At 36.9% G+C, this 244,181-nt stretch overlaps 3 protein-coding genes and 1 pseudogene across 14 annotated transcripts in view; 2 read left to right on the forward strand and 2 right to left on the reverse strand.

Annotated features, from left to right (window-relative positions):
- LOC123942101 (putative uncharacterized protein C6orf183) overlaps nucleotides 1–2,015 on the reverse strand; it is a 27,533-nt gene extending 25,518 nt beyond the window's left edge. Inside the window, exon 1 of the mRNA XM_046006049.1 lies at nucleotides 1,894–2,015. Coding sequence (XP_045862005.1) covers nucleotides 1,894–2,015 — 122 coding nt within the window. The remainder of the gene's footprint in view (nucleotides 1–1,893) is intronic.
- Nucleotides 2,016–30,610: 28,595 nt separating this feature from the next.
- Nucleotides 30,611–98,704, reverse strand: CEP57L1 (centrosomal protein 57 like 1). 11 transcript variants are annotated; one of them, XM_046005886.1, is made up of 13 exons: nucleotides 98,638–98,663; nucleotides 94,905–95,033; nucleotides 53,738–53,820; nucleotides 52,369–52,534; nucleotides 50,153–50,332; nucleotides 48,724–48,845; nucleotides 41,807–41,923; nucleotides 39,215–39,292; nucleotides 38,231–38,317; nucleotides 34,935–35,012; nucleotides 34,576–34,820; nucleotides 33,419–33,563; nucleotides 30,611–31,031 (listed from the first exon to the last, which is right to left on the reverse strand). In XM_046005886.1, the coding sequence occupies exons 3-13, from the start codon at nucleotides 53,738–53,740 to the stop codon at nucleotides 30,813–30,815; spliced, it is 1,440 nt and encodes a 479-aa protein (XP_045861842.1). In that variant the 5' UTR covers nucleotides 53,741–53,820; nucleotides 94,905–95,033; nucleotides 98,638–98,663; the 3' UTR covers nucleotides 30,611–30,812. The 11 variants fall into 11 exon arrangements, with proteins under 11 accessions (XP_045861842.1, XP_045861839.1, XP_045861838.1 ...); XM_046005883.1 differs by lacking the exon at nucleotides 94,905–95,033 and having other exon boundaries at nucleotides 98,638–98,704; XM_046005882.1 differs by lacking the exon at nucleotides 94,905–95,033 and having other exon boundaries at nucleotides 98,629–98,699.
- LOC123941991 lies at nucleotides 35,985–37,884 on the forward strand (annotated as a pseudogene).
- A 1,044-nt stretch (nucleotides 98,705–99,748) lies between the features above and the next one.
- SESN1 (sestrin 1) lies at nucleotides 99,749–220,507 on the forward strand. Of its 2 annotated transcripts, none has more exons than XM_046005224.1 (10): nucleotides 99,749–100,408; nucleotides 207,733–207,798; nucleotides 208,586–208,786; nucleotides 209,352–209,534; nucleotides 211,203–211,445; nucleotides 213,670–213,817; nucleotides 214,963–215,075; nucleotides 217,182–217,372; nucleotides 218,602–218,746; nucleotides 219,342–220,507. In XM_046005224.1, exons 1-10 carry the CDS (start codon nucleotides 100,130–100,132, stop codon nucleotides 219,426–219,428), a joined length of 1,656 nt encoding a protein of 551 aa, XP_045861180.1. In that variant the 5' UTR covers nucleotides 99,749–100,129; the 3' UTR covers nucleotides 219,429–220,507. The 2 variants fall into 2 exon arrangements, with proteins under 2 accessions (XP_045861180.1, XP_045861181.1); XM_046005225.1 differs by lacking the exon at nucleotides 99,749–100,408 and adding an exon at nucleotides 199,733–199,976.
- Nucleotides 220,508–244,181: the final 23,674 nt, after the last annotated feature.

Consider the following 244,181-nt stretch of genomic DNA (forward strand, 5'->3'; position numbering starts at 1 on the left):
AGTGGTCTTGTGAAAAGACCAGTCAGGAGGTCCCTCAGCCACATGAGTCAAAGCAACTCATTGAGTCATTTGTGTTGAATTCCCAGCTGAACGTTCGAAATAATGTCTCCCTTATCTCTTCACATCTTGGATTTGATTGAAAAAAAAAAAAGAGGCAAGCTCCGAAAGGGCCTTAAGAGTAAAAGCATTACTAAATCAAAGCTATAATTTCTGTGAGTACTGGGTGACTGAATCCTGGGGGCAGCCTCACGGAGGTCAAGAACCAGTAACCAACTAGAAAGGGAACAGGCAGTCAGGGAAACAGAGGAAGCCATCCCTTTCCTGCCCACTTGTCTTCAAATTTCTTTGGCATGCTGGAAGCTTGGGCAGTATCCTTGGCTTAGCTGCCAAACCTTCTCTTACTCAAATCATGTTTTTCATTTCAGTTATTCTCGGAGTGTTCATGAATAAGATTGGTGGTGGGTACGTCAACCCACAAAAAAGAAGTTCACTTATGTGTTCATCAAGTATTGTTTATGTTTATGTAACATACATTCATTCATTTATTCATTCAGCAAGCATTTAGGAGACACTTAACCACTGCAAAGATTTGGGCTTATGGGAGCAGATTGATGAATAAAATGCAGAAAAGAAAAAAAAAAAAAGAAAAATGACCAAGGCACCATTATCCTATAGTTCTCAATAAATTTTTTCAATCTAATGGGGAATGAGAAAGTGATTATTTGAAGTGGACATTTTACATTTGCCTTGGACTCCAGAACCTAGCATAATACCTGGCATGCAGAAGTTGCTCATTATTTGTCAGAGTAATAGTAATAGGTAGATTCTTCTAGGTGTGGTGTTTAGTGGTTTGGGGGAGTAGAGAAATACAAGCATCCAGAGATTTCCCATCACTCTATTCTAAAAGATAAAAGAGACTTCAGGAAGAGAGGCGTCACTTGTTTGACACTCAGACATTTAAGATGTAACAATGTCATTTGTAACTTGATCTTCGTATGGTGTCTTCTAGTTTTCAAAGTGCTTTAATGTGTATTATCTCCTTGACCCTTATAAGATAGGCAAGGTAAAGGTCTGTAACCTCATTTTTCACAGAAAGAAACCAAAATTGGGAGAAATTATAGCTTGCATGGTTCCATTACCTTTTCACTTCATCATACAATCTTTTATCTGCTTCCTACACCTAATGGCTTTAAATACCAAATTATAAAACACACTAATACTGGTTCTTCAGAATCATCCTTGTAGTGAGGTAGTAATGCACCTACTTACTGCTTCTTTTCTTAACCTTCCCTCTCCCACCCTCACCATTCACGTTTTGTTTACTCGGTTATTCAAACTAACAGGGATTGTTCCTCTTGATCAACTGGGGCAGTAATAGAAATTTGAAGGGATTTGAAGGTCCTGAGCCCATGACACTTACAACTTAGGGCCTGATCTGTTTACCCTATTTCTCTAAAAGAGATTGCTACTGTTGCCAGCATTTACCTATAGAGGAGCTCCTTAATAAAACACCATTTTGCAGAACCCATTACCAGATACCTAGCATTATTTCAGTTTTTATATTTCTGATCAATATCAAGGTCAAATTCAATGAAAATATTTTTGGGTAAAATGAGACCTCTTTTCAATCAGTATGATTTTATAATAGCTTCTGGAACTTTAAGACAATGGCATTTGTGAAATGGAAGAGCACTTTTCTATTTTCTTTTGGTAAGACATTGCCTCTAAATGCCTTGGCAATTCTAGAATATAGGTAACACAGACAGCCATAAAGTCTGAGCTTGAGATAATGCCGGTTATCTATATAAAAAGAAGAGGGAGCCGATGGAGATTATGGGGTAAAAGTAGGGGCAAACCCCCTGAAGACCATGCCTTCTCACTTCTACTATTTACCTGTAAGCTCGATGAGTCTCCTGTTCTTCTATCTCAGACTTTAGTTCAGTCAGTTGCATAGCCAGTTCTTTTTCTAACTGCTGGATCCTTTCTGTGGAAGCGATCTTATAAATTTCATCCATGATTTGCATTTACCACTTTACTATATCCCTGAAAAACAAGAGTGCAAAGCTTCAAAAAATCATGTCAACTTTGTGAAAATGTATGCTTTTGCAATTTGAGGAAACAGGCTGACTAGACTGTTGTCATTTATGATTTGATGACCATTTAGTAAGCAGTAGAGAAAAAAGAAATTAGAATGTCCATTGACTATTCCTTTGTTCAGCCCTGTTCACCATCAGAAACATCTCCACTCCAGCTTTGATGATGGTGGTTTATTAAAATGAGAATGTATCCCTCTGGTCCAACCCCTCTAGTCTTCATAAAGTCTTGTGGGAATTACACACTAAATGCTATTAATGTTGGTTAAGACTTTCTTCTAGAATCACTTCAAGTGAAACAAACAATTGGTGTGTACAGGTATGGAAATCAACCTAACATGATCATGATCCATGCACTTTGGAGTTTGGAAGAAAATCATACTTAAGGATTTAACTGTTTGTTCTTTATTTTGAATGTTTATATTTGGCTTATTACTTTTACCATTAAATAAAATAGTTCACAACCCCCCAGCCCTACTCCACCCAGTTCATAGCCTGTCAAATGCAATGCAGTTGTTTTCTAAGTACTTTGTGTCAATATCCTAATTAACAACATAGATTAACTGCATGACCCAGAATGGGACCTATGAATTGCAGGGGATACAGAAGATGATGTGTTTCCTGTGTTACTGCTGCCCTCATCTGTCCTGGACAGGTGAGGTAAAATAACTCTTGGTTATATTAGAGAGATTTAAAATATTTAACCTTTCCCTTTTTCCTTTGACATTTCTAGGTTTTCATTTTTCCTTTCAGAGCTATTTCATTTTCACAAGTTAATCTGCTATCGTTCCAACAGATAATTAAGCTGTAGAGATGTTTTGTGTAGAGACTTCCTTTGGGGACTACTTACTCTTTTTATAAATATTAAAAACAGAAATGAGCATTCATGCTCAGTCTAGGTTGTAAGCCTGCTGAGTAATAAATTTGTCATATTTGGCACACTGCTGGAGCACAATAAAATGCATTGTTGTTCTTAGCAAAAGTAAAATGCTGTTATGAAAAATATTTGCCACTTGGCAGTGTTCTTTCAAGTTGGGCAAAGAGTTAAGCAGTTGCCTTAACAGCTGCATTCCAATTGGCAGCCAAGAGTGGCAACATAGACTGGCTGATTCTTCTCCCAAAGGATGGACATTCGACCTCATTTCCTGATCAGTTTCAACACTTCCCAGCTCAGAAATGAGAACATTTAATCCCGCACTGTTTAGCTTACTACACAGTCAAGTACAGTACTCACAAAGTTAACATAAGGAGAGGTCAGTCTTTGACAACTGTCCATGAAATGAATCCAACCCAGGGGAATCTCTGCCTGCTGAACAGTCACATCTAGTGTTAAAGAGACATCTGTGTGGGCTAGAAGGTGGGGTAGGGTGGATTCCATCTACTGAGCACCTATTCTGTGTCAGGCAGGCACTGGCCCTTCTTTTAAAGTCTCAGAAAAGAGATTCTCAAAAATTATTTCAATGGCCTTTAAAGAAAAATAAGTATATTTGATTAACTACTGATTGTAAATAAATAAAAAACCTGTTTAAAAGTGGTAAAATCTAAACTCTAAGACAAAGATAGTAAGATTAGCTTGAGCAGCATTTGTAGGTGTTCAATGGGTGTTTAAAGTGGGCTTTGATGGGCTTAAAGCAGGCATGTTTAGAAGAGAAATACTGAGTAACTTTAGACTCTGCTAGGAAAATACTATGTTAAAACTTCAAGGTGACTACTAGAAGAATAGAAATGTGGCCTAGACCATCTCAAACAAGTAGAGGTGAGGGTAGAAATGGGTCTTGTAAATCCAATAGAATTCAGAAAATGAGAAGGGCAAGACGGTGGAGGAGTGGGGGACTGTGTTTCAACCGGTCCCCTGAATTTAGCTAGATATGTACCAGGCTACTCTGAACACCCACAAAATCAGCCTGCGATGTAAGATTATATGTCTGGATCTCTACAGGGACAGAGGATGGTCATCAAGAGGGTGAACCTTGTGTGGATTGTGGTTGATATTTTCAACTCTGTACATTCCCTCAACCACCACTCAACAGAATGACTAGGAGTAGGAACTCCCAACAAAGAAAAGAACCAGAGACAATGGCCTCTCCCACAGACCAAATAGATATGGATGTAAGTAAGATGTCTCAAATAGACTTGAGGGTAACAATTATGAAGACAGTAGCTAGGCTTAAGAAAGCCATTGATGGCACCATAGAATCTCTAAAGGTAGAAATGAGAGCTAATCAGTCTGAACTGAAAAACGCTATGAATGAGTTGCAGTCTAGACTAGATACTCTAACTACTAAGGTAAATGAGTCTGAAGAATGAATTAGTGATCTAGAAGATAAACTGATAGAACAGAAGGAGCAGGAAGAGGCCTGGAACAAACAGCTTAAAATCCATGAGAACAGACTTAGAGAAATCAACAACACAATGAAACGTTCCAATGTCAGAGTTAATGGGCTCCCTGAGGGGGTGGAGAGAGAGAGAGGACTAAAAGATATATTTGAACTAGGACTTCCCTAATTTGGGGAACATGTCCTCTCGTGTCCTAGAGGCAGAGAGGACATCCCCCAAGGTCAAGGAGAACAGACCAACACCCTGGCACATAATAGTAAAACTCCAAATCTTAGAACCAGGGAAGCCATCTTAAGGACAATTAGGGGGAACAATTACATACAGAGGAAGGAACATCAGAATAATGTCAGATCTGTCCACAGAGACCTGGCAAGCCAGAAATGGCTGGCAAGACATATTCAGGGCACTAAATGAGAAGAACACACAGCCAAAAATACTTTATCTGGAAAGGCTGTCATTCAGAACGGATGGAGAGATAAAGAGCTTCCAGGACTGGCAGAAACTGAAAGAATATGTGACCACCAAGTCAGCCCTGCAAGAAATACTAAGGGGGAGGGGGGGATTCATAAAAGAAGAAAGGGTAGTATGGACCAGAAATTTAGAGACAATCCATAGAAATAGGGACTCTACAGACAATAGAATGGCAAGAAACATGTGTCTTTCAGTAGTAACCCTCAAAGTAAATGACCTAAATGCTCCCATGAAATGGCACAGGCTGGCAGATTGGATACAAAGATAGGACCCATCCATATGTTGTCTACAAGAGACTCACTTTGAACCTGAAGTCACCTCCAGACTGAAAGTAAGGGGATGGAGAACCATTTTTTCATGCCAATGGACCTCAAAAGAAAGCTGGAGTAGCAATCCTTATATCAGAAAAATTAAAATTTAAACCAAAGACTGTAATAACAGATCCAGAGGGACATTATATCATTCTTAAAGGGTCTATCCAACAAGAACATCTAACAATTGTAAATATCTATGTTCCCAGCGGGAGGAGCTAACTACATAAGCCAGCTGCGAACGAAAATAAAGAATCAGATTGACAATAATACAGTAATAGTAAGAGATTTTAACACTCCACTCTCAACACTGATATTCTAAACAGAAGATCAACAAAGAAACAAGAGCTTTGAATGACACATTGGACCAGATGGACTTCATAGATATATACAGAACATTCCACCCTAAATCAACAGAATACTCATTCTTTTCAAACATGGAACTTTCTCCAAAATAGACCACATACTGGGTCACAAATCAGATCTCAGCCAATACCAAAAGATTGAGATTATTCCCTGCATATTAGACCACAATGCCTTAAAACTGGAACTCAATCACAAGAAAACATTTGGAAGGAATTCAAACACCTGGAAGTTAAAGAGCAACCTGCTAAAGAATGAATGGGTCAACCAGAAAATTAAAGAAGAACTTTAAACAATTCATGGAAACCAATGAGAACAAAAACACATTGGCCCAAAACCTAGGGGATACTGCAAAGGCAGTCCTAAGGGGGAAATACATAGCCATCCAAGTCTCTCTCAAAAAATTAGAAAAATCCCAAATGCACAAGTTAACCCTACACCTAAAGGAACTAGAGAAAGAACAGCAAATAAAACCTAAACCAAGCAAGAGGAGAAATAAAGATTAGGGCAGAGATCAATGAAATAGAAACCAAAAAAACAGCAGAAGAGATCAACAAAACTAGAAGCTGGTTCTTTGAAAGAATTAATAATTGATAAACCACTGGCCAACTTATCCAAAAGAAAAGTGAAAGGACCCAAATTAATAAATGAATGAAAGGGGAGAGATCATGCCTAACACCAAGGAAATAGAAACAATTACTAGAAATTACTACCAACAACTGTATGCCAACAAATTAAATAACCTGGAAGAAATGGATGCCTTCCTGGAAACGTATAAACTACCAAGACTGAAACAGGAAGAAATAGACAATCTGAATAGACCAGTAACTCATAATGAAATTGAAGCAGTAATCAAAACCTCCCAAAAAACGAAAGTCCAGGGCCAGAGGGCTTCCGAGGGGAATTCTACCAAACAATTAAAGAAGAAATAATACCTATTCTACTGAAGCTGTTCCAAAAAACAGAAACAGAAGGAAAACTTCCAAACTCCTTCTATGAGGCCAGCATTATTACCCTGATCCCAAAACCAGGCAAAGACCCCATATAAAGGAGAATTACTGACCAATATTCCTGATGAACATGGATGCCAAAATATTCAACAAGATCCTAGCCACTAGGATAAACAGCACATTAAAAGGATTATTCACAACAATGAACTGGGTTTTATGCCTAGGATGCAAGGGTGGTTCAACATTCTCAAATCAAACAACGTGGTAGCCTACATCAATAAAATAAAGACAAGAACTATGTGATCCTCTCAATTGATGCAGAAAAAGTGTTTGACAAAATATGACATCTGTTCCTGATTAAAACTTTTCAGAGTATAGAGGGAAAATTCTTCAATATCATAAAAAACATCTATGAAAAAATCACAGTGAATATCATTATCACTTTTCCCTTAAGGTCAGGAACACAACATGGGTGCCCACTCTCACCACCATTGTTCAATATAGTACTAGAAGTCCTAGTCTCAGCAATCAGACAACAAAAAGAAAGAAAAGGTATCCAAACCGGCAAAGAAGACGTCAAACTCTCCCTCTTAGCAAATGATGTGATACTTTATGAGGAAAACCCAAAAGACCCCACCCTCAAATTGCTAGAACTCATACAGCAATTCAGTAATGTGGCAGGATACAAAATCAATGCACATAAATAGGTTGTTTTTCTATACACTAACAATGTAATTGTTAGTGAATTGTTATGAAATTAAGGAATCAGTTCCATTCACAATAGCAACAAAAACCATTATATACCTAGGGATAAATTAACTAAAGATGAAAAGGATATATATACTCTAAAAATGTAGAATACTTATGAAAGAAATTGAGGAAGACCAAAAGATGGAAAAATATTCTATGTTCATGGACTGGAAAAATAAACATCGTTAAAATGTCTATCCTTCTCAGAGCAATTTACATTTTCAATGCCATCCCTATTAAAATATCATTCGCTTATTTCAAAGAGCTGGAACAACAAAATTGTAAAATTTGTATGGAACCGGAAAAGATTCCGAATTGCCAATGGAAGAATGGAAAAGAAAAACAAAGCTGGAAGCATCACATTGCCTAATGTCAAGCTATACTACAAAGCTGTGATCACCAAGACAGCATGGTATTGGCACAAAAACACAGAGACCAGTGGAATAGAATAGAGACTCCAGAAATGGACCCTCAACTCTATGGTCAAATAATCTTCAACAAAGCAGGAGAAAATATACAGTGGAAAAAAGACAGTCTCTTCAATCAATGGTGCTGGGAAAACTGGACAGCTATGTATAGAAGAATGAAACTTGACCATTCTCTTATACCATACACAAAGATAAACTTAAAATGGATAAAGGACCTCAACGTGAGGCAGGAGTCTATCAAAATCCTAAAGGAGAACATAGGAAGTAACTTCTTCAACATCGGCTACAGCAACTTCTTTCAAGACATGTCTCCAAAGGCAAAGGAAACAAAAGCGGAAACAAAAGGCAAAGGAAACAAAAACTTTTGGGACTTCATCAAGATCAAAAGCCTTTGCACAGCAAAAGAAATAGTCAACAAGGGGCGCCTGGGTGGCTCAGACACTAAGTGTCTGCCTTCGGCTCAGGTCCTGATCCCAGGTTCCTGGGATCGAGCCCTGCATCTGACTCCCTGCTCAGCAGGAAGACTGCTTCTCCCTCTCCCATTCCCCCTGCTTGTATTCCCTCTCTTGCTGTGTCTCTCTCTGTTGAATAAATAAAATCTTAAAAAAAAAATCATCAACAAAACAAAGAGGCAACCTACAGAATGGGAGAAGATATTTGTAAATGGTACTGCAGTCAAAGGGCTGATATCCAAGATCTGTAAAGAACTCCTCAAGCTCAACACTCAAAAAACAGATAATCACATCAAAAAATGGGCAGAAGAAATGAACAGACACTTTTCCAAAGAAGACATACAAATGGTCAACAGACACGTGAAAAAATGCTCAACATCATTAGCCATCATGGAAATACAAATCAAAACCACAATGAGATACCACCTTATACCAGTTAGAATGGCAAAAATTAACAAAACAGGAACCAACAAATGTTGATGAGGATGTGGAGAAAGGGGAACACTCTTATGCTATTGTTGGGAATGCAAGTTAGTACAGCCACTCTGGAAAACAGTATGGAGATTTCTTTAAGATGTTAAGAATAGAGCTACCTTATGACCCAGCAATTACACTACTAGGTATTTACCCCAAAGATACAGACTTAGGTGAAAAGAAGGGGCATGTGCACCCAAATATTCTTAGCAGCAATGTCCTCAATAGCCAAACTGTGGAAGGAGCCAAGATGCCCTTCAACAAATGAATGGATAAAGATGTGGTACATCTACACAATGGAATATTATTCAGTCATCAGAAACAGTGAATACCCATCATTTGTATCAACATGGATGGAACTAGAGGGGATTTTGTTAAGTGAAGTAAGTCAAGCAGAGAAAGGCAATTATCATATGGTTTCACCCATATGTGGAACATAAGCAATAGCAAGGAGACCCATAGGGGAAGGGAGAGAAATCCAAAGAGGGAGAAATCAGTGAGGGAGATGAACCATGAGAGACTGCGGACCCCAAGAAACAATGGGTATTGAGGAGGGCACATGCTGTGATGAGCACTGGGTGTTATACTTAACTAATGAATCACTGAACACTACATCAAAAGCTAATTATGTACTATACAATGGCTAACTGAACATAAAAAAAATAAACTGATAGGAATAGCACAGAAAAAAAAAGAAATCAGAAAAAAAGGGAGAAAACAAAAAAGAAGTACAGTAGAAATAAGTTCAAATACATCAGTAATTATAATAAATGTAAATGGATTAAGCTCACCAATCAAAGTAATTTTGGGGCTTAATCCCACAAGCCATTTGATCATAACCTGAGCTGAAACAAGGAGTCAGACACTTAAACAACTGAGCCACCAAGGGGCCCCTCACATGTTTTCAGGGTTCATCTTTGTTTTCACATGTATTATTATATCATTCCTTTTTTCTTTTTAAATTTTATTTAAATTCCACTTAGTTAACATACAGATATATCATTCATTTTTATGGCTGAATAATATTCCATTATATGGCTATACAACATTTCGCTTATTGGTTCATGGTTGAAGGAAATTTGGGTTGTTTTCATTTTTTTGATATTATGAATAATGCTTTTAAGTAAAAATTTTGCCAGCTGTTTCCAGAGAGGCCACACCATTTTACATTCTCACCAGCAATGTATGAGTGTTCCAATTTTTCCACATCTTTGTCAACACTTGTTTTTATCTGTCTTTTTTATTTTAGTCATCCTAGTGGATGCAAAGTGGTTTCTCACTGTGGTTTTGATTTGCATTTCCCTAATACTAATGATACTGAGCATCTTTTCATGTGCCTGTTGGTTATTTGTATATTTTCTTGGGAGAAATGATTACTCAGATTCTTTGCCCATCTTCTAATCAAGTTTTATGGGCTTTTTACTGATAAGTGTTCTTTACATATTCTAGGTACATGTCTTCTGTCAGATACATGATTTGCAAATATTTTCTCCCATTCTGTGGGAAATCTTTTCACTTTCTTGATGTTCTTTGAAGCCTTTTATCTTTTCGATGTCCGTAGGATGTGTAGTGCTGTCTCCTACATTTCTAATATTGATAATTTCTGTACTTGCTATTTTATCTTGATCAGTTTTATTAGAGATTTGATAATTTTAACCAATCTTTTTAAGTGAGTGACAGTTAGCTTTATTGTGTTTATTCTAGTCTATTTGTCTGTTTAATCTTTCATGGCTTTTTGCTCATTTATTATGATTCATATATTACTTATTTCTATTCATTTATTATACCGATTAATTCATTGGGATAATAAATTCAATGTACCAAATTACATTGAATTATTAGTCATTTATTATTTACATGTTTTTTATCACTAATCATTTATTATATCATTCTTTTTACTATATTGGATTTAATTTGCTTTTCTTTTCCCAGCTCTTGAGATTGAAGTTTGAGATCAGTAATTTTTAACCTCTCTTCTAATGTATGCATTTAAACCATAAATTTCCTTCTAAGCATTGCTTTAGCCACATCACCATTTTGGATGTTGTGCTTTCATTATTTCTTACTTAAGTATTTTCTCATTTCCACTGAGAATTCTTTGTTGACCTATAAGTCATTTAGAAGCAGTTCCTTTATTTATTTATCTATTTTTTTTTTTTTTTTGGTCAGTTTTCAGTGTAATTCCATTATGGCCTAAGAACATTCACTGCATGATTTCAACTTTTAAAAATATTTTAAGCTTGTTTTATGGCCTAGGTCTGTTTTGGTAAATGTTCCATGTTATCGAACATATATTCTGTTTTTAGGACTAGTGCTCTACATATATCAGTCAGATTGAGTTGTTTCATAATGTTCAAATCTTTTATATCTTTACTGATTTTTAGTCTGATTTTTAATGAGATATTGAGATATGTACATTAAAATCTTTGGCAATTACTGTAGATTTGTGTATTTCTCCATTTAGTTCTGATATTTTGGTTTTATATATTTGAAGTATTGTTATTGGCTGTCTTCTAATCGGATTATTAGGTTTTTTTTTATTGAATTGAAACTTTTGTCATTATGGCATCTTTTTTCATCTTTAGTAATATTTCTTAAAATAAAATGTATGTATTAGTAATACAATCACACAAGCATTTGGGGGGGTCGTGTTTAAATGGTATGTCTTTTTAATCCTTTTAAATTATCTGTGCCAGGCGCCTGGGTGGCTCAGTGGTTTAAGCCACTGCCTTCGGCTCAGGTCATGATCTCGGGGTCCTGGGATCGAGTCCCGCATCGGGCTCTCTGCTCGGCAGGGAGCCTGCTTCCCTCTCACTCTCTCTGCCTGCCTCTCTGCCTACTTGTATCTCTCTCTGTCAAATAAATAAATAAAATCTTTAAAAAAAATAAATAAATTATCTGTGCCTTTTTGTTTCTTGAATCCAATCTGAAAATCTTGTCTTTTAGTTGGAGCATTTAGTTTATTTACATTTAATGTGATTACTATTATAGTTGGGTTTATGCTCACAATCTTACTGTGAATTTTATTTTATTCATTTTGTTTATAATTCTATTTGTCTTATCCTTTCTTCCTCTATTCCTCCTTTCTTTCATTACTTTGGATTAATAAAGTGTTTTTATTATTCTGTTTTACCTCTTCTATTAGGTTCTTAATTATACCTGTTTGTTTTCTTTTGGTAATTACCCAGAGCAGTGGTTCTCAAATGTTAGTGTGCATTAGAATCACCTAGAGGACTATTCCAACATACATTTCTGGGCCCTATTTTTAAAGCTTATAATTTAACAGGTCTGGGGGAGGACTGAGAATTTTTACTTCTAAAATATTCCCAGATGATGTTTATGCTGTTACTCTGATAACTCTTATACTTTGATAATCATTCCTCTAGATTTCAATATGTGTGCTTGGCTTATTAGAGCTTACATGAAGCTAGTATTTTTTAAAGACTTATTTATTTTATTATTTTATATGTAGAGAAAAAGCACACACACAAGTGGGGGGAGGGACAGAAGGAGAGCATCCCCTCTCCATTCCCCACTAAGGACAGTGCTGGATATGGGGCTTGGTCTCATGACACATGAGATCATGACCTAAGCAGAAATGAAGAGCTGGATGTTCAACTGACTGAGCCACCCAGGAGCCTCTCTAGTTTTTTTGTTTTGTTTTGTTTTGTTTTGTTTTTTTTCTTTTAAACCACTGTCCGAAGAATAAAAACCTTACAATGGTTTATGTACATTTATCTCCTTCCTACAATTCATGCAACTGTTATTTTTGCTTTAACTTCTGCATATAAACTCCACAACATGTTTTATTTTTGCTGCTTTGAAATTCAATTTAAAAAACTTAATCATGGGGCACCTGGGTGGCTCAGTTGTTAAGCATCTGCCTTTGGCTCAGGTCATGATCTCAGGGTCCTGGGACTGAGCCCCAAATCGGACTCCCTGCTCAGCAGGGAGCCTGTTTCTCCCTCTGCCGCTCCCCTTGCTTGTGCTGTCTCTCTGTCAAATAAATAAATAAATAAATTTAAAATCTAAAAAACTTAATCACATATTTATCTTTTCTGCTACTATTTTTTCCTGAAGACCCATGTTGGCATTTGAATTAATTTTCCTTTAGTCTAAAGAACTACCTTTAATAGTTTTCGTAGTCTGGTCTGTTGATGATGAATTCTCCCAGTTTTTATTTGTTTGAATAAATCTTTATTTTATCATGATTTCTTAAGGATATTTTAACTAGGTATAAACTGATTTTTTTTCTTTTAACACTTTAAATGTCTTTTTATTCTTTCTGGCTTCCATAATTTGTCAGAAAATAAATTATCTTACTGTTCCTTTTGTAGAAAGTAAACGTGACTTGTTTTTCTCTTGTTGCTTTCAAGATTTTATCTTTGTCTTTCAGCGTTTCAACTATAATGTGCTTAATTGTGACTTCCTTTGCATATATCCTTGCTGTGTACTGGGGTTCACTGACCTTTAATGTTGGGGCAGATGTGAGTCATCAATTTTGGAAATTTCTTGATTATTATCTCTTGAAATATTGCTCTGCTCCATTTTCTTTCATTCTTATCCTTCTAGGACTCTTAATTAAACATAACATTTGATTATTTAGCTATAATTCACATGTGTCTTTTATTCAGTTTTATTCGTCTTGTTCTTTTTGTCTCTGTGCCTCACTTCTGGATATTTTCTATTTATCTGTCCTCAAGTTCACTAACTGTATTTTTTGCTCAGTCTAAGCTATTAAAAAAAACAAAAACAAAAACAAAAAACTATTCAGTGAATTCTCAATTTTAGCTGTTGTATTTTTAAATTACATAATGCACATTATTTTTATAGATTCCAAATCTGCAAAAATTATCCATCATTTTATCCAATTTGTCCATTTTTTCCTTGTGCATATATATGAATACATATATCTCAGGGCTGTGAGATCAAGTTCTGCATCAGGCTCCATGCTCAGTGAGGCGTCTGCTCACTCTGCCAAGCAACCCCCACCCATGCTCTCTCTCTCTAAAATAAATTTAAAAGAAAATAATAGAAGAACCAACTGGACTAGGAATTGTTATTTCCCCCTGTAAACTTTCTCCCTTTCTTCTGTTAGATGCATAATTTAAAGGACTGATCATCTTAAGCCCATTAGGTATTGAATTGGATTGGGGCTGCATTCTGGTTTTAGTTAGACTCAGTTTACCTCTTCTTTGTCCTTTTTCTTCAGATGTGGCTCACTTGGACCTTTCCTTTTTCAATATATAATGTATTATTTGTTTCAGGGGTACAGGTCTGTGATTCATCAGTCTTACACAACTCACAGCACTCACCATAGCACATTTGCTTCCCAATGTCCATCACCCACCCATCCCACCCCTCCACTTCCCTCCCCTCCAGCAACCCTCAGTTTGTTTCCTGAGATTAAGAGTCTTTTATGGTTTGTCTCCCTCTCTGGTTTCATCTTGTTTCATTTTCCCCCCGCTTACCCTATGATTGTCTGTCTTGTTTCTCAAATTCTTCATATTAGTGAGATCATATAATAGTTGTCCTTCTCTGATTGACTTATTTCACTTAGCATAATAGCTAAGTTTATGATGTCCTAAACAGCGACTTGAATCCTACCAGAAATTCCGGGCCCGTGGTCATTCACGCGAGCAAGTGTGAAAGATACGTGGAGACCAAGTACCCCCACGAGGCCGCGTACGATGCCTTCCTCTGTGGATCAGTTCTTCTGAAAGTGGCCCACTTGCTCTTGTGGAGAGCACACGGTGCCGGCCCCATGCCCGAGCCCTCCTTCCCTCTGTACCTCGACGTGCTGGCTCCCTATGTGAACTAGAATTTCTCAGGTCCAGATTGCCCCAGTATCCAACCTCCCATCCTCCTCCTCCATGTCCGGAAGTGGCCGGGGGTCAGCGAGCAGCAGGTCTACCGTGAGTTTCAGAATCTCTGCAAGTTTGATGTGCGGCGACTCTCGCGGAGCCAGTTCCTGCTTTTGACCAATAAGTTTAAGGATGCTCGGAGCATCCTGAAGGAGTACAGGGGCCACCCCACCCTGCAGGTGTCCCTGTACCGGTACTGGAGGCACTCCCCGAACATCAGCTGCCTGTTGCAGGTCTGTGGCGTGGTCACCACCTGGGCCCTGCTGGCGCTTCTCCTCGGAAGACCTGGTCACTGAGGGCAGCTGGTAGCCCTTTCCCATCTCTGCACCTCCCTGGGACAGCCATCCGTTTGGGCTTTTGCGGGTTTTGTTTGTGTAAATCATATTTTATTTGCAGACCAATCTCTGCGGTCCTTATGAGGAACTTTGTTTTGAGGGTGAAATTCTGTAATGATTATCAACGATAAAGAAATCCTTTATCGTTGCAAATGGCAAGGTTTCATTTTTGATGGCTGCATAATATTCCTGTGTGTGTGTGTGTGTGTGTGTGTGTGTGTGTGTGTGTGACATCCTTTTTATACATTCATCTGCTGATGGACATCTAGGATCTTTTCATAGTTTGGCTATTGTGGACACTGCAGCTATAAATCAACCTGGACTTTTGATTGATAGTTTAGCAGGTCTCTCTCCTTCAGCTTTTAAAAACTATGAGAGAATCAGTTCTGCCCTTTAGAGGCTTAAAGTTTAGCTCATTAGTTTCCTACCTCATGCAGCTTCAAAATGTGGCAAATGTCTTGAGAGAGAGCCTGGCCAAATGTTCATGCTGGCTTTCTGTCTCTTGTGAGATTCTATTTCCAAGCTTTGTGGAGAGACTTTACCTTTCCAATCCAGTTTCCTTCTTGAGTGTGGCCCTCTGAAGTTTTTGATCGATAGCTTGGCTTTTCTCTTTGTCCTCATCCCTGAAACTCTGTCCTTCAAAAGTTTTGAGCTTAGTCTCTCACAACATCAAGTTCAGTATCTGGCAAAAACTTGAGGGCCTGCCGTATGCTTGGTGCAATCCCTCTCTTTAGAAGGAATTTGTCTCCTAAGCATCATAAAATTGAAGATTGTATTCTGCCTTTCTGGACCAGCTCTCCAGGTTCTTTTATACTTCAACATTCAGCAAATATCCAGGGTATATTTCAGGCTTCTTTAGAGTCAAATCTGGCATGCCTGGACCTATTGTCTTAAAAAACTCACCTGGCTTCTTCTTTGTCCCAGTAGAGTCCCTATGCCAAAAACAGAGTCAATATGACCAGAATTGGTAAATGATCCAAGGAATAAAAGAGCCAGGGATTGTAGCTCACCCAGGAGAGCTTTTCCTTCTCTAGAAATTTAGTTCTTCTAGGCTTCGCTGTGCCCACAATTTTCCAACAACTTTAAACGTTCAATTTTGTAATTTATTTGTTTCAGTGGGCGCCTAATCTTTCTACTAAATCCTACCTAAAGTAGAAGTCTCAATACTTACTTTAGGGGTACCACAGACAATCTATTTTCTATTCTATTTCATTAAAAACAAACTGCTGGTCAGGGGCACCTGGGTGGCCCAGTGGGGTAAGCTGCTGCCTTCCGTTCAGGTCATGATCTCAGGGTCCTGGGATCTAGTCCCGCATTGGGTTCTCTGCTTGGCAGGGAGCCCACTTCCCTCTCTCTCTCTCTGCCTGCCTCTCTGCCTACTTGTGGTCTCTCTCTGTCAAATAAATAAATAAATTCTAAAAAAACAAACAAACAAAAAAACCCCCTGCTGGTCAGAGCTCACTATTAATCAATGTCAGGATCCACTAATGAATCACAGTCCCATTTTGAGCAAAGCTGGTCTAACAGGTCTCTGGGAAAAACCAACCTGTCTTGCTGTTTGGAAGAGGCTCATCAAAGGGATATGGGCTAAATGAACCTCAGTCCTCTTAGGAGTATACAAATCCTTGAAGTATGGATTCTGCCTATATTTTTCCTTGAGTCTGATAAAGTCAGCTTTTGAATTCAAATTAACTTCTCACTGAAAGGCTGGGCAAACTTAATTTTGTTCTACCATTTCTCTCTAGCCTTTTTTTCTCAGTCAAAATCAAATGTTTATGATTTGTGTTAGTCATTAGTATTATAATCCCATTAATCCAAAGTTTTTACCAGCTTGTCCACAAAGATAAGACAATTTCTTTAAAAAAGAATCCATTCTCCAAAGTACCTCTCTTAAACATGGCCTTTTCCTCTTGTATTATTAGTTTTTTTTCCCCTTCAGTTATAATAACTACCTCAGTATTTGTGAAAGGGTTTTCAACTACCAAGGACCAAAAGAAGCATGCGTGGCTGCAAATGACACGTTGCTCTGCTGCATCAGTGTGTATACATCATAATCAGAGAATAAAACAACTTGCACAGAGAAATAAGTAAACAGAAACAGAGTCGCTGTGTCTAGTTCACTTTCCCAAGATAAAAGAATCCCTTAAGTTTTGTTTAAAAGTACTGACTCCCTTATAAAAGCAATTTTATCATCAGCTTTTGCAATGATGATAGCTGAAAATTCATAATAACCTTTGTAGCTATGACAACTGTGTAAGAAAATTTGAATCTTTTCTTCCATGAGCAGACTAACGAGCTAAGTCATGTTGGTTATTTTGTGTCCCCCCACCCTTGTAATCTTTTATTTAGTGAACCAGACATTTTAAAACTTGGGAGTTTCTTAGAAACTTTCCTTGAAAGTAAACTTTTCTTTACTAGATGCTGTGTCTCTGAGTATTTCTTTGACAATTCTATAGATTCTACCAAGATTTTGTGTATTTATCTACCAGAGAAGTCTTCAGTAGCTGGAGCTAAGTAAACTGCAACTCAGGGACTCTTTGAGGTACAACTTTTCCCAGTCTTAGGGCGAATCTCCTGTGGAAACAGGATTTTAATCTAGCTGATTCTATTTCTTTTTATGACCATTTGTTTGGGTTTTGTGTCCCGGTTAATTCTGGTTTTCATGCTGGTTCTGATTTGTACACAACCCTTATTTCTCCTTTGGCAGCAGCCATGTTGATAATGTAGTTTTTAATGGCCTGTATGGTCTTTTGAGGTAACAAAGGACACGTACGTATTTGATTGTATTTTATGTTTGTCTTGAGGATTCTGTTAGCTCCTGTCATTTAGATGATCTCTTTCTTTGCCTCTGGGTCTTGAGACCTTGATTTAGTTTCAGTAGTACGTTGGAAAGTTGCTCATATCACTCAATACAGTACTTCATTTTATTTATTTATTATTATTTTATTTATTTATTTATTATTTTATGATTTATTTTATTGCTGCCTTACCATTGGTGAAACTCTCTGTGTTGTTTTTTATGCTGTGTGCCACTCTGATTCAAATCAAGATAAACATATTTTTGTGCCCTCTGGAGTGCAGAGTAGCTGTTGGAGATCTGGAGCAGTAACCATCAGCCAGTTTTGTGTACTTTGACTACATTTGATCCATCTGTGGCTAATGTTATAAAACCAAAGTTGATGGTTCTTTTAGTGTCATTTTAGAAAGCCTTTCCTCCTCAAAAAGAAAGGCATAGCTTTTTATAATAGTCTGTTTATTTACAATTATAAACTTTCTCTGACAGCCACTTCTGCTGTCCCTTGGGACACTATTAGAGATTAATGGGCCATAAAAGCTGTCACTTGAACACACTATGTAAGGATATCTAATTCCAACAGACAAATTTAGAGAGAACAAAATATACATAATGAATAAAATTTGACATTGTTTCTACCTAGTTTTAGGGCAAAGGGTAGAGACTTTAGAGAAGGTTTTGCTTGAATGGTACAACCTTTCAATTAAGCCTGAATTTGTGATGGAATGAGAATGATTGCTTCTTGACTCTCCTACAGCTTCACGGTCTTTGCAAGAAATCTAAAAAGTCTGGGTCCATAACTTTTTCTCTCTCATCTTTCAAAAGAAAATAGGAAAGCATAAATAAATGAATGAGCCAGGTAAAGATGTGAGAAAGAGTTTGATGCCCCAAAATTAGGTGTTAATAAATCTAAAGCTGTGCTTCTTTCTAGCTCAAGCTACAGTCTGACTGGAAAATTACCATAAAAATAGACTTATTTACAAGTTGACAAGGTAAGTAATGAAGTGCAATTTGATAGCAAAGAGAAAAATAGAAAGAAAACTTTGGTATTAAACAAAACTTGAAGAGTTCCTAAATATTTAGTATGAAAAATAGAAAAGTTTAAGTAATCATATTCCTAATTAAAAGGAATCCTTGGACAAATTAGACTGGTTTAATAATGCTGTTTTAAAACAACTATATGTCTTCTTCCTGATTTAATTACAGGGTGAATTAAAATGTTAGTATACTATTCTAACTTATGCAAGATGGGTTTGTTTTCTCATGGAAAGCCTAAATAATTGAACTTTATAGATATTTTTCTAATTCCTAAACTAATATTAAACTGAATTACTCATTTAATTAATAATCTTTGGATATAAATTATATCTAAGAAACTCATTTGTAGAGAACAAAATAAATACTGGGTCAACAACCACAGTTTTTACATAGATTTGCCTTTTGTTTTTATACATTGTAAATGACAATTAATAGGTTGAAAAGATACATATGAAAAATTAAGATATGTTGGCATACATGTTCTTTTTTGAAAGAAATGTAAAATAATGTTTGTGAATCTGTCAAGAGGTATAAATGCAAAGGAATAAATTTTTATTTGTCTATCATGGGAAAAGATTGATTTTTGTCTTAAAGTCAAATTGTCTGGTTGTGCCAGAATGTGACAGAAAATATTAAAGCCAAATTTGAGGGTATACAACAGGTTGTAGAAGGTATGAAGGGAAATAGACTTTGTCTTGGTTTTTAATATTTACGAATAATCAATTCAAAAGAAGCATAAAAATGTACTAACTTATAAAGTTAGCTAGATAAAAATGAATTTATTCATAAGATGGAAAAAAGGACTTGTGAATCCTACTCTATAAAATATGGATGGCATCCCCGAAGAGTTAAACTAGATTTTGGATTTTCTGTTAAATTGACAAATCCATAAGGAAATGTTTACTCTGAACAAAAAGCAATTAAGAGGTACTTAGTGCCTAAATAGCAGGGCTTTCTTATATTATCAAATTATATTATTTATATTTATATATATAATTATTATATATTATCACTCTTGAGAACCTAACATTTTGTGCTTTTGTCATACCCTTGAATTATTTCTTTTTTTTTTCCTTGAGCTATTTTTTTTTTAAGATTTTATTTATTTATTTGACAGGCGGAGATCACAAGTAGGCAGAGAGGCAGGCAGAGAGAGAGGAGGAAACAGGCTCCCTGCTGAGCAATCCCAGGACCCTGGGATCATGACCTGAGCTGAAGGCAGAAGCTTTAACCCACTGAGCCACCCAGGTGCCCTCCTTAAACTATTTCTTAAACAAAAGTCCCTTACCTCTGAAAAGGTTTCTGGTAAGTTGATACTGACTTTATTTTAAATATTGCCTGTAACCTTTTTTCTGTAGCCACTTACTCATGTTTTCTCCTCTGATAACTTTTTTTTTAAGATTTTTATTTTTTAAAAGATTTTATTTATCCTGATAACTTTTTTTTTTTAAAGATTTTTATTTATTTGACAGAGATCACAAGTAGGCATTGAGGCAGGCAGAGAGAGAGGAGGAAGCAGACTCCCTGCCAAGCAGGGAGGACCCGGAGATCATGACCAGAGCCAAAGGCAGAGGCTTTAACCCACTGAGCCACCCAGGCGCCCCCTGTAACTTTTTTGATATGGCATTTCCCAAATTCAGAATTATAAACTATTACTACATCTTTTACATAAAAATTTTCTTTGGGGTTTCCCAAACAGTTGCTAGAAGCCCCAAAGTTTTGCTAATTTATCCTATGAAAGGAAGAATACTAAAAATAATTAGATATGGTTGGTTGGTATACTGCAGATTTTTTATTAGCTCAAAGCTACTGTAAAAGTCATCCAGCTTATCCCCTCCTAAATATGAAAAAAACTTATACAATAGTAAGAAAAGTTTAACCCAAGTTAATTACATTTAAGGAAAATGTATTACTATAAATATAAAGATAATTTTACCAACTGTCTAACATTCAGGTTGGACAGAAGCATACACCTATCCATATACAAAGATTGGTACAGTAACTTTTTTTTTTTTTTAAAGATTTTATTTATGTATTTGACAGACAGAGATCACAAGCAGGCAGAGAGGCAGGCAGAGAGAGAGGGAGAAGCAGGCTCCCCGCCGAGCAGAGAGCCCGACGATTTGTTTGCAGGTGACAATCCTAAAATATTTTATGACATAATTAAATGAAATTTAATGCCTACTCTGTCTATAAATGTATTTTTCCTCTCAGGATAATCATTGATTAAAATTTTGCAAAGGGATTATGTGTTATTTCAGAAAAAAAAAACAATTCCACCCCCCACTATTCTAGTATTGTTAGGCCTTTACATATTAACCTAAGCCATTGTGTCTTATCATCCACAGATACTTTCTGCTTTTTTCTTACATTTGCCTGAAGTCTCTGTGATAAGCTACAGAGCAAAAACTGAATCTTCTGGAAGAAACATGAGAAGAATGAAAGCCTCAGTAAAGACTTCTACCACACTCATAATTGTTGACTCTATAGGGCGTAGGCTCATGGATAACAGATTTTTCAGTATAAACTGATGTCATCATGACAAAAAGATACCTGTCAGATTACCAAAAGATAAGAGTCAGGATTTCTAGGATTCTTTAAATCCAAAAGCAAATGACTTTGTGAAAATGAGTGCTCCACCCAAAATCAGAAAAACAAGAAATCATTACCGAGGATGAAATGAGTTAATTATGGTTAATGCTTTATTTCTAATGGACATCTTCTTTATTTTGAACTATCTATTGGCTACACTACATAAACTGTTATAAACATTTTTTAAATTGTATGTTCCAACTGACCCTTTGGAATTCCAGAAAAAAAATTCTTTGAAAATTCTTGATATAATTTATAAGTAATATATTGTCAAGAAAACAAAAATAGCGATACTGGAGAAAATGACATAAATGTGTACCACAAAATGGTAAAAATGGTTAAATATTACACAAAATGCCTTTACTTTCCTTGACTTTTGACAGCCATGTAGCTATTTTGCATAGTTCAATAAAGATCTATTCTCCTTCCTATCAAACAGTAATTTAAAAATTGCTTTTGAGTCTGTGGCTATGCCTTAAATCTAATTAAATTAGGTATGGCAAGCCCATTGCTAAGCAACAAGGTCCATGCAACTTGACTGAGGTGACTGAATGGTTCTTGGTTCCCGATCTTGGTGTATGAGCCAGTAGGAGCAATATCTTAAACATAAACCAATGACAACCTTAAAGTCTTTACAAAGCCTCCAAAGTTAACCCCTAAGTTTTAGTATCACATGTCTCTAGTTTCACTAAACAGATTATATTATTCTGTGTTTAAGCATCACCCTTTATCACATTCATATAATAAAACTGACCAAATAAACCATCAAAGTAATAATACTGCACCGTAAAATCACTAGGCAAATTTATGTGGTCAACGCCGGGCTTAAAAGGAAATCTGGAGGCAAAATTTACACCTTAACCAGATGGGTAAGCAATGCACAGCACATTCCAGAGTCAGAAAACAAAATGAAGCAACACTATACAGTAAAGGGTCAACACAGCCTGCCCAAGTTGTGCAAACCTTTCACATTCCAAAGAAAGGTTTGGTCTTTACTCAGCTCCAAAGAGATGACCTCTCCACCCTTGGAATATCCTGTCTGATAATGTTTTTGTTTACCTAAGGGCCTGAGGCCCAACCAGGTAGTCTATGCTGACAATGTGACTTAGATCCACCATGGCCTTGGGCCATACAGTATCAGCTTGATCCACGGAGGGGCCTGGAGACTGAAGGTCAGTCATTTGGGCAGTCAGTTGTGTGCTCGTGTGATCAGCCTACAGGGAAAAACCTGGACACAGAGGCTCAGAGGAGCTTCCCTGCTTGGCAGTACAGCAAGCGTAACATCACACATCATTGCCAGGAGAATTAAGTGCTGTCTGCATGACTTCACTGGAAGAGGACAACTGGCAGCTCCTGCCTGGTGTTTCCTGGACTTGGCCTTGCATCCCTTTTTCAGTTGCTTATTTAAATCTGTTTCCTTTTGCTCTAATAAACCTTAACTGTGAATATAACAACTTTTCTGAGTGTCCTGTTAGTGAATCACTGAATATAAAGGTGATCTTTGGGATTCCCTGCAAACACACTTTGAAACCCTGAGATAAAGTAACATCAGCAAACAAGTTAACCCTGTCTGGTACTTGCTCCTCAAATAAATGAACTCTTGAGTCTTTCCTGTAAGTTATTTTCTAATGAAAACAACTATAGCCCTGATTTTGGAAATGTTGATGTCTGAAGATATGTGATGACCTTTTTGGATATGGCAATTATGTGAAAAAAAAAGTGTTTTCTACCTTGAAGAGATTAAATGCAAACTCGGTGACCTTGATAAGTTTGTAGGTTGCTTTTTTCCTTTAAATGTATGCCATATTTTAAATTAAGGCTGTCTTTCTAAAGCTTGATTTCCTTACAGATTTTCTTTGCATATAAACTCCTCTTTTCTAAATGCTTTGGTCTCTAAGTGGTTTAAGTTTTATTTCAGTAGATGGTAGTTTGAATCAACAGCATTTTAGTAGATTGGTTAAGAGAAATGCTATTTTGTGTGGAACATTCATAAGAATGTTCGGAAGTGGCTCTGAGAATTTGAAATTACAGGCAAATATCCTACCCAAATACCAAAGTCACGCAGCCCTCCATCTACTTGAGATCTATACTGTAAATGAACAAAAAGAAAATATCCTATCTGAAAATATAGCTTAGGGGCCTAGCATTTAAATCATACCAGAGAGAATCAAGGTATATGATAACTGATACAAATTCTTCCAAGTTTATCGAACAGAGAAGTTACATACATAAAATCACAGAATAAGTTTTTAAAATACCTGTTACTTTAGAGATTAAAAGAAATTCTGAACTTGAAAATAATTTCTTTTAACTCTGGTACTGAATTTCTTAGCTTCAAATTTGTAGTTTATTTTTGGGAAAGCAGAAGATAATGCTTCTTATGTTGTGTTCAAGCATTCAATAGTTAAGATATTAGTAGCACTATTCTCTCATATGCATTACATATTTTAGATTTGGCTATTTCTGAAAAGATTCTTAAGGTATTAAACATATTTTTTCTTTTGCTAGAAATTATAAACTATAAAACCATAAATATTCCATGGAATCCTCAGGAGTGTTTTTCAATTTCATTTTAAATGGGCTCCCAGTGTACTGATATGATTTATGTTTTAAATAACACATTTGTAAAGTTAAAAGGACCTACAGTGAAGAGAAGTGAAATACTTTCCAGTTCAGCAAGAAGATTCTGGACAACTGCCCTGTAAACATCAATCTTTTACTTCAGACAAGAAGTGATTCACATTCTGTACCAGTTCAGTAATAGATTTTTTCTAAGAAATACCATACAAGTCAATGTACATTTAACTTTAAAGAAAACTAACCAAAAAAAAAAAAAAAAGCCTTCCAGTATTTTTCTGAAGTTATCCTAAAATTTACTTAATATGGCTATGTAAAATTAGGTCAAAAGTATATTATTTTAGCTATGACTAGAGGGCCTGTTCACTTTACTGTTCCTTTCCTAAAGACTAAGATCTCTTTGTTTAAGCAACTTTGGTAATTTGTAGTGAATAAACTTTTACAAGTGGGTAGAATCCCATTGTAATGAACACAGTTCCAATGTTTACTTCCCTACGGCACTTCTTCCTATGTTCTGACCGTAATTCAGAGCTGATATGGCTACCAAGAAATACATTGAGGAGGATATCAAAAGTCACAGAAATGTAGCCCCCTTAGTAGTACTTTATTTAATGAAGCTATTTTTCAGGTAAGGTATTTATTATCTATTCCATCTGCTCACTCGTTTAAAAATATTCTATCAGGTCTAATGCTCAGTAAAATGACATGATTTTTTAAAAGTGCCACATTGAAAAAAAAAAGTGCCACATTGATAATGTATCAGATTTTTAATTTTTTCTTTGTGTTGAATGTTGATGCTCAGGTTTGTCAAGGATAAATCTTTGCTCATTTCAGATTCAGGACATGCATAGTTTTTTTTTTTTTCCCTCACAAATCTATCTTTATTAATTTTAAAACTATCTTAAACAGAACAAATTTGTTTCCTAACCATAAGACCCATACTTGGTTAGATTCCACACAGAGGCAGTGACTAGACAGCAACAATGGATGAGGAATAATGAGGTCATTCATTAAGGGATTCATGTTGAATACATTTATTTGTGCCCACATTAGAAAAGTGACACTTCTCTAATACAGGTTGCTTAGTGTTTGAAAAGAGTCTTCTATAGACCAGGAAATGTAATGGTATTAAAATGGGACTTCTACCTGTAAAATATATAAAACAGATTTGTAGCATTACCGGGATAAGCAACAGATTGTCACAAGCCATATAAGGGATTTGGGAGTATTCCTGTTTTAAATTGGTTCTCTCTCTTTCCTTCACATCTTTCAAATTCATTCCGTCTGAACATTTATTATGAGCCAACTTTTTCTTCCTTAAATAACATTAGGACTACATTTTAAATTATAATCCAGTATTCACAGAGTTTCATAAAGACATTGACTACCTTCTCTGTGTATTTTCAGTGCTATGCTAATATTTTAAAATTGTTCAGAGACCCACTAAATGGATTTCACAATCCATTAATAGGATATGACCTGCAGTTTGAAAAACACTGACTTAGTCCAACTGCAGTCAAATGCTCTACCCCTGAGCTATACCCCCGACTTAGTCCAACTGATGAGGAAGCTGGAGAGTGAGGAAATTGAGTGGCTTAAATTCATAAGAAAAGTGAGTGGTGATCATTTGCATAATTCTGTACAGGCCGGTAATTGGTCCCTAGATTACAACTTTTCTGTAAAAGTATTATTTTTCTGTTTTAGTCTAAGTCATTATTGCTTTTTTTTTTTTTTTTTTACCCTCCTCATTATCTACTGCCTTCCCATTTTACTTAGGTGTTTCATACCCATTTTTTCTACTCATACTTTGATACATGGTTACGTGGACAACACTTGTTTGAAATTTATGCTAAGCGAACTGGTATCTTCAATCAATAAGTATTAAGAATCTTAGACCAATACTGCCACTAGGTGAAAAAGCAAATGAAAGCTATATATATCAAGAAAGAGAATGAAGAAATACAAATAGGTTCAACTTTACCTATCAACAGATGATGAACAAAAATTTAGTAGCCAAATATTTAAGCATCTTCTCTGGAATGGTCATTATACCTCTATGTCACCTACTGTTTTCTTCCGTTTTATTTCTGTTTCCTCTTATCAGACTATGGGCAACTTGAAGAGAGAATCCATGCATAATTTGGCTTTGAATCTCCCATAGCATCTAGCACAGTATCTTGGAGATCAACAAAGACTTGATTAGAGATCAGGAAATACTTGCTGACTGAACAAGTCCATCATACCAATATACAAATAAAGAACTACCTTGGCTCTCTAACCTCTTCCTCTTGGCATCATAAAATCAAAGAAAGCATCATCCTGACTGCCTTTTGTCTTTACCCCCTAACAAACAAACAAACAAACAATAAAATACTGGCATATTTTAACCAGGAATTATGTAAAATTTGGTCACATAACCTTGAAAGATCCAACAGTAGCACAATTGAACTGGTGCCTAAAACAGCTGTACGTGACCCAATATGCTTACTCAGATGAGATCACTAAAGATGGTTAACACAATTTCATGACATGTAATTACTAAATATTTATTGAGAAGGCTACTACTTATAGGCTAGTATTATGTGGGTGCTGGGCTACAGTAATGAGCAAGAAAGGATTTTGCCTTTAGGGAACTTTCAGTCTATGGGAAAGCCAAACAAGTGATAACAAGAAAGTGTTCGAGGTGCAAAGATAGGAGAAATACCTAGAAGTGGCAGTGAAGCCAGATCTGGGAGATGGGAGAGGAGTATGAAGGGGAGACTTAAAGAGGATTTCCTTGAGGAAGCAGTACATTGAGACCTGAAGAATGAGGAAAGGATAGATAAGCAGTATCTACAGAGGAGAAACCTAGGCAGAGAGTAAGAAGGACAACTTTACCCTTATTTAAAAGATAATCAGCTAGAAAGCTGATTATTACACAGAACTTTTTATCTTTTTTTTTGACAGATAATTCTTAATTCCTAACATCCCTTCTCTAACCACACTGGGTCCAGTCTCCTAACACTGTAGACCGCTGAACGGGTCATTAACATGGTAGACCGCTGAACTTAGATTGTCACAAAACTGCCTCAGACTATAAAGTATAAATTTGCTTCTCTGTTATGTTCTGCTGAAACTGTTAATGCACACAGGTACCCAGTGGACCATTTGTATATAATTGTATATAATAAAAAATAAACTGGGGGTGTGTGTGCTAATTGTAATTCTAATAATTGCCTACGGCATCTAGTGGGATCTAGTACCAAATAAGAATTCAATGACTCTGTATGAACAAGCAGAACATTCCCAAAAATCCCACCGGGGAAACAAAAAATCCACTTTATTCTTTAAATGACTAATTCACAAATACAATAAAAACAAACTCTGCCCTAGACAATATTATAAAACTTTAAACTTTACTATTTTGTTATGACTAATTCTCTTTCTATAACAAAATATAAAAAAGGAGTTAAAGGAGAAAAGTTATATGAACATAAGTTTATAGATTATGAAGAAAAAGGCTGAAGCATTGGCAAGGTCCATTTAATCACCAAGAAATAAATCTAGTTTTACATCGATGGCAGTCAATTTGATTTTTATTTATCCTCATTTCATTTTAATCAAAAGGTGCCATGGCACCCATATGGGAGTTTGTTTGTTTGTTTGCTTTGTTTTGTTTTCCCCTCACAGATGCTATTATTCCACAGAGAGGTTTGTCTTGTTATACATTCTGGGAGTCAGCTTGAACTTATCTAAACTTCACATACAATTAAATGTTCTCAGTACATACAGCTTTAGTTACAGCTGAATAGAGTTCCAGGAAACCCCATTAGGAGTTTCACTATTTACTCTACACCAACAATAGCAGCTGGTACATTTTTGGCCATAGTGAGCACTCCTTTCATTGTGCATAACCAACCAGACTTTTCCCCTTAGTTTGAGTCTCACCACACTGCAAGTCAAATTTTAATTTAATTTTTTGATGTCTTATCACAGATTAAGACTACTCCTTTAGAGTTCAAATTGTATTTTTAGAGGAAAATAACTCTCTAAAAATCTCAAAAACTTTTCAGTATACCATCACCACTTGATAAAGCTCACTATTTTAAGTATCTCCTTTAATCTTATTCTGCTGAAAACTGAACATTTCCCTCCAACCCTCCTATCCTCAGCTACACAACCTAATAAAAATGGACTAGGTTACCAACCACCCACACAGGTACAGTTAATTCAAGATCCCAACTGCTGTTTCTACGATTAGAGTACTCAAAATACCTGCTAGGTTAAACACTCAAACTTCCTAGTTTCACAGTTTCATCAAACCTGAGACCTGTCCTGCCTAGAAAGTTCCAACTTCATTTTTTTTTCCATTTCTGATTAAATAAAAAACAAACAAACCTGTTTTTCACTGAAGTGAGCAAAATCAATGATATCCTACCGAGTTTCTGCTAGGCAGAGCACAGCTGCAGGGTTGCTACAGCAACTCGGGAACACTGACCACAGATTGCCCCTGTCCAGGAAGGAAATCATTTGCTCCACCCCCTGAGGAGTCAAGGGCTCTGGCAAGCAGCCGTCTGCAAGCAGGACACGTTTTTTGGTTCGGTAGCTGTGATGGAGCAACAAGAGACAATTTTTTAGTGTCTCTCCATAATAACTGCTACCCAACAACCAAAACAGTCTCCAAACCAAGTGGCTATGTGGGATTGTGTATTTCTTCTGCATCATGGTAAGACTATATTCTTCCCCCTGGCTCACTAGAAACCCGAGTTAGGGAATAAGCCAAAATAACTTCCTCCCAGACACACAGGCAAAAAAACCAAAAGAGCAAAAAAAACCCAAATGAAACAACAATCCAAAAAATCCAAGTAATTAGAATATTTCCACTTTTACGAAGAATACATTTCGCTTCCTGCTTTCAGGCTTTAAGCCATGCAAACTCAGGTTCTCTGACCACTTTTGGTGGGGGAGGGCAGTCAGATTTAATATTTATTGAATTTTTACTCAGCGCCAACCCTTCTGCTGGGGGCTTTGACGTGTTATTTCATTTACTCCTCGCAACAGTCCTGTGAGGTAGGTAACAATATAATCCCTACTTAACAAGTAAGAAATGGAGCCTCCAAAGTTATTTGATTGTCCAAGCTACTAAAAGCCTGGAGTCAAAATTTGAACCCGAGTCTCCTAATTCTGAAGTCTTATGGTTTTTCTCCTATACTACACTGATTTTCCAGTGTTTACCTGAAATATTCAAGCATTCCTAAAATGACTCTGTTTTTGTTTTAGCAATACATTTTTGCAAGTAATCCTTCACTATTGATACTAAATATAGCCAGCCACCTTCCTAAATGCATAGAGAACAAAGGCACAGAAGGGTATCCAGCTGCACTATGGTTCTAGTGAGGTTTCTGCTAAGTTGAAACTATAGCACTCACATTCTTGAGGAGGAAAGGCAAAGTTGAAAAGTAGATAAGGTGATGAAAATGAATTTAGATGAAGCGCTCTGTGCAACATCTCTGGGGCTGAAGAAGCTGTAGAGGGAGAGGGAATAAGAGTGGGTGAAGGACACATGCAGTACTTCAGCCAGAGAGAATCTTTCATTTTGATCATAATTTACTTTCAAGGATAATTCCAAGTATTCATCTATTTTCAGTTATTTCCCCACTTCGGGTTTGGAAAGGTCCTCTTACATAATACCTCTTCTCTCAGTGGGAACGAATCACAGCTTTCCTCTTCCCTCACCAGAAATTCCATAATTATCCCCTTTCTCCTACATTCTGTCAGGGATTTTCCTAGGATTGTCTTTAACATACTAGCTTTTCCTAGCTCCTTCAGATCTTGCCCTGAAAATTCTTTCATACCTATAGCTTGATTATTCCCCCAGCTGTAGATAAAATGTACCTCCAACTCTGTCCTTTTGGAGTCACCATCTCTTAAACTGCTACCCGAGCTTCTGAGTTCCTCCCTTCTATTACGCCTTTTCTGTCAGTCTTCTATTTCTCCTTCAGTTGAGGACTTCAATGCTCTAGTTGCCCCAAAGGATTTCAGTTGAAAAACCAAAAAAGTTCTAAAGAGCATACTAGTTTCCATAAGTTTCTAAAAAAATAGGTCAACAAGTGTAAATTTATTATAAAGCATACATATACAAAGAAATTGCTTAGGACATCACTGATTTTAAAATATTTAAAAAATGAATCATATTCCTCTGAGTTTTTTTATTGGGTAGGTAATAAAATTCCAATTTATTTTTCCTATACTTTGCTATAAAAGTGGATACTGGAATTTATATTCTCAATTTATACTGATGATTATATATAATGCAAAGACTAAAATGCATCAAAAGTTTTAGATATAAAGGAATAAGGTAAGTCACTGGTTTTAAAAAGCAGCCCTGGATTTGTAAAAGAGAATAGGAACTGCAGAAAAAGGCTTCTGTACTTGAGTTACTGTAATCTAAAAATAACGTAACACAAGTTTGTATTTGTAATTGTCACATTAAAAACTTGGGCTAAAGGCCTCCTTACAGAGCTCTTATATTTCCAAAAGAGAAAAGTATTTCATAGCTCTAAAGTAAGATAGGGAGGAATCATCACGAAAGGTAAAAGACATTCATTATTGGGTTCATTTTACATTGGTTCTTAAGGTTACAAGCCTACTAAATGAAAAAGTGGAATGGTACTTGTATCTCAAAATTTAACTCAATTTTAAATATCACCAATCCAGTACAATTTCTTCGACTTAGCTTAAGAAATCTGCAAAGTGAACAATGTGTCTTAAACATGGACAGATTAGGTATTTCAGTCAGTAAGAGAAAAAAAGCACAGTCATTTATTATTTGTGACTCTTAGAAGGTCATCAGGCATTAATTTAAAAAATACTACAACTTGACACTTCATAGGGACTAGAAACATAATTCAAAATTTCATAAAGGTATATTAAATTAAAACCACTCTAGACAATTCAAGATGTCACTGACAGAGTTCATTTAAGGTGACAGTTTTACTATTGTGTTACTGTTCCCACATGATATCATCTCTTCTCAATTTCATTTGAAGATTATGGACTTGTACTGGATGAAAATTGCTGTTCTTCTGAAGAGAGCTAGTTAGCAAACATTTTCTGGGACTATTTTTTATGGTCTTTGATCCTTTAAGGTTGTTCTCTTCTCGCCGAATCCCTGAAGCTTCACTCATCTTTGAGTTTTGAACTTTTTGCTGCAGTTTACGGACCTGGAAAGAAAAAAATAATCAAACATTTTAGTAAAAAAAGATATTAAAAATATACCCTAAAATAGATGGATTGATGTTATAAAGATTAAATGAAATTTTAAAATTTCATTAAGTCTTTATTTATTGAATACCTTTTATATGCCTAACACTGGGCTCGTTAGGTAAAAATATCATGAATAAAACAATCCTTGCTCTCAAAAAGCTTATTGCTCTTATCACTAAAAGAAAAGCATATACACAGCAACTAGAAAATAATTTAGGCTGTGATAACTCTGAGTAGGACAAAAAGTGTTTATTTGAGAAGACTAAAGTAGGATAAGATCAATGTGGGCTGAGAAGATCAAGAACTCAGAAAAGCGGAGACGAAGATTTATAAGGGATATAAAATGAGTAAAAACTGGAGAGTAGAGACAAGAGAAAAAGGACCTTTCAGGTGGTATTAAGCAAAACAAAGATCTGGTACTAGGAATGCGCATTGAATTTATGGAGTCAAATGTGTTATATATAAATTCCTGAATTTAAAGTACTACTGAATGCCAGTGCAAAAAAAAAAAAAAGTTTCATTCAGTAGTATTTGGTAACAGTTGGGTAGACAGAATTAAACAAAATAAAACCTACCAACTTGCCAAAACTCATTTCTGCCAAGCCTAGTCCATTACTTAGTCTGTTTCACTCATGCATAGGCCCAATTTTGTAAAGCTGATCCAGACATTGGCTAAGAACCTGGTATTTGTCCAAGGCCATTTTAATTGTAGAGATTAAATTTATCATGATAAACTGCTTGAAAATTTATACTGCTATGGCTATAATAGAACATAAATAATATTTTTCAAAATATAATTAATGTGCATTAAAAATATGGTTATTTTTCTACTCTCTTCAAATTTCTCCTATGCAATTCTAAGAAAGTATGTAAATTAAATAATCTTCACCCTAACACAATCATACCAAAAAATTTACTTTAGTAGAGCCTTAAAAACCAGTAAAGTGAGAATATTTGCTTCAAAAGTCTCATTTCCTCTTTTTTTCTTTATTGGTCATAGGAGAATAAAGGCAGTAAAATTCTGAATCCTTTATTACTTTTCTATAAAAGTGAGGAGGGCTTTCTTGTAAGCTTAATATACCACCAACTTATATGAACGCTGATTATTCCATAGGCAGATAAAGCTACATGATGTGATTTGAAGGTTCCTGGAAAGACTCCCTCTGCCTTCTGTTCCAACAGCTTAACAATGCTAAAATTCCAACCTATGGAATCATTGTCTTGGGATAAAATATAATATTCCATGATTATAATATCCCATATTCCATGATTATAATATTTCATGATTCTTCTGTTAAAATATTAAAATTGTTATATACCTTAGTTATTAAGAATTCATGTGCAAGGAGAGAGTCCTCCTTAACATCACACTATAGCTAGCTAAGCACAGGTCCCCAGGGAATGGAACACAGCATAATTTGATCTGGGAAAGCAGAAATAGTGGTTTTAGCATTAGAGTACTGCTTGAGGAGCCAGGTTTATCTATGGTACTGAAGTAGAGACCTGTCAACATAAAGGGCTTCATTAAGGCATTAGGGTTAGGAGAGATAAAGGGAAAGAATGGTTAAAAGGGTAACCAGGAGGGCTGCAAAGCAAATTTAGTCTACCTCACAATTTTCCCAAGGCCATTTTTGAATACATAACTAAACTTTCTTGTTCCTCTTACTTTACGTTATCTTGGAGAGTTATGTGGGAGGCAATGTTATTCCAATGGGATAGATGGCTCTGTAAGAGGCCTACGGGATTCCTGCCATCTTTTTACTAAGCTACACATACAGACCTTAAATTTGAAGGTTCATACAGAAATAGAACACTGACTCCAGATGTATCTTTTTTTAAAATAATTTTTTTTTTAAGCTCCTTTCATTGCTTTCTTTTTTTTTTTTTCCCTTTTTATTTATTTATTTTTTTCAGCGTAACAGTATTCATTCTTTTTGCACAACACCCAGTGCTCCATGCAAAACGTGCCCTCCCCATCACCCACCACCTGTTCCCCCAACCTCCCACCCCTGACTCTTCAAAACTATGGACTCTGAAAAACAACCTGAGGGTTTTGAAAATAATTTTTTATTTTTTTAATTTCTTTTCAGTGTACCAGAATTCATTGTTTATGTGCCACACCCAGTGCTCCATGCAATATGTGCCCTCCTTAATACCCACCACCAGGCTCACCCAACCTCCCACCCCCTGCCCCTTCAAAACCCTCAGATTGTTTTTCAGAGTCCATAGTCTCTCATGGTTCCTCTCCCCCTCCAATTTTCCCCAACTCCCTTCTCTCCATTTCCCCATGTCCTCCGTGATGTATCTTTTTATTCAAATCTTTTACTAAATAAAGCCTTCTTACATTGTCTTGATGCTTCAACAGTTTGGAAATCTGTTCTTCTTTAATTTCCATTTTCTTGACTAAATGCTCTAGTTCACATTCAATGTCTTCACAGACCGAATGACTTTCAGTGTCCTTCATTTGATTCAGTAGTTCTTCATGCTCCCTATGAAAGAAAAGCAAGTATCAAGCACTGTTATGCCTTATACTGTATGTTCTTGATATAATTAAACAGTTTTCTGTTCAACCATAAATTTTTGTCCATTAAATATTAATTTTCAAAGAGTCTTTTTACATAGAGTTATCTAATTAATCTATGGTAAATATAAAAGGCTCTTATGATTTGAGATTAGATAAATTTAGAAATATCTTAGACTTAGGGTCTTAAAAAACCTTAAAATAAAGTCTGAATTCTTGATGTTCATAGCTAAATGTAATAAAATATTCTGATGTGTCCTTAGCTAAAAGCATTAAAGGACTCTCTTTAGTTCCAACTTTGGAATTCTTAATATAGAGTGTTTGGGAAGAACTGCAGCTATAAAAATATTTGCCCAAGAAATCTCTAGATTTGGTGATAGCCCATTTAAAGGAATACTGTCAAGAGAAGCAGCTGTATCTTCTACAGACATCTTAGTTTAACTAGTTAGCTACCCAAATCTCATATTTCCTGGAATTTTTGTTGAATATATATTTAAAGTAGGGGCCTAAAATATGTATCCCACTCAAAATCTTATTTACTATTGATGCTTCAAAACTTATAATGCAGACCAGCTAGAGTTTAAAACAAGGAATTGCTTTCCTACTTGTCTCATGAAATCTCACTTAATTAAAAAGATTATAAAAAACAAAAGGAGAATCTTTCTTATAAAAGCATTTGTGGGTTATAATTTAAGGTCACCAGACCGTATCTGTTAGAATGACAGTATTTTTCTAACAGGTCAGATCTTGGCAACAAAGAAACTCCTTAGATCGGAAAAGTAGTAATTATACACAGGTAGAAACTTAAATACTATCAATAAATACAGTGAAAAATCAGTGACAACTACTCTGCAGATCCAAATAAATCCAAATCTAAAGCAAGGCCTTTTAGAATTTGTAAGTGGCATTATTCTTAAGACTGAGAAGAAAAAAGATACCTATATATCTTACTAGTTCTGATAAAGAATAGAAATACTTACATACTCATTTGGTCCAGCTCATCCTGCATTGCCATCAAAAGTTCAGACAAACTGTCACCAATAGAAATGGAAATTTTTGAATCAGAAGGTTCAGCTTTACCCTGGGAAGTTGTTCTAAGAGGCTTGTAGAGACATGGAGGCTCAGTAACTTCAGGAAGTTTCTGACAGGTATGTGGCCCATAATGTTGCATCAATTGCAGGAGGCTTTGCATACTTGAATTCACAGAACAGCTCGCACTGGCAGACTTTAGGGGAAAAGAAACGCTAAGAACAACTTCAAATGACTCATGGCTTTTAAATAGCACTTACAACAAAGCAGGAGTGGGTCTGAACAAGTACCTTCATTTTTCCCTTCTCACCTTCTCAGCCACAATAGGCAGTGATCCAAACTTTGAATAAGTTTGCTGAGGTGGTCCTCCCTTTAAACATTTAGTTTTCTAAATATTGACAAAAAAGTAAACAAAAATTGTTTTAAAAGACATTTATGATATAACGAAGTCTCAAAATTCAACAGGAAACAATCTGATTAGAAAATAAGCAAAAAATGTGGATAGGCATTTCACTGAAGAGGTCACAGAGATGCCAATAAACACACAAAAAGATCTGCAACATCATTAGCCATTAGGAAAATGCAGGTTGCAATGAAACATCGCTATATACCTATCAGAATGCCCCAAATAAAGAACAGTGACAATACTAAATGCTGGCAAAGATGTGGAGAAGCCAGATTGCTCACGCATGGTTTGTTGGAATACAAAATAATATAAACTTTCAAAAATAATTTGACGGTTTCTTGTAAAAATAAATATGTGCTTATATGGTAAGTATATACGATGATTCCACAATTACACTCTTGGACATTTAACCCAGAAAATGAAAACCAATGTTCACACAAAAACCTACACACAAATGTTCATAACAGCTTTATTTGTGATAGTCAAAAATTGAAATGAATCCAAATCTCCTTCAACCGGATCCAGCAAATACCAACACATGCCTTTTATTTCGGTGTAGTATTTCGCATTATGGATGTACTACAGCTTACTCACTGACAGCAATGCAGGATGAGCTAGACCAAACTAGTACGTAAGTATCTTCATTCTTTATCAGAAGTAGCAAGATATATAGGTATCTTTTTTCTTCTCAGTCTTAAGAACAATGCCACTTATGAATTCTTAGAGACCTTGCTTAGGTTTGGATTTATTTGGATCTGCAGAGTTATTGACACTGATTTTTCACTGTATTTATTGATAGTATTTAAGTTTCCACCTGTGTATAATTACTACTTTTCCGATCTAAAGGGGTTTCTGCGTTTCCAAGATCTGAACTGACAGATAAATATTACTATTATTCTAACAGATACAGTCTGGTGACCTTAAGTTATATAAAGCTGCTTCTAGGATCTATTGTGTTGTTATCATCTTTTGTGTCGTTTGGTGCCTCTTTTATAAAATATTGCAGAATACATTTCTATAAGAGTTTAGTACTAGGGGCAGCTTGAGGGAGGCCTTGGTCCCTCTGTGCCTGTGTCTGGCAGAGCTGGTGAGAGATGAAGAGACGATCCTTCCCTGTGCAGCCTTTGAGCACACACTGAGACAGTGAGGAGCCGGATGAAAGGCACAAGTTATAGCACTGTAGCGGATTAATAAGGAACTTAGTGATTCGGTCCATAACCCTCTAGCATAATATTCTGCAGGTCCAGCTGGGGATGATACCTTTCATTAGCAAGCCACAATCATGGACCTTAATGACAGCCCCTATCAAGGTGGTGTATTCTTTTTGACAGTTGGTTTTCCTATAGTCTACTCCTTCAAACCACCTAAGGTTGCATTTGCAACAAGAATTTTCAGCCAACTATTAACAGTAATGGTAGTTATTTGTCTCAATGTTCTAAGATCACAGTGATGTGCTGCTTTAACTATTTCTAAAATTCTTTCATCCGTTTGATCACTGTTACGTGACCCCCTAGTCCCAGAGATTGCATGGTTCTATAAAACAGACAGAGATAAGTACAACAGAGTATCTTGGAAATGGACTCAGAAGTAGGTCATGTGATGTTACCATAAAGTCAGAATAACTTGCATTATAGCTGGAATAAAATTTAAACTACTGTTCCTTTTTTGATTTTCTTATCCAGCTTATCCTTCTCAGACTTCATCTTTTAAAATTTTTTTTTTATTTCCCTCCATTCATTCATACGCTCATCTGACAAAGACTTGAGTTCTTCTAGCTTTAGACAATAACTGCTTTTAAAAACTAAAAGGTATTTATAAAAGAAGAGTTGCCCAAGATTCAGATAAAAAAAAAAAGATTATTTATTTATTTATTTATTGGGGGGGGTGGGGGGAGTTGTGCAGAGGGAGAGGGAGAGAATCTCAAGCGGATTGCACCAAGCACTGAACTTGACGCGGGGCTCCATTCCATGACCCCGAGATCATGACCTGAGATGAAATCAGGTGACACTCAACCGACTGAGACACCCAGCCACCCCCAAGATTCAGAATTTTTTTAAAAATGGAGCATGTGTATTATTTGGCCGGTGTCTTCACTCTAACTTGGTTATGAGATGAAAACCATTCCTCACTGCTCTAACATGCTGAGGAAATCATCAGTGGGGGACGGAGATGGATGCTCAGTTGTCACAGCGGAGTAAGCAACATTATTCAAGCATCCATTCTTTAGCCTTCCACCAAGAGAGATTTGGGTTACATGATATACTTTATGCTCATAACTGCTATGACTGGAGAAATGGTATTAATTTATAGCATCAGCAGAACAGAAACTATGATATATTTTATGCAGGTTAATAATGGAATGATACGTTCTTGTTCTACAGAGAATGAAAACTGGAAGTCAAATACTCTTTGCATTCCAAAACAGAGTCTCAAATATTTTTTTAATTTTCACTTAATTTAAATTATTAGGAGGCTTGGAGCTCATAGTTAATCTACTTTCTAATATACTGTTTAATATAGCACTGAGCAAATGATGAAAGTTGTCAATGGATCAGTGATCAACTAATAGCTCTGCTAGTAACTTAATTTATTTTTCTAGCAATAAAGTTGTACAAATCAAAAAAAATAGTTTAGTACTAGGAAAATATCTATCTTTCTAGAAAAATTGGAATGCTTATTGTTGTTGCACAAATATACCTACTGTCACATAGTCTTTTTTGCTTTGGTTTTCACGTAAACTCAAAACTAGGTTTTGTCTGGGGCACCTGGATGGCTTGGTCGATTAAGCATCTTCCTTCGGCTTAGGTCATGATCCCACGGTCCTGGGATCAAGTCCTGCTTCGGGCTCCCTGCGTAGCAGGGAGCCTGCTTCTCCCTCTGCCTGCTCTGCCTGCTGCTTCCCATGCTTGTGCTCTCTCTCTCTGACAAATAAACAAATAAAATCTTAAAAAAAAAAAAAACCAACCAACCAACCAACCTAGGTTTTGTGTTCAACTGTTGATACTTTCTTTAACTAGATTTTATGGAATTTTCTATCCTCAAACCTAAAACCACTCAACTTATTTTTATTCACATGTCAAAGCACTATTCCATGTGTTTTATTAAAAATCTCTTCAAATTCTTTTTGGAAATGGATAGGTATAAATATTTAAAAAGTAAAGAAATCAGCATTAGCAAATAAGAATGAAGAATCTGCATACCTTCAAAGACTTCTTCTTTTCCTTAGAGTGTTTTGGATTTGATACTGAAGACATTAAAATTCTGTTGATTTCAAGTCCAGTTTGAAGCTACAATATTTAAGAAAAAGCTTTATGCAACTGATTTTTAACAAACTTCTTCAAAAACATTATAATAAGAAATCAAGTCTCAGTTTATGAAGACAAAATGCTTGGGGCACCTGGGTGGCTCAGTTGGTTGAGCACCTGGCTTAGGTCATGAGATCACGCACCATGTCAGGCTCTGTGCTCAGGGCTGAGCCTGCTTAAGACTCTGTCTCTGTCCCCTTTTGCAACTCATGTGCTCTCGCTCTAAAATAAGTTATCAATATCTTTTTTTTTTTTAAGTGCTTTTTGAGGAAAAAAAGAAAGCCCCACGGTGCCTTCGTGGCTCAGTTGATTAAGCATCTACCTTCGGCTCAGGTCATGATCCCAGAGTCATGGGATCCAGTCCCACATTGGGCTCCCTGCTCAGCAGGGAGTCTGCTTCTCTCTCTGACCCTCCTCCCCTCATGGTCACTCTCTCTCTCTGAAACAAATAAATAAAATCTTAAAAAGAAAAGAAAGGAAAGAAACGAAAAAAGAAAACCCCAAATACTATTTTTATATGTGAAAGCTACTAAGTCTATTGGTAATTGTAATCATTTTCTGCTTATAAAATAATGCATTAACACATATATATCAATCAAATTGAAAACAATCTATATCAGGTATTATCATATATATATGTATATATACGTACATATCTGTGTGCGTGTGTCAGAATTTCAAAAGACTACAAGACTTCTTTTGGCAGTGCATCCAGTATGGTTGAGTTACTGATAATCTCATTATTATAGCAAAAAGAGACAAAACTAACAAGCTAGGAAGCAGAAATTATAGTCTAAAATATAGTCTACAGATAATGAAAACAAAGTATAATGAAACATATGTGGTTTATTGTGATAAATGATATAATGCTCTATTTACTTCAGATGCTTTGTCTTGAAACAGCTTACGCTGATGTTCTTCTTCCTTAAGTTTTTCCTCTAAATGTTTAATCTTGTCCTGCAAAAGAACAAAAAATTAGATTCTTATAAAAAAACTAGAGCCAAATAGCCTTTGTTCTTTTTCCACATAGTCTTCAAGTCTTGATTCTTAGTAGTTGAGCAAATTAAAGCAGAAAGTCAGAAAAAGAAATGTCAAAAGATACTATGATTTTTCTTGGCTTTCTTCCTATGCTTCTTTACCTGCTATTACATATAAGAAGAATAAAGGAAAAGCAAAGAATGTACATGCAAAGACATTTTTTTTCTAGCAACAAAACTATAATGATGAAGTTTTGGGGGGTATTAAATGTCTAGAAGTTCAAATGATCATAGTCTTGGGTCTCAATGTTTCGTTCAAAACACAGAGAAATCATGAGAAATGTCTACTGTGTGCATATTATTAAGGGTGCAGCTATTGACGGAGAGAAGGGATAGGAAGACATAGAAATATAAGATATGAACTACATCAAAATAAAAAGTTTCTGCACAGTGAAGGAAACAATCAATAAAACTAAAAGGCAACCTATGGAATGGGAGAAGATATTTCCAAATGACATATCTAATAAAGGGTTAGTAACCAAAATAATATAAAGAACTTACGAAACTTACAAAACTCAACACCCCCAAGACATGGATAGAAGACATAGACATCTTTTTGAAGAAGATATCCTGATGGCCAACAGACACATGAAAAGATACTCAACATCACTCATCATCAGGGATATACAAATCAACACTACAATGAGCCATCACCTCATACCTGTCAAAATGGCTAAAATCAACAAGATAAGAAACAACAGGTACAGGCAAGGATGGGATGGCGAGAAAGGGGACCTCTTGTGCAATGTTGGTGGGAATGCAAACTGGTGCAATCACTGTGGAAATCAGTATAGAAGTTCTTCAAAGTCAAAAATAGATGTACCCTACGATCCAGCAATCACACTACTAGGTATTTACCCAAAGGATACAAAAATACTAATTCAAAGGGATACATGCACCCTGATGTTTATAGCAGCGTTATCTACAATAGTCAAATTATGGAAGTAGCTCAAGTGTCCACCAACTGATGAAGGGATAAAGAAGATGTGTGGATAGGGGCGCCTGGGTGGCTCAATGGGTTAAAGCCTCTGCCTTCGGCTCAGGTCATGATCTCAGGGTCCTGGGATTGAGTCCCACATCGGGTTCTCTGCTTGGCAGGAAGCCTGCTTCCCCTTTCTCTCTGCCTGTCTCTCTGCCTACTTGTGATCTCTCTTTCTCTGTGTCAAATAAATAAATAAAAATCTTTAATTAAAAAAAAAAAAGAAACAGACTCTTAACTATAGAGAACAAACTGATGGTTACCATAAGGGAGGTGGGTGGGGGGATGAGTTAAATAGGTGATGGGGATTAAGGACTACACCGGTTGTGATGAGCACCAGGTGATGTATGGAACTGCTGATTCACTCTATTATATACTTGAAACTAATGTTACACTGTATGTTAACTGGAATTTTTTTCAAAGATTTATTTATTTACTTGAGAGGGAAAGAGAGAGAGAGTGTGGGATAGGGGGAGAGGTGGAGAAAGAGAGACAGAGAATTCCAAGCTGACTCCCCACTGAATGCCAGATCTCAATATGGGGCTCGATCACATGACCCTGAGATCATGACCTGAGCTGAAACCAAGAGTTGGACACTCAATAAACTGAGCCACCCAGGTGCCCCCTCTAACTGAATTTAAATAAAAATTAAAAAAAAAAAAAAACCTGTGTAACAACATATGGTGATGGATATTAACTAGACTTACTGTGATGATCATTTTGTAAAATATACAAATATAAAAAAATACAAATACCAAATCATTATGTTGCACATCTGAAACTAATATAATGCTCTATGTCAATTTTACCTCAATTAAAAAAGATGAAAAAAAAAAGAAACATAAGATATGTTCCTTGTTGCTTGAGGGCTTAGACTGTACTTAAGGAAACAATAGTAACATACCTGAAATAATAAAACAATGAGTACAATTTGACTCAGACCATGTATACACTTACACATATAAGTACTTCATCTTATATCCATTGTATGGTTCAGAATTTGAGGACAGTTACCATTTCAAAGGGAGAGTTCCCTGAGTGTTGGAGAACTCAAGGAAGGCTTCATAAAGGAAGCAGGACCTGGAGAAAGTCCTATGATATGAATAAAGTGTGGGTTGAAATAGGAGAGGGCATTTCAGGGGGGATCGAGGATAGATTTAACTGCAAGCGGTGAAAGACAATTAGGCAAATTATCTGACAAATGAAAATGTTCTGCCATTTCAAAAGAAGCCAAAATTACAATTTTACATCAAAAGGCAAGCTCATTCATGCCATGACAGAATAGATTAACTTTGTATCTCCACAGGCAGAAATTCCTATGTAGATTACTAAGAGCTGTTAAAGAAGTTTTATAAATCAGATTTACTGTATATTCACATATAGGGCTTAACACTTGCTTAACACTAAAGATTTATTCTTGGCATCATCACTTCAAAGAAATAAGTGGAAACTTACCTCAGCAGTTTTCTGAGTGGTTGTAAGTTTAAAACATTCTTTTTCTAAGACATCAAGCTTTTCAAGTTTTGCTTGCAGCTTCCTATGATCTTGTTCTTTTTCCCTTTGAAGCTGGGCCTGGAAAGGATAAAAACAAAACCTGAATTTGGCAAGTGATGCCAACGGATCAAAAATAATACAATTTCTGAGAATTAAAGCACGATAAATCTGTCATAAGAAACACGTATGTACATGTACATATTTTAGGTAATTATGAGTAAAAAAGAAAATCAAATACTTTTAAAGAACAAACATATAAAAAAAGATGAGCTATATTAGCATTAATGGAACATGCTCTTCTATGCATGTTTATATAACATTTCTACTACGGAAAACATCAACAGTGAAATCTGTATTAAATTTGTAAGGTGACCAAACCTATACATTATCTTATCGTCTAATTATAACACAGAAAAGCAGCTATCAGAGGAATAAAGCATATAGAGAAACTGGAGAGAAGGAAAGTTATACATATATTTTCACACCTATACACAGTTTTGTAATGGTATTTATTACCACATTAATGCAATGTGTTAACAATAGGGACAACTGTGAGAGGGCAGCAGGTATATGAAAACTCTCTGTACTATCTGCTCAATTTTCTATAAACCTAATACTGTCCTAAAGAATAAAGTCTATTAAACAAAAACTGAAACAATCAAACAGTCTTGGTGACCTGTGATCTAACATTCAAATGGTGTTACAGAATGAGAGAAGAGGGAAGTCAGACAAGAATAATTATTTGAAGGATAATGGCTAAAAATGTTCCAAATTTGGTGAAAAATATTAACTGACAGATTCAAGAATAATAATAATAAGTTTAAAAATCCAAGCAGAACAAATACAAAAACACCCACATTTGGACACACTGTTATCAAATTGTTGAAAACCAGTGATAAAGGAAAAACCTTAAAAGCAGCCTGAGAAATGATGGTACCTTATGCACAGAAGATGAAGATAAGAATTCTAATTAGAAACCACGAAATCCAGGGGCACCTGGGTGGCTCAGTGGGTTAAGCCTCTGTCTTCAGCTTGGGTCATGATCTCAGGGTCCTGGGATTGAGCCCCACATCGGGCTCTCTGCTCAGTGGGAAGCCTGCTTCCCCCCCCCACCCTCTGCCTGCCTCTGCCTACTTGTGATCTCTGTCAAATAAACAAATAAAATCTTAAAAAAAAAAAAACTACGAAATCCAGAAGACAACTTTGACCACACCTTTAATGTGCTGAGAGAAAAAAGCTGTCAACTAGAATTTTATATGCAGTGAAAATATCCTTCACCAATAATGGCAAAATAAAGACTTTTCCAAAAAAATATGCTAAGAGAATTCCCAGCATATTTGTAAAGGAAGTACTTCAGCCTTAAGGAAATGACACCAGACATAAAATCAAATCTACACAAAGAAATAAAAGACACTGGAAATGGTAAAAATGTGAAAAGAACATATTTCAACTTCTTTAGCTTTTCCTTAAGGATAATTCACCTTTAAAGCAGAAATAATTATGATGTCTTGTGGGTTTTACAAAAAAGCAGAATTAAATGTATGGAAGCTGTAGATCAAAGGGGGACAAGTAGAAGCATACTTTAATGAGGATGGTACATTATATTGAGCTGTTTTAATACTAATTCGTGGCAGAGTGTGTTAAGTTAAGAATACATATTTTAACCTGTACAGCAGCTACTAAAAAGGAGGAGGAGGAGAGAATTATCAGAGGACAAGGAGAAGTCAATAAAATTTAAAAATAAATCACTAGAGAAGTTAGAAAATATTTTTAGCTGAATGATAATGGAAATACAAAATATCGAAATCTGTATGCAGGTAAAGCAATTTAGGGAGAACTCGATAACTTTCATCATAAAATGCAACATTTAGAAGAAAGAATAAAAGTATTGAAATCAATCAACTCAACTTCCAACATACAAAGGTAGGGGGAGAAAAGCAAATTAAACCCTATATAAGTATAAGGAAAGAAATAATAAAGTAGAAATCAATTAAGTAGGAAATAACAAAAAAATTAAAAATAAAAAGGTCGCTTTTTAAAAAAATTAATTAAAGTGAGAGTAGATAAATAATTTTAAAAAGGAAAATTATAAATTAGCAATATCAGAAATGAAAGGGGGTACATCTCTAAAGACAGAAAAAGAAAACCAAAAATCCAAGTAGCCTATACCTGTTAAAAAAAAAATGAGTTCATAATCTAAAAACAGTCCACAAAGAAAACAGCAGTCCCAGATACCTTCTATCAAATTTGAATTCTATCACACACTTAAGGAAGAAATAATGCTAATCTTACACAAGGTCTTTCAGAAAACAGGAGAAAGAATCTTCCCAACTAATTTTATGAAAAACGAATAAACAAATCATGGCATATCTGTATAACAAAATCTAAACAGCAATAAAAAGTAAAAAACTATTTATATATACAACAACATGGCTTAACCTAAAAAACTTTATGCTAAACAAGAGAGTACATTTTCTATGATCCAATTATATAAAATTCTAGGACAGGCAAAAACTCTAAGGTAAAATTAAGTCAGAATAGTAGTTGCCTTGTTGGGAAGTAGAGCAGCAAATATCTTGACAGAGACTTATCAGAGAATTTCTGTTATTTGGTATGGTTATGGATTGTATGAGTACATATATTTATCAATAATCACCGAACGTTCCACTTACGATCTCTGCATTTCACCATATAAAAATTATACCTCAAAAAATATTATACCTCAATAAAAAACATTTAAAGAATGGTTGAAAGTCACTGATCTACAATATTTAGCTAGATAGAAATTTCTAGGTTAGTTCATAAGATAAAATATAACATACTTTATAATTATTATTATATAATAAGTTATATTTTATCTTCAGTACTTTGAGAAGTCAATTGTCACTTTAATTCTTGTCCCTTTGAATGTAATCTTTTTCTCCCACCAGCTTTTAAGATTTTATGCTTGTCTTATTATTCATTATGAGGTATCTAGGTATATATTTCTTTTCATTTATCCTGATTTAGTTTAATAGGTTTTGTGGGATGGTTTTCTTGAAACTGTGGTGTGATTTTTTTTAATCCATTTTGGAAAATTCTTAGTGACTATCTCTTCAAATAGTGCTTCTGTGCCATTTTCTTTCCTTTCCTAGTGGAACTCCAATTACACTTAAGTTTGACCTTCTCACTCTAACTTATGTCTCTTGCTCTCTCCTCTCAATTTACTTTCATTTCACCTCTTTGTTGATGTGGATGATTTTGCCTTCCAGTTCACTAATTATCTCTTCCAATCTACTGTTAGATCCATCCATTCAGTTCTAGATGTCATATACTATATTTTTCAGTTCCATAATTTTTATTTGTTCTCTTTCAAATCTGCTCTGCCTTTTTGGTTTCCAATGCTTTCCTGAAAATGTCAATCCTGTCTTTATCGCCTTAATTATAACAAGCATAATTATTATATTTTAAAATACTTTATTTATCTGAGAGAGAGAGAGATAACAAAAGAGTGAGTGAAAGGGGTTGTGGGGGGTGGGAGAGGGAGAGAATCTCAAGCAGACTCCACGCTGAGTGCAGAGCCCATACAGGGATGGATCTCATAACACTGAGATCACGACCTGAGCTGAAACGAAGAGTTGGACACTTAACTGACTGACCCACCTGAGTGCCCCAAGCATAATTATTTTAAAGTCTGTGTCTTTTAGAGCTAGCACCCAGCTGGAAATAACTCGTAAGAGTGCTTATATAGTCTGTTATGTATGTTATTTCTTTTCATAGTGTCTTTTTTTCTTTAAGTAAAACTTATTTAAATTCCAGCTAACATACAATGTTCTATTAATTTCAAGTGTACAACAGTGATTCAACAGTTCCAAGCATCACTTGGTGGTCATCACAAATAAATGTGCTCCTTAATCCCCAACACCTATTGAACCCATCCCCCACCTACCTTCCTTCTGGTAACCATCAGTTTGTTCCCTATAGTTAAGAGTCTGTTTCTTGATTCGTCTCCCTCTCTTTCCCCCCTTTATTTGTTTCTTAAATTCTGCATATGAGTGAAATCATATGGTATTTGTCTTTCTCTGACTGATTTATTTTGCTTAGCATTATACTCTCTAGTTCCATCCATTTCATCGAAAATGGCAAGACTTTATTCTTTTTTATAGCCAAGTAACGGTCCACATTCATTTTATCCATTCATCAGTCAATGGACACTTGAGCTATTTCACATAGTTTGGCTATTATAGATAACGCTGCTATAAACATCAGAGTGCATGTATCCCTTTGGATTAGCATTTTTGTATCCTTTGGGTAAATACCTAGTAGTGTGATAGCTGGATCGTAGGGTACCTCTATTTTTGACTTTTTGAGGAACTTCTATACTGATTTCCACGGTGACTGCACAAATTTGCATTCCCACCAACAGTACACAAAGGGTCCCCTTTCTCACCATCCCCATCCTTGCCAACGCCTGTTGTTTCTTATGTTGTTGATTTTAGCCATTTTGACAGGTATGAGGTGATAGCTCATTGTGGTTTCGATTTCTATATCCTTGATGATCAGTGATGTTGAGTATCTTTTCATGTGTCTGTTGGCTGTCAGGATGTCTTCTTCAGAAAAATGTCTATTCATGTCTTCTACCCATGTTTCAATTGGATTATTTGTTTTGGGGGTGTTGAGTTTTTTAAGTTCTTTATATTATTTTGGATACTAATCCTTCATCAGATATGTCATTTGGAAATATCTTCTCCCATTCCATAGATTGCCTTTTAGTTTTGTTGATTGTTTCTTTTGCCATGAAGTTTTTTATTTTGAGGTCCCAATAGTTTATTTTTGTTTTTGTCTCTCCTGCCTCAGGAGACGTATCTAGAAAGAAGTTGCTACAGCCAATGTCAAAGAGGTTATTGTCTGTGTTCTTCTCCAGGATTTTAATGGTTTCCTGTCTCAAACATAGGTCTTTAAACCATTTTGAATTTTTGTGTATGGTGTAAAAAAGTGGTCCAGTTTCATTCTTTTTGTATGTTGCTGTCCAGTTTTCTCAACACCATTTGTTGAAGAGACTGTCTTTTTTCCATTGGATAGTCTTTCCCAGTTTGTTTTTAGATTAATTGACCATATAGTTGTGGGTTTGTTTTTTGAGTTTTCTAATCTGTTCCATTGATACATGTCTATTTTTGTGCCAGTATCATACTGTTTTGATCCCTATAGCTTTGAAATACAACTTCAGTCCAGAATTGTGATGCCTACAGCCTTGCTTTTCTTTTCCAAGATGCTTTGGCTGTTTGGGGTCTTTTTGGTTCCATACACATTGTAGGACTGTTTGTTCTAGCTTTGTGAAAAATGCTGTTTGTATTTTGTTAAGAGATTGTGTTAAATGTGTTGATCGCTTTGAGTAGTATAGACATTTTAACAGTATTTGTTCTTCCAATCCATGAACATGGAACGTTTTCCCATTTCTTTGTGTCTTCTTCAATTTCTGTCATCAGTGTTCCAGCAAGGAAGAAGTAAAACTTTCACTATTTATAGATGACATGATACTGTATATAGAAAACCTTAAAGACTCTACGGAAAAACTGCTAGAACTGATAAATGAAATTCAGTGAAGTCGCAGGATATAAAATAAATGTAGAGAAATTGATTGGATTTCTTTCTTTTTAAAAAATGTTTTTATTTAAGTAGGCTATATATCCAACGTGAAGCCCCATGTGGGGCTTGAACTCAACTCTGAGATCAAGACCTGAGCTGAGATCAAGAGTTGAACACTCAACTGACTGAGTCACTGACATATCCATTACATTTCTGTACACCAGTAATGAAGCAGTAACAGAAAGAGAAATAAAGGAATAAATGCCATTTACCATTGCACCAAAAACAATAACAGGAATAAATAAACAGGTGAAAGAACTGTACTCTGAAAACTATAAAACACTAATGAAAGCAATTTTCATAGTGTCTTAACTCCAGCCTCCTGGTCATGTCTGAATCAAAGTTATTCCTGTGTTAAAGAAATGTTTGTAGGAATAATTTGAGGTCCCCAGGAACATTAGCTATCCAGGATCACTTTAATTCCATTTTAGGGCAAACGATTTTCTGGATTACTCTGATAGAGTTATAATTTGGATTGTTTTCTTTCTTGTTCACCTTTACAAAGCATTCAGAGCACAGGAAAATTATCAGAGTTCCTTTTTCTTTTTTTTTTTTTTTTTAAGATAGGGCCTGGACTCTAACTTCAATTTCTTAAGCCCCATAGCTTTAAAAGCATTATTTAGGGGCACCTGGGTGGCTCAGTCAGCTAAGTCTTCCACTCAGGTCATGATCTCAGGGTCCTGGGATCAAGTCCAGCATCAGTCTCCCTGCTCACTGGGGAGTCTGTTTTGCCCTCTCCCTCTGCTCCTCCCCACTTCATGTGCCATCTCTCTCTTTCTCTGCTCTCTTTCAAAAAATAAATAAAATCTTAAAAAAAAAATCATTATTTAGCCTCTCAATGGACTCTTCTGGAATCAGAAATTCCCTAAGAAGGATGGGGCCTGAAATCACTTTCTCTGGAGGCCAACCTCTTTGGATTTAAGCATACACATAGTTTTTGAATTGGTGATTTTCATGACTTCATTAACTCTCCAATGCCTTTACGTTTCTCCCTTTCACCCTCCCTTCTTGTCTCTCTTTCTTCCTTTCTTCTTTTTCCTTCCTTTCTTCCTCTTTAATATCCTGTCCAGTTTTTCGTGTTTTCTTCTACAGAAAGCTTGGTCCAAATGACCTACTCTGCTTCACTATAGGTGGAAATCTCCTTAATATAGCTTTCTATCCTAATTAAGATTATAACACAATTTTCTCATGACATTAAATATTCTTCAAAAACACATTAAATTATATTATATTCCTATAGAAAATGTGTTTACCTGTTGTTCTAGGATCATATTCTTCTCTCGTTCTACATTGAGAACCATTCTCTTTGTATATTCTAGTTGTTTCTCTAGAAGAGTACAGCGAGACTGAGCTGAGCTTAACTGTATAGTAATATCTGTGAAAAAGAAAAAGTAATAATGTCTGGGTTATCACATAGATCAGAGATTTGGTAGTCACAAAAAATACATTATATAAATTCCATCAAGAGCTAAAAGCTCAAGGACTCGTTAGTTCTAAATACTGACTGTAAAAGTTGTGAGCATTCATTTTTTTTTTTTTTTTAAAGATTTTATTTATTTATTTGACAGAGAGAGAGATCACAAGTAGGCAGAGAGGCAGGCAGAGAGAGAGGAGGAAGCAGGCTCCCCACGGAGCAGAGAGCCTGATGCGGGGCTCGATCCCAGGACCCTGAGATCACGACCTGAGCCGAAGGCAGCGGCTTAATCCACTGAGCCACCCAGGCGCGCCTGTGAGCATTCATTTTGTGATGACCTCAATAACTATATAATACTAGTTTTACATTGTCTTCCCCTAAAAGGCCCACAGGGCAAAATTCTGAAAGAATAAGATGTCAGTGACTTGTGGAATGATAAAAATCCTGGCTGTTCCTGGGAAATGACATTATCTGGAAAAATAGAGGATCTAAAGTCTCTTTCCTATCAATATATTTTTATCTTTCAGGAAAAGAAAAAGACTTGACTACTGACAGCATAGTTATTTCCTAAGAAGTAAGCAACATCTTTCTAATCCTTTAATTTTTTACTTTCCTCAGCTCTTTACTCTACTTTTGTCCAATTACCTCAGAAAAATTTCTCATTTCTTCACTCTATTTATAAGTTCAAACATTATTTATGAGGGTGAATGTAGTACAAGGAAAAAGAAAGCCATACATTACGAAATAAAAATACAAAGAATTAATGTTCTAAATCTCTAAAACTTAGGTCCAGTTGTCTTTTTCATAATTTCCACAGGAATTTCTACTTACCTGTCCATTTCTTCCAATTAATCTTTCAAGTTAACAAAAATTTTTATATATTTTTATGGTTTCTGTATTGCCTAATTACTAGTGTTGCTTTCTATTTTCAAATTTTAAAAACCAGTATTGACTGAATATGTAAAGTATTTCAATTACTTAGATAAAATTAGATTTTGTTGGTATTCTGAAAATAGCCCAATTTCACAATCTGTCTAAAAACTTAATTTGTCTTTTAATCTCAAGACTTTATGGACTGGGATAATAAACAATAGAAGTAAGCTCAAAGTGGTATTTATTTAATGCAAATATCACATTGTGAACAAGGCCTCAAGGTTTGAATATATATAAGAACAAAGATATTTGGGTAAATCTTAGACTGGGCTTTTTATTTTCAAGTTGTAAATTTCGATAACTCCTTGTTTCTGAGAACTACTGAATTTCCTTACCTTTTTTCTGCTTTATCAGTTCCTGGTGTGCCAGAATTCTTTCATTTGTTTCTTTCTCTAAGGCCTTTTTATACTGTGCTGCTTCTCTGGAAAGAATGTTTAGATTATCCTCAGCTTGTGTTCTCTCCAACTCTAAACGATGAATCTTTTCCTGAAGAGTTTTTAAGGCTAAAATAAGAGCTGATGAAAAAAATTTGCGTGTTACTTCAGTGAAAATTTCTGAACACTTACACAGTAGCAATAAAACTGAACAGTATTTTTGTTAGTGAGCCAGAAAAACATACAAGTAATATATATTTCTCAAAAACCCCATTAAAACTCTAAAAAGAGACAAGTTTTTTTCTAACATATCTTCTAAAAACAATGTATTATTGTATTTAGTAATTTTCTAGGTTTGAGATAGCTAATCAAAATTTAATTCAATAAAATAAATATCTTCAAATATTAAATCACAAACATTTGTTGTTTCCTTGTCTAAGACAGATTATTAATAATCACAGCATATGAGTTACAACAGTTTCTTCTACCAGAAAAAAAAAATTATAACCTAGTAGTTTAACTCACATCAGGCTTGAAAGATTTTAAGTGGTACACATGTACAACTGTGATTTTTATTCAGTTATATTAGTATCATCATGATTCGGGTATGTTCAGAGTTAGAAAATTTTCAAATAACTTTCTACTCAGTTATAACTTCTAACTATAAAACTGGAGTGGAATGGAATATAAGTAAATGTTATAGGTTAATTTTCATATGCCAGCTACCTTGTTTTATTATGCTTCACCTTACTGCATTTCATAGATAATGTATTTTTTATAAATTGAACAATGGTTTGTGGCAACCCTATGTTGAGTAAATCTACCAGCACCATTTTCCCAATAGCATTTGCTCACTGCGTGCAGGTCTCTGTGTTACATTTTGGTAATGTTTGTAGTATTTCAAACTTTTTGTTATTATTATATGTTATGGCAATCTGTGATCAGTGATTATGACTCATTGAAAGATCAGATGATGCTAATAAGCATTTTTTAGCAATAAAGTATTTTTTAGTTAAGATATATAGTATATTTTTTAGACACAATGCTATTGCACAATTAATGGACTACGTGTATAGTCTAAATGTAACCTTTATATGCACTAGGAAACCAAAAAATTCATTTGACTCATTTTATTTTGATATATTCACTTTATTACGGTGGTCTGGGATCAAACCTACAATATATCCAAGGTATGCCTGTAGTTCATATCCAATGAAAAAGATGTTTGCTAGAGATTACCATTTGGTTCTTTTTGGGTTTTGGGTTTTTTTTTTTAATAACAAATGAGATAGAGAAATTATATTTATTGCTTTTTAGATATGCAATACCTAATTTGCTGATTTGGAATATTTCTTATGGTTTTTTTCCTCCACAAAGCTAGTCTATTTATTAATGGTAACCATTATTAGAGAGTATTTTTAAAAAAGGTGATAAGCAGCGTTTTAGAAGGTAATTCACATGGCATAGGTATGTTTTCCTAATTCAATTCTGATATCCTCCTAAGTTTTTATTTTAAAAGTTACAACACTTTTATTTCATAGTTACTCCAATGTCAAGCATAATTTTGAAAATAGGCAATTTCTTAATTTAATCCTTGAATAAGATATAACTTTACCTAATTCACCAATATTCTAATCATCTAGTTTAGAAAGATTCCAAATCTGACCTTTCACTCTTCAAAGAGTATTTTCCCATTTTCTCATGTTTTTTTAGGATAAAATTGTAATTATGTGTCTAGCTGGTTAATCTCTATCTTACAGCTGAAGAAGCCAAAATAGAAAATGTTAAATAACTTGGGACGCCTGGGTGGCTCAGTTGGTTGAGCCACTGGCTGCCTTCGGCTCAGGTCATGATCCCAGCGTCCTGGGATTGAGTCCCACATCGGGCTCCTTGCTTGGGGGAGCCTGCTTCTCCCTCTGCTTCTGGCTACCACACTGCCTATGCTCGTGCTCTCTCTCTCTCCTTCTCTCTAACAAATAAATAAATAATATCTTTGAAAAAAAAAAAGTTAAATAACTTATCTATGTTTATTTTTAAGCTTTAAGCAACAGAGTCAAAACTAATAGTTTTATTAAGATTAAACAATCACACCTTTTTCTACATAAAAATGTAAAGTTTTGTATAACATATTTCGTATCATTCCCCTAATTTTAAATATGACTTCATATTAGAATTACCTTGGCTGTTTGGACTATGAAGCATTTTAGGAGAGGTGGCTTCCAAGTTTGTGGAGTGGTGAGTCTGAGATGCTGCATCATTCTGGGTAAATGATGGAATAAACACTCTTTCTGGAGGTTTATGATAGCTTCCTACGATACTGTGCATTAATTCAGAATCCATTATCTGTAGAGAATAAAGGAATAGTATAGTATAGCATTATTCTTTCCTATTTAAATGACAAAAATATTAGACAAAAATTTAGTTGAAACAACATAAATACATAATCATATACTGTGGAGTTATTTCTTTATGAGGTTAATTATCACAAATTCAACTATAATAAGCTCATCAGTACAAGAGAGAAAAATTATTATTTACTGTATAAATAGTATGGACAATTCTGCCTAATTTTCAGTGACCATATGCTCTGGAGTGAGCATTAATTATATGGGTGGTGTGAATTTGCTGGTTACTCAGTTGATCATAAGTTCATATACCTCTTGTCATCCAAGCACCTCTCTACAAACAGTGTGACTCTAGGGTTCTCAGGAAAGGTACATATTCTAAAAAGCAACATAGCTTTGAAACACAAGCCACCCATATAATCCAATTCTCAAAGACAGATTATTGAATTCCAATGTACTGGCTTCCTAAGGGATTTTCAAGGGTAATTTGGATATATCAATCTCTGAATCTAATCACTGAGTATGACACAACTCCACTTAATGTGCCAGTATTTTTCTTTTAAGTAGGTTCTAGACCCTGCATGGAACCCAGTGTGGGACTCAAACTCAGGTGGTAAGATGAAGAACTGAGCCGAGATCAAGAGTTGGATACTTAACCAACTGAGCCACCCAGGCGCCCCGATGGACCAGCATTCTAATCATAGTTTAGAATGGTTCTTAATCTGAAGAATCTAAAATAGTTTTGTTATTCTGGTATTATTTAATTTTGACGTTTTATTTTTTAGGAGAGCTCTTTTAACCATTTTAGCAGGCAATTTCCTATCTAATTTCTCCCAAATCACTTATTGTCCTTTCTGTAATTTAAATACTTTAGAAAAGGGGCACCTGGGTGGCTTAGTCAGTTAAGCAAATGACTCTTGAGTTTGGCTCAGGTCATGATCTCCGGGTCGTGAGACAGAGCCCTGTGTTGGGCTCCATGCGCAGCAGGAAGTCTGCTTGAGATTCCTTCCTTCTCCTTCCCCTTCTGTCCCACCCCAAGCTCACACACACACTCTGCCTATAAAATAAGTAAATAAATTTTTAATAAAATAAATAAAGGTTAAATAGCTTAGGAGGCTTTGCTAGAATATTTGATGCTCTTTGCTCTTGAGAAGCAATCATTTTTTGCTATTGTTATTAGTATCAACTACCATTTACTAACCATGTCTCCATCCCTCCGGGTTGTTGCTGCTCAGATACTGTGTGCTCCCCATGGGAGACTGCATCTATCTAAGTTGCCGTTCCCTCAAAAAATAAGAAAGCAAAGTTAGTCACAGCTGGCTCACAATGAAATAGAGGTAGGATCCCAAAGTACAGAAGTCCTGAATATGGCTGTACATCTTCAGAGAGAAGGCGTGTGGCTGAAGCTATCCCAAGAACCTTGGAATTACTCAAAATATCTCAGTTTTCAGCTCCTGGTGAGTTTCTCTAATAAAAAGAATGAAGTTTTACCATTAGTCACTGTACCCTGAGGTCCTTGAGGAGAATTCTGCTTCCTCTTTACCAAATACAGTATTTATTTCACAAACTAAATTTTGTACCAGTTAAAAAACAAATTCAAATTTGAAGTTTTTAATGTAAATGACTACTTAGAAGATGCCGGTAAGTTAAAAATTAGAACTAAAATTTATTTAAATGTGTAAACACATCTTAAAGTGGGGATAAGCAGAGTAACAACCCACCAGTAGGTGAAGAAAAAGAAAAGAAAACAGTATAGAAATGAAAGAAGACACACCATGCTGCTCAGTGGCTGTCTTGGTAATAAAGGTCCTAGCTTAACCCTTACAATCTAATCTAAGTCACAAACAAGTGCATAAACCCAGTAGAAATTTATACCCATAAAGAACTGTGGCATTCTAGGAGAAAAACTCACTCTGAAGGAAGATGAAAGAAGTACAGAAAGCTTGATCCAAAGTCAAAGCCTTACTTGATGGAGGAAGGGAGGAGTAATTTTGAGTAAAGCACAGACATGGTCATTCTAATTCATCTCTAACCCAGTCTCATGGACTCACACGTGGGTGTGGGGAAGGGGGAGGACTATAAGTAAAAAACTGAGAAAGGCTGGGACATTAGCTGTCCTGCCTTGTGTAGAATGGTATATTCCAATAAAGAGGAAAATTGCTAGAGATCACTAACAACAGTTTTGATATTTTGAGGGCTCTGGTGCATTGTTAGTACCATTCAGCAATTGAAAGGGAGCAGCTGGAAGGGACATACATATTCACGGGCATGTATGACCGAAATTTCTAGAGAAAAAATTTCTCAAAGTAGAGAGGTGCTTAAACCCCAACCTCCAAGGATTCTGACCAATCTGGTGTGGAGCCTAGCTGTAGGTCATTGAAAAGACCTCAGAAAATGCTGTGGAGCACTTTAGAGGATTTGCAAGTGGGGGCGAAAGGCTGTGAAATGTGAGTCTCATTTGCATCAACAGCCTAGTAAAGCTTAGGGAAATTCAAGTTATAACTAGAACCATTACTGACAGTTTGTAAACAACCAGGGATATAATCCATTTCTCTCTATAATACATAAAATTAAGACACCTTTGTGGAATGCAGCTAAGGAGCCACTGCAAAAAGAAATACCCACCCCCCAACAAAACAAACTGTGTCAGACACAAATATTGTAAACTGAAAACCATTTTTACTTGTTCTTGAGGGAAACAATTGTTCCAAAATGGTCCTTTTTAAAAACCAGTGTCTATTCTGGCTAGTGGCTGACTGTGCCATCATCTCTGCATAATCCCATAGGACTGTTAGGGAGACAGCATTAGGACACAGAGATACTACAATGGGTTCTAGGAATAGGGTACTCTCTGTTTCCCACACTGCTCTATTATTATTATTATTATTACTATTATTATTATTCTCATTTTGTAAATGAAGAAATAGAGGCAGAGAGGTTACTCAAGGTATTACAACTTGCAAGTGGTAAACCAGGAATTAAAACTAGCCAGTTCAATTCCAAAGCCTGGGTTCTTAATCACTATATTTAACAGCCCATAGTTTGGGGACATTTGCAGTTAGTCAGGTGTGAGATGATGCTGCATTTGGATTCGGGTGGTGACAATGGAGAGGAAGAGAGTGTACAGAAGCAAGATGCATCTTGAAGATTAAGAGGAGAAGAAAACAAGAAATCAAGTTTTCCAGCTTAAATAACTGGGTAGATGATAGTGCCATTCATTAAAAAAAAAAAAACAAAGACCATGACTACTCACATAATACTGACATGTGTCAAACACCAGTCTAAGTGTGAGACATCCGAGTTAAATTATGAAATAGGGAGTTTGTTAGAAGAGTCTAAAGCTTGGAGGAGAGATCTACTATAGGAATATAAAGAACGGCATTGTCAGCATATGGATGGTATAGAAAACCACAGGAATAGAAGTCACCTAAAAGGAAGAGTATAAATAGAAAAGATTTCAGGTAAGGAAGAAAAACAAGAGAAAGAGAAACCTGTGACAGAAAAGAACCAGAAAAGTGTGACGTCAGAAATAAAGAGAAGAGGGGCACCTGGGTAGCTCAGTTGGTTAAGCAACTGCCTTCAGCCCAGGTCATGATCCTGAAGTCCTGGGATCAAGTCCCTCATTGGGCTTCCCTTCCTGCTCAGAGGGGAGTCTGCTTCTCCCTCTGACCCTGACCCCTCTCATGCTCTCTCTCACTCTCTCTCTCTCTCAAATAAATAAAAAAAACTTAAAAAAAACAAAAAACAAAACAAGAAAAGAAATAGAGAAAGAAGACTGTTACAAGGAGGGAGTAGTTTAGATTAAAAAAAAAAAAAAAGGCAACTGATTTTGAAAAGGAAGAGACCACTGAAGGTATAATGTAAGAACTGAAGACAGTTCCAAAGGCCTCATACTAAAAGAACAAGTAGAAGAAGAGAAACCAGCGAAATACAGAAATTTTCTTCAAATTAGGATGTCCTTTTGCAATTATCTGGCTTAAAATGACCCAAGACTCATAAACTGTGTCATGTCACTCATACTGTGAGCTAACTTGCCAGAAGTCACAGTGCAAACAACTGTACCCATCATTCATTTGCACAGAATCAATACTTTTCATTCTTGAAAACTTCCGTGGCAGGAAAATACATTACATACAATTTCACCAACTGAATTCATTATTCCCCCAAAATTCATATGTTGATGCTCTAACTTCCAGTATTTTAGATTGACTATGTTTAGAGATAGGGCCTTAAAAAGGTGATTAAGTTTAAACAAGACTCTTAGGATGGGCTCTAATCCAATCTAACTGGCGTCCTTGGAAAAAGAGGAAATTTGGACATACAAATTATGTACCAGGGATGTGCCAGGGATCCGGAAGACACAGTGGAAAGACAACCATCTGCAAGCCAAGGAGAGAGTCCTTAGAAGAAACCAAATCTACTGACATCTTGAGCTTGGACTTGTAGCATCGAGAACTGTGAGAAATAAATTTTCTGTTGCTTAAGCGACCCTGTCTGTGGTATTTGTTTTGGAAGCCCTAGCAAACTAACATACTGACTGCAACTTACACCTTTGTTTCAGTGAATGAAACACAGGAATAGTGACAAGGACATAACAACAGATGCCGGAGATTTATGCTATTTAGAGGACATAATAAAGTTATTTGCAATTTAGAGTTTCCTACTTGATGTGAAACAATTATGTAACCCTACCTTGATTTATTTTCCCCCTATAACTTACCTTTAGTAATTTCTTAAGCTTAATAAATTGAATAGGAAATTGTTAATGTGCTATCCTGTATGCAATAATTTAAAGTGATTAAAAATGCTCCAGCAAAATCAAATGGAAGAATAAACTAAAATCATGCTTTTAATTCATATTCATTTAATTTATATGTATTTGTATTAGTTTCTGACCCAAATACTAGCATTTTTACCTAAAATATTATAAAATATTTATTTCCTCAATAGTTTATATTAAAAATGAAAGAATAATGCTGTAGAGTTAAGAAATAAAGTGTCATTCGTCTCCAAGGCAAGGGAGACAAAAACAAAAAGGAACTTCTAGGACTTCATCAAGATAAAAAGCTTCTGCACAACAAAGGAAACAGTCAACAAAACAAGGAGGCAACCCTCAGAATGGGATAAGATATTTGCAAATGACACTACAAACAAGGCTGATATCCAAGATCTATAAAGAAATTCAAACCCCCAAAACAAATAATCAAGTCAAAAAATGGGCAGAAGGCATGAACAGACACTTCTCAAAAGAAGACACACAAATGGCTAGCAGACACATGAAAAAATGTTCATCATCATTAGCCATCAGGGAAATTCAAATCAAAACTACAATGAGATACCACCTCACACCAATTAGAATGGCAAAAATTGACAAGGCAAGAAACAACAAATGTTGGAGAGGTTGTGGAGAAAGGGGAACCCTCTTACACTGTTGGTGGGAACGCAAGTTGGTATAGCAACTTTGGAAAATAGTGGGGAGGTTCCTCAAAAAATTAAAAATAGAGCTACCCTATAACTCAGCAAATGCACTACTGGATATTTACCCCAAAGACACAGATTTAGTGACAAGAAGGGCCACTGCACCCCAGTGTTCATCCAGAAATGTCCACAATAGCCAAATAGTGGAAAGAGAAGAGATGCCCTTCAACAGACAAATGGATAAAGAAGATGTGGTCCATATACACAACAGAATACTACTTAGCCATCAGAAATGATGAACACTCAACTTTTACATCAACATGGATGGGACTGGAGATTATGCTAAGTGAAATAAGTCAGCAGAGAAAGTCAATTATCATATGGTTTCACTTATTTGTGGAACATAAGGAATAGCATGGAGGAAATTACAAGGAAGGGAACAAAGAAGGGGGGGAAATGGAGGAGAAGATGAACCATGAGAGACTACAGACTCTGAGAAACAAACTGAGGGTTTTAGAGGGGACAGGGATGGGGGGATGGGTTAACCCAGTAATCAGTATTAAGGAGGGCACTTACTGCACGGAGCACTTGGTATTAAAAGCAAACAACAAATCATGGAACACTACATCAAAAACTAATGATGCACTGTATGGTGACTAACATAACATAATAAAAAAAGAGAATTTAAGTGTCATTGAAAAAACCACAGCACTGTAAAATTAGAAAAATATGACACACTTGAATTACAGGGACATATAAATAACAAATCTGAAGGTTAAGGTACAATCAAATTCAGGCAACTTTGGAATACAGTGAAATAGTTTTTTTTTTTCTGTTTTTTGTTTTTTTTTTAGGATTTTATTTATTTGAGTGAGTGAGTGAGCATGGAAATAGGGAGTGGCAAAAGCAGACTCCTCACTGACCAGGGAACCTGATACGGGCCTTGATTCCAGGATCCTGAAATGACCTCAGCTGAAGGCAGACGCTTAACTGACTGAGCCACCCAGGCACCCCTAGAGTCTGGTTTTTAAAAAACATTATCTAACACTTTCCTCCAAAAAGTATTAAGAGGTGACAAAGGATATATTTCAAGTTATTTAGTTTGAAACAACGGGGACTATATTCAAAATGTTTGAGAAGTCCATGGTACCATAAATCTGTTTAAGTCATAAATATTTGGGAGTCCTAGAACTGACAGGGAAATTTCATATATCCATTTAAAATTTAGGTCAGCTGCAATCTTCACATTTTATAGATGTAGAAGCCAAAGTCCAGAGACACTAACTACTAATCACATAGCTCAAGTTTCCTGCACTCCAAAATCCATGGAGTTCGAGAAAAATATTCTCTCTTAAGGACTCTGTTATTTATATTTATCTAAACAGAAACTACCCTAATGGAGTGTCATCAGGAAAATGCCTTCTGGAGAAAAATGGGACGTTTAAGAAACACTGAATCATGCATAGAATCATGTTATCTTGGCAAAGCCTAAGAGCATCTTAAAGGCCATCTATTCTCCAAATGAAATTTCACAAACTTATTCTCATACTATCTTTAACAAGTCATCTAAGCTCTGCTATAGGTCTCCAGAGAGACAGAACTCACTATCCTCATGCTGAATTCAAAGTTGCTGTCTCTGATTCTTACAGATTACACAGATTTTGCGAGGAAAAAAGTAGGGCTTCTATATTTATTGACAGGTTGCATTGAATATTGACTGTGATAACTAATATATTACATATTGAATTCATCTAACAAAAACTTGCTGCAGAATTTAGGATCATTTTCAAGCTTCAAATTTCATCCCTGTATGTGAAAAGCCTGTAAAAGAGTAATCCCATCCCCTGAGGGCAAAACTGATAAATCAAATAGCCATGACTCAATCATATAACTGATAACTTATTTCTGATTAAATCTCAGTAGAATGGACTAGATCCAGCTTAGCACAGCTGAATTCTAATTTAGGAGATAACTTTAGCATGTTCTGGTCACAGACCAGCAAATTCCTTTCTTCTTAATAACCTAATAGAGTTAAAAAAATAATTTACCATATACATAATACAGACACGTACGGTTAAAGGAATTATAACAAAACAAATTTTTGTGTATCTACGCCTAGATTAAGAAATAGTGTGATAGTGCTGTTGAAGCCCTCTCTGTCTCGAATTTTTGTGTATCTACGCCTAGATTAAGAAATAGTGTGATAGTGCTGTTGAAGCCCTCTCTGTGTCTTCCCCATTTCTTGCATTGAATTTTGTGTTACTCATTTTAATGCCTATTAAGTTTAGTCATATTTGTATGCATCCTTACCAATATATTGTTTGGTGTTGATGGTTTTTAAACTTTCTACAAGTGGAACCATACTTTTTTCATTCAAAATATCTTGGTATTTATGTTGGAACATGAAGCTGTGTGGTATTCATTTTCACTTCTGTATAGTATTCTATCACAGAACACAGATCCTAGAAGGCATTAATTCCCATCACTGCCCTCCAGACTCATATAATACTATGGTTCTGAAATTTTTAGTTTTACTTGTATTTTAACCACACAAATTAGACAATATTGCTTTGATTTATAAAGTCAATGTTTGCTGTATTCACCTACAAGCTTTTGCTCATTGTGGTGGACATTATGCTGCATTGCCTGGATTCCCTTTTAGGAATGTGAACTTTTCCCAGTTCCTGGGAAAGCTGCCAGAAAGTGGCTCTTGGCTGATGGCCCTCTTTGGGGATTGCTTTGCCTAGAGAATACTGTCTCATCTAAGGTCAAGGCTACTTCCAGGGGCAGTCCACATCCAATGAGGGTAAAAATGTCTGACCCTCTTGTCCCAACTCAAGTCAACAACAAAGGATCACCCATCTCCAGAGCTCCCTGTAGTAGCAGTGAAACCTTAGTTGGGTCTTCGCTGAAGCTGGACTTCTCTGCCTAACAGTGCTTCCTTCTTCTCCCTTCTACATGTATTGATCCCAAGAATAGTTTCTAATAAATGTGTATACTTACACCTTTAACTAGGAAAATACTTCAAAACCAGTATTTAAAGCAATTTTCTTCAGAGAAGATTTCTATTTGTTTCTGCTAGGTCCACAGGGCACCCCAATTCAAGCACCATTAAATAACTTTTATATTGAGGTTTTGTTTTGTTTTGTTCTGGTGCAGTATGAATTCCAAGTCCAATCCCACATGTGATTAGGAGAGATTCTTTTGTCCACTTCATCCAAAGCCAAGGATGAAACAAACAGTGTCATCCTGAAGAGCAGGTTATTTTCCTGTCATTAATAGAAGGTTTTATCCTTTGGGGAATCCCAGCTTTTTACACTGTAGTGTCCAAACTTACGAGCATGCCCATCAGAATTTGTCCCTCGCCCCAGGCAAGCAGAAATACCTCCTTAATGCCCAGGTTCTGGGCCATCAAGGATCACAGAAGGTGTCCTCAGGGATAAAATGGGTTCTAGGGCTCATTTATCTCTGTGGAACTGGGCTTTCGCATTACATACGGCCTCCTATTTCCCCCCTTACTTCGCTTCCAACTCAGTCATGCCTTTCGAAAGTTGTTTTAACATTTTATACAGCATTTCTGTGTTCTTTACCAGAGGAGGTTTCTCTGAACAACTAATCTGCCATGCTGCATGAAAGTGTAACAACTTCAGACATATTTAAGAGATCCTAAATGCTTTAGACCAACCAGTTGTGTTTTTTTTTTTAAAGATTTTATTTATTTATTTATTTGACAGAGAGGCAGGCAGAGAGAGAGGGGAAAGCAGACTCCCTGCTGAGCAGAGAGCCCAACCAGCGGCTCCATCCCCTGGGATCATGACCTGAGCTGAAGGCAGAGGCTTTAACCCACTGAGCCACCCAGGCGCCCCAAGATCAACCAGTTTTAATTACACAGATAGAATGAGATTTACATTTTCAAAAGGAAAGAGAGTTTATATCTTTCCATTCAGCTAAAGTTCTCAAAGCTACTCCATATTCTAAAGTTTGTTCTTCTTCAACAACAGAAAGTATTATTTGGTTACTCATTAATTAAATACAGAGTTCACTAGCAGGATTCAGACAATAGAGAGTACTTGGTAAACAATTTGTAAACTGAAAGTAAGAAAAGCACACTACAGGGGTGTCTGGCTTGCTCAGTTGGTAGAACACATGACTCTTGATCGCAGGGTTGTGAGTTCCAGCCCCATGTTAGGTGCAAAGATTTCTTAAAAGTGAAATCTTTAGGGGCACCTGGATGGCTCAGCCGGTTGAGCATCCTACGCTCGGTTTTGGCTCGGGTCATGATCTCATGGTCATGGGATCGAGCCCAATGCTTGAGATTCTCTCTCCCTCTGGCCCTCCAAACCCCGCCATACTGCTTGCACACATGGTCACACTCTCTCTCCCTCTCAAAAAAAATAAAAATAAAAATAAAAATAAAAAATAAAAAAGTTGAAATTAAAGAAAAGAAAATCACACTATATATTTAACTTTTAAAAATATGCAATGAGGGGCGCCTGGGTGGCTCAGTGGGTTAAAGCCTCTGCCTTCAGCTCAGGTCATGATCTCAGGGTTCTGGGATCAAGCCCCACACTGGGCTCTCTGCTCAGCAGGGAGCCTGCTTCCCTTCCCCTCTCTCTGCCTGCCTCTCTGCCTACTTGTGATTTCTGTCTGTCAAATAAATAAAATCTTTAAGAAAAATTAAAAAAATAAAAATATGCAATGACTTTATATGAATACCATAACTATTACATTCCAAAATTCAGGAGCAGTTTAGTCATTATGCTTCAATGATTATCATATATAATGTATTAACAGTAACAACAAATATCTTACATTTAATATATTGGCCACTTGACATTCAAACTGCTCTATTTAATACAGTAAATAATCAACTTAAATAGCCCTTACTGGGTATAGTAAGCCTTGGGTGGCTCAGTTGGTTAAGTGTCTGCCTTTGGCTCAGGTCCTGATCTCAGGGTCCTGGGATTGCACTGGGCTCTCTGCTCAGCGGGGAGTCGGCTTCTTCCTCTCACTCCCCCTCTGTGCTCTCTTTCTCTCAAATAAATAAATAAAATATATTTTTAAAGATTTTATTTATTTATTTGACAGAAAGAGATCACAAGTAGGCAAAGAGGCAGGCAGAGAGAGTTTGGGGAGAGGTAGGCTCCCCGCTGAGCAGAGAGCCTGATGCGGGACTCAATCCCAGGACCCTGCGACCACAACTTGAGCTGAAGACAGCAGCTTAACCCACTGAGCCACCCAGGTGCCCAAATAAAATATTTTTTTAAAAATAGCCCTTGGGGCACCTGGGTGGCTCAGTGGGTTAAGCCGCTGCCTTTAGCTCAGGTCATGATCCCAGGGTCCTGGGATCGAGTCCTGCATCGGGCTCTCTGCTCAGCAGGGAGCCTGCTTCCCTCTCTCTCTCTCTCTGCCTGCTTCTCTGCCTACTTGTGATCTCTGTCAAATAAATAAATAAAATCTTAAAAAAATATAAAAAAATAAAAATAGCCCTTACTGGATTTGAAAAGTCATTCTGCAGCCATCATAGTAAAGATTAATTTAGGCAAGAAGCATTAATACTAAATCCAAGGGTGGAAATTTTGATGAGGAGTGGGATATCTGCATGGTCTTGAAGTATCTCTTTCACAGATTGCTTGTAAGTTTCAAGAAAAAACAGGAGTAACTATATGAGAAACAGAGTAACACTTGAATTGGATAATTAAAATTAATACCACCCCTAAAAGGTAAGATGGACATCATGTACCTCTGTAGGTGAAGCCCTGAAAAAGACATGTCACTTAAGCAGTATTCTGTCCAGGAATGTATAACCTGAATCTCAACATAAGAAAAAATCATTAAAGCCCCAAATGAAAAACATTCTATTTTTTATAGAGGGGGAAACTGTTTTCCTTAAGAAATATCAAAAGTCTTTTTTAAAATTTTTTATAAGATTTTATTTATTTATTTGACAGAGAGAGATCACAACTAGGCAGAGAGGCAGGCAGGGAGGGAGGGGGAAGCAGGCTCCCCACTAAGCAGAGAGCCCGATGCAGGGATGGATCCCAGGACCCTGAGATCATGACCTGAGCCGAAGGCAGAGGCTCAACCCACTGAGCCACCCAGGCACCCCAAGAAATGTCAGAAGTCTTAAAAGACAATGACATTTCTCAGTATATCCGAAAGAACTGAAAGCAGAACTGAGAAAATATCTGTACATCCATGCTTGTAATGGCATCATTCACAATAGACAAAAGGTCGAAGTCATCCAAATATCCATCAATAGATAAATAAAATGTATACATGCATTGGCAATAATACAATGGGCTATAATTCAGCCTTAAGAAAAAAGAAATTTTGAAACACACTGAAACATGGATAAACACTAAGGACATCATGCTAAGTGAAATACACCAACCAAAAAGACAAAATAATGTATGATTCCCTTATAAGTGGTATTGGGAGTAGTCCAGTTCATATTAACAGAAAGCAGAATGGTGGCTGAGAGGAAGGGTAAATGGGGAGTTACAGAGATTCGGTTTTCCCAGATGAAAAAATTCTGTAGGTTGGTTGCCTAACAATATGTGGTAGGGGAGAAAACAAGTTAAAAATAAGGTATGACTGAATGGGATCAGTTCCATAACAAAAGTGTACACAGAGTGCCATGGGAATACAAAAGATATTATCTAACTCTTCCTGACTGATGGAGAAATAAGAAAAGCCAGAACTAATTTAGAATTACAGCTTTGAAGGAGGAGTTTAGGTAAACATGCCAGAGTGGACATATACACTAATTTGCTCCCTCTTGCAAACACACTAAAATAATACTAAAACACTTTTTTAAAAAAGGTATCAACCTGCGAGGACAACAAGAGAACTCTGGAAAAATCGAAAACAGATGTACAAATAGTAGTAGAATGAGCTAATGCAAAAAAGGCAGTCTCCTAACCCAAGGAAGAAAAGTGATTTTTAAGTTTACCCTGCAGAACCTCCAAACGACTTGGGACAGAGCTGCACCTTTGTAAGGTAAGAGTTAAGATAGAGCCAAACACTAGAAAACAGTATGAAAGTTTACGTTAGTAAATTGTATGCCCAAACTCTCTTCATCTCTCTATGAAGCCAGAAGACTGCTTTATCCCCATCTGGGAAGAAGACTGGAACTTTTGTTTTATTTTTTCTAAAAGGGAACGACAGAGTAACTCTAAATTGAGGGACTCCCAGCATAGGTGAGGGCAGCACCTGACTCAAGGCAGGAACATTCCAGTTCTCAGAACACTGATAGTCTAGATTATATCCAAGTGAAGATGGGAATATCCTGATGAAGAGACTATGACTAGTCCAAGTTAACAAAGACACTAAAGATGATAAAATAAATGGATTGGATGGATTTGGAGTTTCCATTTAGTTTTTCAGTATCTGACTCTGAGATTTAAGTTGTTTAATCAAGCCTTACCAGACACTGAGGAAAGATATGAAAGACAGAAACCAAAACAAGCAAACAAGAGGCTTAACAGGAACACGAAATTTGGAAATATTTAGTCAGATAGGATGTAAAATCACTGAAGGACATGACAGACCCTAGTGAATTTGACTGGAGCACAGTGAATACATGTTAGCAGTAAGAGATGGCTGAAAAGGTATGTAAGGGCCAAACCATAAAGGACCTTGTACATCAAACTGAGAGTCTTCCATAGGATAAGGCAATGGGGAGCTAATGAAGGATATAAAGGAAAATAATACGATCATATTTATGTTCTGAAAAGGTTATTCAGGTGGCTATGAGATAGATGGACTGGTGAGGGAGAAATTATTAACAGAGGGACAAAGAGGTTGCTGAAGCACTTAAGACAAGGAAAAATATAGGTCTGAATTAAGACTGGAGTAGATGAGATGAACATAAAAAAGATACTGAGAAGATATAATTGAAAGGGCTTAGCAACCAACTAGGTACGTGAAATGGGAAAATCGGGGAGAGGGAAGAATAAAAAATGCTTCCAAAATTTTCACTTGGGCAAATGAAGAGATGGCAATGGCATTCATGGAAACAAGAAATAATATAAAAGGAGATGCAAGTCTAATGGAAAACAATGAATTCTATTCTAGATATGTCAAGTTTGAGGTACTGGAAACAAAGCTATTCAGCAATCAGACTGAAATATCGGTCAGTTTTAGGTAGGCAGGCTAGGCTAGATCTAGAGACATAAATTTATAAATTAGAGATGATCTCTAGATCATCCAAGGATAGTATAAAGACTATCAGTGTGTGTGTGTGTGTATGCATGGAAAGCAGTGGCTGAGATTCAAAGCCTTTGTTCATTAGAGAGCTACTGAACTCCATTGGGGTGCCCCATAGACATATTTAGGGAAAATTTTAGGAGGGTAGAATTACAGACTTAGGAGAGAAAAAGGTGGGGCTCAGAATGCTAAAGACCGCTAACATTTAGAAGGCAAATGAATGAATAAAATATTTCAAAGGTCAAAGAAGGGGTAGGAAAAAGCAGGACAAAGTGGTAACAAAGGAGTCAAAGTGAGACAAGTAAATATTTAGTTATCTACCTCTCACATGCCTGAGATTTTTCTTGCTTTGTGAGGTAGGCCTGTATTGCTATATACTTTCCTCCTGGGTCTGCTTTTGCTGAATCCCAAAGATTTTGGAACATTGTGTTTTCATTTTCATTTGTTCCCATTTTTTAAAAAATTCATTCTTTTATTTCCTGGTAGACCCATTCATTGTTTAGTATCATGTTGTTTAACCTCCATGCATCTGTGGTCTTTCCAGATTTTTTCTTGTTTTCTTTCTAGTTTCATAGCATTGTGGTCAGAAAATATGCATGGTATGATCCCAATCATTTTGTACTTGTTGAGGCCTGATTTGTGACCTAGTATGTGATCTATTCTGGACTTGAAAAAAAAAGTGTATTCTGCTGCTAAAAGATGGAACATTCTAAATATATCTGTTAGGTCCATCTGGTCCACTTTGTCTTCAAAGCCATTGTTGATTTTCTGTTTAGATGATCTGTATGTTGATGTCAGTGGGTGTTAAAGTCCCCTACTATTATTGCATTATTATCAATTAGTTCCCTTATTTTTGTTATTGTTTTATATATTTAAGTGCTTCCATGTTAGGGGAATAAATATTTATAATTGTTAGATCTTCTTGTAGGATAGTCCCTTTTTTATTACATAGTGCCCTTCTTCATCTCTTGTTAGTCTTTGGTCTAAAATTTACTTTGCCTGATAGAAGCATTATTATTCCAGCTTTCTTTGGATATCCGTTTGCATGATAAATGCTTCTCCATCCCCTCACTTTCAATCTGCAGGTATCTTCAAGTCTATGATGAGTCTCTTGTAGGCATTATACAGATGGGCCTTTTTTTTTTTTTTTTTAAATAATCCATTCTGAACCTATGTCTTTTGGTTGGAGCATTTAGTCCATTTACATTCAGAGTAGTTACTGATGGATATGTATTTAGTGCTATTTTATTACTTGTTTTGTTTTTGTTTCTGGAGATTTGTCCTGTTCCTTTCTAGTCTTTGTCACTTTTGGTCTTTCCTTTCCACTCAAAGAGTCCCCTTTAATATTTCTTGCAGGGTTGGTTCAGTGGTCATGAACTCCTTTGGTTTTTGTTTGTCTGGGAAACTCTTTATCTCTCCTTCTACTTTGAATGATAGCTTTTTGCTGGATAGAGTATTCTTGGCTGCAGATTTTTCCCATTCAGCACATTGACTACATCATGCCACTCCTTTCTGGTTTGGCAAGTTTCTGTTGAGAGATCTGCAGCTAGCCGTAAGGGTACTCCCTTGTAAGTTAGGGACTTCTTTCTGCTTTTAGGATTTTTTTATCTTTATATTTTGCAAATTTAAGTACATTATGTCTTTGTATTAGCCTGCTTTTGTTGATTTTGAGGGGAGTCCTCTGTGTCTCCTGGATCTGGATATGTTTCCTTCCTCAGATTAGAGAAGTTTTCAGCTATTATTTCCTCAAATAAATTTTCTGCCCCCTTTCTGTCTCTCTTCTTCTGAGACTCCCTTAGTACGAATGTTATTACGTTTGATGGAGTCACTGAATTCCCTAGGTCTATTCTTGTGTTCCACAGTTCTCTCTGTTCTCTCTTTTGTTCAGCTTCATTATTTTCTGTTATTTTATCTTCTATATCACTTACTCATTCCTCTGCTTCTTCCATCCTTGTGCTCATTACATCAAATCTGTTTCAAATTTCAGTTATTGCATTTTTCATTTCTGTTTTTTAACTCTTTTATCTCTGTAGTAAGGCACACCCCTGAAATCTTCCACTCTTTTCTCAAGCCCAGAGAGTATCCTTATGATTGTTGCTTTAAATTCTCTATCACGCATGTTACTTATATCTGTTTCACTTAGGTCTCTGGCCATGAACTTATCGTGTTCTTTCAAGATGAATTCTTCTGTCTTGGCATTTGTCTAAGTCTCCGTCTTCTGAGGGTTAAAAAAGCCTGTTCTGTTTCCTGCTCCTAAGAGTAATGGCTTAATGAAGGAAAGGTCATGTGGTGTCCAGGGCCTGGTGTTTCAGGGGAAGTTTCTAGTGTTTACTACATGTACTCTGCTGCTGTGTTTTGGCTGTTTTATCCTTTTGGCCGATTGTCTGCAGAGGCTCTCCTTGCCTGCAATGGGCAGTGTTTTGTCCTTGGCCAGAATGTGTTATGTTTCAACCTGCTACTACTTCCGGTAGAAATGAAGCCCTGCAGAACTCTCTGGCTGGTGATGTGGGCAGGGGTTTCTGCTGGTCTTCTGGGGAAGGGGCCCACTGTGCTGGTACTGAGGCAAACTTGATCAAGCAGGGCGGTACCAACAAAATGCAGGGTTGTGGGACTTGGTATAAGCAGGTTAGGCAGCCAGTGATGGCGCTGTAATGATTATGACAGGTGTCTCTGTGTTTATGCTGAGGGGTGGGGAGGGAAATGATGCCTGCCTGCTCCTTTGTCCCTAGAGAGGGGTCTCCGTGCCCATTGCTCTCAGGGAATCACTCCAAGAGCAAATAATCTCCCCTCTGTGTGTCCCAGGCATTTCTCAGATCACTGTTTCCACACTATCTGGCTCCAGCTTGTTTGTCTGCCTTCTCTCCAGGGGCAGCGCAGTGCCCACCTGGCTCTAGCCAAGCCAAGCCTGCTGACCTTGAAGACTCCAGGCTTTAAGGATGTGGTGCGGGCAGAGGCCTGTGCTGATCTTCTGGGGGAGAGTCTCACCATTCTAGGACTGAGGGAGGTTTGACTGAGAAGGGCTGTTGCACCAGAGCACAGAGGAGTGGGATTTGTTGCAAGCAAGCTAGGCAGCTAGTGTTGAGGTGAGCTGCCCTCCACAGGTGGCTCTGGGTTTACACTGAGGAGTGGGTAAGGAAAATAGTGCCCACTGGCTCCTGCTCCTTTGTCCCTGGACAGGTATCTCCTGAAGTTACCTCTCAGGGACAGCACTAGGAAGAGCGAATTATCTCCTCCCTGTGTGTGAACGCCTCACAGGCGTTCCTCAGAAGGCTATTTCCACAGGTCTGCCTCTGGGTTGTTTGCCTGCCTTCTTTGCAGGAGCAAGGCAGCGCTCTTAGGGCTCTATCCTAGCCAAGCCCGGCTGACTTTACAGATCCAGTTTTTGAGCCCTGCTGGATACAAGAACTCAGGAAAACAGCCCCTCCCGTTTTCCTTCCCAGCCAATGGCTTTGGGGAAGTGCTCTTGTGCATTCCCCCTTCACATTCATTATCTTAAATGAGTCTGAAGAGGAGAAATATGATTATATGAGTATAACCATATTTAAGTTTTTTTTAAAAGAATATAAAGTAATGCCAATCTTCTACAAATATTTTATAAATTAAAACAGAGCATCTAATTGTTATGTGCAGTTAATTCAACTCAATGTCATGCAATAAAAGCTGATTTCCAAGCAAGCTTATCAATTGCCAAATTTAAAATCTCTAGACTTATGAACATTTTATCTAATTAGAAAGTTAGATATTTCCTTATTGAATCTGAATCCAGTAAGTTTCAGACTTTACAATGTCCGAGACTACTTAAATGATTAGACTCCCCATCATCTTTACCTGTAGTTTATCTTGAATATTTAGTTCATGAGAAAATCCTTCTGATTTATTGTAGAGTAAATAAAGAAGAACATAAAATTATATAATTACAGTCCAATTTTAAAGGGGATAAAGATAAGCATATATAAAAGACTACTAAATATATTAAAATGTTAATAGATGAACAAGAGACCGTCATTTTTCTTATTTCAGCCTTCTTATACATTTTTTATAATAAACACATATCAGTTTTATAATAACAAACAAGTATTTTTATGCAAATAGTTTCCTCTTAACTAGATTTCTGCAGAGGAAGAAATAGCTTGAAGATGCACAATATTGATAATTTATATGGATATGTGTTGGGGCACTTACATCTCATTTTTAAGGGTCTTATGTCTCCTATATCAATAGAAACTCAGGGAGGGCAATTATGTTTATTTCTTTTGTAAGTTCCTGCAGTCCAAACTGCTGTGTTCTGCAAAGGGGCATTGTATCCTCAGGGCCTAATCAAAGAAAAAAAATTGTAAAATGAATCCCCTGAAACTAATTTGTTAGATCAGCAACTTTTCCCTACTTCTCTATGCTAATGTTTGTTATGGTTAAATCCAACAATTTATAAATACTGTCTTAAGTTATAAAAATAGTCACATACTGTACCTTGGTATGTATTTTGTATACAGTGCTTTATTATAATATCATTTCACTTAAGTAAGCAAATCATAAATCTTAGGATTTTAAATTATTACTGGTAATATTTTTTCAGAAAGTTCTAACTTTCTTTTAACTCAGTTATTTTGAAAGAATTTCAACATTCTTACAATGTTCATTATATTTATCTGTTGAACTTAAATCTGCTTCTAACCATTTCTCCTTAGAAAGGTTGATGGCAACATTAGTAAATGTATAAAGAATTTAGAAAATTGAGTCAACAAATAATGAGTTTTAAAGTTAACAGTGCTCATATTAATTGTCACAAACTCACTTTCTTAACCTATTACAGTCTGCTCCCTACCCCCCCCCCCACCCCAGCCAATATCCACGTACACAAATTGGGCACATTCAATGTCCAGAATTAATTACAGGAGTGCACTGATTACTTAGGCTGCCCAAAGCGGGTGAGCTGTTGGACAATTATAAATAATGAAAGCTCAATTACGTAACTGCCAAAATTTCAACTGGTTTTAAAAGAAATATTTCTAAAATGTTTAAGCTAGTTTCCTTCCTTTTAGGCCAATATACTCTATACAATTGTATACCCTATACAATTGTATACTCTATACAATTTGATCTTTGGGATGACTTAGGATATTATCATAGCTTTTTAATTATATACTATGATACTTGGAGAACCACACTGATACTTCTTGGACTGTCTGTCTCTTCACTGGAAAGCTCCAGACTTAGATTTTGTTTTCTGTCTTTTCGCCTCTTGCTATTTCCTGCTTTCCAGTCTGCTTATGAGCATCTGTTTACTTGTCTCTAACAGAGTATCCCTCCTCTTTTGGGTTTCTTAATCTATAGCAAATAAGAAAGAACAAAACAATTAAGTCTCATTCTTTGGCCATTCAGAGATGAAAAATACATATGAAAAATACTGGTAGTCCTTAAAGCATTCAGAGTTTAATTATAACACAAAAGGGTGCTATGGGAACCCAGAGGATCATTATAAGAGAATGTGGGAATTTCAAAAACGGCTTCCTGGAGGAGGTAGTTCTTTTTTTTTTTTTTTTTTAAGATTTATTTATTCACTTGAGAGAGAGAGTATGCAAGTGGTGGTAGCGGGGAGGGCAGAGGGAGAGAGAGTTAGAATCCTCAAACAGACTGAGCACAGAGCCCAACTAAGGGTTTGATTTCCGGACCCTGAGATCATGACCAGAGCCAAAATCAAGAGCTGGTCCCTTAACCGCCCAAGTGCACTGAGGAGGTAGCTTCTTATGACAGATGAATGAATAAGACCTGATAGGCAAAAGACAGTGAGAGAATGGGGAGTGGAGAAGATCAAGTGTACGGTCAAAGGAAACAGCATGGTAATAATAAAAACAATACTTTATATTTATTGAACGCTTATGTAAATTAACTTAGTAAAATCCTCATAACATATCTATGAGGCATGACTATTCCCATTTTAAAGATTAGGAAACTGGAACAGAAAAGGTGTTTTGCCCAAGGTCACACAAGTAGTTAAGCTGCAAAGTCAGGATTTGGACTTAAGCAGTCTGGCTCTAGAGCTCACACTTTTGACCCCCATGCTATACTGCTTGTTTATGCAAAGTTATGAAAGCAAGAGAGAATCTACTACAAGTAATATATAAAGCTGGAAGATGATAAATAAGAATTGCAGAACAAGGAGGCAAAAACTAGGTAGAAGAGGATCTGTATGCCAGGCACACATTTGGATTTTATCATGTTTATCAAACCAGCAGACGGAATGGCAGGATTTGATTGCCTTTGATAAAGATTTCTGTGAGCTTTGAATGAAGAAAAACAACCAGAGGCTAGAAGTCCATTTAGGAGGCTATTCCAAAACTCTGTGAGAGGGGATAGAGACCTGAACCAAAGCAACAGAAGTAGGAATAGAAAGGAGGGGACAAGGGGCACCTGGGCTTGGTCAGTTAAGTGTCCGACTCTTATTTTCAGCTCTGGTCATGATCTCAGGGTTGTGAGATCGAGCCCCATCCCCGACAGTCCCCCCACCCCCCCCTCCCCCCCCCCCCCCGCCTTTGGTTCTGAGCTGGGTGTAGAGCCTGCTTGAGACTCCCTCCCTCTCCCTCTGCCCCTCCCCACCCCCACTGTGCAAGCATGCGCTCTCTCTCTAAAAAAACAAAGAAAGAAAGAAGAGGAAAGAAAGAAAAGGAAAAAAACAAAGAAAGGAGAGGACAAATTAGAGATAAATATGATGTTGAATTCATAAAATGTATGATCCAAATGAGGAAAATCAGTGATAGGGAGAAATTAAATAAAACTGTAGTCAAAGGAGAAAACAGATGGAGGGTGGTAGAGGTGTATAAAAGGTTCATTTTAGACATGTTTGAGGTGCTTTTGGAACAATAACAACATAAAAACAGCCAACACTTAACACTGAACTTCTCATGTGCCAGACTCTGGTCAAAGAACTTTGTGTGAATCCACTGAATTATCAAGGCAACCCTCTGAGGTACTCAAATTTCATTTTACATGAGGCACCTGAGAAGCTAACTTTGCCCAAGGTCACACAACTCTTAAGTGGCTGAGCTGGGCCTTGAATGAAGGCAGCCTGCGTCAGAGAGTATTCTGCCTTTAATAGTTGTAGAGATGGATTTGTCATCCAAGAAAAATGGTTTAGACTAAACATAAAAATTTAGAAGTCATCAATAAATACAGATGGCAGCTGAAACCGTGAGTATTCACTTAGATATAGAGAATGCAGTTAGTTTTTCTCTAAGTATGGATACCTTGAGGGTATTTGTCAAAAGTGCAGATGAGAGGGCATTACCCAGGTCCACAGAAACAGAACCTCTGGGCCCGGAAATAGTTTTCACTCCCCAGTTGATTCTTATGCACATTCAAGTTTGAAGATCACTGATGAGGAATGAACAAAAAAATGTGTGTAACAGGGGCGCCTGGGTGGCTCAGTGGATTAAGCCGCTGCCTTCAGCTCGGGTCATGATCTCAGGGTCCTGTGATCGAGACCCGCATTGGGCTCTCTGCCCAGCAGGGAGCCTGCTTCTTCCCTCTCTGCCTGCCTCTCTGCCTACTTGTGATATCTCTCTCTATCAAATAAATAAACAAAATATTTTTAAAAATGTGTGTAACAATGACATTGTGTCTCAGAAGTGTGTCTACCATAAAAATAAACAAGTGCCAAAGAAGGATGCTTAAGTAAAGGCCTAACCAACTGTCTTGATGGGTCTTTTCTCAAATCTAAGGCACCATCTACTATAAGATGCATTGTTCTTTCATGTACCACAAGAAAAAAAACCAGAGACTTCTCGAATAAAGCTGAAACAAAAGAAAGGCTACAAATGAAGAGAAGGATAAATGGAAAATAAACCCACCATGCAGAAAGAAACGCAAGGAAACTTGAAAATCTCTACCTTTCAAGTACTAGGCACCAAGTAGAGGGAATATTAACTCAAAGACAGTTCTTACACTGCTTTATACTCTGAATTCATACTACCAGTGAGATTAAAAACAAACTCTTATACAGAGAATTTAATTTAAAATGGTCCCAGGTTGGTAGTCATGCAAATGACTGATAGAGGAAAATGCAAAACCTCTCTGAAGTAATCCTACTTTAATTCAGGCCAATAACGATTATAAGACATATCATTATTTTAGAACTTTTCTTAAATCTGAAAAAAAGTCTTAGAATCACTGAAACACAATAAATGGAAAGTCCAGCAAGCTATTCTGAATGCCCAGAAACTGGGATGGAGAGGCTAATTTCTGGTTCTCAAATGTACTCCATACATAATTTCATATGAGTATTGATTTATTTTTAGTGGTAAGAACTATAAAAGGTTATTAAAAATTATAAAAATCCTTTCCCTTCCCACATTTAACAATGTTTTATAATTCCCCCAAATATAAAAATCTCACCCATAAAAAAATTACAAAATAAACTAAACAACCAATAAGTGAGATCAGACTACTGCTACCCCAACTTCATGTAAATGCTTTAATATTCTCTGGGACTCTGAGAACTAGATTGCAAAGCTCCCCACAGGCCCTGGTAACTGTCCAGACACAACAGGAGAAAGAGCAAACTTTGCTCCTGCCAAGGATGATGATTTATAGTCTCAGTCCAATACTCAGTATTTTATCTTTTACTCACAGGCCACAAACACACTAACCAAATACTTGCATTATATCCAGAGTATTCTGGCCCTTTTAAGAAAAATTAATCCCTTTTCAACAATGCCACCATAAAAAAAATTCCTTTAGCATTTTTATAATTTTCCAGAAAAGCTGTGTATTCCTAGTTCAGGCATGCATTTTCCAACTTTTCCAAGGATAGGATAAACACTGCACAAATTATACACCATAGCTGTTCTGGCATCTTATAAAACTGCAATTTCACTATATAATAAGCATATCATCATTAGAAGACTAAAATGGCGGGGCGCCTGGCTGGCTCAGTGGGTTGGGCCTCTGCCTTCGGCTTGGGTCATGGTCTCAGAGTCCCGGGATCGAGCCCCACATCGGGCTCTCTGCTTGGCGGGGAGCCGGCTTCCCCCTCTTTCTGCCTGCCTCTCTGCCTACTTATGATCTCTCTCTCTCTGTCAAATGAATAAATAAAATCTTAAAAAAAAAAAGACTAAAATGGCTTTAGAATGATAATAAGCACCAACTGATCATTGTGAGGAGTTCCCTCATTAAAAAAATTTTTTTTTACAAAGAAACCAGTTATTCAAGCAACCATGGCTAGCTTTTCCCTGCTTTTGGTGGGTAAAGGTCCTCAAAGTCCCTCTCACAGCAGTCCTGTCTAAAGTAACTAATACAACAATTCAAATCTGATTCCCACTCTTGTCACACCCTGCCAGAGCATCTCTTTCACTCTCCTACCCCAGAAGCAAATGTGCACTTGTATGTATGATATAGGGATTTTCTAAGACTATAGAAAATGAAGTATCTCACATCCTTATCTATAATTTAATATTCACTTTCCTATAGAAATAAGGGAATACTGGTTTTATAGTGCCACTGCTGTTCTAAGCATGTTATAAAAATAGTTTCTAGGTGGATCTATGGAAAATCTACTCTGTCACTATCAACCTACTCAGCAGTAACTTTTCAGATGAAATTTGTTAGCATGTACTATGTAATATTTTAATTTAAAATTGTTATGTGGCCTATAATCCCACTATACAGAAATCCCTACCAACATGTTTTTTACTAAACAGTAATGTATCAGGTAACAAAACTTAAGCAGCACTGAAGAGCACAAAATAAAAAGTATTTCTTACTCCTAGACCATTGATTCCCAACCATGTCCACAGCTTTCCCCTCTCTGAAGATAACAACCATCAAACAGTGTCTTGAGATCAGAAAGAAAGATTCATCAGATTCATCAGATTCTAGAAGCATGGTAATCTATTTGATTACAGCACGACGGTTCATTCTTTACCATTACATCCCTTTAAGCTGTTGATATTCTCTTGGGTTTAGTGACCAGAGACTAACTCTTCTCTTAGGCATTTTCCCCTCCATTTCTCTAGATTTGAGGACAAGACTGCATCTGCATGGTTTCACTAAGGAATATGATGTAATGGAAAGGGCTCTGGATAAAATCACAAGACCTAGGTTCCCCACGCCCCCAAAACATACACAGCATGTAATCTTAGTTATATCACTTCCTTTCTCTTAGTTTTGAAAAAATATTAAGTATTTTATAAATATACAGTGGTCGAAGTAGCAATGATAGTAAACTCTTTGTTATTTTCTTGGAGTTTCAGTTTCCTTACAACTTGTCCTTACAAATACTAATCTGAGCCCTTTCCTGGTTCCCTGTGGCTGGGCTAACTAACTCTCCTCTTGCATACTTATATGCGTAAGATATTATACTGAAATATTCTGGGACACCTGGGTGGCTCAGTCGGTTAAGCATCTGCCTTTGGCTCAGGTCGTGATCTCAGGGTCCTGGGATCGAGTGCCACATTGGGCTTCCTGCTCAGCATGAGGCCTGCTTCTCACTCTGCCTGTTGCTCCCCTTGCTTGTGCTCTCTCTCTCACCCACTCTCTCTGTGGCAGATAAATAAATCAAACCTTTAAAAAAAAAAAAAAAAAGGAAAGAAATATTCTGTTCATGTCCTTCCCTTAAATGGCAAGCCTTAAAAACCGGAATCCAGCTTCATTCATATTTGTAATCTTAGCACTTAATTCAATAGTTAATAAATGCTTGCTAAACTGAAATGAATTAATAGCCATGTAGAAAAAAAAAAACGCCAGAGTTCCAAGATAAATCCTACTAACATGTCACCTCAATATAAAGTAAAAGGAAGATGTCTGTGCCATTCAGACAAGAGAGTTCCAATCACTAACAGTAGTGTACGAGTTATTCTGTCAAAAAGCAACACAAATACCTAGGTTTGTCACAGCATTGCTCTCCCTGGTATTCAGAACTCCATATTCATAATTCCAATTCTTATACCTACTAGCAAGCTGCAGTATCTTAAGCACACCAACTTCTGATCCATATATTGAAGTGAACAACTGTTCACAAAAGGGCTGACATAATCTATTGATGGACAGAGTTGTTGACAAGCTGATCTGTAAAGAGATACCACTAAGTCCTTATTTCACCCCCCACCCACCCACCCAAACCAGACTTGCTGGCACAGCTGCTAAGGTCTTAACATGAGAAACAGCATATAATATTGAACTGCATGGAGGGCAAAAGGGAAAATCTGATTTTCCTGCCTAGCTGAGGCAGAAGCTTAATTAAGGTAATCAAAATATATTTTACTTAAAATGCACCTTTGAAAATTTGTATTAGCTTCCTCTTAAATATTCTAGTTCTTCAGCAGTTTTCAATGTGCATACTTTACTTTTAGCTGACTGTGCCAAATGCTGAAAGTGCTGAGGACCTTCCAATGTACCCCTAACAGCCAAAATACAGGAGGCATAGAAGAAACCTTATGATGACTAAACATGAGATCTTTTTTGCTCCTAAGATTTCTCTTGCATCCAAACAGAGGCTGTCTGTGACTGTGTCTACATAATTTGCTTCATATAATATTGAGACGACTTTTCAGGAAAACTAATGTTAGGAATTGGCATAATTTTCAGTTTTATTTCTATTTCAATTCCAATGGTATTTGCTGAGTGTCTAACATGTGTCAGATTTTTTGCTAAGAGATGGAGGTGGAGAGGAAGAGGTTATAGTTTCAGGTGAAATAAATGAAATGCCTAAACAACTCAGGATTTTGAACTTGCTTTGAACTAGTACAAATTTGGTGCCTCACAAAAAGTAGAGGGTTGACTTCATCATGCTGATTTCATCATGACAGTTGGCCAAGTTTGCCAGTCTAGTCCAGACCAATCCTGGCTAAGAAACCTAGCCTCCTCTAATATGACCAACTTTCATGCCTTAGTTAAAAGCTTCCATCAGCTGCAAATTACAGCCTATCAGGAGACAGAGGAGAGGGGCACCTGGGTGGCTCAGTCCGCTAAATATCCGATTCTGGATTTTGGCTAGGTCATGACCCCAGCGTCTCAGATCAAGCCCCATATCAGGCCAGAACTGTGCTCCACGACCAGCATGGAGCCTGCTTAAGATTCTCTTTCCCTCTCCCTTTCCCTCCTCCTCCCTTTCTCTCTTAAAAAAAGTCTCTGAAATGCTTAAATGGGAGAAAATTACATCCTTTTTTGACTAGAGTTTATACAAATACAGATAAATCAAAGCTGTCAAACTCAATTCTTTAAAATGTATATAGTCTTACATAGTATATTCTTCGTAACTGTACTAAAAGGCAAAATCTAAAATTATCAACTAATACTTGAAAAGTATTATAATTTACAAAGCTTTTCTACATCAAATTTTAACTTAGCCTTACAAAGCGGCATAATATTATAGTCATTTTCGAACACATGAGGAAACGAAGGCAAAAAGATTAAGCAATTTGCCTACCGTCATATGTGTAATAAGTGGCAAAAACAGAATTCAAATTCGGGTTTCCAGATTCTAAATATGGTGCCCTTTTTGTTTCTGCACTGCTTTCCATAAATTGTAGTTAATCCAATTTTTCCCTATATTAGTCTCAGGAAAAAACAAAGAGATTAATTTTCCTAGTGCTATTTAAGACAAAATTAAAGCAAGCTTGCATTCCCATAAGTGCACACACAGTGAGGAGACCAACCAATAGAGCTGCTGACAACAGACAGATGCCAACTTAAGGTTAACAGTTTTCCCTTGTATAAATAAATCCACACATAGAGAAACATGTTTGGCTGAGTATAATTCAATTTGTAAAATTTCCAAAGCAAACAAACATTACAACTATCAGAATTGTTTTCCCTTGAAATAGAACTCCTGTGGAGATAACTGAGAAAAACATAAAACATCTTTAAAACAAACTCTATTCTCTCCTTAAAAAAAAAAAATTCACATACATACCCTCAAATAAATATTTCTTTCCATTTCTCCCTCCTATCCACTAATCCCTCAACTGCCTCTGACAATGAAAGAAAAATTAGCAATGTTTTTTGAAGTTGGTAATTCATAACTCTTCCAAAGCCATCCACTATCTTTAATTTAAAATTATCTTTAATGTATTATAGTTTCTGAGATTTGATTTTAGTTGCCTCAACAAACATAATTTTATTTTAGCAATGTCTGCACATATCTGTCTTCCTCTATAATTCCTCAAGAGCAAGGGACCATATCTTATTCATTATTCTGTTATCCACTGGACTTATAGGGTAGTCATTTAATAAGCATTTGTTGTCCTCAAATCAATAAATGCAGTAGAAATAAATACATTTGAGACTAACAGTTAACAAACATTTATTCACAAATGTATTGCATATATTTTACTTCTATGAAATCAGGACTCACCTTTATTTTTTTTTAAGGGTTTATTTATTTGAGAGAGAGAGAAAGTACCAAGGAGGGGGGAGAGGAAAAATCAGTCTCCCTGCTGAGCAGAGAGCCCAATGTGGGGCTCGATTCCAGGACCCTGAGTTCATGACCTGAGTGGAAGGCAAACACTTAACTGACTGAGCCACCCAGGCACCCCGAGGATTCACCTTTAAATTATATTTGGCAACATGTTTTTCTTTCACTGTGGGACATAAAGTAATGCTGTGCCTTATGATCTTTGGCATCTTGGATTCAATGAATAAAGTCTTTATAAAATATAAACATTAAGAACATTCTTTTCATGCGATTGAGTAAGGAAATGCAAAGTGCTTATCATGGATCTCTAAATTACATAAAGATGTAGGGGGGTGTGCCTTACAGATGTCTCCCCTGCTCTACCAAATCAGTGAGTTAGGAAAAAAAAAAATTCAGTGAGCTAGGTATTCAAGAGCCAGAACTTTATTTTATTCATCTTTGTACTTCTAGTATGTGAACTTTATTTTATTCATCTTTGTACTTCTAGTATGTGCTCTCTAGGGGCACAATAAAGATGAGCTAAATGAATAAAAACATCTGGTCTGGGGAAAAAAAATGACTGGGGGAGATGGAATGATCAATGCTATATAGGCAAAAACAAATTATAAAGACAACTAGGCTTAAAGAAATAAAAAGAAACATACTTACTTTAATATTTAAAGATCATGATCTACTACTACTCACTAAGGATTCATACTATTAAACAATATTTACCAAAACACTAGTTTCATAGGATATTAATTGAAGTTACTCCCTAAATTAAATAGATTTCCAAGCAAATAAACTTGTTGAAATGGGTAAGACAAAATTAACCAACTTCTTCACCTGCAAGTTTTAAAAAAAATATTTTTTAATATGAATCCAGATCTTAATTTTTAATATTCCACTTTAATATCTTTAACATTCTACTATCATTGTGAATTTCCAAAATAGGGATAAAGCATGCATTTCCTAAACTTATTTGCAACAGAAACATTTCTGGGGTATCTTCTTGACAAACTAGCATTCCACAGAACAGACTTTAGGTAATATCTATATATGGAATCTTCAAAGTAGCTCTACACAGAAGACAACTATCAAAATATTACGAGATCTATAACTAGTAACATGAAATAACAAGTGATAACAGAAAAAACAAATAGCAAATTGTCCAAAACATACTGTTGCATATATAGAAATTCATATTTCCAGAATAGGAGGATAAAGGAAGAAAAAGAAAGAAACTTCCTTCTTAAAAAAGTTAAAAATTGCAATGATCTTATATTTAAGCTCACTTGATTTAGTAAATAACCACTCTGGTGTATCTAATTAAATGGCACCAAAAAACAGTAGTATACTTTCAAAAGTACCTGACAGAATCATAATGTAGCCAAATTATTGGGACAATACTACATTATCTCATTAACACAACTCATGAAACAAGGAGGGTTTATAGAAAAGAGTACAATCAAGCAACAGAATTCAAACAATTGGTGTCAGAGTACTTTGGAGCAAGAAGTAGAATTTGTCTCATAGATTCTAAATGAATAGAGTCTAAAAAAAAAGGATATATCACAATAAGATCTCACAGCCATCATCTGTCCCCTTTTGAATAGAGGAATATAAGGAAATATAATTAGGTTCAAACAAAATGAGAAAAATGAGGAATATTAAATTCTTAGCCTTTATACACCGTGGGGCCAGAGATTCCTCCCTCCACTACTACTCACTGGTGGGCATTACATTTGGATTCACCAGTGCAGTGGTGACAATACTAGCTCTAACTAGATCTGTGACCTTATTCTAATTAGTACCTAACCCCCCCAACTTTATATATAAATAAAAGAGTTGATTTAAGTTACCTTGAAGTTTTCACTCATTTTTAAAATTCTACTAAAAGAGAGGCAAATTTACTTGCATGTTGAACTTTTATTTACTTAAACTTTTATTGAAGCCATATTTTTGAGCTCTAAAACAATTAAAATTTTGTCTTTGCAGTGAATACCCCTAAAAATACGTTGGTAATCTTATCTAGACAACCATTAAGATTTTAAACATTTAAAGAATCCATAGTTTTAATTATTTCAACAAGTATTTGTTTACAACACCCTCCTTCTAGAAAGACTTTTAAATGACTTATAAAATTACATACAAAAAAGGAAGGTAAGAACACCTGGGTGGTTCAATCCTTAAGCGTCAGCCTTCCGCTCAGGTCATGATCCCAGAGTCCTGGGATGGAGCCCCACATGGGGCTCCCTGCTAGGTGGGAAGCCCGCTTTCCCTCTCCTACTCCCCTTGGCTTGTGTTCCCATTCTCCCTGTCTCTCTGTCAAATAAATAAATAAAATCTTTTAAAAAAAAAAAAGGTAGGTAAAATGAAATACGAAAAATTCTGACAAAATGTTGAATTAATATGAAAGAGAAAAGTTCACCTCCAATCTAAATACAGAAATACGGGATAATATGTTAACATTTGCAAGTAAACAGCCAAGCTCAAATGCAAGAAAAAGAAATGGTTAAGTGCCCAAAACAGGACAGTTAAGCCATACTGGGGAAAGAGTGCTAGGTTTTTAAAAATGTTTAAAATGATTTCTAAAATCAGACTTATTAAATGTATGAGTCTAATGCATTAAATTGACAAAAGCTGCTTAATTACTTAGAAAGATGTTACTTATTGGAAATGAAGGTCTGCCTTGATAGTTGTTTAAAGTATTTGAGAAACTATGATAGGCTAAATAGAAAAATGCAGTTTGAAATACCTAGGGTACCTAAATTTATAAGTGCTATTCATGTTTAAGGAAGACTTAATCTACTAGGGTTACCAGTTAACTAAGCATTAATCAAAGAAAAAGTCAAAGTCCTAATTCTAGGCAAAGACTACTAGATCTAAAATATGATCTTGTAAAAAAAATTTTTTTTAAAGATTTTATTTATTTGACAGAGAGAGATCACAAGTAGTCAGAGAGGCAGGCAGAGAGAGAGAAGGAAGCAGGCTCCCTGCTGAGTAGAGATCCTGATGCAGGGCTCTATCCCAGGACCCTGGGATCATGACCTGAGCAGAAGGCAGAGGCTTTAACCCACTGAGCCACCCAGGTGCCCCAATCTCGTAAAATTTTTAAGTTAAATTCAAATGCTTAGGAAAAACATTTTGAAAATGACACCTTTAATAAACTTTCATAAATTTAAGAAATAAATAAAACATTTAAAATTACAACTAGTTAAAGCAAACTGAAAGTATTATTTTTCAAGAACAAATGTGTACCTCAGATACTAAAAACACACTTTGACAAGGATTCCCACTATCAGTGGTAGTATTGGAGAGTACACCAAAGGATAAATAAAACAGATAAAGAAACTAAGATGGATAAGAATTTAAAAGGAAAAAAAAATTGTTATTTGTAGGCAATATGATTATTTACACAGAAATGTCAAGATAATTTGGATATGCGTGGTTGCCTGGCTTGGTGGTAGAGCATATGACTCTCTATCTCAGGATCATGAGTTCAAGCCTCACACTGGGTGTACAGCTTACTTTAATCATCATCATCATCATCATCATCTGGATCATCTATGTGGAAACTGTAATTTTAATATACATATAAAAATATATATCTTTTTTTCAGGCAATAGTAAAAAATCATAAGAATCATAGGGGTAAAGCCAAATAAAATTTGTAAAATCTTTGTGAATAAGGTTTGTTAAAAGAAGGGACTATTCTTCTAACTATTATGATTTATTATAGGGGCACCTGAGTGGCTCAGGTGTTAAGCATCTGCCTTCTGCTCAGGTCATAATCCCAGGGTCCTGGGATCGAGCCCCGCATCAGGCTCCCTGATCAGTGAGTGGGAGGCCTGCTTCTCCCTCTCCCACTCCTCCTTCCTGTGTTCCTTCTCTCACTATCTCTTTCTCTGTCAAACAAATAAAATCTTAAAAAAAAAAAAAAGACTCATTATAGAGTGTTAGTAATTAAAGTAGTGGTACTGGCACAAGGTGAGACAAAGAGACCAATGGGGCAAAACAAGAGTCCAGAAATAGACTCTGGTATGTATGGGAGTTTGGTATATGAAAATGAGGGCATTTTCTTAGGAAAAGGATTACTATTCACAATTTGTACCAGGATAACATACTATCCATACTGTAAAAAGTAAATGCCTATCTTTATTCCATGCCAAACACAAAAATAAATTCCAGCTAGACTCAATGCCTAAATGTAAACAACAATCTTTAACTGTTTTTGAAGAAAATATAGAATATGTTTCAGACTTTGGGTATGAAAGACTTCATCATAAACAAGACAACTTACAAACAGGAAAAGTGATAACAACTAAACTAACATTAAAACTCCATGCAACCGAAGATACCACTGACAAAGTTTAAAAAAGCAACACATGTAACATATAAAAGATTCGTATTGGAATCACCAAAACTCCTACAAATTTTTAAGAAAAAGTTCAATATAGGGACAAAGATATGAAGAGTAGTTAACAGATGAGAAAATATGGATATCCAAAAGCCATACAGATACTCAACTTCAGGAAATGCCATGCAATCTGGAAAATGGAAATTAAAACAATGAAAAATAATTTCACACCCATCAGACAAAAACCTCGGAAAAAAGTCAATATTTGGCATGGATGTGGGGAGATGGAAATTTCCATGAATGACTGGTGGAGTGTAAACTGGCAGAAAATTTTGGAAGACAATTTGAAAATTGTGATGCTGTATATACCCTATTACTCAGCAACCCTACTTCTCAGTGTTTATGAATGAAGCCTAGAAAAAAAAATGTAGATATATATAGTGATGTTAATTGTAGCCTTGCTTGCAATAGGAAAAAATGAAAAAAAGAAAAACTTAACAATATATTAACAAGGGAATGGAGATAAATTGTACCACATTCATATAATGAAACATCATATGGCAACTAAATAAAAAAAATTAGATCCATATTTAGTAACACGGATAAACTTTAAAAATATATTGTTCAGTGAAAAAAGCAAGTTATAGAATGACAGTGTTATAAGTTGTCTTTTATATAAAATCTTTTTAAAACATGAAGACAATATAGTACTAAGGACACGTCTGTATACATGTAACTTTTTATTCCATCAAAAAAAAAAGAAGGAAAATATTAATATTTGAGCAAAAGTCCCAAAACCGTGTTTACTAAATTACTCTTTTTTTCCTTTTGTTTGAAATATTTAATATTTTTAAATGACACAAAATTTTAAAATCTTACCTAGATATGTATATACTCACATAAAATATGTGGGTATGAAAAACAGTAGAAAAACAACAATGAAGCCAGCAATGAGATCAGTTTCCAAGATTTGTGTCATATATTGTACATACATGTTAGAGCTAGCTCACAAATCTTTCAGTAAGGGCAAAATAAATACATATTAAGCAATTTTATTTTTTTAAAAAATATATTAAAATAGCCAGAAATATTGGAAATTTAGACATTCAAAGCACATCAGAGTAACTTGGGAGACACCAAAGCAGAAGAACTGGAAAAAATTAAAGAGTGAATTTTTTTAAAAAAGATTTTATTTATTTATTTTGACAGAGAGAGATCACAAGTAGGCAGAGAGGCAGGCAGAGAGAGGAAGAGAAGCAGGCTCCCTGCTGGGCAGACAGCCCTAGAAGGGGCTGGATCCCAGGACCCTGAGGCCATGACCGGAGCTGAAGGCAGAGGCTTTAACCCACTGAGCCCACCGAGGCGCCCCTAAAGAGTGAATGTGATATAAGTTTTCATTCATTTACTGCAGAAAGAAAATAACACACATGAAAGAAAAACACTATATTCTGAGAATAGTATATATGAGAAAATAAGCCTTTTAAAGGCTGAGAAGAATAGAATTCAAACTGATCTTGCTGGAAAGAATTAAAATCATTTTTGCTAGGGACATCTTAAAAATAAAATGTAAAGATTCAAATTGAAAAGCTTCTGGGATTCACCTGGGCAACATACACACATACATATATACATCTAAGGTATACACATAACACTTGGTTGATGAGCTACTTTCCAACTAATCAAAATAAGAAAAACCAGGTAAGCAGTTGGAGGCAAAACTTGAATATTACAAGTTTTTTTCAAGAAAAAAAATTGGTAACTATGTATGGTGACAGATGTTAACTAGACTTATTGTGGTGATCATTTCACAATATATACAAAAACCAAATCATTATGTTGTACACCTTGAAACTAACACAATGTTATATGTCAACTATACCTCAATAAAAAAAGTCTTCCAAAAAATCACCTGAGAAAGTAACCACAGGGCTTCCTTTACTTATTATCTAAAGATTCATAAGGAATATATATAACTTTTTCAATTACAAAATTAATTTCTGAAAAAGAAAAACAGACCTTTCACTGCTGAGACTCTCCTTCTTCATCCCTTTCACTTTATTTCCTTTTCTTTTCTTTTGTTCCAAGAAATGGAAGTGATTTTGTGATAGTACTGCACAACAGCAATCACAAATTAGTATCTAATTTAATTACCCTTATAGCCTTTTACAAATCTAAACCAGGAGGAGGTAATGAACAAAAAATTTAAGAAATTTTATTAATCTCCTAGGTAATAGTACACACTTTCCATAAGCTCATAATATCATGCTTTTCAAAAAAAAATTATTTATTTGAAAGGGAGAGAGAGCATGAGCAGGGGAGAGGCAGAGAGAGAAAGGGACAAGCAGACTCCCCATGGAGTGGGAAGTCCACACGGGGCTCGATCCCAGGACCCCAATATCAGGACCTGAGTGGAAGTCAGACCCTCAAACCCTCTGAGCCATCCAGGCGCCCCTCATGCTGGGTTTCTGATTAAATATGAAACTCAAGAAACATGGATGATAATACAGTGAGAACTAAGATGTACTTCTTATGTTTGATGTGATCACTATAAATGCAGGTTAAGAAGGTCAACAATTTTATCACCAATCCCTCATGGCAGGCTACCTCTAAAATCATAATGTGCAATGCAATAATCTTGCTCTAATATAAAATAGTAAAATTCCATTGTCATCTATAACTCAAAAAAGAAAAAGAGAAGAAAAACCAAGTAAAGATTTAGAGATAAAATTGCTTGTGATACTAAACAGTAGATAATCAACATAATTTCTTTTAAAAACAAATTGAAGTCAGTCATCACATAAGGAAATATTGAAGGTTCAGATGGCTTCAGCATGGCATAGGAAGGTGAAAGTAGGGGAGAAACCACAGATGGGCTTTTGCAAACCTGTATCACTAGGCAGAAAAGTAGCAAAGAAATGGCAATGTAGACAAATAACAGGGTATCTATTCCTAATGGTAAGAAGTCTCCCTAACAAATAATTTACATGTATAACACTCATCCAAATGCACGTGTTAGCAACAGATAACTGAAATGGAGCACTGAAATGCTCCACTGAAATGGAGCAGCACTGAAATGGAACTGTTAGTACAGTCTCCTGATATGTCCAGATAAAGCTCTCCTTGGCCCATCTTTGGGTTGACTTCAGGCCTCTCTCCCAAGGGATATTTTTGAAAACAATGCTTAAATGGTTGCAAGTATCCAGTATACTCTTTTTTAAAGTTTTTTTTTTTTTTACCTTTTAACATTATTGATCAAAATAATTAATAATTTCAGAGCCATCAGAAACTTTATTAATGAAAATATAAGTAAATCTAGGCACAGACATTATTACACCTTTCACACAAAATTAACTCAAAATGGACCATAAATCTATGTGTAAAACACAAAACAGTAAAATGTCTAGAAGATAACAGGAGAAAATCTGGGTGACCTTGGTTTCAACAATGACTTTTCACATACAACACCAAAAAACATAATCCATGAAAGAAAAACTGACAAGTTTGCCTTCATTAAAATTTAAAAGTGCTTTGCAAAAGACATCATCAAGAGAATGAAAAGACAAGCCACAGACTGGGAAATATCTACAGAACACATATCTTTTTTATCATAACTGATAAAGAACTTGCGCCTAAAGTTGAGTGGTTCCTTTTCTTATTGTTGAGTTTTTTGTATACAAGCACCTCTTAAAACTCAACAATAAGAAAAGGAACCACTCAACTTTAAAATGGGCAAAAGATGTGAACAGATGCCTTACCAAAAGAAGATAAATACAGGTGGAAAATAAGCATATGAAAAATGATCAATACTGTTTTAGGGAATTGCAAATTAAAATGAGATATCATCATTTACCCACAAGAAGGGCTAAAATCCAAAACACTGACAACATCAAAGCTGGTAAGGATGTGGAGCAGCAGGAACAGGAATTCGTTGCTGATGGAAATGCAAAATGGTATGGTTACTTTGGAAGACAGGTGGGAATTTATTACAAAGCTAAACATAAGATTACTCTACAATCCAGCAATCATGCTACTAGTTATTTAAATGAGTTGAATTTTATGTCCACAAAAAAACCTGAATATGAATGTATTTTATAGCAGCTTTCTGTATAATAGCAAACATACAACATTCTGGAAAAGGCCAAACTACAAGACAGTAAAAAGACCAGTGGTTGCCAGGGGTTCAAGGAGAGGAAAGAAGGCATAAACAGATGGAACACGGGTAATTTTCAGGGGTATGAAACTATTCTATATGACCATGCAATGATGGGTACACGACATTATACATTTGTCAAAACCCAAAGAATGGAAAACACGAGAGTGAACTCTAATGCAAATTATGGGCTTTAGTTGGAAAAAAAAAAATTTACTTCAACTGCCCTCAATTCCCAGATGAAGACTCTGAGGCCCAGAAAGATCAACAGACTTGCCCAAAGTTACACGGAAAATTGAGGGCCCCAGCTATAGTCTGTTATTATGAATAAAGGTCAAAGAGAGGGCTGTTTGTTGATTTAATTCAGCCCTGTTAATACTTGAGTTGGGCTACCATTAAAGACCTTTGAGGCTTTCTGACCATGTGAGATATTAAACACAATAAGGGTACAAAGAATAAAGAATTCAGCTTAAGTTTTGATTCTTCCATTTTAAATACAAGTATGAGTAAAAGGCTAAGAAACTAGAGCTGCGGGCTTGGCACCTCAAGAAGGCAGAAAGCATGGATGAGCCAGGTGGTGGGGATTGAGGAGGGCACATACTGCCCGGAGCACTGGGTGTGGTGCATAAACAAAGAATCTTGGAACACTGATAAAAAAAAAAAAAAAAAAAAAAAGAAGGCAGAAAGCCCTTCTAGCCCTTCTTTGGGGAAGGCAGAAGAATGAACACTTGAGCTCTAACTTGGTATTTAAGCTCCATTGTTTGTTACCTGCCCCCACCAAGAAATCTGTCATGAGAAAAAAGCTACTGCTTTTTTTCTGAATACCCGCCTTTTGTGGGGAAGGCACAGAGCACTGTAAAGAAGAACATGAGTTTTTGTCCGGAGGCAGACAGGCAAGGTTTCCACTTCCTGCTCTGCCATTTACTGGTTTAGGTGTTTTGAGGCAAGTTATTTAAACTCTCTGGGTCTCAGCTTGCTTATCTGTGAAAATGGGGATAATAATATCTACTTCATAGAGTTACTGGAAAGAAAATCCATATAAATCACCTGGCATAATACAGGCACTGAGTAAACACACTGAGTATTAACTACCGATAACAGCAATTATAACTATTAGATTTTACATATGTGTGAATGTGTATTAAGCATGTCTTAAAAGTTTTTAGGATTAGATAGGACATAGGAAAACAAATATACAAACAGAAGAAATGGTGCCGCACACTTAAATGCATTATTTATGCATTTAACATTATTTTATGGAGTCTTCTTAACTAGCCTATGAAGTAGAGAGTCAGCCAGTGGGTCAAGGATTTAAGGAGCGTCTACCATGTGTGAATCAATGTTTGAGACAGAGTATAGTAGTGAACAAGACAGGGTCCTTCACAGAGAAGAATACAAAATAAAACAGATAAATATCTTCAAGTGGATAATTGAATTGCTGTGATGAAGATTAACAAGGGTATTAGGTGGTCTGCTTTAGCTAGAATGATCAGGGAAAACATCTCTGAAGATATGGATTTTGAGATAAGTCTAAACCAGTGAGGAAGAGTCATTTGAAAATCTTAGGTAAAAGAATTCTAAGTAGAGAAAACGGCATATGCAGGGATCTTAAATTTGGCGTATTCAAAGATCGGAAATGGATAACAACATGTTCTGTCTTTTATAGATAAAGAAAATGGGTCTTTAGAAAGATTAGCAATCTGTGTAAGGTAAATGGCAGAGGCAAGAATTTAAATGTCTAGCTTCAAGCCAATGGTCTCACTGAATTGTTACGCTGCTTCTCCCCAAAGTTAGCAAAACATCTCAATCTGTTCTCAGCTACGGAAAAATTCTGCTTCCCAATCTTCTGAATGTACTTATGAAAATTTACCAACGGAAAACAGTTCTTCTAAATTCAGTAACATCTGTTTACTTTATTTGTTGTATCAAAAATAAGGCAGACAATGGGGCACCTGGGTGGCGCAGTTATTGAGCATCTGCCTTTGGCTCAGGTCATGATCCCAGGGTCCTGGAATCGAGCCCCACATCAGGCTCCCTGCTCTCCGAGAAGCCTGCTTCTCCCTCTCCCACTCCCCTGCTCTCTTACTGTGTCTCTCTCTGTCAAATAAATAAATAAATAAATAAATAAATAAAATCTTTAAAAAAAAAGGGCAGACAATATGAAACTAAGACTCTAAATTAAACAGTGTAAAACTGTATCATATTAAATAAAATTTTATGTATTAATTATATTTCCCTGAACTACATATTCTTTAAATGTTTCATATCATATAGATAATGTTGATGAAACATGGTGTTTTCAGTAATTTTTATAATAAAGCTGGACATGGAGGTCTTGCTAAGAAATGGAATCTTTTATGCTGCTATTTTATGAAAAAAATAATCGCTGTATTTTTACTTTTTATAACTTTTCCCAATTAAGAAGCTTAAAACACAAAATATTATTAAAAATAAATTTTAAATTAAAAAAATGAAATATAATTCAAGGATCTCATTATAAAATTGTAGAGAATGCTGGCAATAGTAAGATTATACAAAATAACGCTCTTCAGTTCAACTACAAAGCACTTTTATAAACATTTCATTAATCTCAATCGAACTGAATGACAAATATTACTTTACATAAAGATGCTTATTTATTTGAGAGAGAGAGAAAGCATGGTGGAGGGTGGGGGACAGATGGGGCAGAGGGACAGGGAAAGAGAGATACTTAAGCAGGCTCCATACCCAGTGTGGAATCCGACGCAGGGCTCGATTTCATGACCCTGAGGTCATGACTTGAGCTGAAATCAAGAGTTGGATGCTCAACTGACTGAACCACCCAGGCACCCCCAAAGATGACTATTTTAAAAGATACAATTTCTTGAGTACCAATATATGCCAGATGCAAATCTAAACACTTTATATACATTACCTCATTAAACTACACAATAGTCATTGGGAAGTAGGTAATTATCCTCCTTGTACACATAAGAAAGCTAAGGCTATTTCATGTCTGACATCCAAGATTACGGAGGTTAAATAAAATTGGCCAAATTCATACACCTAGCAAAACGCAGACTTGGGATTCAAATCCAAGACTGTGGGGTTCTGAGGTCCATGTTCTTCTCACTATTTGAATATATAGCTATACTTCTCAACAAGTTAAGATTTCATGTGCAAAAGTTGTTCCAAAGCAATATTAGGTACTGTTGACTTGCATGACTTGTAAGTCCTTCAAACAAGATATTAACAAGTGCAAACCTGGCCTCAGTATCTTCCCATCCCAAGACTGGTATTTCTAGTATATTCCCTACTCTGATTAATGGAAGGAGTTAGTCTTCACCATCTGGAGAGTAGCCAACCCAGGACTTTCTTTTTTTTTAAACTCCCATATCCAAACAGTCATTAAATTCTATTGATTCTACCTCCTAAACACCATCCTTTCTTCATTATCTCTCACATAAACCTTCAGCTACTACCCTATCTCTATGGCTCACTGTTCAGCCAAGCTTCTTCAAAGAGTGGGCTATATTCTACATAGACTTTATGCTTTTTTTTTCTTTTAAAGATTTTATTTATTTATTTGACAGACAGAGATCACAAGTAGGCAGAGAGGCAAGCAGAGAGGGGGAAGCAGGCTCCCCGCTGAGCAGAGAGCCTGATGTGGGGCTCGATATCAGGACCCTAATATCATGACCTGAGCTGAAGGCAGAGGCTTAGCCCACTGAGCCACCCAGGCGCCCCTAGACTTTATGCTTCTTAAGGGCAATTCTGAACAGGAGTTTTTTAAGTATGCTGCTATATACTTATCACCAATCAGAGTTGTCCACAGTAGGTTTTCAATAAATGCTGAATAAATGAATGCAAATGTCTGGCTTCTATCCCTCCATCCCCCTATGAGTGCACTGAAAAAGGTCACTGATGAATTGCTGCTATGAAAACCGCACTGCCTTCTTTGGTAAATAAAACCCAGATCTTCTGAGGCTGACAATGAAAGAAAAATCTCCACATGCAGAAGGGCAACTTACTGAGTTCTTATTGTCCTCAGTATTCGTATTCCCCTTGAAGATCTTACTGGCACTGTCCCTCCCCACCGGCTTTCACTGGGAGAGTGCTGTTCCCTCTACAGTGCTCTTTCCTAGTTAAACCTATGATCATATGACTCCTTTCTATATTTTGATATAGTAAATAAAAAGTTTTAAAATTTAAATAAGACTTCACAAAGGCTAGACAATAATAAAAGAGAGCACAGATAATAAAAGGAAACCAGAGAGCAAATCTTCAAATTCTCTCTCTGGGGCTTTGAGGCCTCATTCTATCCTAGTTACTCATCTATTTTCAACTGCTTAGCACTATTTTAGCACCCACCACTCAAGAATCCATGCCTATAATATTCCCTCCTTAAAGACTAAATCTAGGAAAGCCCAGAAAGATCCAGAGTTACCCAGGCCCACTTACTTAAATTCTTTTATCTGAGTTGTAGTTTCCTGAGCTGGAACATACATTTGGTTCAAGCCAAACAAGAGAAATGCCAGCCCTTTAGGAGAGAACCTCCTATCGTCAGGGAGCAGCATGGGTTTACCCTACAGGCCATCCCAAGTCAATCAATCTTTATCTCAACACAGCATAGTAATTCAATATTAATATCAGAATATATGCCAGATGCATATATTACACTGTAACGGGGCTACTCGTTGTCAACCCACCTAGAAACTTCATCTTTTTAGACTTGTCAGTAGCACTGTGCATACTGACGAATCATTCCTTCTGAAATTTTCAAATCTCTTGGTTACCCATCTCCTGGTTTCTTGGTCATTTTCTTCTTTTCCAGTTAGTTTCAGACTACTCTGGCTGATTTCTGATTCTGCATTCTCTCCACAGCCAAGTATATTCACTTGCACGGTTCTAGTACAATGCTAACATAGTGGTGAAGTTTTGGGTCAATTCCATGATTTTTGTAGCTATGTAAGCAAAAAATAATTTATATGCAAAGTGTAAACAGAGTACCTGAAACACAGTAAGCACTTAGATATGGTAGCTTAAAAGCAAAATAAAACAAAATATTCCAGAAGACTTAGAGTTTCCAAATGTATATCTCTAGCTCAGATGTTGTTGCTGAGCTTAAGACCAATGTACCTTCATATGAGATGTGGGGCCCAAGAAAGCTTGGAAATAAGATTTTACTCTCTGAGGGCTGAACTATAAATCAGTATATAATGGCCTTCAGCTCAGGTCATGATCCCAGGGTCCTGGAATTGAGTCCCGCATTGGGCTCCTTGCTTAGCAGGGAGCTTGCTTCTCCCTCTGCCTGCCACTTCCCCTGCTTGTGCTTGCTCACTCTCTCTGACAAATAAAATAAAATCTTAAAAAAAAAAAAGTTTTAACATATTTAACAATGTTTTTATTAAAAAGAAGAGTCTGGAATGGAAAAAGAGAAAAAGCAACTCAGAGAAGAAAAAAATGGAGATAATTAAAGCTCTACGATGAAGGTTCTCATAGCTAAATGCTATTAAGTGACCACAACACATATCTAACTTCCTTTGTTCTGATTCCAAGTTCTAAGCAATCTGATGATTTTTCATGTAATTTTCCAACAGAGAAAACTCCTTGGTCAGAGACTCTATATGCCATCTACTTGGCAAATATATCAAAGTATACTAATCAACTGGCGTTCTGATAAATCCATCAGTCACTCACACACACACAATCTCCACATCTTACAAACTCTCCTAAACTTAGCAAGATTGTGTTTCTAAACTCACAAGATTTAGGAGTACTGGTTTTTTTTATGGTAAATTCATCAATGAATTTCATAATAAAGGCCTCTTAAGGACCAGCCAGTCAACTTTTTCCTTGATTAAAACACTCTCCATTTAAGGCAGCAACTCCTTGGGGCACCTGGATGGCTCAGTCCCTTAAGCCTCTGTGTCTCAGGCTCCCTGCTCCCTGGAGGGGAGTCTGCCCCTCCCCCAGGACCTGTGCACACATGCACTCTCTCTCACTATAAACAAAATCTCTTTTAAAAAAGAGGCAAATTTTCTAAAGTGTTTTCACTATAATAAAGTACCTGCTACCAATTACCTTGTTTTTGTTAACTATAGGTAAATATATAATACCTTTGAAAGTTCTGTGACATTGTATTTTTCTTCCATTTACCCATCAATATGTACTAAGTTCATACTAGATGCCAAGCACTGTACTCAGAGCTGCAGATGATGAGCAAAAATCAGCACAGCTGCTGCTCTTCTGTGGTTAAGCTTTAGAAGCAAACACACACTGGGGCACATGGGTGGCTCAGTCTGTTAAGCATGACTCTTGATTTCGGTGCAGGTCATGATCTCATCAGGGTCATGAGATCAAGTCCCATGTTGGGCTCCACACTGAGTGAAGAGTCCGCTTGGGATTCATTCTCTCTCTCTCTCCCTTTCACCCACCTTTGCCCCTCCCCTACCCCCCTGCACGCGCTCTCTCTCAAATAATAAATACATTTTTAAAAAGAAGCAGGCACACACTCATAAAATTATCACAGACTATTATAAAACTACATTTGTAGCTCATTAGCAAGTAGAGACATGGTAAAATAAGAGTATATTTTTAATAGGGACATTTAATCAGATCAGGGAAACTAAGAAAGTGGTATTTGAGCTAAGATCTATAGGTAGGGGAGTCAAAGACAGGCTAAAAAAGTCTGGACAAAGAAAACAGTACAAAGGTACTACATCTGTACTCACTGTCTCCAGCTCTTCTCCCATTCTCTCTTAAATAAAATGACCATCTGACTTTTATACTCTTAACCAAAACTGCTCTCAAGATCCTCAATGACCTCCATATTACTAAACATAGTGGTCAGTTATCAATTCTTACCTCACTTGGTCCAGAGCGGCACTTCACGTACTGAGAACTCCTTCCTCTTTAACCACTTTCACTTGGTTTTTAGGATACCACATTCTGTGGGTTTTCCTCTACGTTCACCGGCTGCTCCTGCATAGTCCCCTTTGCAGATGACCCCAGATCAACCAAACTCTAAGGAGTGCCTCTTCTTATGATACCAACTATTCTCAGGCTTTAACTGCTATTAAAGCACTACAATGAAATGCAATTATTCTATCTACAGTCAGGTCTTTCAGCTCATCTCTATACTCACTTACCCAACTTGCCAATTCCACACTTCTACTTGACTATCTCAGAGACATCTCAAACTTTACATGGCCCAACAAAACTCTTGATTTCCACCACCTTACCTCCATACACAAACCTGGAGACTTTCCCACAACATTAAATGGCAATTCCTTACTTCCTGTTGTTCAGTCTAAAAACTTTGGAGTCATCTTTGACTCCTATACTCTCATACCTCATATCCAATCTATCAGTAAAACTTGTTGGCTAAACTATCCTAATAGCTCCAGACTGTGGGCCTCTTCCCGCTGCCTCCACTGTTAGCAACCTGGTCCAAGCTACCACTATCATCTCTAACCTGGAGTATTACTTTAGCTTCCTTACTAGTGTCTCTGCTTCTACACTTGCTTCCCTCTGGTCTATGCTCAACACAGTTTCAAAGAAGTAATCATTTTAAAAAGCACATAATGCAACTGATCTGCTCGAAGCCCTCCAATGGCTTCCTCCTTCAATTAAAAGGTCAAAGTCCTTTCAATCACCTATGTGACCTCCGTTCTCTGTCCTCATGTTATTCTCCTCCCCTGCACTCATTGTGCTTGAGCCACATTGCTATTTCTTTGCTCCTGCCCACCAGCCTTTGTACGAGCTGTTCTTTCACAAGAATGTTCCTCCTCCAAGTATCTGCACAGCTTATTCCTCCTCCTACTTCAGGATCCCTTCAAATGTCCCCTTCTCTGACCACCTAATTTAAGAGTGAACCTTGCCCCCCCAATCTGGCACTTCCTAGTCCCCTTCCTGGTTGGCTCTTTTTTCTCTCCATCACATTTGCCTTCATTTACCACATCATACTTATTGTTGATCTCCCCTTAATAGCTGCAAGCTCTTATGAGAGTAGAGACTTTTGAACAGTTGATCTTTGAACACTGTGGGCGTTAGGAATGCCAGCTCCCCACCAGGAAGTAAAAAATCCCACAACTTTTAATCCAAGTAACTTTTGATGATCCCCTAAACTTAACTACTAAAAGCCTACTGTTGACCAGAAGCCTTATGGATAATATACATGATTGATTAACACATATTCTGTATTTGTACCAAATACCATATTCTTAAAATAAAGTAAGCTACAGAAAATGCTATTATGAATGCCATAAGAAAAATAGATTTACACTACTGCACTGTATTTATAAAAAAAAAACCAAAAACGCACATGTAAGTGGACCTCTGCTGTTCAAAACCATGTTGTTAAAGCGTCAATGTATATTGTGCTCAATGATGTGTGATTTTCCCATTACATAGCAGATACTTAAAAAGATGTTTGTTGAGTGTATAAATGGATGAAGGGAATATGAGAACCAGTGACCGAAGAAAGATCTGTATGGCTGAAGCAGAGATAGATGTAGAGTAGTAGGTATAATATTAGGTGAGGCTGGAGAGGTGGAAAGGGACAAAATGATATTATGCTTTACAAGGAAGTTTTGCATAAGAATAGTGAGATAGAAATGAATGATTTTAAGTGAAAAGTCTAGTCAAATTTGCATTTCAAAAAGACCACTGTGACTCCAGTGTGGAGAACTAATGGAGAAAGGCCAGAGTGAATCATCCCTATTGCTATGATCTAGGCAACATATTATGGCAGTTTGGAAAAGACTGCTTGTGCAGACAGTGGGAAAAGGATGGATTTGGAGGATATTTGGGAGATGAGATTGAAAGGACTTGGTAATAATTGGCTATAGAGGTATGAAGGGCAGGAAGAAATCAATAATGTGTAGTTTTCAAATTCTCACAAGTGGATGGTAGGATCATTAACTGAAATAGGAAACACTGAAAAAGAATCAGACTCGTTAGAGATAACCATCCCTTTGGTTTTAGGCATGTTGAACTTGAGAGGCTTCTGAAGTATCAAACAAGAAATATCAAGGAAATGGGTATATGAAAACTGGAAAGGTAAAGGCGGATAGAGCTATACATTTAAAAGTCATAGGTGGTAGTGAAACCATGGATATGGAAGGGATCATATTCAACTATGTGATAAGGGGACCGAGATTTGAGAAACTACCCTACTCTTTGTGCATTGGCCAAAGGAGGACGAGCCCAAAAAAGGGCAAAAAAAAAAAAAAAGAATGCCGTTTTTATTTTTTGAAATCATATTCATAAGAAGTTCACATTTTTTAAAAATTCTGATTTAAATCAGTAGCAGAATTTAAACCAGTAGCATAGAATGTAACCCATACTCAAGGCTTTCCAAATTACACCAATTCATCAAAACTTAACTGTTCAAGGACAGGTCACTTTCAGAAACTATCTGGAAAATTCCCAGTACTTGTCTCTTCACAGCTACAGAATGCATCAGTAGATAAAAAGTCATCCCTCCCAAAATATGGGTGATTTGGCTTATTTTGGTTTCCTGAAAGTTTCATACCTCTCTCACTTCTAGGCTTCACTCTATGCTGTCCCTTTAGCCCTCACAATATGCTGTCACTTTAGCCCTCTTTCCCCAGGATGAAGATTTCCCTGGCTTTCCAGGATTAACCTAGTGATCTTTCTAGCCAGGTATCATATGGCACTGTAACTGTGCATTTAACCATTAGATTATGTAACTAGATAGGAACTGTGTCTTTTCCACTGTTGTATACTCAGTACCTCACAGGGCTAAATTTTTATCTTTTTCATTTTTTGATTTATTTTATTTTTTAAAAGTTTTTATTTAAGTAATTTCTATATCCAGCATGGGGCTGGAACTCACCCCCCCGGGGGATCAAAAGTTGCATGCTCTTTGCACTGAGCCACCCAAGCGCCCCAGGGCTCAATTTTTAGAAATACATCAATTCCGCATTGTGAAGAATTAAAATTTAACTTGGTTCTCAGTCCACTAACTACCTTGACTTTTCTCAAGAGGAATGGCTTTTCAAAAACAAACAGTAGTTTTTAAACAAATGAATCTTCTAAATGTACTAAGTTTTGGAAATTTTTATAGGCCTTTTTTCATACAGTATCCCTGCAAACATTCATTATCTAGGAACACTGGGGGTTCTTTTCCCCTTAGTCTCATACAAAATGAATTTGAAAACTCGCTTTCAAAGCCCTGCCTGGGATTTCATTCTACTGAGCGCATAAAACAGAACACCCCTATGCAATGGCAAACAAAAGTGCAATGCACAGGGATACCTAATCCCTCGCGAGCGAGTCCACCTCAAAGGGCTAAGCGGAAGCCGCAGCAAGACGCACCGGTTTCTACAGCATCCCTCTTGCCCGGTCTTTTGCTGCTCTCTACGCCCCTTGGGGTCGCGATCGTTCCTCGCGCTTTCATATGCCCTCGGCCTTGGGCACCCGGACTACTCCTTCCCAGGCAGATTACTGGACACACTACCCCTGGACTAAGGAGGACAGTTCTAGATAGCTTGGTCTCCAAAATACCTGAGGAAATAGGAGAAGAAAAAAATCCTGTCAAAGAAAAATTGGCAGCCAAACCTACAGTGCTCACCAAATCGACGCTCCCAACCTCCATCCGCGCTAACCGTTGCCTCGAAGGCCGCTACAGGCGACGTCGCAGTGTCTCCTGGGGATTGTAGTTTCTATCGCCCACAGAACGCGTCGGTACATCAAAACTACATTTCCCAGAAGTCAATGCGAGGACGCCCTGCCTTCTTAAATCTCGGATTTGGCGTAATAATGAGACTGTCACTATTTTCAGGCTAATTTTAAATATCGATTCAATTTTCCAGGTGTGTGTTTACGCCCTCTTTCTTTGCCGTACTTGTCTTGTCTGTAATGTATTCCTCATATTTACTTCAACTCCTTACTTTTCTCTCCCCTTCTCCGGCCAGGAGAATCCCAACGTCAGAAGACGAAAAACGCCACCGACGCAAAAATGCCCCTTAGGCGCATGCTCTCTGCTCGCCATCACGCATGCGCAGCAGCCGGCAGCAGTTGGCGGCCGCTCGCGGACTGGGGTCTGGAGGTAGCCGGGTGGAGGGCGGGGCTTTTTCCAATGGCTTTGCCTCCACGGGTCGCGTCTGCTTGGGCGGGGAAGAGGGCTCTGGGGCAGGGGCGGCTCCTGGGTTATGCCGGGCGGAGAAAGGGGAGGGGCTGGGGGTGAGGACCCCATCTCCCCTCCCTGCTCCCGCCCTCTGGGCCGAGCCCCACCGATGGGGCTGGGCGAAGGGGCGGGCTCTGTGCCTCCCGCCTGGCTTCTCCGCCAGCTCCGCGGCCCGGCCCCGCTTTTGGGGATTGCGGCCCAGCCCTGTGCCCGTCAGGTTTAGTGGGCGGTGGGCGAGGACGCACGTATAGGAAAAGAATAGGCGTCTGCTCGGGGATCCGGAATCTTGGGGCCGGAGACACTTCCCTCCAACGCTGCAGCCGGGACAGCGGGCCGCCACGAACGAGCGACTGAGTCTCCGGCCGCTGCAGCCAGTGAGCAAGGGTTTGGCGAGATTTCCCCACCAGCTCCCGGCCGCAGCTGAGGGGTAGGGAGGAGCTGCAGGGGGCGGGGACTGGTGCCGGAGGAGGGGCGGGGTGGGAATGTTCCTGAGAACCCGGTGGCTGCCCAGACAAAAAACCCCGAATGGCTGGAGCGCCTTCAACTGTTACCAGCCTTTTTGGGCAGAGCACGGATTTGACAGCTCCACAACGTGAGGATATCCGCTGACCCCGCGAGACGGAGGAGAGCACTCCCCCGGGACTGCCTGTCCAGCAGAGCCAGCGCTGTAGGGTTTCAACTTTCCAACTTTTTTTAGTCTCTGACAAGAAGACTGCCCCTTCACGTAGGAGAGGGTGAGTTCTGTCTCGCAGATCGGTTGAAAGCTATTAATATAAAAGACACTTCTGGTTCCAGATGTCTCCCAGACATTTGTGTTTTCATGACGATTCGATTCTCTGATTTTATTCTTACATTTCTCGTTTTAAAAATACAAAGTGCTTTTGGGGACATGCTGAAGGGTAACTGAAGACGGTAAAGAAAAAAATCTCCAGTTGTCATGGCTGAAGGGGAGAATGAAGTGAGATGGGATGGACTGTGCAGTAGAGATTCAACTACTAGAGAGACAGCACTGGAAAACATTAAGCAAACCATTTTGAGAAAAACCGAGTATCTTCGTTCGGTGAAAGAGACACCTCTTCGTCCATCAGACGGGCTTTCAAATGCTGTTTCTTTGGATGGGTTGAATAAACTTCTTGCTCACCTGCTGATGCTTTCTAAGAGATGTCCCTTTAAAGATGTAAGAGAGAAAACTGAATTTATTTTGAAGAGCGTCCAGGTAAGAAAACGTTGTAATTACAACCGTCCATCTCCATCTAGTACAGTGCAGTTTTACCTGCAGTTATTCCCGTTGTATTTGCTGCTGGGTGGTTTTGTGAACCCGTTACAAATTCATTCTACAGCTTAAATTTAGAGTGGCTTGGAAGACGTTGAATCTGGGGCCAAAATTGTACAAGTGGAACTAAAATAAAAGCAGTTTTAACAAGAATTGTCCTTCTATAGAGTTTTAGCAGAAACTGTATTCCTCCCAGAAAAATATGAGAAAGTTACAGTTAATTGCAAGTAAGGACTTGCTTTTCCTTATATTCATTTTTACATATTGTTAGGAAGTATAGCCAGTATACTTTTCACATTGTTACAAACAAGATTCTGTGTGGAAACTTTCTTCATTTAAAAGCCTCTCAAATGATAAAGGATATTAAATGTTTCTTCACTTTTTCAGGATAATTGGTGAACAATTTCCTCATATTCTTTGAAGCAAAACAAAAAATCAGGGTCTGTTCTCCAAAAATCTTTTTTTTTAATGAATTACATAAAATAATAAAAGCCTCTGTTATAAAGAAGCTAACATCTTCAGATTAAAAAGTTGAATCCAGGTTGAGTGAATGGTAGAAACATACATGGTAAATTATTCAATTAGTTTTCTCTGTGTTTGCCTCAATTGTTTGATTTTTCTTTTTCACATACGTACCTACTTAAGTTTTCAGTGTAACAGATGAAAAATATTAGTTTTCCTCCTGTTTTGTATGTGATCAATTTCTCCTGTTTTATTGGAAGATTTATTAGAAGGGTTTTGTTTGGACTTGTTTGTTTAGAGAAGGGCTGTTTTTAGATCCTAAGAATGGTCATTAACACTATGCTGGTCAGTCTAAATTACTCAATCCATGTGTTGTTCAAAGTTATTTATGAGAAGTTCCTAAAACTTACAGTTTACTTGGATACACACACATGTATATGTAAGCTAAGATTAATAGTTTTTCTATTTTGGTTAGTTTAAAGCAACAGAAAAATAATCATGTCCATAAAATGAAGACTCTGTTCAAGATCTTGGGATATTTCTTCTCACAAACAGTTTGGGAACAGTTGTTACAATTCATTTATCCGAAGTTATCAGAGAGGAATTTTCTAGATACCTGAAGTTTACCCTTTAAAGCCTTGAAAGTTGTTTCTCTCTTTCTTAGACTGTAGTATCTAGAACAACCATTTTTTTCCACAATGGGATCATCATTATGCACATCAAGTACTATTGTTTAGCTGAGGGTGGAGTGTATGGGACTACATGGTCCATATTTTTGGAATTTTTGTGTTCAGTTTTTAATAGTTTTTCTGTTTCTCCTCTTGCCGTCAGTGTGCTTCACTTTGTTCTCTTCCTGAATCTTTAATTTTGCTGTTTATTTATATTCAAATGGGAAAGCAGATAACCAATTTAGTTAAGAATTGTATTGAAAACAGAAGTAATTAGGCTCTGGGGAGCATAGGGTCAAAGGACTGTGATATATTGGTAAGTAAATGGGTACTGGAGTCAGACCTGGGCTCAAATTCTCCTCCTTTATTAACATACCGCATAACTTTGGACAAATTAGGTTACTTGATCTCTCTGAGTTTGGATTCCAATATCTATGAAATGGGAATAATAACATAGAGCTGTTGTGAGAATTGAAGATATAAAGTGCCCCAGTATAAAATGAATGCTTCTCTCCCTTTTCATAAGTGAAAGACCTGGACTTTGTGATATATATTTTAGGATTCATTCATCCTGGAAAAAAATTAAAGAGTCTCCTCCAGTCTGAAGGTTTTCCATAGATTTATACTCTTCCCGCATCTCTGCATCTACTGCACTTAATCCTTGCTACTGTCGTAACAGGCACTCTACTTATATTGTGCTGTCATCTCATGTTTATGCCTGTCCCCTCCGGAGGGCTGTTACGTTCTCAAGAGTATTGGCTGGGACCTGGAAGCTATTAAATATCCAGTGAACGAACAAATTTATATTTGGCTTCTTTGTATTTCTTATCAGCCTGAATAAAGTCACCAGATTAGGGAGTTTCCATCCCCAATCATTCGTGCATGCCTTCATACAACAACTGTTTATTGAACCCCTGGTGAATGCCATTCTAAGAACTAAGAACCAGTGGTGAACAGTTTTGATATTTTACTGGAGAGACAGACCATAAAGAAATAAACAAACAATGTAATCTCAGATAGTAAGGGACGACTTCGAGAAGAGATGATACTTAAGCAGAGATTTGACAAATGAATAGATATAATCCAGGCAAGAATGAAATTTGTGAGGGGGACATGCCACACGTAGGGAACAGTTGTGTGAAGACCAACCTCATGGCAAGAGAGAGCAGATGAGTTCTAGGAACGGAAAGTAACACAATGTGTTTGGAGCATGTTTTTGAAGGGAGAATGAAAACGTAAGCACATTCTCTGTCAGATCTGGCTCCAATACTTTATCACCTCAGCAATGTTGAATAAGTTGCATAATTTGTCCTTGACTCAGTTCCCTCATCTGCAAAATTAAGATGATGCTCACAATGAGAATAAAATGAAACAATGCTTCCAAAACATAGCACAGTGCCATAGCACATAAGAAATGCTCAGTAATATTAGGAATTCTTACTATCTTTAGGCAAGAGTTGGTTAACAGAGGATCTTGTAGGGAAAGTTTAGAGTGGTAGACTTTATTCTAGTAACAGTTGGAATCCACTGAGATGTTTTTAGCAAGATGGGGACATGATCCATGGTGTATTCCAAGGATTACTTTTGGAGCAATATAGAGAATAAATTTCGGGGGTCAGGAGTGGATATGCAACATCAGTTAGGAGGTTATTCCACTAGTCCAAAGCAAAAATTATGATGAAGTAGGATATAGTGGGAACAAGTGGGAAGCAGTGAATGGGTCTGGGAGATGGCTAAGAATTAGAAGCCACAGGATATAGTATTGAAATGGATACAGGGGATGGGGAATATAACAAAATCAAGGATGCTCTCCAGTTTCTGGCTTGAACTACTTGGTGAATAGTTCAGCCATTTCCTGAGACAGAAGAGTGGTAAAGGATCAGTTTAGGAGGGGTGGTGAGTTCTGTTTTAGACATGTTGAGATTAAGTTGCCTATGATACATCTGATTAGAAAAAGTTCCTGAAGGGATTTCTGCCTCTGCTACTATGGTTGTAGTTCTGCCATTGTTAATCTGTCACTTCTCCAGACTTAACCCATCCTCCAAGTTGATGTATCATAACTTCAGAGTCATTTATCTGAAATGAAATCTGATCATGTTACTCTCCTGTCTAAAATCCTTGAGGATAGAATTTAAACTTTTTAAGATGTCACATAAGGTCCCCTGTCATCTGGCTTCCATATACTGCTCCAGCCTCACATGAGAAACCAGATAATAAAATACAGTGCTCCATAATGCTTTCTGTTATTCATTGGTAAAGCAGCAGAAGCTGAACTGAATTTGCAATTCCTGCAGCTGTTCCTGCTTTTAATTGCTATAAATCAGCTCAGACGACCATAGTCAGGGGAGTTGGTGGGGTAGAGGTAGGATGGATTCAACTCAAAATGGCTAAACCTGTAAAAACTTGGCACCTTGAGAGAGAGCTTTCTCTGTATTCCTGTTCTCAATTTATTGATTTCACATCAATATACTCGAATCTGTAGAACACATTTTTGAGAACTGTTCTGTGCGAGGCACTGGACTGGGAGATCAATAAGACTTGTTCCCTGCTTTTGAGGAAGGTCTTCTATTCTCATAGTAGGCTTTATTTATGCTGGGTTTGTTGTTGTTCTTAACCCCATAATACCTTTTCAGTGTTTGATTTTTCTAAACTAAGGAACAGGTGTATTAGCACTGGCCAGATACATTAGTATAGTCTACTGTAGTCTTTATGATGCACATAATAAAGGGAGGAATATAAGTGTGTAAATATTCATCAAGAGATTATGAGTGTTCAAAACAGCCAAGTAGTTTTCTAAGAATGGTCATTTGATCATTTTCATTTTCATTTCTATACTATGAAAAAGGAAAAGTGTTAAAATTTCTTGTAAACATGCCAGCAAGTAACACTATCTGAAAGTAATTTGGCTTTAGAAAATTTAGAACAAGTAACAAAGTATTTATCTTTGTTAAGTGGGGTGGATGAGGCTTTCATTTAGTGAAGCAATTGTTGCCCCCCAAGGAGAAATGACACTTTAGCTCTTGGGTAAGATGCACGTTTCAGTTGTTAAGGGTTGCAGTTGGAGTATCCTTTTGATATCAGATTTGGGTAATATATAGTTGGTAGGTTTAACAATAAGAAATTTATTACTTAGGGGCGCCTGGATGGCTCAGTGGGTTAAAGCCTCTGCCTTCGGCTCAGGTCATGATCCCAGGGTCCTGGGATCAAGCCCCGCATCTGGCTCTCTGCTCAGCAGGGAGCCTGCTTCCTCCTCTCTCTCTGCCTGGCTCTCTGCCTACTTGAGATCTCTGTCTGTCAAATAAATAAAATCTTAAAAAAAGAAAAATCATACAATTCTTTAAAAAAAAAGAAATTTATTACTTAGTATGATAAATATTGAGGTTGGATAATTTCAAGCGTCATTGATTGATTCATTATCAAACTACATTACCTGTTTGCCTTCTATCTTTCTGCTTTCCTTCCCTCAGCATAGGAAGTGTTGTCTCTACTTGTGGCAAGGTTGCCTCAGCAGTTCCAAGCTCCATATGCAGTCATGACCGATCTACAGTTAAGAGTTTTCTTCTCTTGTGTCTGTCAGGGAAGAAAAGCTTTTCTGAGCCTCCAGCAGACTTCCTGTCAGTTTTTATTAACTAGGGTTGGGTCACATGCCCTTTTCTAAGCTAGTCATTGGCAAGGAAATTGGGCATTTCTGGTTTTGGTTTGGATTAATCTGCATTCATCCCCTAACAGCCAGGACACCCCCATCACTTGAACAAAAAAATTTCTGTTGGTGAGGAAGAAGGGGGATGCAAGGTAGTCAAATTTAGTCAGAGGCCTTATTAGAACTGATCTGATACCTCACTAGATAAAGTATTGCTTTGGTCTAGTTATAATTTATTTTACTTTTATTTTATTTTATTTATTTATTTGACAGACAGAGATCACAAGTAGGCAGAGAGAAGAAGGGAAGTAGGCTCCCTGCTGAGCAGAGAGCCCCGATGTGATGCGGGGCTCCATCCCAGGACCCTGGGATTGTGACCTGAGCCGAAGGCAGAGGCTTTAACCCACTGAGCCACCCAGGCACCCCTGGTCTAGTTATAATTTAGATTCTATTAGATTAGAAGCATAATGATATAAAATGTAACATGAGATTAGGAACATTCTAGAAGCAGATTTGGGCTTTTAAACTGATTGTTTTGTTTTGATTTCTTTTTTACTGCTATGTCTAGTCAAAGCCAAAAGTTTAAGGTGGTGCATCTCAAATAATTCACTGCTACTTTCAGCCACAGCAATATGAGTCTTCTTTCAGTTTTACACTAAGTTTCTCTCTTCCATATCTACTATTTTCTGGCCTTTCTTATTTTATTAATATACTGAGAACTCAGTCCCTTTCCTTCAGAAAGCTTCCTGGCTTCTCTATGCAGTGCTTCCTCTCATTCCTACCTTTGACCACTTTCTTTAGCAGCTTTTGATCTCAGTGGGGAATGCTATTTACCCTCAGGTTGTCTGTGTTTCTTTGAATGGAGAATGTGAAGAAACTGAAGGCAGCTATTAACTTTTTTTCTAAATGGTTTGCAGACAAAGAGCTTATCTTTTTTTTTTTTTTTTTTTTTTGCCCATAGGCTTGCAGGATGAATCCTATCTGCACTATCTACCTTCAGTGTCCTCTTTATAATATATAAACACATCCTGTCCTCTTCCTTTATTGAGGAATATATTCCTTTATTTATTACTGAGAAAAGACTGAAACTAACAAGGATACCCCCCCCTTTTTTTTCAAGTTTTCAGATTTCATATATTCCTGTTACAGTGCCCCAGATGGTCTCTAGCATGGGAAAAAAAAAAGAAAAGAAAGAAAGAAAGAAACAAAACCGGGATGATTAATTTAAAAATGGGTGTTTTTTTTTTTTTTAAAGCATGTTATTTAACTTATAAATGGGATGTAGTGTTTTGCAGAAAAATGGGATGTTAAACACTTGCTTATTAGATTTCAGTTTAAGGTCATGGGTTGCTCTTTCCATCATGAAGGACCCTCTGAAACAATGGTTTAGCATAATTAGAATTATTTTCTCATCTTTAACACTTTGTGTCCTTAAAGTGCTCTACAGATCATTCATGGAGTAAAAGAACAAGAAAATAGGTGTGGGGGTGCTGTTCTATTTTGGAGTTATGTTCATTTTCCTTTTAGTGACCTGTAGAAATTTGCAGAATATCATTTAACCATTTGAATAGAAAATAAATTAATAACTCAAGCAGCCAATTTAAGGATTTGTGCAGCTGACCTGACCAGAAAGTAGACATGGAATCTTGCATATAATAAAGAGTTATCAGTCATCTAAAACTTTGATATAGAAGGGTCCTGTTTGGTATTATGTCTTAATCATAAAGGATTTTCATATTTGAGAAGAGGCAGTGTTTATGTGGAAGCAAATAAACATGGACTGGAGGAGCCACAGAAATGGGAAATTTTTAGAACTTGTGGAAGGACAAGGGAGATGCTGGGGGAGGAGGGCAGTACCTAAAATGCATAGTAGGATGGAAGTACAACAAGCAAGGTTTGCCACCAGTTTTAATCTCTTCTTTGTCATCATTTCTCAAATCAGCCCATTTTTGTCATGCCATATGGTAAAATGCTTGCTTTTTTAAATGGAAGTCGATGGAAAATAGGTCTTACTTTGACACAACTTTTCTAGACTACATTTATTACATTGAGACCTTTGATAACCTTGATAAAATTACCTAGTACTTTAATTATGCAGGCACAGTGTACTCAGGGGCATCTGAGAGTCCCTTTGAATATTTGATGATGGTATTGTGTGGGGGCATTGGGCAGACTGGAAATTAAAATATGAAACACTCAGCTAAATAGGCGTACTATGGAAACATCCCATGCTTTGCTTTTTTTTCCTTTTGGTTACTACACCACATTAAACTAACGCTGATAAAGATATATTTTTCATAATGTTTGTGTATTTTATTTTTTTAAAAGATTTTTATTTATTTATTTGACAGAGAGAGAGAGAGATCACAAGTAGGCAGAGAAGCAGGCAGAGAGAGAGTGGGAAGCAGGCTCCCCACTGAGCAGGGAACCCGATGTGGGACTCCATCACCAGACCCTGAGATCATGACCCAAGCCAGAGGCAGAGGCCCAACCCACTGAGCCACCCAGGCTTCTTGTTTGTGTATTTTTTTTTAAAGATTTTATTTATCTATTTGACAGACAGAGACCACAGTAGAGAGGCACACAGAGAGGCAGGCAGAGAGAGAGAGGAGGAAGCAGGCTCCCTACGAGTAGAGAGCCCAATGTGGGGCTCTATCCCAGGACCCTGAGATCATGACCTGAGCGGAAGGCAGAGGCTTTAACCCACTGAGCCACCCAGGCAACCCTTGTTTGTATATTTTAAAAATCTTTTAAAAGATGTTTGTTTTTTGGGACACCTGGGTGGCTCAGTGGGTTAAGCATCTGTCTTCAGCTCAGAAATCAACTTTCATATATACATATTCATTAAATAAGAGTATTCATTTAATAGTATAAATAGTATTCATTTAGTGTTTTAACTTTAAAGTTGTTTAAATTGATGAGCTAATATCCTTTCTAAAACTAAGCTAGGATAATGTGTCAATTCTATGTGTAATCAGTAGAGTCTAGCTAGAATCTTAGTTTACCCCACTAAAAGTAAGCATTCACTGTTTTGATACTTAAGCGTTTGACAAGCATTGCACATGCATCTTAAAATTTTACATGATTTCATTTTCTAGCAAGTTGGCAGGTGTTAGCTGTCTATAATTATAACTGAGTATTTTTTCAAATGCTATTCATAGCCTAAACACAGCAAGATATTCTTCCAATCATGTGATAAAGGCCAAGCCTTGCAAAATAGTGGTAGAGTGATATGTTCAATGGTACTGAAGGACATATTTAAGAGAAGCCTTTCAATAGTAAAAAGTGATTTAAAAAGTAGGGAGACAGGTTTTCTCACAAAATAAGGTCTCTCAAAGTTGTGTAGTGATTACACCTCACCAAATTAAGGTATGTCTGCTATTTCATCTAACAAGTAATGTGTGCATTGGCAAACTTAAATTATAAAATATAACCTGTATTGATTCAGTTTGTTTTTATTTTTTATTTTTTTATTTTAATTTTTTTTTATTGATTCAGTTTGTTGATGACAAGTTCTGAGTAGGAGAAATAATTGAATTTTTTTTTGAGACAGTGTAGATTTTTACCATTGAACCTAGTGAATTATTTCTTCTCATTTCATTTATTAGGTATTTGTTGTGTACTTTCTATATGCCAAACACTGTGCTTATCTATCTTTTGACGTGGCAGAAGAGAGGCTGTTTCACTTAGTTTTAATAATGATTCTGATTAAAAAACATTTCTTAATTTATTTTGTTTTCTATTCGAGGTGTACATTTTCACATTGACTAGAGATATTACTTCAGAGTAATTTAAAGATCTTACTGGGAAAAAAAATAAAGATCTTACTGAATTTTCTTTACCAGCCATTAGATCAGGAGTAAATGAACCTCAATGTCTCCATTTCCTCATCTGTGAATTTACATAATTGTCTACCTTGTGATTTGATTATAAAAGAGATCATATTGGCAAAGCATTTTGTAACTTTCAGTATTCTGCTACCTAAAATTTATTTATGAATAAACTCTTTGAGACTACTTACCTGTAAAATGAGGGTAACAATAATACCAAACTCAGGGTAGAACATGTAAAGCATGTAGAAATACATAGTACTCAATAAATATTGGTGATGATGTTGATGATGATAAGCTTGATCTTAGGTGGTTTAATGAGTCAAACCCCAAACTGGCATTACTTCAGGATTTTTTTGTACATCTTACATTTTGTATCCACATATATTAACACTCCTAGTTGTCTTCTGTTCATTGAATTTTCATATATAAGCTGATTAGTGCTGATGTCCAGCTTTAGCAGAGGGAGCTTTAAACCAGCCACTGACTCCAGGTAGGTGTTTGGCTCCCCCAGAGGTTTGCTCTAGTGGTGATGGTAAATTTGTAGCATCCATCCCCTCCTGGGAGTCTAACACCATTCTGCTATGTCAGGATGGCACCAGCCGGAAGGAGTTGCCGGCAGGCAGCTGCATGTGTCATCCAGGTGGCCATGTGGAGGTCCATGGCCAAGGCCTTTGCTTCAGTATTTGAATAGGATTAGAGTATAATTCTCAAGATCATGGGCTTTGGAGTTAGTCAGACCTGGCTTTAATTCTTACTCTGCCAAACTCTGTGACCTTGGGCAAATTACATAACCTCCTTAAACCTCAGTTCCCTCACAGAGTTGAAAGGATTAAATGAGGTAACATGTGCAACGCTTACTGAAATCCAGTAAGCACTCAGTGAATGTTAACTATTAATATTCTGTTCCGCCCCCACAGTGTGATAGAAAAAAATGGGAAATTGAGCCACCGGCACCATACGCTTTTTAGGGTACCCCAAGTTCCTGAGCAGCTGGGGAAAATTTTCACCCATTTCCCAGGTTCCCTGGCATAGAGGATAGCACCCTAGAGGAAAAAAACACCTCTTGGAAGCAAATTAAGGATTTTATAAATACTGTTTTAGCTTTCTGGGAACTGGATTTCTCCCTTGATATCATGTTAGTCTATTATTCCTCTTGTGAGCATTTGACTTTCAAATACATCTCCAGGGACACATAATGTAGGAAAAGCAAATCATGGCTTGTATGTCAGTGTTGTCAGGAAGCACCTGAATCTTCAGGCAAGTTACCTGCTGCTGAGAGTGTTAGCCTTGAAGGTCTACTGAGGAGATTAGAGCTGCACTATCAGTGTTCCTATTCAGCTCCCCACAGTGGGATCCTGACATATTCAACTGAAAGTCCCCAAAACAGTCCTTCCATTCTTGCCAGGTAACTGACCCAGCTTAGACAGTTTGATATGATTAAAACAAAGTAACTAATCAAAGATTCTTGGCCGAAAAGATACCCCAAGAAAGGTAACAGGGCTTGAAGAGATTTTGTACCATGTTAGATTTTTTTAATTTGCTTGGTTGTGTGTGGCGTGTGTTCTCCTAAGCTGCCATGCCTGTCCCCCTTAAAATCTGTTGTGGCATTGGAACCAAGTTACCTTAAGTCATCTGCAGCAATCTTTTAATTTTTCTAGTTTGGCAGAATGTAAACTTTTCAATGTAGTAAGATTAGGCATTCTTTATGGGAAGCCTAGTTCTTAGCCCTCTACATACAAACGTTCATATATATATTTTTTTCTTTTTTTTTTAAAGATTTTATTTATTTATTTGACAGAGAGAGAGATCACAAGTAGGCAGAGAGGCAGGCAGAGAGAGAGGAGGAAGCAGGCTCCCTGCAGAGCAGAGAGCCCGATGCGGGGCTCGATCCCAGGACCCTGAGATCATGACCTGAGCCGAAGGCAGCGGCTTAATCCACTGAGCCACCCAGGTGCCCCAATATATATATATTTTTCAATCAGTTTTCACAACAAAATTTTAAGAGTAGGTATTTTATCCCTATTTTATCATGAGGAAAAAATCAGGGCCCAGATAGGTTAAATAACTTGTCCAAGGTATCGTAGCTAGTAAGAGAGCCAGGTTTCATACCCAGCCATTGAGACTCCTCAGAGACCACCCTTTTCACCATTATACTGCTCTTTCTGAATAAAAATTTAATATAAGGCTCCTAGCAGTGAAAATATTTATTACTTTTTGTTCCAAATTAATTTTCCTTCAGGACGAAATGTATATCTTCAGTGTTTCTAAGAGAAACACTGAAGTAAATTGCATATCCAAATTCTTATTTAAATCCTGACCCATCTTGAAAATTGCATTTGGAACCTGATTAATTTCACTTTTCATTGAACATAATTTTTATTATGTCATCGTTATAAATTTCAGCTGATTACAGGGAGATTCTGGACTGTGATCTTGGAAATATGGGGTATGAAATGTTTATTTTTACATTAAGAGATTACCAAGTAAGATGATTTCTTTAGTGAACTGTCTAAAAGAAAATTTGGTATATTTCCATGAGTAATAGACTCAAGGTTAGCTTTGAATGTTAAAAGAGCATTCTCCTAGCTAGTTCATTGTTGCCATGACAGTGTTGGCAGTGTGAGTGTTGTAGTAACTCCTTGCAATGATCTTATTTTAGACCCTAACGTTTGCAGTGTCAAACATCCCCTTCCCTGCCCCATAAGTAACTCTAGTGGAAAAGTACTGGTTTTTTAACTGGCTTCTGGCTTTGTAGCTGAAAGACTGCACTATTGTGGGCTTAAAAAAATAGTGTAGGAGTGTTGAGTATTTTTCCTGTGGACTGTGAATGTTTGAAATTTCCCAAAATATGGTATTGCATTACATGTCATAACAGCAAGTTGTTTACAGCTAAAAAGAAAGGGGCCTCAATTGTCTTTTTAGAAATCAAGCCCAGATTGTATCATTACTTTGAGCTCATATAGAAATCCTTTTCTGTTTGTATGTCTCCCATGCATACTTTAAAGTTCTTAGGTTCTTTTATACCATTATTGTGGAAAATTGTTACTAGAACCATAAAGGATTGTGTTTAAATAGTGTAGAAAAGTACTTTTTCCTTATCCTTTCCACAGTTCAACATTTATCTGATCAAAATGGAACATCTTAATCTTGATTGTTTAAATTGTGAAATAAATTATATGATTTTAAGAAATTACTCAATTTGAACTGTGAAATTAACATAATTGTTGAGATGTTTTTAACTTTGTTGCCTATACGTTGCAGGTTAAATTAAAAAAATTTTTTATTTAAATTTTGGTTTATCTGAAGTATTTTTTTTAAGATTTTATTTATTTATTTGAGAGAGAGAGAGAGAGAGAGCATGTGCAAGACAAGCAGGGAGCGCTACAGACAGAGGGAGAGGGAGAAGCAGGGTACCTGCTGAGCAGGAAGCCAGATGTGGGGCTCAGTCCTAGGACCCTGGGATAATGACTTGAGCGGAAGGTAGACACTTAACCAACTGAGCCACAATTACAATTGGGCCAGTTGTAAATTTCATCATAACTATACTGCTAAGCACAAAATATTTTCAAATTCATAATAGTCCCTACCATTTTGCATAATTTTGTATACCACTTGTTAGGTCAGAGTTTTGATACCTATGGCACATGCCTTAAAAAATCTAGTATAGCATGATGAATCAAAATGATTTTGACAATGAATCTTGTCAAAGAAGTTGGAAAATCTAAATACTATACTTCCTTTATTAGTAACAACTACTAACAAATAATTCCATTTGCTTTTTTCTTAAATACTCCATTGAAAGTTTAGTTCATCTTCTTTAAACGCCGAAGATTTAAACAAACCTTGCATAGTTGGGCCTGTACTGAGTATTGGAGAATGGATATAAGGCAAACCCTTTTTTTCCTTTCTTCAGTTTAACATATAAAAGTAATGGTCTGAAGAAAAGTTTGACCCCAAACTAGAGTTGTGTTTGGCTTTTGCAACACATAGTGAGTATTTTAATCTTGATTTTATTTTTTTATAATTTCCTTTTGCTCATTAGGTTATTATCTCTTTAGTGGTAATTATTAAGATTAAGGGGTGTCTAATTCCAATCCATACTAGTTTTTAATGGCTGCTTCTTTGAATTTGGGAGTTGATGTGTTATAAATGTAAAGAATCAAACCTTGAAATAAATATTTTGTTATTTTAGTACTACATGTTTATATCAAATGCTTTTCATTGGTTGGAATGAAACTAAATAGTTGGTGGATTTTCCTTTGTTAAAATACTTAATGACAGGGTTACTGTTTTTTCTCCTGAACCCACAGCACCTCTAGCTGGCCTCCCTCTCCACCTAAGGCTGAAATGAGTCTATTTTTTAAAGTAAGAATTCATTTTGAATTTTTCTTTGTGTTTGACACTGTTCTGGCACTGTGGGGGATATAAAAAGCAATAGAAGACACCCACTGCCCTTGAGAATTTTGCGATGATGTAGAGAAAAAAAAATTAAGAGCAAATCAAGACTGACTGAAAATTTTAAATTTTATGATAGCATGCTGACAAAAATGCAATTTTGTTAAAGGAATCTGTACATAATGGCTCCACATCTAGGAAATCACTTGAAAGATTTATGTATGATGAAAATCACTGAAATGCTATTTAGAAAGCAAATGTATTACCTATATGTATTTTTATGTAAGTGGGTGATAATTTGAGTATCCAATAATTAAATAATAGATTAAATTATAATACATATTTATAAAGGGCTATATCAGTTATTGAAAATTATTTTAAAACATATTTATTAGAAAAGAAAAGACTATGTATTTAAGTGGAAAATAAATTTTTAAAATAGTGCCAAATATATATTTTTGATAGAAAGGGGAGATACGTATGTACCACATGCAGTAGAAGCACCAAGTGCATTACGTGCACCAAAATATTAACTGTTGTTCTCTTTTAGAGTGGGATTATTGGAAATTTTAGTTTTCCTTTTATAATAATAATTAATAAATGGTTGATTTTATTGAGTGCTTATTAATGTGCCAAGCATTGTTATAAGCATTTTATATACAATATGTGCAAAATTTCAGGTGGATTATAGGTTTTGAGGAGGACATCTTCCCCAAACAAATACACGAATATACAAATACAAATGCACCCACTCGTTATAGAATTAGAATAGGTTTCTGATTTATTTAGCCAAGGAAACAGGAACTTCTCAAAATCTAGGCTTTCTCATTAAGAAGAAGCACTTTCAGTCTTCCTGGATACTGCTTTCCTTGGCCCCCAGGCGTAAGGGGTACAACTGCTGAAGACATTCAGTGGGTCACACGAGATTTACAAAATTCAATTTTTGCTATACTGTTGCCTTTTTATATTTGGGGTTTATATCCACATTCTGGAAGAATTGATACAAATTGTGCACTTTCTTTAAAGGCCCATCTCCCTTCATTACCTAATTTTATACCTACAATGCTCTGAGGTGAACCTTATATAACTCAAGTGGTGAAAACTGGGAGGGTAGGAGGCATGTCTGACTCCTAAGTATCTATGTTCTTAAACATTCATCTGTTTTCGTATAACTTTTTTTTTTTTTTTTTGCAATGAGCATGTATTACTTTTATATTGAAAAATGACTTAAAATAAGGGCAGAAAAATTATATGATACATAGAGTGTTACATTAAGCCAGAGTGAGGAAAGACCAGGATGGGTTAGAATAACAAAGACAGCTTAATGGAGCATATAAATTTTACTGTAATAATTAACTTTTCTCCTCAACTCATCTGTTTACACAAGTATACAATCCTTCTATCTCCAGCATGCCCAAACCAAACCTCTGATGACTGGCTGGAAATAATTAATGCTCTGTTGTACTTTCCTGCAGACTAAGTTTTGGCCTCATTTTTTGCTTCCTTTTGTGGCCCCCTTTTATTTTCTTTTTGCCATCTGTCAGTGCCTGTATGAACATGTAACTATGACTTTTGTCAAAGCTCCTTTTCACTACAGTCCTTGGCGTTATAATAGTTCCAGCTCTGCAGTTTTCACATGGTAATACCATCAGAATTTAAAGAGTGAAATGTCCAAAAGAAGTTTTAAAAAATTACATTAATTATTTTAAAGAACTAACTGAAGGGAAGTAGAATTAGGATCTTGAATCTTGTCTTGAGAATTAACCTGATGGCATAAACCAGGGCCGACAGTTACCCAGGATGCCTTGGCACTGTAATAATATTTGTTCAGTACTGAAGTATTTTCATACCAGTTGGTAAATGGTGAATAGAAACTGCAAAAAGCAATAAAATTAATATATCTTATATTTTATCTTAGAATCCACACATGCACTTAGATGCCAGGATGGTCTGGTCACTGAAGCTAGGAAGTTTCCTCATATGCCCTATTATTCATGCTGCCGAAGGTACAGAAGCCCTTAGGTGAGAGAGAGAGACCAGGCAGGTGAACTAAGGAGAACCTTATCTGTAAACCCACAAAAGGAGCACCTAGTTGTGCCAAGAAGAAAAGCAGGGTCTAGGCCTTGATAGTAACTGGGGAGACTGCTGCAAGCATGGGGGCAAAAACTCTCAGGGTATGGTTCACAAGCGTGGGCTTGAGCAGCTTTTTTGGTTTAACTATTGAATTAGTTGTCCATTGCTTCCTAACAAATTTGGTGGCTTAAAAACCATACACATTTATTATCTCACAATTTGTGTGAGTTGGGAATCTGGCTTAGCTAGGACCTCTGCTTCACAATCTCCCATGAGGCTGTCATTAAGGTGTTAGCCAGAGCCATGGTCTCAACTGAAGGCTCAAATGGAAAAGGATGTACTTTCAAACTCATTGAGTCAGCTGACCGATTCAATTCTTGGAGGGCTTTTAGATTGAGAGCTTCAGTTTCTTAGAGCCAGTTGATTGGAGGCTGCTTTCAGTTCTGTGCCATGTGGATTTCTCCATTTGCTTCTTCATGAAAAGCATCTGAGAAGTGCCAGAGAGAAAGAGAGCCTCAGGTCTTGCTCCTTCCCCAGCTGGGGCCCGCCAAGGCTCAGTTGAAGTGGCCTGCCCACCTCCTCTAGCAGCTTCTTGATTTTCTTCTTTCATCCCCCCTGACCCCCATTATTCCTGCTCAACCTTAGGAAATTCCCTACTTCCCATTCTGTACTAAAAGTAAAACAGCATTTGGTTTTAAAGGTGGGAAGTGGCAAACATCTTTCTTTTCATCATTCAGTGACTATCTAATGAGCTGTGGATCACATCTCAGCTGTGTCTATGATTTGAGTGGAAAAGGAATTAGAAATAAAGCCCAAAACTTATGAGCATTCTCTAATGAATAATGAATGAGATTAAACATAATTGCAAACCCAAATTTTTATTCAAATCTCCCAAACTCAAATTGGTATACTTTACTGTCAATTTAATGGTATCTGAGAGGGAACAGATAAAATAATTTATCTTTTTTCATTTTATAAGCTTCAACTCCTTAAGGAGTTTGGGTATTGCAGAACTGGAACAAAATGATTACATAATTGATAGCCGTTTAAAAAAATTTTTTACTCCACTGAATACAATGTTTATTTGAGGCTAGGGCTTTTCAGTTGTACAGAAAGCTCTTTGTTTTAGTTTTTAAAAATAATTTCTTTTTTAATTTTTAAAAATCATTTCTCATTTTAAAATTTTTAATTTCTTGGCCAAATATTTAATTAAAATTAAAATATTTTCCTATATGTATTTAAAATCTAGGAGATAGGGGTGCCTGGGTGGTTCAGTGGGTTAAAGCCTCTGCCTTTGGTCATGATCCCAGGGTCCTGGGATCGAGCCCCGCATTGGGCTCTCTGTTCAGCGGGGAGCCTGCTTCCCTTCCTCTCTCTCTGCCTGCCTCTCTGCCTAATTGTGATCTGTCAAATAAATAAAATCTTTAAAAAAAATCTAGGAGATATATGGTTGTGTGTGTGTGTGTGTGTGTCCTATATGTATTTATATATATATAAAATCTACAGATGCTAACAGTGGTTATCTTTAGGCCATGGTTTATGCTTTAATACATTTTCCCAAAATTTTTATAATGGGTACTTCTGTTTCTTCTAATAAAAAATAAAAATAAAAACGCATCTCATGAAAGAGAAAGTAAGTTCAATACACCATTTTCTATTCATAGGAGAATAACCTTCATGGTGGTAAGTAGAACTTCAGTATACTCTGAGTTTTCTTCTAATGTGGCATATACTAACTTTAAAAGTTACAATTCTTTAATTGCTTTCAGAATTACCTTTATTTCAAAGACTTTGGCTGTTAATAAAGCAGTTTTTTTTCCTAATGGATTTTGCATTTATGGGTTTTTTTTCCTCTGCCTGCATCGAGCTAGATGAAAATTTACTCCACATTTTCAGCTTGTATATTATAGTTTTTATGAACACTAGATGGCACTCTTGCTCAACTGAAACTAGTTTATTACTCCTATTTTGGTGCTGTGGGCTTTAGGCGAAGAGTTGGGTGTGCAACTTAAGCAAGCTTATATTTCCATTTTGTTTTAAAGGAGGGAGTTTGGAGAGAAAAGGGAAGTTTCCAAGTTTAAATAGCTGAGCTTTACTGGTTTAGTTTTTCCATCGCTGCAGAAATCACCATATTATTAATTTTAATCTCAGTCATTTATTCCACAAATATTTATTGTACACCTACTATCATTAGGCACTCTTCTGGACTTTATGTACATTAGTGAGAAAAAAAGATAAGAATCTACCCTCATAGAGCTTACATTCGAGTGCCCGGATTTCTTTCCCCCATACTTGCATTCACCCATTACCTCAGTCATTTAATGAGAGGAAACTGAAGCACAGAGAGGTTATCTAAATTTGTCACTGTTCTTTTGGCTTGTCTACACAGTGGAGGTGGGATTCAAACTTGGGCATTTGGTCTCCAAGGTTTGTTCTGTTACTCTCCAGACTATACTGCCTTTCAAAACTAGAGAATATTTTATTGCTGATTTTGTTAAGTGCAAATAATATAAATTTGCCTTTTTAATTATAATTGTTTCTAGATCTATTCAAATGTTATTACCATTTTTTATTGAAAAAATACTAAATAAGATGACTGTTTTTTAAATTGAAGTATAATTAACAGTGTTATTACTTTAACCCACTGAGCCACCCAGGTGCCCCATAGAATACCTATTTTTTAATGATTCTGTAGTCAACTATGAAAGTCTTAGCTCTCTTACAAGGTAATGTAGATCAAGTCACAAACACAGGTGGCCTTGTTTAAGTATATATTTAAGCATCCTTATAGTCCTGTTTACTTTAAGCTCCTTGTGTTAGCCATGTAATAATTTAGCTATGTATTATTAATGAGAGCTCTACCAGATTGTAATTTAATTACGTTGGGGTAATATGTATCAAAAATTACTATTGGGGTGCCTGGGTGGCACAGTCAGTTAAGCTTCCAGCTCTTGATTTGGACTCAGGTCATCTCAGGGTCCTGAGACTGAGCCCTCTGCCGGTCTCCATGCTTAGTGCAGAAGTGTGCTTGAGCACCTGTTCTCTCCCTCCCTCTCTCAAATAAAGAAATAAATCTTAAAAAAAAAAAAAGTTACTATTTTACTTGCCAGCTTGCTCCACCATATTGTTTTATTTTTTTAAATTTTTTTGTTTTATATTTTAGTAGTATTGTTTTTTTTAAAGTAATACACTATGAAATTTAAAAATGATACAGAACTTTAAATCATTTCTTAGTAGTCTAGGGATGCATTTCATGATTTGGGGGAGGAAAGGATAAATGTACCTTCTCTTAAAAAAGAAAAAGCTTTACATGACTTAAGATAATTTACAATTATACTTGTATTTCTCAGGGACCAGAGTTGTATCAAACAACATTCTTGTTTTAAGCCACTGAGTATAGAAGAAAATCAGCCACCATAGAATAAAAATATTGGTGACTAATTTATATACAGGTAATCCATAAATAAAACTTGCCTTTAGAGGAGCTGAAATAAGTAGTTCTTTTTTTTTTTTTAATTTATTTATTTGACAGAGAGAGAGGTCACAAGTAGGCAGAGAGGAAGGCAGAGAGAGAGGGAGAAACAGGCTCCCCACTGAGCAGAGAGCCCGATGCAGGGCTCGATCCCAAGACCCTGAGATCATGACCCGAGCCGAAGGCAGAGGCTTAAACCACTGAGCCACCCAGGCACCCCGAAATAAATAGTTCTTAATAGCTAGCTAGGCCCTTATTCTTTTTTGCTATAGAACTGTTTTAGATAACAAAACTATGTGTTTGATACGCTAATAATTAAACTCTTTTTTTTTTTTTAAGATTTATTTATTTGACAGAGAGAGATCACAAGTAAGCAGAGAGGCAGGCAGAGAGAGAGGAGGAAGCAGGCTCCCCGCTGAGCAGAGAGCCCAATGTGGGGCTCGATCCCGGACCCTGAGATCATGACCTGAGCTGAAGGCAGAGGCTTAACCCACTGAGCCACCCAGGTGCCCCTAAACTGTCTTTTAATTAAATGAAATAATTAGTTTAAAAAATCATTCTTGTTCACCAGGGAGAAGAAGGAAGCTTTCAGAGCAGAGATTTATTTTGGAAGATGCAACACTTTAAGGTTTCTCAAATTGGAAGATTATGCTTTTTCTAGGAGCCTGTGTATCCCTTAATTGAATGCAGAATTGTATAGTGTAATGAACATTTGTCTCAGGAGAGAGCCCAAGTTTTACCAGATTATCAAAGAGATTGTAACTCCAAAGAACCACTAAACTAGAGTGACCGACTGCATATTAAACTCACCTTCTTTAAAGTTTAAGTGATCAAAATTCAGGGGTTTTAAACCAACAGAGGGAAAATCTTACCGATTCAATATTGGCTTATCCCTCTTGGTCTGCTGATCCTCTTGTGGGTGTGTCTGGCGGTATTGGTACTTGAGTTATTTGTGATGTTTGTCGTAAACTGGCAGCCTAGAGCTTAAAAGTTCAAGTCTTAGCATAATACTCTCTAGTACCATTCACATCATTGCAGATGGTAAGATTTCATTTTTGACAGCTGAGTAATACATGCATATATATGTAACAACTATATGATTTCACTCATATGTGGAATAAGAAACAAAGCAGAGGATCATAGGGCAAGGGAGGGAAAAATAAAATAAGACAAAATCAGAGAGGGAGACAAACCATAAGAGACTCTTAACTCTAGGAAACAAACTGAGGACTGCTGAAGGGGAGAAGGGTGGGGGATGGGGTAACTGGATGACATTAAGGAGGGCGCTTGATGTAATGAGCACTGGGTGTATAAGCAGCTGATGAATCACTAAACTCCACCTCTGAAATTAAAAGAAAAAAAAAAAGTTCAAGTCTTGTTTCAAGAATTGTAGAACACAAGGAACCCAGCTGAGCATGGTAGAGCCAGGCTTCATGTAACACAGTGAGAAATACATATGCAAGCCATAGATCTGGGGGTTGTGTTTTTTCCTCAGCAAAAGCTAATTAATACAGAAATGGGTAATAGCCAGACTGCCAGGGTCCATATCCTGGTTCTGCCTAGCCGTCTAACCTTGAACAAGTTACTTAGCGTCTCTAAGCTTCAGTTTTATCATCTGCAAAATAAGATACTAGCAATTCCTGTCACTGAGATAACAATGCCTTGATCTCTTTAAGGTGCTTAACACAGTTGCCTGCCTTAGTACTTAATGCAGCAAAACAAAACAGTCTAAATCTGTCCTTGTGTATGCCTCAGTTGTTTAAAATAGCACCTGTTCTTACTTTCTAGCTCCTCATCTTGATGTATTTTTCCTTCTTAGTCTCAAACCCTACGTGACATTATATATTTTCTTGTTGATTCTGTCTACCCTAGTAGGTTATAAGCTCCACGAAGATGGACATGTTTTCTTGTTCACTACTGGGCTCTTTAGACCAATGTAGCACATACAAATAGATGTCCAGTAATTATTTGTTGAAAGAATGAATAAAGGTTAGTTATTATCATGACTTGGTGATTTCTATCTACCTTCCCTCCCATTTGCCTGGACCAACTGCAGTTTCTTTTTAAGTGATGTGGGTAGGCCAGAAAGAATGGTCTCCTTCCCTAACTGGGTTAGTTGAAATCACAACTTAAAAGGAATGTTAATCTCCTATAGGCTCTCTCCACTCAAGGTAGGGCCTACAGACCAGTAGCATCTGTATCACCTAGGAGGTTGTTAGAAATACAAAATCTCGGGCCTCACCCCAGTCCTGAATCTGACTTGAATCCCCCAGGTGACTATAATGAACATTATAGTTTGAGAAGCACCATATTGACCATCTTAAGGATTTTGGATTTTATCCTAACAGTAATGGAAAACCACTAAAATATCTTATGTTGGAGATTACATTATCAGATTTTGTGATTTTAAATGATTACTCTTGTGTCAGAAACAGTGGTTGTTTCTGGGAAAGGAAGCCTTTTGGGTGGGGACGGGAATGGGACTAAGGCTTTTTGCCATGTACCTTTTCCCAGGCCCACTCTGATATGGTGGGCCCTGGCCAATGTATGTATGGCCTCTCCACCCAGTCCTCCCAGCCTAGCCCCACTCCCAGACTTATTCCATGAAGGATGGACACCCTGGCCTCACATCAGAACTGTGCACTTCCCACATACAGCTACCACTTGCCTACTCCCTGGATGTTAGGGCTATGCAGATGGGACCTTTGTTAGGCTATAGGAAGGACAACCCATGTACAGGCCCTGAGAGTGGGTTTAGCCTGTTTGAGCAGAGACTCCCAGGGTTCAAGTGGACTCTTCTCCAACTGGAGGGGTGCAGATGGAAGAGGCCTATGTGAGCTCTCTAAAGTGATTGGACCCCTTGGTCTGGATCTTAGCAATGTAATCCCTTCTCATACCTTCTGTTTTCAAATCACATGAATATATTTTGTTCAATGTGAATATATTACCTACATAAAAAAATAAATGGAGGGGCGCCTGGGTGGCTCAGTGGGTTAATGCCTCTGCCTTCGGCTCAGGTCATGATCCCAGGGTCCTGGGATCGAGCCCCACATCGGGCTTTCTGCTCAGCGGGGAGCCTGCTTCCCTTCCTCTCTCTCTCTCTGCCTGCCTGTCTGCCTACTTGTGATCTCTCAAATAAATAAATAAAATCTTTTAAAAAAAATAAATGGAGCATGAGATTATCATAAAATAAAATCACATTGGCACCTTGTGGGAATGGATGGGGAGGTACAACAATGGAGGCGTAAAGACCAATTAAAAGGATATTGCACTGTTTCAGCAATAATTGATACAGTGCTTGGTCTAGCATAAAAATGTAGTTTCAACTAGTTTTTCATTTAAGTTTTTCACTGCTGTGTTGTTTAGGTTACATAAGCTATTATTCTTTTTTTTTTTTTTTTCTATTTATTTGACAGACAGAGATCACAAGTAGGCAGAGAGGCAGGCAGAGAGAGAGGAAGGGAAGCAGGCTCCCTGCTGAGCAGAGAGCCCGACGCGGGGCTCGATCCCAGGACCCTGGGACCATGACCTGAGCCGAAGGCAGAGGCCTTAACCCACTGAGCCACCCAGGCGCCCCTATTCTTTTTTCTTAAAAGAGTGTGTGAGAATCAAGCTTTCTGGCCTCTATGTATTTCCAAGTGTTTTTACTTTGCCCTCACGTTTCATTATAGTTCAGTAGAATTCTAGGCTAGAATCATTTTCTCTCAGAACTGTGAAGACATTGTTTCACTATTTTTTTTTTTTTTGCATCCAGTGTTTATACTGAGAAATCTTATACCAGTCTGAGTCTCATTCTTTTTTATGAAACCTATTTTTGTTTGTTTGTTTTACCTCTCTCTGGAAGCCTTATTTTTCTTTTTTCTCTCCCTTTTTTAAAAACATATTGAACAGTTTAAAGAATAATACAGCTAAATACCACATACCTTTCACCTAGATTCACATACTAACATTTTTCCATAATAGCTTTCTCTAATTTTCTTCTCTTCTTTTGCTGAACCTCTTGAAAGTTACAAACATATCACCCCTAAATATCTTATTATGTATCTCCTAAGAGTAAGGACATTCTTGGAGCTTAAGCTGTTTTTATTTATCCTTTGGATTTTGAAATTTTTATTGTATATATTAGAGTATGTGTCTCTCCCCACGTACCTTTTATTATTAATCCTGTGCACTTGGACACTTTTGGTACAAAGATATGAATCTCAAATTATCATCTTTTATTTCTTTTCTTCCACTATCTCTGTTATATCTTTCCATTTTGACCTTTTGTTAATGTTAGACTTCCATCTAACCTTTTGTATTTTCATTCTAAACCTTGGAGAGTTCCTTGAATTTATCTTCCAGGTTATAAATTTGCTCTTCAGCCTGGCCCTTTTATTCAGTACATCTATTAACATGTTTATTCAACAGTCATGCTTTTAATTTTCAAAAACTGTTTCTTTTACTGTTCCTTTCTCAGAATAACCAGTTCTTATATAATGAGTATTTTATTCTCTGTAATCTCTCTGAAGATGGCAATATAATTTTTAATTAGTTTCTTTTCCTCCTTGCTTAGTCAGCCAGGATCCTGGCAGGAAATGGTTGGCACATTCAAATGGGATGCCTGAAGGTGTGGGTAGAGTTAAGGGAAACCAAAATGGGATCATAAGCATTTTTGACTAGTAACAGCTGCAAACCTCAAGGGACAAGGGTTGGGAGTAGTTACTAGAACGCTGTGAGTTATTGCTAAAGAAGAAAGCTGCCTGCCCAACCGGATCTATGGCCTTCAGTAGAGTATACCTTCAGAGTATACCCATTGCTAGCCCTCAGCCTCACAGGGAGGAAAGTAGGATAATGAATATCTTGACCTTCTTTCCCCTGCCCTTCAATTTGTTAGTGTCTCCCATTGGAATAACCTAATTATAAGCTAGATGGCAAGGGAACCCCAACAATACAATCCCTGGAGGTGAGCATTCTGAAGCATACAATGAGATAGAGTAGGTCAGAAAGATGATCAGTAGAAACAAATATAAAATATCTAGCATACCTGTATTTAGAATACATCTTAATGGGTGGATGGGGGTTGTGAAAAGAGTAGCACTTAGGGCCGATTAGAAGGCAGCTGCAAAAATTAATTGCTCTAGTGAGTAGTCAAGATAAGAGCAGTTGTTGGGGGAGCAGGATTTTTCATGACTTAAGTACTGAGGAACAAGGGAAGGAGAAGACTGGAGAGAGGGAGGAGAAGATAGGGATATAGCCATTGGAATGACAGTCTGCCAATGAAATGGATCCTTTTGAAGTATTTATTTACATTCATTCTTGTTTGTTTTTGTTTGGGAGGAGAATCATATTTATAACACCCAGCTTTAGAGGATTATTCTATATATATCGTAATTCCTTTACTTCCAAAGTGCCCGTAAAAGACTTTTACACTCAACGGCTACATGGTAGTGGTGCTTTGGGGAATGAGGCCGGAGTGGTCATTGTGCAGGGAGAGTGCCATGAGAGCTTAGGAAAGTAGGTTACAGTGGGAGGACCCTGCAGTAAAGGTAAAACAATCCTTTGTGCCTAGATAGGCTGAATCTCTGTGGATGGGAAGGGGAAGATGTGATGAGTGGGGAGACATTGTTGTTCAAGTTACTTTGTTGAATCGTAAGGGCTGCAGGACAGTGGAACATCCAGACTGTAGGCCCTTGGGTTTATATTATCTTTCATTCCTCAGAAAACAAACTAATTTAAGTGGTGGTAGAATGAAGGGTTAAAAGAGTATATTTTTAAAAACTGTCTAAGGAAACATAATTGATTTTGTTAATATTGCAATAGAAATAAACAAGTAAGCTAGATATTCTTTATGTGTTTCTCCAAATATCTAAGAAGGTAATGAGATGATGAAAGATTTTTACATTTTTTCCCCCACATCTGAATATTTTTTGTGTGTTTGGGCATCTTTTTGCTACTTCAGGTGTGTTTTATGTTTGCTATACTGGAGCATCTTCGTTGACACTTACCCAGGCAAATCAGTTTTTCTCCCCACAGACTCTCTAAAACATTTAACACTGTACTTCTCTATTGTAATGCATCCCTTTGGGGAGCAGTAATTATTTCTTTTATCTTTTGAAAATAAGGTTCATTTGTATCTGTTGATTATTGAAGTGGTTTAGTTGTTTCCACCATTTTAGGTGTCTTTGTGGGCCCCTTGCAGCTTTCCTTCCTCTTTCTGGTTTTAATACCTGTTCATTAGATTTAAGTTAACCGATTTAGGGTTGTGTGATGTCCTTAACTTTGTCTTGTTAGGTTTTTGGTTTTTTATTGATTCTGTTAGTTCAGTTTATTCTGTGGTAGATTTCCTAAGAATAACCATTTATCTCATACTTTATATCATCAACTTCCTAGAAATCCCATTAACTTTTTTTTTTCTAAAATTAAATAACTATTTGTTAAATTTATTGGATTTCCACTCTGCTACTAGGTTATGTAATCTGTTTGCTATCATGTAGTTCTTCAGAGTCTCCTCCAAGATGAGTTCCTTTTCTTCGTTTCATATTACACATTACTGAAAATAGAAGACTATCTACTTGAGTTCTTTGGCTTCATCTTATTTTTATTAAGTTCAAATGCCATCAGATAATCTCAGTGCTGTGATACATGTCCAGTGCTCAGTTGCTCAAATTGATCAAATTTTCCTAAGGGAAATAGAGTAAGCCCACATGTGATTCCTACCTTCTTTCTTTTTCATCCTGTCCTAAAGGGATTCACATGCCTCCCTTACTCTCACTACAAGGGAAAAAAAGAAATAGTAGACCTTCCAACCGTCCTCCACCCCAGCCCCTACCAAAAAAGAAAACCCCTTAGTGACTTTAATCTGTGCTTCCTAAGCATCTTGGGCTATAGCATGTTTCTTGGGAGAAAGAGCTATTGATAGAAATTGTTGCTCTGTGTATTTTTATTACAGTTTATGGATATATTATTAAACCAAAAATCAAAAAAGATACAAAAAACCAAAAAAGATACAGATCAAAGGATTCTTACTACCTGTCAATATGATTATTAGTTGGAGAGAATTAATTTAAATGCAAAACCAGGATTTAGAGTATTATATTAGTTTTACATTCCACTAAATGTATAGTAATAAATCCTTCTATCCATCCTAAATATGCCTCTTTCAGAATTTTAGGGTGATCTCATTTTTAGCTACTTCTGGCTCTTCTTATCTTAATTAGACTAAATTAATCTTTTAATATTTAGACTAAATTTAATCTTTGTAAAAAAAACCCTTCAATATATTGGTTTTAGACTATAATTAAAGATAGTAATTTGTATTATAGATAAAAAGCATTACTACATTTTAAAGAAAATTTATTCTTGTGTTTTGTATTTTTCTATCTTTAATAAATGGGTGGTATTTTGTGACACCAAAAACATTGCTATAGTAATATCACTCTGTCCACAAATGTCTGAAAGACAAATGTGTGATCCAGAGCCTTTTTGACACCTGAGTACACATGTCTTTTATTTTTTTGGCTTGCAGTCTTGTCCCTGTTAGGCCCAATAATCTTGTGAGTTATTTTTTTGTCATTTTTTAGTCTTATTCTTGTGTTTTGTATTTTTCTATCTTTAATAAATGGGTGGTATTTTGTGACACCAAAAACATTGCTATAGTAATATCACTCTGTCCACAAATGTCTGAAAGACAAATGTGTGATCCAGAGCCTTTTTGACACCTGAGTACACATGTATTTTATTTTTTTGGCTTGCAGTCTTGTCCCTGTTAGGCCCAATAATCTTGTGAGTTATTTTTTGTCATTTTTTAGTCTTCTGGTCATCTCATTCCACCTTTGAAGCTCTTCCTCCCCATGTCTCCACGATCAAATGGAAAGGAATGTGTGAGAGGGAAATTAAAAAGATTTTTAAAAACTGAATGAGTTTATATTTGTTATTTAGAACACAGTAGATTATTATTTCTTCTGAAATTGAATAATAAAAAGAAACAGATCCCTTAACTGACTGAGCCACCCAGGCTTCCCTTTAAAAAAAAAAAAGATCCCTGAATATTGAATGAGTACCTGAAAATAGGAAAAGGAGAAAGTAAATAACATTCTTAAAAGCTGAAAATAGTCATAATAAATAATAACTGTATTAAGAGAAAGTAGTGTTTTTTTATAAAGCTTTAAGAACACCAGCAATGATGATGATTCCCAAATATCCCTATACGTAAAATAGAAGCTTATGGAAGTTAAGGTAATAGATGTGAAAATAAACAATGGGAAAGGGAATAAAAAGAGTTAAGGAACTATTAAATTTGGTTGACTGACCATCAACAGATGAATGGATAAAGAAGATGTGGTATATATATACAATGGAATACTATGCAGCCATCAAAAGAAGTGAAATCTTGCCATTTGCGATGACGTGGATGGAAGTAAAGGGTATTATGCTTAGTGAAATAAGTCAATTGGAGAAAGACAACTATCATATGATCTCCCTGATATGAGGAAGTGGAGATGCTACATGGGGAGTTTGGGGGATGGGAAAAGAATAAATGAAACAAGATGGGATCAGGAGGGAGACAAACCATCAGAGACTCTTAATCTCACAAGACAAACTGAGGGTTGCTGGGGGGAGGGGGAGGGGGTTGGGAGAGGGGGAGTGGGGTTATGGACGTTGGGGAGGGTATGTGCTATGGTGAGTGCTGTGAAGTGTGTAAACCTGATGATTCACAAACTTGTACCCCTGGGGCTAAAAATACATCATATGTTTATAAAAAAATTAAAAAATTTTGGTGATTGAAAGAGAGATACTGAAAATAAGTGTAAAATTGTAAGCTTGGAAGATTAGAAGTTTAGTCCAATAGCTGGAGAAGTAGTTGGAGTTAACCTTATAGGGTAAAAAACCACCCCAGTTATTTCAGATGTCTTATTCAGATAGCACAATTTTTTTTTTTTTTGGCATCTGTTACATATGTAGAGATTGCTCACATGTTACCACGTTATCACCACACAGATTTTGCCAAAGTGTATTGTCAATGAAGTAGACTTGTCTACACTTGATATGCTCTCTGGGTTTTTTTCTTTTTTTCTTTCTAACATTTGATATTCTCTAAACTGGTTTAAAAAAAACCCCAACTGATTATTTTTTTAATTTTGTGTTTAACTTTAATTTAATTGACATATACTGTATTTTTAGTTTCAGAGGTAGAATTCATCAGTTGGATACAGCACTCAGTGCTCATTACTTCAAGTGCTCCCCTTCATGCCCATCACCCAGTTACCCCATCACTCCATTCACCTTCCCTCCAGCAACCCTCAGTTTGTCTCTGCAGTTAAGTCTCTCTTATGGTTTGTCTTCCTCTGTTTTCCTCTTATTTTATCTTTCCTTTCCTTTCCCTGTGTTCATCTGTTTTGCTTCTGGTATTCCATATGAGTGAAATCATATGGTAATTTGTCTTTTTCTGACTGACTTATTTCGCTTAGCATAAGACCCTCTAGTTCCACATGCATCATTGCAAATGGCAAGAGTTCAGTTCTTTTTGATGGTTGAGTAATATTCCATTATTATATTTATATAAAACTGATTATGAGCCATGTTTTGATTTGGTAATTGATTATGCCATGTGGCTTTCAGATCTTGCCTTTTGTTTTTAACTACATATTGTCCTTAAATTATTTTATATTTTGCTGTCAGCACATCATGGGGCAAAGTATTATCTATGTAGATGAACCTGTGACGCTTGGGGGGTCAAGTATACTAACTCTTGTTACAGCCTGATAGGTGACTTGAGTCACCTTCAGGTTTATTGACTCTGAACTAATTCTGCAGTCATCCATAAGCCATATTATATAATTCAAGAACATAAAGGTATAGCTATTTAAGGATTTGGAATGATCATAGCCTATATGAAAAATGGGTTGGGGGTTGGTGCAAACCTTAAAGTTGGCAGGTATAAATGCAGTTTAGTGACAAAGCTAAATAATAGTTCACCAAGATTCTAAGATCATTTTATCATGATTTTCCCATTTGTTGTTAATTTTCATGTAATTTCAGTTACTTCTTATACATGACTCAGTTGTCTTCTGTTTATTTTAGCAGTGATATGAGTAAAGTAAAAGGCTGAAAGTTGGGATGAAACAGAAGAAAACCTAAATTTTTTAGATTTTCAAAGGTTTTTTCCTCTTTAAAAGTGTCACTCTTCATGTATATGTGTGTGTGTGTGTGTGTGTGTGTGTGTATTCTGTTCCCATTTATTTTTAGATACCAAATGACTTGGAAGGCTTTTTTCACCCTCCTTTATTAACTTTACAATATAAGATGGAAATATTTCTATGCAAATGGTAAAGCTTCCCTGTTGAGGATTTAATAAACTGGGTGGAAAGATAATCAGATTAGATAATGTAACAGAAGGGGTGCCTGGCTGGCTCAGTCAGAAGAGGGTTCGGGGGCATCCAGGTGGCTCAGTAGGTTAAAGCCTCTGCCTTCGGCTCAGGTCATGATCCCGGGGTTCAGGGCTCAAGCCATGCATCGGACTCTCTGCTCAGCAGGGAGCCTGCTTCCCTTCTTCTCTCTCTGCCTGCCTGTCTGCCTACTTGTGATCTCTGTCTGTCAAAAAATAAATAAAATCTGGGGCGCGTGGGTGGCTCAGTGGGTTAAAGCCTCTCCCTTCGGCTCAGGTCATGATCCCAGGGTCCTGGGATCAAGCCCCACATCAGGCTCTTTGCTTGGCTGGGAGCCTGCTTCCTTCTCACTCTCTCTCTGCCTGCCTTTCTCTCTACTTGTGATCTCTGTCAAATAAAAATAAATAAAATTTATAAAAAAATAAAATCTTTAAAAAAAAAGAAAAGAAGGGGGTTCTACTCTTGGTCCTTGAGGTCATGAGTTCAAGCCCCATACCGGGTGTAGAGCTTACTTAAATAAAACTTAAAAAGAAGAAGAAGATGATGATGATGATGATGTAACAGATGTAACATCATGATGATGTAACAGATGATGTAACCTGATACGGAGTAAATCAGTAAATCAACAAAAGTACACCAGGAAAATGCAAAGAATAAGCAGTAGTGGTTATTGTGTTAATCTCAGAAAAAAAACCTCAGGATTCAAGAATTTGGCAAATGTCATGATAGTGAGTTTCCGCCAAAGATGTGCAGTTCCTCTGTAGTAGTCCCCCAAACTTTCTCTTGATTACTGTCATCTTCTTCATGAACATTTCTGTATCAGCTTCATCCTCTCCCATTACATCATTGTCATTGAACTGCATACTAGGTAAGGCGCATGGGGAATTCAGGGCACATTATTGGTCTGTTACTTCAGGTAGCCTGAATCATTTATCTCATACTGCTGGCCTTCCACTACCCCAGCTTTCTCTCTTTTCTGCATTCTCTGCCCTTCCTTTCCCTGACTCTAACTCCACGCCCCCACCCCTCACCCCCGCCAACCCCTGTAATTTGTTTCTTTTTAAACAGTAACTCTTGAGAGTATCCTAGCAGTTGTCTGCTCTATCTCATATAAATGTATATAGCATTGCCAGCGCAGCTGACAGACATATTCCTGTTTCCCATCTTCAGGCCAGAAGCCCACTTAGCCTCTAAGGGCAGTGGAGAACTGGGACAGTGACCGAGTGCCCAAGGGCAGTTTCTGTTTGCAGGAAGGTTTTATTTCCAATTCACGGGGCACAGTTTCAGATGTCTTTTTTTCCCCCTGACACCAACTGTGAAGTACATTTCAGAGTTTACAGATGAGGGACATCTCTAGCAATTGTATATTTACTTTCATGTTTAAATTAACGTTGCAATATGGCTGTTCTTCTGTGTCTCTGTCTCACACACAACTTTAAAAAATCTTTTATCATTTCCAGTGGTGGTTTAGGCAAGGACAAAATTCTATACATGGTTTCACATAATTTGTCATTCAAACTGGGACATTTGTTATGAGAAGACAGATTGCCAGCCAGGTCAGCAGGAGTAAGCCAGGTTGAATAGTCACCCTTCCCATAAGGCCCTGTGTGATCAGGTTGCCACTGACCTCTGGGCCTCATCTTACAATGTACTCTTCCTTGCACCGTATGGCCCAGGGTCGCAGGCTGACTACAGTTCCTTTTTCCAGTGTACAGTGCTTCTGAGTGCTTACTCTCACTAGAAAGCCTCTATACCTGCTTTTTCCTCTCCCTGGAAAGAGCTTCTCCTCTCTCTGTTTCACCTGATAAACTACTCCTACTCATCTTTCAGATCTCACTCACTGGTAACTTCCTCAGATAAGCAGCCTGGGACCTTCCTGACTAGCTCCATTCTCTCTTACTCCTCAGAGCACCATACTTTTTTTATCACTTTCAGTTAGTTCTTGGATTAACGTCTGTCTTGCACTTGGCTAAAGTTTCCCATAGGTAGAGACCACATCAGGTTTCCTCATCATTTATTTCTACATCACTCAGTAGGCACCTAGTAGAAGTTAAATAAATAAAATATCTGTTAGATTGGTTACTTTAAAAGAATAAGATGAAGATCAAGTTTGCTGCATAACCCAGAATATTTAGGTGAAATCAGTTCTGATGTGTTCCATTTAATTGTTTAAATAATACATTTATATTTATAATTGAAAGTTCAAAATTTTAAATCTTTTCCACTTTTATGTTATAAATAAAAAGTTCCAAACTCACTAAATTTGTTGAAAAAAATTTTTTTTGCTTTCAGTTATTTAGATTCAATCTGTGGAATCAGATGTTCACAAATATCTATATTAGTTCATTGTTCTTTCTTAAAGAAACTTTAGAAGAGGGACGCCTGGGTGGCACGGTCGGTTGAGTGTCTGCCTTCGGCCCAGGTCATGATCCTGGAGTCCTGGGATTGAGTCCCACATTGGGCTCCCTGTTCAGCCGGAAGCCTGCTTCTCCCTCTACCTGCTGCTCCCCCTGCTTGTGCGCTCTCTCTCTCTCTCAAATAAATAAATAAAATCTTTAAAAAAAAAAAACAAAAAACTTTAGAAGAGACTTGTTGCTTTAAGATTATGCACATTTAAAAATCAGATGTACATCTGAGTTATAAGTAGTACATGTAAATTATTTCTAAGCATTGAATGCATTTTTAAACAAAATGTTAACTTTCTGAGTAGTAGTTTTAATCACGAATTAAATTAAGACTCATACACATTTATTGAATTAACCATTTGTAGTATTTGACTTGAAGTCATTCTATTCTGATGAAAAGATTAGGAGGGAAGTTAGAAAGAGTATAGTATATACTTGCCTTCTTGAGACATTGAAAAAGAAAAGGAAAAACTTGTGATTATTCCTGATTCTCTTGGTTACTTGTCTTAGGGGAAAAATTGCTACCTAGTAAAAAATTTTTCAGAAGCTTACCAGTGGCTCAATGACATAATCAATACTGATTGATTAAATGATCTCATTTAATTATAATTTAAATATCAAATTATTCTGTGTAGTTAAAGTAGAATGGAACATCCTACAGATGCTGTACTCATTTTAGTCATTAATGGCCTACTTTTTCTGACCCAAAAAGGTAAAGGAGGGAGGGAATTGTCTTTGTCTTTAAGGAATTTTCCCTTTAAAAGAGATTAATTCACTGTCATTGCTATTTATTTTCACATGATGCTTTTCTAGTATCTTTATAAAACTCCACAGTACTGAACTAATCCCTAAAAAAGGCAGATTGTATCTTTTCCCATTGGAAAGATGACTTGGCAAGTAGAAATTATGGAGTTTTATAAACAGACTCCTTAAACAAAAGATGGGCTCTCTGAATCAGAAATACATACACAAAGCGTTAGTTTAAAATTCTGTTAAAACATTTTTTTTAAAGATTTTATTTATTTGAGAGGGAGAGAGAGAGAGAATGAGAGGAGAGAGGTCAGCAGGAGAAGCAGACTGCCTGCTGAGCAGGGAGCCCCATGTGGGACTCCATCCCAGGACTCCAGGACCATGACCTGAGCCATCCAAGCCCTCCCCCGCTTTTTTCCCCAAAGATTTTGTGTTACAACATTTCTTATAATACTTCTCTTAAAAGTCCCCTGTGAAGTAAGTGTTTTAGAATTTATTTTGGGAAAACAACAACAACAAATTATCATTTGTTAATGTTTTATTTAGTGGTGTGACTTTCTCCACAGATGAGCTGCTTATTCCTTAAAATAAATGTATATGCGTGTTCTTGTTATTGTTTATGAATGTACAGTGCTCAGCAGAGGCCTAGATTTGGTGCTTTCTGGCTGAGAACTGAGGGAGTGATTTGTAGAAAGCCAAAGTAGGTCAAAGAGTACCACGGTGTAGCAAAGGGGAAGTCCCTGCGCTGACTCACATTGTCCTGCCTCTGGTGGAGTTCACTTTCATTGTTACGGTCTAGGCCTGTCTTCCTGTGAATGGAAGACATACTCAAATTACAGAAAAATCTCGGGAATATTATCACAAGTCATTTTTTAGAACAATATGTTATTGTCAGTTATTGGGAGGGTTGGTGGGGCAGCGAAAGGAAGATAAAAATTAGAACCGAAGTTAGTTCTAAATTCCGCAGATCAAAAGCAAAAACAATACATAAATATGACAGCTTCTCTAAGTATAAGGAGTGCTGTGTGGGTCTCTGCAAGACGGGAACTAGTATTTTAAATTTTACCTGCCTGTTCTGCTTTTTTATATGTAGCTGTTGTGCAGGTGACCATGTTTTAAAATCAAGGAGGTGTTCCAGGTTTATCAGTCCATGTCGTATTAGTTCTGAATATATGCAACTGGATAAACTTTAAAAGCCAATCTCCTGATCATTGGAATATCAGCTCTCACATTTCTGCAAAATGCCATTTGTGCCTGCTTGATTATGGCTAAGCTACCATTAGAATCTAGGAGTATGCTCCAGCTGCCTTCAAAGATCCTAGAATGTTTTTTACATCTCAAAGCATTTTTGCAGTTTTACTAAAATTAAATTTTAAGAAATGAATTCCTTGGGTTGGTTACGTGCTAAGGTGTTATTATCTACTAATTTTATATATTTGAAGTTACATAATTCTGGAAAACTCTATCTTAATGTTTTCTCAAATATAGTGTGTTTGGTATCTCGGTTCATGCTATCTCTTAGAGCAGAAGGTTTACTTTCTGGCTAAACTTCCTTTTGTAGGTCCTCCCCCTCCTTACCTTTTTCTAAGGGCAAGAGACCCATGAGAAAACTAAGCCTTTGAGAGCTCAGAGTTGCCGAAGTTACTTTCTGTTCTTATGTTTGCCAACAGTTGCTGACAACTTAAAAGCTATCATGTGAGTGAATACCAGTTACCCAGATTGTTTGATGATTTTGGACAAGCGTAGATCAGGATTTCCTGTAATTTTTCTTCCTCTTCTGGGGCTGTGTTGCCTCTATCTCTGAGCAATTGTACACTTGGAGTGAAAAAACAAAGCAAGGTCACTGGATCTAAATTACTTTTACTTCTTCGCCAAATGAAACTTTCCTTCTGTTATATGTTACAGTTCTGGCATCTTTTGGCATCTAGACAGACGTTTGCAGTTAAGAGGAAGGGGGGATTGTAGGAGACATTTTTTTTGGAACTGAAGCTTACTTTTTCTGTATTTCATTCAGGGTAGAGACAACCAGTTCCTGCTCTTTGACTGAAACATGATCCAAGAATCCGTATGATAAAGCAGAGTATCATCAAGATACCCATTTCCCTATAGATTATATAAACCAGGTCACAATCCATTCCTGAATTCTCTGTGTTTTGTAGTATAGCCAAATGCAGTTTTTCAAAGGATACTCAAAGGGAAACATCTTTTAAGATGTAGGTTTTCTACTAAAAGAATTGTAATTGTTTCCTGAGTGCAAGGGATAATCTTAGCCCTTGCCTTTCAGTACTGGAAATGCCTGCAGGACAGCCTGGGTATTTTTTCTGCATCAGGAAATGAACAACTGGGTTCTAGAAGATAGAAGTATGAACTTCAGAGCAGTGGCAGATCTCTGAGTAAAAGGAACCTTCCTTTGGAAACTAAAATTGGGTTTTGGGAATTGAGTATGTCAGGAATCTGTTTGGCTGCAAACACCAGAAAACTTTACTATGTGACTTAAACAGAAAGAAGTTTCCCTTGACAAGAAATCTTAATGTTAGGAGTAAAGAACTGGTGCTCGGCTCTATCAGTAACAACCTCTTCCATCCTTAGAATGTGGTTCTCATCCTGGGGGGCGGTTACCAGATGGCTATTGCACCTTCAAACATCACTGTATTTGTTATCTATTGCTGCATAACAAATTATCCCCAAACATATTAGCTTAAAATGACAAACATTTATGATCTCACATAGTTTCTGAGGGTTGAGAATTGAGAATAGTTTAGCTGGGAGGTCCTGGCTTAGGGTGTCTCATGATGCTGAAGTCAAGACAATAGCTGGAACTATGGTCCAGTGAAGCCGAGGATGAGCTGGAGACCTGCTTCCAAGCTAACTCACATGACTGTTTGGCAGGAGTCCTCAGTTCTCACCACATGGATGTCTTTTCAGGACTGCTCATGACCTTGGCAGTGTGCCTTTCCCAGGGCAGATGTCAGAGGGTGGGGGGCTGTTAGTCTTTTATAACCTAGTCTTGGAGATACGATATCCTCACTTTTGCCATGTTCTGTTGGTCACACAAACTGATACAGTTTGGGAGAGAACTACACAAAGGTGTGACTAATAGCAGGCAGGGATCCTAGAGTCATCTTGGAGGTTGCTTACTACACATCACAAATATGTTCTGTTGGTAAGAAGGAAAGGAAAGAGGCAGTGCTAACAGACTTCTCTTTGTGTCTCATTGGCCAGGGCCGTGTTAATACGATCTCTCAATTGAGAGGGAGGCAGGGAAATGAAGTGTTTAGTTTCTAGAGCCTCTGTTGTGGAGACAGGCAGGGAGAAGAAAGTGGGAAATGGACTTTGGGCAGGACTGATAAGGTCCATTGTATGCCACTACCATGACTGTAACTACTTTTAGTTTGCCTGATTTTCCTATTCTTAGAGTTAACAGTACCTTTCTAGGAGAAGATTTAATCAATAAAAGTATGTATAAGAGGAGCTCTGAAAAAATTTTTTAAAGTTTATGATATAGTGATTCCTCTAGTTGTTACAGGATAAAGCTCTTACTGGTGACTACCTACCAGAAAATATCTGAAGTTTACTTGTTTATGAATTATAATGTAGTTTATTATGAGGACATTTTAGGTTATTTTGCCCCTCTGTATTCTGTTATATTTGTTTGCACAAAATATTCTGACAGTAAAAATTCAGAAACCTGAAACTATGCCCAATGTCTATATTTTCAGACCTAAAAAGGTAAATTTTTCTCTATAACCAACATTTATTGAGTATCTACTATATATCCTGTGCAGTTAATTAATAACTTAAAAAATTTGGGGAAAATTTGAAAAAAATCTTTTCCAGGCACAGTCTCACTTGGTGATCTTTCCTTTTCTGATGATTACTAAATTTTTGAGAATTGTATTATTATTTGGAATGACCATATTTGTTCCCATATATTTTTTTCCAGTAGGTAATACATTTAAAAATTTTTTAAATTTATTTTTATTTTTTAAAATATATTTATTTTTTACTGAAGTATAATTAACACAGTGCACACTATCTTCAGGTGTATAACACAATGATTCAGCAGTTCCATATTGTTCAGTATTCATCATGATAAGTGTACTCTTAATCCCCTTTATTTCACCCATTACCCCCCCCCCCTTCCCCTTTGGTGATCACCCATTTGTTCTCTGTATTTATTAGTCTGATTTTTTTGGTCTCTTTTTTCCTTTGTTCATTTATCTTTTTTCTTAAATTGTACATGTGCATGAAATCATATAGTATTTATCTCTGATTTATTTCACTTAGCATTATACCCTTCAGTTCCATCCATGTTGTTGCAAATGGCAAGATTTCATTCTTTTTTGTGGCTGGGGAATATTCTATTGTGTGTGTGTGTGTCCCACATCTTTATCCATTTATCTATGGATAGACACTTGGGTTGCTTCCATTATTATTGTAAATAATGCTACAATAAACAGAGGGGTGCATGTTTCTTTTTGAATTGTGTTTTCATTTTCTTTGGTTAAATACCCAGTAGTGGAATTACTGGATCATGTGATACTTCTATATTTAATTTTTTGAGGAACATTCATACTGTTTTCCATAGTTGCTGTACCAGTTTGCATCCCCCCTACCAATAGTACCCAAGTGTTCCTTTTTCTCCACATCCTCACCAACGCTTGTTATGTCTTGTCTTTTGATTTTAGCTATTCTGACAGGTGTAAGGTGGTATCTCATTGTGGTTTTGATTTGCATTTCCCTGATGATGAATGATGTTGAGCATCTTTCCCCACGTCTCTTGGCCTTTTGTATGTCTTCTTTGGAAAAATGTCTATCAGGTCCTCCGCTCATTTTTTTTTTTTTTTAAAGGGAGTTTGTTCCATAAATGCGCTGGAACAGCTCTTATACTTCTTGGGGAAAATAATGAAGTTACCTCACCCTGACAGATATAATGGCCAACATGCCCAGTGTGGAGCCCATAGCAGGGCTTGAACTCATGACCCTGAGATTGAGACCTGAGCTGAGATAAAGTGTAGGACACTCAACTGATTGAGCCACCAAGGTGCCCCTCCTCTGTTTATTTTTTAAATATTTATTTATTTATTTACTGAGAGGGAGGGAGGGAGAGCAAGGGGAAGAGCAGAGGGAGACAGAGAGATTTTTTAAATTTAATTTCATTTTTTCAGTGTTCCAAGATTCATTGTTTATGCACCACACCCAGTGCTCCATGCAATACGTGCCCTCCTTAATACCCACCACCAGGCTCACCTGTACCTCCACCCTCTCCCCTCCAAAACCCTCAGTTTGTTTCTCAGAATTCACAGTCTTTCATGAGGTCATGCTTCGTCTCCCCCTCCGATTTTCCCCAATTCACTTTTCCTTTCCTTCTCCAAATGTCCTCCATGTTACTCCTTATGCTCCACAAGTAAGTGAAACCATATGATTATTTACTCTCTCTGCTTGACTTACTTCACTCAGCATAATCTCCAGTCCCATCCATGTTGATACAAAAGTTGGATATTCATCCTTTCTGTTGGAGGCATAATATTCCATTGTATATATGGACCATATCTTCTTTATCCATTTGTCTGTTGAAGGGCATCTTCGCTCTTTCCACAGTTTAGTGATTGTGGCCATTGCTGCTGTGAACATTGGGGTGCATATGGCTCTTCTTTTCACTACATCTGTATCTTTGGGGTAAATACCCAGTAGTGCAATTGCAGGGTCATAGGGAAGCTCTATTTTTAATTTCTTAAGGAATCTCACACTGTTTTCCAAAGTGGCTACACCAACTTGCATTCCCACCAACAGTGTAAAAGGGTTCGTGCGTGAGAGAGAATCTTAAGCAGGCTCCACGCCCAGCGCAGAGCCCAAAGCATGGCTCAGTCTCACAACCCTGAGATCATGACCTGAGCTGAAATCAAGAGTTGGACACTTAACCTACTGACTGCCCAGGCACCCCTCCTCTGTTCCTTTTTATTGGATTATTTGTTTTTTTTTGTTTGTGTCGAATTATACAAGTTCTTTATATACATGTTTTGGATACTAATGCATGTTTGGATATATCAATTGCAAATCTTCTCCTATTCAGTACATTGCCTTGTTATGTTGGTGGTTTCCTTTGCTGTGCAAAAGCTTTTTATTTTAGTGTAGTCCCAATTGTTTAATTTTGCTTTTGTTTCCCTTGCCTAAGGAGACCTGCTAGAAAAATGTTGCTGCATCTGATGTCAAAGAAATTATTGCTCATGTTTTCTTCTAGGAGTTGTATGGCTTCAGGGCTCAAATTTAGGTCTTTGAGCCATTTTGAGTTTATTTTTGTCAGTGGTGTAAGAAAGTGGTCTAGTTTCATTCTTTTGTTTCTTGTTGTCCAGTTTTCCCAATATCATTTGTTGCAGAAACTGTCTTTTCCCTATTTTATATTCTTGCTTTCTTTCTTACAGATTAATTGACCATTAGTGACTATGACCATTAATTGACCAATAAACCACTGGACTTATTTCTGCGTTCTCTATTCTCTTCCATGTCTCTATGTGTCTTTGTGCCAGTACCATACTTTTTAAATTACTGTAGCTTTGTAGCATACCTTCAGATCTGGAATTTGATACCTCTAGCTTTGTTCTTCTTTCTCAAGATGGCTTTGGGTACTCAGGGTCTTTTGTGGTTCCATACAAACTTTAGTATTATTTGTTCTAATTCTGTGGAAAATGTTGTTGGTATTTTGATAGGAATTGCATTAAATCTGTAGAGTGTTTTGGGTAATATGGGTATTTTAACAATATTGATGCCTCCAATATTAATATATAATTAATACATTTTTAAAGTAAGATTTATACCCAACATGGCATAAGATCCTAAGATCAAGAGTCATATGCTGTACTGACTGAGCCAGCCAAGCACTCCTATAGTCCATACATTTTAATGTAAGTTAAGTACATTTTTGAAAATTACCATATAGCTTAAAAACATGAGAGTAGAATCTGAAGGTTTGGAAAGGATGGGAGAAGGATTTGGATGCACAGAATAAATTAAAGGGAAATTATTATCCCTCTCTTTCCCCAGAGATCAGGTAGGAAGGGGGTTTCTCTCTGCAGAAAAGGAAGAGGAAGGGGTGCCACATAGCCAATGGCAAGTAGAAGTGAGGATTGGTACCTAAAGTATCAAAAACATATTCCATTGGAAAAGGGGGTTTGTTCTGTAAATGTGCTGGAACAGCTATTCTAGTTCTTGGGGAAAATAAAGAAGTTTAAACTTACCTCACACTGATAAATGTAACTGCTATTTAATTTGACCTCCAGTTAGGGAGGGTCCTTTAAAGCGTAAAGAGAAGGGGAAGAAACTTTTACTAGAAAAGATAGTTTTAATTGTGTAGAATAATAAAAAAATACTATAAAATTAAAATACAAATTAGAAACAGAAGTTGAATCGTATGAAAAAAGTTAATATTCTTAATGTATTAAGAGCTCTTAAAATCAATAAGAAAAATCAAAAGACAAAAATAAATAGGTTATAAGTAAACAGAATTGCCACCAAATCTGCAAGAAGGTCAAATTCATAATAGTAGAAGAAAATTTTAAAAGTTATTTTTTTCTTGTTACATTGGGAATTTTTTAAAAGTGATAATCTCCATGTAGGTCAGGATATACTGCATGTAAATTGATGTAAAATTATTATTCTTTCAAATCATTTTATTCAGTAATTCCACTTAGAACAAAAATAGCACTTCTTTATAATAGAGCTTTAACAGAGTGCTTTAATTGTATTTTTAAAGGATTACAAAAATCAGATATAAAAAATCTTTTAAAGCTTATATATGTTTGAACTTTATACTCTATTAATTGAGAAAATTGATAAACTTATTCCTTTTTACCTCTCAATTCCTGGTTTTTAGTCAAATTATTGTTTTATATTCTTTTTTTTTTAAAGATTTATTTATTTATTTGACAGAGATCATAAGTAGGCAGAGAGGCAGGCAGAGAGAGGAAGGGAAGCAGACTCCCTGCTGAGCAGAGAGCCTGACGCGGGGCTTGATCCCAGGACCCTGGGATCATGACCTGAGCCGAAGGCAGAGACTTTAACCCACTGAGCCACCCAGGCGCCCCTACTGTTTTATATTCTTAATACTTACAACATTTAAATTCTGTTCCAGGAACAAAATTCCCAGAGTTAGTCTTAGTTCTGTATTTAGGTGAATTTGTGTTTCATCATTGATATAAATAATTAACAAAAATTAAATTGAGAATAACTTAGAACTATGTTCAGAGAATTTTAATCAGGACACCCCTGCCCCCCCAGAAAACCCTAAGACAAAAGAATAGGAACATCTTGCTGGTAACATTCAAAATAGAAAAACCAACAAGGGAAAATTGGGGCAAGAGATAATCCCAAAATAAAGATGAAAACTACTAAAACTGTACAAAGTAATTTTGCCAATAAAAGAAAAGCAAAGGAAATTTTCTCATCACATTTGTGAAAATTAGACATGGTAAAAATAATGGCCACAAAGACAATTCACAGTGGCAGAGTCTAAAATTGATCACATTTGATATGGAGGATAAATTTGATAGAGATAAAACATGAGAGATGACTTAAGTTTTCATTGTAAGACTTATGGACAAAGAATTTATTTCAGTGAAAGTAACTTAAGAAAACCAAAAATTGGAAAAAAATTAGTAATTATAACTATACTATATAATTGATCATAGAATTCAGTTGCTTCAGAAAATACATTCTAGGTGAAATTCATTGTTATTGCCATAATTAATAATAACTCAGAAATATGGACATCAAACATTCTGAATCTATGGGATTCAAAGGAGTGCATAAATGCATATGGCAACTGATCTGCGTGTTAACGGAGATTACTGAAGATTTATTATCCAAGGGTCAAATCCATTGTAAATAACAGTTTCAGGGTGCCTGGGTGGTTCATCTGTTTAAGCTTACACTTTTGATTTCAGCTCAGGTCATGATCTCAGGGTCGTGGGATCAAGTCCCATGTTGGGCTCTATGTTGAGTGGGGAGTCTGCCTGAGATTCTGTCTTTCCCTCTCCCCTCCTCCCACTTGCACTGGCTCTCTCAAATAAATAAATAAGTAACAGTGTCTATGGGACATACAATCTTGTTATATTAAGATGGTTGGCATATAGGAAGGATATTTTAAGACGCTATCTCGGAAATATCTTTTCTATAAACCTCCCCTCCCCTCCCCTCTCACTGCCTGGTTAGTAGCTGATAAATAGCCCAGTTTTTCCAGCTTATTCTTTTGTTTTTTAATTTATTTTACAGAGAGAGATTACAAGTAGGCAGAGAGGCAGGTGAAGAGAGAGAGAGGAGGAAGCAGGCTCCCTTCCGAGCAGAGAGCCCGATGCGGAACTCGATTCCAGGACCCTGAGATCATGACCTGAGCTGAAGGCAGCAGCTTAACCCACTGAGCCACCCAGGCGTCCCCCAGCTTATTCTTAATGGTATTTGTACTGTTTCCATTTTCGTAACTCTGTGATACCATTCATGTACTACTACTATGTTCATGTACATTCATGTACTACTACTGTGTCTGAAATGGATGTCAACTTTTCCTGCTTCTAGCTCATCCTTGGGGCCACCACATTCCTCTGTATTAAATATCAGCTGATTAAATATCAGTCACACCTGTTACAACCTGGCCCAAAGCCATTTTCTAGTACTCTCCCTTTATAGGATCCTCTTCTCTTTTGAATTTATTCATCGTTGAGTTTATTTTATTTTGAGTTTATTTTAAAAGCTATTTAAAAGCCACCATTTTTGTTTTTGAAGTATTGCAATAGGTTCCAGAAAATATTTTCAAACTGAGCAAATATTCATCCTTCTGTACCTTCATTCCAACCTTTGTGAATTTTCTTCCCCTTAAATTTTTGAATTTCAAATAAAAGCAGTAAAAGAAACTTGTGTCTTTTCATTACATTTAGGATTGAAGTCAGCATCCTTAACCTTAATGTGGCCCATGAGGGCTTTCACTGCCTGGGTCCTGCCTATTTTTCCAGTCTCATCTCTGTATTTTCCCTTAAACTCTGTGTTCCTGCTTAGTTCACTGGCTTTGTTACTGTTTTTGTTCCCTCTTCGATTCACCACAGTGTCCTCCTCTATCTCAGAGCTTTTCTCATGTCTCTCCTTGTGCAAGGAATGTTCTCTCCTCTGTCCTCCCTTCCTGATGCTATATTAACATTTACTAATCCCTTATATCTCAGTATAAATGTTAATTATGCTAGGAAGTGGGATGTGCCACATATAATATGACTTCATACCCTGCTGCCTTGTTGTCTGCGTTATCCTCCCAGGTCATTATTTACTGGCAATATAATCTTAAATAATTTATTTGACTTCCCTCTGAGTCTCTATTTCTTTATCTGTAAAATGGGGAAAAATCTTTAGATTTTTGTAAGATAACTGTGATTATTAAATGAGAAAATGAAGTAAGCTGTATAAAGTATCCAACACAGCCCCTATCATTTGGATGAAGTACTCAATAAACATCAGACAAAATTTCTTCGAAGCTACCTCCTACCCCCAATTCCCTAATAAACACACACATGCATAGTCTAGACGAACTTCTTTTATTATATAGAGACATATAACCATGCACCTTTTACTCTTAACACTTACAACTTACCACAGTTGTGATTTTAAGTTAATTTGTTGATTGGTCAGTTAATGTCTGTCTCCCTTCATTAGATTGTAAACCAATAACAAATATTTGATGAGTGAATGAACAAATGAATAAATTAGAAATATACCCTGTCTCCTCTCAAAACCGCATACATGATGTTAATGTTGCCTATAGGGTAGTCTTTCCTTTAAGCCTCTAAATCACAAATTCAATACCAATGACTAGGGGATAACTTAATACCAGTACCTTTATATAAAACTGACTTGTGAACTAAAAATTGTTTTCAGTGTTCCAGAGTGTTTGAATATAACATGTTAAAAGTATTAAATAAAGAAGATCCTTGCTTTCGATAACATTGGAAAAGGCTTACACTGAAAATGTAAGTGTACAGTGAAGGCTAGATAGACTATTATAACTTTTTTTTTTTTTATCTCAACTGTGTAAAAATATGCATAAGAAAAAGCTAGAAGGGGGCGCCTGGGTGGCTCAGTGGGTTAAAGCCTCTGCCTTCGGCTCAGGTCATGATCCCAGGGTCCTGGGATCGAGCCCCGCATCGGGCTCTCTGATAGGCAGGGAGCCTGCTTCCCCCTCTCTCTCTGCCTGCCTCTCTGCCTACTTGTGATCTGTCTGTCAAATAAATAAATAAAGTATTAAAAAAAAACCTAGAAGTATACCATTAACAGTAGCTTTCTCTGAGTGGTAGAATTATGATCAATTAAAATTGATATATGTCTATAAAGATATAGGAATAGATAATTTTATTTTCTCACAGCAAAACTGTTAGTTTTATATTAAGAAAAATTATCTTTAAAACTTCCTTAAGTGTTTCTGAAATTTATAGGGGATACTTTTTATTCATTGATTTATTCAGCAAGTATTTACTGAGCCACTGCTAAGTCCCAAGCACTATTCTGGGCCAAGGGAATGAAGCAAAAATCCCTGTCTTTGCAGAATTTCCATTCTGAGACACCACAGCTGCCTGTGTGACTTTGGTTTGAAACTCCTCTTCTGCATCTTTCCTCAAAACTATTGATGTCACTATAGTTATTCATTTTTATCTTCTACTCAGTTACAGAAAAAAAGAAAACCAGATTACCAGGCTCTGCAATTTTACAATTCTTTTAATGTTTTTCATACATAGAATCCTATCTTTAACATAATAGTCCCATGTAAAGGTGGTAAGCAGGATCCAATTTAAACTTTCTATAAAGGGTTACATTTTTTTCTTTCAAAGAATCAATTCACATAGTGTTACTCAGTACACAATGTTGCAGCTTATCCAAACTCCCTTAATGTTAAAAAAAAAAAAATCAGCTGATTTGTTACACTATCACTAGAGTTGGCACCATTATAGTCTGACTCAGTTCAAATGTTCAGGAAAGAAACAAAGAACTTTTAAGTCTTTCTAATTCGCTCTGAAACTTTATGGAATCCTGCTATTTTGTAAAACCAACTTTAAAGCTACTGATACAAAAGAATTTTAAACTGTGAAACTAATTTCTGAAATGAGTTCTTTTGTGTCTGAATAGGTTTCCTGTTTATTTCAGAAGTTAGTTTATAAATCAGTTATTTAGGACTCAACTTTTATTTTTATGAATAAGCAATATTAATACTTGGTGATTACTTTCAGGATCAGCTCCCCCCCAAAAAATATTCAGCCCATTCTTACTAGAAGTTACACTGCTTGCACAATTTTTACCATAACAAACTACTGCTTGTAATACTATTCCTATAGAAATATGTATTTAAAATATCACACATCCCAGTAGTAGCTTGGTGTTTTTTCTTCTTGCCTTCTCATTCTAGACTGGGATTCAGAGACTGGAAAGAAGGTATGGAAAGGAAGGGATGCTAGTAATGAGTAATTATTTGTTGGCACTAGTATTTTATCAATTCTGTGTGCTTACTAAGAGAAGGTGGCTCTCTCGGAAAGTTGCTCTTCCTGTGGTCAAACTGGAAAATAGAACATTTGCCCTTAGGCTTTGAAAAGTTGGTTAATAAATCTGGTGTTGTGATATGGCTGGTGGGAGGGAGCTTATGCTGCTTGCCCATTTGTACAGATAGGTTATTTGAAAGTTGGAGACTGTGTTGTTGTTTGTTTCTCTTAGGAAGTTAATTTCATCCATTTTCTAGACCATTCCAAGTAACTTTATTCCTTTTGCAATACTTTTTATATATTCAAGGTCTACTTTTAATATTTGTCTCTTTCCTTCGCCACATGGTAAATCAGTAACTCACTATAAATTGAAATGTTTTTTTCAGTTACTAAAAAAAGTTCCATGTGTCTTTTCTGGGCTTGGAATGGGTTTACTGCTACATAATTGGTGCTATTGCAGACAGACACCACCTCAGCTGATAGCACAGCTGGGTCAATCCTTAAGGAGTTCCCTGTTGGGCTGGTTATTGCTCTTTTTGGGGACACATTTAGATTTGAAGTTACTCCCTTCCACAGGCTGTCTCTATCATGGAATTAGAGCACAGTTGTGATTGGCCACAAAACCTGTTGAAAATTGAAAAGAGTGGTTAAGTCAGATACCTGATCACCAGTTTGGCTCTTCACTAAATTGGCCAATATTTTTGCTTCAGATACAGTTTTAAAAATCAGTTGTGCCTGTATTTACCACCTTTCTTTTATTCGTGTTTTTGTTTGTTGTGTTTTCTAATGTATTTCTAACATTTCTAATGTATTTAACATTTTCTAATGTTTCTAATGTATTTTCTAATCTAATAACTGTTTTATTTATGAATCTTCATTTTAAAATTTCTCTTAAAGCTATTACCTAGGTTTCAAATCAAAGTCAGATATGTAGTTTTATTTACTACCTCTTCTCGGGGTATTATGTTTGTTTTGACATTTGATTCATATGATGCAATTTTATTTTTGAAAAAAATTTTTAAAGTTCTATGTAAGTTAACTTCCTTTCAGTTCTATGGTATTAAAATATATGTTAATTTAATATATAATTTACTTCACTACGATTGTGTGATATAGCAACATATACTGTTATGTAATATATTAACATAAATAATATCTGCTCTCTTCCTTTTTTAATACTACCTTTTCCTGGGGCGCCTGGGTGGCTCAGTGGGTTAAAGCCTCTGCCTTCGGCTTAGGTCATGATCCCAAGGTCCTGAGATCAAGCCCCGTATCAGGCTCTCTGCTCAACAGGGAGCCTGCTCCCTCCTCTCTCTCTGCCTCTATGCCTACTTGAGATCTCTCTCTCTCTCTGTGTCAAATAAATAAATAAAATCTTAAAAAAAAAATACTACCTTTTCCTACTCTGATGGCCAAGATGTTTTTCCAAGTCTTGCAGAGATTATGTTTATCATTCATTCACTCATTCACATATACATATATGTGAATACATATATATATGAACATATACACATATTTCACAAATGTTTGTTGACAGCCAGCTTTTTGCAAAGAAATGTGCTAAGCAAAAGGGATACAGATAAAAATAGATTTATTTCCTTGATAGTCACTACATTTTTTTTTAAAGATTTTATTTATTTGTCAGAGAGAGAGAGAGCGAGCAAGCGAGCACAGGCAGACAGAGTGGCAAGCAGAGTCAGAGGGAGAAGCAGGCTCCCTGCAGAGCGAGGAGCCCGATGTGGGACTCGATCCCAGGATGCTGGGATCATGACCTGAGCCGAAGGCAGCTGCTTAACCAACTGAGCCACCCAGGCATCCCGATAGTCACTACATTTTAACAGGAGGCCTTGAGAAGTAGTTCTACCACTTTGGTGACTAAACCCAGTGGAACAATACTGATGGTACCGATCTCAAGTTAAATAGGCAAAACATGGAGGAACGTTTCAGGAAGGTGGATCCTCAGATCATTCCTCTGTGGTAAACTGCCTACACTACCTATAAGCAGAGCCATTTGGGGGTGGTTCATTTATGAAGGACATTTTTCTTGCCACTGTTTCAGCAAATGTTAATCAAAGCAAAAATATTATACTAGATTTTTAAAATCTTTTTAATGTTAACACTTTGTACCTCTTGTGTTGTAGTGTATGAATTATTGAATGTTTAGACATTGATCTTTCTTTTAGAACAAAAGATGGGATACATTTTAGTTCTTCCATATCATGCCTCACGTTGTTTATTTAAGAGACATTTCTTTTTTTTAATTAGTTTTTTTTCAGTATTCCAAGATTCATTATTTATGCACCACACCCAGTGCTCCATGCAATATGTGCCCTCCTTAATACCTATCACCAGGCTCATCCAACTACCTGCCTCCAAAAACCCTCAGTTGGTTTCTCACAGTCCACAGTCTCTCATGGTTTATCTCTCCCTCCAATTCCGCCCAACTCACTTCTCCTCTCCTTCTCCCAATGTCCTCCATGTTATTCCTTATGCTCCATAAGTAAGTGAAACCATATGATAATTCACTCTCTCAGCTTGACTTATTTCACTCAGCATAGTCTCCTCCAGTTCTGACCATGTTGATCCAAAAGTTGGGTATTCATCCTTTCCAATGGAGACATAATATTCCATTGTATATATGGATGATATCTTCTTTATCCATTCATCTCTTGAAGGGCATCTTGACTCTTTCCACACTTTGGTGACTGTGGCCACTGCTGATATGAACATTGAGGTACAGATGGCCCTTCTTTTCACTACATCTGTATCTTTGGGGTAAATACCCAGTAGTGCAATTGCAGGGTCATAGGGTAGCTCTGTTTTTAATTTCTGAAGGAACCTCACCCTGTTTTCCAAAGTGGCTGCACCAACTTGCATTCCCACCAACAGTGTAAGAGGGTTCCCCTTTCTCCACATCCTTTCCAACACTTGTTGTTTACTGTCTTGTTCATTTTGGCCATTCTAACTAGTGTAAGGTGGTATCTCAGTGTGGTTTTGATTTGAATCTCCCTGATGGCTAATGATGGTGAACATTTTTTCATGTGTCTGTTAGCCATTTGTAGGTCTTCTGACCTAGGAGAAGTGTCTTCTGACCATTTTTTGACATGATTATCTGTTTTTTGAGTGTTGAGTTCGAGGAGTTCTTTATAGATCTTAGATATCAGCCCTTTGTCTGTAGTGTCATTTGTGAATATCTTCTCCCATTTCGTGGGTTGCCTCTTTGTTTTGTTGACTGTTTCCTTTGCTGTGCAGAAGCTTTTGATCTTGATGAAGTCCCAAAAGTTCATTTATTACCTACAACATGCACTGGGGAAAGAGAGAAGACAAAGGTCTCACTCTCCAGGAGCTCATAGGCAGCGAGGGAGACGGGCAGGTAAACAGATCATTGTAATGTATGGTGATAAGTCCTCTGAAGGAAGGTTCTGCTGAGGACTTTGAATGGTTGGAAATAAAGCAACACAGGAAGTGAATGATCAAGACAGACTGTAGAAGAGTAAAAGCCTCAACTGGCTCCTGAAGCCTAACTGGGGAATAGCCAGTTAAAGAGGCGGAAGACAAGGTGCTCCAGTCAGAGAGATTAGCATGTATGATAAGCACAAAATCATGAGAGTTACCATGTCTGAGAAACTGTAGGTTGAACACACTATGATTTGGAGAGGTAGTCAGAGATAAGATCCAGCTGGGAATTGTATGCCATGTAAAGAATCTGGATTTTATTTGAAAGTTAAGGGATGTCTGTGAAGGATTGGAATATCATAGATCTGCAATTTGGAAAGATTGCTCCGGGGTGAAGGTGGCATGGACAAGGAGACAGAAAAGAGGCTGCTCTTATAGCAGAGACATAGGAGAGACATAGACAAGGATCCCTCTGATGGGGTTGGGGTTGAGGGTAAGGAACTAGAGTTCACAGTTTTTAGGTTGTGGAATATTCAGAACTTGGCAAGAGATTAGTAAAGGAGACATTGAAGCCTAGATAAAGACTTGCAGGTTTTTGCAACTGGATAATTGCATGTATGATGAGACCTACATGGAGAGAATATAAGAAGTACTCTACGTAGAGGCATGAAGGGAGAAAGCTGATGAGTTTGGCTTTTATGTGTTAGATTTGAGATGGCTGTGAGATAACAAGGTGAAATATATTGGGTAGCTGGATAAATGGGTCTCAAATTCTGGAGAAAAGCCTGAAATGTAATTATAGCCTTGATCAGCATTCATTGTTGAAGTTATATAAGAATGAGATCACCAGGGAGAAGATATTACAATAAGAAGAAGGCTGAGGATAGATAAAACACTGGAGAATATCTATTTATAAGAAAACTGCAGAGGAAGAAGAAGAATAAAGGAGATTGACACTGAGTGTCCAGAAATAGTGGATGAAACCTGAAAGAGGATATTATCCCAGATACTAACGGAAGAGAGACTTCAGAAAAGAATTGGTCAGCATTGTCAATTGTGGAAGAAATGAAGTAATATAAGACCTTTATGTATCAGTTCCTGGGATGGAAATAAAAAAAAGAAAGCAACGGGGCAGTGTCTGATAGACTTAAGAAGAGGAAAACCCTAAAATAGCCAACAGATACTCATTGGAAAATATAGCAGGCCAATTGGCAAACACTCGCTGAAACTGGAAGGAATTTTGTGCATCCCAAAGATCGGTAAGTACAAAAAGTACACCATAACAAGAACCGAATAAGTGGAGTGGTATAGCTTTTATGAACTCTTAAAACTGACCTTTGCGAGACTTCTTTCTAGGACATGGTCCTCTGGTACTGGGAGTGGAAATAAGCAGAATAGGGGCACTAGAGATGAAAGGAAAAGAAAGTCTGTGGCAGAGAAGAATGCAGCCCCCCAAAATTGCAGAAAGCAAACTGCTATAGTTTTGAATACTACACAAAAACAACAGAAAATGCAATTCTGTGAAGTTAAAAAAATCAATGCTGACCCTATCTCATTCAAACAGTTCAAGAAAGCTAATTTCACATAAAAATGAACAATACACAAAGTTATAATAAGAAACAAGAGGAAAAGAGTTGAGTAATATCTACAGAAAATGAAAACATGCTTACAGGATAAGTCAAATACTGTAACCTATTTCAAACAAGTTAAAAGACATTAAGAAATGATATCACAAGTGAAAGAACAACAAAAAACAGAATTAGAAATTCAGATGTGAGGTAACATAACTCAGCAATGGATTGGAAGTAAAAGAAAAAGCCCTTCAACAGACGAATGGATAGAGAAGCCGTGGTCCATATACACACTGGAATATTACTCAGCCGCCTGAAAGGATGAATACCCAACTTTTACATCAATATGGATGGGACTGGAGGAGAGCATGCTAAGTGAAGTAATTCAGGCAGAGAAAGTCAATTATCATATGGTTTCACTTATTTGTGGAACATAAGGAATAGCATAGAGGACATTCAGAGAAGGAAGGGGAAAATGAGGGGGAGGGGGAAGAGAATCATGAGAGACTGTGAACTCCAGGAAACAAACTGAGGGTTTTGGATGTGGGGAAGGTGAAGGGGATTGGTGACCCCAGTGATGGGTATTAAGGAGGGCACAGATTGCATGGCGTACTAGGTGTTACACGCAACCAATGAATCATGGAACACTACATCAAAAACTAGTGATGTACTACTATATGGTGACTAGCATAACATAATAAAGAAAAAATCATTACAAAAAATGGATTAAACTAGAAGGAACATGAGTCCAAATAGCACCATAAGAGAAATTGAAGGTAGAAAAGAAGAAAACTTTAAAAATTGAAGTAAATGGCAAAAAATTTTTAAACAATTTGTGAGAAGTGACATATTAAGGATAGGCAGAGATGATCCAACATACAGATAATAGAATAGAAGTCAATGAAGAAAAAAAATATAGCAAGTGAACAGAATGTTTACTAAAAACTACAACTCAAGAAAACTTTTCGGCAATTAAAAGAAAAACTGTATGTTGAAAGAATATAATGTGTGCCTAAGAATATAGACTCAGAACAGCCATTACTGAGAACAAGGGAAAATTAGATTTGCATTAGACTTTTCGATAACAATACGGGAAGAAAATAGAGCTATATATTTAAGATACTCCCAAGAAAGTGTGAACCAAGAATTTTCTAACTTTCAAGTATAAACAACGAACTTACTCATATGTATGAGGTCAGATAATTTATTTCCTAAGAATACATCCTATAGAATCTACTTAAGAATGAGTTGTTGACTACCAAAATGACTAGAGAAACATCAACTAGTGTGTATTTTGCTACTAGGGTGTCATTTATTGATCTTGGGACCTTTTAGAAGACAAAGCAAGAAAATATGTGTTATACTATATACATATATGTATATGTATATATACACATAAGGAAACATATATGTATATACTAACCAATGTATATGCACATACTTATAAATATATGTAACCCTCTCTCTCTTTGTTAAGCTAAGCATGACTGTAATGATGTCGCTAACTTTCATCCATTACAACATGGATCATTCTAGATCCCCATCCTTAGTTATATGTAAATTACAACTCAAGAGTGAGAACAGTGGATGGCTCACACCATCCACAACCCGTTTACTTAATTATTTAATTTCAGCATAAACGTACAACAGTTTAGAATTGTTAACCCATACCTGTTGTGAGAAACAACTTTATCAATAAGAGCACAGTTCTTTTTTTTTTTTTAAGATTCTATTTATTTACTTGACAGAGCACAAGGAGGGGGGGCAGCAGGCAGAGGAACAGGGAGAAGCAGGCTCCCCATGGAGCAAGGAGCCCAATGTGGGACTTGATCCCAGGACCCTGGGATCATAACCCAAGCTGAAGACAGACGCCTAACCAACTGAGTTACCAGGGTGCCCTGAGAGCACAGTTTTTGTATTTTTTTAATGTTCAATTATAGCTGACATATATCATTAGTTTTTGATGTAGAGTTCAATGATTCATTAGTTGCATTTGAGGGCACAGTTCTTAATATGCAGTTCCTTTTGCTTTCATCTTATAGATTTTACTTGTCTTTGTTTTTGTTTCTTTTAAGATTTTATTTATTTATTTGAGAGAGAGAGCATGAGCTGAGGGGTAGGGGGTGAAGGGCAGTAGGAGATGGAGAAGCAGACTCTCTGCTGACCAGGAAGCCTGATGTGGGGCTCTATCCCAGCACTCTGGGATCATGACCTGAGCTGAAGGCAGGCGCTTAACCGGCTGAGCCACCAGGTGCCCCAGACTCGACTCATTTTCAGAGTTACTTAGGTCAGCACATTTTTCCTCCACCCCATCAGTAAAGTTATTTCATACAATTGTGATTCGGTTAGATTCTCTTTTCACAGTCTGCATTGCTTCTTGGGATCCCCCTGTCTTCTAAATGATTTATTTTTTTAACTTGTGCTGTTTTATTTTTGTGCTTTAAAATTCTTTTGGTTTTCACAAGTATGTAATGTCATGTATCTATTGTTTCAGTATTGTATAGGATCATTTTACTGCCTAATAAATTCCCTGTGCTTAGCCTAATCAATCTTCCCCTCTTCCTCCAAACTTCTGGCAATTACTGATCTTTTTACTGTCTCTACAATTTTGTTGCCTTTTCTAGAATGTCATATAATTAGAATCATATAGTAGGTAGCCATTTCATACCGGTTCTTTTCATTAGGCATTTCACATTTAAGATTCATCTATGCCCTTCTTTGGGTTGATAGCTTCTTTTTATCACTTAATGTTCCATTGATGGTTGTACCACAACTTGTTTATTCCTTCATTTATTTAAGGACATTTTGATTGCTTCTACCATTTGCATTCCCACCAGCAATGAATGAGAGTTCCTGTTTCTATATCCTCACCAGCATTTATTTGGTACTGTCAATTTTTAAAATTTTTTAAATTTTAAAGTTTTAGTCATTCTAATATTTGTATGATGATGCTTTATCTTTATTTTAATTTGTAATTCCCTAATGACAATATTTTTCACATGCTTTTTGCCATGTCTCTATTTTCCTGAGCAAGGTATATGTTTAAGTATTTTGTCCACTTTTTAATTGGGTTGTTGGTTCCTTATTGTTGAATGTTAAAAGTTTTTTTTAATTTAGATACAACTCTTTTATCAAATATGTGATTTGCAAATATGTTCTCCCATTCTGTGGTTTGTCTTTTCATTTCTTAAGTTTCTGCCACAAAACAGAAGGTTTTAATTTTAATAAAGACCAGCTTACCAGGTCTTTGTGATGCATTATGCTTTGGGTGTTGTATCTAAAAAGTCACCAAATCAGAAGTCATCTGGATCTTCTTTGTTTTGTTAGAACATTTTTTTATGGCTTTGTGTGTTACATTTAGGTCTGTGATCCTAAATAAAAATTACTTTGAGTTAATTTTTGTGAGAGGTATAAGGTCTATGTCTAAGTTCTTTTTTTTTCTTTTTTCTTTTCTTTTTGCATATGGATTTCCAGTTGTTCCAGCATCATTTGTTGAAAAGATTATCCTTTCCTCATTTAATTACCTTTGATCTTTTGTCAGTCAGTAATCACTGGACTATATTTGTATGAGTCTATTTCGGGGCTCTCTGCTCTGTTCCATTGAGATACATGTCTATTCTTTTACTAATACCATGCTGTCTTATATACTGTAGCTTCACAGTAAGTCTTGAAATTGGGTAATGTGTCTGTTCTTCACCATTCATGTAGCTATTCTAGGTCTTTTGCCTTTTTATATAAACTTTAGAATCTATTGATATCTACAAAATAGATATCTTATTGGAATTACATTGAACCTGTACATCAAGATGAAAAGAATTGACTTGTTAGTGGTATTGAATCTTCTAATCCATGAACATGGAGTATTTCTACATTTATTTAGATCTTCCTTGTTTTTTCATCGGTTTAGTATTTTAGTATTTTAGGCATATAGTTGCTGTACGTATTTTGTTAGATTTATATCTAAGTATTTTCTATTTTTTCTGTACTGGTGTAATTTTTTTTTAATTTCAAATTTCAATAGTTTATTGCTGGCATATAAAAGAGCAGTTGACTTTTGTATGTTAAACTTATGTCCTGCAACCTTGCTTAACTTCCTTATTTAGTTCTAAAAGGACTTTTCTTCTGTGGATTTTTTTTCTAGATTCTTTATGGTTTTCTGTATAGACAATTGTGACATCTACAAATAAGGATGGTTTTATTTTTTTCCTTTCTGATCTATATGCCTTTTATTTCTTTTTCTTATGGTATTACATTGACTAGAACTTCCAGTATTATGCTGCATCAGAGTGATGAGAGTAGACATCCTTGCCTTGTTCACAATCTAAGGGAAAAATATTCAGTTTTTCACTACTAAGTATAAAATCAGCTATAGGTTTCTTATAGATGTTTGTTTTTAAATTGAGGAAATTCCCCTGTGTTGCAACTCTTCTGATAATTTTTTTTTATTATAAATTAGAGCGGAATTTACTCAAATGCTTTTTCTACATTAACTGATAATATGATCATGTGATTTTTCTTCTTTAGTCTGTTAAATGTGATGGACTCGTTGATATTATTTCAGACATTGAACCACCTTTACATTTCTGGAATAAGTCCCACTAAGTCATGGTGTATAATGCTATTAAAATATTGCTGAATTTTGGGAAGGGGGCCAAGATGGCAGAGGAGTAGGGGACCCTATTTCAACTGGTCTCCTGAATTGAGCTGGATATCTACCAGACTACTCTGAACACCCACGAAATCAGCCTGAGATGTAAGAAGATATATCAGGATCTATACCAACAGAATATCTCCAGCAGCTCGTTTTGAGGTATGAAGAGGGGAGTTGTCATAAGTGCTCGCACCAGATAGTTGAAATAACACAGGAGCACAAAGACATCTTGCCTTGGGGACCAGGCAAGACTCGCAGATGGGTAGCCACAGGGAAAGAGCTTTAGGGCAGCCCAGGAGCTGCAGGGGCATGCGTGTGAACTGGGAGCAGTTGGCAATTTTAGAAGCACAAAGGGCAGAGATGTGCCTTGACCTGGAAGTGAGGGCTGGGAGTGCTGCTCTGAGGTGCACAACTCAGGATGCTGGGGTTTTTAGCAGCACAAAAGTGGAATCAGTGTGCCTGGGGGACTTTCTGGAGAATAGACTGCCATCTCTCTGTTCTGAGACAGAGGATTGGATACAGTCAATTTTGCTCTGACTCTTGGAAGAGACATAGAAAGCCGCCAGGGAAAACCGCCAGGGAACAGAAGCCCCCCAAAACCGGTTTTCATTGAGCCCATCCCCCCCTACAGGGAGTAGGGCAACTCTGCCCAAATAGGGTTGCCTAAATAACAGTACAGCAGGCCCCTCCCCCAGAAGACAGGCTAAAAGAACAAGAGACTGACAACACTAAGGTCTATATAAAACAGGTGCATCTTGTTTTGGTCAATAGTTTAGACTCTGTTTCTCCAACCACCTCTCACCAGAATGACTAGAAGGAGGAACCCCCAACCGAGGAAAAATTAAGAGACTGTGACCTCTGCCACAGAACTAATGGATATGGATATATCCATATATCCAGATGTTGGAAATAGACTCCAGGGTAACGGTTATGCAAGCAATACCTAGGTTGGAGAAAATCATTAATGGCAACATAGAGTCTCTAAGGGCAGAAGTGAGAGCTGATCTGGCAGAACTTAAAAATGCTATCAATGAGGGGTGCCTAGGTGGCTCAGTGGGTTGGGCCTCTGCCTTCAGCTCAGGTTATGATCTCAGGGTCCTGGAACTGAGTCCCGCATTGGGCTCTCTGCTCGGCAGGGAACCTGGTTCCTCCTCTCTCTCTCTCTCTGCCTGCCTCTCTGCCTACTTGTGATCTTTCTCTGTCAGATAAATAAATAAAATCTTTTTTAAAAAATGCTATCAATGAGATCCAATCGAATTTTGATACTCTAACAGCTAGGGTAAATGCAGAAAGAATTAGTGATCTGGAAGACAAACCGATAGAAAAGAAGGATCAGGAGGAGGCCTGGAACAAACAGCTTAGAATCCATGAAAACAGAATAGCGAAATAAATGACACCATGAAACATTCCAGTGTCAGAATTATTGAGATCCCTGAGGGGGTGGAGAGAGAGAGAGGACTAGAAGATAAATTTTAAGCAAATTCTAGCTGAGAACTTCCCTAATCTGGAGAATGAACAAGTATTCATGTCCCAGAGGCAGAGAGGACCCCTCCCAAGATCAAAGAGAGCAGACTAACTACCAGGCATATAATAGTGAAACTTGCAAGTCTTGAAACTAGGGAAAACCTCTTAAGGGCAGCTGGGGGAAGAGATTCCTTACAGAGGGAGGAACATCAGGATAATGTCAGACCTGTCCACAGAAATCTGGCAAGCCAGAAAGGGCTGGCAAGACATATTCGGGGTACTAAATGAGAAAAACATGCAGCCAAGAATACTTCATCCAGCAAGGCTGTCATTTTGAATGGATTAAGGGATTAAGAGCTTCCAGGACCAGCAGAGACTGAAAGAATATGTGATGACTAAGCTGGCCCTGCAAGAAATATTAAGGGGAGCTTCTATAAAAGGAGAAAGTTCCCAAGAGTGATATAGAACTGAAATATACAGAGACAGTCTATAGAAACAAGGACTTCACAGGCAACATGATGACAGTAAAATTATATCTTTCAATAATCATTCTCAATGTGAATGGCCTAAATGCTCCCATAAAAAGGCACAGGGTTGCAGATTGAATAAAAATACAGGACCCATCCCTATGCTGTCTACAAGAGATTTATACATCCAGACTAAAAGTGAAGGGATGGAGAACCATCCTTCATGCCAATGGACCGCAAAAGAAAGCTAGGGTAGCAATTCTCTTATCAGGCAAATTAGATTTTAAGCTACAGACTGTAGTCAGAGATACAGAAGGGCACTATATCATTCTTAAAGGGTCTATCCAGCAAGAAGATCTAACAGTTATAAATATCTATGCCCCCAACATGGGAGCAACCAACTACATAAGCCAACTGTTAATCAAAATAAAGAGACATGATAAGAATACATTAATCATGGGGGACCTAAACACTCCACTATCAGCAATAGATCATCTAAGCAGAAAATCAACAAAGAAACAAGAGCTTTGAATGACACACTGGACCAGATGGACCTCACACATATATATAGAACATTCCACTCTAAAACAACAGAATACTCGTTCTTCTCAAGTACATATGGAACTTTCTCCAGAATAGACCACATACTGGATCACAAATCAGGTCTCTACTGATACCAAAAGATTGAGATTATTCCCTGAATATTCTCAGATCACAGTGCTTTGAAACTGGAACTCAATCACAAGAAAAAGTTTGGAATAAATTCAAATACTTGGAAGCTAAAGACCACCCTGCTAAAGAATGTTTGAACTTAAACCAGGAAATGAAAGAACTTAAACAATTCATGGAAACCAACAAGAATGAAAACACATCAGCCCAAAACCTATGGGATATGGCAAAGGTGGTTGTAAGGGAGAAATACATAGCCACCCAAGCCTTACTCAAAAAAAAAAAAAAAAAAAACCTAGAAAAATCCCAAATACACACACTCTCTTTATACCTTAAAGAACTGGAGAATCAACAACAAATTAAGCCTAACCCATGCACGAGAAGGGAAATAATTAAGATTAGAGGAGAGATCAATGAATTAGAACTAGAAATACAGTAGAACATATCAATGTTCTTTGAAAGAATTAATAAGATTGATAAACCACTGGCCAGACTTATCCAAAAGAAAAAAGAAAGGGCCCAAATTAATAAAATTATGAATGAAAGGGGGGAGATCATGACAAACACCAAGGAAACAGGAACAATCATCAGAAATTATTATGAACAGCTATATGCCAATAAGTTAAGTAACCTGGAAGAAATGGATGCATTCCTAGAAAGCTATAAATTTCCAAGACTGAAACAGGAAGAAATTGACAACATGAGTAGACCAATAACTAGTAATGAGATTGAAGCAGTGATCAAAAACCTCCCCAAAAACAAGAGTGCAGGACCTGACAGATTCCCTGGGAATTCTACCAAACATTCAAAGAAGAAATAATACCTATTCTCCTGAAGCTGTTTCAAAAGACTTCCAGACTCTTTCTATGAAGCCAGCATTACCTTGATCCCCAAACCAGGTAAAGACTGCATGAAAAAGAAGAACTTGAATATGGATGCCAAGATTCTCAACAAGATACTAGCTAATAGGATCCAACAGTACTTTAAAAAGATTATCAACTATGACAAGGTGGGAGTTATCACTGGGATGCAAGGGTAGTTCAACATTTGCAAATCAATCAGTGTGATAGGACAAATTAATAGGAGAAAAGAACTGCATGGTCCTCTCGATTGATGCAGAAAAAGCATTTGACAAACTACAACATCCTTTACTAATTAAAGCTCTTCAGAGTATAGGGATAGAGGGATCATTCCTCAATTTCATAAAATCCATCTATGAAAAACCCACAGCAAATGCCATTCTCAGTGGGGAGAAACTGAGAGCCTTTCTCTTAAGATCAGGAACACAATAAGGATGCCCACTCTTGCCACTATTGTTCAACATAGTACTAGTAGTCCTAGCAACAGCAGTCAGACAACAAAAAGAAAAAGGTGTTCAGATTGGTAAAGAAGAAGTCACACTCTCTTCACAGATAACACGATACTTTATGTGGACAGCCCAAAAGACTCCACCCCCAAGTTACTAGAATTCATTCAGCAATTCAGTAACATGACAGGATACAAAATCAATGCACAGAAATCTGTTGCTCTCTTATACACTAACAATGAAACTGTAGAAAGAGAAATTAGAGAATTGATTCCATTTACAATACCACCAAAATCCATAAGATACCTTGGAATAAGCCTAATCAAAGAGGCAAAGGATCTATACTCTAGGAACTACAGAACATTTATGAAAGAAATTGAAGAAGACACAAAAAGATGGAAAAACATTCCATGCTCATGGATCAGAAGAATAAGCATTGTTAAAATGTCTATGCTGCCCAGAGCAATCTATTCCTTTAATGTCATCCTGACCAAAATGCCATCGGCATTTTTCAAAGTGCTGGAGCTAACAATCCTAAAATCTGTATGGAACCAAAAAAGACCCTAAATCGCCAAGAAAATGTTGAAAAAGAAAAACAAAACTGGGGGCATCACATTGCCTGATTTCAAGCTGTATTACAAAGCTGTGATCACCAAGACAGCATGGTACTGGTATAAAAGCAGACACATAGACCAATGGAACAGAGTAGAGATCCCAGATATGGAACCTCAACTTTATGGTCGAATAATCTTTGACAAATCAGGGGAAAAAAATCCAATGGAAAAAAAGACAGTCTCTTCAATAAATGGTGCCAGGAATATTGGACAGCTATATACAGAAGAATGAAACTCGACCATTCTCTTACACCATACACAAAGATAAAGTCAAAATGGATGAAAGACCTCAATATGAAACAGGAATCCATCCTAGAGGAGAACATAAGCCACAGCAACTTCTTTTAAGACATGTTTCCAAAGGCAAAGGAAACAAAAGTGAAAATGAACTTTTGGGACTTCATCAAGATCCAAAGCTTCTGCACAGCAAAGGAAACAGTCCACAAAACAAAGAGGCAACCCACAGAATGGGAGAAGATATTCGCAAGTGACAGTACAGACAAAGGGCTGATATCCAAGATCTATAAAGAACTTCTCAAACTCAACACCCAAAAAAAACAAGTCAAAAAATGGGCAGAAGGCATGAACAAACACTTTTCCAAAGATATACAAATGGCTAACAGACACATGAAAAAATGTTCGTCATTTTTACTCAGCTCTTTGTTGAGTAAAACAAAGGGAGATTCAAATCAAAACCACATTGAGATACCACCTTACACCAGTTAGAATGGCCAAAATTAACAAGACAGTAAACAACAAGTGTTGGAGAGGATGTGGAGAAAGGAGAACGCTCTTACACTGTTGGTGGGAATACAAGTTGGTACAGCAAAATTGAAAAACAGTGTGGAGGTTCCTCAAAAAATTAAAAATAGAGCTACCATATAACCTGGCAATTGCACTACTGGGTATTTACCCCAAAGACACAGATGCAGTGAAAAGAAGGGCCATATGCACCCCAGTGTTCATGCAGAAATGTCCACAGGAGCCAAACTGTGGAAGGAGCAGAGCTACCTTTCAACAGACAAATGGATAAAGAAGATGTGGTCCACATACACAATGGAATATTACTTAGCCATGAGAAATGATGAATACCCAACTTTTACATCAACGTGGATGGGACTGGAGATTATGCTAAGTGAAGTAAGTCAAGCAGAGAAAGTCAATAATCATATGGGTTCACTTACTTTTGGAACATAAGGAATAGCATGGAGGACATTAGGAGAAAGAAGGGAAAAATGAAGGGAAAAAAGAAGGAAAAATGAAGGTGGAGATGAACCATGAGAGACTATGGACCCTGAGAAACAAACTGAGCAATTTAGAGGTGAGGGGGTTGGGGAGGTTGGGTTGACCCAATAATGGATATTAAGGAGGAAATGTATTGCATGGAGCACTGGGTGTTATACACAAACAATGAATCTTGGAACACTATATCAAAAACTAATGACATATTGTATGGTGACTAACATAACAAATAAATAAATAAATAAATAAGAATTATGTTGCATCCAGAGGGAAACAAAAACCAACAAAAAGGAAAAAATAAAATTTTCAAGTTTATTTTCATAAATAAATAAATGAAATATTACTGAATTTTATTTGCATATTTTCTTAAGGATTTTTTGCATTTATATTCATGAGGGTTGTACTTTTTTTTGTATTGTCTTTGTATGGTTTTGGTTTTTAATACTAGCTTTGTAAGATGAATTGGGGCTCAGTCTCACAACCCTGAGATCATAACCTGAGCTGAAATCAAAAGTTGGACACTTAATTAACTGACCTACCCAGGTGCCCCCATCCTCTTTTATTTTCTGGAAGAGGCTGTGTAAAAATGGTGTTCTTTTTGTTGTTAAGGTGGTTCTTACTAAGATGATTTTTTTCCAGCTTTATTGATGGTTTATTTATAGTTGACATATAATATTGTGTAAATTAGAGGCATAGAGTGATGATTAGATACCTAGATAGTGAAGTGTTTACCACAATAAGTTTAGTTAACACATCTTTAATCTCACATAATTATCATTTTTTGTTGTTTTGATGAGACTGTTGAAAATCTATTGTCATAGGCACTTTTGCATACAGTACAGTATTGCTAACTATAGTCACCATGGTATACATTAGATATCCAGAACTTACTTAAAACTAGAATTTAGTACCCTTTGACCAGTATCTCTCTATTTCCCCTGCCCCTTTCCCCTAGCAACTACCATTCTATGAATTTGGCTTTCTTTAGATTCCACATATAAGTGATATCACACAGTATTTGTTTCTCTGTCTGACTTCTCTCTTTTTCTTTCTGTTTTTAAAGTATGAAAACACAATGTTACATTACTTTCAGGTGTACAACATAGTGATTTATATACACTATACTCCCAAGTGTAACTACCACTGGTGTTAATTTTTTAAATGTTTAGTAGAATTCCAGTGACGTGGATAATTAGCACTTGGAAATTTGCTTTTTAGACATTTTAAAAAATAATAAATTCAATTTCCTTAATGGTTATGGGCCTATTGACATGATCGATTTCATAGTAGGTTCATTGTGGTAAACTTGATCCATTTCATCTAAATTGTCAAACTTACAAGTGTTCAAAGTCCTCCCTTATTATTTGGTCTCTACAGGTTCTTTAATGATAATCTCCTATTTCATTCCTGATATGGTAATTTGTGTCTTCTCTCACTTGCTCACTCACTCATTCACTTGCTCATCTGTCTTGCTAGAGATTTTTCAATTGTTTTTTTTTTTTCTTTTCAAAGGACCAGCACTTTGTGTCATTCACTTTTCTCTGTTGTTTTTCTGTTTATAGTTTCATTTAATTTTGTTTTTGTCTTTATTCCCTTCTTCCCTTCCTTCTGCTTGCTTCTCAGTTTATATTGCTCTTCTTTCTGTAGGTTCTTGAGGAAGGAACTGAAACTATTTACTTGAAAATTTCTTCTTTCCTAATGTATGCAAATCCTGTTATAAATGCCTCTCTCACCATTGTTTTAGCTATGGCCCGAAAATTTTGATATGTTGTATTTTCATTTTTTTTTTCAGTTTAATGCATTTTTAAATTTTCCCTTGATACTTTTTCTTTTACCATGAATTATGTATGTGTGCTATTTGGTTTCCAAGTTTCCATTTTCCTATTATCTTTATATTATTTATTTCTAGTTTGATTTTATTGTGATCAGAGGACACAGTTTGTATTATTTCAGTTCTTTTAGATTTGTTGGATTTTGCTTTATAGCTGTGATGTGATCAATTTTTATTTATATCCCTTGGCATGTGAAAAGAATGTGTATTCTGTTGGTGGAGTGTTCTGTTAATTGTTGATTAGATCCTGTTGGTTGGTAGCATTGTTGTTTGTTATCTACATCTTTCCTAATTTCTGTCCAGTTCTATCAGTTGTTGAGAGAAGGATTTTGGTTTCCAACTATAATTATAGATTTGGATTTGTCTGTTTTTCCTTTCAGTTCTATCAGGTTTTACTTCATATGTTTTTCATCTCTCTTTGGTAAATGCTCATTTAAGGTTAATATATCTTCTCAGTGGACTGATCTTTTTTATTGTGACATAATGTTCATCTCTCTCTTTCTCTCGTAAATTTTTTTGCTCTGATATCTATGCTATCTGGTGTTAATATAGCCATTTCTGTCTTTACAAAAAATACAGATAAAATTGGCCATCTTAAACATTTTTAACTGTATAGTTTGGTGGCATTAAGTACATTAACATTGTTGTGCTACCATCACCACCATCCATCTTCAGAACTTCTTGATTTATTTTGGTTAATGCTTGCATGATATATCTTTTTCTGTCCTCTACTTTCAACCTGCTTATATTATATTCAAAGTGTCTTGTAGGCTGCATATGCCTATATATTTCAAAATCCACTCTGACAACCTCTATTTTCTAATTGCTATAACAAACCATTTATATTTAATATAATTATTGGTATGTTAGGGCTTGCCTTTGCCATTTTATTTTTTTTTTTGTTTCCTCTTTGTTCTCTTTATTCATTTTTATTTCCTTTTTACTGTCTTTCTTTTTTTAAAGATTTATATATTTTAGAGAGAGCACATGGCAGAGGAGGGGCAGAGGAAGAGAGAGTCTTAAACAGACTCCATGCTTGGAGTCCCATGTAGGGTTCAGTCTCACAACCCTGAGATCATGACCTGAGCCAAAACCACGAGTCGGTTACCTAACCCAATGTGGTACCAGGTCCCCACCTTTTTACTGCCTTTCTGTGAGTTATTTGAATTATTGTAGGATTCCATTTTTATTTCTCTATAGGGTTTTTTTAACTATCTCTTTGCAAAAATCTCTTAGTGTTTGTTCTGTGTACTATATTATATATCCATAACTTACCACAGTCTACTGACTAGTTTGAATAAAGTGTAAAAACTATCTCCCTGTATGTTTCTCTGCTCTCACCTATTTAAATTGCCTTAAATATTGCTTCAGTGTCCATTTAGTGCCATATCAGACAGTGTTATAATTTTTGCATCAAGTGATCCAACATTTTAGAAAACTTCAGAAGAAAGACAGCCTGCTGATACAACCATATTTTTTCTCTGTTCTTTCTTCTTCCCTGATAGTCCAGGGATCTTTTTTATTATTATTATTTTTGTTTAAGAACTTCCTTTATTCTTCCATTGTTAACAGATTCTTTTTGTTTTTCTTTATCTGAGAATACCTTGGTTTCCCCTTCATTCTTTAAATCTATTTTTTATTTTTTTTTAAGATTTTTATTTATTTATTTATTTGATAGACAGAGACCACAAGTAGGCAGAGAGGCAGGCAGAGAGAGAGAGGAGGAGGAAACAGGCTCCCCGCTGAGCAGAGAGCCCGATGCGGGGCTCGATCCCAGGACACTGGGATCATGACCCGAGCCGAAGGCAGAGGCTCTAACCCACTGAGCCACCCAGGCACCCCCAAACTTAGTAAGTTTTCAGCCATTATTTCTTCAAACACTTTTTCATTCCTACCATCTTAGCTCTTTTGAGATTCCAGTGATACAAATGTTAGATTTTTGTTGTAGACCCACAGGTTTTTGAGGCTCTGTTTTTTGTCAGTCTGTTTTCTTTGTTGCTTAGATTGGATAATTTCTGTCATTCTGTCTTCTGGTTCATGGATTCTTTTCTTTACTACATTTTGCTGTTCAGTTCATCCATTTAGTTTGCATTTCAGTTATTATATTTTTTAGTCCTAAAATTTCCCTTTAGTTTTTCTTTATAACTTTTATTTCTTTGCTGCAACTTTATATTTTACCACTTGTTTCAAGTGTTTTGTAATTGCTTGAATTTTTATAAAATCGATTTTATAAAATTTTATAAAATCGATTTTATAAAAAATTGAATTTTTATGATGGCTGCTTTAAAACCATTCTAACATCTCTGTCATCTGAAAGTTGGCATCTGTTAATTGCCTTTTTTTCACTCAGTTTAAGATCTTCATGGTTCTCGGTATGAAAGATAATTTTCTACTAAAATCTGTATACTTGGGCTATTATGTTAATGAAACTCTGAACTTAAATATTGTTTTAGGTTTGGGGTTTTTTTTTTTAAGATTTTATTTATTTATTTGATAGAAACACAGCATGAGAGGGAACACAAGCAGGGGCAGTGGGAGAGGGAGAAGCAGGCTTCCAGCTGAGCAGAGAGCCTGATTCTGGACTTGATCCCAGGACCCGGGGGATCATGACCTGAGCCAAAGGCAGATGCTTAATGACCGAGCCACCGAGGTGTCCCTGTTTTAGTTTGTTTTATCTAACATTTCTCCAGTAGGGAAAAGAGCAGGCACTGCCTCCTTTGCATGGCATAGATAGAAATCCAGGGTCTCTGCTTGGCCTCCATCAATACCCAAGCAGAGGGATAAGGGGAACTTCTTGTTAATTTCTGGGAAGAGGTGCAAGTTCCAGCTCTCCACCAGGCCTCCAACAATGCCTTTCTGGCTGGAAAGAGTAGGAATGCCTTGTTACCACTCCTGTGACATAAGGTAGAGGTAACCTCATTACCACTGAGCTATGTTGAGTCCTCACGTTTCTCTAGACCTCCTCTGACCCTATCCTAGAAGAGAAGAAGCACTTGTCATTTCTTCTGGTTTGAGTGGGTGTATTTACCTATCTGAGCATTCATATATTCATCATCAGTATTTTAAATGGTTTGCATAAGCTCTTGAGCATAAGGATATTAAATGCATGGAAAATTACCTGCTGAATTATATTAATTTGATTTATACCCTAGATCTGTTGCCTTTTTCTTACTGCTATTACTTAAAAATCATTTTTATATGCTGTGTTGGAATATTTTGCTATGGAACTTTAAAACATTTCAAGAAGTATGACATGGTTTGAGATCCTGGGTTTCTTAGCTACACAATTCTAAACTGATCATTAATACATTATTAAAATATATTGTTCACATTTTGATTATGGGTCCTATCATTTTCCTATGACATGAGGCATTTTTGTAATTGCACTTTGATTATATGTTCTGGAAACTTCCAGCACTTATTTATTGCCCTCAAAAATCCCTCCTTTGGCTCAGTGGTTACATGTTAGTGGCACAAGTGTTTATACAGGTCATCTCTGAGTTGTTTTTGGAAAGAAGAAATGGTAAAATGTCTTCTATTTTTATATTCCAACTTAAAATTATGTACACTCCACAAACTGAGGTTATATTATTTAAAAATTATACTAGTTTGTCATATAGGTGGTTAACATTTCATTCGTTTTTAAGAAGTTAAAATCAAGGAAGTCATACCAAGGACTCCTGTTTTAATTTAATCATTATAGCAAAACAACTGATGTAATTTGCTGGCGTTTCCCCAAGAGTCCTTGGACAAATGTTTACACAAAGAACAGGGTGGCATGACTAAATTGATAAATTCATAATAACTTTTGTTTATTTAACTACTAAGCTGACAGAGAAATCAAAGCCTAAACGTTGAATGCAACCCTTTCATCCTTTTTCAACCCCCATCACTGCCTTAAAAACCTTCAGTCTGATACTCTAGTGCTTAATTAATTAAAGAAGCATATTTAAATATAACGAAAAGGGATATCCTATAAATGAGAGGAGACCGGCCAAACTGAATTATTTCTTCTGTGAAAAAAAGGGGGAAGTTGTTTTGTTGTTATTGTTGCTTAAATAACTTTCATTAGTGCTAGAGCTGAGGACTAGCAATTCAAATAGTAATCTCTAATCCCATGACTGAAGGTTTCATGCTAAAGATAATACTTGGTATCAATACGCCACATGTTTCCAGGTAGTTGTTTTCCCAGTCATGGTTCCTGAGTGAGGTCAGCCATCCACATTCTCTCATAGTCCTCCATTTGCACTGATGGTACATACACACATTTGTGAAAGCCCAGCCACAGCTGTGGTACAGTGTGGCCATGAAATAATCCCCCTCAACTGTATTTCCTCCTCTCCCATCCCTGCTTCCTTTTCACACTGGAACCTGCAAGAATTCACTTGACAGATGGATTTTCTGCATGAACAAGACTATAGTTGGGAAAAAAAGGTATCAACAAGATTTTGAAAAACTAAACATGTAGCCAAAACATCTCTTAATAGAAACTTAGTTTGGAAATGTATGAACATACTTGTTCCCATTTCTAGCCACTTTATTTTGCTCTAATGGGTCAACCAGTTTAGAATCTGTAAGTATAAATTGTCTATATAATTTGGTGTCTGAGGATTTTTAATACTGAACCTAGGACTATGCCCCTTCCACTTGAGGTGCTTCAGCAGTGCTTATCAAGAGAAACATAGCTAGTACTTGCTGACAGTACTGAATAAGAAGAGTTATAAGAGGGATCTGTGATTTGCAATTGGATGTTCTTGCCTCCAAGTTACTATAAATTGGACCTCCTCTTGAACTGAAATAAAATATAAGGATGACACTTTGACACTAATAGTTACTATTTGTAAAAGCAAAGGGCAATTACAGTAAACTCTGTTACCTGTCATGTTTGAGAAGGTAGGAGGTTATGATTCATAAGCTATCGTGACTTATAGGTTTTATGCAACATATGCATATCTATACTCTAAACAAATTTCTAAATTTTATCTTTGTATCTTTAAATTTGTAAATGTTAAACTTTGGCCATTGTTTTTTCCCACTCCCACTATGGAATCCTTCCTTGCTCTCAGAGAATATTCCTTTTCCTTTTGCCCTAAGATGCCATCAAAACCTACTTTTTAATAAAGTTTTTATTCAATCACCCAATGCTCATTGCAGATGTAGTCCGTCCCCATCACCCATTCCCCCATCCACCGCCCATCTGGTAACCATCAGTTTGTTCTCTATAGTTAAAAGTTTGTTTCTTGATTTGTCTCCCTTTTTTTCCTCTTTGCTTGTTTGTTTTTTGTTTTTTTCTTAAATTTCACTTATGAGTGAAATCATATGGTATTCATTTTTCTCTGACTGACTACTTATTTCACTTTGTATAATACTCTCTAGCTCCAGCCTTGTCATTGCAAATGGCAAGATTTCATTCTGTTTCATGGCTGAATAATACTCCATTCTGTGTGTATATATACATGTGACATATGCACACACATATATATACACATATAAAGAAGACTTTTTATCCATTTTATCCCTTTTATCCATTCATCAATTGATGGACACTTGGGCTGCTTCCATAGTTCATCTATTATCCATTATAGATAAAGCTGCTGTAAACATAGGGGTGCATGTATCCCTTTGAATTAGTGTTTTCATATTCTTTGAGTAAATGGCCAGTATGATGATTCCTGGATTGTAGGGTAGTTCCATTTTAACTTCCTGAGGAGCCTCCATAGTTTTCCAGAGTGGCTGCACCCGTTTGCATTCCCACCAACAGTGCCAGAGGGTTCCCCTTTCTCTACTTCCTCACTAGCAGCTAGTGTTTCTTGTGTTGTTGGTTTTAGCCATTCTGATGGGTATGAGGTGATATCTCATTGTAGTTTCGATTTACATTTCCCTGATGATGATGATGATCATCATCATCTTTTCATGTCTTTTGGCCATCTGGATGTCTTTGGAGAAATGTCTGTTCATGTTTTCTGCCCGTTTTTAAATTGGATTATTTGGTTTTGGGGTTTTGAGTTTTATAAAAGTTCTTTATTTTGGATATAAACTATGTTGGATATGTCACTTGCAAATATCCTCTCCCATTCAGTAGGTTGCCTTTTAGTTTTGTTGATTGTACAGAAGTTTTTATTTTGATGAAGTCCCTAGATTATTTTTGCTTTTGTTCAATTTCCTTCATCAGTGTTTTATTGTTTTCAGAGTATAGGTCTTTCACCTCTTTGATTAGGTTTATTCCTAGGTATTTTATTATTTTTGGTGTAATTATAAATGGGATTATTTTCTTAGTTTCTCTTTCTGCTGCTTCATTATTGATATGTAGAAATGCAGAAGATTTCTGTGGATTGATTTTGTATCCTGCAACTTTACTGAATTTGTGTATCAGTTCTAGCAGTTTTTTTTTTTTTTAATGGAATCTTGTGGGTTTTCCATATATAGTATAATGTCATCTGCAAATAGTGGAAATTTTAGTTCTTTCTTACCCATTTGGATGCATTTTATTTCCCTCTATTGTCTGATTGCTGTGGCTAGGTCTTCTAGTACTCTTGTTGAATAAAAGTGATAGAGTAGACATCTTTGTCTTGTTCCTGACTTTAGGGGAAAGGGCTCTCAATTTTTCCCCATTGAGGATGATGTTAACTGTAGCCTTTTCATAGATGGCCTTTATTATGTTGAGATATGTGCCCTGTAAACATACTTTGTTAAGGGTTTTTATCATGAGTGGATGTTGTACTTTGTCGCTTTTTTTGCATCAATTGAAGTAATCATATGGTTGTTAACCTTTTTCATTGATGTGATGTACCACATTGATTAGCAAACATTGAACCATACTTGCAGCCCAGGAATAAATCCCACTTGATCATGGTGAATGACTTTTTAAATGTATTGTTGGGTTGGGTTTGCTAGTATTTTATTGAGGATTTTTGGATCTATGTTCATTAGAGATACTGGACTGTAGTTCTCTTCTTTTGTGATGTCTTTACCTGGTTTTGGTATCAAGGTGATATTGGCCTCATAGAATAAATTTGGGGATTTTCCTTCCTTTTGTGTTTTTTGAAATAGTTTGAGAAGAATGGGTATTCACTCTTCTTTAAATGTTTGGTAGAATTTGCCTCTGAAGTCATTTGGCCATGAACTTTTGTTTGTTGGGAATTTTTTGAATACTTGTTCAATTTATTTGCTGGTAATCAGTCTGTTCAAATTTTCTCTTTCTTCCTGTTTAAGTTTCAAAAGGTTATATATATTTCTAGGAATTAATCCATTTCCTCTAGATTGTCCAACTTGCTGACATAGTTTTTCATAATAATTCTGTTATAAATGTTTGCATTTCTGTGGTATTTGTTGTTAGTCTCCCCTAGACCCCCACCCCGTGATTTTATTTATTTGGGTCCTCTATCTTTTTTTTCTTGATAAAAGGAAATTAATCATTTCCTCTAGATTGTCCAGTTTGTTGACATAGTTTTCATAATAATTCTGTTATAAATGTTTGCATTTCTGTGGTATTTGTTGTAAGTCCCCCCCCCACCCCGCTTGTGATTTATTTATTTGGTTCCTCTCTCTTTTTTTTCTTGATAATCCTCTAGTCTGACTAGAGGTTTATCAATGTTATTATTTTTTTAATCTTCAAAGAACCACTCCTGGTTTCATTGACATGTTGTGGGTTTTTTTTAGTTTCTATTTCATTTATTTCTACTCTGATCTTTATTATTTCCTTCTTTATGCTGGTTTTAGGTTTTGTTTGTTGTTCTTTTCCTAGTTTCTATAAGTGCAAGGTTAGGTTGTACGAGGTTTTTCTTCTTGATTTTAGACCTGTATTCCTATAAACTTCCTTCTTAGAACACTTTTGCTATGTCCCAAAGTTTTTGAACCATTTTGTTTTCATTTTCATTTATTTCCATGTACTTTTAAATTTCTTCTTTTTTCCTGGCTGACCCATGCATTTTTTTAGTAGCAGGTTATTTAACCTTCATGTATTTGTGGTCTTTCTAGATATATTCTTGTGGTTGACCTCTAGTTTCATAGCATTGTGGTCAGAAAAGATGCACATCAAAACCTGCTTTTGGGGCACCAGGTTAAGCATCTGCCTTTGGCTCAGGTCATAATCCCAGGGTCCTGAGATCCAACCCCCCACACTGGGCTCCCTGCTCAGTGGGAAGCCTGCTTCTCCCTCCCCCACTTCCCCTGTTTGTGTTCCCTTTCTTGCTGTCTCTCTCTGTCAAATAAATAAATAAAATCTTAAAGCAAAACAAAAAACCCACTTTTGAGACACCTGATGGCTCAGTCAGTGAAGCATCTGCCTTCTGCTCAGGTCACAATGTTGGGGTCCTGAAATCGAGCCCCACATCCTATGGGCCTCCCTACTCAGTGAGGAGTCTGCTTCTCCCCCTCTGCCTACCCCCCACCCCACTTTCTCTCTCAAATAAGTCAATAAAATCTTAAACAAAAAACAAACTACTTTTAAGGAAGGAACTGACCCTTACAGTGGAGGTTAACATCATTCATAGATTTAACTTATGCAAATCCAACTACTCTTGCTCATCAAAAATTTATATACGTGAGACAAAATATTTTTAATGTAAATATCATGGGCAATTCTGCCTGACATCCTACTCAATGAATATATACCCCAAGTGAGTGTGAAATGAGAAGTGAGAAACAGAAAGCTGTAGTGATCAGATCATTGATCTGAGTTCCTTTTGGCTTCTCATATGTTAAGCATCTCACCATTCTGAGGGTATTTCAGATGTTAAAGACATGTACTTTTTTTTAAAATTTATTTCTTATTTTTTTTATAAACATATAATGTATTTTTATCCTCAGGGGTACAGGTCTGTGAATCGCCAGGTTTACACACTTCACAGCACTCACCATAGCACACACCCTCCCCAATGTCCACAACCCCACTCCCCCTCTCCCAACCCCCCCCAAAAAAAACAACAAAAAAACCCAACTATTTTTTTAGGGTTTTGTTGCACAACATTTGAGCTAAGATTTCAATTGAAAGAATACATTTTTATAGAAAATAGTAACTGAATACTGTTACATCCCAGAATCTTAAAATAATGTGGTTCATAAATAAAGTAACTTGGTTTTCTGGACTTATGGTCCATTGGGGAGAGAAAGATTGTTTTTACCTAGAATGTTTTCATGATTTTTTATGCTGTATCAGGAATATAACAAGAGGTATATTTTGGCTGCATGTTATGGACAGGGAGCCCATAGAAAAAGACAAGGGATTGTGATCAGTGAGAGTTCCCTGATTAAGGTGCTGAGCAAAAACCAAACAAAACTTTTAAGCCTTTAAGCCTTTTTGCTCGTACTGATGGGGCAGTGTTCCTCTTTTTCTCTGTCTCAGATTTGTAATTGTTTTATTATTTTACTATGATTATTTTTCTTATTAAATAAACTCTACTCCTAACATGGGGCTTAAATTCGTGACCCAAAAATCAAGAATCACATGCTCTGCCAATTGAGCCAGCCAGGTTCTCCTTACTATGATTATTTTTAAGAGCATTTTTTTTTTTTTAAGAAAAGAGAGAAGGGAGAGGAGTGGGGAAAGGGGCCAAAGGAGAGAGACACAATCTTTTTTTTTTTTTAAGATTTTATTTATTTATTTGACAGACCGAGATCACAAGTAGGCAGAGAGGCAGGCAGAGAGAGAGGAGGAAGCAGGTTCCCCACTGAGCAGAGAGCCCAATGTGGGGCTCTATCCCAGGACCCTGGGATCATGACCTGAGCTGAAGGCAGAGGCTTCACCCCACTGAGCCACCCAGGCGCCCCAAGAGACACAATCCATACCCAGCACAGAGCTGATGCAGGGCTTGATATTAGGACCCTGAGATCAGGACCTGAGCTGAAATCAAGCCGGACACTTAACTGACTAAGCCACTCAGGTGCCCCAAGAGCATTTTTATTTGGCTAGAAAAAAAAGTATAAGCAAACATGGTATTTTCCTAATGCAGAAAAGTTGAGAATAATACTGCCCAACTAGAAACAAGAAACCTAAGATTGTGGTAGCACTTCCTCCAGGTATTTAGCTCAAGATTAAGCAGAGTTGTCTGAAAGTTAACAGGAAAAGAAACTACTTGTGATGTGTCAAAACCACAACCTGAGAAAAAGAATTCATAATGTCGTATTACAGAGTATTAGGAACTAAAGGTCAAATTGCTTTAGTATTATTTAATAAATATACTTTCCCTCACGTAAGATAAAAATGACAATGACAATGAAAAAGCACCAAATCCCAACATAAGTAGGTGAGTCGCTGGGTTTTTGATTTTTGTTTTCATTTTTCTGGGGCCATGTGTCTAACAATAGGGGTACCATTTTCATATTTTAGGCAAAGAATGGTCTTCAGGTTTTCTGTATCTCACAAAGGGGCTACAGTCCAAAGTTTAGTTTCATGTTAATTATTTGAAACTCTGATGTATTGCCTTCCTCTGGCAAATCCTAAAGACAATCCAGTAAAGCCAATTTTCTCTGCATGAGGTTGCTGGACTGTAGATTTGGTAGCATAAATGATGTTTCCACTCTATTATAGCAACAGTTTTATGAGATAATTAAATAACCCAAATTTTAACTGGGGATTTCAACTATACCCTCTTCATTCTCCAGAATCACCTCTTTCCTCAGGAGACACTGGTAGAAATAAAGTTCCAATGAGAGGTAGGAAGGGGTTAAAAGTTCTGAATGGGGGCCAAAATTGGGAAATAATTGTAAGGAGCCTTTTGAGGGTTTCTGAAAGTCTTTGCTTTTAGCAATGCAAAAGGCAGGTGTAATAATAATGAGGGTAGGGGCACCTGGGTGTCTCAGTCGGTTAAGCCTCTGACTGGGGCTCAGGATTTCTGGGTCCTGGGATCAAGCCCTGTGTCTGGCTCCCACTCAGCAGGGAGTCTGCTTATCCTTCTCCCTCTACTGCCTCCCAACCCCTGTTTGTGTTCTCTCTCTCTCTTTTAAATAATAAATCTTTAAATAATAAGGGTAGTTGCTATGCTATAGAAGTTCCAGAAGTCTAACAATAAGCTTGTCCCTATTAATCATTAATACATGAAAGAGGTTGTGAAGGTATGTGAAGCCCAGTAAATTCAATGAATGTGCTTCTTTTCTTTCTCCCTCCTTCTTCCTTGGCTATAGTTATGTCTTTGCCTTTTCTCTGAGAGTCTTCCTCGACACCTTCTGATTTCCTGCTCCCTCTCCATATATCCTGCTTTCTCCCATTCTTTTACATTTGTTTGTCTTTCATTGTGATCCTATAGGAAAATTTGGGCCCACAGAGGTGCAGTGTACAAATAATAGAACATAATTCAATCTTGATTTTAAATATTGCCTAATGTAACTCTCTGAAGTCAGGATCTTTTCTAACTATCATCTCACAAAATGCCTAGCATGCAATCAAAGCTCAAAAATATGTTGAGGGAGGGGTGCCTGGGTGGCTCAGTGGGTTAAAGCCTCTGTCTTCAGCTCAGGTCATGATCCCAGGGTCCTGGGATCGAGCCCCGCATCGGGCTCTCTGCTCAGCGAGCAGCCTGCTTTCCTCTCTCTCTGCCTGCCTCTCTGCCTACTTGTGATCTCTCTCTGTCGAATAAACATTAAAAAAAAAAAATACGTTGACAGAGTAATGAACAAATGAATACTATTTTTGAGGACAGTTCTCTTATGGAGTTGAAATTCTAGGATGAAGAATAAAATGGGCCCTAGAGGGGTAGACTAAACAAATATGACATGAACTATGTCAGTGTAGAGCAACTGAATGAACTCACCTCTTCTCTCTCCCTCCTTTAGCGCCCTGGAAACAAATCAAAGTTAAAATCTACAAGAATCCAGAAGTCCATAGATGGGATAGGAGGAAAGGGGACATAAAATGACTAGACCTATGTAAGTCGAGAACAAACTTATGATGAAAGCAAATGGACTTAAAATTTGGCTTTCATTTTGTCTGTACTTTTTAGGATTGAATTAGATTAGGCTGTCAGTGACAGAAAACCCAGTATAAGATTTCTTATACAGGAAAATTTCTTTCTCTGTCATATCAAAGGAAGGCAGTCTGGGACTGATTTAGAAGCTCCATGTAATCATCCGGTACCCAAAGTCCTTATATATTTTTTAAACAGCCTCAAAATGAGGCCTTAGTCTCTTAAGATTGATGTCCAAGATGACTGTCCCAGCTCTGGAATCACATCCACATTTTAGACAGAGAAGGAATTTACTGGGAGAATGAGGCGTATGCTTCCTCATTTTAGTGACATTTACTGTGCACACTCCATTCCCTTTTATAATTGCACTGGCCAAAGCTTACTAACTTGGTCACACCTAGCTACCAGGAAAACTGGATATGTCTTTATTCTAAGTGGCAGTGTGCCCAGCTAAAGATTTAGGGTTTTATTAACTATGGGAGAAGCAGAGAACAGACTCTAGGGACAACTAGCCTTCCCTACCACATTGACCAATGGGTTTTCTTGGAAAAATATCAATAATAAAAGATAGCCAAAGAATTGTTAGATAAGATTTTCAATGTTGTATTATTTTTAAAATACATATTCTATTTAATGTATAAAATCATTGAGGCTAGGTTATGCTTTGCATTAAAATTATTTGCAGATGCATAATAAATATTAGAATTATCACATACAGATATTAAATTTTAAAAATTACATTGATACCTATTAATTTTTATCCTAAATGCACATCGTTCAAACCTAAAACGCCAAAAAGAGTAGTAAAATTGGAGTATTTTGCAAATGCTATGCTAAATAGTTGTTAGATTTATATTCCAAATATGATACAGCTCCTGGTTCAATGTATTGTAGCTCTCACTATGTAGCTCCCACAGCTAATATTTAGTGATCATTTACTGTTTACTGATCACTTATGGGCACTGTGTATGATTTCATGTAATCCTGTGGCCCTCTAAGGTTGCTGCTATATTATCATTCCCATTGTACAGGTGAGGACATCAAGGCTAACAGAGATTTCATTTATCCTTGGATCCCAAGGATCCTTGAATCCTTGGACTCTAATGACAGTGACTTTAGTTGTTATGCTTTACTACTTTTTCCTTTATAAGTGTTTAATAGTATAGTCTGTCTGAGTGCCATCTTGTATCTTCATGAGAACAAAGCTAGAGTCAATTTTGAGAGACCATGCTTACTAAATGCTTGTTTATTAGGAGTCTTTCTCCTGTCCAGACAGCAACCTGATAGTATGAAGGTGCCAAAATATTGGCACTGTCACTATTGTAAATATTTCTAGCAGTTTTCATATATTTTTTAGAGATTTTATTTATTTATTTATTTATTTGAGAGAAGAGAGCGCGTGCGCGCGAGTGGGGGTTGGGGGAGAAGAGGGAGAGGGATAAGCAGACTCCATGTTGAGCGTGAAGCCCAATATGGGGCTTGATCCCATGACCCTGGGATCATGACGTGAGCCCAAATCAAGAGTTGGGATGCTTAACCTACTGAGCCATCCAGGCGCCCCAACTAGCAGTTTTCGTATTCTCATATTTTGTTCTTACAGCAAACCCATGAAGTAAGTATCTCCCATTTCACAAATGAAAATTCTAAGGCATGAAGAGATAAAATAATGTACAAGGGTTGGGATCTACATTTTTCATTTTAAGTTCAGATTCTTTTCATTTAATTATGCTGCTTTGAGCTCAGGAGATAACTGCAGAGGGACATTTTGAAATAAAAACAAATGGAGGCTTCTGTCTACAAGTGAACAGTTGCAAATAAAAGTAACTTCAGTATTGTGTCCATAAGCATCTCCATCAAAACCACCTTTGAGGGGTACTTGGGTGGTGTAGTCAGTTGAGTGTCCAACTCTTGGTGTCAGCTCAGATTGTATCTCAGGATCCTGAGATCGAGCTCTGGGTCGGGCTACGTGCTCAGTGCAAAATCTGCTTGACTTTCTCTCTCCCTCTCACTCTCCCCATCCCCCCCCCCCGTATGATCTAGCTCACTTGTGCTCTCTCTCGCTCTTAAATAAATAAATAAGTCTTTAAAAAAAAAAAAAAAAAAACCTTTGGTATTTGTTTAGGTATTAAGTAGAAAGAAGCAAAGGATTCTTGAGAATCTGATTATGTCTATTGCATTCCGTTTCTACCTTTATCACTCTGGTTTATACCCCAGTTACCTCTTAACTAGACCATTGCACTATCTTAAACATAGTCTACCTGCCTTAATTTTCTCCTCACAACTCAGACCATCTTGGCAATTTCTCCTAATCTTCTCAGATCAAAGCTCAGTAACCTCATTCCCCTGCTTGGAACATTTTTTTTATGATCCCTTGACTTCTTCCTTTCTGAATTCATAGCCCTACTTACACCTGTAACATAACTCCACTGTGTGTATTTATTGGATTGTAAGGCCCCTTAGGGCTGGAATTGTGTTTCTTTCATCATTGAATGCTTTGAAATATTTTGTGTGGATTCTTGCAAAGCACTGTGCTCCTTATAGATAGTTGTTAAATGGAAATTATTAAATTCTTTGATCTCTTTAAAGCCAAAATGTGGTTTTCAAAAAAATTATAGGCTGTTATCCTCAAGCAATGGTTATAAAAAGGTTTATCTTTTTCCTACCTCTGCTGTGACCCTAATCCAACTCCCCCTTCATTAAAGGGCTTGGGTAGATAGAAGAAAAGGCTGAAAATATCTCTTTGACTGAGATTGAAGTCATCTTCCAATTTACATTCTTCCTTATTTTAGCATGCCTAAATATGTATCTGTCTTCTCACCTATTCATATGATTTTAGGAAAAGTAACCCCTAAATCTGCTTCCTGATCTTATACCCCTCCTTAAGTCCTCTGATTTATCCAAAGGGATTCAGTGCTGGGAAAGATAGGCCATTTCTTACCCCTGGAGTTTTTGGTTTAGTAAAGGAGACTGGCCGGCCTACTAAGACTTGCAGTGCAGTGCAGAGAGATAAGTGCTGTAACAGGGGAAATATACAAAGAGGTATCTAACCCACAGAGAGTGGTTAGCACAGGCTTCTCCAAGGCAGTAACATCTAACTTCAGAATGAAGGTGAGACGTGGGCCGGGAGCAGGGGGGAAAGGGAATAGCATGTACAAAAGTCCAAGAATGATCTCTTTGGGTGACTGTGAAGTTAGGTAAACTCATGAGGCTGAAGAGGAAGGAGAGCAGTTAGTCTCACTACCTCTTTCTTAAATGTACAGTTTCCTCTACCTGCATTGATCTTGTGCACTTGTGAAAGTCATTGCTTTCACCACTTTATACCACCACTCAGAAATCTTCTAGGGCTCCATTACTGCTTGGTCCAGTCTCCTCTGTCACTGGCTTTCTAGGCTCCCTGCAAATGACCCTAACCTATTTCCCACTGTTTACTATCTCACATCCACCTGCCAGAGCCCAGTCTCCTTACAGTCCTGGGAGGTCACCCAGCTTGTTTTCTCCTCCGTTCCACTCCCCTCTACCTGTTTCTAAAGCCTTTGCTGATAGTTTATACTCCTGGATATTTGCAGTTTATGGCATGTAATTTAATGCATAATTATATATTGTCCAGTATTGTCTTATGTTTCTGTGTCTTTTATCATCAACTGGATTCTAAGTTCCCTGAGGGCTGGCTCCGAAGCTGCATTTCACTTGGTTTTATTTTTTAATAACATTACTTAAATAATCATCTATGGGATATCAAATGTGAAAATACACTATGCTGAAATCAATAGCATCTTCATGCAGAAGGATTAGAGAATTGCATTCAGATTAGTGATGTGGGATAGTTGGAGCAAAGTGGATTAAATTTTAGGACTCTCCTGACAATTTTAAGATTCCCCTGTAAACTCCTGACAGTTTGTAAAACAGCATAATTACCAAATGTTTTGTTCTCATTTTACAACCAATGCAGGCAAATTTGAAAGTATACTAGGGGCCCCTGGGTGGTTTATTCAGTTAAGCCTCCGACTCTTTGATTTCTGTTCAGGTCATGATCTCAGAGTAGTGAGATCAAGCCCTGTGTTGGATCCATGTTCAGCACAAAATCTGCTTGTCCCATTCCCTCTCCCCCCTCCTCAATCCCTGCTCACTCTCTCCTCTCTCTCTTTCATAAATCATAAATAAAATCTTTAAAATAAAGATAGGCTAGGTGAAGGTATAACTTTAATAACACATGTACATACTTTCTGAATTTGAAAATCAAAGAAGTTTTAAAAAAATAGTAAATTTTAAAAATTTACTGGCTTTGGTGAACATTAAATATTTAAACTACATCTACTCTTCAGTTTTCAGTGTATTTTCCATTACATCACTGTCATGGGAAAATAATCATTAAGAATTTTTAAAAGCATACATACAGGAACATCTGTCTTCCAAGGCCAGACACGGCCGTTCAGCTGGAAGTTTCCAGAACTGTATATCTATATCGCCTCTATAAATCTTCATCAGGCCTCCTCTACAGAAACAATCTATTTTTTTAAATGTCTGGGAGAAACCTCATCAGAGCCCCTTTCTCAGCTGTCAGGACTGTGGACGAGAAAACTTTTCCTTCTGATAGTCCCAGTCCCAGTCCCAAGTTGTCCCAAGGTTCCTACAGTGCTTCCTGGGTGCTGAGCAACAAAACTCAGGTCCTCCCTGTGGGCAATGCACTGAAATCCTGAAGCTGCTTTTGTACCTGTTGAGAGGTGGAAAGGAAAGGGCACTGGACCTGAAGTCACACAGACTTACTTTTGACTCATAGCTCTGCCACTTTGCAGTTGCAGGACAAGCTGCTTCTTGGGTAATACAGGAATGATGAGATGTAGCTCACAAGGTTGTTGTGAGAAGTTGCACAAGTCACCCTGAAGTTCATGGGCTGTAAAACTCCATATATATTATTTACTTTTTGTCTCACAGTTCCTATGTAGAGTCATACTCGTTACATAACATGGTATTTTATGGTTCTTTCCAAGAACTTAGGATCTTGAGAATTTCAGACATCTATTTTTCCTCCGTGACTTCTTTTTAATCCAGGTCCTGGTTATTTTTGTTTTTTTCTCTGTTTCACCCATCCTATCTTGCCCTATCCTCAAACTCATGGATGAAATCATTTTAGGCGGCTAAGAAAATTGTATTTTAAGACACGAACAAAAGTTCAGTTGCCTCATCTATTGATACACTAAATCTCCCACTGTCTCCTTCTACCTTGTATTCTGCATACATAAGAATGCATTAGTAGCAGTCTGTATCTTTTTAAAAAAAAATTTATTTATTTGTCAGAGAGAGAGAACACAAGCAGAGGCGCAGCAGACAGAGGGAGAAGGGAGCCTGATATGGGACTTGATCCCAGGAGCCCAGGATCATGACCTGAGCAGAAGGCAGATGCTTAACTGACTGAGCCACCCAGGCCTCCCATAGCAGTCTATATCTTCACATTAATTGACACAGAGCACTATTCATGCCTCTGTGGACATTCGTAGTCTTAAGTAGTCTTCTGATATCCTTGCTTCTCCAGAACCCATTTTTCTTCTTGATTTTTATACTTCTCATTAGACCACATTCTCAGATCAAGGGGGCCGTTGCAGTGACTTCTTGTTAGATATGACAGCATAGATTCCGAGGGTTCCAGAACTAAGGATCTTGCTCATGTTAACACAGGACCAAAGAATGGAGAATCAGAGGAAGCAGACATGTGAGTCTAATTCCCAAGTGTTAGGAAAAGCTATGGCCAAGTTAAAAGGCTGTTTTATTAATGTCTACATGCCACTTGTACTGGGGCAGGGTGAGAGGGAAGGAGGGAGTCCAACATTCTGAGGTGATTACCTTAATATCTAAAAATTTGTGTTATCTGTCAATCTCTGACTATACCTAAGAACCTTACTGAGGGGGTAAAGAGGCTCAGCAAAATAGACTAATTGAATACAAACTTATATAGGAAGATAATGAACATTTTCTTTCTTAACTAAGAAAAGCACAGAGAATAGCTAGATCTGCTTGTTTATTGGGGAAAGGCTGGATCGGAGGGAAAGGAGGTAGTAGAAAGGTGGCACCATTTTAAAGTCAGTATTCATGGCATCTCTGGCAATAATTTGTACTCAAGAAAAAGATTTAATAAAGCAGAATCATCCCTGCCACTCATAAGAATGGTTCTGAATAATAAAACTGCTATGAACTAAGGATACAAAAATGTATCCTGACATCAAATGTTTGTCTTTAGCCTGGAGATCACCTTTTTAGTACAATTACTGTATTTTAAGCCATGGGTTCCATGGCTTAATAGCATCTTTAGTTATCACTGGCTAAGAAAAAGTCTTTCCAGGACACAGAGCTCTAAAATCCTTAGAAATAGTAACTCTCTGAAATTCCTTAAAGAATTTAGGATCTTTTTTGCTACTTTAGTTCCCCCATTTACTGCTTACATTATTACAAATGTTCTATAGTAAACAATTTTCTTAAGTGGAGAGGGTGGAAAAGTATCTTGAAATCATCATCTTTATACACTTTCAGAGTAGCTATGAAACTGTCGAATTTTAGACTATTATAAGTGAACAGTTTAGAATCTAAATCTACATGAGATAGTTAATGTACATTTTTCAAGGTAACCTTCAAACCCAGTTCAAAGATAACCTTTTCTAATGTCACCAATACGCACCATTGCTCAATTCCATTAACATTTTTCATTTCTTCAACTGCAAATTTTTTGGAAAGAAAGACCCTTGACCGTTTACTTTTTGCTATATGGTGTTAATGTAGAAAATGCTAATATGTGTATCTGGCAGTGTATGAGCAGACTTTAGTATCAGGTCTGGTCCCTAGAACAAGAAGGCAAAATTAGCCCTGTTAGAGCTGTATTCCCACCCATTCTCATCCCGCCCCTCACAGAAAGTTATCTGCATGTGGAATTTTTAATCATTATAGCAAAAGGATAAATATAACAGATACGAAAGAAAATAAATATCACCCACCCGTAATCCCATTCCCTGGAGAGAAATACTTCATCAGTTTGATTTTCAGATGTAATAAAATTTATATAGTCTATGACATGTTAAATCTAAAGCTTTAAAACTTCTAGAAGAAAACAGGAAAAAAATCTTTGTGGCCTTGGGGCAGGCAAAGACTTCTTAAAATATAACAAGCGTAAAACATTAGAGGAAAAAAAATTATAAATTGGATCACATCAAAATTTAAAAAATTAAAATTTTAAGTTTTAAGATCTTCAAAAGACACTATTAGGAAAATGAAATCACAAGCCATAGACTGGAAGAAAATAATTCACAACCACATATATCAAACAACTTGTATTCAAAATGTATGAAGAATTACAACTCAGCAACAAGAAAACCAACACAATTTTTTTTAAATGGACAAATGATTTGAACTGACACTTCCCAAAGAGCACATAAATGACCAATAAGCACATTGAAATGCGATTAATATACATATTTATTCAAGATATACAAGTTAAATCCACAATGAGAAATTACTACACGAGGTCTTCTTAACCTTGGCACTTAACATTTTGGGCCAGATAATTCTCTATTATGAGGGGCTGTGCTACATGTTGTAGGATACTTGGGAACATCCCTGGCCTCTACCAGCTACATGCCAGTGGCAACCCACCTACCCACAAGTTGTGAAAATCAAAAATGTATCCTGACATCAAATGTTTCCTAGGGAGCAAAATCATGCCCAGGTAAGAATCAGTGCACTACTACACTGTCAGATTGGTTAAAATAATACTGGCCATGCTAAGTGTTGATGTAGGTTTATTAGCTACTGGAACTCTCATACGTTGCTGGTAGTAACGTAAAAATGGTACAACCACTGTGGAAAGTGGTTTGGCAGTTACTTGGAAAGCTAAACCTATAATTATTTAGGAACCAGCCATTTCTCTCCAAGTCAACAGAAGTAAAAGTGTATGTTCCCACAAGACTATTCAAAATCCTTAGAAAATGTACTGTTTTGCATAGGTAAGAATTTTACCGATGGAATGAAAAATCTCAAATGCAAAGAACATTTTCTTTGTTGGCTACATGGTATTTTTCATACTTCCTTCTGGGATCATTTTGCTTTTTCCTGAAATGAAGTTCCTTCAGTGAAGATCTGTTGGTGGCAAACTAACTTTTTATCTCTTAAAATGTGTTTCTTGCATTCACTTTCTTGAAAGACGGTTTCATATGTCAATATAATTTAAGAGTGGCCATTTTCTTTCTCAGTGCTTTGAAGATACCATTCCATGGTCCTCTGACTTCATTATTAAAAAATAGATTGTCAGGTGTGTCTGAGTAGCTGTCAGTTAAGCGACCTACTCTTGATTTCAGCTCAGGTCATGCTCTCAGGGTCCTGGGGTAGGCCTTGTTGGCCTCCACTGCTCAGCAGGGAGTCTGCCTGAGGATTCTCTCTCCCTCTAACCCTTCTCTCTCTCTCCCCCTCTCTAAAATAAATAGATAACTCTTTTTTTAAAATTACACTATCAGTTCAGTTTTTCCTTTGTAGGTAATCTGGCTTTTCTCTTGGATAACCTTTAAGATCTTCCCTTTTCCTTGGAATTTTTCAGTTTTACTGTATGTCAAGACATGAATTTCCTTTCAGTTATTCTGCATGGGATTCATTGTGCTTCCTGGGAAAAAATGATTATAGGGATCTTAAATCCTCCACCAAGAACAGAAGTTGAAAGAGGCAAATTTTCTATCTCCTTTTGTAGATAGACTGGTTTTCCTAGTTTATGTGTCCATTGATAGTATAACCCCTTGGGGTTTGGCTTTATGACTAGGTCTTGGTTTATCCACCTATTTCCCAAGTTCTAGGCTTTGTCTTCTCTTCCCCATACTGTTGCTCTAGGTTACTGGGATCCATAACTACCAACCTCAGTAATTATTACCTCTTTGGATTCCTCCCATTAGTCATTTTTCACTTCTGAGGATTTCTGCTACTTTGCCAGTTCAACCATACATTTTACAACCAACTACTTTAGGTGGTTTGTCCAACATGAGTAAGAGTCATTATTATGGAGGTTAGTTATTACCCTAATCTGTCAGAGAGTGGTGCTATCAGGGTTCCTTATGACCTAGGACTAAGTATCCTTATAGTAAATGGCCTCCTACTGTTGTGCTGTCCAAGTTCTTATTTCTGCTTTTTAGAATTTTTCTGACTCCTCCCTTCTCATTAAGTGGCTGACCATCACACTTTCTCTGCTATCTATTTAAACAGTAGTCCCTATTCCCTTCTAAATCAATGTGAACTTTAAAAAAAAAATCACTGTGAACTTATAAACTAGATGAATAAGCTTGTTATATTTTTGCACAAAGTAAAAGTAAATTGTCTGTAAGAGAGGTGGGCCAAAAGTTTTCCTTTGAGTATAGTACATATTCTTTGGTATGTAAACTCTGTTGCATCTATTTTATGTCTTCTTTTTTTTTCTTATTCTAGATTCTCTTCTTAAGATTCACCCAGAAAGAATCAATTCGGTTGTAATGAAGTATTACTCTAACAATAGTCTATAATAGTCAGCTATTTTGGCCAAATTTTCAAATGTGGGAGGAAATATCTCAAGGTATATGAAAGACAGAAAAAGAGAGAGAGAGAGTGAGTGTGTGTGTGTGTGTGTGTGTGTGTGTGTGTGTGAGAGAGAGAGAGAGCGCGAGCGAGCAAGCATTGGATTTAATCCTACCAAATAAATCACTCTGAATTCTTTAATTTTTGTGAGTAGGCAATACCATATTTAGCCACTAAGAAAAAAACTGAAGCATTTTCTAATTTTTTCAGTCTATTAAAATGACTTTATTTCTTTTTTACTTAGAAAGGTTTAAGTTTTTATTTAAATTCTGGTTAATTAATAAAATGACTGTGTGCCAATTTGTCTTCATTTATGTCTTCATTTTTTCTTTTTACATAAAATGTTACATTTTGTTTATACTAAAAGACAGTTTTACTCATTTAAATATTTTGATGATGTTTTTTTCTTTTTTTTTAATTTATTTATTTTTTCAGCATAACAGTATTCATTGTTTTTGCACAACACCCAGTGCTCCATGCAAAACGTGCCCTCCCTATTACCCACCACCTGTTTCCCCAACCTCCCACCCCTGACCCTTCAAAACCCTCAGGTTGTTTTTCAGAGTCCATAGTCTCTTATGGTTCACCTCCCCCTCCAATTTTTTTTTTTTATAAACATATAATGTATTTTTATCCCCAGGGGTACAGGTCTGTGAATCGCCAGGTTTACACATTTCACAGCACTCACGATAGCACATACCCTCCCCAATGTCCATAACCCCCTCCCTATTTTGATGATGTTTTAGTTAGACTCAAGCCTATTGCTTTTTGTTTGGTGTCCTGTGTACAGATCCTATAATAAAATGAAAATGTATTTTTAAATACTTTTACCATGTGCTAGTACTTATAATTTCAAAGCAAGATTAACACACTTCCACTCCCCAAATCCTTGCATCAAAAATAGAGTGTACTCTCAACACAGCCCCAAAGGACATATAAATACTCTGTGGTTGTACTTTAAAACTGTGAACATAGGGGCGCCTGGGTGGCTCAGTGGATTAAGCCGCTGCCTTCGGCTCAGGTCATGATCCCAGGGTCCTGGGATCGAGCCCCGCATCGGGCTCTCTGCTCCACAGGGAGCCTGCTTCCTCCTTTCTCTCTGCTTGCCTCTCTGCCTACTTGTGATCTCTCTCTCTGTCAAATAAATAAATAAAATCTTAAAAAAAAAAAAACTGTGAACATAACATAAGTAAATCCACAAATAGTAATTATTAACTGAATCCAAAATGCATGGTATTTTTGAGATTAAAAGACAATATTAGTGTAGTGAACTGTAAAAGTGGTAGAAAGTCTTCCTCATTTCAGCATGACAAAATTTCCAAAATTTTTTTGCAGAAGATGGAATTTTAGAAGACCTTTGAAGTGAGTTATAATAATATATTAGCAAAACTGTGAGGGAAGAATGTTTTCAAGTGTGAGGGAGAAATGAGTAAAGGTTCAGAGAGGGACCAAAAGTAGGGAACTGGAATAAAGGAAACAGGGATCAGATTTAAATTTATAAGAAAGCCAGTAGCCAGGGAGAAGGGATATTGAGAGATAGTATGGATACCAAAATATGTTCTATTTTGGCAGTAGGCTTAGTGGGGAGCCAGTTCAGGTTTCCTGGAGAGGAATGAGGTTCTAATGATTTGGGGAAGGAGGTGGGACACAGAGGATGGGATAGTCAGTCAGTCTTTGAGAAGAGATTGCATGGAAAATAGTGCAAAGTATGATAGGAAGGGATGAAGAGAAGAGTTTATGGTCCCTTGCCTCTTTCCTGATAGATGCAGAATCACTGGAATATTAAAGGTGGAGAGTGAACTAAAACATTATCAGGAAGCTCCATTATCATGGAGTCAGACATGCTTGAGTTCTAACCTTAAGCTGCTTGATTGCCATGTTATCTTGGGTTAGATACTTGACCTGTCCCTCAGTTTCCCATTCCGTTTTTTTTCTTTTTAAGATTTATTTATTTATTTATTTGGCACAGAGAGAGAGAGAGAGAGCACAAGCAGGGGGAGCGGTAGGGAGAGGGAGAAGCAGACTCCCTGCAGAGCAGGGGGGACCCCGGGATCATGACCTGGGCCAAAGGCAGTCACTTAACCAACTGCGCCACCCAGGCGCCCCATTTCCCATTTCTTAAGTAAAAAGAGCATCTATCTAAAGGTTTATTATGAGGGTTAAATGAGTTAAAATGAGTTCAATATTAAATATGAGTTAAAGTGTATGTAAAATGCGCTAGAAGAGTACCTGATACATACTAGCAACAGTATGTCTATTTTATTTATTTTTTTTTAATATTTTATTTATTTGACAGAGAGAAATCACAACTAGGCAGAGAGGCAGACAGAGAGAGAGGAGGAAGCAGGCTCCACGCGGAGCAGAGAGCCCGATGTGGGGCTCGATCCCAGGACCCTGAGATCATGACCTGAGCCAAAGGCAGAGGCTTTAACCCACTGAGCCACCCAGGCACCCCCAGTATGTCTATTTTATTAATATTATCAAATCTGAAGCCATGGAGTATAGTGTGTGTCTACTTCCAAAGTCAAGTCTGAGACTAAAAATTGGAGTTGCTAGTTTTAAAGCTCTTCACTGATTGGCACAAAATTACCTAACTGCTGTAATAACTATCAGATGCTCACTGTAGCTCAGAATGCTGATTTCCAAGCCCTTTGTACCTCTTTATGTTTATAGTTTGTGGCATTCTTCAGTCCAGGAGTCCCTTTATGAGTAAAAAGACTATAGTGGGTGGATCACTATAGGAAATCATTAAAAAAGAGAGGGAGGAAATAGGAAGAAGACATGGATATTGTTCTCAAAGACAGACCGAGGTGGGGGGAAATCTTGTCTCATAGTAGATGCATAATTACTATTGGTTGAATAAATGTTGAATAAATGTAGAGGTTCATGAATTTAACAGAAACATACACAACCAGTCCCTGGTGTATACATTTATGAGTGTTAAGTAATTGATAAAACCTTCAGTAAGATTTGGGTGGATCCGTGGATACTGTTGAAAGATTATAAGATTTAAGATACGAGTTTGATGTAAAGCGTGTCTTTCCCAAATGATGTATTGAAATTACCTTTTTCTTTAATTCAACACAGCTTAGTTATCTGGGACAGTTGAGAATAGAGGAAAGGGATAAAGTGAGGGTATCACCAATAAATAAAGTCTAGAGCTAGTCTCCAAATACTGTTTAATTTTCCCCCCCACCTTCCTTGGGGTGTATAGAATATAATGAACTATTAAGGGGATATACACATATGTTTTGGACAGCATCCTTCAGTATTAGTAGAAAACCAGCTATGTTTTATAGTACAGGAAATAATTGATATGACAAGTCAAGCTGATCTACTTAAAATAATTATTTTTTAGGGAACTAAAACCAGCAAGTGGTTTAAGCAGTACTTGAAGAAAAAACAAAAGGTGCTTCTTGAAGATTTTTCGAGAAAATATTGGTAACTGCTGTAGAATACTTTGTAAATTTGGCAAGCCAAAGGCAAAATGAAGAAAACTATGGAGTATTGCTTCAGTGTTTGTACGTTTCTATTGCAAGTAGCACTCTGTCAGTTTGAACAAATACTCAAGTTTGCACTAAACACTACAATGATGAAATCTGTAGCTCTTGAAAATCCTTTCTAAATCCTCAGAAATTTTCTTCTCAAAGAAGGGTAAGTATTGAGTCATAGAGAGGAAAAAATTGCGTAGAATAGCACTGTGCAGTCTGTCTAATTCCCTTGGTTACTTTGAAGGTTGTATTTGGATGTGACCGTTTGTACTCATACTTTTTGATTTGGATTGTAACATTTCATTTTTGCCCCACCCCCAATGAATATTGGAAATTGAGTATCAGGGAATTTAAAAAGAGAAGAATCTTTTCTTACAGAGCTCCCTACCCTTATCCTCTAACCACAAACAAGAAATAAAATTCTATATTTTATTACAATTACACATTATTGTAAAGGTGACTTTAAGGTACAGTGTCTGGCACAATGAGGGTGGAAACAAAATTACCACGATGTTATTAAAATCTGGTATTTTTTTTTTAAGGATGGGTGAAGAGATTTTATCTCTGTTACTTTTAACTCGGGACAGTATATCCTGTTTTATAATGTGCTCTGCCCTGACTCTATATATTTTTAAAAAAACACTGAAGGTTGGACCTCACTGGTGTCTGGATTGGTTGAGTCCTTACCTGTTTGCTTTGTGGTTGGCTGAAAGCTGTTGCTAAGCTTGTTTTTTCGTTCTTAGAAAAAGTTAAAAGTTGAGTGTGACCTACTTGAACTGCATCCTGCTTTTGACTCTGCTTTGCTCTTTTTCCTGATCCACATACTTTTTTATGATATCTTTTGAAGTTTAGATATTTTTCAAACCCCCAATTTGTAAATTTAATGTGTGATATTTTGGGGTTTTATAGTTTTAATTGTGTACTTGTAATATGCAAATTAAAGTACTGTGGTTTAATTTTTAAATCTCATTGGATACTTGAAAGTTGAAGCTTCTTACAGACAGTGCTAATTGTAGAGAACAAATGTATTCTTTAAGAACCTACCTATTTTAAACACAAAAGTTTATTTGGATATCAGTAATAGCTTCATTGGTAATAAAAAAAAACAATCTCAAAGTACTATGTTGTACCTTTACTAAGAAATTTAGGTCAAATTTTTGTGATTTACGATAAAAGCTGTTATTGATCATGTTGGCATGTGTGTCACTGAAGGATAAGATAGACTTTATTCATGTTTTCTGGAAAAGGGCTAAAAGGATTGATAATTCTTCCAGTTGTAGACCAGATCCAGGACAGGCTAAATGAAAGTTCTATTGGAAAGCAAGTTTGGTTTGTAATTCAGTAGACTGTCATAAACTACTGTGACTCTAAGAACCTTTTCTCTTTAAGGCTCTATTTAACACAGATGGGAATGAGACTTTGAACTTAAGCACCAACCCCCTCCGGCCCCCGCCCTAACCATTGCATTCTGCTGGAACCTGCAGAAATCCTTGAATCATTCTCTGAACCTTAAAGCCTGACCCAAGCCTTGGGTGGATAATATAGGGAACTGTAGACTAGCATGGATCCTCCAAACCCACTATGAGTTCTAGATTACATATTAGGAAATGTGGGGTATATATAAGGCAGTGATATTCAAATGTGTTACTAATTTTTTTGTCAGCACAGCCTCTAGTCAAACAGTATTACCAGAATTCTGATTTATGCAATATCTAAAACCATCATTTTATTAATGATGTCTTTAAGTTTAAATAATTTATCATGTCAGTGTGAAGAAAGACGCTGTATTATTTTTTTATTTCATTTTTTTCAGTGTTCCAAGAGTCATTGTTTATGCACCATACCCAGTGCTCCATGCAATATGTGCCCTCCCTCATACCCACCACCAGGCTCACACAACCCCCCACTCCCCTCCTCTCCAAAACCCTCAGTTTGTTTCTCAGAGTCCACAGTCTCTCATAGTTCATCTCCCCCTCCAATTTCCCCCAACTCAGCTTCTCCTCTCCTTCTCCCAAAGTCCTCCATGTTATTCCTTATGCTCCACAAGTAAGTGAAACCATATGATAATTCACTCTCTCAGCTTGACTTATTTCACTCAGCATAATCTCCTCCAGTCCTGTCCATGTTGATGCAAAAGTTGGGTATTCATCCTTTCTGATGAAGGCATAATACTCCACTGTATATATGAATCGTATCTTCTTTATCCTTTTGTCTGTTGAAGGGCATCTTGGCTCTTTCCACAGTTTGGCAACTGTGGCGATTGCTGCCATAAACATTGGGGTACAGATGGCCCTTCTTTTCACTACATCTGTATCTTTGGGGTAAATACCCAGTAGTGCAATTGGGAGGAATTAGTGCAATTGGGAAGCTCTGTTTTTAATTTCTTAAGGAATCTCCACACTATTTTCCAAAGTGGCTGCACCAACTTGCATTCCCACCAACAGTATAAGAGGGTTCCCCTTTCTCCACATCCTCTCCAACACTTGTTGTTTACTATCTTGTTCATTTTGGCCATTCTAACTAGTGTAAGGTGGTATCTCAATGTGGGTTTTGATTTCAATCTCCCTGATAGCTAATGATGGTGAGCATTTTTTCATGTGTCTGTTAGCCATTTGTATGTCTCCTTTGGAGAAGTGCCTGTTCATGTCTTCTGACCATTTTTTGACATGATTATCTGTTTTTTGAGTGTTGAGTTTGAGGAGTTCTTTATAGATCTTAGACATCAGCCCTTTGTCTGTAGTGTCATTTGTGAATATCTTCTCCCATTCCATGGGTTGCCTCTTTGTTTTGTTGACTGTTTCCTTTGCTGTGCAGGAGCTTTTGATCTTGATGAAGTCCCAAAAGTTCATTTTCGCTTTTGTTCCCTTTGCCTTTGAGACATGTCTTGAAAGAAGTTGCTGTGGCCAATGTTGAAGAGGTTACTGCTTATGTTCTCCTCTAGGATTTTGATAGATTCCTGCCTCACGTTGAGTTCTTTTATCCATTTCGAGTTTATCTTTGTGTATGGTGTAAGGGAATGGTCAAGTTTCATTCTTCTATACATAGCTGTTCAATTTTCCCAGCACCATTTATTGAAGAGTCTGTCTTTTTTCCATTTATTTTTTCCTGCTTTGTTGAAGATTATTTGACCATAGAGTTGCGGGTCCATATCTGGGCTCTCCACTCTGTTCCACTGGTCTATGTGAATGATGCTATGGTTGTGTTTTAAACAAATTTGAAATTAAGAGGTTATGGATTCTGGCTGCAGTATTACTTCTGTATTTTCTGGTATCCATAATATACAGGAAATCTAGATTCAGACAGCAAAGTACCCACATGCTGTAGCAATCCAATCACTGCTATAGTTTCACTCCAGCAGATGTAGAGAGCCACGAGTTTTTTTAAAAGCTAGAACCTACTAACTATATCTTTCCTAATCATTTACAAATTCACAAAAATGTTCAAACATTTGCTCAAAGAGATGATAAAAGAAGCTTTATTTAGTCCAGGAATTGAATTACTAGTGGCAACAGATAATTATTATGGTAGTTTCTAATGCATTTAATGTTGATATACATTAGCAGTTTGCTTTGAAAAAGTAAGCTTAAATCTAATATTTCATAATAACTCTAGGGGTGCCTGGGTGGCTCAGTCGTTAAATGTCTGCCTTCAAACTCAGGTCATGATCCCAGGGTATTGGGATCAAGCCCTGCATCTGGCTGCTTGCTCAGCAGGGAGTCTGCTTCTCCTTCTCCCACTCCCCCAGCCTGTGTTCCCTCTCTCGCTTTCTGTCAAATAAGTAAATAAAATCTTTTTTAAAAAAAATAACTGTAAAGTACTTATAAGGAATGGATCCTAAGAAATATAGTTTGAAAACCACTGGTAATGGAACAAGCCTGGTGCAGGAGGAGGTTAGATTCTAGTTAGTCTTAACTCTTGATAAAATCAGGGAATTATATTAACAGACAGAACTTTAGGGCTGAAATAAAGTTTGAGAGAATAAGGCTTTCACCAGCCCTTCATATTAAATTTGAGGGGGCTAGGTGCAGTTGTCAAGCGTCTGCCTTTGGCTCAGGTCATGATCCTGGCACCCTGGGATGGAGCCCTGCTCCCTGCTGAGCAGGGAGCCTGCTTCTCCCTCTCCAGTCCCCAGCCCCAGTTCCCTCTCTCGCTGTCTCTCTCTGTCAAATAAACAAATAAAATCTTTGTTAAAAAATTTTGAAGGGGGTGGGACTCCTGGGTGGCTCAGTTGGTTAAGCGGCTCCCTTCGGCTCAGGTCATGATCCCGGTGTCCTGGGATCGAGTCCCACATCGGGTTCCTTGCTGGGCAGGGAGCCTGCTTCTCCCTCTTCCTCTGCCTGCCTCTCTGTCTGCCTGTGTTCTCTCTCTCTCTCTCTGACAAATAAATAAATAAAATCTTTAAAAAAAAAATTTGAAGGGGGTAAAACAGGAAGGGCTATTAAGGGATTTACAGACTGGGTTTCTGCTTTTTGTTTTTCTGTTTGTTTCAGAATTGGGCAGTAAACTAGATGACTCCCCATTTAATGTTCCCCAACAGAGTCCCAAGCTATGTGCCAATCTGTGTGGCTTATATGAGAGGTGTAAATCTAAATAACAGAGACACCCAGACTCAAATTAAGATATTTCTGCTTGTTCATTGGATTTAAGAAATTAAATGCATGTAATATGGCATTCAGTAAATACCTATAAATAATAATTGAATGCTAAGTGTTTACATAATATTAAGATTTCTGTTAATTGATAAAATAGCATTGACATCTGTACATAAACTTATGCCAAAATGTATTTTTAAAATTTGAGTTGTAACAAGAAAAAATACTACCTTCTCCAATTTGTAATATCTGAATAAAATCCTATTTTAGAATTTCTCAATCAGTTGCCAAAAATTAGGAATACCAGATTTTCTGTTACTACAAATGAAATGATCTTGAATTCTGTTCAAATTTAAGCTCCAGTAAAAATTATAATTGAAGTGGCTTTATCTCTTTTGTTGAGTATTTTTAGCTAACCAGAAAGATAGTAGTGATAAGTAAAAATAAACATTTCTGTTGAACTACAATGCTCTAAATGTATATGTACTCTACAGACAAAGGGGAAAATGGCCCACAGAGTTAACAGTGAGGATTTTGGAGGGCAGAACAGATGGGAAAGTTCAGTGAATGGCATTTTATTTCTAAGAAGCTTAATAACATGCAAGTCGTCTCTGGATGTGGCCTTGTACTTTGTGACCAGGTTAGGCTCTTAATACCCTTTTGGAAAACTAGAGATCTCAGGGAGGCAAAGAAAGAAGGTAATTTAAAGGATTAAAGGACCTACAGCTAAAGATTATCACAGAGGAATTGAGTGGGGATTCTTTAAATTGTGCAAGAAAAACATATTGTAAATCTCTATTCACTACATAATAGTAATAATCATAGAGTGGTGTGGGCATGGATAGGGAGGTCAGGGTAGTTATAAATAAAACAATAACTTGATTAAAAGATTTTAGGAGTGCCCGGCTGGCTCAGTTGGTAGAGCATCTGACTCTTGATCTCAGGATCGTGAGGTCAAGCCCCATATTAGGTGTAGAGATTACTAAAAATAAATAAGTAAAAGAACTTAAAAAAAATTGTAGGTTACATATTAAAACCAGCTCTTTCCTCGTGCTCACAAACCAGAAGTACTTTGAGATTTTAAAAAATATATATTTTTATATATGGTTTTAGAGTTGAGATCCAGCTCCTCAAAAATTATTTTAAAAATTGTATAGTACAGTAGTGTATGTGCATAGTCTGAGAAATATTTTCTCAGATATATGTATCATATATTTAGTATCTTTGGTTACCTTTTTTTGAGTTTGTATCAGTTCCTTTTCCTCCTTCTTTAAAACTTTCAGTAGCTCCTAAGTACATATGTAATAAAGTTCTCTCAGTTTCCCCCAACTCTCACCTTTTACCTGAATCTCAGCCTATTCCAAATTAAACCGATTATTATTTAACTTAACAATAATGCTGGAAAGTAATTCACCTCTGAAAATTGTAGCATTTTTGAATGAGTTCTCCCATTTAATTTTGAGATCTCAACAGACACTTTATTTCCTGTCATTTCACCTTAGGCCTAAAGATGTTGAAAGCCAAACTTGGTTGCAGAATGTTCATGAATCTTGTCAAACAATGATACATATACAGGCAGTGTCTGACTTGTAAGTACCTGCCTGACTTAACAAGTGAGCCATATATATCATTGTCTGAAACTTTAAAGCTATCTTTGTAGTGCAAGGAGAGCAAGCAAAGAAAAATCAAAGAAGCTTGGGACTATTTGTGGGTTCCCAAGGAGAAAATGGGGAGAGACTAGGAAAAATAGAAGTTGCTTTAGCAGAGCTGAGCCCAAGGACAGGCTGATTCCCAAGCAGAGCCTGCCTGCTTATATAGTAGACCCCAAACGTCCAAAAATCTTTGTCTAGATGGCCCAAATCTTTCGTAAAGTGAATATTGAACTTGAAGTTCAGTGTTAAGCTTTCACTTGAGTTAAGCATTTTTTTAATAGAAATAATCTCTGTGGAGTTCATTCAATACATACTTATTGAGGGTCTACTATGTGTGAGGCACGTGGGCATTGGAAATACAGCTGTGAACAACAAAAAATTCTGATTTTATGGAGCTTATATTCTATTGAATCAGACTAAATAAATAAATTAGTATGAGGTATCAGTACTTCATACAATAAATAGTGTGAACTGTTTCAAGAAGCCTTTCTTCCCAGCACATCAACCGGTTGTTCTAAGAGGAATAGGGGTAGGTAGTATGAGTACCTTTTAGTAGACTTGGGTGGGGTGGGGTCTTAGGGTAGATTCAGGTAAGTTCGGTAGTGGAGCTTTTTTTTTTTCCCCCAAGATTTTATTTTTTTATTTGACAGACAGAAATTGCAAGTAGGCAGAGAGGCAGGCAGAGAGAGAGGAAGGGAAGCAGGCTCCCCGCCGAGCAGAGAGCCTGATGTGGGGCTCGATCCCAGGACCCTGGGATCATGACCTGAGCTGAAGGCAGAGGTTTAACCCACTGAACCATCCAGGCGCCCATGTAGTGGAGCTTTAAGCAGCATGAGGTTAGCAAAGGCCTGGGAAAAGACACTAAGGAGAGGGACAAGGATAGAAAAGTAGAGGAGGGAAGTTCTCAAATACCGAGATGACTCATTCCATGATTTCTTTCTTAAAAACCACACACACACACACACACACACACACACACACACACACACACACACACACACACACCAGATCTCATCCTGAGTGTAAGAAAGGGAGATAGATTTTTTTCCTTTCCTTTTGTCCTCAGAATCAAGAACTAAGATTAATACATAGTTATCAAAATTTATAAAATACTCATTAAAAGAAGCAACCCACCTTCTGCTGCTCAGGATTCAGACAGACCTGCATTCTAATCCCTGATTGCAATTTACTACTTTTATAATCTTGGTCAAGTTACCCATACTTTAGAAGTTTCTGCTTTATAAATTTGGAAATAGAAGTAAATATCTGCCTTATATATGTCAGTTGCTTTAGTGTATGATAGGTAGAAGTTGGTAAGTTACTAGTCTTATTAACCTGGAAAACCTGACCACAATTTAACATGCTTATTCTTTGGGTGAAGTGTTTTTTCTAATTTAAAACCATGACATTGTTTGGATATTGTTAGTTACAAATATGGGTGATGGCCTATGAGTTTCTAAAACCCTATGCAGAGGTTTAAAACTGCATTTCTAAAAGAAGCAGCCCCAAAGGAGAGAATGAGAACAAAAATCAGTCAACAGTCTTGCTCCTTTATAAGTGATAAAATTCTAAAAATTAAATTGAAGAAGTGAGAAAAGTAGAGGACAAATAAGAGAACAATGTTAAATTAAAGTTCAGTGCTAAAAAGATCTCACTGTACTCAAAACATGTTGAAAGGAAAAAAAGTGCTTAGCAGACAAGCTATATATATAAAAACAGGAAGATATGAGCTGGAGGAAAAATCTTTTTTTTTTTAATTAACACATAATGTATTATTTATTTCAGGGGTACAGGTCTGTGAATCATCAGCCTTACACAATTCACAGCACCTCACCATAGCACATACCCTCCCCAATGTCCATAACCCTGCCACCCCATCCCTACCCCCCTCCACTATAGCAACCATCAGTTTGTTTCCTGAGATTAAGTATCTCTTATGGTTTGCCTCCCTCTCTGGTTTCATCTTGCTTCATTTTTTCCTCCCTTCCCCTATGATCCTCTGTCTTGTTTCTCAGATTCCTATCAGTGCGATCATATAATAATTGTTTTTCTCTGATTGGCTTATTTTGCTTAGCATAATAACTCTCTAGTTCCATCCACATCATTGCAAATGGCAAGATTTGGCGGGGCGGGGATTGATGGCTGCATAATATTCCATTGTGTGTGTGTGTGTGTGTGTGTGTGTGTGTGTAGCCACATCTTCTTTATTCATTCTGTTGATGTACATCTAGGCTCTTTCCATAGTTTAGTTATTGTGGACACTGCTGCTATAAACAGCGGGGTGCACGCACCCCTTCGGATCACATTTGTATCTTTGGGGTAAATACCCAGTAGTGTAATTGCTGGGTCGTAGGGTAGCTCTATTTTCAACTTTTTGAGGAACTTCCATACTGTTTTCCAGAGTGGCTGCACCAGCTTGCATTCCCACTAACAGTGTAGGAGGGTTCCCCTTTTGGAGGAAAAAAATCTTGACAAAATTAGTAAGCAGAAGTTATCTTATAAACCAGCATTCTAAATAAAATGTTTTAAACGACAATAGGGCATTTTTAAAGAGTGCTTTAAAGCTCTCTCTTAAAGGCATTCTTTGGTTTAATGAATGTTTTCTAACCAGTTATTAAATATTAAATATAATTCCTATTCTAATGAATAGATCTACAAATCTGTAGTACTTTAATTCCTATGATAAAATGGAAAATTCAAGATTTAATATGTGGTTTATGAAAGTGTTATTAGGCCTTTTGAACTGATAAGTGTTCATTCTACTAAAATACATCTATTCTTTTCCATGAATTAACTAGTTTTAAAAGTCTAATGGATGTAGGAAAGCCAGCTGGTCAGGAGAGCAGCTAATTTGAGATTTATTTCCTCAATTTCAAAAACAAGAGTATGAGGCATGATTTCCTTTCTCAAGAAACGTATTATGTTAGACAAAATCCACCTTCATCCCTACACTTTGCTTCATTCCTTTTGTTCTTCAGACCCACAATACTGCCTTGACAAAATTGCCTCAGCAGCCTTGCTAACTCATCTCCCTGCTGCCAATGTTGCCCCTTGCAATATATTTATCTAAACTGTAGTGAAAGGCAAATCAGATGTTTTTCTACTGTTTAAAACTTTCAGTAAGTCCACAGTGGTCTTAAGAATGAAATTTACATTCTTTAATGAAGCTTGAACAAGGTCCCTCCTTACTGTTGATCTTTTACTTGAACTCTATTCACTGTCTTTTAACCACCCCCCCACCCCCCCCGTACCCCTCCCCACCCCCGCTTCCAGACCAAATCAATTTCCTTTATTCAGCTTCTCTGTTTGGGCCACTGCTCTCTCTCCTGCCTCTGGGCCTTTGCACATGCTGGTTCCTTTGCTTAAAACTTTTAAAACTCTCAAGCCGGGGCGCCTGGGTGGCTCAGTGGTTTAAGCTGCTGCCTTCGGCTCAGGTCATGATCTCAGGGTCCTGGGATCGAGTCCCACATCGGGCTCTCTGCTTGGCAGGGAGCCTGCTTCCCTCTCACTCTCTCTGCCTGCCTCTCTGCCTGTGATCTCTCTCTGTCATAAATAAAAAAAATAAAAAAAATAAAAATCTTTAAAACTCTCAAGCCTTCCCTTCTGCCCTCCCCCCAAATTTTCTTGCCAAGGCATCTCCACTAATCCTCTGAGCCCCAGCTCAGATGTTCTTCCTTCAGGAAGCCTGTCTTACACCACAGCTTCAAGTCCAAACTCTCTAATACATCATAGTTCTCAGTTCAGATAAAGTCATTTGACACCACCCTGCTTTTACATAGGGATGTCAGCTCCTTTTTGAGAATATTAAGAGTTGAGACCATCGCTAATAATGACATGTAAAAACCTCCCCTTGATACTGCTGAGTAAGTCTACCAAAACATTTTTAGAGGAAAGGAAATATCTCAGAATTATTATTACTTCTTGGATTAGATAATCAGGATTCTTCCTAGAAGAAATAAAATGTTGAAATATTTAAGTACTAGCAGATTTTATAAAGTAACTACTGACCTCTAATGATAACCTGTGATAAATATCAAAAGCTTAGTGCTTTCCAATTATTGTTCTGTGATCAGGATTTCATTTTTTTAGCAGATGTTTGGTGCATGCCAAGACATGCCTAGCACTGCGGGTTTGTTAGGAGAAGCACCTTCAGGACATCTAGCCTACTCAAGAAGTGAACTCTATTACAAACTTTTTACTGAAAGATTTGAAACAAAACATTTCCAGAAGTGAAATTTACACAATGATTTTGCAGGTTAATATATTGCTAGGAATTCTTAGTTACTGTAGATTTGGAGGCAACCCTTTATGTTGGAGAATAAAGTAACTAATTCACCATACTCCTCATTGTAAAGGGCAAAAATTAGTACTCTTTGAAGAACTTAAGTCAGTCTTTATAAAGGAGTCTTGACATTTAATAACTTAAAGGTCCTCAGTAAATCACTGAGTTAGGAGTTAAAATTATTTTTCTTTTTATGTAAGGCAGCATCAAAATAAATAATTAAACTGAAATTTTCTGGGGGGAAAAGTAATCCTAATTGCAGTTTCCTATACAATTTTACTGTATGCTTCTTCAGTAAATATTTATCAAGTTCTAAGGATCAAACCCTACTATATATATAGCTTACAGTTTTGATTTGCATTTAACTATTTTAAACCATTTTTGGGTTAGCTAAATGCATGCATTTCCCTTGCCTCTTATTAAAAAAATAGAAAGTTAAGCATTTTCCATTTTGCACATATATCATTTTTATGTCACAAACAAGATTATGCCCTAGTAGACAACTAACCCCACTGTTTTATCCCTTCCAGAAAATAAAAATCTCAGCTCAGCTCTTACAGCAGAGTCATCATTTTCATATACTTCTCTCATTATCTAGCAGTATGGTTCACAACCTCATATATCAAGTCCATTTATGTTTCCAAAGAATTCATCTACAACCAGTTTATCTTGGAGGGTATGGCTGCAAATTGAATGTTTTACTGAGTTAATTTTTGCTGCTTGTTTGTGACTGAGTGGGCATTTGATTATTTTGTTTGCTTTTGTGGCTGTGCTCAGAGGAAGAGAGCTTGGAAGCCTCTGTAGCCTTTTCTTTTGTGTTAATATTAACCCAAAATTGCTTTTCTTGATCAGTAAAAAATTTTTTGCATGATTTTGCAATTTGCAAAAGCAGTGTATGAGAACACACAACATTTACCTTATCTGGAGAAGATAAAAAATAACCATTTTAACCTGCTTTTAAAACATGACACTTTAAGAGCTGTAAGAGTAACTTATTCTCTGAGACATTGTAACCTCACTTCTAAGACTGAAACTTACTTGCATTTAGGAGTCCTGATTCTGTGTCTGTCAGTTTTTATTGATTTACACTCTGCTTGTTTCCTGCTGTCAGAATGTTCCAGCTTTTTTTTTTCTTAACCTGAACATGCAAGCTTTTGAAAACACAAAAGCAGACATGCAAAAAGAGATCTTATTTAAAAGTTGATTTTTAAAAGAAGTTAATGAAGCCATGTAAGGAAATAGTGTTAACACGGGACTTGAGAGATTCGTGTTCCAAGGCCAGCAATGTCAGTTATTTATGCTCCTTTAAAACCTGTATTTTCTCAAGTTCCTCATCCGATTTCAAAGTGAGAGATTCTTTCTGTAGAACCCAGGGCACTTATGAGAACATTAGAAAATTTAAAGCCTTCGAATATACTCGCAAAGAGAAAGGAAATTCAGCGATTGGCACCAGGGCTTATTATCTGTGTAGGAGAATGATTTTACAGTTTGTACATAGCTTACCAAAACTAATTTCATATTGAATATAGGCCATAGCCCCGTACTTGTTCCAACATTTTGGGCCCATTCAGCGTCGTTTGGGCATTATGGGAAAGGACGGAGGGGACTGCAATAGTTCATAAAATGTAAAGCGAACTTGGTTCTTCCTGGTGTCAGGGTCAGCACAGAGTATCGCTCAAGGTAAATGAATCCAAGAGGGTGGAAGGTGGTCAGGCTCTCGACTTTGATGCTAGGGCAGGGGCACATTTGCCTTTCACTGACGCCTAAGGGCCCGCGCTGCACCTTCAGCCATAGTGCGGGCCGCCGGCCGAACCCGCTCCTGGCGTGAGAATTGGCTTCTGGGGGAGCTCGGACGCTCGAGGTTGTTTTCCGCCGGGCCGCCGCAGACCGCCCGTCACCCTCCGCTCCTCCGCGCTAAGGGGGCGGCACTCCGCGGCCCGGTGGGCCGGCATTGGCGCGTGCGGCCGCCGTGCGGGCGGAGTGACGGCGGGGGCGGGGCTGCGCGGCTTGTTTGTCGGGGCCGCAGCGCTGCCGAGGTCCGCGCTGACTGAGGCGCTGCAGCCCGGAGCCCGGCCGTCAGGTCAGCGCTCGCCGTCTCGGCACCGCCGTGGTTCTCCTGCACGTCGGCAGCGCTCCCCGCGCCGACATGCGCCTGGCCACCACAGCGAACGAGGCGTACACGGCCTCACTGGCCGTCTCGGAGCTGCTGGGCTGCAAGCAGTGCGGCGGGGGCCGCGGCCAGGACGAGGTACCCGGGCGAGGGGCCGGGCGGGCGGGCGGGTACCGGGCAGAGTTGCCCGGGCTGCCCCGAGATCGCGACGCCTCCCGGCCTCCCTACCGAACAGCTGCGGAGAACGCTTCTCAGGGAGGCCGCCCCTGGAGCAACCGCCCGGCGGGCCGCGCAGCCCGGGGGGGCGTCTCGGGCTGGCCGGCGCCCCTCAGGTGAAGGGGCGGCCTGTGGTGGGTGGAGAGACGGTTTCCATGGCGAGTCGGCCCGGGCAGAAAATGCTGAGGCTGGCAGCGACAGCTGCCTCGGTCCTTTAAATGGAAGTCTCCGAAACGTCAATAACGTTGTCTTCCGTGCAAGTCTCCACAAGTCAGAACCGAACAAAGCTCTAGTCTTACGGTAGAACAGCCTGTGGATTTTTGTCCCCCTTCGGCGTCCTGTCAAAACAGATGATCAGTGACCCCCTTCCCCCTTTGCCTCCTACTTAAAAAAAAGAAAAAAAATACATTGGAGTCAGTTGAAAGATAATGTTGCCTGGAATACGTATGTTCTGCCAGCTCTATGACGTTATGCAGTGCTCACCCTTGTTTATTAACCATCCCTTTTGTGTCTGAAATGGCCTTCAGAAAGCTGTTACATTTTGTATTTTTCCTAAGTGGTTGTAAATAGGGCCCTATTTGAAAGTTGGGAATAGACCTAATTAAAAATTGAACCTTTAAAAGGCTCTTGATTCAAAAGGTGACAAGGAGAAAGTAGAGAAATAGTTATTAAAATTTGAAATGAAATCAGAATGCTGTGTTGCCTTAGTTCAAGAAATCCAAATAGGAAGTAATTTGTCTGCAGCATTGCCCACTTACATGACGGTTTTCGTATTTATATTTTTTGTAGATGGAGTCTACATTGTGAATATACTACATATAGTCATTTAACTTTAAATGAGGACACCTTCTCATGAGGTTTTTAGAACAAACTTTTCTAGATTTTAAAATTCATAGGCACCTAATACACTCCTGATTGTTTACAGATAATACAACAACCTAAAAAAAAATTGTTACATCTGTTTGTTTGGAAACTCTATCAAAGAGAGAAAACTGTATGAAAGTGTTGAAATGGCATTTATGGTTTCTGTTTGCAGGCCACAAGAGATCTTTTCTCATTTTGAATAGAAGTGATCCCCAGTCATTGTGCTTGAATAGATCTGTTATTTCAGGTGGTATTTGTGTGCAGAACCCTGGTTCTGGCCCAGATCTACAATCTCTAAATATAGCCATGTAAACTGGAAGATAGATACATTTTAGCTTGCACATTGATTACAGTGCTTATGGGATTGTTTAGAAAGTGGCTGTAGAGTTCTATTTTATTTTTAACACACCCAGCATGTGGGAAAATAAGTTAGGAAGTAGTGCTTTATAGGAAAACTTTGCAAAAGAATTAATAACATGACTCTCAAATGGCAAACTTACATAGTGCTTTAAAATGAGACATTTTTCAGGGATGGAACTCCTGATCAAAGTATAAAATACACATATGGTTAAGTCAGCCTTACAAATCTAGTATTTTGAATTCTGTGAGTTATTTTTTTAGAATGCATTTCATAGAAGACTGGATACTGGAAACGAGGTAACTTTGAATATTTCTAAGTTCCCAAGTAGAGTTAATGACAGTTTTAAAAGAAGCACCAGTACATTTGTTATAGCAGGGTTTGTTTGTTTTTTTTTAAAGATTTTATTTATTTATTTGACAGAGAGAAATCACAAGTAGGCAGAGAGGCAGGCAGAGAGAGAGAGAGGAGGAAGCAGGCTCCCTGCCAAGCAGAGAGCCTGATGTGGGACTCGATCCCAGGACCCTGAGATCATGACCTGAGCCAAAGGCAGAGGCTCAACCCACTGAGCCACCCAGGCACCCAGGATTTTTTTTTTTTAAATAACACTTCTACATCTCTTAATTTTTAAAATTTTTGAATGTCAGAAGGCTAGCACCCATCTATAAGTGATCTTCTGAAGTGATTCTCCTGAAGACGGGAGAGTGGAGTGGGAGCTTTCACATTTTACAAAATTTATTGTTGCTTCGTTGAAGTGTGTTTCAAAAAACACATACTGCTTTTGTAATTTTTTTAAATCAAAATTAATATCAGTACTGTGGTTATTGGTATAAAACGTCTAGATAGTTTTTTTAAAGTGCCCCAAGTGAGAGCGCCTGGGTGGCTCAGTGGGTTAAAGCCTCTGCCTTCGGCTCAGGTCATGATCCCAGGGTTCTGGGATCGAGCCCCACATCGGGCTCTCTGCTCAGCAGAGAGCTTGCTTCCCTTCCTCTCTCGCTCTGCCTGCCTCTCTGTCTACTTGTGATCTCTGTCTGTCAAATAAATAAATAAAATCTTAAATAATAATAATAATAAAGTGGTTCCCCCTGCTATCCTCTCTCAGAGCAACTTACACTTTAAAAAAAAAAAAAGTGCCCCAAGTGCAGTGAGAAAAATCATTCAAACAACCTAATTATATTTACTTTTCAACTAGCTTTGCAGGTGGGTAAACACCAAAAGCCAAGAAATGCTTTTATTTTGCATTTGTGGCAAATCATTCATTCTTTCACTTAAGGATATTGCTATAGATTCATAAATGTATCTTTAATACATTTGGAAATTATGATTAGAACATACTTCTAGTGTACACACACTGATTCATATAGTGATATATGTAGTCTTTCCGTGATATTGTCAAGTCAGCAGTTGCTAAGAATTTTTACATCGTGAAAATTAGTGTGTTGATATTACGCACTAATGAAGAAGTAGATCTTTTTTTTTTTTTTTTAAAGATTTTATTTATTTGACAGAGAGAAATCACAGAGAGGCAGGCAGAGAGAGAGGAGGAAGCAGGCTCTCCGCTGAGCAGAGAGCCCAATGCGGGACTCGATCCCAGGACCCTGAGATCATGACCTGAGCCGAAGGCAGCAGCTTAACCCACTGAGCCACCCAGGTGCCCATGAAGAAGTAGATCTTATGTCAGAGTCTTGCAGCAGTGTTGTCATGGCAGAGGCTGTTGCTCTCTTTTTCAAAATGCTGATTAGGAGGATTGTTGAGAGGAAAGAACTGTTAGTTCCCATGTTAGTTTTTCCAGCCACACCTTCAGGGAGAGCCTGTGAGCTTTGTGCTGTGATTAGCATCTACATCTGCTTTTTAAACAAGACCACTTGCTGTTGGCCGTTCTGCCTCTTTGAATCTGGATTGGCCAAAATTTGCTCCAAGTCTATAATTCATTTTCTTTAACAGCTACAGATAAGGCATAATTGAAGTAACCTTCAGGAAGCTATGAAATGTGGTTCGTTTAGCTTATGATCACCCTATTGAAGACCTGCAGTACCTTTTTTAAAATCAGTACCTGCTAGAAAATAGTGTAACTAATTTTGTCATGTTGCCTAGGAAAAGGGTTTCAAAAATGAATTTTCCAGAAAGTTGAAACTTTTAACCTTTTAGAAACAAAGGATGCTATTGTATGACAATAGTGGTATCCAAAAGGACCTTTAAGGTATCAAAAACTCTTAAAGAGGCTCAAAAGAGTAACAATTAAAGATACCAACTGGATTTCTGGATTTCCTGGATTCAGCCTCTATTTCCACCATTCATAATACTGAGCTAGGTACTTGACTTTAAATTGTGTACATATATTTATAAAACATTATATGTAATTATAACTATGTTATAGAAATATTTTATATATATATATATAATGTGAGATATATAAAAATACAAATAATTTGTAAAATGATCTCCTGACTGCCTGAATCTGGACTGAGATAAATTGGAATGGAGTCTTAGTGTTCATCATATTCTTGTATCCCTCTCACGTACCTAGTCTATTAAGAAAGAGAACAAAGAACGTCTTTTTGAGTCTAGCCTTCAAATGTAGGAGAATAAATTGATGAGTCTAGAACAGTGCTATTTCCCATTATATCAGTCTTGACCAACTCTTTTTGGGAAAGACTTGATTTTTTTAAGTATGTGGGTATCCATCTCCCTTCTCCCCTTTCCCCAGTCTTTTCTTTCACTTCCTCTCCATTTCTTTCCTACCATTTCCCTTTCTGCTTTTACATGGCACAAACCTCTCACAACCTCTTCAGCCTGGTAGGAAATTGACCCTGGTAGTCTAAGTGTGAGCTGCATAAAATTCTATTTTATCTGGAACTACCCTTAAGTAAAATAATGAAATTGAAAATCTCAAATGTCAGAGACTTTTTCCATTCCCTTCCTTTCATAGTTTTTCTACTTTCTGTCTCCAGCTTTCTTGCCAGACTGGTACTTCATCAAAGAATGAATGTGACCTTAGAACTAAGAGGTTACTAGCATAATGGGTCTATAATCCTTTCCCATGTTTGCTTTTGACTAACATCCTGCTTTGAAACACATAGTTTTCATTCTAAAAGAATATATTTCTAAAGCAACCAAGAAGGAAAGAAGGTTTTGCCCATTGAAGGCAAGGAATAGGGAGACAGTAATACCAACATAACCACCAAATTTGGCTGTAGGGGCGGACTTTCACAGTTTTGAGAATTACATGGGACCATCGGAAAGACACTTGCCATACCTATAGGAAAATACTCCATTTCTGAAACTTTGATAGCCAGTTTCTTGGAATTCTAAAGCTATTCTTTTATGATAGTTGAATATATTTTTGGTATAGAAACAAAACCAAGTAATATAATTCAACCTCTTTAAGGCATATGTGCTATCAGTCTTGTTATTAAAAATATGTATATGCCACCCACATGTTGCTGTAGTTGTAAAATAAAGTTCTAGAAATGGAACTGTAAATTTTTCCCCTTTCTTTACAGATAGTAACATAATACATATTAGGCACTTTGCTCCCCCACTATATATATATATACATATATATGTGTATATATATATATGTATATATGTATATATGTATGTATATGTATATGTATATACCTATCTCCTGGAGATCTTTTAAAGCCAACTCATGTAGAATTGCTTCATCCTTTGTAAGGACCACATGCCATTCTAGTCTGTGGTCATACTACAATGAAACAGTCTTGTTGAGTACTTAGGTTGTTTTATATCTTGTACTATTATAAGCAATGTTGGAGTGATTGTCTTTTTACATGTGACATTTCTGTGAGTACAGGTTAACATATAAGACAAAATCGTTGACTCAAAGTATTTCTGACTTCTTAATTTCAGTTATTATTAAAAATTGCACTCTATAGTAGTTTATACTTCTTACGTATTTCTTGATCTCATTTCCTCACACTTCAGAACACTCCCATCAGAAATGTGTATGTAATGAATGGCTGTTTATCCACCTCCTCTTCAACACAGCCTATTATTAAACTTTTGCTCTAAAGCAATCTTTTAGGTGAAAAATAGTATCTCAGTGTAATTAACTTGAAGTTTGATTGTGTGGTTGAGCATTTTTCAGCCATTTGTATTTCCTTTTCTTGGATCTGTCCATGTCCTTTGTTCATTTTTCTGTCAGGTTTTTGGGGATTTTCTGATTTGTAGGAATCTTCATGTATTCAAGAAATTTAGGATATAGGAGTTGCAAATATATTTTGCAGTTTTCTGTTTTCTTTTGACTTTTTATATGTTTATTTTTCCCATGTGAAAGTCTTTTATGTCATCAGACTTATCAGTCTTCTATTTTATAACATCTGGGTTTTATGGCATTCTTAGGCCTAACTTCATTCTGTGAGTGTTTTCCTCTAACACTAATGTTTTCTTGTTTTTGTTTTTACACTTACCTCTGAAGTATTGAGTCAAGTAAGATTTATGATTCCAACTTCACTTTTTTCTGAGTGGCTATCTAGTTCTATTGATATTATTTGTTGAATAGTCCGTTTCTCTTCCATTTGAAATGCTACCTTTTTATATACTAAGGCCTCAAGAGTAATAGTGTCTCTTGTATAAAATGAATAATAAACCCTTGAAATGGGTGTATTCCTAAAATGCATCTTATTTAAATAAGATAGTGAAGAAATTAGAAGGAATAAATGTTGATTTTAACCTTAATGTTTTGCCCAATATATTTTGTTTGAAATCTATGTAATTGGATCAGAAATTCAGCAGTTAGGAAGGCTAATAGAGTCATTGTTTTTATATAAATGGCTGCACTTGTGCCAAGATGATGTATTGAATAGCAGGGATGTGGGGTTTTTTCTTGCATTTTTTATAGGCTACTAAAATCAAGACATGCATGGCCAGAACAGTGAATTGAGTGCCTCCTCTAATGAAGGCTTCAGTTAGAACATTGCTGTGTTGAGTCTCAGTGTGGAATAACCAGAGTAAGACATCACTGGCTTACAGTACATGGCTATTTGAATTATATTTCATAGATTTAGTTGGCAGTTATAGCCTACTTTGAATCTGAGTCTTAAGTTCTCCCAATAAAGATTTACTTCAGTTTTGTCCTACCTGCTTAATTTTAAAAAGTCCATTCCGCTCAAAAGGTTTTCATTCACTTGGACCAGATTTTTTGAATTGGTGCCACATATCCATCTCTGTTTGCTCCCCCCCTCTTTTTTTCTTTCTTTGAAAGGAACATCCTGAAGGATTTTGGAAGCGGTAGAGGGTAGAAATCATATTTGTATGTAATTATATAAGCAAGGGTTGATATTTAGATGTGTAAACTCTAGAAATTATTTTTGTTTGTTTGTTTTCTTTGAAACCAGATTGATTGGTAAGACATGAACCTTAAAAAAAAAAGTTGTATTATTTTAGTTTTGTTTCTGTAGCACTCTGTATTGGGGGGAAAAGATGGACCCCTACTGCTTGATTATCAGTTTTTGTTAACCATATTATACTGTCACATAAAATATAGGATTCTAGTAGACTCCCGATACAGAATTCTAAACTCACTATGTCAAAGGGCAGAAAACCTTTATTTCTTATATCTTAATTAGTTGAGCTTCTCAAAAATATAAGGAGGGGTGCCTGGGTGGCTCGGGTCAATATCCCAGGGTCCTGGGATTGAGCCCCGCCTCGGGCTCCCTGCTTGGTGGGAAGCCTGCTTCTCCCTCTCTCACTCTCCCTGCTTGTGTTCCTTCTCTTACTATGTCTCTCTCTGTCAAATAATGAATAAAATCTTTTATATATATATATATTTATATATATATATATATATAAACAAAGATGATAACATTATAGTGTATAAAAAACTTAAAGCAAACTCACAAAATTAGTGTCTCTAAGATTGTTTTACTCTGCCACAGAGAAAACGTGCCCTGCAGTAATTTCTCTTTTGTGGATTTAAGTCACTGCTTTCTATATTTCATAGTGTTTCTTCTCATTGTGAAGTGTTGTGATAGCTGTAATGATAATTACACTCCTTTTAGTTTAAGACATCTAGGTAGAAGTTAGGGCTTTTTCATTTCCTGACAAGATACACAGGGATTAGTGTTTTGGTTGGTTGAGTTTTGGATGTACAAACACATCGGTCTTATTTTGCATCACTGACAGTCCACAGGGTTGGTTGCTATGTGCTGAACTTTCTGTTCTAGACTTTCTGCCAAGTACTTTATGCAAAACTCTGCTTTTAGTAAAGCAGGTTTTATTGTCTTTAGTCATATTATAAGCTCTTGTCAGCTATGCGATGCAAACAGAGGATGTATGTATACATACATATTGGTATGTATATATAGCAATGAAAACAAACCACCAAAACAAGCCTGTCTGTGTTCAACTGGTTGTTTTTCCCTCCCATTCCTGTAGCCTCAGTTCATGTTGTTTACTGCTGGAGGCTTGAGATGGTGTCATTTTCTTTTCTAGGAACTTGGAATTAGAATTCCTCGACCACTAGGACAAGGACCAAGCAGATTCATCCCAGAAAAGGAGGTATGTTGTTTGTGAAAGTACATACTGAACTGTATGCTTTTAAGGAAAAGCTTTCATGACCCACATCTTGGCATCTGAACAACTGTTGGACAACATGTTTTACGCAGTGTTGATCACAGTTAATAATCATGCTTTGGCAGTGAATCTGTGGGATTAGAAAGCTATTACAGTCATGTTGATTTCTGGTATTTCATGATGCTTTTCTAACACCCATATTTAATCAGGGAAAGGTAAGACTTGTTTTTGACCAGTGATTCTCCATCTCCTTATATTTAGATGTTTAGGTGTCTGCCCGTAAGCTAAGTTACTTGATCAACCATCTCCACAGACTGGTATCAATGCAAGATTGGATCTTTAAATATCTTCTAAATATGTAGAAGTTTCTGTGCTTTGTTTTCAAAGATTATTTGATGTTAATTTTGGTTCGCCTTAAATGAGTGAGAGTAGGCGTTATAAGGAAAGGGGAAAAGCTTTAGTGTCTGTTTGCAAGCTCTGCAAATTTGATAATCTAAATCTGCTGCTTTATCTGGATTCAGGCCAAGTCTGCAAGCAACCTATCTAGATGGCCTTTAATGTTCAACCTTTGTTGTTTATCTCCTTCTACATAATATGTGACTGTTTATTCTTCTATCTTGCTACCAGTTGAGTTAAATTTTCAGAGTTATAACACCTCTCTCAAGTCAGATTTAATCTGCTTCTAGATGACACTTAAAGAAAATAGGTATGCACTGCATTCTAACACCAATTTACAATTTATGTAACTATGGTTTTCCTCTCTTTTATACAGATTCTCCAAGTGGGAAGTGAAGACGCACAGATGCATACTTTATTTGCAGATTCTTTTGCTGCTTTGGGTCGTTTGGATAACATTACATTAGTGATGGTTTTTCACCCACAATATCTAGAAAGTTTCCTAAAAACTCAACACTATCTACTGCAAATGGATGGGCCATTACCCCTACATTATCGGCACTACATTGGAATAATGGTTTGTATACATAAAGTGAAAAATCCTGCCTCCTTTATTAATCTTTTTAAGAGATGGCTTTAAATATAGGATAAATACTTATATTCTGACTTCTAATTGGATTCCTGTTAGGTATTATGTGGTTTTCCTCTAAGTAAGTATACTCTCAAGTGTAACAGTAAAAAGAAATATGTATTTATATACTCTTGAGAACCATTTTCCATTAAATGAGAATAAAGAACAAAGGATTTAGTCCACTGTTACAGATAGCTCACATTGACATAAGTGGTGCTATTCCTGTTCAGTTTTTAAATTACACTCCATTATTTAATGGTTGGCACCTTTGTTGGAGTTTGTTAATCTGAGGATCTGAAAGTTGTTATATAAATACAATTTCTAAGGTTCAGATACTTTTATCATATATTTTGTTTGTTCTTGGGGTATTTTGGAGGTATTTTCTATGGTATGTGTGATCTTTTGTAATGTTTATATGAAACTATTTCTGTAGTTTATGGAAAACTTGCAAACATACTAATCAGAAACTTTAATATTTATAGTTGGATTGATCTTTTTGTTTTCTCTTAAGGCTGCAGCACGACACCAGTGTTCCTACTTAGTGAACCTCCATGTAAATGATTTCCTTCATGTTGGTGGGGACCCCAAGTGGCTTAATGGTTTAGAGAATGCTCCTCAAAAACTACAAAATTTAGGAGAACTTAACAAAGTGTTAGCACATAGACCTTGGCTTATTACCAAAGAACATATTGAGGTAAGTAGAAGTAATATATCTAGGGTGTCCCTTAGAGACTTTTTTTTTTTAATAAACATTTATTTTTTAGAGCAATTTTAGGTTTATAGAAAGTGCAGAGTTCCTGTATTCCACTCCCCTGAACCTCCCCCCAGGTCTTTCCTATTAACATCTAGCATTAGTATGGTATATGTGCTGTAATCAAAGAATCAGTATTGATATATTACTATTAACTAAAGTCTGTAGTTTACATGAGGGTCCACTCTTTGTGTTCTACAGTTCTATAGGTTTTGACAAATGCATGTCATCTATCCACCATTATATTATCATATAAAATGGTTTCACTGCTCTAAGAATCCTCTGTGCTCCACTTAATTTCTCTCTCTCCCCTGATCATTTTACTATCATTTTGCCCTTTCAGAATGTTAGAGTTGGAATCATACAATATATTGCCTTTACATATTAGCTTCTTTTACTTATCAATAGGCATTTAAGATTCCTCTGTGCATTTTGTGGGCTTGATGGCTCATTTCTTTATTACTGAATAATACGATGTAGGGAGGTACCACAGTTTATTTGAAAGCCATCCTGGTTATTTACCGTTGTGAGCATTTTGGGGGGAGGGGGTGGAGGATGTAAGTTTTCAACTCAGGTAAATAACTAGGAATATGGTTGTTGAATTGCATGGCAATCCTGTGTTTAGCTTTGTAAGAAACTGAAACAGTCTTCTTATGTGGCTACAGCAGTTTGCATTCCCACCAGCAGTGGATGAGCATTCCTTTTTCTTCACATCCTTAGCAGCATTTGATGTATCTGTTTCAGATTTTAGCCATTCTGATAGGTGTGAAGTGGCATCTTATGTATCTTTTTCAAATGCAATTTGAAGTAGTTCCTTCTGGTTCTGTTTATTAATAGAATAAAAGTAGATTGACATTCCCTAAAAGTAACTACCATGCAGTAGAAATTCTTAAAAATACAACATATTTTGGGGCTTATCTTTCTATTTCATAGAACATTTTAGATATTATTACATAATTGAAGCATCTGATTAAGATATAAGATTTGAATATGATTAACATCGTGTCTGTTGTATCATCTGGTAGTGGAAAATTATACAAGATTTTAAAACAGATAATGAAGCAGAAGGGATACAAATTGGTAAGACTTTGAAAAATTGTAGCCTTTACCTTGAGCATAGTTTTTTATATAAATATAATTTGATGATTTAGAAATATTCAGAATCAAGATGTTCAAACGACTGTCTTTAAGATTCCTTGAGAAAGCTTGATAACAGAGAAAAACACAGGCATATTTTATACAGTAGCTGTCACTTGAAATACATCTGGATTGAGACTTTGAACTAACAGCAGTTAATGCATTTATAATCCACCATCTGAAATATGGCAACTGCATTTAAGCAAAGTGCATTCTATTACATTTAAATCGGGATTTCGGAAAATCAAAATAATAATGAAAGTGTCATTAGTAGGTTATGTTAAGCTCTATTTGAAAATAAGTAATTATTTTAGCGAATTCTGGGTTTTGTATATCTCAAATTACAATTTTACTCTAGGTTTTATGTAGTGACTAATCCTGTTTTAAAGAGATTAAATACCAAGATGAACTATTCACTTTTACCAACACCGTAACCCAGTGTATAAATACGTTCTCATTTTTTTTTTCCTTAAGGGACTTTTAAAAGCTGAAGAGCACAGCTGGTCCCTTGCAGAACTGGTACATGCAGTAGTTCTCCTCACACACTATCATTCTCTTGCCTCATTCACATTTGGCTGTGGAATCAGTCCAGAAATTCACTGTGACGGTGGCCACACATTCAGACCTCCTTCGGTTAGTAACTACTGCATCTGTGACATTACAAATGGCAATCACAGTGTGGATGAGATGCAGGTCAACTCGGCAGGAAATGTTTCGGTAAGTATTATCTGTTACAGGATTATCATCATAAGACTAATCACAGTAATTGCTGTTTCATTATTTTTTTCATGTGACTTAGAAAACCCACCCTTGAAGTCCATAAAGATATTAGGCCCCTCTATCTGTTCATTCCTCTAAATGCCCAGCACTCATTTAGTGCTAAGGGATATGTAATATTTTAAGACCCTCGAGTAATTTTAGGATCAGGAGCCATCAGCATGTGCCCCATCGGAGCCAGCTAGTATTGGATGGGTGCTGTGATGAGATGAGGGGAGGCTGAGATCATGCAACCTGGTGGTCCAAGACTTCCTGATGCTATCACATTCTTTTCCTTCCTTTTGCATAAAAGAAACAGGGTGGTTTCATAATTATCTTTCAGAAGATTTAATCAGCCTTCACCTGGAAATTTCTCCTTTTAAAATTCTTCCTCATGTTTAACTTGGCACAAATATATGTGAAAGTGAATTTAAATTTATTAAAGTGTTTTCACTTCTATTCCTCCTTTTCTCTGGCTTTTGTATTTTCTCAATTTTGTTATTCCTTTGAAACAGATTAGAACAAGTTGAATTTTCTATAAGCAGGTTTTAATTTCCTGAATATGATGAGTCAAAATTCCTTTTTTATTCTTTTGCTGTAGTGAAAGTTTACTTACGTTTCCAAAGAGAAATCACAGAAACAGCATCACAGTCTTCTGAATACTTTGCATAGATTTTCTGAGTTATATTATTCCTTTGGAGCAGATTTAAACAGTTTGAATTGCCTTTAGTGTATATATTTGACTGTGGGCAAGTTACCTAACCTCCCTGAGCCTCTGTTCTTTCATTCATAAATAAAGGTCAAACACAAGGTTGAGGTTTAAATGAAATGTCTCTAAAGAAGTAAAAGGCCTAATACAGCTGGCATTTATCAGGTGCTAAATAAGAAGGAGCATTTACATATTGTGAGATTAGCACATGAAGGGAAATATTTTTCCCAGAGTTGATCACTGCTGTGCTGACAAGTTTCAAGACCATCAGTTTCACCCTCTGTTGAGCTACCTGGATTCATGTTATAGCCCCATCTTTGGCCACTGATTATTAAAACATAAGGGTTATGAGATGGTCTAAGGCAGAGTATATATCAGTTGCTAGGATGCTTGGAGTTGGATTGTTGTCCTTCCCCACATTGGATTTAGAACAAGGCTAAAGAAGATAATGGGGTGGGGGGAGTCTCACAGCACCTTTGGAAGGGCCAGAACTTGCCTTAAATCTTCCTCAACTAATAAGTAGTTTTTCTATTAGTGCTTAAGAGAATTAGAATGTAGGATGGGTTTACGCAAAAGGAAAAGTTATTTACCATATATATATATATATATGTGTGTGTGTGTGTGTGTATACATATATATGTGTGTGTGTGTGTGTGTGTGTATATATATATATATATATATATATATATGAATGAAGAGGCCACCTCTTAATGCTGAAATGGTATGTATTTCGTGAAAAACCTTGTTTCATTATAGAAAATTCCAAAACTTGTACTTGTCGTGTATGTATTTGTGCAGAAAGGCAGGAATGCTTTCCTGGACAGCAGACGAATGAGCAGTAGCTTTAGTTTGTAGGTAGGTACAGTTAGCACTATGTATATATATGTACTCCAGACTACTTAGAAGTAGGATTTTGAATATAACAAGTCAACTTGAGTTGTATATTTTGGGGGAATCAGTTCACTACAAATTGTGACTGCCAGACCCATTTGCAGAGGTCAGGTAGAGAATTCCGGCCCTGAAAGGACAGGTTTCATTCTTAATTGGCAAATTAGAGCTGATTACTATAATTTGAAGATGATAGACATCATCATCATGAGATGCCAATACACCCAGTGTGCATAATTGATGCAAAACCACTTATACTTTATATCTTATTTAACTGAGCAGTTTCTGTTTATATTGACAACTAGTTTTAAATTTTAATTCTTAAAACTTAGCATTAACAGTAAGATAGCATTACTAATTTTGTAAGGTAAAAATGTGTTCTTAAAATCATTTTTTAAAATCTGCATATCTATATATGTAACAGGCCAAAATAATTCCATTTTTTAATCATTCTTGTACTTTAAAAATCATACAGTCTATTTTTCCTATATTCTGTTCTGTTTCATAAGAATTTGTATCCTAATAAGAAAACTTTAAAATTTCAATCTTTTTCTTACATACGTAACATTAGTTGTATTTTCTCTTTAGGTAAGTGATTCCTTCTTTGAGGTTGAAGCCCTCATGGAAAAGATGAGGCAGTTACAAGAATGTCGAGATGAAGAAGAGGCAAGTCAGGAAGAGATGGCTTCACGTTTTGAAATAGAAAAAAGAGAGAGCATGTTTGTCTTCTCTTCAGGTAAAAGCAATTATTACATAGTCAACAAAATTTCTGTTGCTTACGAAAAAAGAGCCCCACTTTATTTAAAGAATTTAAATAAACGTTTCAAAACATCAAATGTTTTTCCTTTTAGAGAGGCTATTATTACATAGGTATTCCTACTTATAAATAAAGCAGGCAACCGAGAAAAGGAAGTTATAGTATAAATAGCACTAGACTAAAAGAGGATATTTGAGTTTTAGTACTAAAATTCACTGCCAATAAGCTTTGTAAATGTAAGTCACTTAACATATGAATGCTCTTTTTCCTCTTCTTTAATATTAGGAAATTGAGTTCATAAAGCCCTAAGGTTGCTTTTCAGCTTTAGAATTCAATGATTTATGCAAAGGAGCTATTTATTAGACAGCTAACAACAAACTTAAATCCTTTATGTTTGGCCTTTATATACAGGCTATAGGATCTAATATTTAAACCAGGTAATTTAAAGGAAAAAAGTGAAAGTATCTCAAAATGTCTTTTGATAACAGAGTGGGATAAAGAGTATATGTGTTAAAATCACCAAGTTTCCTAATAGCAAAGAAAAAATCAAATTTGTATAAATGAAGGTTGGATGTTCTCTTGTTTCTCCCTGAGGAAAAGTTTTTGTTTCTATTTTCTTCAGATAAATGTGAAAATAATCCCAAAAGTTCAGGAAACATTATAAAAATGATTCACCATTCCAGAATTGTGTCTAGGACCTTTGAGGTGTTAGATCATATTATATATTATAGGACATTGATATTCAACCAGAAATAGTCTTTAAGTGTTAAACTGTAGAGCATAGATGATTTATCACCATAAAGATTATCCAAAAGATGTTCAAATTTTGTGTGCATACTTTTAAAGTAGCACTTGATATCTAAAATTGGAGTGGGGACGCCAGAGGGTATATGAAAGAGAGGAATGCAAAGCATAGTAAAGTCAACCATGAATATTTGTTATAATAGAGAATCTTATTACATTCCATTCACTGGTAAGTAAGCTATTTCTCTCTGTGGTTTTAAGATTTTAGTTGACTACTCAGTGTCAGAGAAAGGGTTATCCTATTTTTACTTGTTGTAGGTAAAATGAATTTCTAGCATCCTGTATTTGAAAAGCTTTCAGTGACTTTTTAATTATTTCAGATGATGAAGAAGTCACACCAGCAAGAGATGTGTCTCGTCACTTTGAGGATACTAGTTACGGCTATAAGGATTTCTCTAGACATGGGATGCATGTGCCAACATTTCGAGTTCAGGTAAAATTGCGACTTACTGTTATGCACATGACAGGTTAGAAGTAGGTCAATCTGACTTAAAATAAGAAAAAGTCCCCTGGATTTGAGAATTACAAAATGTTGCAGAAAGAAGTAACTTTTCTATGTCAGGCAGTTCCCTTAAATATATTTATTTTATTGTTAAAGTTCATAAACCAGTGAATCAGAAATCAAAACACATTCATCCATAAAACTAAATCGCAATAGTGGGTTAGGTTCCCAGATAGTGCACTAAAACTCAAGTCCCTGATATATCTGAGCCATGAATAACAGTAGCATGCACAGCACTGGCTTTTCTCCCCTCTTCCTGTTGAGCGCCAGTGCTACAACGAGGCTCTGATATGCACCAGGCCTGAGTGACAAGAAAATGTCGCCAGCAACTCAAGCATTATATGTATGTGGGTGGAAGGAAAGAAGATGAAAAAAAAAAAAATCAGAAGTGAAAGATATGCTTTATTCTTTTTAGAGAGAGTAAGTTTTTTCTTTTTGTTTTGTTTTTAATTTGGGTGAGTTTTTACAGATACAATAGAAAATTAATCAGGACAATTACAGTATCCTAATTCCCTTTAAAATGTGCACTGAGTGTTATTGGAAGCAATGAGGATTCACATAAATGTTATTCCAAAAGTACTTAGCACTTATCTCTTAGAGTGAATAAAATTAAGTGATGTAGGGAATAGAATTATTGTTGGTAGACCCAGTTCCTTTAGCTCCCCAATCACTAACTTTGAAATACACAGTAAAACTCCCTCAGTACAGTTGTGTATATATTGAGTTCATGAAACTTAGGGACCTAGTCATCCTCTAGGATACCAGGCTCCTTCTTTGTTTTTGCTTAGCAGGAGGCACGATGCTAAAAGTGCTTTGCAAACATCTCTCAGGAGCAATAGTAGTTATGTTCTCTGGTTCCACAATAAAAGTTGAAAATCAATTAATTAGCAAATATTTATTCCATGCTCTAAGCTTTGTAAGACTGTTTCCAGTCCAATTGATGAGTAGAAACATACTGCAGCCTAAGTGTATTTTTTAAATAGTCTATTGCATAAATATTTAGATAGGTAAGTAAAGTATTTAATTCAGATGAGTTGATACTCCAGCTTCCTTAATTATTGTGAAGGGCTAATGTTAGACTTTTATCAGAAATGTGAATATTTGAGACCTATAGGATTTTGTTTCTTTGCTCAAGAGATGAAGATGGTGTTTATAGGGACAAAAATTTGGCACAAGGAAGAGTTATAGAATATTTCTACTTGATAGTATAATTGTGTCATGAAATAAAATTGAAGAGATCATGTAGACTGGAAATTTTATGGAGTAAGTTAGGATTTGAAAGATTTAAATGATCCAGAAGCATGGGCATTGGAAAGCAGAGGAGAGTATAGGCAATAGTTGAGCTTTCAGTTGAGAGACAGAGTGAGGGAAGGGATCATAAAGAAATTGGCTGGGCTGCTAAGTGCTTGAAGCAAAGGATCCCTACTTCTGATTAGTGGGAAGCTAGTTTAAAATTGGTCAGGTTTATAGGTTTGGGGATCAAAGTGATAACATACCAAAGAGGTGTTCCAGGAAAATTAATATGAGAGCAACCTAGTAGTGTAGAGGCCTATTTTGCTTGAGGTAGAAAGAAAGGAAGCAGGAAGATTTAATGTAGGAAAACAAATTAGGAATCTCAGCACTAAGAGAAAGGAGGGAGGAGGAAAAGGAATGAGTGGTGATTCTGAATTAAAAATGTACAAAATTTGAGGACTGTTGGAATAGCTGCAGTGAGGGAAAAGGAGAGAGGACTCCCAAGATAGGTTGCCTCTGGATGCTGAATGAGGACAGAGTGAGAGGAAGCTAAAAATGGGTAGTCTATGTGTAAGAAAGAATCCCATTGGTTTTTTACACTCACTGAGTTACAAAAGCTTTGTGTGCTGCAGTATAGAAATTGAAAACATCAGATTATACTGCAGGTCAAGCTGGGAACTAGGATGCACTAGAAAGGCAGGGGATTCCAACTGCCAGTAATCTCACCATCGACAGAGCCGTAGACATAGAACTATACTTGGCCACATTTTAATTATTCGCATTTGTACTGTTTCCTGTACTTAGGACTATTGCTGGGAAGACCATGGTTATTCTTTGGTAAATCGCCTTTATCCAGATGTGGGACAGTTGATTGATGAAAAATTTCACATTGCTTACAATCTTACTTATAATACAATGGCAATGCACAAAGATGTCGATACCTCAATGCTTAGACGAGCTATTTGGAACTATATTCACTGCATGTTTGGAATAAGGTTAGTCTGTTTTCTTATGTTTATAAAGAAATATTTTCATCTGGGTTCAATTATTCAGGTGCTTGGAACACACATGCAAGACACATATACAAATACTCAAAACCACCCCGTCCCCAATAGCTTATTTTTATGCTGCTTATGAATCACTCTTTCCTAGCTAGGCAGAAGGGAGTGAGGGGACGTCAACAAGAGTTAAATGACAAATGCCTCCAGGGAAGACGAGGGCAAGCAAGCTATCATAAAGGAAAAGTGTGTCCTCAAACATCTTTGATATCATCTCCTTCTTGGAACTTGGTACCCTTATAGTGCCCTCCTAGCTCTTCTCAAGCTCCTTCTGAGGACTACCTAATCCCATGATACATCATCAAAATGCAAAACTTTCATGTCCCGACTGTTAGGTATTCAGCCATATTATGCTATATAGGAAATGCAACCATTACATATATACCACCTTCTAACATACACACACAAACTCCACACTGTAAGACTTTATTTTAGCTGTAAACTCAGGCTTTCTCTTGCTGTTAATTTTATCAGTGACCAGACTATTGACTCACCACCTCCAGAATAGTAGTAAAGCCAGTTTTGGAAGAGGTTTTTTTTTTCCTTTTCCACTGAATACCAAATAAGAGACTTCAGTCTCTGGCTATTCTAGAAACCATCACCCACTGGGGCAGAGCAGACTCTGCTGCATACAACCATCTCAGCTTAAAGAATAGCCTTTCCTAAGTGTAGACGCTATGAGGCCGTCTATAGATCATCCTTCCCTTTGGAATAATCGTCTGCCAACCCCCCACCATTTTTTTCCTCATCTGATCCCAGAAACTCCTGGAAACATGAGAGAAAAAAGGGATAATTGTAATTGTTTTCATTTACGTAAGTTGATTACCATCTATATATCATTGCAAGAGTAACCAATAATAAATATCGTTTGATTTGTGGAGTTCTTAACTTCAGCAGTTCTCAAGCTTTTCCCACAATTTCCTCAGTGTGTTTGCTTCTTCATGATTATAAATATAAACTCCTGCTCGGGCACTGGCAGATTTTGTTCCTCTCTCTAACTTCTGTTTCTCATCCCTGTCTGTTCACTCATCCACCCCCAATTAAACATTGTAAAGCAGTTATTTGGGGGGACAGAGAGGGAAGAAGAATTTACTATTAATGTCCATAATTTCATAAGAAAACAAAGTATATATTGAAAATACAATTCTCATTTTGTCTTTTAACAGATATGATGACTATGACTATGGTGAAATTAACCAGCTATTGGACCGTAGCTTTAAAGTTTATATCAAAACTGTTGTTTGCACTCCCGAAAAAGTTACCAAAAGAATGTATGATAGCTTCTGGAGGCAGTTTAAGCACTCTGAGAAGGTAAGTACCTGTTGTGGTTTGTTCAACAGTGATTCTCATTTCCTTCAGCTAATCTAATGGCCCTCAAATCCTTTCCATCACCTCTTCCAACCCAGAGAATAACATTCCTGCACATCTATCCCTGGTATCTCTTAGAAGGAACCTCATTATAGTGTTAGAGTAAAAGAATAAAAACAGGTAGCTGGCCCCACTTCAGAAGTGCTGGCCTGGCTGTCACTGTTTGGGAGAAAGAAGACCATTTTGCAAGAGCTCTTTTTTTACTTGTTTATAGATAGAAATGTCTGGTCTTGGAGCCATCTTTTTCAAATTAAATTATTAAATGATTTGGCAGGGGAAGTTGGTATTCTAATAAAGCAATGTCTAGATTTTCTGAAATGTAACAAACTTCCAAGAAGGGATGTGAACAGATATAAATATAAGCCAGTGTCTATCCAAGAAGAACATTAGATGGCTTTCATTTTAGACAAAGTCAAGACTTCTAAGTTATTCAGTAGCACACAGAAAATGTACTTAGTTTAGGGGGTTTAGCTGCACTGAGAAACTGATTGGGAATGCTTATAACCCTACCTTAAATTGTGTTGTGTTTTATTTTCAGGTTCATGTTAATCTGCTTCTTATAGAAGCTAGGATGCAAGCAGAACTCCTCTACGCTCTGAGAGCCATTACCCGCTATATGACCTGATGCCTTTCCTCCATTAAAGATAATGGAATGATCAGCGGATATAGTCTACAGGGGATGGTACTAAGCCCCAGGACCAATGGTAGATAAAAGAATTCAGAAATCCATTGTGCCATGATTCCTTTAGTTTTTGCTCTGTTACTGTGGAAACACCACTGCTGGCACGAGCAGTGAATGCTTGGCAGCTTCAAGTGTAGAGCTGTGAAGAAGGGCTGCCGTTCACAGTATTTTGCTTTTTGACAGTACAAGATGCTGTATAACTGTTTTAATACAGCAAATAGTAACTCTCCAAATCCTGTTGCTTTTATGTTAAATAAGATAACAAGAATTGGAGCATGCAAAGAATGGGACTTGGATAATGACATAAGCTTTTTATACATAAAGAATTTTAGATCTTGGTGCTGCTATTTCTGCTGGTGGAATGAATAGAGTGGCTGTTCCAGTTAAGCTATTAGTAATAAAAGTGAACACTGCTACTATCTGAGCCTACATACCTAATTTGTGTGGTTTCAAATTAAACTTGCATATGTGTTAATTTTTTTTTTTTTTTTTGCATTTAAAAAAGCATAGAATTATTACAGCTCGGCAAAGGTCATTTTGATGGTAACAGTTCATTTCTTTCATTGGATGAATTACAGTGGCATTCTTAAGATTTTGTTCAAAAAGCAATCTTAAATGAACGAGTATAAATTGTAAGAAAAGCTAGCTATCTTTTGATATGCTGTTTCCCAAGATTCTCTGACACTGGAGGGCAGCTGTCTTGTGCAGTATTTTGTTTCCAGCACTGAAGTTGTGGGAAATGTGGCTGTAGACTGCTGCGCAGTCCCAGGTGCATTCTGCCCCTCTGCTCCTGCCCGCCTCATGGTCCCCACTTTAAAGATTGTGGAGCTGTCTAAATAATAAAGCTGGAAAACATTTTTAGTCGGGTTATCAAATTTGATTTACAAAAATGCTAACTTTGAAATGCAAAAAGATTTGAAAAAAATGTATTAAGTACACTTTGTATTCTGGAAGCGTGAATTGCTTTTGAAGTCTGTCAGTATTATTGGTATTTTTCAATAAAGAATCATTTTTTTCTCCAATTTTATGTACTATCTCAAGCTCTTAAGTCATGACTACACAATCAGTTACCATTCTGAGTTTCTGTTTACTTTTATCAGCCAAGTAGATTCACACTTAAATAATGCTGTAATCAGATGAGAGACTTAAATAGCAAACTTTTAATGTCCTTTTAAAAGTTACAAAGAAGAGTGCACCTTCACGATCTTGGATAAGACTATTTTATGGCCTCATGCTTTGTCCCTTTCGAACTGAGATGTTTCAGATTTCAAGTAAGGATTATCAGAAACAAGGGACACTGGGCTGGCTCAGCCCCACATAGTAATTGATCTATAGACCTGTTGAACCTTACCATGCAGGACAGTTCACACAGGTTAATACTGAATGTAAGCTAGAATGAGAATTGTTGGGAGTACCTGAGTGTCTCAGGTGGTAAGCACCTGACTTACTCAGGGTTCTGGGATTGAGCCCCACATCAGGTTCCCAGCTTGGCAAGGAGTCTGCTTGTCCCTCTCCCTCTGCCCTGCCCCCTGCTCATGCTCTCTCTCAAAATCTTTTTTAAAAAAAGAATTAGAATTTTGGCTGTAATTTTTAGAATAGGAGGCATGGGTGTTATTCTCTTACTGTAAAATTTTCTTAACCAAAATTTGGTGAATTTCACTGGTTGGTCACCTGACATTTCATTTAGATTTCTGAAGTGTCTACAGTATGTTGTCTTTTAATTTGGTGAATGTATTAAACTTCTCTCCCACCCCCTTAAAAGTTGGTTGAGCATGTGACTCTTGGAGTTTTAAGTTCAAGCCCCACATTGTGTATAAAGATTACTTAAAAGCTTAAAAAGAATTACTAGAAACAAAGTCTAATTTGACAACAGAACAAAAAGATACTGTCAAATTTAAATTAAATCATTGAACTTTAAATGTAATCAAAGCTGTTGTAATAACTTACTTATCAAAACATTTGAGCTCAATCCAGTGCCTACAAATTTATCATGTATGGATAAGAGTAGGGAGGCAGAATTTTAAATAGAATTGGTTCCTGCCTTCAAAGTTACATACCATGGTGAGAAGACAAGCCTGTTGTTATCAATATATTTTATATTTAAAGGGGTGCCTGGGTGTCTGCCTTCGGCTCAGTTCGTAATCCCAGAGTCCTGGGATCGAGCCCTGCATCATCAGGCTCCCTGCTCAGCGGGAAGCCTGCTTCTCCCTCTCCCACTCCCCCTGCTTGTGTTCCCTCTATCACTGTGTCTCTCTGTCAAATAAATAAAATCTTTAAAAAAAAAAAAAACCTAAATCCATTTCTAATTAGCTTACAATAATATATCCATGGTCCTACCCATTGAATTTGCATCATACCTTTGCCATTTTGATTGCTGCTGAGTTATAACAATACAGGTGAACCCAATAAGTAAGGTTACACTGGATATAGTTGAAGTTTTACTTATTCTGCTCTTGGTTCTTTACACTTTCTCTTAAAATTTCTGCTAGAAGTTCTAATCAGTAATAGGATGATCACCAAACAAGATCAGTCGAATGCATTATCTTAGTCCACTGAAGTTTATAGAATCACTTAGAAATCACAAGTTGAAATGAAAACTTTAACAAGTAAAAAAGTATGCCTATACCTAAAGTAATAAAGGCATGCCTGTGATACAAAGTTGATGTTTCAATACCTTATTGAACAGGTGTTTCCTGTTACTTGGAATGTTTTCTCAAAATTAAACACACAGGATTTGTAATGTTACTGTAATCTTTTAAACTAAGAGTTGACACAATAATTGAGGAGGCAAAATAGAATACTCTATTGGATACCAAAAACCTCCCCAAGAGGAAAATTACTTAAATCGTGAAAAGATTTCTGGTTGAGGTTTCCAGGATTCTTTTTTTTTAATCTGAGAGGTTTTGTAGTAAAAATTGGGGAAATTTTTTATTAGGCCAAACTTAATTCAATATCTTTTATTATAAGAATTACGTTCCAAACACATCTGTATTTACTGTAATTTTTAAGTTTAACTTCATATAAATGGTGGTGATAATTTCAAATTCATATAAAAGCTGAGAGATTTTTATTTTTCTAATGGTTTAGGCATTTCAAATTAGTTTTAAAGAAAAGCTGTTGTATAAACATATTTTCCAACATGAAGATACTGTGAAAGTTTATTGGCATATCTGTGACTAGTGAGTATCAATCAAGGGATAGCAAAACCCAAGTGAATAGGAAGTGACACCAAAACGAAGTTCCAGGTCCTCATTTCCCACGGAGACACTGAGTTATCAACAACACAGAACCAAAATACCCTTGTGAAGACTCTAGAGCACTAGTGGGAGTGGTGGCATGGTTTGGATTGGCTGATTACAAGCAACTCAAAGCAGAAGTGAGCACAATGATGCATTAGAACAGCAAGGAGTTTACAGTTTGGACTGCAGAGGTTGCAAGAGAGTACAAACAGATACAATAAAAACTGAAATAGAAAAGTCCTGAGAAGAAACAGGGGCAAGCCTCTTAGGAAAATTCAAACAGTTAAAAGCAGATGTATATCCTGAAATGAAACTACACACACAAACTCAGAGGGGATACATCCCCAAAAAAGGTTTGAGAGGTTCCAGAACTTCTAGCGAGGCTGATTGGCAAAGCCAGTCTGTAAAAGCTGGAAGAGGTGACTGTTTTTCAAATGCCAAATCCCAATAAAGTTCACAAAACATATAAACAAGGGAACATGGCCTACTCTACAACACAAAAATCTCCAGAAACTGACCCTAAAGAAATGCAGATCTCTGAATTTACTGATGAGAATTTAAAACAATTGCCTTAAAGATACTCAATGAACTGAAACATAATTGACAAAGAAGGAAAACACGCAAACAAGATGAGATTGTTGTCAAAGAGACAAGCTATAAAAAAGAACAAATTCTGAACTGAAGAGAACAATTGAATTGAAAAATTCACTAGAGGAGCTCAACAGGAGACTTGATCAGACAGAAGAACGAACCAGCAACCCTGGAGACAGGTAATTGGACATTATCAAGGCAGGGGGACAAAAGGAAAAATGAAATGCAGAAAGCCTAAGGGACTTACAGGGCATTATCAAGCAGGCCAGCATACATGTTATTGGTATTGGAGAAGAGAGAGCAAAAGGAGCAGTGAACTTATTTAGTGGAATAATGAATGAAAATTTACCAAATTTGAGGAAAGAAATGGGCATACTAATTCAAGAAGCTCAACAAATTCCAAGATAAATTCAAAGAAACCCACAGGAGGACACATTTTTACCAAACTGATGAAAGTCAAAGAAAACAAATCCTGGAAGTTGTCTTGTTCAAGGGAGCACCTACAGGATTTCAAAAGTTTTCTCAGCATAAACCTTCAGGCCAGAGGGGCACCTGGCTGGTTCAGTGGGTGGAGCACATACCTTGATCTCAGGGTCATGAGCTCAAGCCCATCCATGTTGAGCACAGAGATTACTTTAAAAAAAAAAAATGATGAAACTGTACAGGCCAGAAAGCAGTAGAATGATATACTCTAAGTGCTGAGAGGAAAAAAACTACCAGCTAAGAATACCATATCGGCAAAACTGTTCTTTAAAAATAGGGGACAAGTTAGGGCTTTCCCAGAATTTATCTGAAGGAATTTATTATCACTAGACCTGCACTACAAGTAAGTCCTTTAGGTTGAAACAGAAGGATGCTACAGAACAATACAAGGCCATATGAAAATATAAAATCATCTGACAACAGTAAATATGTGACAAATATGAAACCTTTATTATTGTAAATCGGGCACATAAATCCACTTTTAGTTCTTGTATAGAATTCAAAAACAAACGCATAAAAAATATAAATCCATGTTAATAGTTACAAGACATATAAAGATATAATTTGTTACATCACTAACAAAGTGGGGGTGGCCAGAAATGTGAAGGAGTGGAGTTTTTGTATGTAATTCAAGATATCTATTTAAAATAGATTTTTGTAACTAAGATTTTTTTATATGATCCCTATGGTAATCACAAAATATGTCTAGAATTTACACAAAAAGAAGTGAGAAAGCCATCAAGGCATGTCACTACAAAAAAATTAATGAAACACAAAGGAAAAGGGGGAAATAAGGGACAAAATCCTATAAAATACACAGAAAACAGTTAATGAAATGTCAATAGTAATTCCCTCTATATCAGTAATTATATTAAATGTAAATGCATTAAATTCCCCCAAAGACAAAGATTGGCTCAATAGATAACATAAAACAAGAGGATCTAACTATATGCTATCTACAAAAGACCAACTTTAGATCTAAGGACACATACAGGCTGAAAGTGAAAGAATAGAAAAAAATATTCTATGCAAATGATAACCAAAAGAGAACAGAGGTGGTTATACTAATATCAGACAAAGCAGTCAATTCACCATGAAGCTATAACAATTATAAATATATAGGCAACAAATCCTATAGCACCTAAATATATGAGGCTAAAAAAGAATAGAAGAGAGACATAGATAGCAACACAATAATAGTAGGAGATTCAATAACTCACTTTTAATAACGGGTAGAACAACCAGAAGATGACTAAGGAAGCAAGATTTTAACAACAACTATAGACTAGTTGGACTTACCAGAAATAAACAGAACACTCTCCATGCATCAGCAACAGACTGCTTAGGTGCCCAGGGAATATTCTCTAGGACTGAACGCGTGTTAGGTCACAGAACAAGTCTTAAGAAAAATTTTAAAAATTTAAATCAGAGTAACTTTTGATCATAATGGAATAAAACTAGAAATCAGTAGTAAAAAGAAAAACTGGAAAGTCCACAAGTACGTAAATAGTAAACACATTCTCAAACCAGTGCTTCAAAGAAATCACAAAAGCAATTAGAAAATACCTCAAGACAGGGGCGCCTGGGTGGCTCAGTGGGTTAAGCTGCTGCCTTCAGCTCAGGTCATGATCTCAGGGTCCCGGGGTTGAGTCCTGCATCGGTCTCTCTGCTCAGCAGCGAGCCTGCCTCCCTCTCTCTCTCTCTGCCTGCCTCTGTCTACTTGTGATCTCTCTCTGTCAAATAAATAAATAAAATCTTAAAAAAAAAAGAAAATACCTCGAGACAAATTAGAATGAAAATACAATATACCAAAATTTATGGGATACAGTGCTAAGAAGTTTGTAACTATAAACCCTTACACTAAAGGAAAAGGATCTCAAATCAACAATCTAACTTCACACTTCAGGGAACCAGATAAAGAAAAACAATCTAAACCAAAGCTTGCTGAAGGAAGAAAATAAAATTTAGAGCAGAAATAAATGAAACAGACTATGGGGTGGGGGGAGTCAATAAAAACTAAGAGTTGTTCGAAAAGATCAACAGAATTGACAGACCTTAAAGAGATTAAGAAAGAAGACTCAAGTAAAATCAGAAATGAAAAAGGGGATATTACAAACAATGTAACATAAAAGTATTACAAGAAAATACTATGAACAACTCTATGCAATAAAATTGGATAATTTAGAAACATACAACCTACCAAGACTGAATCATGAAGAAACAGAAAATCTAAACAGACCTATATCTACTAAGGAGACTGAATCAGTAATCAGAAACTTCCTAACAAAGCCCAAGACCAGAGTTTCACTGGAGAATTCTACCATTTAAAGAATTAACACTAATTAACTCTTCCCAAAAATTGAAGAAGTGGGACCACTTACAAACTCATTTGGAGGCCAGCAGTATCCTGATACCAAAGCCAGACAAAGACATTACAAGAGAGGAGCTTGGGAAGATGGCGGAGTAGGAGGACCCTGAGCTCACTCTGTCCCACATTTTCAAACAGATATCTTCCACATCCAAGTCAATAAACCAGAGAATGATCTGAAGACTGGCAAAACAAATTCCACAAGTAAATACAGAGAAGAGGCTGCATCTGAAAGGTTAGGAGGGCCAGAAATGTGGAAGGAGGCTGCCCACAGGAAGGAGAAAGCTGTGTGTGCAAAGAAAACAGAGAGACAGGCCCTCATACCAGAGATCTTGCATGAGGAAGACTAATCCCCCATAACATTTGGCTTTAAAAATCAGAGGGGCTGGGGCAATTGGCTGGCTCAATCAGTAGAACGGGGGATGCTTGATCTTGGGCTCGTGAGTTTGAGCCCCACATTGGGCATAAAGCCTACTTTAAAAAAAAAATAAATAAATGAAAGCCCATAGAAGCTGAGTTCTGTGAGTTTGCAAAACCATTGGGACTTGCAAGTGTTTTATCAGATAAAGAATGAAAAAAGAGCTTCTCAAACTCAACACCCAAAGAACAAATAATTCAACCAAGAAATGGGCAGAAGACATGAACAGACATTTCTCCAAAGAAGACATAAAAATGGCCAGCAGAAACGTGAAAAAATGCTCGGCATCAGGGAAATACGATCAAAACCACAGTGAGATACCACCTCGCACCAGTCAGAATGGCTAAAATTAACAAGGCAGGAAACAATAGATGTTGGTGAGGATGCAGAGAAAGGGAAACCTTCCTACACTGTTGGTGGGAATGCAAGCTGTTGCAGATAATCTGGAAAACAGTATGGAGGTTCCTTAAAAAGTTGAAAATAGAGCTACCCTATGACCCAGCAATCACACTACTGGGTATTTACCCTAAAGATACAAATATAGTGATCCGAAGGGGCATGTGCACCCGAATGTTTATAGCAGCAATGTCCACAATAGCCAAACTGTAGAAAGAACCTAGATGTCCGTCAACAGATAAATAGACAAAGATGTATATATACACACCGGAATACTATGCAGCCATCAAAAGAAATGAAATCTTGCCATTTCCAACGACGTGGATGGAAATAAAGGGTATTATGCTGAGCGAAATAAGTCAATCAGATAAAGACAATTGTCATATGATCTCCCTGATATGAGGAATCTGAGAGGCAGAGTGGGGGGATTGGGGGGTAAGGAAGGAAAAAATGAAACAAAATGGGATCAGGAGGCAGACAAACCATAAAAGACTCTTAATCTCATTGCTAGGGTTGCTAGGGATGGGGGGTAGGGATAGGGTGGTTGGGTTATGGATATTGGGGAAGTATATGATATGGTGAGTGCTGGGAAGTTTGTAAGCCTGACGATTCACAGTCCTGTACCCCTGGGGCAAATAATACATTATATGTTAATAAAAATAACAACAACAAAAAAAGTTAAAAATAGAGCTACCCTATGATCCAGAGATTGCATTACTAGATATTTATCCAAAGATACAAATGTAGTGATCCGAAGGGGCACCTGCACCCCATTGGTTATACCAGCAAAGTCCACAATAGCCAAACTATGGAAAGAGCCCAGATGTCCATTGACAGATAAATGAATAAAATGTATATGTATATTCTATATATGTACACATGTATATGTATATTTCTATATAACAGAAAAATGTGTGCATACATACACACACATACATACCCAAATACACACACACACACACACACTGGAATAATACTCAGCCATCAAAAAGAATGAAATCTTCCATTTGCAATGATGTGGATAGAACTAGAGGATATTATGCTAAGCAAAATAAATTAGAAGAGACAACTACCATATGATTTCACTCATACGTGGAATTTAAGGAAAAAAAAAACAGATGAACATAGGGAAGGAAAAATAAAGTACGATAAAATAGAGGGAGGTAAACCATAAGAGATGCTGAACCAAAGGAAACAAACTGAGGGCTGCTGGAGGAGGTGGTGAAGGGAAAGAGAGGTAGGGGGGATGGGGTAACTGGGTGTGGGTACTGCGGAGGACACGTGATGTGATGAGTACTGGGTGTTATATGCAGTGATGAATCACTAAATTCTACCCCTGAAACTAATAACTATATGCTAGCTAAATTGAATTTAAATAAAGAATTTTTTTAAAAAGACACTGCTGAATTGTACACTTTAAAAGGGTGAATTTTATGGTATGTGAATTACATCTCAATAAAGCTCTCAAAACAAAAAAAAAGTGGGACTTGAAATGTGGAGTTTAAGTCAGCTGACTCAGCGCTGGGCAAGCCAGGAGGGCAAGTGATAGCTGGGTCACCACCCTTAAAGAGACAGCAACCTATGTAGAGAGACAACATAAAACCAGCAGTTTACACAATGCTGGGGGCAAACAGGAGACAGATCAGTTCATACTGCTTTTGGAGCATGTTGGGGTACTTCTTCAAAAACAAGGGAGCTGGTGAGCACTATTTTCCTCCCCTGTCCCCAGCATAAACATAGAACCACCTGCAGGGCTGGGACTGCACAAACACTTTCTATCTAACTGCTAGCAATGTATGACACCCACGGGTTTTCCTTAAGGACTCACCTCCTCAAAGCCTGCTAGTTCCAGCCCTGGGCCCAGGGCAAACTTTGTTAAGCTGCACGGGTGTCCTACCCAGCCACCAGGTGCACAGCTGCCCCTCCACATTGTGCCCAACTGCCACACTCTGCTCAGACGGGCATCCCCAAATACTCAATTGTGCTGGCTGACCCTGCCCAGCCTCACACCCCCACCAGGGTGCACAGCCCTCAGCCACCACAGCACTTCAGGGTCTTCAGCTTAGGACTAGTGGCCCAGCACAAATTTTGCTAACATTGGCACCCTGCTCCCAATTACCCCAGCAGGCACACTCCCTCTGAGCTGGTCTGCGTGGGTCCAACTGACACAAGAGAGAGCAAGCACAGCCCACAACAGACAGAGAGTCAGTGCAGACAATTGCATTGAAAGGAAGAGTGACTCAAGCACAACAGCAGGGCATAAGAAGCACAAAGAGGACACTCTCCTGAAATGCCAGTGATGAACATTGGTGAACAGAGGACACTGCACTGCAGGGCATTCTAGGACCTCTTTGTAAAGTCACAACTTGCAAGAGCAGAAGACACAACTGACGTTCTTAACCCACAGAAACAGATAGAGAGGCAGACAAAATGAGGAGAAAAAGTTATCCCAGATGAAAGAATAAGCCAGGCCACAGCCAGAGATCTAAGTGAAACAGATATAAATAACATTCCTGATAGGAATTTAAAGTAAGGAGCATAAGGATACTCATGAACTTAGGAGTAAAAAATATGAATGAGTTCCTTAACACAGAGATAAGGAATAATATAGCGGAGATAAAGGGCACAATAAACAAAATGAGAAATATGCTTGATGGAATGAACAGCAGGATGGAAGAAGCAGAGGAACAAATTTATGACCTAAAGACAATGTGATGGAAAGTAGTCAAGCTGAACAAAAGAGAGAGAAAAGTATTATGCAAAATGAGAACAGACTTAGGAAACTCAGTGACTACGTCAAATGTAACAATACTCACATTATAGAAGTCCCAGAAAGAGAGAAGAGGGGTAAGAAAATTTATTTGAAGAAATAATAGCTGAAAACTTCCCTAACCTGGGGAAGGAAACAGATATCCAGATCCAGAAGGCACAGAGCACACACAACAAAAATCAACAAAAGACGACCCACACCAGACATACTGTAATTAAGCTGGTAAAATATTGAGATAAAGAAAAAAAAATTAAAAGCAGCAAGACAAAAGAAGTCATTAACTTACAAGGGAAAACCCGTAAGGCTACCAGGAGAATTTTCAACAGAAATTTTGTAAGCCAGAAGGAACAGGCATGGACTGAATGGGGGAAATCTGCAGCCAAGAACACTCTATCCAACAAGGCTGTCATTCAGAATAGAAGGAGACATAAAGAGTTTCCCAAACAAACAAAAACTAAAGAACTTTATGACCATTAATCAGATCTGCAAGAAATATTAAAAGGGACTCTGAGTGGAAAGGAGGGACCAAAAATGACAGTATAGAGGTAGGAAACACAAAAAGCTATAAAAATGAATATTTCTGTAAAAAAAAAATCAGCCAAGGAACTCACAAAAGAAGTTTTAAATATAATAACATATATCTAAAACATGGGAAGGAGAGGAGAGGAGTTCAAACTCAAACAACCATCAACTTCAAAGAGATGGCTATATGGAGGAGGGGTTATATACAAACCTAATGGTAACTATATATATCAAAAAACACTAATATACGAAGAATAAAGAGAAAGAAATCCAAACATATCACTAAAGAAAATGACCAAAACATGAAAGACAAGAAAGGCTCAGAGAAAATCTTCAGAAACAACCAGAAAACAAGTAGTAAAGTGGCAATAAGTACATATCCAGCAATAATTACTTTGATGTAAATGGACGAAACACTCTAATCAAAAGACATAAGGTGGGGCACCTGCATGGCTTAGTGGGTTAAAGCCTCTGCCTTCAGCTCAGGTCATCGTCTCAGGGTCCTGAGCCCCCCATCAGGCTCTCTGCTCAGCAGGGAGCCTGCTTCCCCTTCCCTCTCTGACTGCCTCTCTGCCTGCCTCTCTGCCTACTTATGATCTCTGTCAAATAAACAAATAAAATCTTAAAAAAAAAGACATAGGGTGACAGAACGGATTAAAAAAAAATAAGACCCATCTATATGTTACCAACAAGAAACCCATTTTAGACCTAAAGACACCTGCAACTTGAAAGTTGAAAGTGAAAGGATGGAGAAACATCTATCATGTCAACGGATAGAAGGAAGGAAGGCAGAGTAGCGATTCTTATATCTGACAAAAGAGACTTTAAAACAAGGAGAGTAACAAAAGAGAAGGACACTATACACTAATAGATGGGACAATCCAACAAGAAGATACAATAGTTATAAATATTTACTCACCCAACATAGAAGTACCCAATACATAAAATGGTCAAAAAACATAAGGGAACTAATCGATAGTAATACAATAGTAGGGGATTTTAATGCCCCCTGTACCGAAATGGACAGATCATCCAAACAGAAAGTCAACAAAAAACAATGGCTTTAAATGACACACTGAAACAGACAGATTTAACAGATATATTCAGAATAGTCCATCATTAAACAGCAGAATACACATTCTTTTCAAGTGTACATGGAACATTCTAAAGAATAGATCACATATTAGCCCAGAAAACAAACCTGAATAAGTTCAAGAAGATCAAAATCACAACATGGATATTTTCTGACCACAATGCTATGAAACTAGAAGTCAACCATAAGAAAAAATCTAGACAGACCACAAATAGAGGAAGGTTAAATAACCTGCTACTAAACAATGAAAGGTAAATCATGAATAAAAGAAGAAATTTAAAAATACGTGCAGACAAATGAAAACCCAATGGTCCAAAACCTTTGAGATGTAGCAAAGGCAGTTCTAAGAGGGAAGTTTATACCAATACAGGCCTACCTCAAGAAGCAAGAAAAATCTCAAATAAAAAAATATAACCTTGCACCTAAAGGAGCTAAAAAGAGAACAACAAACAAAACCTAGAACTAGTAGAAGGAAGGAAATAATGAAGATTAGAGCAGAAATAAATTACATGCAAACTAAAAAACATAGAATGATCAATGAAACCAGGAGTTAGTTCTTTGAGGGGAAAAAAAACCACAATAAAATTGATGAAGTACTAGGCAGACTTATCAGAAAAAAAGAAAAAGGACCCAAATAAAATCACAAATGAGAAAAGAAAAATAACACTATAAAAATACCAAAAATCATAAGAGAATATTATGAAAAACTACATGCCAACAAACTCAGCAACCTAGAAGAAATTCCTAGAAACATATAAACTACCAAAACTGAAACAGGAAGAAAGAAAATTTGAATAGACTGATAACCAACAAAGACATTGAATCAGTAATCAAAAAACTCCTAAGAAACCAAAGTCTGTGACCAGACGGCTTCACAGGCAAATTCTACCAAACATTTAAAGAAGTGTTAATACCTATTCTTCTCAAACTACTACAAAATCTTAGAAAATGAAAGAAAACTTCAAAATTCATTCTATGAGGCCAGCATTAGACCAGATAAAGACATCACAAAAAAAGAGAACTACAGACCAGTATCTCTGATGAACATAGGTGTAAAAATCCTCATCAAAATCCTAACAAACTGGGGTACCTGGGTGGCTCAGAGGGTTAAGCCTCTGCCTTCAGTTCAGGTTGTGATCTCAGGGTCCTGGGATTGAGCCCCACATCAGGCTCTCTGCTCAGCAGGGAGCCTACTTCCCCCTCTCCCTCTGCCTACTTGTGATCTCTCTCTTTCTCCTTCTGTGTCAAAAAAATAAATAAAATCTTAAAAAAAAACTAACAAATCAAATTCAACAATAGGTTAAAATTTTAAAAGTCGTTCACCATGATCAAATGGGATTTATTCCTGGCTTGCAAAGATGACTCAGTATTCATAAATCAATCAACCTGATACATCACATCAATAAAAGAAAGAATAAGAACCATACGATCTTTTCAATAGATGCAGAAAAAGCATTTGACAAAGTACAACATCCACTCATGATTAAAACCCTCAACAAAGTAGAGTTACAGGGAACAAACTCAATAAAGGGTATCTATGAAAAACCCACAGTTAACATCATCCTCAATGGGGAAGAACTGAGAGCCTTTACCTTAAGCTCAGGAACAAGACACAGATGTCCACTCTCACCACTTTCATTCAACAGAGTACTGGAAGTCCTATCACAGCAATCAGACAACAAAAGAAATAAAAGACATCCAAACTGGTAAGGAGAAGTAGAACTTACACTATTTGCAGATAACATGATACTATATATAGAAAACTCAAAGACACCGCCAAAAGACTGCTAGAATTGATAAATTCAGTAAAGTTCAGGACATAAAATCAATCTACAGAGATCTGTTGCATTTCTAAACAACAATAATGAAGGAGCAGAAAGGGAAATTAAGAAAACAATTCGATTTACAATTGCACCAAAAATAATAAGTTACCAAGGAATAAACCTAACCAAAGACAAGAAAGACCTGTACTCTGAAAACCATAAAACATTGATTAAAAAAATTGAAGTAAACAGGATGCCTGGGTGGCTCAATTGGTTAAGCTGCTTCCTTTCACTCAGGTCACGATCCCAGGGTCCTGGGATCGAGTCCCGCATCAGGCTCCTTGCTTGGTGGGGAGCCTGCTTCTCTCTTGGCCCCTGCCTGCCTCTCCACCTGCCTGTGCTCTTTCTCTGTCTCCTTCTCTCTCTCAATCTCTGACAAATAGATAAATAAATAAAATATTTTTTAAAAAATTAAAAATTTAAAAATTGAAGTAGATACAAAGAAATGGAAAGACATGCCAAGTTCATGGATTAGAAGAATATTTTTAAAATGTCTATACTACCCAGGGCACCTGGATGGTGCAGTCAGTTGAGCATCTAACCTGGTTTAGGCTTAGGTCATGATCTGAGTGTCATGGAACTGAGCCCAATGCCGGGCTCTGTGGTCACTTCAAGTCTGCTTGGATTCTCTCTCCCCTCTCCCTCTGCTCCTCTCCCCACTTGCATGTTCATGTGCATGCTCTCTCTCTCTCTGAAACCAATTAATCTTTTTTTTTTAAAGTCTGTATTACCCAATGCAATCTGCAGATTTAATGAAATCCCTATCAAAATACTAATAGCATTTTCCACAGAAGTAGAACAAACAATCCTAAAATTTGTACTGAACCACAGAGGACCCCAAATAGCCAAAACAATCTTGAAAAAGAAAAACAAAGTTGGAGGCATCACAATTCTGGACTCCAAGTTATATTACAAAGCTGTAGTAATCAAAAGAATACAGTACTATCACAAAAAGAGACATACATATCAATGTAACAGAATAGAAAATCCAGAAATAAACTCACAATTGCATGGTCAATTAATTAATCTTCAACAAAGCAAAAAAGAATACACAACGGGAAAAAGACAATCTCTTCAACAAACGGTATTGGGAAAACTGGATAGCAATATGCAAAAGAATGAAACTGGACCACTTTCTTACACCACATACAAAAATAAATTCAAAATGGATTAAAGACCTATATGTGAGACAGGAAACCATTAAAATCCTTTAGGAGAACACAGACATTAACTTCTTTAACATCGGATGTAACGACTTCTTTTCGTAGGTCCTCTGAGGCACAGGAAACAAAAGAAAAATAAGCTATTGGGATTACATCAAAACAAAAAGCTTCTCACAACAAAGGAAACAACAAAACTAAAATAGGAGAAGACATTTGCAAATGACATATCTAATAAAGGGTTAGGATCCAAATTTATAAAGAACTCATAGAACTCAACACCCAAAAAACAAATAATCCAATTAAGAAATGGGCAGAAGGCATGAACAGACATTTTTCCAAAGACATCCAGATGGCCAAGAGATACATGAAAATGTATCGATCCTCACTTATCACCAGGGAAATGCAAATCAAAACTGCACACTTGTCAGAATGGCTAAAATCAACAACACAAGAAATAACAGGTGTTGGTAGAGAAAGGGGAACACTCTTGCACTATTGGTAGAAATGCAACTCGTGCAGCCACTCCAGAAAACATTATGGAGTTTCCTCAAGAAGTTAAAAATAGAACTATTCTATGATCCAGCAATCAAACTACTGGGTATTTACCCCCTCCCCAAAAAAGCAAAAACACTAATTCAAAGAGATACATGCACCCCTATGTTTATAGCAGCATTATCCACAATAGCCAAATTACAGAAAGAGCCCAAGTGTTCTTCAACTAATGAATGGATAAAGAAGAGGTGGCATACATGTACACAGAAAGACAGACAGACACACAGACACATACACACATAGGAATATTAGTTGGCCATAAAAACAAATGAAATCTTGCCATTTACAACAACATGGATTGAGCTAGAGAATATAATGTTAAGTGAAATAGGTCAGTCAGAGAAAGACAAATACCATATGATTTCACTCATGTGGAATTTAAGAAATGAAACAAACAAGCAAAGGGAAAAAATAAGGGAGAGAGTGAGAAGGACAAATCAAGAAACAGACTCCTAATTAGAGAGAACAAACAGATGGTTACTAGAAGGGGGTGGGTGAGGAGAGATGGGTTAAATAGGTGATGAGGATTAAGGAGTGCACTAGTTATGAGCACTAGGTGATGTATGGAAATGCTGAATTACTGTATTGTACACCTGAAATTAATATAATACGTACATTAACTGGAATTAAAATAAAACCTTAAAATTTAAAAAGAAGACATAATAAGAAAACTATAGACCAATATCCCTGATGAATATTGATGCAAAAATTCTGATCAAAATACTAGCAAAGAAAATTCAACAGCACATTATGACATGGGATTTATTCCTGGAATGCAAGGATGGTTCAACATACTACAAATGATCAACGTAATTCTCCACATTAACAGAATGAAGGAAGGACAGAAAAAAAAAAAAAAGAAAACAGAACAAAACAAAAAAAATAAAAGCAATAACAAAAAACATGATTATCTCAATTGATGCAGAAAAAGCATTTGACAAAACTCAACACCCTTTCATGATTAAAAACACTCAACAAAATAGAATTAGGAGGAAACTATCTGAATGTAATAAAGCCCAAATATGAAAAGCCTATAATTAACATCATATTCAATGAATGACTGAAAGCTTCTCTTATAAGATCAGGAACAAGACAAGGATGACTACTCTCACCGCTCCTATTCAATATGGCTCTGGAAGTCTTGGCCAGAACAAATAGGCAAGAAAGGGGTGCCTGGGTGGCTCAGTGGGTTAAAGCCTTTGCCATCGTCTCAGATCATGATCCCGGGGTCCTGGGATCGAGCCCTGCGTTGGGCTCTCTGCTCGGCAGGGAGCCCGTTTCCACCTCTCTCTCTGCCTGCCTCTCTGCATACTTGTGATCTCTGTCTCTCAAATAAATAAAAAATCTTAAAAAAATAGGCAAGAAAAAAGAAAAGGTCTTCAAATTGGAAAGGAAGAGTCAAATTATCTGTTTGCAGGTTACATGATCTTATGCACAGAAAACCCTAAAGATTACACACACACACACACACACACACACACACCTGTTAAGACTGTTAAGACTAATAAATTCAGCAAAGTTACAGGATATAAAATAAACACACAAAAATAAGCTGCATTTCTATACACTAAAAATGAACAATCTAAAAAGAAACTTAAGAAAACAATTCTATTTATAATAGCATCATAAAGAATAAACACTTAGGAATAAGTTTAACCAAGAAGATGTAAGACTTATACCCTGAAAACTACAATACATTGCTGTGAGGAAATTAAAAGAAGACACAAATAAATGGAAAGACATTCATGGTTATGGATTGAAAGCCTTCAGGATATTGTTCAATTCAATGTAAACTCTGAAAATGTCATTTTTTGCAAGAACAGAAAAATCCATCCTAAAATTCATATGGAGTCTCAAAGGACCCCAAAGAACAAGGTTGGCTTATTCCAAGAAGATGGTAGAGTTAGAGGATCCTGAGCTTATCTCCTCCCACGGATACACCAAGGCAACAGCTATATATAATGCAACTCACCCTGAAAATAACCTGAAGAATGGCAGAACCCATCTTTGACAGTTAAAGACAAAGAAGAATCCACACTGAGAAAGGTAGGAGGAGAATAGACATGGTCAGGAATGAAACCTCCAAGATAGCCACTCACAGCAGGAGGGATATCACAGGTGTAAATGTTCTCCATGTGGAGCAAAGAGACTAAGCCCCACACTGGGCATCCCAACCCTGAAGACCTGCACTGGGAAAACAAGCCCCCATGCTGTCTGGTTTTGAAAATCAGTGAGGCTTAACTCCAGGAGAGCTGGAGAGCTATAGGAAACTAAGACTTTGCTCTTAAAGAGATAGTGGTTTAGGACTCTGTCCAAGACCCAGTACAGAAACAGCAGTTTGAAAAGTGCTTGGATTATACATGAAAGGGATTCATTAATTAATTTTATTGTATGTGTCAGAGAGGCAGAGATCTGTAGGAGCTTTCTCCAGGAACAGAAATGCAAATAGGCACCAATTTTTCTTACCTTCCTTCAGCCTAGCTGGCCTGATGCTGGCAAGAGCCAGTACTATTGATTTCCATCTACCTTGCTAGTAATGCTCATGCTATTCTGGTATTTCTTTGAGGGCCCACCCAGCAGACATAGCCTCCAAAATTGGCTTCTGCCCCACCATACTTGGCAGGTAGCCTCAGTTGGGACCAGCATCCCCCCAAAGTCACTAGTGCTCCACTACACCATGGACAGCCCTAGCAGTACTGGCACCACTCCAAAGCAAATCTTTTCCTGGGAAAGGGATGAGCCAACCTCACCCACCAGCATCCTTGCAATAGGCATGCCAGTCATTGCAGCCAGTCACACCAGAGGCCAGTTCTGCCTACCAGTTTTCCTGCAATAGCTGCACTGGTCATTGCAACCAGCCACAGCAGGAGGCCAGATCTACCCACTAGTGCATCTGCAATAATCATGTCATTCATTGCAACCAGCCATACTGGGAGCCAACCTTGTCCACCAGTGTGCACACAGCAGTTGTGTCATAACAGGAGGGGATATGCAGCCCATACAGGGGACACTGCAAGGGCACTTGGTTCTGGTGATGAGGGAGAATGGGAGCCCACAAGATGCCTCTATGTAAGCCCACTCCTTTCAAGACTAGTACATGTAGTTAACTTACCTAACACATAGGAACAAACACAGAGAGTCAAACAAAATGATGACACAGAGGAATATGTTCTAAATGAAAGAATAAGACAAAAACCTCAGGGGAAAAAAAAAAACAAAGCAAAATAGAGATAAGAAATCTATCTGATAAAGAATTGAAAGTAACAGTCATAAAGATACTTACCAGATTTGAGAAAAGAGTAGACAAACTTAGTGAGAACTTCAACAAGGAGATTAAAAAATATTAAAGGGGTGCCTGGGTGGCTCAGATGGTTAGGCATCTGTCTTCAGCTCAGGTCATGATCTCCAGGTCCTGGGATCGAGCCCCATGTCAGGCTCCCAGCTCAGTGGGGAGTCTGCTTCTCCCTCTCCCTTTGCCTCTGCCTCTCCCTCTGCTTGTGCTCTCTTTCTCCATCTCTGTCTCTGTATCTCTCTCAAATGATTAAATAAAAATCTTTTTAAAAATATTAAGAAGGACCAACCAGAGCTACAGGATATAATAACTGAAATGAAAAATACCCTAGAGAGAGTCAACAGCAAATTAAAGGGTAAAGAAGAATAGATCAGTGTCTAGAAGACAGAGTAATGGGAAGTACTCAAGCTGAACAGCAAAAAGAAAAAAGAATTTTTAAAATGAGGATAGGTTAAGAGACAGACCCCTGCAACAACATCAAGAATAATGACTTCACATTATAGAAGTCCCAAAAGGAAATTTCTCAAAAGTAAAGGAAAACTTGTTTGAAGAAATAATAGCTGAAAAATTCCTTATTGCAGGCCACGAAGCAGACATTCAGGCCTAGGAATCACAGACAGTCCCAAACAAGTTGAACCCAAAGAGGTCCTTACCAAGACACATAGCAATTTAAAATGTTGAAAGTTAAAGATAAGTAGAGAATCTTAAAAGCTGCAAGAGAAAAGCAAATAGTTATATATAAGGGAAATCCCACAAGGTGATCATCTGCTTTTTCAGCAGGCACTTTGCAGGCCAGGAAAGAATGAGTGGTATGACATATTTAGTGCTGAAATGAAAAAATCTGTGGCCAAGAATCTTCTACCTGGCAAGGTTATCATTCAAAATTGAAGGAGATAAAGAGTTTCCCAGACAAAAGTTAAAGGAGTTCATCCCACTAAACATTAGAAGAAATCTTAAAAGGATGCTTTTAAATGGAAAAGAAAAGGCCATAACTGGAAGTTAGAAAATTATGAGAGGAAAAAAATTCACTGGTAAAAAAGCAAACATAAAAAAACATAGATGAATTTCTTATTAAACTAGCATGGAGGTGAAAAGACAAAAAGTAGTAGTAAAATCAACTCTATTTATAAAAATTAGTTAAGAGATGGACAAAACAAAAGTATGTAAAATAGGACATCATACACATAAAACACACAGGGAGTAAAAAGGCAGTGCTTTTAAGATGTGTTTGAACTTCAGCAACCATCAATTTAACATAGACTGCTATATACAGAGGAAGTTATATATGAGCAACCACAAACCCAAAGTCTATAATAGATACACAAATAATAAAGAGAAAGGAATCCAACCACAAGACTAAAGAAAGTTTTCAAATCACAAGACAAGAGAAGAAAAAAGGAACAGTGAAGAACTACAAAAACAATCAGAAAATAATTAACATGGCAATAGGGACGCACTTATCAATAATTAACTGTAATTGAGCTAAGTATTCCAATCAAAAGAATGAATGGATTAAAAAAACAAGATACATTCATATGCTGCCACAAGAAACTCATGTCAGATCCAAGGATACATAAAAACTGAAAGTAACTGGCTAGAGAAAGACATTCCATGCAAATGGAAGTGGAAAACAAAAGCAGGGATAGCAACACTTACATCAAAATAGACTTTAACACAAAGACTATAACAAAAGACAAAGAAGGGCAATACATAATGATGAAGGGATCAATCCAATAAGAAGATATAACAATTTAAATATCTACACAATTGTAACATATTTAAACAATTGTAAATACCTAGATATTTAGGAGCACATAAATATATAAAGCAGATATTAACAGATATAAAGAAAGAAACTGACAACAATACAATAACAGTAGGGGACTTTCATGCTCTATTTACATCAATAGATAGATGATCCAGACAGAAAAGTCAATAAAGAAACAGTGGCTTTGAATGACACAGAGCAGAACAATGTAACAGATACACACAGAACATTCCATCCAAATACAGAATACACATTCTCTTCAAGCCCACATGGAACATTCTCCAGGACAGATCACATATTACACCACAAAACAACTCTCAGTAAATTTAACATTAAAATGCTATCAAGCATATTTTCTGACCATAACATTATGAAACTAGAAATCAGTTACAAGGAGAAAAAAAAAACAACTGGAAAATACAGATATAAGGTGAGGATAAACAGGCTACTAACCAACCAGTGTATCAATGAAGAAATCAAAAGGAAACTAAAAAAATACCTGGAGACAAATAAAAATGGGAAACAATGGTTCAAAATCTTTGGGATGCACCAAGAACATTTCTAAGAGGGAAGTTTATAGCAATTCAGGCCTACCTCAAGAAACAAGAAGAACTTCAAATAAGCTATCTAACCACACACCTAAAGGAATTAGAAAAAGAACAGAGCTCAAAGTTAATAGAAGGAAGGAAATAATAGAGATCAGAGTGGAAATATGTAGAGACTTAAAAAAATAGAAAATATCAATTAAACTAAGAGCAGATTCTTTGAAAAGATAAACAAAATTGATACGCCTTTAGCCAGACTCATCAGTTAAAAATGAGAGGACTCAAAAATAAAATCAGAAATAAAAGAGACGTTACAACTGACACCACAGAAATACAAAGGATAATTAGAGACTATTATGAAAAACTATAGGCCAACAGACTGCACAAACTAGTAGACATGGATTAATTCCTGGAAACACAATATTCCAAGACAGAATCAAAGAGAAATAGGTAATTTGATCAGACTGATTACTACTAGTCAGTAATAAATAACTCCCAACAAAAGGAAGTCCAGAACCAAATGGCTTCACAGGTGAATTCTACCAAATATTTAAAGGTGGCTAATACCTATCCTCAAACTATTCCAAAAAATACAAGAAGGAATGCTTCAGATTCATTCTATAAGGCCAGCATTACTCTAATACCAAAACCAGACAATGAAACCACAAAAAAAGAAAATTACAGACCAATATCCCTGATGAACACAGATGCAAAAATCTTCAGCAAAATCTTAGTGAACTGAATTCAAAAATACATTTACAGGGTTACTTATCACCATCAAGTGGAATTTATCTCAGGGATGCAAGGATATTCAATATCTATCAGCAAATCAACATGATACATCACATTAAGAAAATGAAGGATAAAAAACATTTGACAAACTGTTCATGATTAAAAACTCTCAACCAAGAGGGTGCAGAGGGAACATACCTCAAGATAGTGAAGGCCATATATGACAGACCCACAGCTAAGTTACTCAATGGTGAAAAATGGAAACCTTTTCCTCTCAGATCAGGAACAAGGATTTTCAATTTCACCACTTTCAATCAATACACTACTGGAAGTCATAGCCACAGCAATCAGACAACAAATAAAAGGCACTCACATTGGTAAGGTAAGATTGGTAAAACTATCACTATTTGCAGATGACAAGACACCATATACAGAAAACCCTAAAGACGTCACCAAAAACCTTTTAGGAGTAATAAATAAGTTCAGTAAAATTTCAATATACAAAATTAATATGCAAAAATCTATTTCATTGCTATACACTAATAACTAGCAGAAAGAAAAATTAAGAAAACAATCCTTTTTACAATTGCATCAAAAAGAATAAAATACCAAGGCAAAAGATACGTACTTTGAAAACTGTAAGACACAGATGAAAAAAATTAAAGGCAATACAAATAAACAGAAAAATATACCATGCTCATGAACAGGAAAATATTAAAAGGCCCATGATACCCAAAGTAATCTACATATTCAGTGAAATTTCTATCAAAATACCATTAGTATTTTCACACACCTAGAAGAAATAATCTGAAAACTGTATGGAACCACAAAAGATCCCAAATAGCCAAATCAATCTTGTGAAGAACAAAGCTAAAGGTATCACAACCTCAGATTCAAACTACACTACAAAGTAATCAAAACAGTATGTTACTGACACAAAACAGACACATAGATCAACAGAAAAGAACAGAGAACCCAGAAATAAACCCACACTTAAATGGTCGATTAATCTACGACAAAGGAGGCAAGAATATACAATGGGGAAAGAATAGTCTCTTCGATAAATGGTGTTGGGAAAACTGGACAGCAACACGCAAAAGAATGAAACTGGATCATTTTCTTATACCACACAGAAAAAATAAGATGGATTAAAGACCTAAATGTAAGATCTGGGACCATAAAACTCCTAAAAGAAAATATAGGCAGTGAACTCACAGACATCAGTCTTTGAAACATTTTTTGGATTGGTCTCTTCAGGCAAGAGAAACAAAAGCAAAAATAAACTGTTGGACTATGTCAAACTAAAAGGCTTTTGCACAGTGAAGGCAACCATGCACAAAATGAAAAGTCGACCTACTGACTGGGGAAGCTACTTGCAAATGATATGTCCAATATGGAGTTAATATCCAGAATATGTAAAGAATTCACTCAACTCAACACCAAAAAACCCAAAGAATCTAATTTAAAAATGGGCAGAAGACCTGATTAGACATTTTTCCAAAGAATGGACATACAGACACATGAAAAGATGCTCAAGATCACTGATCAGGGTAATGCAAATCAAAACCACAATGAGAGATCACCTCACACCACTCAGAACAACTACTATCAAAAGGACAAGAAATAACAAGTGTTGGCAAAAATGGGGGGGTGGGGGGAGGAAATCCTCCTGCACTCTTGGTGGGAATGTATATTGGTGAAGCCACTATGGAAAGCAGTATGCAGTTCCTTAAAAATTTAAAAATAGAAATGCTATATAATCAAGTAATTCCTTGTAAGTAATCAAGTAATTCCAAGTAAATACTGGGTATTTACTCAAAGAAATGGAAAACCCTAATTTGAAAAGATATATGCACCCTATGCTTATTGCAGCATTTTTCACAATAGCCAAGTTATGGAAGCAATGTAAGCATCCACTGAGAGATGAATAGATGAAGATGTAGTATATATACACATGCAAGGAATATTATGTGGCAATAAAAAATGAAATTTTGTCACTTGCAACAACATGGATGGACCTGCAGGGTATTATGCTAAGTGAAATAAATCAGAGAAAGACAAATACTGCATGATTTTGCTTATATATGGAATCTAAAAACAAATAAGCAAACAAACAAAAAAAGGAGACTAGAAAATAAAGAATAATCTGGTACTTGCCAGAGTTGAAGACATGAGGGGATGAGCAAGATAGATGAAAGGGATTAAGAGGGGGGTGCCTAGGTAGCTTGGCTGGTTAAGTGTACTGACTCTTGGTTTCGATTAAGGTCATGATCTCAGGATTGTGGGATCAAGCTCCGTGTCAGGTTCCATGCTCAGCACAGTCTGCTTGAAATTCTCTTCCTCTTCCTCTCCGCCCCTCCCCACTCACATACACTTGCTCTCTAATAAATACATCTTTTAAAGAGGGGGATTAAGAGGTACAAACTAGTTCTAAAGAAGTCATGGGAATGAAAAGTACAGCATTAGGAAATATAGTCAATAATGTTATAACTTTGTATGGTGACAGATGATAACTTCCTTTGGTGAGCGTTTCATAATGCAAATTATTGAATCATTATGTTGTATACCTGAAACTAACATAATATTGTAGGTCAACTATACTTCTATAAAAAAAAAAAATGGAGGTCTCACATGGCCTGATTTCAAAACATATTACAATGCTACAGTAATTGAAACAGCGTGGTACTGACATACAGACAGACATATAGAAAAAAAAAAAGACATATAGAGCAATGGAATAGAACAGAAAGCCCAGAAATCAACGTTCATGCATATAGCCAAATGATGGACAAGGGTGCCAGGAATGTTCAATGAGGAGTGACTGCACTTCCACAAATGATGCTGGGAAAACTAGATATCCATGTGCAAAAGAATGAAGTTAGACTCTTATATCATTTACAAAAATCAACTAAAACAGATTAAGGACTTAATTGTAGGAACT

The sequence above is a fragment of the Meles meles genome, chromosome 5, assembly GCF_922984935.1.
Source record: "Meles meles chromosome 5, mMelMel3.1 paternal haplotype, whole genome shotgun sequence".
In the NCBI taxonomy this organism is placed as follows: Eukaryota; Metazoa; Chordata; class Mammalia; order Carnivora; family Mustelidae; genus Meles; species Meles meles.

What these genes read in the sequence shown, in the direction of transcription:
- CEP57L1 (XM_046005880.1), bottom strand. Translation starts at nt 98,661, where the DNA reads ATGGAGGTTGGGAGCGTCGATTTGGTGAGCACT. An exon ending in ACTGATAAAGCAGAAAAAAG is followed by an intron (nt 48,846 to 50,152) that starts GTAAGGAAATTC and finishes TCTTTTTCACAG; the next exon opens with ATATTACTATACAGTTAAGC. An exon ending in ATATGATCCTAGAACAACAG is followed by an intron (nt 41,924 to 48,723) that starts GTAAACACATTT and finishes TATCCTTTCCAG; the next exon opens with GCCCAGCTTCAAAGGGAAAA.
- SESN1 (XM_046005224.1), top strand. Translation starts at nt 100,130, where the DNA reads ATGGCTGAAGGGGAGAATGAAGTGAGATGGGATGGACTGTGCAGTAGA. An exon ending in TTATTTTGAAGAGCGTCCAG is followed by an intron (nt 100,409 to 207,732) that starts GTAAGAAAACGT and finishes TTTCTTTTCTAG; the next exon opens with GAACTTGGAATTAGAATTCC. An exon ending in GGCACTACATTGGAATAATG is followed by an intron (nt 208,787 to 209,351) that starts GTTTGTATACAT and finishes TTTTCTCTTAAG; the next exon opens with GCTGCAGCACGACACCAGTG.